We start from the raw sequence: 258,827 nt of genomic DNA, 5'->3' as shown, positions 1-258,827 counted from the left end.
AAAAAAAAAAAAAAAAAAAAAAAAAAGAAATAGTGGAAACAGCTACAGGGGTGCAGGACCAAAATGGTTGCACAGGAAAGGGTGGTAGGGCTGCCACCACTGCAAATTTCTCAACTTTGCAAGAAGGTAGCGATGTCTCAGGTACCACTTTCTGAGAGTGAAAATAGGATGGATTTTTTTCCCTTAAACAAAACTGATGAGAAATTTCTTCCAGTTGATATTAGGTTATTAATTCATTGTGGTTTCTGGACAACTGGCATTGATTGGCATCCTGATAAAACTAAAACCAACTATTGGTTTCTGTCATTGGTTGGTTGGTTATTATTGTCTGGTTTCATCTGAACTTCTAACATCAGATACTAGGGTTTCTTCTGTGATCTTTGGCAACACTACATACTGGGTTCTGGGAATATCATTTAAGTTACTCACTAAAGTTGTTGGGTGTGGGACTAGCACTATGAGGCTCTGTTGACTCTTTGTACTCTTTTCAAAAAGGAGGTTTGTCAGAGAACTGGCATCAGAGATTCTGAGGCCCTAAGTCAATTGTACCCATACAAATGAGTGGCATGCGGGATCTAGGTGTGTACACAGAGGCCAAGGACTTCTAACCAAGACTGAACAGAATGAGAAACTGGGAAGGACAGTAATTTATGTTATTAACTCATAAAAGCAACAGAACATGATTTGTGGCCTTAATTTTTTAATATATGTTTTAATTTCTCTCAGGGAATTTTATAAGGGCAGAAGTTTGAATTCAGATTTTGGACATCCCAAAGTTGTGGAAAAAGCTAAACTAATTACTGCTTTAAAAGGCAAAGGATTTATGCTGGGTTTTATTGTTATGTTTATTTAATAGTCATATAATCACAACAAAACCTTGAGAGACAATGTTGGGCATAAATTGGGATAGCAATTAGAAGAGGAAATAACTTTCACCCTTGGACACAAAGTGGTTTTTGAGTTTCGTTAATATGTTTTAACCACGTATGTACTTTCTGGGTCAAAATCTATGTTGCCTACCAGTTGGTTCCAGAATAACAACTAAAGGAACAGTGTTTGGTATTGAAGGGTAACCAGGTGAAGATGGGATCAGGATTATCCTGAAGACAGTGATCATCTTACACAAAGGGGATGGCTGTGCCCCCAGTTGACCTTGAGCTTAATGATTAAGCCCAATGAGCAAGAGAGCACAAGGCAGAGAATGTTAGCGAAAACATTTCCTCGACACTCCTGTTGTTTCCTTCCAGGTAGAGGTTGCTTAACTGAAGTGGCCATTCTGACCTCTTGCTGCCACTTTCCTCTCTCAAAGCAGATGAGATGCAGTGACTCACATGATTAGCAAATGTGGGCAGCATGCCCAGTTTAGTTCTTTCCTCCTCTTAAGAGTGAGCTGCCTATAGATATCATTCATTATGCTACTCCTTCAGGGATCTGTTATGAGGTCTTTTGGGTCTCACACAAAACTAGAATATCAGATTTAACCTTTATTAGAAATGAATGTGATGTCTTGGTTTCTCATCTGCCATTCCTTTGTTTTATTTCTGTTTATTCAGCAGTAAGGGAAGGAGGAGGAGGCACTGTTTATTGAGACCCACTACTCCTCTAACACTATTTATCTGCTAGAGCCATACCTCTTGTTGTTGTTGTTGTTGTTGTTGTGATTATAAATGGAATAACACTTTACTCACAGAGAAGACACAGAGCGAGATCAGCTTTAGTAAGTGAGCACTGGTCCCCCACAGCCCAGCAGGTCTCACCCGACAGCCAATGCAGGTAGATAGTCTGCACTGCAACCCTCTAAGGGTTGGTCAGGAGCCATGATATGAACACGCTCAAGCCGAACAAAGCACACATCAAGGAAACAACAGGGAAAGATACTTCCAAACAAGATGATGAGTCCAGTACAAGCTATGATGGCTCCCTGTCTCTCTGGAAGGAAATGCTCCAGGCCTGAGGCACAATTGTATCAGACACTGCAAGGGTCAAGCAAGCTGTTCATGGCTGCCTTTCTCAGCAAGTATCAATATTGTTATTATGCTCTTGGTGGGTGGTCATTTATTGTTGACTCTGTCCGAATCTCCTTCCTACCTGCTTTATTTATTTATTTATTTATTTATTTATTTATTGTTTTTGAGACTAAGTCTCGCTCTGTCACCCAGGTTGGAGAGCAGTGGCACAATCTCAGCTCACTGCAAGCTCCGCCTCCCGGGTTCACTCCATTCTCCTGTCTCAGCCTCCCAAGCAGCTGGGACTACAGGCGCCCGCCACCATGCCCGGCTAATTTTTTGTATTTTTAGTAGAGACAGGGTTTCACCGTGTTAGCCAGGGTGGTCTCGATCTCCTGACCTCGTGATCCGCCCGCCTCGGCCTCCCAAAATGCTGGGATTACAGGCGTGAGCCACCGCGCTTGGCCTGTTTTTTTTAATAAATTTTATTGTATACATTTAAGACATACAACATGATGTTATAAGATACATATAGACAGCAAAATGGTTTCCATAGGGAAGCAAATTAACATATCCATCATTTCATATTTTTTATATTGACACAGTCATGTTAGTGTTGATTCTAAGCCTTTTATAAGATAGTTCCACCTTCCTCAAAAGTATTTCCCTCTCATTTTCCAGTTCCTCAAGGCTCAGCAACTCCTCAAATCTCTTCCTAAATAATCCTATTCCCTGTACCTCATCTAATTTACATTCTATCATTCATATTAGTGCAGAGTTATTTTATACACCTTTTATTTCCTGAGCATCTGAACTCTTACACTTGTTTGTAATACCTCCATCTTTGTGGTACCCAACACAGTGTACACATGCTGAAAGCAACTGATAAATTACTATTTTAATGAGCACTTTCTCTGCATTTCTCTGACATCTAAAAACATTCTGAAAAGTCTTCTATTTTAATAGAATGATAATAACTTCAAAAATCTGAATGTTTGGACCATGATATAGTTGGGATATTTGTGCTCTCCAAATCTCACATTGAAATGTGATCACCAATGTTGGAGCTGCGGCCCAGTAGGAGGTGTTTGAGTCATGGGGGCGATCCCCTTATGAATGGCTTGGTGCCCTTCCCATAGTAATGAGTTCTCATTCCATTCATGCACAAAGGAGCCAGCCGTTTAAAGGAGCCTTACATCTCTTGCTTCCAATCTCTCCATGTGACCCACCTGCCCACTCCCTTCACGTTCCACCATGAATAAAAGCTCCCTGAGGCCACACTAGAAACCAAGCAGATACTGGTGCCAAGCTTGTACAGCCTGCAGAACCTTAAGTCAAATAAACACCTGTACAAACTACCCAGCCTCAGGTATTCCTTTATAGTACTCCAAAACAAACTAATACAGACCACAAAAGGCAAAACTTTTTAGGTGTGTACTGCTTTTTGCAATATGTCTGAATTGTATGTGGGAAGTCAAATGAATAATATATATATATTCTAGGTACAAGGGGTTCTGGGTACAAGGAATGCAAGAGGAAAATAAGAGCCCAGCTCTCGTGGAGATCATCCTCAAGATTAGTAAGCTCCCAAAGTACGGCCCAAAGATCATTTCATTAGAGCACCAGTAGTGACTTGCTAAACATTCAGGTTCCCAGGTCTCAGGACCTACTGAATCGCCATCTCCAGGAGTGGGCCCAATAATCTCTTATTTAATGAGTTTCCCAGTGATTCTTAGGTACTTTGAGAACCACTGCTGAAGAGCAACACAGTGACAAATAAATGCTGTCCTCGACTAAAGGAGCACAAGGCAGAGCACCTGACCTCAACTGCTCTTAAGAGGAAGCAGAAGCTTCTTGAAGTGATGTCTGAGCAGAGGTTGATGACAGATAATGAGTGAACCTGATGACAGAAGGAGGAAAGTAGTTCTAGCAAGCAATGGAGTTTTTATTTTTTATTTTTATTTTATCTTTTTTTTTTTTTTTTTTTTTTTTTTTTTGAGACAGAGTCTCGCTCTGTCGCCCAGGCTGGAGTGCAGTGGTGCGATCTCGGCTCACTGCAGGCTCCACCTCCCGGGTTTACGCCATTCTCCTGCCTCAGCCTCCCGAGTAGCTGGGACTGCAGGCGCCTGCCCCATGCCCGTCTAATTTTTTTGTATTTTTAGTAGAGATGGGGTTTCACCATGTTAGCCAGGATGGTCTCAATCTCCTGACCCTGGTGATCCGCCCGCCTTGGCCTCCCAAAGTGCTGGAATTACAGGCGCGAGCCACTGCTCCTGGCCGAGTTTTTATTTTTCATTTATATCTACAATGGTTTTTACTGAAAATAAATTCACCCAGCAGGGTGCTGTTGTGGTAGTTGTGATTGTTTTTAACATCTGCTGTCAGGCCAGGCGCGGTGGCCCACGTCTGTAATCTCAGCACTTTGGGAGGCTGAGGTGGGTAGATCACCTGAGGTCAGGAGTTCAAGAACAGCCTGGACAACATGGCGAAACCCCATCTCTACTAAAAATACAAAAAATTAGCCAGGCATGGTGGTGGGCACCTGTAATCCCAACTACTTGAGAAGCTGGCAGGAAAACTGCTTGAACCCAGGAGGCAGAGGTTGCAGTGATCCAAGATCGTGCCATTGCACTCCAGCCTGGGTGACACAGTGAGACTCTGTCTCAAAAAAGAAAAAAAAAAGAAAAAAAAAATCTGCCGTCTGGATAACACATTGTATTTAATTCTCATTACAATTTTCCAACACAAGCAGAGCATCATTTTTAAGCCTATTTTATAAAGAAACCGAGGTAAATAATGTACTCATACCATGCACCTGGGAAACATCATACCTGGGATCAGAAGAAATGAAGTGTTCTCATCCCCAATACCTGTGCCTTTTATTTCACCATGCCATGCTATTTCTTAAATAATTCATAGTAACTTTAAAATACACTCTACCACCCACTTTCCCCCTTCCAATTAAGGATTTAAAAATGATTTATGCATACTAGATTACCTCTGATGTCCACCCAAGCACCAAAATTCCACAGATCTGTGGTGTTAAAATAAGATCTAAGATCACCACTAACATGAATTCTCATGAATTCATTCATGAGACATTGCCCTTAGTTTCCAAGCGTGTGTTTATTTTCAGGTAAAAGCCATGGTCAAATTGGAAAACATCTACTGGAAAAAAAAAATTAAAATTAATGTTATAATTCAAGTAAAAATACAAAAAGAAAAAGAAAAGGCCACCATGACTAAATGTTGTGACATGACATGGTATTATATGAATAATATTCAAATACCAGTAAACTTTTAAAAGGAAAACATTTAACTACTCATAGAATTAGTTCTAGCTTTGGAATCATTTATTTGAATTAAGACACAGCCTTTATTTTTATGACTTATATCCACCAGCTCCTTTGTGCGTGAATGGAGTGAGAACTCATTACCATGGGGAGGGCACCAAGCCATTCATAAAGGGATCGTCCCCATGACCCAAACACCTCCCACTGGGCCGCAGCTCCAACACTGGTGATCACACTTCAACATGAGATTTGGGGAGGACAAATCTCCCAACTATATTGTGGTCCAAACATTCAGATTTTTGAAGTTATTATTCTGTTAAAATAGAAGACTTTTCAATCTAACAAATGAAGAGTGTAGAATACATACCCAGGTCGGTCTTTCAAAGAGGATTGATGTTTCTTCAAATGTGGATATTTTTTAATATTGATTTGTGTTAACAAAGTGATCTTTCAGATTTGGGGAGGGAGAAAGAAAACAGGATGAAACATATCATTTAATATGCTTTTAACTTAAGTAACTGAAAACTTCGGTTCAATTTATTCAATCAATAAGGAATTTATGATCTCACATAGCAAGAAGTCAAAATACAAAATGTTCCAGGACTGATTAATTTAGCAGCTCACTGGCACCATTACGGATCAGGTTCTTTTCCTCTTTTTCTCAGTTGTCTTCGGCAACTTCACTTCATCCTCTGACAAATGACAGCCACAGTTTCTACACAACATATCTTCATGAAAATGGCAAGACACCAATAAGAAACTATTTCTTCTCATGTATCATTTTTAACAACGGCTTAAAACTTTCCCAGAAGCCATCCAGCAGATGTTCCCTCTCATCTCATTGATCAGAATTGTGTCAGATCCCCATGCCTACACCAGTCACTGGCAAGAGGAAAGGGGCCCCTGTGATTGCCCTGGACTTGTGGTTCTCACATGGAACTAGATCTCCTACCTACACTTCAGCATGTCCTCCTACACTTCCCCCCATACCCTGTTCACATGGGATACTTAGAAATGTTTGGAGTAGTTAGGTGATACAGTGATCAGAGATGTTTTCGAAATTTAGACAATGGAAATCAAGGATGTTAAATGTCCTGCAAGGCATGATATGTTCCCACAAAGCAAAGAATTCACCTGTTGTCTAAAATACGGATTCCCAACTTTAAGAATCACTGTCATCAGCCCTTGGGGCTGGATACAGGGCCTTCTCCTTTGAAGCACACAGTCAACTGAAGTGTGACTCCTGGGGCAAAATCATGGTTCTGCTGTTGACAGCACCATGGGTACCTGCTATGGAGTACAAACCAGTGAAAGCAGTAAGACAGTGAGAATGCTGGAAGCGAATTCAAGGTATTCTTCTTTTCTTTTTTGTTTATTTACTAACTTTTTTTTAATTTTTTTTTTTTTTTTTTTGAGACGGAGTCTCGCTCTGTCGCCCAGGCCGGAGTGCAATGGCGCAATCTCGGCTCACTACAAGCTCCGCCTCCCGCGTTCATGCCATTCTCCTGCCTCAGCCTCCCAAGTAGCTGGGACTACAGGCGCATGCCACCACACCCGACTAATTTTTTGTATTTTTAGTAGAGACGGGGTTTCACCATGTAAGCCAGGATGCTCTCAATCTCCTGACCTCGTGATCCGCCCGCCTTGGCCTCCCAAAGTGCCGGGATTACAGGCGTGAGCCACCGTGCCAGGCCACTCTTCTTTCTTTCTGAGCTCTTAGACTCACACGTCATAAACCTTACACAGTTTTTATATGATTTTTATAACAATTAGCACTCCAAACATGATACATGTAGGAAAGTCAATGTTCTAGTCAAATGAAAAGATGAACATAATGACCTTCACACTCAGTCCCTGCTTTTTTTATTATTATTATTTAATTATATTTTTGTTAGATAGGATCTCTCTCTGTTGCCCAGGTTGGGATATAGTGGCGATTTTGATAAGAATGGTAATTTTCACTTTCCTGTTTTGTTCTTAATTGTGAAACAGCAAGTTTTGTTCATCCTTAAATGGCTACGAAGTGGAGTATAAAATTTATCCACACGTGCCAACTTTTTTTAATCAAAAGCAACAAAATACTGTGAGAGCGGGCTATGGAATTTGAAGTATACCTGCACTAGGCTAACTGACAACAGGGCTGCATGTAGGGGGCAGAGTGGGGAAACCACACCTGGCTGGCAGAACCAGCAAATCTTGCTCTGATGTTCGAAGTAATGGGAAGTGGGGGACGGAAGGGGAATGGACAGATCTGTCAGTTCCTTGTTTTCCTCTTCTGCAATCTGTTCTGCACCTTGAATTGAGCCCTGGGCTATAGTGATGAAAGATTTCAGTCTTTGAAAATAGAATATTGTCTATAAAGATTTGAAAGCTGGTCATGTGTTAGAGATTAGACATTTCTCTATGGCTACATAGACCAGGATAAGTGGGTGAAAGCTATCAGGAGACAATTTTCTAGCAGCCAGAGATTTCTAATGATGGAAACATAAACCTTAGGAAAGGGTGAGGGTGTAGGTTTGGCAATGTCTCTGAGAGAGTTAAAGAGTTTTAGACTAGATGATCTTTATGGTTCCAGAGCCTTCTGGCCCAGTGATTAAGTGGCCCTAATGAAAAACTCATTTGGGGGAACCAATTATATTTCCTATACCTACTTTCTGGGCCCATATTTCACAGTGAATTTCATCAGATCTCTTCAATCCAAATCCAAAAGACAGTGCTAATTTATATCATTTTAAATAATGAGTACACTAAAGTAGATCTTTTAAAGGAAAAGGAGATGGTTAGAATGTCTTGTCTTATTTAGCTCGTGTTCAAGCAACTTTCATTACTACATGATATGATAAGAAAATTCTTCACAAATCAAATCCAAATTTGTTCACATATTCTGCCTAACCTAGACTCTGGGAATCCATCCAAAAATCTTCTAAATTACATGCAGTTCCAAAGTGTCCATCTTTTACAGCCCTCAGTAATCCTTGGCTTCACTGGTCAGTTATCAAAAGCATCACCTCATATATTTGAAACACTCCCTTAGGAAATTAGATATTTACTATTTCAATATATGTCTGTCCTATATATAGATAGATATGTAGATATATATTTTATATATTAAAATGTGATTCAGTGACTTTTCAGTGCTCCAGCTAGAAAATGTAACACAAAATTCATGTTCTTCAGTGATAGTTTCACTAACTACTTATAAATTCATTTATCCCAGTCCTATTTAAGAGAATACACCTTAAATCATATTCTCTTTTCTAAGTACTCACACAATTCTAGAAGAAAAGAATAAATGTGCTGAGAAAAAAATAGATGAGATTCATAAGGTACTGAGGACAAACTTTTACTTTTTAATGAAACTGATAGTTATTTAGATACCAAATACTTGATCAACATCCTTAATTATAATAAATATATTTGGAAGTTTTATTTCTAAAATAACATTTGTCAAAAAGTTTCATCAACTTTAATAAAATCCATTACATGATGCTTCAAAAATACTCTTACTCAATTCATGATTTAAAAATAAACCTAAACTGAAATAAGCCAGTCACAAAAAGACAAATACTGTATAATTTCACTTACAAGAGGTAGAGAAGTCAACTTTATAGAGATATAATGTAGAATGGTGGTTGCCAGGAGCTTAGAGGATGGTAGATGGGGAGTTGTTGGGTACAGAGTTTTAGTTTTACAAGACAAAAAGAGATCTGGACATTGGCTTCACAACATTGTGAAAATACCTAACACTCCTGAACAGAACACTTGAAATTAGTCAAGGTAGTAGATTTTATGTTATGTATCTTTTACCACAATTAAATTTTTAAACTAATCTTAAAAGAAAAAATATATATATTTCTAGTTCTGACTATTGAAATGGCCTAGAGGCAATGATATCCCCAGTAGCAGTGGGCACATCTGACATCCAGATCTTGTTTTCTACATACCGTTTCTAACTAAAGGGAGAAAGGCTGATCCATTGAAAATGTAAGTTGAACCTGAAATATCTTAATATGCCAATAAGTAAAGTGGGGCTCAAGAAATGATGGGGATCTATCAAAACGACACAGAAAACAGGCTGACAGTTTCTAGTGTCCATACTTTCAACAATTTAAGCATCAAAATGACTAATCAAAGTCACAGATTATATAGTACCTTGAATAAAAATAATCCATACTGAGACTAAAGCAAACAACAAATAAACTAAGAGAAAATGTTATTTAAATTAGAAAGCCACATTCTAATAAATATAGAAGAAATAATCGCACTGGAAAAATCACTCTTTTGCAACCATTATACTAATAACTGGTTCAGGCAAGAACTATCACTGGATGCTAAAATCACCTAATGCATATTTGTGTGGAACAGATAATTTGCAATGTCTTAAATATCTCCCCACAGAAATTTTATTAATTAATTTCAAAAGGGGGCAAATGGTACCTTTATAGTATAGAAATCTGGAAAATACCACCTGAACCTGCTGATCAAAGTTACCATCAATAATGGGAGAAACTGACATCAGGTGCTTCCTGGTATGACACAGTGAGAAGGACACAGCATATCTTATATCGTAATAACTCTACCAAATAATCATAATCTGGAAAAAATGAAGGACAATCAGACAAACCTAAATTAAGAAATGTTCTACAAAATAACTGGCCTGTCTTCTCCCAATATATATCAGTCATAAAAAACACTGAGGAAATAGTGTAGATTAAAGCAATGAGGGAGATATGACATGCTATAAATGTCAATATTGACACAGTTGGCAAATTTTGAATAGGACCTCTATGTCAGATAATTATTGTATTAATTTTAAATTTTCTTAATTTGATCATTATAGTGTGATTATGGTTATATAAATGAATTCCTTGTTTTTAGGAAGCACAGAAAAGAAGTAAACATTATATCTCTATACACACACATATTAAGAGAAGGAAAAATAAAGAAAATAGGACAAATGTTAGTAATGAGTGATCTTAGGTGAAAAGTATGCACAAATTCATTGTTCTATTCTTGCAAGATATGAAGTTTTTCCAAATAAAAAGTGTTACAAGTTTAAAATCCTGTCACAAAGGCACAGGTCTTGATGCAGGTCTTCATTTCTAAAAATTTAGTTACTTCAAAATCAAATATATTTTCAGATTGACTTCCTAAGAATATCTAAAAAATATGATCACCACTTCTTGTTGCTTTTTAAGCTACTAAAAGTTTACCTTGAAAAAATAACTACAACATTACTATTGTTGAGGTAAATAACATAGAATCTTTAAACCGTCTTTTCATATGAACTTCGACCTTCTATAACTCTAGTTTTGTGAGACCGCAGTAATACCTGTGATGTAAGCTGTTTACTGATTTTTCGCTATGTTCATACATTATATTTTAGGAAATATGACTTAAACAAAAACATATAAATACAAATAAAGATACCATTAATACTGAATTGCTTTGAAAACGTAATTTCAAAGCATATTCTATATAATCATCCAGATGTTAGAAAATACAAATGATCACCCAGGTCCCTCAAAGAGGCCTATATTCCCACCAAAATGACAACCAAACAGGACTGAGAACTAGAGAGTGACAAGCTTAGTTCAATGCTTTGCATAGAGTATTCCCACAACATGTGTAGACGTAGACCAGGGTTTCTCAACCTCAGCACTATTGACATTTTGGCCCAGATAATCATTTGTTGTGGATAACTGTCCTACTCTTGTAAGATGTTTAGCTGAGTCCCTGGTCTCAGCTAAACACTAGATTCCAGCAGCACATACTCTCTACCTCTCCCCAGAAATGACAACCAAATCTGTCTCCAGACATTGTCAAATGTACTCTGGGGAGGAAGATAAAAACTCTTCCCTATTTGAGAACAACTTGTATAAAATGACTGATGAAAGCAAAACAAAGAGGAGAGAGAGATGAGGGAGGGAAGAAAGAAGGGGGGGAAGTCATGTTCATTCTGAATTGGTTTTATCTATTATATACTCTGATTTTTTTTAATTATAGAACAAAATTTTGTTCTCTACAGTTATTCAAAGTAGAATTTATACACTTACATACATGAAAACAATTTGAAACTATCAATCTTTCTAAAACCCAACCCAGATTGTGTACGTTCTCTACTCAAAAGTCTACAATAGTTTTTACCAAAGTTCAAATCCCTAGCACAACACATTTTCATACCTACCTTTTGAGGGTTACCCTGAAAAGCACCTGTTTAGAACAAACCATCCTAGAAAGTTCACTCAAGTGCCATGTTTCAATTTCAAATACCAAAACAAGTAACTCTGCAGCCTTACGCAGACAATTCTGCTCCTCTTGCAATCCCAGGAAGAGATGGAATTAAAAGATATGATGAATAAATTAATCAATTACATAGTATTAATTTGGGGGGTAAATTAAGTATTGGTATTTATAGGTTTTGTAATTATTATATTACTTTGTGTATATTTTGTTTTTTAAAGACTTTGAAACACTAACATGATCTGATGTACTAAGTATATGAAGTTTATAGTATAATATTTATAAGATATATTATGTTTGTTAAATATATAACACTACCTTATAAGTATTTTACAAGTTTTCATGAATCAATTATTTTAAATTTGCAAATGTAGATTCGTCTTCATTCATTTTGTGCTGCTACAGCAGAATACCTATGAGTGAGTAATTTAAGAGGAAAGGAAGTTTATTTAGCTCACGATTCTGCAGGCTGAGAAGTTCAAGGGCATTGCCCTGGCTTCTGATGGGGGTTTTCATCCTGAGTCAAAATATGGTAGAGAAGGTCAAAGAGGAAGTAGACACATGTGAAGAGGCAAAACCTGAAGGATGTCCTGCTTTTTTTTAAATAATCTACTCTCAAGGAACTAATCTCTGAAGAGAACTAATGCAGTCCCAACAGAGGGAGAACTCACACACTACAAGAACAGCACCAAGTCATTCGTGAGAGAGCCTCCTACATGACCCAGACACTTCCCACTGGGCGCCGTCTCCCAACACTGCCATACTGGGGATCAAATTTCAACATGAATTTTGGTGGGGACAAACTCAAACCATAGCAAGATTGAAATGACTAAGAGAATTTAATCAAGCGTACAAATGGCATTATATATTTATATATTAAACATTTCATACATTAAAACTTTAAGATTTATTAAACATTATTCCAAAAACAAATGTAAAAGTGACTGCAATGCAAAAAAAATCAAATTCATTAGTAAAATAGCAAAATTAGTAAGTTGATTTTACAGGCATAAAAAAACAACGTTTTAAAATGTACACATTTAATAAAATTGAATATTAATTAATATGCAAGTAAACTATGTTTTGTTTTCTATTTATAAATGTTTCTTACATACATTTGAAACTCAGTTAATAACATTAGCTCTTTCCTTACTCTGCTTTATGTTCCATTTATTTGTGTATATGTATCACTTCTGCTAGATTTTAATTTCCTGGAAGAGAGAAATTGTACCTTCCTTAACTTGTATCTCCCACAGTATCTAGCAATATATCTTGCATGTAGAAATAGTGCATTATGCAGCAAAAGAAACTACCATCAGAGTGAACAGGCAACCTACAGAATGGGAGAAAATTTTTGCAATCTACTCATCTGACAAAGGGCTAATGTCCAGAACCTATAAAGAACTCAATCAAATTTACAAGAAAAAAACAAACAACCCCATCAAAAAGTGGGCAAAGGATATGAACAGACATTTCTCAAAAGAAGACATTCATACAGCCAACAGACACATGAAAAAGTGCTCATCATCACTCACCATCAGAGAAATGCAAATCAAAACCACAATGAGATACCATCTCACACCAGTTAGAATGGCAATCATTAAAAAATCAGGAAACAACAGGTGCTGGAGAGGATGTGGAGAAATAGGAACACTTTTACACTGTTGGTGGGATTGTAAACTAGTTCAACCATTGTGGAAAACAGTGTGGCGATTCCTCAAGGATCTAGAACTAGAAATACCATTTGACCCAGCCATCCCACTACTGGGGATATACCCAAAGGATTATAAGTCAAGCTGCTGTAAAGACACATGCACACGTATGTTTATTGCGGCACTATTCACAATAGCAAAGACTTGGAATCAACCCAAATGTTCATCAGTGACAGACTGGATTAAGAAAATGTGGCCATATATACTATGCAGCCATAAAAAAGGATGAGTTCGTGTCCTTTGTAGGGACACGGATGTAGCTGGAAACCATCATTCTGAGCAAACTATCACAAGAACAGAAAACCAAACACCGCATGTTCTCTCTCATAGGTGGGAATTGAACAATGAGATCACTTGGACACAGGAAGGGGAACATCACACACCAGGGCCTATTGTGGGGAGGGGGTAGGGGGGAGGGATAGCATTAGGAGATATACCTAATGTAAATGACGAGTTAATGGGTGCATCACACCAGCATGGCACATGTATACATATGTAACAAACCTGCACGTTGTGCACATGTACCCTAGAACTTAAAGTATAATAAAAAAAATTAAAAATAAATAAATAAAAATAAAAATAAATAAATAGTGCATTATGTTATGTAAAAGCATATGTGTACTATAATATGCAAATACACTGGTTTTTTTCATATTAGGCACTCAATAAATTTTTCTAATGTTTACATAATATTTAACAATAAGAAGAGATGCATCTTGTTGGATTCACATTATCCTCATATCACAGAGCAGATTTTCAATGTTACTACTTATACTACAAATGCTTAATGAAAAATGAAAATACCAGCCATTAAACTTGAAATGCATCTAATCAGTCTATAAAGCACTGGGGCATCATTTCCTACAGATGTATCAAACCCATTTAATGGATACCAGGAGATTGCACAAAAATATCTGGCAAACTTAGCACCCAATCACAATGCACAGTTTTTATTTTTAAATTAAGCTTACTTCTTTGATGTTTTAGTTTAACAACCCTTAACTAACATGGCCAGGAAACAAACAACCAAGAAGAAGCCCATCATTCTTGGATCAAATAGCTTGAAAATAAGTAACCTCTATGGATTTAAAATGTAAATTAGATCTCTGCCAACAAGATTCTATACTATGTAAATGAAAAACATAGGAATTCTATTTCTCCTTTGAGGGGAAGAAAAATTGGTTCAAACTCTGAATTTTATCTTACTTTGGACATCTGAAAAACTGAACTCTCTAGAATCTGGGTTCATCATTCCAATAAATCTTCCATGTGCTATTTTAAAAGATATATCGCATTTGGAAAAGAGCACTGAAAGATCCCCTTTCTTGTATAACAGTTATGGAAATATTTACTCTAGAAGTGCAAATGTGTCGCACATTTTTAACAATTTGGCTTATTTTACTACAGAGGTTCTCATAATTGAAATGTCTATAGCCACTCTATTCCTTACATTTTCCATATAAAAAGTAAGGAAACTTTACAAATAAGATGGGTAATAAAATTAGAATTAACATACTATAGGTAAAAATTTTATTTTACTTGTATGGAGTAATAATTTCACTTCCAAAATTCCAATTATTTGGGATAATTCACAATATTTCCCACTCTGACATTATTCTCAAGCTCTGGGGAGCTAAAGGAGCCAAATACAAATTTGACAAAGAATCTTTCCTGGAACTTGAAAAACATGTATTCCATATAATAGAAAGAGATGCAGTTGGAAAAGAGTGAGATCAACTCATTCTCATTACTATATATATATATAGCACATAAGAGATTTTAGACAACTTTAAAAGAATGTGACAACACATTATTTCATTTAAGAAACAAGTATATGGTTTCTCTCTCAATTTTTCTAATATAACTGATTTTCTTCATTTGGAAAGTGCGTAATTGTTAATACCCTAAGCTACCTGGAAATTGAAATGTATATTATGAAATTTGCTCTTCTAAAAAATTTAAACAATTAACTGTATAACTTAGAACATATGTACTTGATTATGCTTGATAACAGCACATACACATCTATTCCTTCCTTAATATATGGATTCAGGAGACAAATTATTTCTCTGTAGAAGCAACACCTAGAAGTAATATGCTTTAACATAAGGAAAACTGTAACCAGGACTATAGGAGAACTTTAAAAGGTATTCTACTTCTAGTATTTTGATGGCTAATCTTATGACCTTGGTTAAATAATGCTTCTATTCTTTGTTGTAATATCAAGGATATCTACATGGCTTAACATAAGGACCTCTCTACAGGTGTGAGCTCATCAACCTCTTCAATCATCTGCCACATCTCACAATTTTATACAAGACAAAATGAACATCTAAAGCAGATCTGAAGGAGAAAAGGAATCACAAGAAGAAAAATATGAAAAGGGCACAGTTGGAAAAATAAAGGGGAAGTCCAACCCATTTTCTTTGAGAATGTTTTATGGACTATTACCATATGCCACTACTTGAATGAATCCACTGCTTTAAAGACTCTACCTAGCCACTCCTCTTCAACATACCACTTTGATATTACCCATTAATGTATTTTATGGAGCACTTTGTTCCAGATAATATTTCTGTAGGTGTCAACTACAAAGGAAACAAACCCCTTATCTAAACCTCTCTGCACATCACCTCCTTGCAATATCCATTGCCACTTTTTGACTGGCCAAGCCCTAGTGTTATTTGAACATTTTCAATCTCATGTAGAATGCAAAATTCTTCTTTATACACCTGATTCCAGTTTCTGATGATGTCCTGAATGTAAGATACAATCTGGATTTCTTTTTATTATTATTATTATTATTGTAAGTTCCACGCACAGGGTGCGCAGGTTTGTTACACATGTAAACGTGTGTCATGGTGACAACCATAGATTTCTTATCTCTTCTTTGTAATTCCAGTTACAACAGCCTTAATAGAAATGAAGACAACTGTTTTCCTGTCACATTAACATTATCTTGAAAATCCAGAAATCTGCCCAGTCTTCTAAGCAGATACTTGGTTACCGGTGATGGGTGGAAGGGAGAAACGAAAATAGAGACAATGGACCAAGCAAGACAAAATAAAGGTCACAGGGAAGAATATGAAAAGCATTTGAGCCAGGATAGTTAGAGGTGGAAACACCAAATGACAATCCTAGATTCAAAAGGGAAATCTGAGAAACACACACAACACTAAAGCAGAGATCTCCAGAGCACCCTAAGGTTAACTGTTAAGGGCAGTTGCAGCAAATTCACATCAGTTATGCGTTTCACGTGTTGTCATTCATCATCTATGGGTTCTCCCAGACATGCAGGTATCTTTACTTAGCTAAAATTCACCATAAAGAAATTGTTTAGTATTCTGATATTATCCATTCTCCTCACATTTCTTGCCCGTGAAAGTCAACTTTCTATAATTGTTATATCAACTAGTTAACATTCTTGCTTCCCAGATTCAGTGCTGGAAACCATAAGGCTAGTTTCTTCTCCATCAGGAAATCACCCCAAAACAACTACTAGAATGAGAAACAGAAAGGTGAGCTCTATTTTTAATAAAATTCAGAGACTTTTATAATCTCAAAACATAATACATAAGGATGAGCTGCTAAATGCATTGCAGGTCAAATGGAGGTATGGGAAGACACCCAGAGATGAAGTATTTAGCTGAAGATTTCAAACAAAGCCAAAAGAGTACAGGTCTCCATGGCTTGTAGGACATCCTGAGAGAGTGTGTAGCCTGGATCAAGGAGGATTAGGAAAGGTAGGGGTAAACCAGCAATTACTCACACACACCATATTTTCAGAAAACTGTCAGGAAGGGAGGTAAGGCTGAGTAGAATACATTACGTACATGCTGGCCTGCCAATCTCAGGTGGCTGGGAAGAAATAAAAGCTAAAAGAGTTTACCCACATAACCCTGTGTCATAAGGAATTTTACTTGTAAGGGAAATGTTCTACAAGCCGGGAAAATTCCCTGACCCCTGTTTCACATAAAGCTCCTCTACTATATACAGTACAGAAAGAACACGATTAGTTCAAGAATGAGAGACGAAAAAACAAAAAAGGAGCCATCAGATGAACCTCACCAAAATACCACCTAAAAACGTACACATATGTGTCTGTCTCTGCGTGTCTATGTGTCTGTTCGTGTGTTTGAGTTTGTGTGTGTGTGTGTAGTATAAAAGAGGGAGAAAGAATAAAAGAGAAGAGAGAACTGATAAAACAAATGGTAAAAAATACAAGAAAAATTGTTTCCATGCAGCAGATAAAAGCAAACTTTAAAACTTAATGAACTAATTAGTTCTATAAATCAGGAGCTCACAGCAAAAATACAGGAGTTCAAGCAAGAAAATCCTTATCAAAATGGTGGCTCATGCCTGTAATCTTAGCACTACAGAAAGCCAAGGCAAGTGGATTGCTTGAGTCTAGGAGTTGGAGACCAGTCTCAGCAACATGACAAAATGCTGTCTCTACAAAAAGTACAAAAATTAGCTGGGCATGGTAGTGCACACCTGTAGTCCCAGCTACTTCGGGGGCTGAGGTGGAGGATGGCTAAAGCCCAGAAGGTTGAGACTGTAGTGCGCTGTGATCACACCACTCCCCTCCAGCCTGACAACAGAGCAAGACTCTGTCTCAAAAAAAAAAAAAAAATCCCAGTGACAATTTTGCAGAAATAGAAAAATCCATCCTAAAATTTATATGGAATCTCAAGGGACCATGAATAACCAAAACAATCTTTAAAAAGAAGAGCAAATTTGGATATCTCACACTTCCTAGTTTCAAAACTTAATACAAAGCTATAGTAATCATGTCTCAGAATGAGGAGCAGGTCAAATAAATAAATAAAAGCTATAGCAATAAAAATGGTGTGATACTGGCATAAAGACAGACATATAGGCCAATGGGATAGAATAGAAAGCACAGAAATAAATCCTTCTATATATCATCAAATGATTTTTATAAGTATTCCAAGACCATTCAATGGAGAATGGACAGTCTTTTCATCAAATTCCACTGGGAAAACTGAATATCCACATGCAAAAGAATGGAATTAGACCCTTACCTTACACCATGTGAAAAATTAACTAAAAATGGGCCAAAGAGCTAAATGTAAGAGCTAAAACTCCTAGAAGAAAATGGGGGAAAACATTGTGACATTGGATTTGGCAATGATTTTTTTTGTATATGACACCAAAAGCATGGGCATCAAAAGATAAAATAAATAAGTGGGACTACATCAGAATTTAAAACTTCTGTGCATCCAAGGACACTACCAGCAGTGTGAAAGACAATTCATGCAATGGGAAAAAATATTTACAAATAATGTATCTTATAAGGAATTAATATCCAGAATATATAAAGAACTCCTACAATTCAGCAACCAAGGAGATATATCTAATGTAAATGACGAGTTAATGGGTGCAGCACCCCAACATGGCACATATATACATATGTAACAAACCTGCACGTTGTGCACATGTACCCTAGAACATGAAGTATAATAAAAAAAAAAGAAAGAAACATCCAACTAAACAATAGATACTTAAATAAACATTTCTCCAAAGAAGACATATAAATGGCCAGTAAGCACTTGAAAAGATACTCAACATCACTAGTCAATAGGGAAATGCAAATCAAACCCACGAGATGTCACTTCACACCCATTTGGATGGTTACTTTCAGAATAACAGAAAATAACAAGTGTTGGTGAGAATGAGAAGAAATTGGAACCCTTGTGCACTGCTGGTGAAAATGTAAAATGATGAAGCTTCTGTGTAAAAGAGTATGGTGATTCCCCCAAAAGTTAAACACCGAATTATCATTTGATCTAGCAATTTCACTCCTAGTTACGTACTCAAAAAGAATAATTGAAAGCAGGGACTCAAACAGATATTTGTACACCTATGTTCATAGCATCATAAATCACAATAACTAAAAGGAAGCAACCTGTGTTCATTGACAGATGAATGGAGAAACAAAATAAAGCATATATATTCAATGGAATGTTATTTAAAGAAGGAAAGAAATTCTGATATGCTACAGCGTGGATGAACCTTGATAACATTATGCTAAGTGAAATAAGCCAGTCACAAAAGGCCAAATACTGTATGATTCCACTTATATGAGGTACTTAGAGACAAAAAGCAGAATGGTGGTTGCCAGGGCTGTGGAGAGCTGGAATGGGGAGTTGTTCTTTAATGGATATGGAGTTTCCATTTAGGGAAATAAAGTTCTGGAGATGATGGTGGTAATGGTTGCACAACAATGTGAAATGCATTTAATGCCACTAAACTATACACTTGAAAAGGTTAAAATGGTAAAATTTTATATGATATATATTTTACCATGATAAAAGCGTTGCAAGTTATGCATGAAGGAAGTTCAATAAAGTGCCCTAGTTTAAGCAAAAAGGAAGATATGTTATAAGGCAGAGGAGTCTGTCAATGCCAATGGCAGAGCTACTCATGGTCCTGGGGAAATGAATTAGGAAAAGTGACTAGACCACTGGAGAGAACCAGAAGATCCTATTTCTCATCTCTGCCACTGTCTGTCATCTGCCTCATTCTTTTTGCTCACTGCAGACTTGGTTTATACTTCTTCTGTTTGAGAGAACAACCACTGTCTTGAATCTCTTGGTCTCAGAGCTAAATGTGAGAAGGGATACATTGCCCCACTTTTGTCCAATCACCTGTGAAGGCAGAGACAGGTTGTGTGAACCTGGATGCTCCTACTGTAGTCACGTAAATGGCCTTGGGGTGGGGGGCAGTGAAGCAGGGGCAAGGAATGAGGAGTTACCAGAGAAGGAAAAACCACTGGGGTGGCCAGGTAGCTACACGGATGTCTGCTACAAACCCACACACATATTTAGCTTTCCATACTTTTCCAAATTCCTCGTTTTCTCTTCATAGCCCTTGCTCTTACTGGCACCTACGTTCTCTAAGGTTATCAGATTCTGTAAGTTCACTGGCCCACCCATACATACCTTAAATAAACTACTCTGTACTAGGGAGGAATTTACATGTCCCAAATCCCTTTCCCAAGGGCTGCATCCCACTCTGCAACTCAAAACAATCCATTTGGCTCTTACGATAACACATGGTCCTTCTTGACTGATCCTGTGAGCAGTTTCACAAGACTTTCTGGGTGTAACGTTTTATTTCTCTATGCCATTAACAAATATTTTAGGGCAGAAACTTTTCTACACTCTACAAATCTAACTGCAGGGAAAAGGTGGCATTGGCAAGCAAGCTTGGGTCAGTTGTAGTGTTTGACAAACAATTCATAAGGATAATTACAGGGCTAGAAGTTTATAAACTTAAAATTATATATGTGTATCATTATATATAATTTTTACTAAAAACACCAGAATTCATATTATATAAATTCCTTTACTATAGTGAAAGAAGACTTTAAAGTAGTAAAAACATGTATTATTACATTAACTACCAAAAAAATGGTTTCCATAGTAAAAGAAACCAAAACAATACAAATTGCATAAAGAAAAGAGTTTGAGCAAATCAAAGCCAGATGACAAAAGCTGAATACTAAAGAAAGAATGGCACACAGATGGTTCAAGAGAAGAACGGAATCAGCAAAACAAAATTCAAGAACACAAAGACCAAGCCTATACTGCCCCAAGATCCTCAGGAATGCTCGCTGATTGGAAAGATGTCTGTCCTGAATTGCAAGAGAGCCAACTAGAAGGCTGATATAAACTCTGTGATTAAGAACGTGGGCACTGGAGTCACAGTGTGGGTTCAAATCTCACTTCTGCTCTTAAGAAGCTATATAACATTGGGAAATAACTCAACAACCCTAAACTCATCTTTAAACTAGGGACAATAATTGTGCTTTCCCCATTTGGTGACTAGATGAATTAAGAGGCAATAAATTTAAAACATTTGCTTTCCATTTAGTTAAGTACTAAATAATATTTTGATACATATTAGCTGAATATTTGAAGATAATATTAAGAATACACAATGATATACCAGATCCTATTATTCCTGAAATGGCATTGTAGTGTTTTATCATCAGACTCCAGTTTTTACTCTAGATTGCTTTCCCCAAAACATACATCTTCAATGTATGTGATCACACCAGGAGCTAAGGGATTGTGGATCAATTCTGCAAGATTTAATCTTGGTCAATAGGATTTGGTGAAAGTCAGTGAGTGAAATGAGGTGGCAGGGTGGTATAATGGTTAGTAACACATGCTCTGGAACCAGATTGCTAGGATATGAGTCCAGGTTATACACCTACTATCATGTGATACATAGTTCACCTCATTTGTCAGTGTCTCCGTCTATAATATTGCACTTACCCTGTAAGGCATTTGGAAGGATTACCTGGCATTAAACATGTAAAGCACTTAAAACAATGCTGGACACATTGTAGTCAAGCAGTCAATGTTAGCTGCTGCCACAAGTGACAGATGGTGTCCAGCAACAGCTGCCCTATTGGAGAGAAGACTGGACAAGTGTTATGGATGAGCCCCTTGACAATGCCATATGATGATTTTCCTTTCTCACAGGAACACAGAGAACACAGAGTCCATACTCTGTGATTACTAAGCAATTGTCATCAACATCTTGGTGTTCTTTTCCCAGGAAATAAACTGCCCTGAGGAAGAGAAAATGAAACATCTGGACTCTCCTGCTCAAAGCTCCTTTGTTTAAAATTGGGATGGCTTGCTTCTTTCACGTCCCCCCAACATTACAGAGGACTTATCCTTCTGTGTACTGGATAAAGGAAGAGGGTAGTGATCTGACAGCAACCTGGCACAACATATCTTTCCCAAAGAAGCAGTAAAAGGAGTTACACCTAGACACACACACACACACACACACACACACACACACACTCTGAAGCACTCACTTTGTCGTGCCTTCAAATGCAGGTGCAGGAGAATCCTTCTATTTCAGCCCTTCAACCAATGGGCCACAAAGTCCTTGAAAGAACCCCACTTTCAACACAGGGACTGAAGACAATGCAATTAACACCTAATATTGCACAGCACTGTCTTAAAGTAAAGAACCTGCAGAAACCTCTTTTCACTGGTCTCTGTCTCTTGTATCTTGACACTTCTGTATCATTGCAAAGTAAGACCTAGCCAAGAAAGCGAAAACATCCTGATCTGGGGAAATGTGAAAACAACTTGGATGCAGGAAACCTGTTTTAGCCCCTGCCCCAACTTTAACCTTGTAATGTGGGGAACATTACTCGCCCTCTCTGAACCTGTTTCTGGTTTCCTCACCTGAAAACAGCTGGGTGAGGGAGTCAGTTCTAAATTGATAATAGACGGATAAGTCCTCTGCTTGGCCTTCTCCTTCAAACGGATAAGTCCTCTGCTTGGCCTTCTTCTTCTACCCAATAACTGATAGATTTGAAAGAATTCCGTCAAGGGGGAAGCTTAGAGTGTAGCTCTCTGTAGCATTTTATGTGTAAAGAAATAACAACTGTCTCTGAGTGGAATCCCCATCACCCTTTAAGGTGGCAATGAACAAACAAACGCTCTCATGCAAAAGGAGGGCTAGGCCCTACGCTGGCCTCACCTGGAGGCATGGCTCTCACATTACAATTTTAGCTTTCTTAAATTCCATTCAGTACAGCTGAAATAGGTCCAAAACATTTAGAAATCACTAACATCCAAGGGAAAACAGAATGAGAAAAAAATGGGCAATTAAATAATCTGGTTTAGGTGGTACAGTTCACCCATATTCACCTGTTTCCCAGCCTGTCTGTATGACAGAGGTGTCTTAAACCCCTCCTTCCCGGGAGCATCCTCAGGCGTATCTAAATATCCCTGCCCAAAGCCAAGACAGCAATACCCAGAGAAATGCAAGAGCTCCCTCTCCCACCTCCCGATTTCCAGTTTTCTTCCTAAGGACCCACAACTTCCCCCAGATTATGGTCCCAGGAATTACTGTCTCCTTTAGGGAGAAGAAATTCCCACCCCAGGACCTTCCCTCTCTCACCAGGACAACTGTGTCACAAACAAGTATTCACTGGAAGGGAAAAAGAGGATGGCTGGGCCTTATGGAGGTAAGGTCCCTTCATTATGGTATCAAACCCAGTAATGCACTTTCCTGTTAGAGAATTTCTAGACAATCCTCCCAAATGAGAAGGGTTTCCTGGATTATCATAAAACGTTTCTCTATAGAAAAGCTAGTTCACAATGAAAAAGAACACGCAGAAGTTGAGTGCTGTACAATGAAGTTGGGCTTTGAGAAGCCCTCCAGGCAACCAAACCTCCACTAACAAGTCCATTTTGCTGTCTTTTCTGTCATGTTTATTCTTCTCCAGCTGTGACTATAAAAGAGGACACCCTGGGGAGAAACATACTTCAAGTACAAAGCAAAAGTGGGTGGAAAAAGATAGTAATAAATACGTGTTCTATGATTAATCAGGATTCTTGATTCCATTAGGAGATTAAAATTCCACAAATTCTAGGTCAAACTTTACTTGCCATAACTTATTCCCTAACCAAAACAGGCTAGAGAAATGACAGTAGAATTTGGCAATAGTACCTCTTTCTAAACTGTCCAGAGGTTAATGATTTCTTCAGTTTTGAAAATCAGGATTTACTTTTATAAAGTCAAAAAGAAACTCCCACTCTGTACATGGCTTTTTTTTTACTCTAAGAATAACAAATTATTTGCATAAATTACATGCCAAAAATAAGAATGCATCCTAAAAAGTATGTGGTAACAGAAATAAGCAGATTATTTTAATAACCTTATCACCTGTTTTCCCAGAAAAGAGAAAAAGCCCTGAGATCTCGTTTCATTCTTAGTATTCAACAGGAATGTCGAAATTAGGCAACAATTTGGGGGAGGTACTTTCTTCCCTCTAATCCTCTTCTGCCCTCTAATGGTCGCATATTTTTATGTCATACAAGATAATTGCCATTTTGAATATCTGGTAGTTATATTTCCACCATTAGAGTAACTCTATTGTATTTTACCCCTGTCATAAACCTTAAAACCAATTTAATAAACACATCTGACTATGCAATAAAACTTCACGATTATTCTAGTACTTATATATTGTGTATTAACTTACAACAACTTTATCTAAAGTATTTTCCCTGGAAAACGCCCAGAGGTATTCTGGGTAAAATGACATTCACATGCTGGGCTAAAGGTTCAGAAAGTATGGAATATCATATCCTTCTTTTAGAATTCAAAGTATACATTATTATATTAAAGATAAATCCTACAGCAATGATGCTTTTTGTGATTTCCTAAACTTTGCCATTAAATACTTTTTTTTCACGTTAGACCTGTTAGCGTCCTACAAAATACCATTTGGGGAAGTGTTGGTATCTAAGAATTATTCTCAACCCTATTGTTTTCTCCTGAGGATGACTGAGAATTTCATTCTTTGTGACTCTTCTTCCTTTGTCACACCTATTGTGCCCCAATATATCAACTTCAATTATTTTATTTGAACACCATATCAGGTTGATAAACTAATATACACTCCACAGCTACAACTCCAGCAGGGTATCAAAAGCAAATCCTTGAGATGCTGCTCAGCAGTAAAAGGAAATGAACATTGATACACACAACAGCTTGGATGATCTTTTTTTTTTATTATTATTATTATTATTATACTTTAAGTTCTAGGGTACATGTGCATAACGTGCAGGTTTGTTACATATGTATACTTGTGCCATGTTGCTGTGCTGCACCCATCAACTCGTCAGCACCCAACTACTCGTCATTTACATCAGGTATAACTCCCAATGCAATCCCTCCCCCCTCCCCCCTCCCCATAATAGGCCCCGATGTGTGATGTCCCCCTTCCCGAGTCCAAGTGATCTCATTGTTCAGTTCCCACCTATGAGTGAGAACATGCGGTGTTTGGTTTTCTGTTCTTGTGATAGTTTGCTGAGAATGATGGTTTCCAGCTGCATCCATGTCCCTACAAAGGACACAAACTCATCCTTTTTTATGGCTGCATAGTATTCCATGGTGTCTATGTGCCACATTTTCTTAATCCAGTCTGTCACTGATGGACCTTTGGGTTGATTCCAAGTTTTTGCTATTGTGAATAGTGCCGCAATGAACATATGTGTGCATGTGTCTTTATAGCAGCATGATTTATAATCCTTTGGGTATATACCCAGTAATGGGATGGCTGGGTCATATGGTACATCTAGTTCTAGATCCTTGAGGAATCGCCATACTGTTTTCCATAATGGTTGAACTAGTTTACAATCCCACCAACAGTGTAAAAGTGTTCCTATTTCTCCACATCCTCTCCAACACCTGTTGTTTCCTGACTTTTTAATGATTGCCATTCTAACTGGTGTGAGATGGTATCTCATTGTGGTTTTGATTTGCATTTCTCTGATGGCCAGTGATGATGAGCATTTTTTCATGTGTCTGTTGGCTGTATGAATGTCTTCTTTTGAGAAATGTCTGTTCATATCCTTTGCCCACTTTTTGATGGGGTTGTTTGTTTTTTTCTTGTAAATGTGTTTGAGTTCTTTGTAGGTTCTGGATATTAGCCCTTTGTCAGATGAGTAGACTGCAAAAATTTTCTCCCATTCTGTAGGTTGCCTGTTCACTCTGATGGTAGTTTCTTTTGCTGTGCAGAAGCTTTTTAGTTTAATGAGATCCCATTTGTCAATTTTGGCTTTTGCTGCCGTTGCTTTTGGTGTTTTAGACATGAAGTCTTTGCCCATGCCTATGTCCTGAATGGTACTACCTAGGTTTTCCTCGAGGGTTTTTATGGTATTAGGTCTAACATTTAAGTCTCTAATCCATCTTGAATTAATTTTCGTATAAGGAGTAAGGAAAGGATCCAGTTTCAGCTTTCTACTTATGGCTAGTCAATTTTCCCAGCACCATTTATTAAATAGGGAATCCTTTCCCCATTTCTTGTTTCTCTCAGGTTTGTCAAAGATCACATGGCTGTAGATGTGTGGTATTATTTCTGAGGACTCTGTTCTGTTCCATTGGTCTAGATCTCTGTTTTGGTACCAGTACCATGCTGTTTTGGTTACTGTAGCCTTGTAGTATAGTTTGAAGTCAGGTAGTGTGATGCCTAGCTTGGATGATCTTAAGTGCATTTTGCTCAATGGGAAAAAAAGCATACTGTATGACAATTTGTATAACATTCTCAAAATTACCATTATCAAGACAGAGAATAGATAAGTAGTTACTAGCGATTAAGGAAGGATAAGGAGGGTGTGATCCTAAGCAGCATGAAGAAGTTCCTTCATGATGAGTAAACAAATCTGTGTCTTAACTATAAATGGTAGTTACATAAATCTGTACCTGTGATGAAAATGTCCTAAAATTATACAAAAAAGACATGTAAAAATAAATGCCTGTAAAAACAACATGAAGCCCAGTAAGGTCTGTAGTCTAGTTAACTGTTTCCGGCTAATCAATGTTCTGGCTTCAATAATGCACCATAGTTAGATAAGATGTCACTGTTGGGGGACACAGGATGACAGGCATGCAGGACCTCTGTGTACTATCGTACAACTTTTCGTGAGTCTATAATTATTTCAAAATTGTAAAGGACCTCTTCAAGGAGAACTACAAACCACTGCTCAGTGAAATAAAGGAGGACACAAACAAATGGAAGAACATACCATGCTCATGGATAGGAAGAATCAATATTGTGAAAATGGCCATACTGCCCAAGGTAATTTATAGATTCAGTGCCATCCCCATCAAGCTACCAATGAGTTTCTTCACAGAATTGGAAAAAACTGCTTTAAAGTTCATATAGAACCAAAAAAGAGCCCGCATCTCCAAGACAATTCTAAGTCAAAAGAACAAAGCTGGAGGCATCACGCTACCTGACTTCAAACTATACTACAAGGCTACAGTAACCAAAACAGCATGGTACTGGTACCAAAGCAGAGATATAGACCAATGGAACAGAACAGAGTCCTCAGAAATAATACCACACATCTACAGCCATCTGATCTTTGACAAACCTGAGAGAAACAAGAAATGGGGAAAAGATTCCCTATTTAATAAATGGTGTTGGGAAAATTGACTAGCCATAAGTAGAAAGCTGAAACTGGATCCTTTCCTTACTCCTTATACAAAAATTAATTCAAGATGGATTAGAGACTTAAATGTTAGACCTAATACCATAAAAATCCTAGAGGAAAACCTAGGTAGTACCATTCAGGACATAGGCATGGGCAAAGACTTCATGTCTAAAATACCAAAAGCAACGGCAGCAAAAGCCAAAATTGACAAATGGGATCTCATTAAACTAAAAAGCTTCTGCACAGCAAAAGAAACTACCATCAGAGTGAACAGGCAACCTACAGAATGGGAGAAAATTTTTGCAGTCTACTCATCTGACAAAGGGCTAATATCCAGAACCTACAAAGAACTCAAACACATTTACAAGAAAAAAAACAAACAACCCCATCAAAAAGTGGGCAAAGGATATGAACAGACATTTCTCAAAAGAAGACATTCATACAGCCAACAGATGCATGAAAAAATGCTCATCATCACTGGCCATCAGAGAAATGCAAATCAAAACCACAATGAGATACCATCTCACACCAGTTAGAATGGTGATCATTAAAAAGTCAGGAAACAACAGGTGCTGGAGAGGATGTGGAGAAATAGGAACACTTTTACACTGTTGGTGGGATTGTAAACTAGTTCAACCATTATGGAAAACAGTATGGCGATTCCTCAAGGATCTAGAACTAGATGTACCATATGACCCAGCCATCCCATTACTGGGTATATATCCAAAGGATTATAAATCATGCTGCAATAAAGACAGATGCACACGTATGTTTATTGCAGCACTATTCACAATAGCAAAGACTTGGAATCAACCCAAATGTCCATCAGTGACAGACTGGATTAAGAAAATGTGGCACATAGACACCATGGAATACTATGCAGCCATAAAAAAGGATGAGTTTGTGTCCTTTGTAGGGACATGGATGCAGCTGGAAACCATCATTCTTAGCAAACTATCACAAGAACAGAAAACCAAACACCGCATGTTCTCACTCATAGGTGGGAACTGAACAATGAGATCACTTGGACTCGGGAAGGGGAACATCACACACCGGGGCCTATCATGGGGAGGGGGGAGAGGGGAGGGATTGCATTGGGAGTTATACCTGATGTAAATGACGAGTTGATGGGTGCTGACGAGTTGATGGGTGCAGCACAGCAACATGGCACAAGTATACATATGTAACAAACCTGTACGTTATGCACATGTACCCTAGAACTCAAAGTATAATAATAAAAAAAAAGGAAAAAAAAATTATTTCAAAATTAAAAATGTTTTTAAAGTAAAATTCTATAGTCCACACCAATGAGTTCACAGTATGGATTCCTTTGGATTTTTCTGAATTTCTCAATAATGTTTAAACTCCTCTAAATTATGAAAGAACAAAAATAGGAATAGAGCGTTGTATAAGAATAATTAGTTAATACGTTGTTATTCTGTGCATTGGCAGATTACTCACGGGTCCTGACTATCTACTGGTTCTCCTCACTAGGGATGAAATGAGATGAAATAAGCTTCACTCAAATGAATCCTTGATAAACACAGACACACACACACACACACACACACACACACACATACACTTTCACGTTCTCTGTCTTTCTTCATCTCAGTAAGTGCCTTTCTCCCATCCCCTAGTTACTAAGGCCAGAAATTTTTTCTTTTTCTGGGCTTCTCATATTTAGAAGTAAGGCCAGACTTTTTGAATCCTCTGTTTTCCTCACTTCCTACATCCAATCTATTCCCAAGTCTTACTGATAAGACCTCCAAAATACCCCAAGTCTGCATATAAAGAATAGACAAGGGGAAATGAGAATTCAAAGGAAACTGAGAGAATGCATCTGACAAGTGGGAGAGTGTGCGAACATAGAAGGCAAAGGAGGGGACAGAGCAAGAGGGTTGAATAGAAGCCTCCAATGATTGTACCCCCTGCAGGAAAGCCAAATTTAGTAACTATCTATACAAAAAAAAAAAAAAAAAAAGCATCTTCATAAGAAGCAGAAATCAGGATACAGATACCAGCTCAACCACAGTGGAGGACAGCGCCAAGCAGGCTCTTGGGGTCCCCGATTCTGGGCCTTGGCTTGTGGATGACATTTCTGGACCTATCCTGGTCCAGAGAGGAATTCACTGCCCCGAAGCAGGAGTCCCAGGCCTAACAGCATTCACCACAAGCTAGCTGAAAAGCCCTTTGGCCTTAAGAGAACATTGACCATAGCCTGCCAGTACTTTCCATGGGCCTGTGGTAATGATGGCCATAGGAAGAGACTCCTATGCCTGTGGAAAGGGGAAGGAAAATGGAAATAACTTTGTCTTGTGGTTTAAGTGCCAGCTTAACGGTAGTAGAATAGAAGAAAAGGCAGATTTTTAAGGTTTTTGACTCCACTCCCTGGCTCCTGGATAGCATTTCTAGACCTGTCCAGGAGTTGGGGTAACTTGCTGCCCTGAACAGAAGAATACAAGCCTGGCTGGCTTCACCACCTGCTAATCGTAGAGTCCCATGGTCTTAAACATAGGTGGTGGCCAGGTAGTGATTACAGTGGGCCTTGGGTGAGACCCAGTGCTGTACTGACTTCAGGTATGACCCAATACAGTCTCAGCGATGGCCACAGGAGTACATGTGTCAGCCCTCCCTCAACTCTAGGTGACTCAGAACAGAGAGAAAGACTCCATTTGTTTGAGAGAAAGTAAGTGAAAAGAACAATGGTATCTGCCTGGCAACCCAGAGAATTCTTCCAGATCTTATCCAAGACCACTAAGTCTGCAAGAAACACAGTGTTACTGGGCTGGAGGTGCTCGTGTTCCCTAATGCAGATATGGCTTAGATCATAACACCCAAGTACCTTTGAATACCTGAGAATCCATCCCAAAAAGGACAAGTACAAACAAGCCCAGACTGTGAAGACTACAATAAATACAAATACCAGCTCTTCAATACCTAGACACCAACAAACACCTGCAAGCTTCAAGACCATCCAGGAAAACATGACCTTACCACATGAATTAAATAAGGCACCTGGGACCAATCCTGGAGAAACAAAGATATGTGGCCTTTCACACCGAGAATTCAAAATAGCTATTTTGAGGACACTCAAAACAATTCAAAATAATACTGAGAAAGATTTCAGAATTATATCAGATAAATTTAACAAAGAAATTGAAATAACTTAAAAGAATCAAGCAGAAATTCTGGAGCTGAAAAATATAATTGACATATTGAATAATGCATCAGAGTCTCTTAATAGCAGAATTGATCAAGCGGAAGAAAAAATTCATGAGCTTGAAGATAAACTATTTGAAAATACATCATTTGAGGAGATAAAAGAAAAAAAGAATAAAAAAGAATAAAGCATGCCTTCAAGATCTAGAAAATAACTACAAAAGGGCAAAGCTAAAAGTTATTGGCCTTAAAGAGGAGGCAGACAAATATATAAGAGTGGAAAATTTATTGAAAGGGATAATAACAGAGAACTTCGCAAACCTAGAGAAAAATATAAATATCCAAGCACAAGAAGGTTATGGAACTCCAAGCACATTTAACTCAGAGAACACTGCCTCAAAATATGTAATAATCAAACTTCCAAAGGTCAAGGATAAAGAAAGGACCTTAAAAGCAGCAAGAGAAAAGAAACAAATAACATACAATGAAGCTCCAATACACCTGGCAGAAGACGTTTCTGTGGAAACCTTACAGGTCAGGAGAGAATGGCATAACATATTTAAAGTGCAAAGGGAAAAAACTTTTACCCTAGAATGGTATATCCAGCAAAAATATCCTTGAAACCTGAAGATGAAATAAAGACTTTCCCAGACAACAGCTGAAGGATTTCATCAACACCTGTCCTACAAGAAATGCAAAGGGAGTACTTCAATCAGAAAGAAAAAAAAATAATGAACTTAAGAAATTATCTGAAGACAAAAACTCACTGGTAATTCTAAGTACACACAACACCACAAAATATTATAGCACTGTAATTGTGGTATATAAACTACTCTTAAGTAGAAAGACTAAAAGGTAAACCAATCAAAAATAATAACTACAACAACTTTTCAAGAAATAGACGGTACAATAAGATATAAGTAGAAACAATGAAAAGTTAAAAAGCAGGGGGACAAAGTTAAAAGTGTTGAGTTTCTTTTCCTTTTCCTATTGCTTTTTTGTTCATGCAATCAGTGTTAACTTTTCATCAATTTAAAATAATGGATTATAAGATATTATTTGCAAGCCATAACCTCAAATCAAAAAATATACAATGGGTACATAAAAAATAAAAGGCAAGAAATTAAAGCATACCACAAAAGAAAATCAACTTCACTAAAAGGAAGACGAGAAGGAAGGAAAGAAGAAAGAGAAGACCACAAAACAACCAGAAAGCAAATGACAAAATGGCAGGAGTAGGTCTTTACTTATCAATAATAGTATTAAATGTAAATAGACTAAACTCTCCAATCAAAATGAAGAGTGGCTGAATGGATTTTAAAAACAAGACCCAGTAATCTCTTGCCTAAAAGAAACACTTTACCTATAAAGATGTACATATACTGAAAATGAAGGGCTGGAAAAAGATATTCCATGCCAATGGAAATCAAAAAGAGCAGGAGTAGCTATACTTATTGCATACAAAATAGATTGCAAGACAAAAACTACAAAAACAGACAAAGCCATTATATAATCATAAAAGGGTCAATTCAGCAAGAGGATATAATAATTGTAAATATATATGCACCCAACACTGGAACACCAAGATAAATAAAGCAAATATTATAAGACCTAAGGAGAGAAATAGACCCCCAACACAATAATAGCTGGAGACTTCAACCCCCACCTTTCAGCATTAGACAGATTTCCCAGACAGAAAATCAACAAAGAAACATCAGACTTAAGCTGTACTAGAAAACAAATGGACCCAATAAATATTTACAGAACATTTTATCCAGTAGCTGAAGAATACACATTCTTCTTCTCAGCACATGGATCATTCTCAAGGATAGCCCATAGGTCACAAAACAAGTCTAAAACATTCAAAAAACTATATCATAATTTTGAATACATAATGAAATAATATCAAGCATCTTTTCTAACCACAATGAAAAAAAAAAACTAGAAATCTGTAACAACATTAATTTTGGAAACTATACAAACACATGGAACTTAAACAATATGCTCCTGAATGACCAGTGGGTCAATAAAGAAATTAAGAAAGAAATTGAAAACAAATTTAAATAAGTGATGGAAATACAACATACTAAAGCCTATGGGATACAGAGACAGTTACACTAAGAAGAAAGTTTATAACTATAAGTGCCTGTAGCAAAAAAGTAGGAAAACTGCAAATAAACAACCTAACGATGCATCTTAAAGAACTAGAAAGGCAAAAACAAACCAAACCCAAAATTAGAAAAAGAAAAAAAACCATAAAAGTCAGAGTAGGAATAAATGAAATTGAAATGAGGAAAGCAATAAAAAAGATGGATGAAATGAAAGTTGGTTTTTTGAAAAGATTACCAAAATTGAAAAACCTTTAGCCAGAACAAACAATATTAAAAAAGAGAGAAGAGCCAAATAAATAAAATCAGAGATTAAAAAGGAGACATTACAATTGATACCACAGAAATTTGAAGGATCATTAGTGGTTATTATGAGCAACTACATGCCAGTAAATTGGAAAATCAAGAAGAAATGGATAAATTCCTAAACACATACAACCTACCAAGACTGAACTATGAAGAAATCCAAAAACTGAATAGACCAATAACAAGTAATGAGATTGAAGTCATAACAGAGTCTCCCAAGAAAAAAAAAAAAAAAATTGGGACCCGATGGTTTAACTGCTGAATTCTACCAAATATTTAAAGAACTAATACCAATTCTACTTAAACTATTCCAAAAAATAGAGGAGAAGGAAATACTTCCAAACTCATTCTACAAGGCCAGTATTACCCTGATACCAAAACCAGACAAACACACATCAAAAAAGGAAAACTACAGGCCAATATCTCTGATGAATATTGATGCAAAAATCCTCAACAAAATATTAGTAAACCAGATCTAACAATGCATTAAAAAGATCATTCATCATGACCAAGTAGATTTATCCCAGGGATGCAAAGATGGCTCAACATATGCAAATGTATCAATGTGATACATCATATCAACAGAAAGAAGGACAAAACCCATATGTATTAGTCTGTTTTCATGCTGCTGATAAAGACATACCAGAGAGTGGGAAGAAAAAGAGGTTTCACTGGCTGGGGAGGCCTCAGAATCATGGTGGGAGGCAAAAGGCATGTCTTACATGGCAGCAGCAAGAGAAAATGAGAAAGAATCAAATGTGGAAACCCCTGATAAACTCATCAGATCTTGTGAGACTTATTCACTATCATGAGAATAGCACAGAAAAAACCAGCCCCCATGATTCAATTGCCTCCCCCCAAGTCCTTCCCACAACACGTGGAAATTCTGGGAGATACAATTCAAGTTGAGATTTGGTGGGGACACAGCCAAACCATATCATTCTGCCCCTAGCCCCTCCAAATCTTGGGTCCTCACATTTCAAAACCAACCACGCCTTCCCAATTGTCCCCCAAATTCTTAACTCATTTCAGCATTAACCCAAAAGTCCACAGTCCAAAGTCTCATCTGAGTCAAGGAAAGTCCCTTCTGCCTATGAACGTGTAAAATCAAAAGCAAGCTAGTTACTTCCTACATACAATGGGGGTACAGGTATTGGGTAAATATGGCCATTCCAAATGGGAGAAATTGGCCTAAACAAAGGGAGTACAGGTCTCATGCAAGTCCGAAATCCAGGGGGGCAGTCACATTTTAACGCTCCAAAATGATCTCCTTTGACTTCAGGTCTCACATCCAGGTTTTGCTGACACAAGAGGTGGATTCTCATGATCTTGGGCAGCTCTGCCCCTGTGGCTTTGCAGGGTACACCCTCCCTCCCAGCTACTTTCATGGGCTGGCACTGAGTGTCTGTGGCTTTTCCAGGTGCAAGGTTGAAGGTATTGGTGGCCCTCTTCTCACAACTCCACTAGGCAGCATGCCACTAGGGACTCTGCATGGGGGCTCCCACCTCACATTTCCCTTCTGCACTGCCCTAGCAGAGGTTCTCCATGAAGGCCCCAGTCCTGCAGCAAACTTTTTCCTGGGCATTCAGGCATTTCCATACATCTTCTGAAATCTAGGTGGAGGTTCCAAAACCTCAGTTCTTGACTTCTGTGCACCCACAGTCTCCACATGAAAGCTGCCAAGGCTTGGGGCTTCCAGCCTCTGAAGCCACAGCCTGAGCTGTATGTTGGCCCCTTTCAGCCACAGCTGGAGTGGCTGGGATGCAGGACACCAAGTCCCTAGGCTGCCCACGGCATGGGGACCCTGGGCCTAGCCCACAAAACTGTTTTTTCCTCCTGGGCCTCCTGGCCTGTAATGGGAGGGGCTGCCATGAAGGTCTCTGACATGGCCTGGAGACATTTTCCCCACGGTCTTGGGGATTAACATGAGGCTCCTTGCTTCTTATGCAAATTTCTGCAGCCAGCTTGAATTTCTCCCCAGAAAATGGGTTTTTCTTTTCTATTGCATAGTCAGGTTGCAAATTTTCTGAATTTTTATGCTCTGTTTCTCTTTTAAAATGGAATGCCTTTAACAACACCCACATCACCTCTTGAATGCTTTGCTGCTTAGAAATTTATTCTGCCAGATACCCTAAATTATATCTCTCAAGTTCAAAGTTCCACAAATCTGTAGGGCATGGGCAAAATGCCACCAGTCTCTTTGCTAAAACATAACAAGAGTCACCTTTGCTCCAGTTCCCAATAAGTTCCTTGTCTGCATCTGAGACCACCTCAGCCTAGATTTTTTTGTCCATATCACTATCAGCATTTTGGGCAAAGCCATTCAACAAGTCTGTAGGAAGTTCCAAACTTTCCCACATTTTCCTGTCTTCCTCTTAGCCCTTCAAACTGTTCCAATCTCTGCCTGTTACCCAGTTCCAAAGTTGCTTCTACATTTTCAGCTGTCTTCTCAGCAATGCCCTACTGGTACCAATTTATTGTATTAGTCTGTTTTCACACTGCTGACAAAGACATATCAGAGACTGGGAAGAACAAGAGGTTTAATTGGACTTACAGTTCCACATGGCTTGGTGGGGGGGGCCCTCAGAATCATGGTGGGAAGCAAAAGGCACTTCTTACATGGTAGCAGCTAGAGAGAATGAGGAAAATGAGCAAAAGTAGAAACCCCTGCCAAACCAAACAGATCTCATAAGACTTTTTTTTTTTTTTTTGAGACGGAGTCTCGCTCTGTCGCCCAAGCTGGAGTGCAGTGGCGCGATCCTGGCTCACTGCAAGCTCCGCCTCCTGGGTTCATGCCATTCTCCTGCCTCAGCCTCCCGAGTAGCTGGGACTACAGGCGCCCGCCACCGCGCCCGGCTCATTTTTTGTATTTTTAGTAGAGACGGGGTTTCACCGTGGTCTCGATCTCCTGACCTTGTGATCTGCCCGCCTCGGCCTCCCAAAGTGCTGGGATTACAGGCATGAGCCACCACGCCCGGCCCCCTCATAAGACTTTTTAACTATCACGAGAATAGCACAGAAAAACCAGCCCCCATGATTCAGTTAACTCCCCTTGGGTCCCTCCCACAACTTGTGGGAATTCTGGGAGATCCAATTCAATTTGAGATTTGGCGGGGACACACCCAAACCATATCAACATATGATCATTTCAACTGATACTAAAAAAAAAAAAAAAAAAGATAAAATGGAACACCCCTTCATGACAAAAACCTTCAAAAAACTGGTTATAAAAGAAACATACCTGAACATATTAAAAGGCATATATGACAGACTCACAGCTAATATTATACTGAATGGGGAAAAAATGAAAACCTTTCCCCTAAGATCTGTAACACGACAAGGATTCCCACTTTTACCACTGTTATTCAATACAGTACTGGAAGTTCTAGCCAGAGCAATCAGACATGAATAAGAAATAAAGGGCATTCAAATTAGAAAGGCAGATGTCAAATTTTCCTTGTTTGCAGATGAAATGATTTTGTACTTGGAAAAACCTAAAGACTCCACCAAAAACTATTAGAACTGATAAACAAATTCAGTCAAGTTGCAGAATACAAAATCAACATACAAAAGTCAGTAGCATTTCTATATGCTAACAGCAAACAATGTGAAAAAGAAATCAAGAAAGTAATGGCTTTCTTTTTACAATTTACAACGGCTACAGATAAAATTAAATACCTAGGAATTAACCAAAAAAGTAAAAGATCTCTATGATGAAAATTATAAAACACTGATGAAAGAAATTGAAGACACATGCTCGTGAACTGGAAGAATCAATATTGTTAAAATGTCCGTACTACCCAAAACAATCTCCAGATTCAATGCAATACCTATCAAAATATCAATGACATTCTTCACAGAAATAGAAAAAAAAATCCTAAAATTTATATAGAATCACAAAATACCCAGAATAGCCAAAACTATACCAAGAAAAAAAATGAAATTGGAGGAATCACATTACCTGACTTCAAATTATACTACAAAGCTATGGTAACCAAAACAATATGGTGCTAGCATAAAAACAGGCACACAATGGAACAGAATAGAGAGCCCAGAAACAAATCCATACATCTATAGTGAACTCATTTTCAACAAAGGTGCCAAGAACATACATTGGGGAAATGACAGTCTCTTCAATATTCTGGGAAAACTGGATATCCATATGCAGAAGAATGAAACTAGACCCTGTCTCTCACCATACACAAAAATCAAATCAAAATGGATTAAAGACTTAAATCTAAGACCTCAAACTATAAAACTACTGGCGCAGCAAAGGAAACAACAAAATAAAGAGATTATCCACAGAATGGGAGAAAATATTTGCAAACTACTCATCTGCCAAGGGATTAATACATAATATAAAAATTAAAAATGGGAAAAATATCCAAATAGACATTTCTCAATAGAAGATATACAAATGGTAAACAGGCAAATGAAAAAGTGTGTGACATCACTGATCATCAGAGAAATGCAAATCAAAACTACAATGCAATATCACCTCACCCCAGTTAAAATGGCTTTTATCCAAAAGACACATGATTACAAATACTGGCGAGGATGTAGAGAAAAAGGAAACCTCATCTATTGTTGGTGGGACTGTAAATTAGTACAACTACTAAGGAGAACAGTTTGGAGGTTCTTCAGAAAGCTAAAAATAGAGCTGCCATATGATCCAGCAATGGCACTGCTGGGTATACACCCAAAAGAAAGGAAATCAGTATACCAAAGGAATATCCACACTCTCATGTTTGTTGCAGCATTATTCACAATAGCCAAGATCTGGAAGCAACATAAGTGTCCATCAACAGATGAATGAATAAAGAAAAGTGATACATATACAAAACATAGTACTATTCAGCCATAAAAAAGAATGAGATCCTGTCATTTGCAACAACATGGATGGAACTTGAGGTCATTGTGTTAAGTGAACTAAATCAGGCACAGAAAGACAAACTTTGCATGTTATCACTTATTTGTGTGAGCTAAAAATTAAAACAATTAAACTTATGGAGATAGAGAGTAGAAGAATTGTTACCAGAGGCTCAGAAGGGTAGTCAGGGGGATGGGGAGAAGTGGGGATGGTTAATGGGTCCAAAAAACTGGAAAGAGTGAATAAGACCTAGTATTTGATAGCACAACAGGGTGACTAGAGTCAATAGTAATTTAATTATACATTATTAAAAACAAAAATATTATAATTGGATTGTTTGTAACCCAAATGACAAATGCTCCAGGTGATGGATACCCCATTTACCCTCATGTGATTACTACACATTGCATGCCTGTATCAAAATATCTCATGTACCCCATGAATGTATACACCCACTATGTACCCACAATCATTAAAAATTTTTTTAAAAGAAGGTAAAGGAAAAAGGGGACTCAGGAAAAAGAGTAGTCAACAGTTCCAAATGCTAAGATGTCAAGAAGACAAGCAAGGACACTGTCCATTAGATGGAGAAGTAGAGAGCCAATCACAAGATTTAGAGTAGCTTCTGCAAGGTAAACCCAGGTTTTAGTGGCTTGAGGAATGACAGAGAAATGTAGGTAATAAATATAAAAAACTCTGTCAAGAAGTTTAGCTATGAAAAGAGATGAGATAGAGTCAAAGCTGAGAAAGATGCAGAATTTTTGAGGGGAAGCTTTAGGATTTTTTCAGTTCTGCTAGAGAGAAGTCAATTACTATCTTTTCATAATATCTCTTATTTTGTCATTATAATACTCCAAAAGTATATTTAATAATTCACAACTACTATGTTAATTACTGAAATTAGTTAAAACCAAAAACAATTGAAACCTTATTCCTGCAGACTTGGGCAAGCGTAGAAAGAAAGTAAATAATTTAATAAGAACACACAGAGCAGCATTTGCTCATAATTGTATGAGTGAGGTTAACTTTTTATTTGGCAGTTTAAACACAAGACTGAAATATCTATGGTGTTTGAGACTCAGCTGAGATTCTGCACTAATCTCCATAACTGAAATTTAACAAATCACCCAGTAGTCATGCTTAGAACTATTTCTTATTTCCCTCTCATTTGCATTTCTTTCTTTCCATCATTTTCTCCCTTTACTTCTTCTACTGCCATTTCTTTATCTTTTATTTATTCATGTGGGGAAGTTGTTGATTGCTGGTACCTCAAATTCTATTCAGTTACACATTCCTGAACATGTACAGCGTTAAAGGTAATGTTAGATGCTGTGAGAGACAGAGCATTGTACTTGTCCTTGTAATTAGTAGCTAAACAAATTAACTGAGTTTCTGCAGAATATCAGACAATAGGATTTAAAAATAAATATTATTTCCTTCATTAAATAAACTAAATGTTTTGGCATTTGCCACATTGAGTATCTACTATATGCTGAACTCTGTGTAGATAGTGAAGATTAAAAACTAAGTAAGGCATAACCCCTGCCCTCCAGCAATGTGCTTCTCATTGCATTGATATGCAGAGTAGAGAAAAGATAAAGGGAAACAGGGGCAATAGTAGAGGTGAAAATAGGACTCTCAGAAGCTACCGAGAGAAATGTAAACCTAGTTTGTATTTCCTAATAATAGAAAAAAGTCCCTTCCTATGTGTTTCTTTATAGTAAAAAAAAGAAAAATAAAATCCTTCAAATCACGAGTTTTTACTTACCAACCTGCCATGTAATCTTATATTCCTAAATAATTTACCCTGTTCTTCAATATCTGTCAACCAATTCCTAAGAAAACAAAATGTATGGTAACTTGTGGGGGATGTGGGGGAATGAAAACTACAAAATCAAAGACTCCAGGAAGAAAGGTAGTTGTCCATTTTCACTTGTTTGTGATGCCAAGACCTTTAGTGCATAACTTTATTATTACAACATTATCATTATTTCTAAATTATACAATGTGAAGCCTACAAAGAACACTGAGTACCTCAGTCAGATGTATTAGACAGATAGATAGATTAGATAGATAGATAGATAGATAGATAGATAGATAGATAGATAGATAGATAGATGATAGATAGATAGATGATAGATAGAGTCTATGGTGTAGGATAGAAATTCTAAAGATGTGAACTTAAGATGTGGACTGTGAATTAAAACCAACACCAATTTAAAAAAAAAATTAGTTCACAATGCAAGGCAACATAGTTAAATGGTAATTTGTATAGTACAGATCCTAAAGTGGGAATGGCAAAGTTCCCGCTCAAATGCCACCATCTGGCCTTGCCTCATCCGTGCAGACATCCACAGTTAATTCCAGCTCTTATTCCCACCAGGTTCAGAAGTGGCCCCCAAAACTCTGGCAAAATCCCCCAGGGCAGTCATTTCCAACTGATCTCGGCTGGTACTCAAGAGGACATCAATTTGGCATCCTAACTGTAAGAGTTTATTTTTAAAAACACAATGAGTAAGTTTTCCTAGAATGGATGGCAATTCCAGTCCTCCCATCTGTGACTACAGGCAGGTGTGCCAAGAGCAAAGGGTAAGTGTTGGGGCTGAGCCAACAGCACTGGCTAGGAACAGGACAGGAAGCAGGAACTGGGAAAGCCATCAACCTGCTAGAATTCAGACTTAAGGAAATTCATGCCACAACAGTCATGGAGTCCCTGCTTCATGCCACACAGACGTCTTGATTTTGCTCTTGAGAAGTTGTGAAGGGAGGAAAAAGTAGAAGTTTTAGGACTTGTGCGAGGCACTTCATCTCCCTAGGTCTTAGTATAATTGGGGAGCTGTGTTCATTTCCTAAGACTGCTGTAACAAAGTACCACAAAGTGGGTGGCTTAAAACATCAGAAATGTATTGTCTCACAGTTCTGAAGGCTGCGTCTGAATCAAGACGTCTGTAGTGCCATGTTTCCTCTGAAACCTGTAGGGAAAGCCTTCTTTTCCTCTTCCTAGCTTTTGGTGGCTTGGAGGCGACTTTAGGCGTTCCTTGGCTCGCAGCTGCATAACTCCAACCTCTGCCTTCATCATCACATGGTACTCTCTCTGTATGGCCCTGTCTCCTGATGGCTGTCTTCTTATAACCTTATAAAGACAGCAGTCATATTGGATTAGGGGTTCACTCTACTCCAGTGTGACCTCATATTAACTAATTAAATGTGCAATGGCCTTATTTTCAACTAAGGTCACATTCCAAGGTACTAAGGGTTAGGACTTCAACATACTTTTTTGGAGACAACACAATTCAACCCACAACACAAGCTCAATTTACAAACCTTTTAACCTCTACCATATTCAACGCTCGATGCCAAAAAAAAAAAAAAAATAGTAATGGATAAGATACCATTTTAAGAAGTGTCAGCCACTAATTAGCATCCGCTTCTACTAACCAACTTCAGGGACCATGTGCTCACTACCTTCTGATTCAGGGATGCTCTATTTGGTTCTTCTTAATATTGAGCCAAACTCTACCTACTTGGAATGATTCTGCGACTTGAGCTTGCTCATAGCAGTCTTTCGTATATTTGAAGAGAAGTGTTAGAGTCTGAGTTGTCTCTTCCACCAGCTGAGTCTCTGCATATCCTTTAATCTTTCATCCTGACACCATTACGGCTGCTCTGCTGCATGTGGACTCCAGTTGGTCTGCTTTCCTAAATCGTGACATTAGTAACTGGACATAATACCCTGAAACATGCAGAACTAATACCCTCCTTCATGTGAAAACGGGAAGCATTTGCTCTCTTGTCACTGACTCATATTTTTCTTAACCATCAAGTCTTTCTCATGGGTGCTGCAATTTAATTTCCCTCTCATCCTGAACTCACGCAGTTGTCTGACTTTTTAGATAATTGGAATAACATAAAAGGAAATAAAAGCCAACTACCAATCAGAGTGGAGAATCATCCAAAGTTCTTTCATCACCCCTTTACCCTAGGGATATGACCTTGCAGTAGACGGGCAGAAGACAGAAAGCTTTGGCCCACAACTTCCATGAAACGAACAGAAAACTTAAGGCAAAAAGGGAGACCTAGGACTTGCTGATTTTGAAACACAGTAACTGACAGGAAAAGCGGAAAACGTGGGAATTTCAGAATGGAAAACAGAGATAAAATAGGGGATTTCTGTAGGGAAGAAGAGGGACATAGCCTAAACAAAGCAACGAGAATCCACCCACAAGTTTCTCTGCTAGCATAGGACACTGTCAAAGTCTGGGCAGTGAGGTCTAATATTCCTGTACAGGCTGACAGGACAATGTAACTAGATCAGGGGCCACAATATTCCTATATCTGCATCTTTATAATCGGGATTTATCACCAGTGATTTTGAATAAATTATTTCCTTCTTTGTGGTCCCATTTATGAATTCACTGTAGTAGAAATGATGGCACAGGCAGTAGTGGGAAGGAGAAGAGAATCCATCAGCCCCCAAGTCAAGTACCACCTCTAGCCCATTGTAATTATTAGAGATAACATCAGTACAGGCTACAGGGCATCAAAGAGACCCACCCTTCAGCAGCAGCTCAGCTAGTGAATAGTAGAATTCCCTTCCCTCCTACCCAAAGTTACACATATACAGCTAACACCTAAACTGTATCCACCGATGTATGCACACATATAGTTATAACCATGATTTACTAAGCACCTAATATATACTAGATACTGCAAACCTGCCCAATATCATGCTCTTGGTGGAGGTGTTGGGGTTACTGAGGAAATGCAATAAATCCTTCATTCCCATCTGGTAAACAAAAGCTAACAAATGAAGGAACCAAAATATTCACTCTATTACCAATAAAGGCTAAATGGGGGACACAACCTGGTGTGAGTACCTAATGGATCTTCCCACTATAGCCCATTCTTGGCCAGAATTCCTCAACCTTTGCAGGCAGCTCTGGGCCTAGGCAAGACCTAGGTCAGCACAGGGGAACTGAGGATGATGTCAGGGTGGAACCCAAGAGGGAGATGAGCCCACCATTGCCATTTAATTCTTCCTAACTTGACAGTGCAGAAAAGCGCTCTGTCTCCTTTGGGATGGAGCGAGTGAAGGAAGAGACTCTAAGAAAATTTAAGGAAAAATTCCACCTCATACACACCAGGAAAGAAAACTCTCTCCCCTCTAACAAGAGGCAGATCCAAGACTCAAGGCCAGGCCTGCCTGGCACCAAAGCCCATGCTCTTACCCATCACAGTATCTATAGATGAATGTGTCTAGTGCACTATTGGCAGGGAGGGCTACAAGGAGTCAATTTTGCTTGAAGATTTTGGAGCAATAACAGAGAGAGAGAAAGAAAGGGAGACAGGGAGATTGAGATTGTGTCAGAAAGAAGAGAGATTAGGAGGACAGTAAAATACCTGTACTTCATGGCTTAAGGTCCAGCCCCCGGATCTTAGGTCTCAGAGAGAGAGAGCATGGGGAGGAGGGGGGCAGGCAGAAATTAAAAGAACAGTTGTCATTTAAAAACTCTGTGAGCACTGAGGCACAACCAGCCCTACTAAGAATACAAAACGATAAAGTATATAGCACAGAGACAGGGAGAGAACAACTCCTCACTTCATTGCGGAACTCACTGTGGCTTGAGAGCAATGAGGCCTCCAGAGAACACAGTTCATCTTTGGCACAGAGATGGAAATGGCAAAACTCAGGGAGGACTGGGCACCAGGGCTAATCCTTACGTGTTTATAGGCCCCTTAATGGTAGAAAAGATGGCAACACCCAGTGCTGCCAGTTAGAAATGTTAGCTGCATACCTCACAATTAATTTTTTTTTTTTTTTTTTTTTTTTTTTTTGAGACGGAGTCTCGCTCTGCCGCCCAGGCTGGAGTGCAGTGGCCTGATCTCTGCTCACTGCAAGCTCCGCCTCCCGGGTTCACGCCATTCTCCTGCCTCAGCCTCACGAGTAGCTGGGACTACAGGCGCCCGCCACCGCGCCCGGCTAGTTTTTTGTATTTTTTAGTAGAGACGGGGTTTCACCATGTTAGCCAGGATGGTCTCGATCTCCTGACCTCGTGATCCGCCCGTCTCGGCCTCCCAAAGTGCTGGGATTACAGGCTTGAGCCACCGCGCCCGGCCACAATTAATTTTTTAACTGATTTTCTTGTTTATTAGTTTTCTATTGCTGTATAACAAATTAGCACAAACTTAGTGATTGAAAACAATACACATTTTTTTCTCACAGTTTCTCTGAATCAATAGACTGGGCACGTAGTTGGGTTCTCTGTTTAGGGTCTCCTGCAGCTATAATCAAGGCATCAGCTGGGGCTGCAGTCTGTTCTGAGGCTTAACGAGAGAAACATCCACTTTTGTGGACAGAACTTGGTTCTTTACAGCTGTAGGGGTTTCAGTTTCTTACTGGCTGTCAGCTGGAGGCTGCTGTCAGCTCCTAAAATCTGCTCTTAATTTCTTGCCCAAAATTGGCAGCCCACATGGGCAGCTCACTTCTTCAAAGCTAGAAAAGGATGGAAAGACTCCAGCAAGCGGGTAACTACAATCTAATGCACTCTGTCGCCTTTGCCATGTTCTGTTGGCCAGAGGCAAGTCACGAGTCAGACACACACTCAAGGGAAGGGATCCACAATGGCCTGATCACCAGCAGGCAGGGGCCATGGGGCCCACCCTAGGGCCTCCCCACCGCCACAACTGGTTTAAACAAAGTAGATGTTTTCTCACTTGCAGAAGAAATCCAAAGGTAGGTGGTTCAGGGTGGCACCATAGTCATCAGGGACTCCAGCTCCTTCAAGCTCTCCAGCCTCCAGTCCTGAGGGTTTGGCCTTCCCCGTAAAGGACCAAAAAACTGATGGAGCTTCAGCCAGTCATCCACAATCCAGGCAGCAGGATGAAGAAAAAGAAAAAAAAAATTGTGCAAGATACCTACTCCCTTCCTTTTAAGGATACTTCTCACAAGTATCACTAATATCTTTAGCCTATATCCCACTGACCAGAACCTGGTCAAGGACTCAACCTTGCTGCAAAGGCATCTGGGAAATGTAGCTCCTCCTGAGACTAAGGAGGAGGAAGAGAAGGGGTTGAACAGGAGGAAGAAAGTGGCAGTCTCTGCTACACTGAACATCAACAAAGTGGGCCAGATAGGAGAGAAAGAACAAAGCAAATCCCAGGTGATAGCTCTTGGGATCTTTTGTGAGAGCACGGAACAGTCGTGGAAGCCCCCAGAAATCACTGGGAAGGACTGTCCGGCGGGGCTGGAGGCCCTGCATCATCATTTAGATGGCATGGATGATGCTATTTCCAGGATCCCATTTCATACCCAGGCCAATGAGGCCTGGAAAACTCATTAAATAATCCAGTGGTTCTCAGATTAAAATAATCGTCAGAATCACCTATTTGCTTAACAATTCAGATCCAGAACCTGATTCTAGATATGCTGAATTAGGATTTCTTAAAGTAAGGCCAGAAATTTTTATCAGACCAAGCTCTTAGAGAGTCTAATGGCTATCAAGTTTGGAAACTACCATTGTAGATATTTTCAAAAACTAATTACTTCATCTTTTCCCAGTCTCCAAGCTAAGTTTCCTAGACTTGGGATATAAACTTATTGGTTAATCTAAATATCTGTCCAGTGATTCCAATGACTCTACTCCTGTATAAGAGTGTATTAACTTAATCATATTAAATAATTGTCATCATGAGGTGATCTAGAAGGGCCCAGCATCACTTAGCTAGAGTGCTTTTCAACCTCGGAACTTTTGATATTTTGGGTAGAATAATTCTTTGTTGTAAGGAGCTGTCTGATGCATTGTAGGATGTTTGGCAGCATCCCTGGCCTCCATTCCCTAGATGACAACAGCACTACCTCCAACTATGTTAACCAAACCATGTCCAGACATTGGCAAATGGTAGCCGAAGGCAAAATCACTTCCAGTTGAGAACCCCCAATTGTGAAATGCCATCTTTAGTATTTCACAGAAGCCCAGAAAATTCATGGCAACAGAAGTATTAAATAACACTGGATGGGAATTAAGAAAATGTACATGAAATCTTATGCTCTGGCTAAGACAATCTGTGCCTCCATTTTCCTGTGTGTATAAAAACTATGTGTTCTATATACTTCTATATAATTTCCAGAGCTTGAGTGCTCACCTCACATTAATTTTTTTCAATTTGTGTATTACTTACCTCTCCACTGAGTGGGGAGGTAAAGGAGGCTGGTGATCAAATTTCTTCAACTTCATTACGTTGCTACCTTGCAACACAATAATCCCTACTCTAAGCTAGCCTCAAATATCCTGTTTCTCATAAATAGGCTTACATAAGGGAGGTGTGCTATAGACATGCTTTATGCTAAAATAAAAAGAACACATAATAGATAGATGGGAATTTAAACTTTTATTAATAAATCATGATTTCCTATTGAATACATAACAAAGTACAATTAACAATAACATAACATTCCAACATTAAAAATTAAAACTTTCAGAATCACCTTGATCAATATATAAAGCTTTAGTTCCTGGAAAAATAATATTTCAACAGTGTTCTTCTCGTTTGCAAAACAGCTTCCCAAAATAGGAGATTCGTGAAGGAAATTTTATAAAGCTTCCCGTGTACAAAAAAGATTGACTCCACATCAACTGTCCCCTGCTGAAAATCCAAACCATAAAGGCTTGAAGGACCAGAATGGAGCCACATTCTATTAAAGTTATCAAAGATAAAATCTTAAAGATCTACAAATGGAAGGAACATGGAACTATCTTCCACCACCAATTCAATATACAGGGCAAATGTGGTACATCTTGGCCTCAAGACAACATAAGATAGAATGATTCTTGAATATGTCGCAACAGATATAGCAATTTTATCCCTATTACAGAGACACATGTATACCAATTGATAACTTTTCCTTGCAGTAAGAAACTCAGAAATCACCTAGGAAATATCTATTTTCCTATGTTACAGTTGAAATGAAAATGACAATGTATTTTGTAAAATGATGCAATGTGGTACCGTCTTGATGAGACATGAAAACACAACTCACTGGCTAGAAATAGTTGTAAAACAAGCCTACTTTCACTGATATATACTTATTTTAAAAGTTATACTTACTGCTTAGTTTTCTGAAGAAAGAAGAACGGTCCTCTATTCAAAGTAGTGATAAAAATAATTGCACCTTAAATTACTCCCAGTGTAACATAAGATATTTAATATTAACATAAATATCATTTGCATAGATGATAGAAAAATTCTAATTTCTTAAAAGTGCTATGCCTTCCTGGAATTTGGAAACAAAAAAAAAGTGAGGAAGATACTCTTCTGCCTGTCCAACAGAAGGCTCTACTGAGAATGTAAAAGGTTCTGAAGCTCATCCATGAATGAGTCCACTTACTATAAGTGTCTTAAATTTACAACGTGCAAAAAACTAATGCACCCAAGAATATATCATGGCACCTTGCCCAATGGTAACCACTTGGCAGACTCAAATAATAAGTACCCTCATAGGGACAAATCTTGCCAAGGGAGAATTTACAACATATTTTTAGAAAGAAATGAGTATTCAATCATTCAATAAAGCAAATCAGAAAAAGTAAGGTTGTCAAAAGAACTCCAGATTATATGCCAGCAGGTTAATAAAATGGTTCTTTTTTTAAAAATGACAACGAAAAATAAGAGATCCTTTTTTTTTTTTTTTTTAGACGGAGTCTCACTCTGTTGCCCAGGCTGGAGTGCAGTGGCGCAATCTCAGCTCACTGCAAGCTCTGCCTCCTGGATTCACACCATTCTCCTGCCTCAGCCTCCCGAGTAGCTGGGACTACAGGTGCCCACCACCACACCTGGCTAATTTTTTGTATTTTTAGTAAAGAAGGGGTTTCACCGTGTTAGCCAGGATGGTCTCAACATAGATCCAATTTTTAATGTCTTGATTCAGCCAGACATGTCAAATGAAATAATTGAATTATGTCAAAATAAAAATAGTTGGTACTATATCGACAGACTATTTATAACTATCTTTAGCATAAATAGAAATTAAAGCTAAATACATATTTTTCTAAAAAAAAAAAAAAATTATACCTAGGCTCAAAACAACAGGAGCAGGGAGAGTTATGCTATCTACAATTCTGAAAATTCCCACGTGCAGGATACGGTATTGCACATGTAAGTAACAACTCCTAAGTAACAGAAATATATCTGGATTCTATATAAGCAAAATGCTCCTCAGATTATAATATATAATCCAAAATATTAAACCAAAGATACTATTTTTAGAATGTTTTGAAAAACAAAGTACAATAGAACACAATAAAAGGAAGCATTTCATTGACCAGGCATATTTTAATGGGCTTGAATTTCTTTTTTAAAACTCTAACTAAAGGTAGTAAGATGGGGAAACCTAATATAAAAGTGTTATTCTGTCCTAGAATTGTTTGGCTACTAGGTTTTCCCAACATTCAGTCTCTGGAAGCATTGGCCAATCAGAAAGGGAGGTGAGATATGCTGGTGTCTTACTAAGGTTCCCAGTGAGTGGAAAAGAAGGGGGACTTTAGTTCATACCAGTAAATGACATTGACAGTATTCTAAATGGAAGAGCTTCAGCATAAGCAATCTTAATGGTGAAATGAGTTAATATTATTACTCATATCATATGAAGAAAATAATTTATACTATTAATTATTACTACTACATTCTCCTTTTCTCCTTATGCCTGTGGTATTTTAATCACTTTTAGTCCAACCCCACTGCTTATAGCAGAGCAAGTTCTCTAAGGGAAGTATGAAGGAAGAAGTGGCCGGGACACCTGCACAGCCCCATGCCCCAGGAGGCAGTGCTTGCTAACCCTTTCTCTTCCTTCTCATTGTTGTCCTCTTCACTTTTAATAAACTTACAATAAAAAGAGATGAGTTACAAGGTGACTTTTTTGTTTTTTGTTTTTTGAGACGGAGTTTCGCTCTGTCCCCCAAGCGGGAGTGCAGTGGCGCAATCTCGGCTCACTGCAACCTCTGTCTCTCAGGTTCAAGTGACTCTCCTGCCTCAGCCTCCTGAGTAGGTGGGACTACAGGTGTATGCCACTATGCCTGGCTAAATTTTATATTTTTAGTATGGACAGGGTTTCACCAAATTGGCCAGGCTGGTCTCAAACTCCTGACCTTGTGATCCACCTGCCTCAGCCTCCCAGAGTGCTAGGATTACAGGTGTGAGCCACCGTGCCTGGCCTAGGAGGTGACTTTTAACTTGAAAACTTGGAGTTCTTCACAGAAAAAGTATTCAAATGCTAGTTTTTAAACAAGGAAATATGGTCTGAAAAAGATACGACCTGTCTTCCAATGGCCTTTCCAGTCTAGTGTTTCCTAATATATTACACTAAAAGTTAACTATAAATTATGTACTTTAAAATATAAAGTATTGATTGTCAGTATAAGGTTCCCAGGCCAGGGAAGAGGAAAGGAAAATCCTTTGCCAAGACCCTCCTCCAATTTCTTTATAAGATGATTTCACCTTTAAAGAATTCCCAGAGTATAAAGGGCAAAAACACGTTTACAAGGAGGCCCCAGCATAACAAGTGCCTGTTTTAGAACAGATTGTGTCAGAAGTGTAAGAGATCTAGAAACTTTTTCCCAGTAAAAAAAAAAAAAAAAAAAAAAAGGCAAGAAAAGTAGGTATTCGATACTTAACTGCCCTCTTCATAGACCACTGTCTGAGAATCTATTTTCTACGTATAGGTTTGCCAGCTTTAAAATACTGATTGTCAGTTATTCCTACCCTGGTATCCAAAATATCCATAAGCAATATATGAGCATCCATTCCACTACAATTTCTGAAAATTCACTAAAGCAAGAGCATTTTTAAAAATCAACTTTAAAAGATACATTTGCATACCTTCTTTTTGATGGATTTATTTTTAAATAGCTAAAAACAAAGCAAATTCTTTGGAGCCCATGGCAATTACTTTTTCCCATGTCCACTTGAGAGAAATGCCATAGAGCTAAAGAGAAAAACTAAACCATTTCTTAGATTGAGTAAAAGATCATTAATTGTTGACACATATCTAAATTATTTCAGTATATTTAGAAGGCAAAGAAGAAAGGGAGAAGGAAAGAAAAGAAAGAGAGAATGAGGAAAAGAAAAAAGGGGGATTCATCTTAAAAATGTCCATCCAGATAAATTATATTACCCTTCAGAATACAGGGCAACTAAAGATTGAGGTGCTCAGGATTCGGGGATCTTAAAAGTTCACAGCCAGCATCAGATGTCACTAGACAACTGGCAGTCTGATGCTCACACCCCTGAGCCTAGAACAGTTGACACAGGATCCCGGGCCAATGCCAGGGATCTTTAGGTCAGCAATCATGTCAAGATGCTCTGATTCTCCACAAACCCAGCTTCTTTCCCAAACTGCGGGGAGGTTGGTCTGCAGTGACTTATCTAGTATTTTGCTGTACTCCTGGCTCACAGTGTCTCCTGGTCTAGGATCTTCTAATCGAAGTCCCATGAGGCACATATTTCTGTGCTCTCTGACTCTCACCCCTGAGATAGAGCTGGTGTGGGGCTGAGGATGTGGGAAGGACACAGCACACCCAGCAACCCCCAGGGCAGTTTTCAGTATGCTCCTCAACCTCTGAGATGGTGTGCAAAGCACAGGGAAATGTACTGCCCCTCACATTTCTCTACAGAAGAGAAAGAGAGGGAGGGAAATGGCTGGGGTGTGTGATCAGGTTTCGAGCAGAAAAAGACCGTGCCACTTAAAAAAAAAAATTCACCACGTAGATTCTACAAAGAAAGAATTTCCAGTTAAGAAGTATCTACTGAGACCACTGGGCATGGGGTGGGTTGGGGTGGGGTCGGCAGTAGGGTTAGGTTGGAGGTGGGAAGGGAACAGATGAAGCTCCTCCTGCTAGCTGTTTTCTCCCATTCCTGGGGACATCCATCTTTAAGCAAACGTGGATGTGTAATAATGCTTAAGAATCTACGTTCATTTCTTTCACAAAATGAGGAGAATACCTATTCTAAAATAACACCTTTATTCTGGAGAAAACAAACACCTCCAAAAAAATTCTAGAAGATTTTGAAAGGAGAAAATATAGACACACAACTGCATTCATTTTGATCTTCCACACAAAGATCAGGTGAAGAAATCTATGCAGCTATACATACTAGGACCTGTTGTACACCACCCCCGTAACCCCATAGAAAGAAAAAAAAAACTGTTTTCAAAATAGAAGCAGTATTCCACTATGAAAACAAAACAATCACATGTGACTACTGGAAATGTTAGTGTTACACAGAGTCCTTTAAAAATAAATCACAGCCAAAGTTCCAAAAAGTACAGAAGCGTGAAACAGAAAATAAAAATGACTGAAGGGTGATGATGGGAGCCTACAGCTCCATCCTCACAAGGACGGCAGCCCTGGACGTCGCTGCAAAGGTCACAGGAGGACAGCTTCGCTTCAGAGTTGTAACTTCTCACCGCCTGTCTCCCTGTTCAAAGAAGCAGACATCAGTTCACACGGCTCCCTTGTTTAGAAACCTTGACTTTGCCAAAACATAAGAGCATTTCGATACACTTTTCTGAGTTTTCCATTCTTCACCTAATTTTATTTTTCTTTACAAGAAACAACTGAAATGTCCAAGAATGATCCAAAGTACTAACCAAATCCAAAAGAGAAACAATGCATTCAGTCCAATCTGTCTACCACCAGCAGTTGGCCAGCATTAAAAGACAGCAAATAGACTGCAGCTGCACACTGCAATCACAAGCACCACTTTCATCTCTTACTGCATCAGGGAGAATTTTCAGTTGAGGACTGTTTAACCTCCTCAAGAGTTTATTTTAGGATGACATTCTCTATGCACTCAAATCAAATTCTAATCATTAGAACTACTGAAAAGAGGCATTTACCCTGGGCTCTAGTAAAAAAATACATAAATATGAAGGGAAGACTGCCTATGCAATACCTTGTTTTAAAACACTGAGCATATAGTATCTAAAAGCTAACATGAAAAAACTACATAAAGTACCTATAACACCACAGTAAACTCACTGTAAAACATAAATGAGTTTTATAATGTTTTAAAAACATATTCTATTGTCAAATTTATTCATGATTTTTCAGAGACTGTTGTCCATATCGTAAATGTTTTTCGGGATTTTTTAAAATGGGTTGGAAGGTTTAGCTTATTCTGATCTTTCCCATATTTTCATTTTAAAATGGCCTCCTCATAAGTAAGTTGTTTTCCATAAAAATTTGGATAGATTATTTTTGTTTCTCAAATGTTTAAATGTTCCCCATGTACCCAAGAAATATAAGTTGGGGAATTTTGCAACTAAGTTAAGTAATAAAGTTGGATAACTAGTTACTGTCATTGGGTCTCCACAGTGTATTCCATCCGTCCACTAGGAAAAAAGTGCCACATCACTGTTCGCCAAATGTCCCACAAGAACCTGGGTGAATCCTCTTCCTCAGTGCCAACAGGAGGCAAAAGACAAGAGGAACTGGCTTGTTGACTAAGAGGAGAGAACTGGTGCTACATCTTAGTCTTGAATACTCTATGAAGCACTAACAACAATGGGAACGAGTTCATCTCATTTAAAGTGTAATTATCTACAACGACCTAACACATAAAAATGCTCATGCTTCTCCTGCATTGTGATGATTCTGAGCCAACACAAGTGCTTATTCAAAATAAGACATATTACAATTAGAAACATTAGGCCAGAGATCACATACAAAAAGTCACTGACTGAACATGGATTCGTCCTATTAAACTTGGGCCATCTCCAGACCAGCTCTCTCTTTTTACATCCTAAATTTCCATCATTTTATAAAAATGAGTTACCAGAAAAATCAAAGAAGCTCAAGTTATTTTCCAAACAGGCTATATTTTTCTTGATGCACTTTTAAAAACATGTTATCAAGGGTAGGTTTCAGCAAAACACCAGAGTCCCTTGATAGAGAAACAGTTAACTCCAGCCAATGCTACTGCATTGCAGATGCTGTTCATGTTCTCTCCTGAAGAAGTCCCATTTTATTTATTTGTTATTTATTTATTTACTATTCAAGGGTACATGTACAAGTTTGTTACAAGGGTATATTATGTGATGCTGAGGTTTGGGCTTCTATTGACCCTGTCACCCAAATAATGAACATAGTACCCAACAGAGAGTGTTTCAGCCCTTGTTCCCCTCTCTCCCTCCCCACTTTTGAAGTCCCCAGTGTCTACTGTTCCCATTTCTATGTGCATGTGTACCCAATGTTCAGCTCCCACTTATAAGTGAGAACATGTGATATTTGGTTTTCTGTTTCTGCATTAATTCACTTAGAATAATGGCCTTCCACTGCATCCATGTTGCTGCAAAAGATATAATTTACTTCTTTTTTACGGCTGTATAGTATTCCATGATGTACATGTACCACATTTTCTTTATCCAATCCACAGTTTATGGGCAGCTAGGTCAATGCCCTGTCTTTGCTATTGTGAATTAGTGCTGCAATAAACATATGAGTGCAGGTGTCTTTTTGGTAGAACAATGTATTGTCCTTTGGGTATATACCCAGTAATGAGATTGTGGGATCAAATGGTAGCTCTACTTTTAGAAGAACTCCCATTTTAAAGCTGGAACCAGATGGAATGGGTGCTTGGAATAGAAGCAATACCTTGCAAATGAAACATAACTGGACTCTCTATGTCAATTTTTCTTTGTAAAGTTTATAATTGTGAGAGTTAAAAACTTAAAACATGAAAAAATATATCGTGTTTAAATTTCATATGCTAAAACCTATCATGTGACCCTTGTAAATTATCAATAGTCTTCACTGAAATGGGATGCTCACTTCCTGCCTCCCCACTGCCTATACTTCCTCCTACCAAATCCTGCCCTCGCCACAGAACCAATCCAACAGGTGGTCACTTCCAATAAGTGAATGAATGCCTGGCTTAATTTCTAAAGTATTAAGAACTCCAGAGCATACTTACTTGGCTCATAGTAATCCACTATGGACACTGAAGCATCTTGGGTATTTGAAACTTTAAAGTTTCTCACAGCAGGAATATCAACACAAAACTGGGTTTCATTTACCTTGAGAAATGCAAAACAGTCTTAAGGGGTTGGCACACTGTGTGTTCATCATTAAGTAAAGACATTTCTTTTTCTTACCATTTTAGGAAACAGAGACTAACACTTAGGGAGGATTTCTACATGTCAGATACTGCAGTAAGTACTTCCTATGAACTATGCTATTTAACTTGTAAAACAACGCTTACAAAAAGGTATTGTTCTTAGTTCCATTTTGCTGAATGGGATACTGAGAATTAGAGTGGTTAAGTAAGTAGCAAGCCTGAGGGTGCATGCACCTAGATCTCCTGTCTCAGATGGTGTACCCCACCCCCAGTTACTACTCATGGCTCACAGCAGCCTCCTTCTCCTGGGAATTGCCCTCAGTTCATGCAAGCCATGTCACCCAGTACGTGAGGTAACTAAGATGGGGCTGTACTCCACAGCCAATGACTGAGATGGGGTACACAAGGCCAGCCTATCTGTCTCCAAGAGGAATAGATTTGGCCAATTTGGCAAACAACACTCGTTAAAGAATCAGAAATTAGTAAATTCCTTCAAACATTCCCATATTTGCCAATAGTAGTAAATGAAAAGTCAAACTGACCACTCAAAGAGTACTGGACACTCAAATTAAAATAACCATTAACAAGAGCATCAGAGATAGAAGACAAACTCCAAAACCAATTACACTACTAAATTAAAACCTTAAATTTGTTTTTTAAGTTCCAAATCAGGCCCATGGCTTTCGAGCAGTGATTAATGTAAGATAATTCCTAAAAAGCAAAAGAATCTAGAGACTATTATTTAACATTATATTGAGACTGAATTAGTTTTAATGGGGCTTGAACCAAAGAGGTTTTGAAGTGCTAAAACAAATGAGAACATTCAAGAACTGTCTTTTTAAAAGTACATATTTAGCAATATATTTCTGATTCATACGTAACAAAACTGAAATAAGAAACATCAAACCCACCCATGTAATATGAAATCCTTGGAATACTATGAACTCAATATCAATTCAACCTATGAAGCTCATATAAATGCTATAAGAAAAGAATAAACTTACATACCACCAGTTTTGAGACATACCAAGCAGAGTCTGGAATTCTTCACTTACCTTCACCTACACATTGTATCCACCCTATTCTCGAATCAGTAGTAGTCATTCAGCGATGGAAAGAGTACATGAAGGTTATGTAATAATTCTATGTCAAGATCAAATCTCTGAGAATAATCCTCCATGATTTAGCACCTAATTTTTCAAGGTAAGAACATGAACCCCTTCAAGGTTTGTTAGAAGCTTCATGGAAGAATTTTAAAATGTGTAATGAAGGCATTCGTCTTCCAGCCAGGCATCGCGGCTCACATCTGTAATCCCAACAATTTGAGAGGCCAAGACCAGAAGATCAGTTGAAGCCAGGAGTTCAAAACCAGCCTGGGCAACAAAGTGAGACCCCGTCTCTATAAAAAAATTCTCATGAAATTATCTAGGCAAGGTGGCATGCACCTGTGGTCCCAGCTACTCAGGAGCCTGAAGTGGGAGGATCACTTGAGCTCAGGAGTTGGAGGTTGCAGTGAGCTATGATTGCACAACTGCACTCCAGCCTAGGCAATTCCCTGAGGCAAAGAGGCTCTCAAATTCAGATCTGGACTGAATTGTTTTAATAATAATATGGAAATTTCTATGTATTTCACATCTGGCATGAAATAAAGATTTAGTTACGAAGACCTGCAACAGGCTCGTCATTAACAGCAACTCTCTAAACTGATTTTATAGTTGTCTTTCTAATGGAGATAAGTATATGGTTGCCATGTTAAACTCATTCAGGGACACAAAAACTTGAAATAACAATGACTTAAAGAAAACATACTTAAAGTAAGGTAGACATCCGAACACAAAACATAGTAGCTTTGTCAACAGGTTACCTTACGTTTTCCTACTTACAGAATCTAAATAGAGGTTGAGTTTTCCATGATCATATTCCACTTTCTTCACTGTCTCGCTCAGGGGAATTGTGTCTGAAGGCACCATAAAGCCACTTAGTAGGTTAACTTCCATAAGAGCCATGCCACTCCTAGCTGGGCCCAAAAACCTAAATCAAAGAGGGGAAGATGAATGAAAACTCCTCAGGAAAAACCCACAGCTGTTATCAAATTATCTTCATACAAAAATCAAACCCACCAAATGTTATTCCAAATACTGTTTGAGTTCAAATAAAATTCACTATAGAGAATTTTAAAACAGGTTATCGTTTTCTTACATGTGTGGTAATCTTATAACTTTCAACCATATAAGGAATAATGATACAACAATGTGTTCATCTGACAGATAGTGTGCAATGCCTGCAGTGTAACAGGCTTGTGCTTATAAACTGTGACAGGACAACATACATCCTTTCAACAGACAACTCTATTTTCTAGCAGTGATTCCAAACCGAATTGCATTTTTTCTTTTGTCAAAAGTTGACAGCACCAAACTTCCAAGAAAGCCAGGCCCTGAAAAGGAGGCATCACTTGACCACTTAGTGATAGTCCCATCCAAGTTCTTAGCAACCTTTTATTCATCTGGTTTTAGAAACATCAGACCAGTAGGGAAAGGCCTTCCCTTTGTTCTCCCACATACTTGAAGAACATTTTGTGTTTTCTTTGGCCACCATGAGGGAATTACAAGCCTTGGAAAGTTTTATTACGCTGCATCCTTCCCGCACCCTGTTGTACATGATGTGAGCATCAGAGGATCCGGGCACCAACAACATTTTATCTCCTTACAAATAAATATTTTTCTAAAATGAATTGATGGCAAGAGTTTTTCATCTGGAGCAGAAGGAGCCCAGCTAAGTGAGTATGGAAAGATGTTTGCCTCCAATTTAAAAGGATCATAGCATTAAGTTAGTACCTGTTGTCCTTTTAAATGGCAAAAGCAAGAAGGGCTGTTAGAAAAATCTTGCTTTTTAGAGCAGAAAACCCATGCCTGCCAAACATGACTGATTGAAAAGCCATAGAGTACAACTGCTGACTTCAGCCGGTTCTGCAATCCCAAGCAACTGAAACCATCTGCTGGCAATGCACTGAGCCAAAGTAGATGTTATTAAGAACTAATAAATGGATTGAAACTAGAGGTGTTTGCATATGAGAAAAAATATAGATGAGAAAAAGCAGTCAATATGCTTAAACATTTAAAAGCACAATGCAGATTATACTTTTGGTACATATTAAAAGTATCTTGGTTGATCTGATCTCTCTACCAGCCTGGGGCAGAATTTGTTAAACTATCATGCCACACAGAAAGCCTGGTATGAGGTAAGGTCTTGGACCCTGTTGATAGGATAAAGTGTCTGAAATATCAGGTAATCTTTTTTTTTTTTTAAATACTTTAAGTTCTAGGGTACATGTGCACAACGTGCAGGTTTGTTACATATGTATACTTGTGCCATGTTGGTGTGCTGCACCCATCAACTCGTCAGCACCCATCAACTCGTCATTTCCTCTTTTTTATAATGTGCTGGTGAAAAAATACACTTAAATATTATTTGTCTTTCATACCAGATTTTTCTCAGAAAACTAGTAGCAGCATTTAAACCCTTTTTATGAAACCCCTACCCTCACATGAAAACAGTTCCCTTCTTCAGGCTCTACCTACCACCCAAACTCTGTTGTCCATCTGATTCCTGATGCTTAAGATTGGAAATCCTGCATTCTTACATGAACCCCTATAAATGCTGAGGTCTCTTCATAGTCTGAATCCTGGCTCCACCTCATTTTCCTCATGTTTCTTCACCTGATGTCTCTTAAGAGGTAAAAGTCTCCCTCTCATAACTCTATGAGGGTCTTCTTCTTTGCCCTTTTCAAAATTGGAATTTGAGACTTGCTTAGGGGATTGTTTCCATTAATTTCTGTATCCATCTCAAACAGCAAGTTCCACAAGGGCAGAGCTTGTGTCTTTTTTGGCTTACAATTGCATTCCCACACCTGACACACAGACACCATGCCTGGCACATAGTAGAGGCTCAACCAATACTTGCTGAGGGAATAAATAAATGAATGAGAAAAGCAGGAATAGGCAGGGCACAGTGGCTCATGCCTGTAAGCCCAGCACTTTGGGAGGCCAATGCAGGAAGATCACTTGAGGTCAGGAATTTGAGAAAAGCAGGGATAATAATAACACATACTTTACAGAGTTACTGTAAGAATTAAATGATATGCATGTAAAAGTGTTTGGTGCGGTGCCTGGCATATAAGTTTGTAATTACTGTAGGTTGTTATTGTTTATAATAATAATAATAATAATAACTTGAAGTTGTTATTCTATAACAGAGACCAATTGGAAGACTAGTAAAAAATAACTGGAGTCCCACTTTCTTCTCAGCTGAAAAGGATGCCACTGCAGAGATTCTGATATCCTCTTACTGCTGGCCCAAAATGCCCAAGAAGGTGAAGAATGGGACAAATGTGGGACATTTTACCCCAAAATCATGAACAAGAAGGTCCAAAGATAAAGACAGACAGTAGCGGTAATGGTGGAGACTGGGTCCAGGCAATGGCTGTGAAGGCTGGCCACCTGGATGAGCACCCAGAGATGACCTTGAAGAACATCTGCCAGCTCAGGACCACACCAGGGACTTCTAGTTCAACAATAAGCTCAGTTAAACCAGGACACTATAGGATATTTTAGAAGAGCAAACAGCAGCTCCTCAATGCCAGTGCATCTTTAAGTCCCAGCTCAAGACCAAATAAGGCAGATGTAACAGAATAGATTCACGAAAGAAAAAAATGTGAAGGCTCTATTCAAAAACTTTCACAAGGAGTGTGCTCAAATTCCTGTGTGCAGTGGAATGACCAAAACTCTGCAGCTTCCCAGTCTTACTGTGAAGTCGGTAGGGTTGAGGTACAACCCTTTTTCTTTATTACTTAACAAGATTCTCAGATGCTTTGGATATAGAACAATTTAAGAGTCAACTTAAAAAGTACTCCCAGAAGCTTCAGCTGTTAAGTGTCTAATTATCCAATATGAGAAACTCCTAAACTGGAATATTTTCAATGTATATTAAAAAAAAAACTGTCCTCTTGATTGAATTTGCATGTTATCATAAAGTTTTGGATTAAATGCCTAACAGTTAAAGTTCAGTATGAACCTGAAATAATTATTTCAACTCATAACAAGAAATAATCATTCTAAGTATTAAATATGATTTCCTAAATTAGACCTGAGTTTTATTAATTTATATACACACTGTTCTATTCAAATTTTACAGGGAAAACCTGTAAATAATTTTTGTATGCATCTAATAAACGCTTGAATATAATTAGTAGTATTTCTAGTTTGTAATCTGAAGTGTAGTACATAATTGAATTCTTTGTTCAATATAACTTCTTATATTTATATAGTTAGACAACTATAAATAATTAAACCTTCAAGTCTATTTTCTAAAGGAAAAAAAGAAGAGAGACCTAAGCAGACACTTACCTTGTACACACATTCAAATCCACATGATTGAGATCATCTTTATTTTCTTTTACAGCAACATCTAAATCAAAGGCTTCTTGATTTTGGATAGATCTTCGTCTTCTAGAAGACCCAGAATCCTTCACATTATATACAACATTGAGCTGTAAAAAATAAACTAGCATAAATAACAAATTGGACATAAACTTCTATCATTATGCCTTCTAAATACTGTATTAGGTAATGATTCTCTTTGGATGGACCCAGTAAGATTTTTAATCTTCAAACTAGAAAAAAAAAATTAATTTTACTTGCTAACAAAGTATCACTATTAACAAGCAGTATTACAATTTATAAAATTATTTTTAACATTGTTAGGTAATATTCCAAAACAAGTACAATAAAACACCATGGGCGATATTTGGGGATAATGTTTTGTCAAAGAGGGTAAACATTCCCTTGAGGAAAAAACCATCTTGAGAGCATTCACTCATTTCTAAGGAAATTAGTTGCCCAAATGGAGTCATGTCTCTCTAACTAGAACTTCACAAACTCTCAGTAGGATAAATCAAAACTAAAACATTGAAGAGCCTTAGCTGAACATTGCTGAGGATTCTTTTTGTTCATACAACGTTTGTCAAAGATGATAAAATAAATGACAGCTTTCAGGTCAACTGGGTCTTTCCCGGCATCTACTCTGTACCCACCACTGATGTTAAAGGTGCTGTAGACATAATGGGAGAGCCTGAGAGGACCTGCGTCTTTCTCAAAGGGATCCTAAATCAGAAGCTTAGGCACGTACTCAAAACTTCCTAGTCCAGTTTCATCCCCGGATGGACTGGAATCTACTTAAATGTTTTACCTCATCCCCTTTTTTATAACAAGGTTTGTAAAGCTTACTGTTGCTTTGTAAGGTTGTGTTTTCTTTTAACTTATACCTAACACACATACACATATGCACATGTGCATACACACACACACACCTCAGAACTAACATCTAATGTCCCTCATGGATTTGCACACTTAAAAAAATCCTCTAAGCCTTCATTTTTCAAATCTAAAAGTTGCAGTCTTCTTATTCTGCCACAATCCAAACTCATATAATCCGTCATCCACTTGATCCTTCTGGTTATCTTACTTCGGACATTTGTCAACTCTTCCTTAAAGTATAACGATTAAATTATAGAGTATTCCTGAAGCAGTTGAAGAATAGTCTCATAAAATTGGAGAGATGCTCTCTATTATTTCCATCATTCCCCTTTCAGTGGCATGCAATTATCCCTTTAGAGACCAATGCTATCAGGAAACAAACAAGGACTACTCTATTTGTCTCTCGGGTCATAATTAATGCCCATCCATAACTAAGTATTAGGGTTTACATTTGGCAATAAAGCTCAACTGCTCACTCAGGGAACTTTAAAAGATCTTGCAGTTTATTTCCAACAGTTTAGTATTTTATTACCCAAAAGAGGATAATATTTACTGCAAACTCATGAGTTTTCTTTGCCTTCCTTTTTCCAGAGCATGTATAAAAATATCAACTGTAAGAAATCTCAATACCCATTTCTGGGTGTTCAACTTCTTTGTAATTATTTTTCCTCCCTCATGAGAAGTGCCTACTGGTTCCTTCCTTTTGTTTTCTGCATTTTGAGATCGACATGGGATTGATGAACATTCTGACCAGCAAGTACCACATTCACCCCTGTGTGCTTCAAGCCTCAAGTAAAACATCACTTGGTTTCAGTAATTTCTCTACATTTGGTTTATCAAAAATGAATTCCAACCAACTTGGTGATTTAAGTACATATAGTTTTTCAATTTTATCTAGAATACACAGCATATTTATTTTTAGATTTACTCTTGGATTGCAAGACAGTTTGAGAATGAGAATTTTCCCATGGTCTTTGTTAGTAAAGATCGAAATAAATTGTTTACTTTCTCTTTCTGACCTTTTCACTAAATACCATTCCTTTTCACTGTGATCATTTTTCCTTTAGTTTTAAAAAATGTGTGCTGTATTCTGAGTGTAATGCAAAATAATCTTAGAATTATTTGGAAGTTTCTAAATTATACCTGCTTAGCAAGGTATACCTGCCCTACTCAGCAAGTATATCTGCTCTCTCAACTAGAATGATAGTGCTGGTTTTTGAAAAAAGTACTTTTTCTCCATAATAGCCATTTTTTTTCCTTTCTCAGTAAGTGTTTCAGTGTTTTTGTTTGGTTGTTTGGTTGTTTCTACCCAAGCACGCAACCATTTTTGGTCCTATCACATATTATCTTGAGGTTCTAATGAGATGATTTTAAAGTCCTCAATATTTTTATGTACTATTTAGTGTAATGATTATCTTATTCGGTATTTTTCATACTACTTCCATTTTTATTGTAGCTCCTGCTGTACTATAAAAAGTGTAGATTTCTTTAGATTTTCTTTCTGTACCAGAGGATTGAACATAATTATGCTCTAATTGTTATATTTACTATTATATGAGATTTTATATTAAAGGGACACAATTCCTCCCCTCAAGTCAATAATTCTACCATGTTGACTTTCATATTCTCAGATGAACATTAAGAAATTATAAGTAAAACATGTATTTGTTATCAGGAATCATATTGGAGGACATTAACCCTCACTTCAAAAAGCAAATAATCTCCAAGAAATATTTTTCAAATAGAAAATCAATCTATATAATTGCTCTTTACTCACTGTCTGGCAACATCTCTAATACTTTTTATTAAAGACAGTGATATATCTTGCTTAAGTCATAGATGTAAATTATTAAGAATTATATTCAAGTTATCTAAGACTTAGCAAAGCCCCAAACCAAATAATTATTATAAAAAGTCATATTTAACTCAAAAAAGTAAGCATCATTACATACCTGACAAATAGCAAATCCAAAACCATTTGCGGAAATATTAACTGCAGTTGGCTGTACCACAGCAAGCTGAATCAAGGTGAAAAAAAGTGAATGAGGCTGATTTTCCATATCTAGATTCTTCCAAGTAGCACAACAGATCAGTCCTATCCCTCATTAGGAGCAGAAGCAATCACTGACAGCACTAAGAGCTTTATACTGTCTCACATATCAAAGCTATGGGTCAAATAGGTAAGCAAGGTGACGGAAGGAAAAGTGCACTCTCCCCAAGCTCCCTCACCTCTGCTCATGGGAGGGCACATTAGTGGTACTGACAAGTCTGTCCTCCTGTTGGGGTTGAAGCATAAAAGACAAGAAACTAAAGTCATCTCCCTTCCCTGACCTCCCTTAATCAAGGCCTAATCCCCTGGCTTTCCCAGGAGCACAATAACACATTGTCTATGACTGTGCCTAACTTTATTCCCTCTTTTCCTTTATCATCACCACTCTTCCTCACTTTCCAGAATTGAAGTTATCACCTTCATCCATTGTACTCAACCTCCCACAAATTTATCAAGGGAATAAAGTTAAGAACTAGCATATTCTTTTATTCCAGTTAAAGTAAGAATTCCACTACTGGTTCTATCAATTCTCCTAAGAAGACATGTGGAGCAGCTGAAAAGAACATGGTCTTTGGAATGATGAGTTCAAACCCTAGCTCTACTGTTACTAGTAACATGATCTTGAGCAAGTCACTTAACCTCTCTCAGCCTCAGTTTTACCATATGTATCACAGGGATAAATATACTTACTTCTTAGAGTTACTTTGAGAAGTAAATGCAATAGAATACGTAAAGTAATCTAGCACAGTGCCTATGAAGAACAGAAACGCAACAGGGTTCTATGTTCATTCCTTTCTCAATGTTACAGTGCCCGTGTTTTCTCCTGTTCCACTAATCTTTCCAAAGTTCCCCGCCCTTCCAGAGCTCAGCAAATTCAACCAAAGGAGGGCACCATTTCTCCCTATTCCTCTACAGAGCTCTGGAAACAAGTCTTTGTTGAAATCAACAGATTACAAATAAAGCAGTATTCCAGCATAAAGAATTGTCTACACTGATTTTTAAATAACTGCCCCTTGTGCACACCTCTGCTGTCTGAAGGAGCAAGCGGTTGTGTGTGTCAATCAGAAACGTTATAGGACTTGGTGCGTTAGGCCCCGTCACAGTCATTTGGATATTTGTCCTTTCTGTAATCATTAGGGCTGCAAATTCAGACAGAGCTTTTAAAGCCACAATGGTATCCTGTTGAGGGAAAAAAAACATTTGTACATATAAGTATATGTCAAGGTCTTCAAAGAGTAAATTTAGTAGTGTTTTGTTGCTGGACATTCAACCACCTTCCTTCACAGCGGAATGCTCCCTGACTCATATTTGAATCTCCTTGGCCTAGAGTACAGGAGAGGCTCAGAAAATGTTTGCTGAAATGTTTCATAGCTTTTAGTGTACAGATCTTACTGATTTTTGTCAGATTAATCCCTAAATAGTTCACATTTTATGCTATTTTGATTTGAGTTTCCATTGCTCATATATACATACAATGGATTTCTGAACATCGATTTTTTATACCACAATGTTACTAAACTCACTTGTTAATCCTAGGAGCATTTTTGTAATCCCACTCAATTTTGCACATAAATGAACATATTATCAATAAATTAAAAGTTCCAGTTTTTCCTTTCCAAAAAGAAGAAAAGAAAATAGAAAATATTTGCTATATGGAACTGAACATCTACTCTTGTATCAGTTACCACAGATGAAAAATGGCAAATGTAGATGGGGAACTGGTTTATTCCATATAATCAGATATAAAGTTCATAATAATGAGGAGAAAAAAATTAAAATCAGTGAATTTAGCCTTTTGCTTAAGTTACTAAAGTTTGAAACTGCAAAGTAATTTTAAGAAATCAAGGAAAAAATGCAACCAAATACTTTCTTAAATATATATTTTAATACATGATATATAATTTATATATATTATAATATATACTATATTTTATTTTTATATTTTATTATATTAAACATTTATATTATATATAATTTTATATATACAAATTTTTACATAATTTTTAATATAAATTTTATATATAATTATATAATATTTTATATTTTATTAGATATGCAAAATACATCTAACAAGAAATATATATTATATATATTATAGTTTAAAGGGAAAAAACTATCATCTCTCACCTGAGTAGATGCAAAACCACCCAAGCTATTTCTTTGCCTGCTTAGCCACCTCATAATTGGGATTCCCTCAGAAGCCTGAAATTGTAGGAAGTGTGAGAGCAGTGCATAGGCTGCCACTTCAATATCCAGGGAGCGTGGCTGCCAGGAATCAGAAAGTTTGGACTCTGATGACACCCAGAATTGCATGCCTCCTACAAGAGAAAAATAAAAACATTCTGATCAATTATCCAGAAAAATTACATTTTATACAATTAAATATTCCTACTCTGGTCCAAGCTGTACTTAACTAGCATAAAAATATATCTATTTGTATACATGTATTTATTTATGCCAAACATGTATTTATTTATCACAAACACACACATTCATATGTATACATGTGCCTATGTGTCACTTTTTTAAACTACTACAAGTTAAGTACATCTTATCCAAAAAGCTTGGGGTCAGAAGTGTGTCCAATTTCTGTTATGTTTGAATTTTTGGAATATTTACAGAATACATACATTCCAAAATCTGAAATGCTCAAAAATCTGAAACTTTTTGAGCACTGATATAATACTCAAAGGAAATGCTCATTGGAGCATTTTGGATTTCAGATTTTTGGATTAGGGATGCTCAACCTATATATTTATAAATTTTCATCCTTTTCCCATTGCCTACATTTGAGGATGTTTTCATGAAAATAATTTTCCTAAGAGAAATTCCATACGTTTGGCTCAAGGCTAAATAGCTATAAATAAAAGGAAAAAAATAATATATTCCAGAAGATAATATACATTACTTATCTGACCAGGCCATCCCCAAAATATTTTAGGACACATTGAAAAGAATCCTATTCTGGGAATCTGCCATTAACTAGCTCTACTATTCTGGGAAGACTCTCCTATTTTCATTATCTGAAGGTTGGTGTTATGAGTTTGAGGTTCAAGCCCCCAAGAAAAAAATTAGGAACCCCAGCTAACTCAACAACCTTCCTAGAGATAATTCTGCTCTAGCCCCCAGAGGACTATCCCACTTGGTGCCCTCTCTCAAATATTACTATTTAGATGATGACTACACTTAGGTGGAATACTACATAACTACCACTTAGCCAAGCAGACAAGAAGAAAAAATGTCAAAGACTGCTTTAGCCTCTACGCGATAATCTTCTAGTCCCCAGCTTTGGAATAGGTAACAAGGATTCAATCTAAGTTACTGTTAATACAATATTTTTTACAGTCTCAGAAGAAGCCTCTAAACACTTTCCACAATTATCCCTTCTTGAATTAACAGAAATTTGAATCACTGGACATTATCTTATTTCTGCCAACCCACTCCCATCTCTCTCTGTTTCTTACACACGCACACACACACACACACCTGGATCCCTGTCTACTTCATATATAAAATACACATAATCCACTTACTAGCAGCGTTTTTTGGTATTCACATTTCTTTTAATTAGCATTTTCGTTCCTATTTTTGAGCATTTGCTATGCAGCAGCATTGCACATTAATCCTCACAGCCACTCTAAAATAGGTGTCATTCCCACTGTACAGTTGATAAAACCGAACCTCATAAAGGTAAGTTGCAGAACCAGAATTTGAACCTAAGCCTCTCCAGAACCCAAGGTCTTGGAAAACTACAAGGCTGCCAAACCTGAAATGGTATCAGACACTCAAAGGGTAAGTGACATAGGGCATGACATATCTAGAATAAAGAGACATCTGAGCCCTGAAATTCTGTAGAAAAAAACCCTGGGGAGACCAGAAGTATTGTGGCCATGTCAGGCCCATCATGATCTCATTGTGTGTTTTACTTTTCACCAAAAGATGCAGATGTAATCAATTTCAAACCTGGCTAAAAATTTTTCTCACGTAAGTTATATATTTCATAATGCATAACAACCTCAAGTGGGCCCGGCACATTACCTTCTTGTTCTGCTCTCAAAGTCAGCATATTCAAAGCTTCCTTCGCTTTCGGACTCCCCACTGATGACAATGCATAAGCTATAAGAGCTAGAGTATAATTGTCTGAAATTCCTCTGCTGAATTCAGACTCCAAAAAATGGATAGACTCTTGCACATCAATGTTAGGCTTGGAAGAAAAAAAGTATATTTTTTACTAACCAAAGTAACCCATTACCACATATTGAAACAAAAAGTACTTTGAAACATGCATTTAAAAAATAAGTTCCGTGTCTATGAAGCACTTGACCTTGTCCTAGGCAATGAAAATCAACCATGATCATTGACATTTAAAGATTTGCCATGCATTTTGAAAATAACACTTTTTTTCAGTTTTTATAACAGGCATCATTACCTAGAAGAAAAAAAGTAGAGCTTTTGCCAGTGTTTCTCCCACTCAGTATTATAAACTCAGACAAGAACAGCAAACTGCTTGAGAAATATATTTCTTATATTTGATCTCTGTTATTGTGGCTCTAAGTTCAGGAAAAGTTTAGCTTCTACATGTCTAGTAGTAGAATAGGAAAATAGTGGGGGGCCTAATAAAGAGAATGACTTTGGTGATCTCATAAAATGCAGTAGGCAGTAAACAGTAAAGGTATCAATCACCAGGACAGCTCTGGAGCAAACTTAAGCTCGTCAGTATACCTTCCCCTGCACACTCATTCTCATCCAGGCATCCATGCCCATTCAACACACTTTTCAGGGTATGAGTGTTCTCAGCACTAAATTAACAGATATTGTAACTGTTCCATGATGTTTTAGAAATAAAAAAATCCTTCACAATCTAAACTTGCTAGAACACATTATCAAATTTTAAATAATTTTCTTTCCCCTCAGAAATTAACTTTTTCAATGATAAAACATGTATTGACTTATCTTACCAATAGCAAGTACAATACATACATTAAAAAGCATTTTTAGAATTCTCTTAGTCATTCTGAAAGAGTGGGTTAATGTTTTTATTCTCAGATTTTGGAACATGGCCACAAAATGCAAAGCAAAAGAGTACTCAAATTCAGATTTCACATGTGCTGTAAAATTGCAACTTGTTAAGTTTCCACACACATATTTGACCCATTAAGACCTACCTTCCTTGTGTTTCCCATCTATCATTTATTAAATTAAAGATGAAATACCTGATACTTTCTATATCCCAGGAGAGAAGTTACAATATAGGCTGTAAGTGTTACTGGACTTTTATTGCCACCTTGAAGCTCACTATGAATCACTCTTCCTGGCTCCCAAAATTCACCGTTGGATTTCTGACGTTCTTTAAGCCAAGTGTATGTTCTGTGTAACACATTCTGATCAATATCTATGTAAGGATCGGCTTCAAGGAAACATCTTAAAACAAAAGCTGACAACCTTTATGAAAAGGGAAAAAAATTACACAAAATGCACTTTATAAGGTCCATCAAATAACACTGAGCAAGCAAAACAACAACACTTTCTCCCCATCAGAAGATTCACCGAAGGGGGAATCACTGAAGATAGAACAAAGGAAAGAAAAAAAGCAAAAAAGAAAGAGCAAAGGGACAAGGTAAGCAACTCTCTCTAGCAGGCAGACCTGGTTTCCACTTGAGCTTGGCCAAGAAATTCCATGTTGACTCAAAAATTTCAGATTTGAAAAGGAATTTAGAAATTATGTAATCCAGCTCCATTATTTTGTAGACTGAGAATTTGACAGTCCAACAGAGTTAAATAAATTGTCCAAGGTTATTCATCTTTGGACTGTTCTAGATATTTACCAAAGAAGAGCTCCAACACACTTCACTCAACCCCAAAGCTGTGGATGAAGAATGTACACATAGTTCACAAGCAAACTGTAGTACTTCAAGTGGGGGAAATATTTTTCTCTCCTATAGAATGGGAGTTAGCCAACGGCAGCCTGTGGGCCAAATCTGCCTGGCCCAAATCTGGCCCTCAAGCGGAATACAGCTCAGGGCCTGTTTATGTGTGTACCACCCCAGCCCCCACCTGCCAAATTAAAAGGAGAAGGAAAAGAAAAAAACAAAGACAGGAAAGAAAGAGGGAGGAGAGGGAGGAAGAGGGAAGAGCATGCAACAGAGACTCTACGTGGCCCGAAATGCCTGAAATACTTAAAATCTGACCCTTTACAGAACAGTTGGCCAGTCCCTGCTACAAAACACTATACTGAGGTAAAAAGAACATCAAGCACTAAAACACTAAAAGGTTTCTATTTATGGTTCTATATCCTGACTCAGGCCAAGGCCAAGGCCAAGAGAAAAATGTGAAGCAGATCTGTTTCATGTTATATAAAGTTTCGTGTGGTAAACATTACTAATATTCAATAATATCCAGTTCTCTTTTACTTTGGTTACACAGAGGAATTCACTTTCCTGCCCCAGTGAGGTTAGGCATAGCCACGTGACCAGCTCTGAGAAGGATAAAATGAGTAGAAATGATACATTCAGGATGAAGTCTCTAATTGCCAGTGCTACAGATTCCAGCCTCCTCTTTCCGGGCTGTGGCAAACCTGGAGCCTCCTACTGGAGACGTGGACACGTTGGCAGCTGCAGAGCCCCCTGCTGACCACAATGGAAAGGCAGCAAGAACAAGAAATCCCTTCACTGTTAATTGCTTAGATTGAGTAGGTTGGTTGTTACTACAGCACTCCTAGTCTATCCTGATTGATACAGTGAGTTAATCTTTTTCTGAGTACAATAGGAAATTGAAGATAAGTACAAGAAGAGAGATTAATCATCCAAAATCAGCCACATAGAGATTCCAGTCTGGAGGAAACTGGCTGTTCATACTTAATTCCATCAGTGTTTGTTTTTCACACACACACAAAATCTTAAAGAAACTACCTTGACTCCATTAACACAACACTTGCATTAGTCATGGAAGATTAAGAAAAAAGCTGTGCCACAATCACCCGGCATTTCTAACTGATTTTATCAGCTGCACCATCATCATAAAGTATTTTTATTTCTGTTTCTTACACACACACACACAAAGATTTATAACTTATCTTTTCTAAATAAAAACATTTGATTTGTTAATGTTTGAAAATAATATTTTAAAAAGAAAATTTCTTTTTAAAGTCAGACTAAGGAAAAAGTAACCTCCCAGTCTACAATATATAGAGATATATCTGTCAATTTTTGTTCAGTTGGCAAAAACACTTACCAAGTGCTCCCAGAAGCGTCATAATTCCCAAAAGCACTGAAAGAGCCATCTTCCCTCTGATAGAGAAGTTCCCTCTGGTAACCTAAAGACATAAAAATGGACAGATCTTCAAAGTAATCATTAACTTGTAATGGATGAAAGTTTCTAATTATGACTTCATATTGAGGAAATATGGGCAGAGAGGGGAAAGAAGAAATCAAACCAAGAACTAATATTGAGTAGCTTCTATTTTAAGTGCTGTTGGAAATTTAAAATCCAGGACTTTTCAAGCAAAATGCATAAAATAAAAACTGTGATATCCTGGCCGGGTATGGTGGCTCACGCCTATAATCCCAGCACTTTGGGAGGCCGAGGCAGGTGGATTACCTGAAGTCAGGAGTTTGAGACCAGCCTGACCAACATGGTGAAACCCCATCTCTACTAAAAATACAAAAAGTAGCTGGGCATGGTGGCACATGCCTGTAATCCCAGCTACTCGGGAGGCTGAGGCAGGAGAATCGCTTGAACCCAGGAGGCAGAGGTTGCAGTGAGCCCAGATCGCATCGTTGCACTCCAGCCTAGGCAACGAGCAAAACTCCATCTCAAAAAAAAAAAAAAAAAACCTGTGGTATCCCAAATTAAAGTAAATTTAAAGATCACCATGGCATAGATGATACTTCTAGCCATTCAAAAGCAAGCAAATTAAAGGCAGACTTTTATTTAACTCTCTAGTGTTCACCATAATTGTTTCAATGCTTAGTAATCTAGAATTGTTTGCTACACAAGAAAAATACTATGTAGGATATCATTCATTAAAGTTTAAGGCCAAAGTAGAAAATAAAAGCATTTTCTATTCTTAGACCAGCAATACAGAGGAGGAAATGCTAAATAATCTAAGACAGTGGCTCTTAAATTTTGGGGCCATCGCCAACTGAGGTAAACCAAAAAACCAACTTGCCTGCCTACCCAGCAATTCCATGTTTCCATATATATATATTCAGTGGTGGCAATGAAGCATCATTACAGAAGTAAATTAGGGAGGGGGTTAAGGCTTATATATCTGCATTAATAAAAGCAGATGTGTCATATTTGCAAATAGTTACAAATAAATGATTGCAAATAAAAAGCAGATATTTCACATTTGCAAAGCAATGCACACAGATCTCAAAGTCCAGTGTGAGAAAACATAGGCCAAACACTAAAGGATTCACCAAACAACCCGCAATAAACTAACTTGCTAAAAATAAAGTTAAGACAGCAATAACTTATCACTAAAAAAGCAAGCATTAGCAGGAACATTTCCAGCTCAAGGAATTATCAACGACTCTCTAATAGCCAAAAATCCTTCTAAAAATTACAGGATTCCACTATTAGCAGAGAAGGGCACACAGCCTGAGCTTTGCAGCACAGCCATGGCAAAGCCGGGCAACCATACTCATTTGTAAAATGTTGAAATCATTCCCCAATGAACTGCAGTAATAAACAAGTTTGACTTTATGAACATCATATTTTAGAAGCATCCAGAACTATAACACAATTCTTATTTGACTAACAAAACATAAGCATTAATGGTTTGAAATTACGGTTAATGTGCTCTCACCTTCAGGTCCCAAATTTCTCCCTGAGTCTTTCCAAAAGAAACCCTAGATTTAAGTATCTGATTTAAGTTACAATAAAACAAAATGCGTAAAGAAAAAAAGAAAACAAGATACTCTGTTTCACGGTGATATTTAAAACTTATGGTAAAAGAAATATAAACATTTAAAGCGATGACAGAACTTTGCTCAATTTGAAGAAGGGAGCATTAGATTATACCCTTTATGTTTCTAATTGAATTATTATGGTACAGTAATTAGCCAACTTTCATTCAGCACTCATTAGATGTCAGGAATTGTTCAAAGTCCTTTGCAGGATTAACTCAGGTAATTCTCACAAGAACCCTCTGACATAGACGCTATTATTATTCCCTTTTTTGCGGATAATGAGACTGAAACTCAGCGGATACAGACACCATGTGCAAGATCACACCACTGACGGAGTGAAGTTGAGCAGCCAAGGTCTCACTGGCTCCAAGGCCACTGGCTCCTAGTAAATCACAGAGCTCTTCCAATTATTAAACATGATAAAAGAAGAAAAGTCCTCAGTATAGCACCGTTTACATGGAAAGCTCTCAACAAACAATAGGCATTACTCTCTAATAGGTGTAGAGGAAGGCTCTCTAAGCACCAGATGCAATAAAATAAAAACATTGATGCATTTGATTTTTTTTAAGTTTTTAAACTATTCCAAGGCAAAAAAGACTATAAGCAAGGCTTAACAAATAAATTAAAAGACCATATTTGCAACATATAAGATGGATAAACAGCTAATATCAATATTATACAATTTTTGTGTATGTTTATATGTTATTACATACATGTACATACATATATAAAGAACTTTTTATTTTTTTGAGACAGAGTCTCACTCTGTCACCCAGGCTGGAGTGCAGTGGCGTGATCTCAGCTCACTGCAAGCTCCGTCTCCCGGGTTCACGCCATTCTCCTGCCTCAGCCCCCTGAGTAGCTGGGACTACAGGCGCCCGCCACCGCGCCCGGCTAATTTTTTGTATTTTTAGTACAGACGGGGTTTCACCGTGGTCTCGATCTCCTGAACTTGTGATCCACCCGCCTCGGCCTCCCAAAGTGCTGGGATTGCAGGCGTGAGCCACCGCGCCGGCCATAAAGAACTTTTTAAAAAGTAGGGTAAAAAGTCCTATAAAAATAAGTGAATAAAAGACAAAAGAGATGAGTCACAAAAGACAAAAATATAAAGACAAATTTCAATATAGAAAACATGTTCAACTTCATAATAGGAGAAACTCAAATTAAACCTACACTAAGATACCATTTCTCTCCCATCAGATTAGCATTAAGATTCAAAATTTTGATCACTACTTCTGTTGGGTGAGCTGTATGGAAACCAGCACTGATCCACTGCTAGAGGGAATTCAGAAGGGTATAACTACCAAGTAGGGGAATGACCTTACCCCCCGACCCAGTAATTCCAGTTCTAGGAATCTATCCTGAAGACACGCCTCCAACAATACAAAAAAATATATGCAGAAGATTATTCATTACAGCATTATTCGTAATTGTAACATAACTGAAACAATCTTAGTGCCCAAAAACTGGAGACTGAATAAACTATGGCACATACACATGATGGCGTACTATGCAGCTGTGAAAAAAAGAATGAGGAATATCTCGGTCCACTGATGCAGAGTAATTTCCTGGATACACTGTGAAGTGAAAAAGGCAAAGTATAAAATAGTACATCTAGATATACTACCTTCTGTGTAATAAAAAGGGGAAATGAAGCCAGGCGCCAAGGTTCACTTATCGCCAAGGTTCAGTACTTTGGGAGGCCAAGGCGAGTGGAACACTTGAACCCAGGAGTTTGAGACCAGCCTGGGCAATATGACGAAAGCCTGTCTCTACAAAAATACAAAAAAAAAAAAAAAAATAGCATGGTGGTACGTGCCTGTAGTCCTACCTGTTCGGGAGGCTGAAGTGGAAGAATCACCTGAGCCCAGTAAGTCAAGGCTGCAGTGAACCATGATTGTGCCACTGCGTTCCAGCCTGGACAAAGGGAGAGGCCCTGTCTTTTAAAAAAAAAAAAAAAAAAAAATCTCGTGTTCAATTATAATCCTCAATGTTGGAGGTAAGGCCCAGTAGGAGGTGATTGGATCTTGGTGCTGTCCTTGAGATAGTGAGTGAGTTATCGCAAGATCTGGTCATTTAAAAGTTTGTGGCACCTCCCCACAACACTGTCTCTCTGTTTTTGTTTTCACCATGTGATATGCCTGCTCCCACTTCACCTTCTGCCACATTTGTAAGCTTCCTGAGACCTTCCTAGAAGGAAATGCCGGCACTATGCTTCCTGCACAGCCTGCAGAATCATGAGCCAATTAAACCTCTTTTCTTATAAATTACCCAGCCTCAGATATTTCTTTATAGTAATGCAAGAACTGCCTGATACAGTTACCAACGAGGAGTAGGGAAAAAGAAAAGGGGAAGAAGAGATACTCTTTTGAATATACTTCTCAAAATCAATCAGTTTGTCTTTTGGAAGCATGTTAATGTTCTACATGTTCAAAACATAAACAAAAGTGGGAAAAAATTAAATGATAGGCATTATCACTACTCTAGTTCATTTTATCATATTTTAGTTTTCACATAAACTTTAAAAACGCAGTATATTATCTCTTTTTCAGAGGCAGCCAGGGATCACAGAGAAGCAAAATAATTAATGTTCACCAAAAAAACCAGCAAGAGAGTCCAGGGCATTCTCCCTCAATTTTCAATTAAGGACTAAATTCTTCAGATAGCCAGAGTTTAACTATGAACTCAATCTAAGAAAAAAGAGGAAAAGGAAAGAAGAGAGGAGAAGGAGAGGAGAGGGAAGAAGAAAAAAGAAAAGAGGTTTGAGGCCCTCAATCCCTACAGGAGGTACTTTTGTGACAGAAAGACCAACCTCGAGGAGAGGACCATGTGCCTCCACGCCCCCAGATCACATCAACAACGGCAGTTCCAAGTATGAGATATTGTGAAACTGGTCAGAGATGAGATCATGAAGATGAGATCAGTGCTTATGGAAATTACCCCTCAGGTGGCTGACCTCCAACATTCCCCATTAATATCAACAACTAGCACCATTCTTCCACTAGAGGCAGCCAGCCCAGAGAAGAGGCCACAGACAATCACTGTTTTGCAGTGAATTTCTTGAGCAGGTTTAGATAACACTGAGAATCCAAACCACTAGCTCTGCTCCCATGAAAAAGTAAGGGAGAAATTCGGAACCTAGAGAGAACTCATATGTCTCCTTGTGGGAGTCTCCTGTGAGGTTTCCTTCCTCATCTTAAACCAGCATGCATCATTGTGGATCCCTCGGCTGTTTGTCCTCCAAATCGTCCCAGTGTATCAAGCCTAATTTCCATTCCATAAACAAAACAGGGCCAGGCACAGTGGCTCATGCCTGTAATCCCAGCACTTTGGGGGGCCAAGGTGGGTGGATCACCTGAGGTCAGGAGTTGGAAACCAGCCTGGCTAATATGGTGAAGCCCCATCTCTACTAAAAACACAAGAATAGTCAGGTGTGGTGGCACACACCTGTAGTCCCAGCTACTTGGGAGGCTGAGGCAGGAGAATCACTTGAACCTGGGAGGCAGAGGTTGCAGTGAGCCGAGATCACACCACTGCACTCCAGACTAGACAGCAGAGCAAGACTCCATCTCAAAAACAGGACACTGATGACTTGTCTATAATGTTTGTTGTTAATACAACAACTCAGCTTTCCAGAGCAGTCATCTACGTTGGAGACTTTACATCACAAGAGACAAGAAAGGCAAAAACAGCTCTCTCCAAAAGTTTATGAATAAGAGTATCACCTATAAGATAATCATTTTAGGAACAGCTCTTGAGTTTGAAAAGTAATCATATGCTCAGAACTTTCATAGACTTCTGAAAATTGAAATGCAGGAGAAGTCCAGAGGCTATTAGGATAAAAACCCATGAGCCCTTCATAAAGGGTCAGATAAGACACATCCTGTTCTGGGTTACAAATTTTCTTTGGAATAGCCATGAATGTAAAATTTCAAACTTTATTATAATAAAGATAAAAACACTGTTCACAAACAAATGAAAAAGTAACATTCTAAACATAGTTTAACTTGATTTACCTTAAGTGTCAAAATTACATGTAAATAAAAGAAGTAAAGTTGGCTACTTGTGACTATTTCAAGAATTTTCTCTGGTAATAAGCTGATAAAAAAAATTCTCGGCCGGGCGCGGTGGCTCAAGCCTGTAATCCCAGCACTTTGGGAGGCCGAGGCGGGTGGATCACGAGGTCAGGAGATCGAGACCATCCTGGCTAACACGGTGAAACCCCGTCTCTACTAAAAATACAAAAAACTAGCCGGGCGTGGTGGCGGGCGCCTGTAGTCCCAGCTACTCGGAGGCTGAGGCAGGAGAATGGCGTGAACCTGGGAGGCGGAGCTTGCAGTGAGCCGAGATCGCGCCACTGCACTCCAGTCTGGGTGACACAGCGCGAGACTCCGTATCAAAAAAAAAAAAAAATTCTTTGTATTAAAAGAAATCATTATGAACTTGCTACTTTCTATGACATGAAACGGAAAGTGAGAACATCACAGTTTTTTAAGCTATTTTTTAAGCTATGGCCACTAGCCATACTTGTGACCAATGGCAACATCCGAATTCTGAAGCCTTCTTTCTCTTGTTTTTATTTCAATGGAGGAAATAAAATGTTTTCAATTAGACTTGGTTTGAGTCTCACTTTAAAAAGTTGAACTGCAAGCACTATGATTTAAATATCTGAGGAAAACAAATGGTTTAAATCTTCAATTAACAGGTTCAGGATTTCCAGTCCTTACCAAAAACAGTTTTCATGTTATGGTTCCGTTTCGCTTTTTGACAGCAAAGACACTTCATTCAATGATGTAGCTGTTGTTTCGACCAACAAAATAATAGCTTAGGTTACAGAACTCCTGGGCCAAGCATGATTTAAGTAAAACAATGCGCTGTTCCATAAATGACATTTAAATAATATAATCATGACTCACACCGAAGCTACTTTAATTTCTTAAAACAATAAAAACAACTACGGTATATTTAAAGGACTTTGGCAAATGTGATGGCAAAAGAAAAAAGAGAGACTCTGAAATGAGACACTGATTTCATAATGAAAAGCATTATACCGAGAAGCTTTTGTGCAATACTTTGAAATATAATTTAGTTCAGTTTGTGAGATGATGTATTTTTGGGAAGCTCCACCGTGCTGACTTTCATCAGCCACTTCACCAGCTCAAAGAGTAGCACATGGAAATCACTGGTCACACTTCTTAGCTGCTAAGAGAATGCCAAGGCCAGGTAGACCCATTAGTGCCCAGAGATCATCATACTACATTGTGGGGCGCTTCAGAGATCTTCTGGACCCAATATTCACATTAGGATGATGGACCTAAAGTCCAAAAATGTTAATATTAATAATAAGTCATTCACCCATTCTGGATTTATTGAAGTGCCCACATAGCTATACAATGAAGGTCAAACATGGTCCCCACTGTCACAGAGCTCCCCCTCTAAATGCAGGGACAGATGATGGACAGGAGAATTTTAAATAATGTTAAGTGAAGAAATAAAATGGAGTAGTACAAATTAGAGTTACTAAGTGGTCAGGGAAGGCCACTCTGAGGCAAACATCAACTGAATGATGAAAAGGAGCAGCCATGGAAAGATCTAGGGGGAAAGCATGCCAGGAGAAGGAAGAGCAAGCGCCATGTCCCTGAAGCAGCACGGAGCTCAAAGTGTTCCAGACACAGCCAGCTCCAGATGAGGCTAAGGAGGGAGGCCACGCCAGGTCACCCAGGACCCTGTAGGCTGAAGCTGGGAGCCCACTGCAGGATTGTAAGCAAGCAAGTGACAAGATCTGACGTTTTCAAAGATCCCTTTCATATTATATGGAGAACGTACAGAAGGGAAGGGAACACGGAAAAAGACAGACTACTCAGCAAGCCATTGGAGTAGTCCAGTGAGCAATCATGCTTGTATGGAACAATAAGCAGTGGGATGGAGAGAAGTAGAAGATTTTCATATCAGTTTTTAGAGGGAGAATGGACAGCATTTATTCGCTGACATTAACCCCTAACTCCCTAGTTAGAGGCAACCAATTCTAATATAGCTGATATTTGTTGTGCACTTATTATGTGTTGAATAAAATGCTGACATATCTCACTGACTCCTCAAAACAAGTTCTTTTATTATCCAAGCGGGTTCTTTTACTATCCCTGTCTTGCAGGTGAGGAAACCAAGCCTTGGAGAGACTAAGGACCTGATCCAAGGTGGGAGCCAGGATGCAAGCCTAGGTCTGACTGCCTCCACAGCCAGTGCTATGCCCCAATCTACTTCCTCCCAAGGGGAGACTCGCCTACTTAACAGCTGTAGCGCTCAGCATCCTCAACACTTGGGAGGACTACTTGGCATTTAGAGAACGATGCTTTTTTTGCACTCTGGCCACTGCACTTTCTAACAACCAACAGATGTGAGGAGGGATCTCAGGCAATCAGTAGAGACCCTCACTGGGTTACTTCGAAAAACTATAGTTTGGCCACCTACCTGGCCAGGACTGACCTGAGGGACTAGCACCGCTTTGGGAAAACAACAGATACTAAGGATTTGGACCATTCATTTTGTAGGATGGCTGCTGACAGCGAAAGTATCTAAAACACCTACTGAAATTATTTTTAAGGAATGAGTTTTCACTACTTACATGTTTCAAGCTATGTAAAATTTATTCTATCTTTTTAAAGCATTAATATTTGATTAGCCAAAGTTACAGCTCATAAAGCATATATAAATATGGAGTTATGTGACATTTTCTAAAATATTTTACCTTATTGTATTAAAATATCCCAAAGAATATATACCAAATTATAAAGCACCAGTCTAATCCCTATGTAGTTTCTACTTCAAAACAAACTAAATCTTGAATACAAATTGGAATCCTGTTTTCAAAAGCTACAAAGTTCAATCATGATAATTCCAAATAATTTTTACTTATCTCCCTAATTACAGCCATTATGCCAATGTGTAAAGATCTCATTTGTTTTTAGCATGGCACAAAATATACCACAGAGACCACTTGATACCACTTAAATTTAATTATAATAAAGTTTGAAAAAGGTTATTCCTGTATGTATATATTTAAAACATGACCAATCCACAAATGTGTATAAACAAGGATAATTTTACATGGGCAACTCTATACAGGAAATTCCAACTGCTGGAGCTCTACAAATTTCCCAGAGGACCTAACCACCTGCTGCGTTTCAGGGCTGGTCACAGTGCCTGCAGGGTCTGGCCCTAATCTAAGAGAAAATATACCACTATGTCCTTCCCCACATCAGAACTCAGGCCACACTCAGCCCTGATTCTAAACACTAGTCTCCCTTGGTTTGTGGTCTCATACACTGCACTGTTCCTGACCCACAACCCCTTGACTCCCACTCAGCCTTTGTCTGTGCCATCCTATCCCAGGGAGATCTTCAGACACTGACTCTAGCTCATCTACTTAAACCCAACACCTTATAGCTTACTTCAGTCTAATCTGACACTCCATATTCTAACCTTTGGTGCCTCCTTCCCTACAGGATCCCATGGTCCTCCCTTACTATTTTATCAAAACCTCCAGTGAGACTTCTTACACGGTGGTGATACTCAAGCATCCTGTCCCGATTCCTGGTCCTTTCCATCATATCCCATTGCTTCTAAAAACCCAAGAACACCACAAATCAGAATTATCCCATAGTGTTCTGAGGAACAAGGTGGACGGTGGAGCCAGGCCACCATGGGTAAATTATTTAACCTCTCTGTACCTCAATTTCCTCATCTATAAAATGGAAATAATAATGGTACACCTACTCCTAGAGTTTTTGTGAGAATTAAATGAAACATGCATAAAACATTTAAACAGACTTAGTTGCTATTACTGTCATTACATAGAATTAGTTTAGAATTAAAAAAATCTCTACACAATAAGGGAAACTGGAAGAAAAGCTCGTATTAAAATGGCGTCTTTACCGAGTTTTCTAATTCTTCTGTGGAAAAATCAGCAATCAATTAATAGCTTGCCTCTACTTTTCATTTAATCCATTTGTTACAAAAAACAAAAACTAAAAAAAATAGGAGTTGGAAAGTGTGGAACTACATTTTTCTTAGATTATAGTGAATCCTCATTTTTCATCAGTTTGTGTGAGCCCTTCTAATCTTCATGAATTTGATGGACAGGATATATCATACAAATTGTGCAGACAGAAACAGCCAGAGAGTTTGTGCTAGAGGTCCACTAATAAGGAAATGAAAAACTGAGACTGTAATTTTTGGTTGGCTTTCGGAGTATTTCAGAAAATCAAATTTACTTTACTATTATCATTAAATATGTCTCACATCTCTTTGTTTCCTCCTAGGTATGGATGTCAAGAGCATAGGCTCAGAGTCCAAATCCCAGCTCTATATGATTATATGACCCTGGACAAGTTAGCTAACTTTTCCACACCTCAGCTTCCTCACTCATCTGCAAAAAAACAGGATCATGCTAATACTAATGGTGAGCCTTCAATGAGGTATGAGATGTAAAATGCTTAGAACACTGCCTGCCACACAGGACGCACTCATCTCATGTTAACTGCTATTACTAACAAGTTGCCAAAACAAAGGATCTGGGTGCCTGTGAACAGTTACCACCTTTCAAGGATTCAGGATACAGTCTTCACTAGCATGGCATTTCCTCGAGTCCAGCAGGTCCTCTTCATACAAACATTTCTCCCCTAACCCCCATCTGCTTGACATGTTAAATGCACCGAGAAGGTCCCCACCACACAGCACTGCGTCTGTTTACATACAAACCATCTTCTCCACTGAGCAGCGAATTCCTTAAGAAGACAGGCCCTGGCTCCCTCTGTTTTTTTGGCACAAGAACTGATCCTAGCACTAAGAAACACTCCACAAATGTGTAAATAATGAATGAATGAGTATTCCTCTAGATTTTTAAGGAGTTTTAAATTTCGGATCCCTTAGTATAATACAAGCCCCCTCCAGAAACTAACTCTTAAGCCATTACTAACAAACATCTTAGTAGCAGTGAGTGAAGTTAGCTAAAGGAAGAACAGTAACAGCTTTCCATTGTTTGCACTTCCTGCACATGTCAACACCGTGTAGCCCATCACTTACCTAAGACAAAATCCACCTATTTTGCAATATGGTCTAGAATGAACCTTACCTGAAAAAAAAAACAAATTTTTTTCTACAAACAAATGTAGGTCTCTAAAATGCTTACCTTGCCTCATAAATGAAAGCGCTTTTTCTTTCAAATTATCTGTCAGTTGTTTCTTTTTAGTCAGATAATCCAAAATGTAAATATTTGGAGCAAAATGTATCATGTTCTGTTCACCACAGCCATAAGGCATTCGAATCAATGAGGCTAAGCCATTGATGGAAGGACCGAGAACATCTCCTGGAAGCACAAGACATGCAATTCATTCAGTAAATACTCAGTAACAACTACCTGCTGGTGGCAAAGAGACTTCCACTGAGTACAGAAGGCCTCTGTCATTGAAGCAATATGAATATTCCACTGCTTAGAACACAGTTGAAACTTTACATCAAGCTTTTAGAAGACTGGTCAAAAAAATAACAATGCTCTGGTACTGAACTTGTAGGTCGTGTGATGAAAGACGACATTTTTAGCTCAGTTAAGCATATGGCATAAATTAGGCAAAAAATAATTTTAAAAAAAAATTTAAAAATGTACAGAATTGATCAGTAAGACACCATCACTCATGCAGGAAAGAAACGTTTTATTAGTAGTATTCACGCAAACAAAATTTTATTCTTATTTCTTACTAATACACCACAAGCACTTCAGAAATAATTTTTTAAAAAACAATGAGGATTGTAGTGTTTTCCAATGTGTTCTATTTAGCAACAACAAATACAAGGATTTCAATTAATCTCAGGACCAAAAGGATTAGGAATATTCTTCAAAGTTAGTAATCTAAAATTAAACAAAACACATGCTTTAAAAACCCTCTAACCACATCCCAACACCGCAACTCAGGGAAAAATAGTAAAAATTCAGAAATATGAAGGCTGAGTTCTAATTTTGGCCCTGCCATTGTTAAGTTGTATAGATAACAGTATCCTTCTATGTCGTTTATTTTGAAAACTTATACCATGCCAAGTCCAAATACCTAGTGAAAATGTGATCCTAAAAATTATGAAAAAAAAAAGGGAAAAGAACCTGTTTCATATGAATAGGCTGAAGCTGTGCCAGCATAGCTTAAATTTTAGATGTGAATACAAAGAAAAAAATAGAGGTTATATTATTACCACTGCAGGCTATGTGTTTAATATTCAAAGTGAACACAGACTATCAAAGTTCAAAGAAGGAAGCTAAAATTCATACATTCTGGGATACAAAATAGGCCTTTAAAACAACATGTAAAAATAAAACTTGAAAATCCATTCTTTACATCAAGCATAAAAATTAAGCCTCAGGGTATTTCCATGACCACAGATAGAATCGTTCCTATGTAAGGAGTGATGGTATATATTTAAAAAGCCAGGCTCCTTCCCTCTGTGTATATGTGTGCATGTGTGCATGTGTGTGTGTGTATGTGTAGTGCATTTCCCAGCATCCCAACACTGTGTGAGATGCTTAAAAAGAATTTATTCCCCTAAATAGAGAGCTTATTTAATTCCTTTTAAGAATTGGCCAGGCACAGAGATGCATGCCTGTAGTCCCAGCTATGCAAGGGGTTGATGCAGGAGGACTGCGTGAGCTCAGAAGTTCAAGTTCAGCCTGGGGCAAACATAGCTAAACCCTGTCTCTTCCAAAAAATATAGATAGATAGATAGATAGATAGATAGATAGATAGATAGATAGATAGATAGATAGATAGATAGATAGATAGATACACACACACATATATATGCCTCCAAAGAAAGTCCTCTGCCTATGGACTGGTTGTTTGGGTTATAATAAAAAAGCATTACACCTGCCAGTGAAAATATAAAAGAACTGTAAAAACGTGTTTTAGGTCCTAACACCTTAAAGACCTCACAAACAGGCCGGGCGCAGTGGCTCACGCCTGTAATCCCAGCACTTTGGGAGGCCGAGGCGAGTGGATCACCTAAGGTCAGGAGTTCGAGACAAGCCTGGCTAACAGAGTGAAACCCCATCTTTACTGAAAATACAAAAAATCAGCAGAGTGTGGTGGCGAGCACCTGTAGTCCCAGCTACTCGGGAGGCTGAGGCAGGAGAATGACGTAAACCCGGGAGGCAGAGCTTGCAGTGAGCGGAGATCTCGCCACTGCACTCCAGCCTGGGCGACAGAGCGAGACTCCATCACAAAAAAAAAAAAAAAAGAAAGACCTAACAAACTATTAGACATCATTAATTAAAATGTTTTCTTCAGTTATTTGTAAAGCACAACTATATAAACAAACCATTCATGAGGGTTAATTTTGTGTGTCAACTTCAGTGGGCCAAGGGATGCCTAGATTAAGCATTGTTTCTGAGTGTCTGTGAGGGTGTTTCTAGATGACACTAGCATTTGAATTGGTGTACTGGGTCCAGCAGATTGTCCTCTCCAGTGTGTGTGGGCACCATCCAATCCACTGAGAGCCTGAATAGACAAAAGCTTGAGGAAGGAGGAATTCACCTTTTTTTCCTGCCACACTACTTGAGCTGAGACATCTCATCTCATCTTCTCCCAGGACTGGGATTTACATCATCAGTTCCCCTGGTTCACAGGCCTGTGGACTCGGAGTGAATTATACTACCAGCTTTCCTGGGTCTCCGGCTTGCAAAAGCAGATCATGGGACCTCTCAGCCTACATAATTGCATGAGCCAATTCCTCATAATAAACCTCCTTTTATATATAAGTATCTCCTATTGGTTCTGTTTCTCTGGAGAACCCTGACTAATAACACCAATTGTATAGACACCGTGTTTAATTAAAAAATACTTTTAGGCCAGGTGCAATGGCTCATGCCTGTAATCCCAGCACTTTGGGAGGCCGAGGCAGACGGATCACCTGAGGTGACGGGTTTGAGACCAGCCTGGACAACATGGTAAAATCTCGTCTCTAATGAAAATACAAAAAATTAGCCGGGCATGGTGGCACACACCTGTAGTCCCAGCTTCATGGGAGGCTGAGGTATAAGAATTGCTTGAACCCAGGAGGCAGTGGTTGCAGTGAACTGAGATCACACCACTGCACTCCAGCCTGGGCTACAGAGAAAGACTCCATCTCAAAAAAAAAAAAAAAAGTACTTTTAGCATGGTAAATATAGTTAATAACAAGAGTATTGTACATTTCCAAACTGCTAAGAAAGGCCGAGTGCCATGGCTCACACCAGTAATCTCAGCACGTTAGGAGGCCAAGGATGGTGGATCACCTGAGGTCAGAGGTTCGAGACCAGCCTGGCCAACATGGTGAAAGCCCATCTCTACTAAAAATACAAAAACTAGCTGGGCGTGGTGGCACGTGCCTGTAATTCCAGCTACTCAGGAGGCTGAGGCAGGAGACTCGCTTGAACTCCAAGAGGCAGAGGTTGCAGTGAGCCAAGATCCCGCCACTGTACTCTAGCCTGGGAGACAGAGAGAGACTCCATCAAAATAAATAAATAAAGTCCAGGCGCGGTGGCTCACGCCTGTAATCCCAGCACTCTGGGAGGCCAAGGCAGGTGCATCATGAGGTCAGGAGATCAAGACCATCCTGGCTAATACGGTAAAACCCCATCTCTACTAAAAAATACAAAAAAAATTAGCCAGTCGTGGTGGCGGGTGCCTACAGTCCCAGCTACTCAGGAGGCTGAGGCAGGAGAATGGCATGAACCTGGGAGGCAGAGCTTGCAGTGAGCCAAGATTGTGCCACTGCACTCCAGCCTGGGCAACAGAGTGAGACTCCATCTCAAAAATAAAATAAATAAATAAATAAATAAATAGTGCTCAGAGAGCAAATTTCAAATGTTCTCCCCCCACCAAAAAAAACAGTTAAGTATTTGAGGTGATGAGTACGTCAACCAGCTTGATTTAGTTATTCCACATTGCATTCATAAATCATAATACCACTTTGTATCTCATAAATTTATACAATTATAAATTGCCAATTTTTGAAAAGTACTATTATGTTACGGAAAGTAACTAGGAGAGGTGACCAAAGTCAGTGAGTAACTTTCTACCGTAAAGGTTACTCATATCCTGTACAGAGAACTGCTCTAGGCAGTAGTACTCAACCTTTGGTTATCAGAATCACTTGTGAAAGCTTTTTAAGATACACATGACCAAGCCATAGCCCAAGAAATTCTGACTTAGTAGGTCTAGAGTAGAGCTTAGACATTTCCGTATTTACAGAGCTCCTTAGAAGATTCTGATATTCACCAGTGGCGGACAGCCACAGAATCCAGAAGCTCTGGTCTTAGGAATGACCCCTCCCTCCAGTCACAGTATAGTGAGGCCTTGCTACTCAAAGTGTGGTCTACAAGCCAAAACTATCACCAACACCTAGGAGCTTGTTTGAAATGCAGATTCCCAGGCCCCACTCCAGACCTAGTAAACCAGACTCCCAGGTGATTCTTATGCACATTGATGACTGAGAACTATTTTAGGATACATGATTTGCCAGCCTTCATATTATAATCAGTTGTTGGGCCCAATTTAAAACTTTTGCCATCTCTTCTTATTAGGACTCAATAAGAAAATACATCTACAATTACAGGAACAACATATATGATTGCATACAATTAAATCGATCAATGGTGATATACTCTATTCTTACCAATTGCAGTGATCTGAACTCTTTCACTGCCAGTCACTGTATTAGGAGGAAATGAAAAACTCAAAGTTTTCAGGGTACTCTGTAGCCTATTGTCAGTCAAATCTAATAAGATGGACTGTGAATATGATTTTTCTATTCCTTCAGCCTGTTGAAAAAAATGAACACAATCAACATGGTCTCTACTCACATATTTACAGAGAACTATACACAGATATGAACACAAACATCTGACCTGTTATGTCTAAGGTTTGTGTATGGCTAGATAAGCACCTATCATTTCTTCTTTTGTTTTCTTTAAATTAGATATTTTATTTAAACAAGTAATACATTCATTTCACAGAATGAGTTTTCTTGTTAGTTTGTATTATAATAAATTACCATAACTTTGATAAATTTTTCCTACTTTTACATTTTCTCACTAAGTTCAGTACACTTCATTAACTGAAATGTGTTTTTCAATAGGATTTACACTTAATAGGCACCATTTCCATGTAACTGAATTAAATCTGATGACACAGTGCCTAACATTTTGTTATTCTTACTTCAAATCTGTTAGTAAGTTCTACTTAAATTAGATAAGGCATCTCATGGACTGGCCTTGAAAATGACAAAGAAGAAGTACTTGGGGGAGGCCGAGGTGGGTAGATTAAAGGTCAGGAGTTTGAGACCAGCCTGGCCAACATGGTGAAACCCCATCTACACTAAAAATACAAAAATTAGTTGGGCCTGGTGGCAGGCGCCTGTAATCCCAGTTACTTGGGAGGCTGAGGCAGGAGAATCACTTGAACCCAGGATGCGGTGGTTGCAGTGAGCCAAGATCACGCCACTGCACTCCAGCCTGGACAACAGAGCGAGATGCAGTTCCTTTATTGAAAAGAGGATGGAAAGCTTGGAAAGGAAAAATGAAACAAAAATGTGTAAACATTTTTAAGAGATGACTACTTCTTAAACGCTGAAGGAGCCCTGAATACTTTTCAGAGACTTTAACATTAAGAAGAACATCAACAGCCAAACCAAAGGCAGCAGAAACCTCTGCAGACTTAAATGTCCCTGTCTAACAGCTTTGAAGAGAGTAGTGGTTCTCCCAGCAAGGAGTTTGAGATCTGAGAATGGACAGACTGCCTCCTCAAGTGGGTCCCTGACCCCTGAGTAGCCTAACTGGAAGGCACCCCCCAGTAGGGGCAGACTGACACCTCACACGGCCGGGTACCCCTCTGACGCAAAGCTTCCAGAGGAATGATAAGGCAGCAACATTTGCTGTTCAGCAATATTCACTCTTCTGCAGTCTCCGCTGCTGATACCCAGGCAAACAGGGTCTGGAGTCGACCTCCAGCAAACTCCAAAAGACCTGCAGCTGAGGGTCCTGACTGTTAGAAGGAAAACTGATAAACAGAAAGGACATCCACACCAAAACCCCATCTGTACATCTCCATCATCAAAGACCAAAGGTAGACAAAACCACAAATATGGGGAAAAAACAGAGCAGAAAAGCTGAAAATTCTAAAAATCAGAGCCCCTCTCCCCCTCCAAAGGAAAGCAGCTCCTCGCCAGCAATGGAACAAAGCTGGACGGAGAATGACTTTGACAAGTTGAGAGAAGAAGGCTTCAGACGATCAAACTTCTCCAAGCAAAAGGAGGAAGTTTGAACCCATCACAAAGAAACTAAAAACCTTGAAAAAAGATTAGACGAATGGTTAACTAGAATAACCAATGTAGAGAAGTCCTTAAATGACCTGATGGAGCTGAAAGCCATGGCATGATAACCACGTAGCCAGAGAGAAAGGCTGGATTATCCACAAAGGGAAGCCCATCAGACTAACAGGTGATCTCTCAGCAGAAACTCTACAAGCCAGAAGAGAGTGGGGGCCAATATTCAACATCCTTAAAGAAAAGATGTTTCAACCCAGAATTTCATATCCAGCCAAATTAAGCTTCATAAGTGAAGGAGAAATAAAATCCTTGACAGACAAGCAAATGCTGAGAGATTCTGTCACCACCAGGCCTGCCCTACAAGAGCTCCTGAAGGAAGCACTAAATATGGAAAGGAACAATCGGTACCAGCCACTGCAAAAACATGCCAAATTGTAAAGACCATCGATGCTAGGAAGAAACTGCATCAATTAATGAGCAAAATAACCAGCTAACATCATAATGAAAGGATCAAATTCACACATAACAATATTAACCTTAAATGTAAATGGACTAAATGCTCCAATTAAAAGACACAGACTGGCAAATTGGATAAAGAGTCAAGACTCATTAGGGTGCCGTATTCAGGAGACCCATCTCACATGCAGAGACACACATAGGCTCAAAATAAAGGAATGGAGGAAGATCTACCAAGCAAATGGAACACAAAAAAAGGCAGGGGTTATAATCCTAGTCTCTGATAAAACAGATTTTAAATCAACAAAGATCAAAAGAGACAAAGAAGGCCATTACATAATGGTAAAGGGATCAATTCAACAAGAAGAGCTAACTATCCTAAATAAATATGCACCCAAAACAGGAGCACCCAGATTCATAAAGCAAGTCCTTAGAGACTTACAAAGAGACTTAGACTCCCACACAATAATAATGGGAGACTTTAACACCCCACTGTTGACATTAGACAGACCAAGGAGACAAAAAGTTAACAAGGATATCCAGGAATTGAACTCAGCTCTGCACCAAGCGGACCTAATAGACATCAACAGAACTCTCCACCTCAAATCAACACAATATACATTCTTCTCAGCACCACATCGCACTTATTCCAAAACTGACCACATAGTTGGAAGTAAAGCACTCCTCAGCAAACGTAAAAGAACAGAAATTATAACAGTCTCTCAGACCACAGTGCAATCAAACTAGAACTCAGGATTAAGAAACTCACTCAAAACCACTCAACTACATGGAAACTGAACAACCTGCTCGTGAATGACTACTGGGTACATAACAAAATGAAGGCAGAAATAAAGATGTTCTTTGAAACCAATGAGAACAAAGACACAACATACCAGAATCTCTGGGACACATTTAAAGCAGTGTATAGAGGGAAATTTATAGCACTAAATGCCCACAAGAGAAAGCTGGAAAGATCTAAAATTGACACCCTAACATCACAATTAAAAGAACTAGAGAAGCAAGACCAAACACATTCAAAAGCTAGCAGAAGGCAAGAAATAACTAAGATCAGAGCAGAACTGAAGAGAGAGAGACACAAAAAACCCTTCAAAAAATCAATGAATCCAGGAGCTGGTTTTTTGAAAAGATCAACCAAATTGATAGACCACTAGCAAGACTAATAAAGAAGAAAAGAGAGAAGAATCAAATAGACTCAATAAAAAATGACAAAGAGGATATCACCACTGATCCCACAGAAATACAAACTACCATCAGAGAATACTATAAACACCTCTATGCAAATAAACTAGAAAATCTAGAAGAAATGGATAAATTCCTGGACACTTACACCCTCCCAAGACTAAACCAGGGAGAAGTTGAATCCCTGAATAGACCAATAACAGGTTCTGAAATTGAGGCAATAATTAATAGCCTGCCAACCAAAAAAAGTCCAGGACCAGACATATTCACAGCCGATTTCTACCATAGGTACAAGGAGGAGCTGGTCCCATTCCTTCTGAAACTATTCCAAACAATAGAAAAAGAGGGAATCCTCCCTCAACTCATTTTATGAGGCCAGCATTATCCTGATACCAAAGCGTGGCAAAGACACAACAAAAAAAGAGAATTTTAGACCAATATCCCTGATGAACATCGATACAAAAAATCCTCAATAAAAGACTGGCAAACCGAATCCAGCACATCAAAAAGCTTATCCACCATAATCAAGTGGGCTTCATTCCTGAGATGCAAGGCTAGCTCAGCATATGCAAATCAATAAACGTAATCCATCATATAAACAGGACCAACAACAAAAACCACATGATTATCTCAATAGATGCAGAAAAGGCCTTTGACAAAATTCAACAGCCCTTCATGCTAAAATCTCTCAATAAATTAGGTATTTATGGGACATATCTCAAAATAATAAGAGTTATTTACGACAAACCCACAGCCAATATCATACTGAATGGGCAAAAACTGGAAGCATTCCCTTTGAAAACCAGCACAAAACAGGGATGGCCTCTCTCACCACTCCTATTCAACATAGTGTTGGAAGTTCTGTCAAGGGCAATCAGACAAGAGACAGACATAAAAGGTATTCAATTAGGAAAACAGGAAGTCAAATTGTCCCTGTTTGCAGAAGACATGATTGTATATTTAGAAAACCCCATCGTCTCAGCCCAAAATCTCCTTAAGCTGATAAGCAACTTCAGCAAAGTCTCAGGATACAAAATCAATGTGCAAAAGTCACAAGCATTCCTATACACCAATAACAGAGAGCCAAATCATGAGTGAACTCCCACTCACAATTGCTTCAAAGAGAATAAAATACCTAGGAATCCAACTTACAAGGGATGTGAAGGACCTCTTCAAGGAGAACTACAAACCACTGCTCAGTGAAATAAAAGAGGACACAAACAAACGGAAGAACATTCCATGCTCATGGATAGGAAGAATCAATATCATGAAAATGGCCATACTGCCCAAGGTAATCTATAGATTCAATGCCATCCCCATCAAGCTACCAATGACTTTCTTCACAGAATTGGAAAAAACTACTTTAAAGTTCATATGGAACCAAAAAAGAGCCCACATTGCCAAGACAATTCTAAGCCAAAAGAACAAAGCTGGAGGCATCACACCTCCTGACTTCAAACTACACTACAAGGCTACAGTAACCAAAACAGCATGGTACTGGTACCAAAACAGAGATATAAACCAATGGAACAGAACATAGCCCTCAGAAATAATACCACACCTACAACCATCTGATCTTTGAAAAACCTGACAAAAACAAGAAATGGGAAAAGGATTCCCTATTTAATAAATGGTGCTGGGAAAACTGGCTAGCCATATGTAGAAAACTGAAATTGGATCCCTTCCTTACACCTTATACAAATATTAATTCAAGGTGGATTAGAGACTTAAATGTTAGACTTAAAAACATAAAAACCCTAGAAGAAAACCCAGGCAATACCATTCAGGACATAGGCATGGGCAAGGACTTCATGACTAAAACACCAAAAGCAATGACAATGAAAGCCAAAATTGACAGATGGGATCTAATTAAACTAAAGAGCTTCTGCCCAGCAAAAGAAACTACCATCAGAGTGAACAGGCAACCTACAGAATGGGAGAAAATTTTTGCAATCTACTTATCAGACAAAGGGCTAATATCCAGAATCTACATAGAACTCAAACAAATTTACAAAAAAAAAAAAAAAAAAACCAACAACCCCGTCAAAAAGTGGGCAAAGAACAGACACTTCTCAAAAGAAGACATTTATGCAGCCAACAGACACATGATAAAATGTTCATCATCACTGGTCATCAGAGAAATGCAAATCAAAACGACAATGAGATACCACCTCACACCAATTAGAATGGCGATCATTAAAAAGTCAGGAAACAACAGGTGCTAGGGAGGATGTGAAGAAATAGGAACACTATTACACTGTTAGTGGGACTGTAAATTAGCTCAACCATTGTGGAAGACACTTTGGTGATTTCTCAAGGATCTACAACTAGAAACACCATTTGACCCAGCCATCCCATTACTGGGTATATACCCTAAGGATTATAAATCATGCTGCTATAAAGACACATGCACATGTATGTTTATTGTGGCACTATTCAAAATAGCAAAGACTTGGAACCAACCCAAATGTCCATTGATGATAGACTGGATTAAGAAAATGTGGCACATATACACCATGGACTGCTACGCAGCCATAAAAAAGGATGAGTTCATGTCTTTTGTAGGGACATGGATGAAGCTGGAATCCATAATTCTCAGCAAACTATCACAAGGACAGAAAACCAAACACCGCATGTTCTCACTCACAGGTGGGAAGTGAACAATGAGAACACCTGGACACAGGAAGGGAAACATCACACACCGGGGCATGTTGTGAAGTGGGGGGATGGGGGAGGGATAGCATTAGGAGATATACCTAATGCAAATGACGAGTTAATGGGTGCAGCACACCAACACGGCACATGTACACATACGTAACAAACCTGCACGTTGTGTACATGTACCCTAGAACTTCAAATATAATAATTAAAAAAAAGGAAATGACAGAGAAGAAGATGAAAATGTAAGGAGAAAAACCCTTTGAGGTAGTTCCTATTATTATCCAAAGACAGGGAGATTAAATGCCTTGTTCAAAATCATACTTGGCAGAGCTGAGATTCAAACACAGGGTTGCCTCACCCCAGAATACAAGTGTTCATCCACTATGCTCGTTATCTTTCTGCCTAGAATGTCTTCTCTGAAAAAAATCTACAAAATCTCTTTTACCTTCACTGAAACATTCCAAAATTCCAAATCCACAAATCAACTTGACCATGTTTTAATAGGATCCCAATGTAACACAGTCTGTAGATGTAAATGACTGCAAAAGAGATGTTAGTCTTTATAGTCACATTCCTGACTAAATTTAAAGAGGAAATTGGCAATTATTTCTCAATGATTTATTTTTACATACGGACAAGAAAGGGATTAGGCATTACCAGAAGGGTAAAGAAGACGACCTACTAGATATGCCAAAAAATTTAACCAAGAGAAAAAAATCTTCTGCTCTTTTTAATTATGTATTTCCATTTCATTGCTTTCAGACATCAAATATTTACCTTTACTAAAATCATCTGGGTGATAGCATCAGAAGCAGTGGGTGAAAGAGCTGTGACTGTGATAGGAATTTCTCCCAGATGTGTTGGCCTGATGGGAAAAAGAACAGTTGCCCCATCCTCACTGGGAACCAGAATGGTCTGCTGGTGGCCTGTGGCATTGATTTCACTTGAAGTCATTAGAATATCAAATTTGTCACTTTTCTCAATGATTACCTTAACCTGAAAGAAAAAATAAATCAAAGCTTTTGTATAATAAATGCCCTTCAGTAAAGCACTCTTTCATCACCAATTTAAGTACTGTCAAATCTGTGAGGCTAAAGACTAGAGAAAAGACGAGACAAAGATTTGACCAAGGAGAGTATCAAAGGGTATCAGGAAAAACTTCCTTTCCTTTCTATGCTTTCCCCTCAACCTCAAGATAGGTGGGGAAAGGGCACTCTTTAGCCCCATTTCTAGTCGTCCCACTAATATTAAATTCTCTCACTATCTAAAGCCATTAGATGGTAAGGATGTGCACAGAAAGGCTATTTCATATATTGATATTACCACCAGCTTGATTTAACGATGTCATCCTGGAACATACTGGTCCCATTAGAAAAATATGAAGAAAACAGCATGAAATGTTACTGAATTTATCAAAGTCTCTGTAAAAAACGATTGCAGGGAAAGTACAACTCAGACATTAGTCCTGAAGCATATCTTGGTTGTAAACTTTTATAAATTATCCCAAAGTTACCAGTCTCATCAATAATAGCATTTATCTAGGCCTTACATTTTATTAATTATTTTTCCATTGATTTTTTCATCTGCTTCTCAGAGTATCTTTCATGGGTATAATAATTATCATTTCCATTTTATAGATGCGGAAACTACAATTAAGTCACTTGTTGGTAAGTGGTAGATTCAACATTGAATCCAGGCCTTTTGACTCTAGATCTTTTGCTTGTTAAACAGTACCATGATGACCGGGTTAAAAAGTAAAATTAAAAAATAAAAAAAAATTGACTTCCCACATTGTCAGCCAAGTATGCCAATAAAAAGCTTAAAAAATTAAATTTTTAATTTAAAAAGTTTATGTATAAAGTGCCTAAAGAGATTATGGCATTTTCATGCATGTAATAAAGTTAATTACATATCCCTATTTATTCTGGGGGAAGAAAAATCAGTCACTTGGTTAACATACTGTGGGCACAACACAAACAGTGAACCTAATTCCTGCCTCCCGGGGAAATGACTAGCTAAGGAGATACAAAGTACATGAATCCAATAGCGAATCCTTGAAAATATAAACATGGGGGCTACAAACATAACAGAATGGCAGCCGGGTTCTGTGGCTCATGCCCGTAATGCCAGCACTTTGGGAGGCCAAGGCAGGCGGATCACTTGAGGCCAGGAGTTCAAGACCTGTCTGGCCAACATGGCAAAACTCTGTCTCTATGAAAAATACAAAAATTGCAGTGATCCAAGATCACGCCACTGCACTCCAACCCGGGCGACAGAGCAAGACACTGTCTCAAAAAAAAAAAAAAAAAAAAAAACCTGCAGTGGGCACAGAGTGGCAGTGAGAAGTGGCCACACATTCCAGATGTGGGGAAAACCAGGGGAAAATGCAGGGAGGCAGGAAAGAGAAAGGCATGCTTCAGAGACAATAAGGAACTTCCATGGCAAAAGTAGAAAACCTATGCTGAAAATTCAAGGAGGTAATATGTAGACATGCTAATGATATCCTTAGACATTAACTAGCAGAAGAAATCACTGAAAAGACATGTCTATTTTCAGTCTCCCAGAAATGTATAAAGTGCTTAGAATCCCAAATACCCAGATACTACACAACCCAATCCCTTCGTGCTACCTCCATTTTCTCCTGTAGTGTAAATGATCAACAAAAGCTTGAATATATTACCTCAGTGGCATCTTTCAAATAATTGAATATAGTTATTTCCAAAGCAAATTCTTCACCTCTGATAACAGAGTAGGGAAGATTCAAAAAAATGAAAAATGGTTGGAAGGCTTGCAGCTGGAAAGAACACAATGAGTACATATTTTTATTCAGGTCAAAATTCTTCACATTTTATGCAATTAAATGCAATCTTCATAAAACCTGTGAAGCTTTTAACTTCAGCTAGAAATGTCAACTTGCTATCAACAGAAAGCAAACAGCAACTTATCACAAATGAATGATGGCAAATTGACTTGATTTATGTTACTTAATCATCACGATACTTTATTCAGTGCCTTATAGCAACCAAGATCTTCACATACATTATTTTGTTTGGTCATTACAACCCCATGAGGTTACTGTTAGGCTCCTACTTTATAGAAAAGAAAATTAAATTTTAGAGATTTTTGTAACTAGTACAAATTCATATTGCTGGCAAGTAGAGGAGCCAGAACTAGAACCCAGCCTGTCTAATCCCAAAGCAATTTGCTCTTCTTTCATACTGTATTGACTCCACCAATCTGCTTTAAAAGCCCTGCCAAATCCAGCAGCCCCTGTTCTAGTGTGGGACATCTGAATACATGTGCCTCCTGACTAAATTTAAAGAGGAAATTGGAAATTATTTCTAAAACATATATACGATTTATTTTTACATACAGATGAGAAAATGTGTGGGACATCTGAATACATGTGCTTCCTCCTCAGTGATCCAATTCTGATATTATTGGCCAAGTCCTACAGAAAAGGCCAAGCCCCACCCCTGCATCTAAAGCTAAACTTGGATTAGTTTAGGCCAGTGGTTTTGCTGGCAGCAGTAACTCCCTCTAGAGTTTATCTGGACACTTGTGAAGGTGTCTTAGACTGTCACCATGACTCGAAGGTGCTATAGGTAGTTAGTGGATGACAGTCTGCAATACTCAGGATAGCCCCAGACAATGAAAAATTGCCCCATGTTCCTCATGATTCTTGAATGTCCCTTCAGACATTCATGTAGCTGAATTGTCTGTTTATAATGGCCTGAGCTTACAATCTAATTCCAATTTCTATATAAACCCAAAGCATTTTTCAATATACACTGAATTTTTCATGAATACAACTATTTTGTAAATTGAAATTACATTTCAATTTCAAATGAGACAATTCAGGCCACTCATGGCCATTATATTCCTCCTGCCAGTGACTGGCTTAGAAAACAATATATGATGCAATTTGACCAAAAGACATGATGGAATATTGGCTAGCGAACATCTTGAGAAGTTCTGTTCATTCTTAAAGAGGACAAATAGAAAGACTCACTCTCTCCTCTCCTCTCCTTTCTCTCTCTCTTTCTTTTCCTTTCTCTCTCTCCAGGCCTTTGGAGATGGTTAGTTCAGGTCAATAATAAACTTTTCCACCCAAATGTTAATATGGGCTTCCCATATTTAGCAGTTTATAAAGCTAAATATAGCTCACATTCTTAAATATAAAACAGATAAAAAGCAAAAGACGAAGCCAAGGAATCTCTAAACTGTGATAAACATTATAAGCAGTCATTTAAAAAAAAAAGAAAACATTGAGGAGCTGATGCTCTATTAGCTTAATGTCACTGTAACATTGATAAGCAGCTCTTTAATACAATACCTCCACTGGAGTCTTTGTTAGTCCAAGACCCAGGTCCTCAGAGATCACAAAACCAGTAGCCACCCAAGAAGTGATAGAATCAGGTACAGTTACTTCAAATTCTTGGTAAATCCTAGAACTGAAGTCAAGATAATAAACATAAACATCACAAAACCAAGAACTGATACATTTTGAAATAAGTCAACATAATCTAAACTATTTTTGGAAGAAGTTCAATTTTTCATATTATTTGCATATCTGAATTTAAAACCATTTAAAAGGTTTAACTATAAAATAGTAGATCCCAACTTTTCAAAGAATAGGTCATCGCAAGGTCATAATACTGCATATTAATCCATATTCTAATAAAATCTTCCTGCAATATTTACATCTTCAGAATAAACATCCCTTTTTCACAAATTTTTTATAAATAATAAATACATATTTTCAACCTTAACTCCAATTTTTTCTCTAAATTTGCAGAAGTTTTTCTGTGTATCCCTGTCAATGCTGTTATTTGTTTCCCTGAGATTTCACTCATGTGCTAACTCAAGTATCTTTAAACAGCTGACTATAAAATACGATGTGGATTTCATGATTTACCTCCTCAATTATCAGGCCAGGTAGTACGGGTTTTATCAGCTCAGCTGAATTCCTTCCACCACCCATGCCCCTTCTCCCTGTGACTCCTGGGAATGTTTTGTGAGGAGTATGGTTCAGTTAGCAGCACTGCTAGGGGTCGCAGGAGATAATCATGAGTGCTTCCCATCCTGTGACAACAAATGTACTCCCAGCAATTTTTCTTCAAGAAGAACCATGAGACTTCAAGGAAGTCAAAATCGCCCTTCATTAATTAAAAAAAAAAAAAAAAAAAAAAGCCTGTCTCCTCATTGATGAGACCTTCCTGCCATAATTTGTGTGTGGCTTTATCAAAAACTGTATTCAGATTCAATAAATATCATTTCCTAAAAAATCATTCTGGTCTACTTAGTTCTTAGTTACACTATGTTTGTACTTAACCATTAGAAAGAGGGCAAAGCTTATTTAAAACAAACACTGAACAAAATATATATGGGCAAAGAACTTTGTAAGTTTTTACCCCATGTTGGTGTCTAGCCAAATCCAAGTCTCCGGAAAATGCTTTCGGACATGTGGACTGCTACCCAAAGAAAAGTCTTGAATATCAACTACATGTCCTTCATTTTCGTCCATAAACCTCTCAGCATATTCTGCATTGTCATCTATAAATAAACATGGACAAGAGTTAGAAAAACAGTCACTGGAGAGAATGAATTGTAAACTCCACACACAGAATGAATGTCAATCACTTGGGAAGGTGTCCAGAGACATAATGTGCCAGTGGGAGTTCAGGTTCCTTCTATTACAGTGAAAAGGTAGAAGAAGGTTTTCAGAAAAGGTAAAGGATACAGTAAGTATTACTGGCAAGAGAATGGGTATTACAGTGGGCATCAAGAAGGATTCAATAAGTAAAAAAGAACAAAGATGGGCAAAAACTGAGACTGAAAAATGGAAAAAGATGCTTGGAAGACTGTCTACGATACAGGGTTATGTGAGGAAAGCCAAATGAATCACATGTCTTTAATACAGAGAAATCATAACGACTTCATAACATCTTCAAGACTATAAAATTATCTTTTAAGTTTCAGGACAGAGGATCAGGTAAGAATCAGCCCAAAGAGACCCTGGGGCTTAGCACGGAACAACAAAATACCTGACAGAAACAGGGAATTCAGGGATAGAAACTGTGACAGTTCTAGAAGCCTTTCAAGATGATATTAGTATAATTTTACCTGAAAGAAAAGAGAACCCCTTCTAAGGTTAACCATTCTAATTTATACATTTCCTTCAGTCAAAATATTTTATGACTTCTTTCTAAAAGCACACTTATTATTAGTTGGTAGCCAACTCTATTTAGCAATTCAAGAAACTAAGATGTACAGATATAATCCTGCCCAGGAAGAACTCAGATTGATGAGGGGTGTGTGTGTGTGTGTGTGTGTGTGTGTGTCTGTGGTGTCTATGTCTGTGTGTGCGTGTGTGTGTCTGTGGTGTCTATGTCTGTGTGTGTGTGTGTGTGTGTGTGTGTGTGTGTACCAGAATACTTTATGGCATGATGGCATCTGGGCTATTTTCTAGGTGAACATCAAAAAGCTAGAGAACAAAAATATTTCAAAAATATGTTGCTCCTTTTAAATAATTCCAAAAGAAGAGCACAGTTTGTGATACAAATCAGAGGCACAGCAGCTTCCAGTATGTCCAAAAATATAACTACCTCAAAAGATTAACAAGAGAAAAAGGAAAGCATTCACTTCAAAGATCTAGACAGGAGCTCAAATGAACATTCCATGTCATGGCCCAGATGTACTTCCAAGTACATTAAACTCCAAACATTTTGGGAGAAGAGAACAGAAAAATGAAAATCACAATCTCTATGTTCATCTAGAAAATACCCATACCTATATAAGTAATGTTGAATATCATGTGAAAGACAAATACAAGCATGTTGCCATATATTACTTACAAACACCATCAATATAATCCTTCGTGAGGTTTGCATCTGTCAATACCCAGAGTCCACACTCCTAAAAAGAATAATTTTAATTTTCTTTTAAAACACCAGTTTAAATGCTCTCTGAATTATCAAGGCATTCTCCCACACTGCTCACTTGTGCTCATTTTTGAGAGCTTAGGTACACACATGCACATACATTCAACCTTTCTCTTTCTCACTCAAACACACACACACGCACACACACCAATCTTTCTCACTTACACACACATGAAACACACATCGATCTTACACACACACACACACATCGATCTTTCTCACACACACACACACCGATCTTTCTCACTCAAACACACACACACATGCACACACACATCGATCTTACACACTCACACATGCACACACACATCGATCTTTCTCACACACACGCACACACACATCGATCTTTCTCACACACACGCACACACACATCAATCTTACACACACGCACACACATATCGATCTTACACACACGCACACACACATCGATCTTTCACACACACACACATCGATCTTTCTCACACACACGCACACACCAATCGATCTTTCTCACTCAAACACACACATCGATCTTACACACACACGCACACACACACTCATGCATAAAGAGCCATTTCAGTCAAGGAAATATATATAAAATACATTTATATGGAAATACATATACATAAAGGAAAAATTATTTGTTTAATGTCAATTCCATTAACTTTTCCAATGGTGAATTGTTCCATTCACTTTTAAAACTGGAAAGATGATTATCTTTCCATTTCAAATTATACTTACATAAGACTGCACTTCAGTGACACATTTAACAAAAGGTTAACATCTCAAAATATTCACTAATTCTGAAAGGGTTTGCAATAGTAAAAAGCATTAATATCTTTTCAATATAGTAAGCAAAACATACCTGAAAGACTGCAAAAGAATTCATGAACATGCCTAAATAATATCCTGTGTTATAAAGTTCCAACTCATGGACCACCTAAGGAGAAGATAAAATACACAGAATGAATGGATTCATAGCAACCTTCCACAACACTTCTTCCAAGTAACTTAGATAAGACTTAGCCTTCATGTTTACCAACTTGAAAATGACACAAATTGAGGAGCAGTGAATATGTAATTGCTTTGTTCATCATTCCGTCAGCCAAAACTACATTTCTTACCTACACTTACTTTTACTCTGTTCAACAATCCAGAGTTCCTAAGAAGTCTGGACTTGAGTTCTGCCAGGGAGAACTTACATGTTACTCTTTGACAAGACCAACAGGCAGAGGTCAGCATTAAAAATGACCCACACTTTTGGCAGAGATAAACAGGTTAACTTTGTTGAAGATTAATATAAACTCTGCAAAATGTCAGTGACCTACATTTACAAAAAAAAAAAAAAAACCTCAAGAGGCAATTCACAAAAGTAGGAATATAAGTTATTAATAAGCAGAAAAATATTCAGCCTCACTGATAATCAAAGCAAGGCAAATGACAACATCCATGAGATACAGTTTTTTCAAAAGTGAGATATTGCATGTACCCCATTAGCAATGCTTTCTTTAAAAAGAATAGTATCATTGCTAGCAAGAATGGGTAAAATGGGCTAAAAGAGTGAGTAAAACTGTTGGTTCCTCAAAAAAATTAACATAGAATTAGAATATGACCCAGTAATTCCACTCCTAGGTATATACCCAAAAGAACTGAAAACAGTAACTCCAAGAGATACTTGCATGCCACTGTTCATTGCAGCATTAGTCACAACAGCCAAAAGGGTGGAAACAACCTGTGTCCATCAGCAGAAAAATGGATAAACAAAATGTAGTGTATATACACAACACAATACTATTCAGCCGTAAAAAGAAATGAACCTCTGAGGCTAGATGCAGTGGCTCACACCTGTAATCCCAGCACTTTGGGAGGCCAAGGCGGGCGATTCATGAGGTCAGGAGTTTGAGACCAGCCTGGCCGACATAGTGAAACCCTGTCTCTACTAAAAATACAAAAAATTAGCCAGGCGTGGCGGCGGGCACGTGTAGTCCCAACTACTGGGGAGGCTGAGGCAGCAGAATGGTTTGAACCCAGGAGGCAGAGGTTGCAGTGAGCCAAGATTGTGCCATTGCACTCCAGCCTGGGCGACAGAGCTAGACTCAGTCTCAAAAAAAAAAAGAAAGAAATGAAGCTCTGATACATGCTACAACATGGAAGAATCTTGAAAACACTGTGCTAAGTGAAATAAGCCAGACATAAAAGGGCAAATATTATATAAATCTAAAATATCTAGAATAGGTAAATTCATAAAGACAGAAGCAGACCAGAGGTTCTCAAGGGCTGTGGGGAGGGAGAAATGAGTAGTTATTGCTTAATGATTACAGAGTCTCTGTCTGGAGCCATGAAAATGTTTTGGAAATATTGGTGATAGTCATACAACATTGTGAAGTGATTAATGTCACTGAATTAAACACTTAAAATGGTAAAAACAGCAAATTTTATTTTATATATATTTAACTTCAATAAAAATCAAGTATTATACCTTTTTAGGTAATGATTTTGATACTTCTCTCTAATTTACATTAACCAAATTAAGACAAAGTCAGAATTTAAAAATCACAAAAAAAATCTAAGTTAAAAAAACACATTCCAGCATAAAATTAAACACCTGCAACCACTATTTCTACAATGCTAACAACAACTACAGCTGCATCCACAGTAAGTGACTAGAACAGGCACCAATAAGAAAACAATAAAATAAGACAAAATTTTCATAATGTCTCAACAAGCTGGCAAGTAGACAATGGAGCCAGAGCCAGGCATATTGGAGAGAAAAGACTATAGTTCCATGACTCTAACTCTGTCACAAAATACAAATACATGAAGATTTGCTTCTGCTCTTGCTCAGACACCAATTCATAGAACTATTCAAGAAGCAGCATCTAAACAGCGGTTATCAGCACAAGACAAGAATGCCCTCTCTCACCACTCCTATTCAATATAGCACTAGAAGTTCTGGCCAGGGCAATCGGGCAAAAGAAAGAAATAAAGGGCATCCAGATAGGAAGAGAGGAAGTCAAACTATCCCTGTTTGCAGATGACATAATCCTATATCTAGAAAACCCCATAGTCTCAGCCCAAAAGCTTCTTAAACTGATAAACAACTTCAGGAAAGCCTCGATGTGTGAAAATCACTATCATTCCTATACACCAACAACATACAAGCAGAGAGCCAAATCAGAAATAAACTCTCATTTACAACTGCCACAAAAAGTATAAAATACTTAAGAATACAGCTAACTAAGGAGGTAAAAGGTCTTTACAAGGAGAACTACAAATCACTGCTCAAAGAAATCAGAGATGAACAAACCAATGGGAAAACATTCCATGCTCATGAATAGGAAGAATCAATATTGTTAAAATGGCCATACTGCCCAAAGTAATTTATGTATTCAATGTTATTCCTATTAAACTACTACATTCTTCACAGAACTAGAGAAAACTATTTTAAAATTCATATGGGACCAAAAAAGAGCTCGTATAGCCAAGACAATCCTAAGCAAAAAGAGCAAAGCTGGAGGCATCATGCTATCAGAGTTCAAACTGTACTATAAGGCTATAGTAACCAAAACAGCATGGTACTCACATAAAAACAGACACACAGAGCAATGGAACAGAATAGATAACCCAGAAATAAGACTGCACATCTACAACTATGTGATCTTCAACAAACCTAACAAAAACAAGCAATGGGGAAAGGATTCCCTATTCAATAAATGGTGCTGGGAGCAGAAGCCAGCTAGCCATATGCAGAAGATTGAAACTGGACCCCTTCCTTACACCATATATACAAAACTTAAGATGGATTAAAACTTAAACGTAAAACCCAAAACTATAAAAACCCTGGAAGACAACCTAGTCAATACCATTCAGGACACAGGCACAGCCAAAGATTTCATGACAGAGATGTCAAAAGCAATTGCAACAAACGCAAAAATTGACAAATGGGATCAAATTAAATGAAAGAGATCTGCACAGCGAAAGAAACTATCAACACAGTAAACAACCTACAAAATGGGAGAAAAGTTTTGCAAACTACTCATCTGACAAAGGTCTAATATCCAGCATCTGTAAGGAACTTAAACAAATTTACAAGAAAAAAAAAAAAATTTTTAAGCCAGCAAAGGGGCCGGGCACAGTGGCTCATGCCTATAATCCCAGCACTTTGGGAAGCCAAGGCAGGCGGATCACCTGAGGTCAGGAGTTTGAGACCAACCAGCCTAACCAACATGAATAAACCCCGTCTCTACTAAAAAATACAAAATTAGCTAGACATGGTGACACATGCCTGTAATTCCAGCTACTTGGGAGGCTGAGGCAGGAGAATCGCTTGAACCCAGAGACGGAGGTTGCGGTGAGCCAAGATCATGCCATTGCACTCCCGCCTGGGCAAAAAGAGGGAAACTCCATCTCCAAAAAAAAAAAAAAAAAGTGAGCAAAGGAAATGGACCAACACTTTTCAATAGAAGTCACAGAAGTCATACATGTGGCCTACAATCATATGAGAAAAAGCTCAACATCACTGATCATTAGAGAAATGAAAATCAGAACCATAAAGAGTCCAAGTGCAGTGCTCACACCTGTAATCCCAGCACTTTGGGAGGCCAAAGCAGGAGGATCACTTGAGGTCAGGAGTTTGAACCCAGCCTGTCCAACATGGTGAAATCCTGTCTCTATTGAAATACAAAACCAGCTGGGCGTGGTTGCTCACACCTGTAATCCCAGCTACTTGGGAGACTGAGGCAGGAGAATCACTTGAACCCAGGAGGTGAAGGTTGTAGTGAGCCAAGATCACGTCACTGCACTCCAGCCTGGGTAACAGACCGAGATTTTGTCAAGCAAATTTTGCTAACAGACCATGCACGTGGTGGCTCACGCCTGTAATCCCAGCACTTTGGGAGGCCGAAGCAGATGGATCACAAAGCCAGGAGTTTGAGACCAGCTAGGCCAATATGGTGAAACCCATCTCTACTAAAATAAAATTTAAAAATTAGCCAGGCATGGTGGTGCACACCTGTAGTCCCAGCTACTCAGGAGGCTGAGGCAGGAGAACTGCTTAAACCTGGGAGGCAGAGGTTGCAGTGAGCCAAGATCACACCACCGAACTCCAGCCTGAGTAACAGAGTGAGACTTTGTTTCAAAAATAAATAAAATAAAATAAAAACACACAATGAGATACCATCTCACACCAATCAGAATGGATGGCTATCATTTAAAAGTCAAAAAAATAACAGATGCTGGTGAGGTTGTAGAGAAAAGGAATACTTATACACTGTTGGTAGGAGTGTTAATTAATTCAGCCATTGTACAAGACAATGTGACAATTCCTCAAAGATTTAAGACAGAAACACCATTTCAATACCAGCAATCCCATTACTGGGTATATATCCAAAGGAATATAAATCATTCTATTATAAAGATGTATGCATCCATATGTTCATTGCAGCACTATTCACAATAGCAAAGACATGGAATCAACCTAAATGTCCATCAATGATAGTACACGTACACCACGGAATACTAGGCAGCCATAAAGAACAAGATCATCTCCTTTGCAGGTACATGGATGAAGCTGGAGGCCATTATCCTTAGCAAACTAACGCAGGAACAGAAAACCAAATACCACATGTTCTCACTTATAAGTGGGAGTTAAATAATGAGAACACAGGGACACACAGAGAGGAACAACACACAGTAGGGCTTGTCAGACAGTGGAGGGTGGGAGGAGGGAGAGGATCAGGAAAAACAACTAATGTGTACTAGGCTTAATACCTGTGTGATGAAATAATCTGTACAACAAGCCCCTATGACACAAGTTTGCCTATGTAACAAACCTGCACATGTACCCCTGAACTTAAAAGTTTAAATAAATAAATGAATAAACAAAAGATGGTTACAGGGGCAAGGGGAGAAGGAAGAAGAAAATGGGAATATGGACATCAAAGGATACAAAATAGCAGATATGTGGGATGAAAAAATGCAGTTATATAATCTACCACATGAGAGATATAGTTAATAGAATTCTGATATTTGGAGTTTTCATTAAATCAATTTTAACTTCTTTTGTCACAAAAATGTAGCTATGTGAAATGATAAATATGTAAATTTGCTTCACTACAGTAACCACTATACTGCCTATATGTATTCCATAACATCATGTTGCAAACCTCAAATATACACAATAAAATTTATTTTTAAAAAAAGAAAAAAGAAAAAGCAGCATCTATCTCATAAAGAAATCTTCCTGTTCTCACTGGCTCAATAAACAAAGCATTGTCAAAGCTGCAGCATAGGCTAACGACAAGAAGGCTAACAACTAAAATTATTCCTGGAAGATCTATATACTTAAATTATTCCAAGGCATTCAAGAGGCTATTGACAACACATGTAAATTTAACAAGAAAAAAAAAGACGCCAAAACAGTCTACTATGACAGGCTCCTGACTCCCTCCTCCAGAACCAACTGGAGAAACAATAAAAGCAAGCAGGAAACTTCAACATGCATAATGAGAAAACCCCAGGAAGAGTGGCGGACATCTTGAATTGGTCTTGGAAGAAATTGCACAGCTTCAGTCTAAGGCAGAAGGCAGCCAGACACAGCAGCAGACATAGCAGTCAGAAAACAGGCTGGAGGAGAGGTTTTTAAATTTTGCCCTTATTTCCCTCCAGGGGGTTGCTCAGGACACACAGTCCTGGCAACTTCGCTGCCAAAATCAACAGCAGTAGCAGCTCAGACTGCCTGTGCAAGTATCCAAAAGATAATACCAGGTCAGCACCTCTGCCCTTCTAGTGTGGGAAAGTGAGGAAAACAGCAGACAGAACTATGTCCCTCAAGCATTCACTCTTCCTCTCCTCCTCCTCCAAACCCTCAGGGCTGGTGAATCATAACCTCAGGAGACCTTTTCTTACTGGTGCTCTTCTCCCCAAGGGTTTAAGAGTGAAACTGAATAGAGGCAGGCTGCAGAAAGGATCAAGAGTAATTCTCTAGTCCATGAGGCTAGTCCTCTCCCCTCAGGAGGGATTCACAGGACTTACACAGATTGGAACCTGATGCTCAGTCTTCCCAAATAGATATTATCAGAGGATCTGCCAAATCAACAAACTTCCAAAGAGTATAAATACTGTAAAAGTAAGACATCCAACTAGACAACATATAGCATGTGACACAAAATTACTGAAAAGGTCAATTCAATAATTTAAAATACGCATATCAAATACACACAAGGAGATAATGGGAAATATTAGAATATAAAACAAAAACAAGAAACAAAGGAAAATGATAGATACTAAAAACAATAGCTGACATAAAAGACACAATATAAGAGATTAAAGTAGGATAAATACAGCTAATGAATGATCACTAAGCTGAATAGTCAACTGAGGAACTCTCCCAGAGAAACACAGAAAAGACAAAGAGTTAGAAAACATAAAACAAAAAACTAAGAGATATGCAGGATGGAAGTAAAAGTGTCAATTTCTAAATAACAAAAGTCCCAGAAGGAAAGAAAAAATAAAATGGAGAGGAAGAAATAATCAACACAGATTTCCACAATTAAAAAATGAAAGAACAGCATAGATTGAAAGGGCAGTCTATGATAACATGGAGCTAAAAATCTGTACACGAACAGAATGATCTGGCCAGGGTAGGAGGAGAAGGAAAAGACAGAGGTAGAGACCAAAAGGATATAGGAGCATACTAGATTCAAATATTGATAACCTTTAGAAACCAACAAGGATAAATTAATATGGGTACAGTTTAACTAACAGAGTAACAAAAATAGAATGCATAACTTCTAAATCAGCAAAACAAATTTAATCTAGCCCACGGAAAAAGAATCTAAATTTTAAAATATAAAAAAAGCAGAAAAAAGTCCCCATTAGAAAAAGAATTACCATACTTATAAAAGCTTATTAAAAGATGTTGGCTATTAGATTAGATTGAAAAACAAAAGCAATATGGTAATATGCTATTTAAAAGATACACTTAAAAACTTACAAAAGGTTGAAAATAAGAAATGTAAAAATACACCAGGAAAATATGAACCAAAAGAAAGCTGAGAAAGCAATCTTAATATCTGGGGAAAAAAATGCAAATATACGTATATTATCTGTATATATAAACATACTTGTAAATATACACATATTATATGTATATATAAATATGCTTGTAAATATATATTACATGCATATGTATAAATATAAATAGAGCACAGCACATCAGATGGGGTGTGTTCCTCAGTTGACTATTCAGCTTAGTGATCATTCATTAGCTGTATTTATCCTACTTTAATCTCTTATATTGTGTCTTTTATGTCAGCTATTGTTTTTAGTATCTATCATTTTCCTTTGTTTCTTGTTTTATACATACACGTACACACATACAAACATACACATATGTAGAGAAGAAGAAAATGTAATTATATATTTACCAATGTATTTAGAAAGCTATAAAATAACAGATGCTATTATATTCAGTTAAATCAAATGCAAGATCTACAGACTTATAAAAATAATGTGAACTCAGGAAAAGTCAAAGAGAAAAAAATGACCAATTGGTTGTAAAACAAGTTTTCAAAAAAAAAAGAAAAGATTGAAAAAAATAGTTGTATAGACTGAAGAAAATGTACAATTTTTCACAAGTAAATTAAATTTTACAATATAATGACCAAATCAACCTAACTATGTATAACTTTCTTCCTGATGTATTGTTAATCACTCTACTGAATCCATTAATAGACATAAATTATATAATCTAGTTTACAACTGACAATGGTACACAAGAATATATCAAGAACATATAAATAAAAATCAAATGACTAATGAATATGGGATTCATTTATGCAATGCTAGATGTTCATATACTTCTTGGTTTATAAGTTTTCTGCAGAGTAACATGATTTCACCCCATGAATATACTGTAAATTCCTGATTCAATGGGAACTGCAATTTTTTTTTTTTTTTTTTTTTTTTTTGAGACGGAGTCTCACTCTGTCGCCCAGGCTGGAGTGCAGTGACACGAACTTGGCTCACTGCAAGCTCTGCCTCCCGGGTTCACGCCATTCTCCTGTCTCAGCCCCTCAAGCAGCTGGCACTACAGGCGTCCACCAACACGCCCAGCTAATTTTTTGTATTTTTAGTAGAGACGGGGTTTCACTGTGTTAGCCAGGGTGGTCTCGATCTCCTGACCTCGTGATCCACCCGCCTCGGCCTCCCAAAGTGCTGGGATTACAGGCATAAGCCACCATGCCCGGCCCAATGGGAACTGTAATTAGTTATAACCATTATGTATAACCAAAATAGAACACGCTTCAAAAATTATCTAAAGCTCTCTTATCTAATGTCACCCAGAATTATGCAAGTCAATTTCCTAGTACTTCCTTGAGTGTCTTAAAATGTAGCATGAAAATGAAGGAAAACTATAAGTGGCATTTTTTATTGTATATATTTATGGAGTACAGTGTGACATATTGATATTTGTATATACTGTGGAATGATTAAGCTAATTAACATATCTATTACCTTACATACCACATATTGATCATTTTTTGCGGTGAGAACATTTAAAATCTACTCTCTTAGCAATTTTCAAGTATATGGTACATTATCATTAACTATAGTCACCATGTTGTACCATAGGTCTCCAGAACTTATTCCTCCCATCTAACTTTAGGTGATAATTCTCATGAAAGACAGCAAGGACACTAACCACATAAGCTTCTTTCCAACATAACCATTACCATACAGATTATTTTTTATTTGGAAGCTTTGCTAATTATTGACTTACACATGCAAAGGAACTAATGAAATTTTCTTTAAATATTTAAAGTAATACAATAAAGTTTCTTTTTTCTCTTGTAATACGAATTTTCATAATGAAAAAATAGCTAAACTCACATTTTCCATTGTAATATCATTAGAAGCATACATCAGATTCACACTTTTGTCAACAGCTACAATCCCAACTATGGAGTCAGGCTGTGTCACAGAGATCCTAAGCGAGACTTTCTCAGACGGTTCAGCTTTCACTTTACTCCAATATAGCTTTATCTAAAAAAGAGAGAAAGGAGGATTAACTTATTTCACTTTTTTAAAGCATATTTCTGCCAATAGCAGATCAATGGCTCAAAATATAGCAAAGATTCTACATTTGCCTTGGCTCAGGGATAATTCTAAAACCATACATAACCCTTCTCTAGGGAAAGGAATAAAAAAACTACTCCCAGAGTGTTTGCAAGTCATAGAACTTCTCACAGTGGTATAAATCTGAATTATTCTTCAATTCTGAATCCTTTTTCTTCCCTTTGTCCATCTCCCAGCCCTCAGATCCCAGCCAGTGCTGAGTAGAAGATAGCAGTGTCTAGCACACCTGGGGAAGGCCACTATATAAAGGAGAAACACAAAAGAGGATGCCTACGTGTTGGTGACGTGAACTTAGGTGTGAAAGCAAGGAAAGCTCCTCCGGGACTCACAGAACCACCCTGGACTGGGGGTGACAGGAGGCCTTTCCAAGGGAGGGGGTGGTTAGAGCAAACACTAGTCAGGCCCTCATGCTCTGTGTCTCCATGGCCTTCTAAACTTCCTCACCATTACCCTCAGGAAAGCATGGTCCTGGACCTACTAATCTAATACTTTATAAAGAGCTTCAGTCATTGCATCCCTGCTGAACCAAATGGCCTTGTCATGAGGCCCCTTCCTACTGGGAATTTTCCTTTTTTATTTTTTTTTTTTTATTATTTTTTTTTTGAGATGGAGTTTCACTCTTGTTGCCCAGGCTAGAGTGCAATGGCATGATCTCAGCTCACTGCAACCTCTGCCTCCTGGGTTCAAGCGATTCTCCTGCCTCAGCCTCCCAAGTAGCTGGGATTACAGGTGTGTACCACCATGCCTGGCTAATTTCTGTATCTTTTTTAGTAGAGACAGGGTTTCACCATGTTGGTCAGGCTGATCTCCAACTCCTGACCTCAGGTGATCCACCTGCCTCGGCCTCCCAAAGTGCTGGGATTACAGGTGTGAGCCACCGCGCCTGACCCTTACTGGGAATTTTCATTTCATCTAGCTCTATCTCAACATTCTGCTGTGCCAGTGATTATAATGTCTGACCAAGAGGGCCTTAACGTTCCCCTTAAGTTGACTCTACTTTATAAAGACAGGCCTCTTCCTAACTATAAGCCCCTGAGCTCCCTTTTCTTAGAGCATTTATTTTAGAAAATATGCAATTATAAATTCTTTCTCCAACCCTTTGAGATATAAATCTTCTCCCAGCCTCTGGGCAGTTTTACAACCCAGGCATGTCTTGCTCAAGGACCTTGGGGCCATCCCTTTGAAGTATAATCATCAAGAAAGACAGAGTCCCAATTGATCTCAGTCTCTGTGGGAGGGTAGAAGCCTAACTTCAGTAAGTACTAATTAGCAAACAGACTACCTAATCACATTGACCAACCTCCCAACAATGTCCTCCAGCACTTTTAGATGAGTTCACCCCAGCGCTTAAAAACTCTCCCGCCTTTTGTTTCAGCAGAGTTGAGTTTAATCTTTCTCTTCTATTGCAATAGTCTTGAATAAAGCCTTCCTTACCTGTTTAACTTGTCCAGTGCAATTTTTCTCTGACATGCCTCTCAAACCACTGTATGTAGGTTACTTTCTCCACCTACACACTAAAAGGTGGGGGAGAGGGAGCAGCATGTTCAAGACTCAGTCTTAGGCCTTATGCTTCTCACTCTGTACTTCAGAGCCCCATGGCTTCAACTTGCACTTCTGTGTGGATGATTCCTAAATCTACATCTCTTGCCCCTCCTACAGCTCATTCACTTATTCCATAGTTACTGAACATTAATAAACATTCACTAACTTTCTCTTGCTTAGACATACTCCATTTCCAATTATGTTGTTTCTTTATAAATGTGATGATTATCACATAAAAATAAGAGGAAGATATATTGTTGCAAATGGAACTGAAACTAATTTCCAATCTCTTATAGCTAAGAAATTGCTTGAAAGTATGCTATTAACATACTCTGCTTCCTCAAAGTCCATGATCTTTTACACTGTAACTAGCGTTAGAACCTGGTCTTGCTTTCTGAAATGTTTAAGCCTCCATAACTTCTACTTTAAAATTCACCTGTGTCAGGCAATTACTACGATAACTAGAAGTCAAAAATTGTGCTCTAACACTAACAAAACATAGTGTTATCTTTGTAAGAACTCTTTTCACAAGCTAAAAAAAAACAGAAGTTTATATTATATTTTAACAATCAAAGTGAGAGTAATAATTCTCAACAAAAGTAAAGTATAGGCCTGGTACAGTGGCTCATGTCTGTAATCCCAGCACCTTGAGAGGCTGAGGCAGATGGATCACCTGTTGCCCAGGAGACCAACCTGGGCAACACAGCAAAACCCTGTCTCTACCAAAAATACAAAAATTAGCCAGTCTCATAACCTAGTCTCAAAATATAAATAAACACAAATTTTTAAAAAAGAAGGTACAGATCAGTACTGTTACTTCTCAAATATTTTAACAAATAAAGGAAAAAGAAATAGAAGAACCATACTCTGCAAATCACTATTTAAAGCAATAATTTTTTACATAAGAGGACCAAGAGGGCAGCAGTTGTTAGTGAGAGCAATGGCTCATTCTGATATACATAAGATGATGCAATCAGGTTTCTTTTCAGAGCTGGGTTCCAAAGGAATTTCCTACTCAAGCTGGTCACATTGGGCTATAAAAGACACTGGTGCACTTGGAGACCAGACTCCACACAGGATCCTCACATGCAAGGTAATCAAGCTCATTGAAAAGTTGCCCTGGGCTAGTTTCCAGCTAATTAAATAGATGAATGAAAGCCCAGCTCTGCTTCCACATATTATCCTAAATGGCCTTACTCCCTCCCATACCCTTTATATCATCACTGCAATATCAACACCACACGAATTCCATGTTACCACGGGAATTTCGTTCCTGACAATATTAATTCAACCATTTGAAAAATTCTGAAACGGTTTCATTATCTGAGTTAAAGTCTTAAAAGACCAGAACCATAGTTTACAAATAGACTATCAGTCCCCAATAACTCCACAAGTGAAAATACATATGTAGTGCCAAATATTAAAAAGTTTAACCATAGTTCTAGAAATAGAATAATATAAATTTCTAACCAATTTGGTTTAATGATACTTTTCTTAAAAAAATTACATTTCTCAGACTTCACTAATATAAAATTTTCTTTTAAACATCATTACCTTAAATCTTACCTTATTTTTAAAAACAAGCTGAACAGGAATTTTTAGAACATCATTTATAATTTCCCCATCATCTTCAATATAATACACTATTACACAGGCTTTTGGAGTCCAAGAATTTTCTGGTGTTAAAGAGAAGATTGTTGAATTTTGTTTTCCTACAGCCACCAACTGTCCCCTGGATACTACCTGAAAAGAATAGTAGATGGGTTTAATTTATTGCCAAACCTAGTAGGATCTCAACTGAAACTAAATTCATCATAATTGTATGCATACACACAAATTCTTGACTTAAACCAGCTTTAAAGTCTTTTTGAATGCAGGAAAACCTCTCTGACAAACACAGAGAGCATACACCGAGAAACAGAAAATGGTAAGATTAAAGTAATACTGATTGGAGCAACAGTAGCTTCATAGTCAAGAATCTATTTTTGATTGGAAGGAATATAGGGCACCATTGGGAAAGTCGAATTAGCAAAATTACATGGTCATGGATAGCACTTTTTATTTTCTTTTTTGTTTTTCTTACATTGTATGATTTTCTATAATGAATATCTATTGCTTATCAAATAGAATTTTAAATCTTAAACATAAAACAAGATTTAGTTATCTATCTTAAATTGGAAATGCAAACATAGGTGAAGAAATAAAAAAGGTTTTTTATTTGATTTCAGTGTAGAAAGGACAGGCTAAAAAGGTATGAGGCTGAGTTATAAAAATTAGTAAGTTTAGTGTAGATATAACGTAGATACCATTTAAAACCATTCTCAACCTAAATACCCATCAAAGGTGGACTGGATAAAGAAAATGTGGTACATATATAGTACGGAATACTATGCAGCTATAAAAAAGAATAAAATCATGTCCTTTGCAGGAATAAGGATGGAGCTGGAAGTCATTATCCTTAGCAAACTAATGCAGGAACAGAAAACCAAATACCACATGTTCTCACTTATAAGTGTGAGCTAAATGATGAGAACACATGGACACACAGAGGGGAACAATAGACACTGGGGCCTATGGGAGGGTGGAGGGTAGGAGGAGGGAGAGGATCAGGAAAAATAACTAATGGGTACTAGGCTTAATACCTGGGTAATGAAATAATCTGTACAACAAACCCCCATGACATGAGTTTAGTTATATAACAAATCTGCACATGTACCCCTGAACTTAAATGTGAATAAAAAGATGATTCTATAATAGATCATAAATTTAGATTCTATAAGTGATTACCATATAGCTTAACTCCTTCAATCGTTTGTTGCCACTAACCACCAACTCAAAAGGCGATCCCACCTAGAAAAAAAACTTAATTAATATGTACATATCAAAAGCAAGATAGTCCAATTATATTATAATTATCAAGTGAGTTGTAAGCATTACCTTTATATTTTCATCTCTTGTTTTTAGTTGGATATATGTCTTACTAGGAGACTTAAACATACTATGAACTGCTATGCTACTTTTACTACCAAGAAAATAGGCCTGTAACAAAAGAAAAGGAGCTATAAATGTTCATTTTTAATAACACCTTGAGAAAACATGCTACCTGCTGGACAGTTATTAAAAAACAAATTTATTTTCACTTTTTTTTAATGCAAGAAAAATACATTCACCAGACATTGGATTTTCATCATTTTATAGCTTATACTGTAAAGAAACTGATAGCTTTAAAACACAGGAAAGGTGTATATATATATATATGTGTGTGTGCGTGTGTGTGTGTGTGTGTGTGTGTATTCCTTTCAGTTCTTTCAGTTTCTGCCAAAATAAAATTTCAAATGACTGACCTCAAACCCTAGACTGGGGGTTTGAGGAACTTCTCCATCATATCTTCACATTGCTGTATTTTACTGTGCTCTTCAAAATGAACTTACAAGGAAAAATTTAGTCTAACCTTCAGTCACTGTCATTAAATTACTTTTACCACTCTCCTCCCTTTTGTAAAATAGAAACATGTGTCCACTTCCTATGTACTTTCAGGTCTGACAGGTTGAGTGCCTACCACAAGATTACAACTGTAATGGTGTTGTTGCAGTGACACAATGATGGGAAACAGATGGCACCTTCAACTGTAGCTCACTGGAATCCTCCAGGATTGGGAATTCAATCTTAAAAGTTCCATTTTGGGGGACAGTATAATTTATTTTCTGAACGGTTTCCATTTTCTGATTTCCACTGTTAGATCCGCTCCAGTACTCAGTATAGTTTCCCTGTGTCACTGCTATGACCACATTATTTCTTCTTTCTTCAAGAGTCAGCTGGTTGCCATCAGCACGGGTTACCTTCACCTAATGGTCAAAACAAAACATCTTAAAAACTCAGAGGATTTAAATACAATTAAATACAGTTCCCGTCTGTAGTATTCTCATGAAATCGAACTCTCAAAAATTATTGATAGCACTATAATATCCAGATTCGGTGGCCTCTCTCTAGGAGGCATCCAACATCACTGAATACTCCCTTGTTTATATTATGGATTCCCTTACCTTCCATGGCTCTAAAACAAACCCCTTCACTTCCTACCTCTCTTTCTGCATCCTCTCAGTGTCCTTTTCGGTTCCTCTTCCCTCTCCCTAAATGTGGGAATTTTGGACATCTGTTCTTTTCTCTTCCTCCAAGGTCTCAGCACTCCTATGGCTTAGCTTGTCATCTCTGTGATTGCACCCTGAAGCCAAAATTCCCATCCTCGCCTTGCTCTGGAGCTTATGCCCAACACCTCCAATTACCTGCAGGAAATTTCTACTTGGATATCCTAGACACCTCAAATTCACACATCTAAAATGAGCAACCATGTCATTTTCCTATTTTTGCTAACATCACAATTCTGCAAGACTTTACATTTCTGAATTTTCCCTCCCTCTCCCCCACCCCCCCCCCAACCAAATCCAATGAACACCAAAGTCCTAAGCTTCTCTCTTCCATCCTCTCCACTCCCACAGCTACCACCACAAGGCTGCCCATCCCCTTACTCCTGGGCTACTGCCTTCCTCCTGCACACAGCCTGAGCAGTCTCCCTCAAATACTGAGTGCACCCTGAACTTGCCAGCAGAGCTCGCCTCCCTGTCTCACTTCTTATCTTGCTCCCCACCTCCCACTCCCATGCCCAAGCATTTAAAATCCAACTAATCTTTTAAAAAACGGTTTAGACCATCCTCTTCCATAAAGCATCCCCTAATAACCTCCATGCCTATCCCACAGCCAACTCTCCCTCCCTGGACGCCCATGGTTTCACTCTACTCATTCAGAAATTACCATTTGCAGCTTCAATTTTTTTTAACTTACCTTTTCAAACTAAAGTAACATCACCGCAATCAGAAACTACCTGAAACAATAATTGACCCATTCAACAAGTGACCTCTCCTTTCTTCTTTCTTTCTTTCTTTCTTTTTTGGTGTTTTTTGTTTGTTTGATTTTGTTTTGTTTTTTGAGACGGAGTTTTGTTCTTGTTGCCCAGGCTGGAGTGCAATGGCATGATCTCCGCTCACCACAACCTCCACCTCCCCGGTTTCAGGCGATTCTCCTGCCTCAGACTCCTGAGTAGCTGGGATTACAGTCATGCACCACCGTGCCTGGCTAATTTTTTATATTTTTAGTAGAGACGGGGTTTCTCCATGTTGGTCAGGCTGGTCTTGAACTCCTGACCTCAGGTGATCCACCTGCCTCGGCCTCCCAAAGTGCTGGGATTACAGGAGTGAGCCACCACATCCAGCCTGACTCCTCCTTTCTTTAAATCAGAGGTCAACCAACTACTGCAAGCTGATAGTCCAATCCAGTATGTTTGTAAATAAAGTTTTACTGAAACACATTCCACTCTCACGTATTTATAAATTCGCTCTGGCTGCTTTCACGATACAATGGCAGAGCTGAGTAGCTGTGACAAAGACTGCATGGCCATAAAGCTAAAAATATTTACTATTTAGCCCTTTGCAGAAAGTTTTCCAACCCCTGCTTTAAATCCCTGCAGAAATTAATTTGTAACACTAATCTTAATCTGCCATGAGTTACAGTTATGTATATATTTTCCTGTCACCATCACAAAAACTGTGAACCTGAGGGTAGAGATTGAGCCCTTCTTAGCTCCATAGCCCTGCCCAACACCATGCCTTGCTCATCGTGAAAATTCACACAATTAATGTGTTAATTCAACATTATCTCAAAAAAATGAAATTTGTTGATAATTTTTAATGTAACATCTTTGCTACAACTATAATTAATCATTATAAAAACCAAACCGAAATTGAAATTTTTGACTACCATCTAATTATTTCAATTAATTAATAAAAGCTTCAGTGTAGCAATCCACATCCAACTTAAATTGCTTATAAAAAAATACATTTTCAAAATAATATTTTTATTGTTGAAAACTATTTTTTTAGAAAAAATAGACAAAGGTCATTTGGAAACAAATCTACATGTCCCCCATATCTAAAGAGACAAAGTTATTGGCTTAAATTTTTGGAAAAGCATTGAAAATATTATTTCCCATTCTATTTCATTAAGCTGAACTTACTGCTATGGACTGGAAATAAATATACCAACTTACAGTGGCTGTGAAGTTGAGAGATGGTTTCAAGACTGTAGTATAATCAAAAAATTCAATGATGTAATCATGTTGCTTGAAGAACACATTAGTGCTTGCATTTCTTGCAATACCTTTTTCGGAAATTGCACAATTTAGAAAGCAAAAGTAATGTTTCACCAAAAGCTTCTATCCACCAAATCTCTCCATCTAACCTATTGCCAAACGGGTTTAAAATATCAGAGCACATAAGCCTCGTTCCCATATTGGCTTTGACACTACAAGCACCACACAGTTCTATTATGTTCTCTATGGATCCTTCTAAGCACCACTGCTGCCATTCTACCACAGTGACATGTACAACAGCAGCAAATTAAGGCCAATGAAAGAATAGTCTTTTGCTCTTTCGGGGATTGGCTAACGCTGTTGAAATAGTAACAGAAAGGTCCAAGAAACTAAACTTTATTTGCATATTAAAAGTAAAAACTGTGTAGAAGCAGCTGAGATTTCAGCGAGTTTAAAAAGAAGGTAACCAGCTGAAAATGTAAGCCTTTCCATGTAGTTTTCAGGGGGAAAGAGTAGAAATGGGGAAAAAAAAAAAAAATTACAAAGAGCTATCACATGTGGTTGAAGTAGTGACTTCCATAGAAAATAAGGTCCCCCATTACAAAATCATCCTGCAATTTAGACTAACAGTCATAACAATCTCAACATTAAATAGCATCTTTAGAAAGCCAGTGATGCTCCCAAATGAAAATGCCAGTTATAATAAGAAAGATGATAAAGCAGTGTCACATAAATGGTTTTACCTTCACTTTATTTTTTTTTTTTTTTTTTTTTTTTTTTTTTTTTTTTTTTTTTTTTTTCTTTTTTTTTTGAGGCGGAGTCTCGTTCTGTCACCCAGGCTGGAGTGCAATGGCCGGATCTCAGCTCACTGCAAGCTCCGCCTGCCGGGTTTACGCCATTCTCCTGCCTCAGCCTCCCGAGTAGCTGGGACTACAGGCGCCTGCCACCTCGCCCGGCTAGGTTTTTTTTGTATTTTTTAGTAGAGACGGGGTTTCACCGTGTTAACCAGGATGGTCTTGATCTCCTGACCTCGTGATCCGCCCGTCTCGGCCTCCCAAAGTGCTGGGATTACAGGCTTGAGCCACCGCGCCCGGCCTTACCTTCACTTTAAAGTCTACAAACCTGTAAGTGATTCTGTCACTGTGGCTAAAATTTCTACCGGTCCAGGGGCAGCTAGATCCAGGTGTTCAGAAAGTCCATTTGAAGAATCCATTATATTTTTCATCTCTTCATCATTAAAAGAGAAGTTTACAGATCCATTTATCTGTTTTGTTTAAAAGTTCAGTATTATCATTTTAGCAATTCAAATTTTAGAAATAAAACTCAAACTAAGTCACAAAATATATTAGCTCTAGTACCATTTTAATCACTATAATTGCGTAAATTTTCACTTGTTCAGTGCTAGAAAGCTCTTGATTTTCTTACACTTAACTTTTTGTTAAGTCAATACTAAATCTTATTTCTAGAAAAAATACACATATTTTACCCATCACGTTATAAAATGTCTGCAAAAGTTACCTTAAATATTTTTGTAATATTTTTCTTCTTTCCCCAAAAGGATAAAGGTAAAAATGTAAGTGTTACGTCTCCTTTCACTGGCTTCCCATATGTATACCTGAATAATTATAAACATAGTCTTTTTATGTATCAACTTGATATTGTCAGAACACAATACAAATACTACTTTCAATAGCATACATTAGCAATCCAACATTTTTTTTAAAATTACACTGGGTTGGGCCTGGTGGCTCATGCCAGTAATCCCAGCACTTTGGGAGGCCGAGGCGGACAGATCACGAGGTCAGGAGTTCAAGACCAGCCTGGCCAACATAGTGAAACCCTGTCTCTACTAAAAATACAAAAATTAGCTGAGCATGGTGGCAGGCACCTGTAGTCTCAGCTACTTTGGAGGCTGAGGCAGAACTGCTTGAACCCAGGAGGTGGAGGTTGCAGTGAGCTGAGATTGTATTACTGCACTCCAGCCTGGGCGACACGACGAGACTCTGTCTCAAAATAAAGAAATAAATAAATAAATAAATAATACATTATGGGATGGCAAAACACTAAAAAAAGAAAATTTAAAAAAGAAAAAAATTACATTAAAAACATACTACTACTATAATTTTTTAAACTAAAACCAACAAAAAATGTATTTAATAAATGGTGATCCTGGATGGGCACAGTGGCTCATACCTGTAATCCCAGCACTTTGGGAGGCTGAGGCAGGTGGATCACGAGGTCAGGAGTTCAAGATCAGCCTGGCCAAGATGGTGAAACCCCATTTCTACTAAAAACACAAAAAAATTAGCCGGGCATGGTGGTGGGTGCCTATAATCCCAGCTATTCGGGAGGTTGAGGCAGAGAATTGTTCGAACCCAAGAGGCGGAGGCCACAACCAAGATCGTGCCACTGCACTCCAGCCTGGGCAACAGAGTGAGACTCCATCTCAAAAACTAAACAAATAATAAAAGGTGATCCTTGAAATTAAGCTTCCAAAATGGGAAGACTTTTAACTATAGTACCTTAAAACAGTTCTTAAAACACACTCTGCCCAACCTCTGACCATCTATCTGAAAGACTCCAGAAAAAACCTGATCATAATTGGGAGTGACAGTTTCCTGCCCAAAGATTTTTTAAAGATTACATAAATCTTTCACTCCTAGAAATCATTAACTGCTTGCCCACGAAACTTCACAGCTTTAAAAGATTTTTGAATGTCAGCTGATAGTGCAATCACCATGGTCTATTACTGCATGTTCCGATATCAGCCAGGAAGGTTTATTAGACCGTAGATTCTGGAGCACCAAATGTGCTCATGGCTGTCAAAAATTGATTTTTTGCAGAAAAATTTAAAATAAGAATAATTTTTAAAATCCATAGTACCAAACTTAGTTTCTGGTTTTTGTTTTTGTTTTATTTTATTTTTTCGTTTGTTTGTTTGTTTGTTTGTTTGTTTGTTTGAGACACACTCTCACCCTGTCACCCAGGCTGGGGTGCAGTGGCATGATCTCGGCTTACTGCAACCTCCACCTCCAGGATTGAAGAGATTCTCCTGCCTCAGCCTCCTGAGTAGCTGGGATGACAAGCGCACACCACCACGTCCAGCGAATTTTATTTTATTTTATTTTTTGAGACAGAGTCTCACTCTGTCACCCAGGCTGGAGTGCAATGGCATGATCTCAGCTCACTGCAACCTCCGCCTCCCAGGTTCAATCGATTCTCCTGCCTCAGCCTCCCAAGCACTTGGGATTACAGGCATCTGCCGCTACACCCAGCTAATTTTTCTATTTTCAGTAGAAATGGAGTTTCACCATATTTGCCAGGCTGTCCTCGAACTCCTAATCTCAAGTGATCCACCCACATTGGCCTCCCAAAGTTCTGGGATTATAGGAACGAGCCACCTAGCCCAGTCCAAACTTAGCTTTGTGAGTCAAATATCATTCTCTGCTACTTTTCTTTCTACGTATTAATTTTATCCTCTCTCATTACAGGAAAGTCTTTTCATGTGAAGAAGAGGCAATACATTTTACTGCCAGAAAGCCTTTTTCAAGTACATTTCCTGGGTTGCTTCTATCTCTATTGTGAAATGCTGAGCCAGACATGGAAGTCAATTTTGCTTTGCAGTCTACAAATCATAGCAGTAAATGGCTGCTTCCTGAGTCCATTAACTGAACACAGAAACAGCCCCTCATCTGGATCAACTCAACTCAAAAGCAAATCTTAAAATATAGCATATTCCAAACTAAGAAGAAAAAAAAAATCCACGTTCCAATGTCCCACACTTCCAAATAAAAACAGTAAAGTCAGTGGAAACCCTGGTTAGCAACCTTAGCATCAAATTCACTCATTCAAGAGTCTTCAAAACCTGACTCTACTTGTATCGTGCTAAAGATTAAATAAAAGCAAAACTAGAATGCCAGGATATTGTATTTTAACAGAGTTATATCACATGATAGTAAAAGGATCTTTAAAAACCAAATATAATTTAAAGTACTCTCAGACACAAAAATTTTAATTTTGACTTTAATGTGAAACAGATTTAGTTTTCCAAACACAAAGCTGGCTATAATAATTGTGAAACAAAGATACAATTATTGTCCCAAATAGAACCTGGAAGCATTTGGGGTAAGTCAATCACTCAGAAAATAAAAGCTTGACTAATTTTTAAAAAGCAAATCAGTCCAGGAGTGGTGGAACATGCCGGTAGTCCCAGCACTTCAGGAGACCAACGCAATAGTATCGTGTGAAGCCAGGAGTTCAAGACCAGCCTGGAGAAAATGGCAAGACCCCATCTCTATAAAGGAAAAAAAAAAAATGAGCCAGGCGTGGTGGCTCGCACCTGTAGTCCTAGCTACTCGGGAGGCTGAGGTGGGAAGAGCACTTGAGCCCAGGTGTTCGGGGATGCAGTCAGCTATGACTGCACCAGTGCACTCCAGCCTGTGAGAGAGTGAGACTTCATCACTTAAAAAAATAAAATAAAATAAAAAATAAAAATATTCTAGGATAGTATCATTAACAAAACAAGGAATTTTTTCTCTGAAAGCAGCCATAGCACAAAAAAGGACAAAAAGATTATAAAATAATACCTTCCCTTCTGATCAGTGGTAAACGAAAAAAATAAAAAAAGAAAAAGAAAAAGAAAACATAAAAACCCAAAAGGACAGGCTCTGGAGAACTTCCAGAGACCTGAAAGCATGGAGGTTCCTGGAGGGCAGCGTGCTCAGAAAGGTCATGGAAGCTCCGTGTTGCTTCCCACATGCCTCGCCCAACGCATCTCTTCCAGTTCTTCATCTCTATCTATTGTAACATCCTTTGCAATAAGCCAGCAAAGTGTCTTCCTGAGTCCTGTGAGCAGCTCCAGCAAATTAGTCAAACCCAAAGAGAAGGTAGTGGTAACTCCGATTTACAGCCAATCAGTCAGAAGCATACGTGACAATCTATTACTTGTGAGTGGCATCTGGAGTAGGGGCAGTCTTGGAGCAAATTGTCATCTATGATCTGATGCTGTCTCCCAGTAGATAGTGTCAGGCTTGAATTGAACTAGAGGAGACCCCCTGGTGTCCCCTGCAGAACTGATTGATTGGGTTTTGGTGGGGAGAAATCCTCACCCACTTCTTCCTGACCAGAAGTCACAGAAGTCTTCTGTGTTAATTGTTGAATGTGGATACAGGAGAAACTGAATTTCTTTTTCCTATATCCACAGAACTCCAAATATCTGGCTTTTGATTTGGTATGAAGACCTTTGCTGTGCTACATATAGCTTAGAGCTGAAATCTTAAGGGTCATGTTGCTTATCTATTTGTTCTTTCCTTTTTTTTTTTTTTTTTTTTTTTTGAGACGGTCTCCCTCTATCACCCAGGCTGAAGTGCAATGGTACAATCTTGGCTCACTGCAACCTCCGCCTCCCAGGTTCAAGCAATTCTCATATCTCACCCTCCCGAGTAGCTGGGAGTGTGCCACCACACCCAGCTAATTTTTGTATTTTTAGTAGAGATGGAGTTTTGCCATGTTGGCCAGGCTGGCCTCAAACTCCTGGTCTCAAGTGATCCACCCTCCTCAGCCTCCCAAAGTGCTGGCATTACAGGTGTGAGCCACTGTGCCTGGCCTATTTGTTCTTTCAGTAGGTATATATTGGATACCTACTCCACGGCTGGCACTGTAGTAGGCACCAAGGTGCTATAGTACATAAGACACAGAGCCACGTTCAGAAAGGTGGACGAGCAAACAGCAGCACTGTGTGACTAGTGTTACGAGGGCTATAAGGAGGGTTGGGGGCAAGTAGTAAGCCTTGAAATTACCTATGTAATGGTCTATTAGAAAAAAGCATTTTACATTTTTAGAAGCTAAAGTAAAATGTGAGAATAGAGTTTGGGACAGTAGAGAATGGGCTGGAGTAGAGAAAGGTGGAATGTTTCAAAAGACATGAATCCAGAAAAGAGCCCTGCAAAATAAACTAAAGAATCTGAACTTCACTCTCAAGCTACAAGAGAAGAGTCCTTGAATTACTTGAGGGCAATCCCAGCCTGCACTTCAGAGAAGCACTAGTCTGGAACTCTGATGACGCTTTTTGCCTCAGCAAAACAAAATGCCTTGCGTTGTTCAACACAGTGAGTCAAAAGCATGACAGCCACCATAGATCTGTTGTGTTAGGTGGGTTGGAAGTCTCTGTGTTCATACGATGTGATGTAATGGATAAATGTGGATTATTTACTCATCTGTTAATTGTAATAAGGCAAACTATTCTCTCCCCCAAGAGCTCTATCTCCATTATCAGTGGAAAAAAATAGAATTTAAGTAAAGATAAGTTACCTCAATTCCATGTCATCTGAAAAAAAAAGTGCTATCTATAATATAAATCCCTTAATAACTCTAAGAAAGACACTAGTCTATTGGAAATATTTTAGGACTGGGTCAGCTTGCAAGCAGAGCGATGGATGCAGAGAAATGTAGAGATCTGCCCTATGCTTAATTATTTATTAGAAATAGTCGTTTACTGTCCACTAAGGTATTTTAATAAGCAAAAATTGCCCTAATATTCTGAAGTATATAATCAGCTTTTAGTCAAATAGTCTTATAATGGTTTCAAGTCATATCAAAAGAAAAATGACACTTACTTTGCTACGATGGTACCGTTTAAATGCTTAGAATTCATAGAACAGTATAATGGTGTCTGCAATGTCACTTCAAATTTTGGTAATACTGGAAAAGAAAAGCAAGGGTAAATCTTTCACTATCATCTGCCACTGAACAAAATGAAAAATAAAATTGTTCTGAAGGAGTTGATAATTTGTACGATTTGAACTTAAATTCATTAGAATCCAAATACATGTTAAGACAGATGAAAAGCCCTTTGTTTCACCCAAAACTATAAATCCCTAGTTTGGTCAGCCTTATATAATTAAGGTATGAGGCCGGGAGCAGTGGCTCATGCCTATAATCCTAGCACTCTGGGAGGCTGAGGCAGGTGGATCACCTGAGGTCAGGAGTTTGAGACCAGCCTGGCCAACAAGGTGAAATCCCGTCTCTACTAAAAATACAAAAACTGCTGGGCATGGTGGTGCGCACCGGTAATCCCAGCTACTCAGGAGGCTGAGGCAGGAGAATTGCTTGAACCCAGGAGGCAGTGGTTGCAGTAAGCTGAGATCATGCCACTGCACTCCAGCCTGAGTGACACAGTAAGACTTCGTCTCAAAAAATAATAATAATAATTAAGGTATAAACCATTTTATAAGTACTAATACTATAATTGATATAAAGCACTCCACCAGAGTAAAAAATGTGTGTTTCTTTCCAGTCTATAAAACTTTTTTTCTATAGTTCTCTGACCAAAGAAGCAACTCATATAATGAAAGTATGAGGCCGGGAGCAGTGGCTCATGCCTATAATCCTAGCACTCTGGGAGGCTGAGGCAGGTGGATCATAACAAGGCACCTCACCATTCAATTAACATAAGAGAAGTATCAAAAAAACCAAAGGGTCAACAATATAGGGCAGACCTTCAGCTCCAATCAAGGCTAATGGCCCTGAATGTACCAAGACACTCCTAGACTCTAGACCAGTCTAGGACAGGGAGACCAAAAAAGTCACATGAGTCAACTATGACTCTCCCAACCCCCACCACCAAGGAATTCCAAATGCCTCTTCCTCAAACATCACAGGTTTGCAATCAATTCCCCACCTCCACTATACCTCATGCAACAACATACAATCACCCAGTATACCACCACAATGGGATATAAAGATAGCCTATAAAAATGTTGGTCCCCTATGATTTATTCTTCTAGATCAGGGCTGTCTAAAAGACATAAAATGGGAGCCATATGTGTAATTTTTCATTTCTAGTAGCCAAATTTTAAAAGTAAAAATAAGCAGGTGAAATTAATTTTTATATTTTACTTAACCCCATATATCTAAAAGATTATCATTTCAACAAATAATCAAAATTTAAAAATGGTTATTAATGAACTATTTTTCTTGCTTTCATTTTTCTTGTACTAAGTCTTTGACATCTGGTGTCTCCATTTGGACTAGCCACATTTGAAGCGCTCAAGAGCCACACATGGCAAGTGGCCCCGCTACTGGAGAGCACAGTTACAGATCAGACTTCAGCAAACTATGACCAGCATGAACCAAGAACATTTTTTACAATTTTTAACTGGTTGGAAAAAATCAAAAGAAAAATATTTCATGACATATGAAAATTATATGAAATTCAAATTTTCATGCCCATAAAATGAAGTTTATTGCAGCACAGCAACAATCATGTACATATTATCTTTGGCTGCTCTCATGCTACCAAGGCAAAGTTGAGTAGTAATGACAGACACATATGGCCCACAGAGCCTGAGATATTACTACCTGCATATTATAATTTCTACTGCCTAAATAAAACCCAATCTCAAAAAGAAGCTCAAATCAAATGAAGAACTCCATGTGTAACCTCAAAATAACTACTCAAATTATAACTAATACTAAGATCCTATGCTTTCACTCTCATCTCTCATTCCTCTCCATTCACCAACAAAATAGATGGGTCCCACTGTTTTTATCTATGGGTTTCTAACTGATATTGTAAGTATGGCACCTGCAAGAAAAGGATTTACCTGAGAAACAGACCATCTTTACCAATGCCAATCAAATGAAAAATATGGAAGAGAATTTGTTAAGTATTTTTAAGTGCAACATTTTAAATATTTTATGATCACGACAAAGTAGAAAAATAGAAAAATCATGTTGTGGATAAGAAAAAGACTAGCATAATACAACTATAAGTGATTTTTTTCTACTTTTTTCTGTATAATGAGATTTTAGAAATTTTACAAAGGAAAAAAATATGTTTAGGCCTGTAAAAAACACCAGAATTTTAACTCCATTGATATTTTTACTTCAAATAACACATCTCTTAAACATTTCTCTAATCTCTGCTGAAAGTAACAAATGCTTTTTTCTTCCAAAGTAGGTTGAGGAACTCTTACCATATTCTGAAACCTGAAATGATTGATAATATGTCTGGTCCTATTGGGCAGGGGAAAAAAAAGACAAGAAAATATAAGAGTTTTTATTTATTTTGCTTGCTTGCTTACTTGCATAAAACAATTTAGAAAATTAATTTTTAAATTACATTTATAATGATACAATGAACAAACCTGTTTATTTTCATTTATGGAAGTGTATTTGTAGACAACTGCAGCATGAAGCCCGTAAAATTTCAGGAATTTTTCTTGCCAACCCGTTAGCATAAAAAGGTGACCTATCTTTATAATTCATTGCAGGTCATTTAAACAAACTGCTTAATCTGACTTCCATCATTTGTGAAATAAGAACTAGATTAAACTAGATAATTCAGGAATTTATGAAGCAAGGATAACACAGGTCAAACTAACAAATAACTTCAGATTTGTTTTGGATATCATTATCAAAAATTAATGGAGAAAGTGAAGTTCCACATAACTCAAATACTTGTGAATAATTAAGGATGGAAAATCTTCAGGGAACGACATGCTTCACCTTTCCAATTCCTTGAATTATTTTCTACTATAATCCTTAAATCAATACATCCTATGCTGTTATAATAGATACTGCTAATTATTTCCTTTTCCACAATCAACAAGAAAACATGTGGGCTATTACCGTATCATTTATCTAACTCTTCATATTTCTTCTTCTGTTTTTTTTTTTTTTTTTTTTTTTGAGTCTCACTTTGTCACCCAGGCTGGAGTGCAGTGGCACAAACATGGCTCACTGCAGCCTCAACCTCCTGGACTCAAGCGATTCTCCTGCCTCAGCCCACCAACTAGCTGGGACTACAGAGGCGAGTCACCAAGCCCTGCTAATGTTTGGTTTTGTTTTTGTTTTTTTTTCTTTAGTAGAGATGAGATTTTGCCATGTTGCCCAGGCTGGTCTCAAACTCCTGAGCTCAAGCAATCTGCCCACCTCGGCCTCCCAAAGTGCTAGGATCACAGGCGTGAGCCACCATGCCCAGTCAACTCTTCATATTTCTAAATCGTTCATTCTAATCAAGGTAGCACAATAAATAGAACCTCTCCAAACTGGCTATGTAATTCCACTAATGAAATTTGTATTGTAAATTTAATTCCCAAATTTATCAACTCAAAACATTGAGATGTAGCTATAAAATAATAGCTTTTGTTAACAAGTACCCTTGGTTAATCTAAAGCATCTGTACACCAAGAAGTTATTGTTCAGTCCTAAAAGAAGGCCATAGTTCACTTCAAAATATAAAACAAATATAATCACTAACATGCTAACAAATAAATTGTGTATAAATTGACTTCGACATTGTCATGTAAAGAAGATCCCATCTTTGGTTAGCTGTTGTTGAAAAATAAAAATTTTTTAATAAAAAAGGAAATCTCAAGAAATTGTGTTGTTTTGATCAAAGTCTTAAGGAATTTCATATTTGTGGCTTCTATCTCAAATTGTTTTCATATCATATAGTAACATTATAAATTACATGTATTTGATTCATTTATAAGTTCTAACATGTCATTCTCAAAAGTCAAATCAAGAAGGTAATTTACCTATTATCTGTTTTACTGATGAACATAGGAATGTTAGTCTTTAAGTTAGTTTTTGCTTTATTACTGAGGCCAGCACAGGCAAGACTATGGAATAAGTAACAATTATGATGTTTCTGTTTCTCAAGTTTCATTCGCATAGCAAACATTAACTGAGTAAATACGACATGCAAAACACCATCTGAGGCTCTATAAATCACAGTCCTCAGCATTAGAGGGTCTAGTGGTGGAGACAGACATAGTCAAGAACGATAATTCAAGACTGACAGGGTCCTGGGGTTTCATGCACTGTGTTTTTGCTCTAACTCTTGCCTATTCTTGACTTACATGTACTTCCATCCCTCCCCATTTTCCAGGGCTTAGCTTAAATATTGCTACTTCATTTTTTTATCATTTTGTATCCCTCATAGTTTGACCCTTGAGGTGTCAACCTAGTACAAAATAAGTGCTCAATAAATGTGTGTTTGATTAAATAAAAATTATTGGCTTTTACAAATATAGGAAATCAACTTACTTATTTGAGCCTACTTAAAACAACAGCCTGAAACTAAGTTTTAGGTCATCATTTGTTTAACACACAAGTAGTTTACATTAGATTATATTTGAAATGAATTTCATCTCCCCTCCTCCTCCTACACTGCCAGTCCCTGATCAGTCCTGGATTTTCCATCTTTCCATTGACCGTCTCCATCCCCTCACTCGGTCTCTAAACTCTCTTGTCTTTTGTTCTCTTGTTACTCCTAAATATCTCTCTGACCCCTTCCTTGTTTCCTTTATGCACCTGTTTCTGATCCTTAAATGTTAGCCTTTCCCATGCTGAGCCCTCTTCCCACTCTTCAGGGTTTTAACTGCCATTTCTAGCATAAAGATACCTAAATCCTTATCTCTATCCCAGATTGAGACTCAAATCCACCTGCTAGACATCTCCACCTCAATTTCTGACAGAATGTCCTGGATTTATTGATCTGGATTTAGCCTCTTTCAAATAGCTTTTCTTGATTGCCCTCTCCCCATGGTGGGTTAGATGCCCCTTCTCTCCTATAATATCCTGTCTATAACTCAATCATCTTGCCTAACACAATATATGATAATCGCTTGCTTCGTGTCCATCTCCTGTAAGAGACTATGAAATCCTTGAGAGCACAGAACCTGGTAAAGCATGCCTTCAATGTTTGTTAAATAAACATAAGTATAAATTAATAAATGAGTCCATTCTTGTCCCCAGTCTGGTTCTTACAGTACTCAATAAATCAGCCTCAGTTATTAGGCAGCATCTCCTGCAACACATTAAAATAATCTTCTCTTGAGAAGGATCAAACAACCCTGAAGAGGCAAATGATCCACAGAGTAACCTTAACTCTCTGCCCTTTACGTAGAAGGAACATGAATGCCCCAAGGAGTGGAAGCATCCAGCCATCATAGAAAACCGAAGAACACAAAGGAAGAAAAGTTTTTCTTTTCACTGACATTTTAAATTGTTCCAATAAATCTAGAAAACATTTTGTAAGTGAGTGCTGACAGCATGCTTTCTACTACACAATGTCTTCCCAAGGTGCTTATAAGTAGTAAAATGCAAATCAACAAATAAATTATTTTACTGTCCAAGGGATTTGAAAAGCAGAAATGAGTTTTGTAATGTCCAGTGTATTGTCCTTTAGGCAAACAGGCCATACCAATTTTCAGAATTGATTCAGTTGTTTTAATGAAATATATAATCAAGTACAAAAGACACTGAAATATTTAAAATTAATAATAATTCAGAGAATTAACAGCCATTTATGCCATATATAACCACAAAAACACCGATACTGAGTACTTTCATTAATCTAGAACAGGGATCCGCAAACTTTTCCTGTAAAGAACAGGATAGTAAATATTTTAGGCTTTGCAGGCCATATGGTCTCTGTCCCAACTACTTAACAATGCTGTTGCAATGCAAATGTAGCCAGAGACAATTTGTAAACAAACAAGCACGACTATGTTCCAATAAATCTTTATTTACAAAAAACAGGTATCAGGCTACATTTGGTTTTTCTGCCAGGGTTTGCTAACCTTTAGTTTAAAAAAATGAATAAAATGTATTCCCAAACTGTTCTGTTCATTCTAGCTAACTAAACAAAATTTTACTAAACTTTACTAAAAACTTGGAGCAAAAAATCCAGTCCTTTTGTAGGAAGTACAAGTTTCTCTTACTAAACAATTTTCCTTCAGTTTTGAAATAATTTTATCTGCTTCAAAATGAGTATTTGTGCTAATTGTAGTTCATCAGATATAGTTTATGCTCATTCACTCTGCCAACAATTGGAAAAAGGCTAACCTGAAGGCTTAAATACTTGGGCAGCATGTTTTTTAAGCAAACACCTCCCCAGGCAAGAGAAGCATAACTCATGTCGTCTGAGCTCTTCTTTCCCCAATATGGTCACAGTTCCACGGGGAAAGCTCTCTCCTAAAAACCTGCTCCGAAGCACATGTATTCACTCTCTGTTTCTATTGGATGTAAGCCTGTCTTGATTAGATTTTCTAAACAACTTCTAAAGCAGAAGTAGAAAATAAGAGTCAGCAGGTATTCTTAGCAACCTCTGTAATTTCTCTACCTCTTGTCCCTGAGTTAGTAATTCGTTGTGAGGGTGTATGTTACAGAAATTAGACAAATGAATTTGGAAAGAAAAAACACATTGTTTTTACTACGCTTTTAAGAAGTATGCTATGACTAGAATACAAATTGAGACATGTGAATTACTAAAACCATCTATTTCAGTTACAGAATTTTTCTTCCCTAACCAGGATGCCATCCAACTCTTGAGTTTCTATTTTTAACAAATTTGAAGAAATATAGCATATTCCTTGACCATTAAAAAATACATTTTAAAATGCAGGTCAGTTTCTTTCAACTCTTGCTTCTGGAGTAAAAAGCAATGCCAGAATCAAAACTAAGGTGCTGGTTGGATTATTTATGCTTGTTCATTATGTTCTTTTGTGGTCATTTCAGTTCCCTAATAGTTTGTTTTAGCACTACTCTCCAGTTTCTGGATGTACCTTTTACTTAAAGATTAAGAAAGGCACTGAATTTGTGAGATCTGCACATAACGGGAGGTTAAAAGGGAACTATGTCAGACTCAGTTTTGCATTTGTCCCCCAAGACAATAGATGTCAACTATGTCCACCTTCCATAGGTGAAGGACTACCACATAGCACTTGCAAAGGTGGTTTCCAAAAACTGGTTTTGTAACTCTTAACCCATCACCAAGGTGGAAAGGTCAAGATAAAAATAAAACTAGACGGGAATTTCAGGACAGAGCTTTCAATGAACTAGGAGTGGCACACACTCCACCCTGGGGCATCAGGTAGAGTTGCTTGGCCCTCATTTCAAGCCCTAGGGAAAGGGGCTTCCATAGACAATGCAGACAACTGGGTATGTGTCCCTGGGAGCATCCTCAAGCTGTCAGTGAGTAGGCTCTTGACACACCTGAAAACTCTAAAGGGTATAATATTGGTGCTGACAGTGGAGCTAAGAGTGTGCTATGCTAGAAGTGGTCTGCATCTCCTGGGTGTTGAGGATCAGAGAAAGCATGAGCATTTTCCCTCAACTAGACATGCCAAAAGAGCAAGTCAGCATGGGACTGCTTTCTCTCCTGATCAAAATAGCCTTAGTAGGAATAAGGCAAGCCCTCAGAAGAGGGAAGCTGGAGGTGTGTGATCTAGATGCCCAGGAGCTAAAGATGGAGTTATGAGCTGCCATTTGGAGGAGACAGATTCAAAAGCATCCAGGGTACTTTGGATGAAAGACCACCCAGCAATCTTAAGGGTCCTCCTAGGAATACAGAAAGGAGTTTAGAATAAAAAATGTTAGTTTTTCCATTGACCTCCCAGAGAGGTCTAATGCAGATGACAACAGTATTACATTGAACTACATTAAATTGCCATTTTTGTAGGACAAATATTAGCAAGTTCACATGACCCATCCTTATACATCAGATGAGAATTTTGTTACCCTTACTTCTCTTTCCTCCACCCAATTCAATCTGGAGGAGTCAAAGGCAGCCTAGTGAGTCGGAGGCAGGCATCCGGACCAAAGAAGACCCAAGCTGGAGAAGGGAGCATTTTATTTCATTAGACTGGACATATTAATCACTGAATGTAGACTGTTTGTGTGTATGAAAGTAACCAAATGTGACAGGACCTTTTGTTACCAAAGAGTAACCATAAAAATGATGGGATTTTCCCTGCATTTTATCCAAGGAGTAGGGAAGAATTCATCCCAAAGAACAGGACAAAATGGTACAAGAATAAAGTGGTTTTTACTTCACCTGTCAAGTAATAAATGTACAACCTCACAGTTACACATAAATAACTGGGCAGAAATATGTTAAGTAAGAATAGGAATACCATAACATAAATGAAATTATATTGCTGCTGCCTCCACCAGATAATCATATTAATTCTCTCCTTCTTAGGAACAGAAGTTGTAGACTCTTGTATACAATAGCCTACATTACATAGCTATATTATGTATAGCTATTTATGCACTTTATTGCCCTTGAAATCTGGATTCTGCCTCTCCCATTTCACTGGCACCAGAAGATGCTCGGTATGCCACGTTGCTTTCGTCTAACCACCCGTCACTTTTCTCAGGCCTCACTCTCTTTGAGGCCTCTGCAGCACCTGGAAAGCCACTCTCTCTGAATCTCTTCCCCTCTGCTCTGTGCTTGAACTTGCTGGCTTTTCTCTTCCCCAAAACTGGCTGTTCTTTTCCTATTGCTTTGGATGGCTTCTCTGCTTTTCTCCTAAATGTGATTTCTGATGGCTCAGTCCAAATACATCTAGCTCATACCACTCACCCAAACTGAGCTTCCATCCCTGACTTCCCTAGAACTGATCACGGGTGATTCTCCCAAAGACCCAGTTTGAAATTCTCATGCACCTTTTGCTCCTCTTTCTCCTCTGCCCAATCGAAATCCAGTCACTAACCCTAATGATACTGCCTTTAAGTGTCTCTAGAATTCATCCATTCCTCTTTAATTTTTTCTGGTCTCTTACCACAGTCCCCTATTACCTTTGAACTTACTAACACTGAAGGTATTCGATTACAAGCTAACATTGAAGGTATTCGTATATTGTTAAACAATAATACTAACTCCCTGGTAGTCTCCTGGACTTTAGTTTCTCTCCCTCTAATCACCCCACATGCTGCCACCAACGTGATCTTCCTAAAATGCAACTTTAATCATGTCATACTATTACGTAGAAACTTTCTACTCAAGCAATAAGAAGACAACACATACTGATGATTTTTATTTGTTTGGAAGTTTATGATAAGGGTGTCACACTTTCTACAGTATCATGTTTGGATGTTTTTACCTTATTCATGCATTACTTTTATAATCAGAGGAAAATTATGAAGGTATGATCCTATAACTTTTATAATTTGAGAGACTCATTCACACACATTTTGTTTCCTTTGTCCTCAGAAATTCTATATTGAAATTTGCGTCATTGATTGAAATTCAAAGTAAAACACACAAAAGTTTTTAGAGCTCTCTGCTGTCTACAAAACGAAATATAAAACTTCAGCCTGTTGGCCAATAACCTCCACAGCTCGGCCCACAAACTTTCTCTTCAACTACTACTCTCTACAAGCCCTCCACTCCAGCCAGTGTCTGCTCCCGGCCCCAGAGCCCTGTCAGCCAGCTCAGAGCCCACCACTTCCCATCAAAGTCTTACAGACCCCTCCAGCCCTATCTTGGACTTGTAAAGCTGTGAAGATCCTTAAAAATCCCTTGATCCAAACCGCTTATTTTACCGCTGAGGAAATGGAGAACTGCAGCTGAAATGCCATGCACCCTTGACTAGAGCACAGTACCCAGGTCTTAGGACTCCTAATGTAATGCTCTTCGCATTTGTTACATGAAGCTTCTTTGATTGTAAGCTCCTTGAAAGCCAGGTCTGTGTTGTATCACCTTTAGATGCTGTACTGACTGGTGTTTCTTCCCACCCTCGCATACAACAGAAAAGCTTCATATTTTTAGCTTTCTTCAGATCCCTGCTAATCTGACTATGCCTAAACCTATTGCCTACATAACAGCAATCATGCAATATCCTATTTTTCCCCTCTTTTATTTTTACCATAAAATTGGGAGAGCTTAAAAATAAACAAGAAATCACAATGGAAACATCATCCTGTAAAAGTGTCAGTTGATGTACACTGACCTACTTAGAGGAATGACAGAGTCAATAGGGTATGCAAAATGAGAGAAAATGTTGGTTAACATTTACATCATCCTTTCTTTCCCTTTCCTGTTTACAGTCTAAACATCTGTGGTCTAAACTGTAGTTGCAACGTATTTCTCTTGAGGGTTCAACCCAAACTCAGCATCAGAATCTGCTGTGGTGGGTTTAATAAATAGGTCCAGTTCCTACCCCAGAGCTACTGAATCAGAATTACCAGAGCCGAGGCCCAAACACAACAAATGCATTCATTCATCCATTCCTTCAAGAGATATTCATTGCACCTGAGTGTCAGGTGTAATAGGAATACAACCCTGCACGGACCTTCTGATCTAGTGGAAAGAAGGATATTTATCAAATAACCACATACGTGAGTATATATTACAAATTATGATAAAAGCTGTGAATTAACATTTACAGAGAGTTATGAAATCTGGAGATGAGACGGGAAAAACAGAGTCAGATCAGGTAAGACCCTGTGTAGGCCATGGGAAAACATCTGAATTTTGTTCTGAGGCCAGTGGAAAGTCTTTGAAGAGTTTTAAGCTGGGGAATAAGACAATCCAACCAATGTTTAAATTATTTTTACTGCTGTGTAGAGAATTGGCTGCAAAGGGAAAAAAACTAAATGCAGAGAGATTAAGAGACACTGTAATATCTAGAAACAATATAACAGTGGCTTGGACACAGGAGGGAGAGGTGGAAATAGAGAAGTAGGTGGATTTGAAATATATTTAAGGTTGAGGCAGGCAGACTGCTTGAGCTAAGGAGTTAGAGACCAGCCTGGGCAACATAGTGAAACCCCATCTCTACAAAAAATATAAAAATTAGCCAGGCATGGTGGCACACGCCTGTACTCCCAGCTACTCAGCAGACGGAGGCAGGAAGATCGCTTGAACTCGGGAGATGGAGGTTGCCGTGAGCTGAGATTGCCTAGGTGACAGAGCAAGACTCTGTCTCATGGTTTAAAAAAAATGGAAGGAAAGAAATATATTTAAGGACAAAAGCTGTGGGAATTGGTGAAGGCCTGAATGTGGGTGGTCAGGCAGCATGAGGTGTCAAGAACTCTAAGGTTACCAGCCTGCACAACTGAATGGATAGAGCAATTAAGTAAGATAGGAAATGCTACAGAAGAGCCAGGTGTGGTGGGGAAAGATCATGAAGAATGATACTGGACATGAAGAGTTTGGGGTGCTTTGGAACATCCAAGTACAGATGTTGAATAGGTAGATAGTTTTAAAGGTCTATAACTCAGAAGTGTAGGTCCTCTCAGAGAGACCAATTTGAGACTCACTGGTGTATAGATGGAAACTGAAACCACGTCTTTGGATGAACATCCCTAGAGTGAGAAATGAAAGATGTCAATATGTAACAGAGAGTAAATGACAAAAGTGACCAAGAAGAAGAAACCAAGCAAGTAGAAAGAAATCTCAGAGCCAAATTGGAGTGAGTTGGGGAAATGGAGGCAGAGAGATTAGACAACATTTTTTTTAGAAGACTGGCTAGAATGGGAATGTGAAGTCACTGAAAAGGAAGTACAGTTAAAGTACAGTATTTCTCTATATTTTTGGTTTGTTCAATGAGAAGGAATTAAACATATTAGATTTTGTAAAAAGATCAAAGACAGAAAGAGATCCAGTTTGAAGACTGAGAAGAAACAGATTGTCAACACTGTAAGTTTTCTGAGAAAGTAGAGGAAGAAAGAAGCCAAGGCAGAAATCAGGATGCTGGTCTTAGATATGAAGAATAGGACCTTTCCTGTAAAAAGAAGAGAATAAGCATGAGATGGGCACAGCCAAGACATGTAAATCTGGCAGAAAAAGTGAAAGAAATTCCCATCTGATGACTGTGTTCTCTGTGAAGTGGAAAGGAAGATAATCTGCTGAGTGTGAGGAGGGAGGAATAAGAACCTCCCCAGGAGACAGTTTTTTTCCTGAATCCTGTCTCTCATTAGAAAGGATTACAAATATTATTCTGGTTCTTAAATACCGGAACTAAACACCTGAAGAACTGAAGCTGGTCTATACCTGACAGTCACTCATAGTGATAGGACTTGGGAATAATGGATCTAACCAATGACCAAGACATAAACCATACAAGCCTCCAGTTAGCAGGAGAGTGGCCAGGTATCCAGTGTCACAAGCACATTCATACTCCTAAAACAGTGTTACCATCTGCAGTACAGGGGACAAACTTGTTTCCTTAATGTTAAAAAAGTACTAACTAGAAACATATCCCTTTAAAAACAAACAATAAACAAAAACCACCCATTTAACCCTCTCTGTTCCTACTCAAAGTTGAAGGAATTATGGTTTTTAAAGACATGTAACATGACCACCTTTGTTGGGCACCTATCTCAAGCAAGGGAAAAAAAGCAGCAGCATAGCTACAGCTTCGTATTGAATAGGAAAGTTACCCTTGAGGGAAAATAACTCCATTTCTTGCTCTTTCTCCCCTTCCTCGCTCCACCCAGGGACTTGGTACTCATTTCAGTGCCATCTTCCCCCTCACCCAGGGCTGCCACCACTGTCAGAGCCCAGTGAGTTATCATTTTCCAAAACTCCCTCTATGCCACTGAAAACAAAGCATCGTATAGAACTATACACACATACCATACTAACATCAAATTCTTGCTTTTTATATTGTACTATAATAACATAAGATATAACCACTGGGTGCACCGCGTAAAGATTATATAGGGCCTCTCTGTGCTATCTTTGCAACTTTCTGTGAATCTACCTAAAGGTAAACAGTTATTTTAAAAATTAATCTTCTTGGCTGGGCACGGTGGCTCATGCCTGTAATCCCAGCCCTTTGGAAGGCAGAGGCGTGTGGATCACTTGAGGTCAGAAGTTCAAGACCAGCCTGGCCAACGTGGCAAAACCTTGTCTCTACTAAAAATACAAAAAGTTAGCCTGGCATGGTGGTGGGTGCCTGTAGTCCCAGTTACTTGGGAGGCTGAGGCAGGTGAATTGCTTGAACCTGGGAGGCGGAGGTTTCAGTGAGCCAAGATTGTGCCACTGTACTCCAGCCTGGGCGACAGAGCGAGACTGTCTCAAAAACAAACAAACAACCAAAAAAAAATCTTTGTATGCCTCGTATGACCAAGGTTATAGAGGCTGTGAGGTGACAGCAGCCTAATCCTTAATAGTATATTAATGGATATTAAATAGATCAACCAAGTAACCTACATGCTGGACTCAAATCTTCAATCTAAACACATGGCTGCTGTGGTCAGAATCTGGGACACGGTGGGAACAATCCAATGTGCAAACAAGGTGATCCCTGTGGCATCCACAAGTCATATAAAAGAAGTGGGTATCTTCTCCACCAATGCATACAGCAAGCCCTGTTGACATCTAAATTAAACCTTAAAAGGAGGCCATATTAAAACAGCAATTGCTGGCCACGCCTGTAATCCCAGCACTTTGGGAGGCCGGGGTGGGCTGATCACCTGAGGTCAAGAGTTCAAGACCAGCCTGGCCAACATGGTGAAACCCTGTTTCTACTAAAAGTACAAAAATTAGCCAGGCCCATTATTAGCCATGCCTGTAATCTCAGCTACTTAGGAGGCTAAGGCAGGAGAATCACTTGAACCTGGGAGGCAGAAGTTACAGAAAGCTGAGATGGCACCACTGCACTCCAACCTGGGTGACAGAGCAAGACTCTGTCTCAGAAAAAATAAATAAATAAAACAGCAATTGCTGCACATAATAAATAATTTAATTTTACAGAACTGAAAGTATCAGTAAAATAGTTTCTAGTCTTGACCCTCCCACAACACACTGTGTGAGCCTAACCAGGTCACATCACTTATCTCAGATTCTCCCTCCATAAAGTGAGGAGATGGATCTAGGTGACCTCTAGGATCCTCTATAGCACTGAGACCCTATGCTATGTGCTGATGATGCTATGTATTCAGACCCTCCATTTCACTGATGAACACAACATCCTAAAGTCTGACCCCAAAGTTTTCTAACTGATGCCAAAAACATGTACCTTCAGAGAGGGGTACAGAAGACACATTTGAAAGGAGGGGTCCTGTGGCTTCTGGAAAGAAAGAACAAAACAAAGTACTCCTCATGAAAATCTGTATATGAGGCCTAGAAATTAAAATGCACACTGCCAAAGGACTGGCACTAGCAGATCAAATGGCTCAATAAAGACACAAGAATAATATGGCACCAAAATTATGAGTGCATTTTAGACTGTATAACAAACTAGAATATTCAGTTATTGCCTAAGATCTTTTTTTAATTTTCAAAACAAGAAAGTCCAGGGCATTAATCCAAAAGTCCCGTTTTCCATTAGCTCACAGGTTCATCAAATACAGCAACCATATATATTCTCAAAATGAAAATATACAAAGATATTTCTACTAAGTTGCAAGATCATATAGCAGAATGGGACTAGAAGTCAAAGAACATCACAAAGGATAATAACAACAATCATCTAGAAGAAGCTCTATTCACTCATTCTTTCATACTACAAGCATGAATGAGTTCCCATTAACAGGTCAGATATTACATTAGAATAAATATGAAAATTAATCAAATAGAATTCCTGTCTTCAAGGAGCTCACAATTTAAGAAATGAGGCAGACATTTTTTTAAGTATGTGAAGACAACAATAGGTTCTAGAGATGGATGGTGGTAGACGGTTGCACCACAATGTGAATGCCCTTGATGCTACTTAACTTTTAAGTTGTTAAAATGGTAAATTTTACATGTATATCTTACCACAATTTTTTTAAAAGGAAAATAACACTACACTGATTAATAAATGCTATTCTAGGGGTGTTTATCGGGGCCTTTGGAAGAATGGAGGAGAAAGTGCTGAGCTCTGCCAGCTGACGCTCTAAGAAATCAATATTCAACTCCAATAAAACCAACTCCTTCCTCCCTTTCTCACTGAACAAGGAAGTAAGAGCTTGAGATCCTTCCCAAAAAAAGCATTCTTCTTATAAGCAAAGACTAGCAAAAGTATTCTGGAAGCCACAACCACACTTCAGAGAGAATGCCACTGTGTTCTGACCTGTCAAAGTTTTGCTCCTTACTTTCTGTTAAGTTGTCATCACAAGCCAGGCGGGTCAAGCAGATGCTACTGGTAGACTGCTTTAGGGACAAGAACTGTCCAAACAAAGATGTGCTATTTTGCAAAAGAAAAACAGCTCCAAAGAAACTTAACAGAAGCAGCAAGCTGACCCAGGCAGAGGCTGGGCAACAAGGCCAGAAAAAATAAGAAATATCCTGAAAGGTTATAAAAAGCAGTAAGGTATTGGCAACCCTCACCTAATCTAGAAAAAACAACTAACTCAAGAGAAACTAGATATAACTGTTAGAAGCAAAGAAATAACTCAATGTAGATTGCTTCTGAGTTACATAATAATTTGATACCCCGTTTCATTATACAGGGCTCCAGAAGAATGATTTCAAGCCTTAACCCTGTTGAGTTTTCTGCTTGCTATTTCTTGTTCCCCACCCCTAACAACGGCTTAAGATTAAGACAAGGGTTAAGAAATTGTAGTTAGTGACAGATAGAAAAGACTACAAGACTATCAAGTTCAGTGGTTCCCAAGCTGGCTGTGCATCTGAAGCACTAGAGAAGCTGTTGGTAAGGACATACATTGTCCCAAAAATTCTGACTTAGGTGTGTCTCAGGTGCTGGGGAGCTCTACTGAGCTGATTACCTAGAAAGGTAAAGTAAATAGAGAAAGTAGCACTGCTGGGGAATTCAAAGAATAAATCAGATGGCCTGTCCCCAGTTCCATACCTTGTTGACTGCCCAACACTGCCTCTCAATGGAAAAGATGCATCCTAAAGATGCCTAGCTGCGGGCATTTATCAGCACTTCTCGAAATGTGGTTCAAAAAACTAGTAGAATTTCCTGGAGTGCTTATTTAAAATTCAAACTCCTAGGTCCCATGCCAAAATTAGTAAATTGTGATCTGGGGGTGGGACCTGGACTATGCATCTTTAAACAAGCTCCTAGTCCATTGATTCTGTGGCACACTGATGTTTCAGAACCAGCTGCAGCCTCAGGTGGCCATTATGGTAAACTCAAATGCCTGAGCCACTCTAGAAGGAAGAAAAGACCTCCATCTGACACTGAGGAAAGAGAGCGCAGGGCTGCCGTCATCAAATGACCAGGAATCTCTCAGTGACTCAGGCTCTTCTTTTGGGCTCTCGGAGGAACATGAGCACCAGTGCTTGGGTCACACAGAGACCTGGAACTCTGGGTTGTGGGCTGTACTGCTCTGGCCAGATCCCTACTGGCTCCCAGAAGCCTGGTTCTCAGACACCAACATTAGCCTTTCTTTTAAAGAACACTTAAAGTCGCCTTCTAGTAACCTGGAATATAATTTTTAAATCACAGATGCAAAAACATTTGCAACCAAATGTGGTATATTCACACAATGGAATATTATTCAGCCTTTAAAAGAGAGGAAATTCTGACACATGCTACAACATGGATGAGCCATAATAACATTATGCTAAGAGAAAAAAGCCAGTCTCAAAAAGGGATTCTGTATGATTCTGCTGATACAAGACTAACCAACACCACAGAGACAGAAAGTACAGTGGCTGCCAGGGGCTGGGGGGTGGGAGGGAATGGGGAGTTATTGTTTAACAGGTATAGATTTTCAGTTTTGCAAGATGAAAAGAGTTCTGGAGATGGATGGTGGTAATGAATGTACAACAATATGAATCTACTTAATATCATTGAACTATACACTTAAAAATGCTTACGATGGTAAATTTGATGTTACGTGTATTTTATTACAGAAAAAAAAAAAAAAAAAAAGGAGGGAAAAACCATTTGCAGGCTAGGTACAGTGGCTCATGCCTGTAATCCCAGTACTTTGGAAGGCCGAGGCGAGTGAATCACCTGAGGTCAGGAGTTTGAGCCCAGCCTGACCAACATGGTGAAACCCCGTCTCTACTAAAAATACAAAAAAAAAAAAAGAATTAGGGAAAGGATTCCCTATTTAATAAATGGTGCTGGGAAAATTGGCTAGCTATAAGTAGAAAGCTGAAACTGGATTCTTTCCTTACTCCTTATATGAAAATTAATTCAAGATGGATTAGAGACTTAAATGTTATACCGAAAACCATAAAAATCCTAGAAGAAAACCTAGGTAATACCATTCAGGACACAGGCATGGGCAAGGACTTCATGTCTAAAACACCAAAAGCAATGGCAACAAAAGCCAAAATTGACAAATGGGATCTAATTAAACTAAAGAGCTTCTGCACAGCAAAAGAAACTACCATCTGAGTGAACAGGCAACCCACAGAATGGGAGAAAATTTTTGCAATCTACTCATCTGACAAAGGGCTAATATCCAGAACCTATAAAGAACTCAAACAAATTTACAAGAAAAAAATAAACAATCCCATCAAAAAGTGGGCAAAGGATATGAACAGACACTTCTCAAAAGAAGACATTCATACAGCCAACAGACACATGAAAAAATGCTCATCATCACTCGCCATCAGAGAAATGCAAATCAAAGCCACAGTGAGATACCATCTCACACCAGTTAGAATGGCAATCATTAAAAAGTCAGGAAACAACAGGTGCTGGAGAGGATGTGGAGAAATAGGAACACTTTTACACTGTTGGTGGGACTGTAAACTAGTTCAACCATTGTGGAAAACAGTGTGGCGATTCCTCAAGGATCTAGAACTAGAAATACCATTTGACCCAGCCATCCCATTACTGGGTATATACCCAAAGGATTCTAAATCATGCTGCTGTAACGACACATGCACACGTATGTTTATTGCAGCACTATCCACAATAGCAAAGACTTGGAATCAGCCCAAATGTCCACCAGTGACAGACTGGATTAAGAAAATGTGGCACATATACACCATGGAATACTATGCAGCCATAAAAAAGGATGCATTTGTGTCCTTTGTAGGGACATGGATGCAGCTGGAAACCATCATTCTGAGCAAACTATCACAAGAACAGAAAACCAAACACCGCATGTTCTCTCTCATAGGTGGGAATTGAACAATGAGATCACTTGGACACAGGAAGGGGAACATCACATACCGGGGCCTATTGTGGGGAGGGGGTGGGGGAAGGGATAGCATTAGGAGATATACCTAATGTAAATGACGAGTTAATGGGTGCAGCACACCAGCAGGACACATGTATATATATGTAACCTGCACGTTGTGCACATGTACCCTAGAACTTAAAGTATACTAATAATTTAAAAAAATATACAAAAATTAGCTGAACATGGTGGCACACACCTGTAATCTCAGCTACTCAGGAGGCTGAGGCAGGAATTTCGCTTGAACCTGGGAGGTGGAGGTTGCAATGAGCTGAGACTGCACACTGCACTCCAGACTGGTCAACAGAGTGAGACTCTTTCTCAAAAAAAAAAAAAAAAAAAAAAAAACCATTTGCAATTATTTGAGAAAGCTGTCAACACCAATCAAGAGGTAACATACCTAAAGATAAGGTAAGGTACCTAGAGAAGTATATTGCAAAAAAATGAAATACAAGGAATGTCTAACTTTTAAAACACATTATCTTCTTAAGGTTTATTTTCAAGTCAATTATCAAATCAGAATATACTCCCACACCCAACTTATAATGTACCTGAAGTATAACAGCCCTATAAAACACACTTCTATGAAAAGATGTTATAGCTAAAATATACCTCTGCCTCTGAGGGGAGGGCTTGGTGCTCTAGACAAAGAAATGATGAAGAGCTGGGCAATCAAAGTATGGCAGAGGTAGAAAACTTGGTCATATTCTCAAGAGAAGAAGTACAATCCCCAAAGTAGCAAAGAACTATTCACACTAGAATATGTATGTCAATTGAGCATACATATAAGTAGAACAAAAAAAGCTAGGGTTCTTACTAAACTTTACTAATTTTAAGAGGTCTTAAAAATTATAATCATCAAGGGTTTCTTTGCAATTAATTAAACTAGCATTGTAAAAAATAAAAAATAAAAAAGTCTATGTATATATTGAGAACTTATTACGTCCCACCATCATATGCTGAGCAATGAAAGAGATAAAATATAAGATGGAAAAGCAAGGTGGCAGTGTAGAGAGGGCCTTGGACTTACTGTCAAAAGGCCTGGGTTCTAATCCTAGTTTGGGAAGTTGTGGGACATCGGGCAAATCACTTAACTAATCCCCCAAAACATCTGTTTCCTTTCTTGGCCAGGCACAGTGGCTCATGCCTGTAATCCCAGCACTTTGGGAGGCCGAGTAGGGTGGATCACTTGAGGTCTGGAGTTTGAGACCACCCTGGCCAACATGATGAAACCGTCTCTACTAAAAATACAAAAATTAGCTGGGTGTGGTGGTGCACGCCTGTAATCCCAGCTACTCAGGAGGCTGAAGCAGAAGAATCGCTTGAACCTGGGAGGTGGAGGTTGCAGTGAGCCGAAATCACACCATGGCCTGGGCAGAAGAGTGATACTCTGTCTCAAAAAAATAGAAAAGAAAAAGAAGAAAACTAGAAATCCTACTAGACCAAAATGATTATTCACCATTACTATCATAAAAAATTTTGAAGGTGAAAAGCAATACAATACTTGAAGAGCAAACAATTTAGACTAATCTAGAAAGGTTAACACGGTATCATAAAGGACTTATTCACTCTTATTCCACAAACAAACATATTATTAATACAAGTGGAGAAATGCCAAGGAGCCCTCAAGTATGTTTTACTTAAAGTATCCTTTTCCTGACCTAGGACAAAGGGTAACAGAAGAATAGCACTTTCTAACCACCTGTATAGTCATTACAAATCAAAGCTCTGATAACTCCGGTAATTCTTAAAGAAATTGTCCATCAGTGGGAGCACTCATATCATTCCATATTTTTTCTACAGACAAAATTGAATTTCAAAACATTCTCCCAAAGGCTGTGTATGATGGCTCACACCTGTAATCCCAGCATTTTGTGAGGCCAAGGCAGAAGGATTGCTTGAGTCCAGGAGCTCAAGATCAGCCTGGGCAACATAACAAGACCGTGTCTCTATGAAAAAGACTTTTTTTTTAATTAGCCAGGCATAGTGGTACATACCTGCAGTCCCTGCTACTCAGGAGGCTAAGGCAGGAGGATCACTTGAGCCCAAGAATTCGAGGCTGCAGTAAGCTATGACTGTGCCATTTTACTCTAGCCTGGGTGATAGAGGGCAACCCTGTCTCTTAAAAATTAAAAAATTAAAAAACACTTTCTTGAAAATAAGTATTTTCGTCTCCCTGAGTTTTATACTGAGAATGGTGACTGCCTCTGAAAAATAAAAATATAGTCTCTAATGGTGGGCTATTTAAATAATAAATAAATTTCCTCCACGTTATAATTCACTACTAAAAGAAAAGGGGTTTAATAATAAGCAATATACAGTCCTTTAAGGCTGCGCACTAGTCAAAGAAAAACAAAAGCCAGAGACCAAGGCCTCAGTTGCTTCTCATAACATTTCCTTGGTTATACTGACCCCTGGTGGTCCTAAAAGGGCTCTTTTTTTAAGGGGCTTATTTTTTCTTAGTTGAATGCCTCAAATTAACATACCTCAAATGATGAGTACCTGACCAATATACTTGTCTTCAAAAAGATAAAGATGCTTTACAGAATATAGAAAAGGGAAAATTATATTTGGTTCAAGACAAATTATTGTTACATAGTTTTCACACATTCGTTTTAAGCAAATACTGCTTTCTACTTACATGCAAAAGCACTGAACTTGGTCCCAGGAATAGAAAGGTGAGCAAGACCAGAAGGCCACCAGCTTTACAAAGGCTACTGTCTATCATGGACCACTAATTAAAAGTGACATGAATGAACTAAGGGAAGCACACAGCGCTATGGGAATGTCTGGAACCGTCAGGCCACTTTAGAGAATGCCTGCAGGTTAAAAGCAAGTAGCAAGAATAAGGAAGAAAAAACATTCCTAGCAGAGAGAACAGCATGATGAAAGGCTCTAGAATGAGACAGATGGGTGAATTTAAGAAACATAAGGGACATAAGATGCCTAAAGCATACAGTTCAAAAGGAAGGGTGGCACTTTACAAGGCTGAAAAGGTGGGCAAGGGCCAGATCTTGCAAATGCTTTTCATTTTTTAAGCACTTAAATTTCCTTAAGAACATTTCTTTCTATAAAAGCAATATGACAAGCCAAGACCACAAACCACAACATGATAAATCCTACAAATCTTTCAAAGTATAATCTCACATCTTTTGCAAAGTCTTCCTCTATTTTTCTATCCCCCTCTCATCGGGTACTTATTCTGTCCACCATTCAATGAACAAATTAATTCCTCTGCACCTGTTATCCAGCTAAAACTGCTCTTGCTGGTCATTGTGCAGAGGTGGCATCTGAATGGACCAACAATGGACACCTTGACCCAAGGGCAGCCCACCCACAGGCTGCCAGCCACCTGTGCAGAGGCTCCGTTAAAGACTGGGCGGAGGAGGGTCCAAGATGGCCGAATAGGAACAGCTCCAGTCTACAGCTCCCAGTGTGAGCGATGCAGAAGATGGGTGATTTCTGCATTTCCAACTGAGGTACCGGGTTCATCTCACCGGGGGCTTGTCCAACAGTGAGTGCAGCCCACGGAGCAGGGCGGGACATTGCCTCACCCGGGAAGTGCAAGGGGTCAAGGAATTCCATTTCCTAGCAAAGGGAAGCCGTGACAGATGGTAACTGGAGAATTGGGACACTCCCACCCTAACACTGCACTTTTCCAACGGTCTTAGCAAATGGCACACCAGGAGATTATATCCTGTGCCTGGCTCTGAGGGTCCCACGCCAACAGAGCCTCATTCAATGCTAGCACAGCAGTCTGAGATCAAGCTGGAACATTGCAGTGAGGCTGGGGGAGGGGAGTCCGCCATTGCTGAGCCTTGAGTAGGTAAACAAAGCGGCTGGGAAGCTCAAACTGGGTGGAGCCCACCACAGCTCAAGGAGGCCTGCCTGCCTCTGTAGACTCCACCTCTGGGGGCAGGGCATAGCTGAACAAAAGGCAGCAGAAACATCTGCAGCTTTGAAGAGAGTAGTGGTTCTCCCAGAGCACAGTTTGAGACCTGAGAATGAACAGACTGCCTCCTCAAGTGGATCCCTGACCCCAGGTAGCCTAACTAGGAGACACCTCCCAATAGGGGCCAACTAATGCCTCAGACAGCCAGGTGCCCCTCTGAGACAAAGCTTCCAGAGGAACAATAAGGCAGCAACATTTTCCATTCTGCAATATTTGCTGTTCTGCAGCCTCCGCTAGTGATACCCAGGCAAACAGAGTCTGGAGTGGAACTCCAGCAGACTCCAACAGACCTGCAGCTAAGGGTCCTGACTGTTAGAAGGAAAACTAACAAACAGAAAGGACATCAACACCAAAACTTCATCTCTACGTCACCATCATCAAAGACCAAAGGTAGAAAAAACCACAAAGATGGGGAGAACCCAGAGCAGAAAAGCTGAAAATTCAAAAAATCAGAGGGCCTCTTCTCCTCCAAAGGAACGCAGCTCCTCGCCAGCAACGGAACAAAGCTGGGCGGAGAATGACTTTGATGAGTTGAGAGAGGTAGGCTTCAGACGATCGGTAATAACAAACATCTCTGAGCTAAAGGAGGATGTTCGAACCCATCGAAAGAAGCTAAAAACCTTGAAAAAAGACTAGATGAATGGCTAACTAGAATAAACAGTGTAGAAAAGTCCTTAAATGACCTGATGGAGCTGAAAACCATGGCATGAGAACTACATGATGCATGCACATGCTTCAGTAGCTGATTTGATCAAGTGGAAGAAAAGGTATCAGTGATTGAAGATCAAATGAATGAAATGAAGTGAGAAGAGAAGTGTAGAGAAAAAAGAGTAAAAAGAAATGAACAAAGCCTCCAAGAAATACGGGACTATGTGAAAAGACCAAATCTACATCTCCTTGGTATACCTGAAAGCGACAGGGAGAAAGGAACAAAGTTAGAAAACACTCTGCAAGATATTATCCAGGAGAACTTCACCAACCTAGCAAGGCAGGCCAACATTCAAATTCAGGAAATACAGAGAACACCACAAAGATACTCCTCGAGAAGAGCAACTCCAAGACACATAATTGTCAGATTCACCAAAGTTGAAATAAAGGAAAAAATATTAAGGGTAGCCAGAGAGAAAGGTCGGGTTACCCACAAAGGGAAGCCCATCAGACTAACAGTGGATCTCCTGGGAGAAACTCTACAAGCCAGAAGAGAGTGGGGGCCAATATTCAACATTCTTAAAGAAAAGAATTTTCAACCCAGAATTGCATATCCAGCCAAACTAAGCTTCATAACTGAAGGAGAAATAAAATCTTTTACAGAAAACAAATGCAGACAGATTTTGTCACCACCAGGCCTGCCTTCCAAGACCTCCTGAAGGAAGCACTAAATATGGAAAGGAACAACTGATAAAAGCCACTGCAAAAACATGCCAAATTGTAAAGACCATCAATGCTAGGAAGAAACTGCATCAATGAATGAGCAAAATAACCAGCTAACATCATAATGACATCATAATGATCAAATTCACACATAACAATATTAACCTTAAATGTAAATAGGCTAAAAGCTCCAATTAAAAGACACAGATTGGCAAATTGGATAAAGAGTCAAGACCAATCAGTTTGCTGTATTCAGGAGACCCATCTCACATGCAGAGACACACATAGGCTCAAAAGGGATAGAGGAAGATCTACCAAGCAAATGGAAAACAAAAAATTCAGGGGTTGCAATCCTAGTCTCTGATAAAACAGACTTTAAACCAACAAAGATCAAAAGAGACCAAGAAGGCCATTACATAAAGGTAAAGGGATCAATTCAACAAGAAGAGCTAACTATCCTGAATATACATGCACCCGATACAGGAGCACCCAGATTCATAAAGCAAGTCCTTGGAGACCTACAAAGAGACTTAGACTCCCACACAATAATAATGGGAGACTTTAACACCCCACTGTCAACATTAGACAGATCAATGAATCAGAAAGCTAACAAAGATAGCCAGGAATTGAACTCAGCTCTTCACCAAGTGGACCTAACAGATATCTACAGAACTCTCCACCCCAAGTCAACAGAATATACATTCTTCTCAGCACCACATCACACCTATTCCAAAATTGACCACATAGTTGGAAGTAAAGCACTCCTCAGCAAATGTAAAAGAACAGAAATTATAACAGTCTCTCAGACCACAGTGCAATCAAACTGGAACTCAGGATTAAGAAACTCACTCAAAACCGCTCAACTACATGGAAACTGAACAACCTGCTCCCGAATGACTACTGAGTACATAACAAAATAAAGGGAGAAATAAAGATGTTCTTTGAAACCAATGAGAACAAAGATACAACATACCAGAATCTCTGGGACACATTCAAAGCAGTGTGTAGAGGGAAATTTATAGCACTAAATGCCCACAAAGAAAGCAGGAAAGATCTAAAATTGACACCCTAACATCACAATTAAAAGAACTAGAGAAGCAAGAGCAAACACATTCAAAAGTTAACAGAAGGCAATAAATAACTAAGATCAGAGAAGAATTCAAGGAAATAGAGACACAAAAAAGCCCTTCAAAAAACTAATGAATCCAGGAGCTGGTTTTTTGAAAAGATCAACAAAATTGGCAGACTGCTAGCAAGACTAATAAAGAAGAAAAGAGAGAAGAATCAAATAGACTCAATAAAAAATGATAAAGGGGATATCACCACCGATCCCACAGAAATACAAAGTACCATCAGATAATACTATAAACACCTCTATGCGAATAAACTAGAAAATCTAGAAGAAATGGATAAATTCCTGGACACATCCACCCTCCCAAGACTAAGAAGTTGTTGAATTCCTGAATAGACCAATAACAGGTTCTGAAATTGAGGCAATAATTAATAGCCTACCAACCAAAAAAAGTACAGGACCAGATGCATTCACAGTCGAATTCTACCACAGGTACAAAGAGGAATTGGTGCCATTTCTTCTGAAACTATTCCAATCAATAGAAAAAGAGGGAATTCTCCCTAATTCATTTTATGAGGCCAACATCATTCTGATACCAAAGCCTGGCAGAGACAATAAAAAAAGAGAATTTTAGACCAATATACCTGATGAACATTGGTGCAAAAATCCTCAATAAAATACTGGCATACCAAATCCAGCAACAATCAAAAAGCTTATCCACCATGATCAAGTGGGCTTCATCCCTCAGATGCAAGGCTGGTTCAACATATGCACATCAATAAATCTAATCCAGCATATAAACAGAATCAAAGACAAAAGCCACATGATTATCTCAATAGACGCAGAAAAGGCCTTTGACAAAATTCAACAGCCCTTCATGCTAAAAACTCTCAATAAATTCGGTATTGATGGGACATATCTCAAAATATTAAGAGCTATTTATGACAAACCCACAGCCAATATCATACTGAATGGGCAAAAACTGGAAGCATTCCCTTTAAAAACTGGCACAAGACAGGGATGCCCTCTCTCACCACTCCTATTCAACATAGTGTTGGAAGTTCTGGCTAGGGCAATCAGGCAAAAGAAAGAAATAAAGGGAATTCAATTAGGAAAACAGGAAGTCAAATTGCCCCTGTTTGTAGATGACATGATTGTATATTTAGAAAACTCCATCACTCAGCCCAAAATCTCTTTAAGCTGATAAGCAACTTCAGCAAAATCTCAGGATACAAAATTGATGTGCAAAAATCACAAGCATTCTTATACACCAATAACAGACAGACAGAGAGCCCAATCATGAGTGAACTCCCATTCACAATAGCTTCAAAGAGAATAAAATATCTAGGAACCCAACTTACAAGGGATGTGAAGGACCTCTTCAAGGAGAACTACAAGCCACTGCTCAGTGAAATAAAAGAGGACACAAACAAATGGAAGAACATACCATGCTCATGGATAGGAAGAATCAATATCGTGAAAATGGCCATACTGCTCAAGGTAATTTATAGATTAAATGCCATCCCCATTAAGCTACCATTGACTGTCTTCACAGAATTGGAAAAAACTACTTTAAAGTTCATATGGAACCAAAAAAGAGCCCACATTGCCAAGACAATCCTAAGTCAAAAGAACAAAGCTGGAGGCATCACACCTCCTGACTTCAAACTATACTACAAGGCTACAGTAACCAAAACAGCATGGTACTGGTACCAAAACAGAGATATAGATCAATGGAACAGAACAGAGCCCTCAGAAATAATACCACACATCTACAACCATCTGATATTTGACAAACGTGACAAAAACAAGAAATGGGGAAAGGATTCCCTATTTAATACATGGTGCTGGGAAAACTGACTAGCCATACATAGAAAGCTGAAACTGGATCCCTTCCTTAAGACCTTACACAAAAATTAATTCAAGATAGATTAACGACTTAAATGTTAGACCCAAAACCATAAAAACCCTAGAAGAAAACCTAGGCAATACCATTCAGGACATAGGCATGGGCAAGGAGTTCATGACTAAAACACTAAAAGCAATGGCAACAAAAGCCAAAATTGACAAATGGGATCTAATTAAACTAAAGAGCTTCTGCACAGCAAAAGAAACTACCAACATAGTGAACAGGCAACCCACAGAATGGGAGAAAATTTTTACAATCTACTCATCTGACAAAGGGCTAATATCCAGAATCTACAAAGAACTTAAACAGATTTACAAGAAAAAAATCAAACAACCCCATCAAGAAGTGGGCAAAGGATATGAACAGACACTTCTCAAAAGAAGACATTTATGCAGCCAACAGGCACATGAAAAAGTGCTCATCATCACTGGTCATCAGAGAAATGCAAATCAAAACCACAATGAGATACCACCTCACACCAGTTTGAATAGCGATCATTAAAAAGTCAGGAAACAACAGGTGCTGGAGAGGATGTGGAGAAATAGGAACATTTTTACACTGTTAGTGGGACTGTAAACTAGTTCAACCATTGTGGAAGACGGTATGGCGATTCCTCAAGGATCTACAACTAGAAATACCATTTGACCCAGCAATCCCATTACTGGGTATATACTCAAAAGATTGTAAATCATGCTGCTATAAAGACACATGCACACATATGTTTATTGCGGCACTATTCACAATAGCAAAGACTTGGAACCAACCCAAATGTCAACCAATGATAGACTGGATTAAGAAAATGTGGTGCATATACACCATGGAATACTATGCAGCCATAAAAAAGGATGGGTTCATGTCCTTTGTAGGGACATGCATGAAGCTGGAAACCATCATTCTGAGCAAACTATTGCAAGAACAGCAAACCAAACACCACATGTTCTCACTCATAGGTGGGAATTAAACAATGAGAACGCTTGGACAGAGGATGGGGAACATCACACACCGGGGCCTGTCGTGGGGTGGGGGAGGGGGGAGGGATAGCATTAGGAGATATGCCTAATGTAAATGACGAGTTGATGGGTGCAGCACACCAACATGGCACATGTATACATATGTAACAAACCTGCACGTTATGCACATGTACCCTAGAACTTAAAGTATAATAATAAAAATAAATGAATAAATAAATAAAATAAAGACTCTGGGCATGATGGTTATGTAGCTAAGCCAATGGAATGAGAACTGAAGAACACCTCAAAGGTTGGCAGAAGAGTGAAAGGAGAACAGAGCAGACCATGGGAGACAGAAAAAGCAGCTGGCCCCAAAACATCAGTGCTTGTGCTAACGATAAACCCTCTTTATCACCAAGCTGGTCTGAGCACCTTACAATTCCTCTGCTACTGCACTGCCTTGTGTTTGTCTGTCCCCCTTATGTCATTTAATTTTTATCATATTGTTCATGTCACCACGACAATGACCTTTGAAAATGGAGGTCATGTGTTTACCTTCTTTGTATTCATCACAGCCATATAAGTCCTTAACACATACTGGGTTAGTGGGTGGGTGGGTGGGTGGATGGAAGGATGGATCGATGGATGGATGGATGGATGGATGGATGGATGGATGGATGGATAGACAGATGGACAAAAAAGGTGATTCTGAAGAATTTAAGTGGGAACTGAAAATAATATTCAAACTACTTTAAATTCACAGTGTGCTTCCTAATCTACATCACCATCATTCTCCACATGCTCCAGTAACATCAACTTCTCCCAGATCCCCGGACACATAAGGTTCTCTTCCATTTCCCTACTCCTACACCAATTTTTCCCTATCTTCTAAGTTTCACAAATGCCTTTCTCTTTCCACTTTCTCTACAAGCTCAGATATAAAGAATCCCACTGCCCCTAGAACTCATCACACCCTGCTCTAGGCTTCCATTTATAACAGTGGTTATTATTACACTGTTATAAATAAGAAAATAAGCAAAGACCACACTGCAAATTGTCCATGACTTTAATGGTCATGCGTTACATTGTTCTCTAAAAGTATGAACCCCTTTCATAATATGGCCTCCAGTGTTCTTTAAAAACCACATCATACATTCAATAGAGCTTCTGCTACATTAAAAAGGGTAATATTGGTAAACACATCATATAAACACCCATAAAGATGCAGGGTAGCCATGAAGCAAACGGTGAGAGTCCGTTGTGCCTCCAGCACTCTTCTCATTCATACAGGTCAATTCACACACGAGTCCCACCTACTCAAGGCTCAGCAACAATGCTTAGAATAAGCTATAATTTCATGCATTTCATATTACATATCTTCCCCTTTAGATACAGAAAAAATTTATTATATATTATATGTTTATATGTCACATAAATATATTATAGAAAAATATAAAGGTTTACATGTTATATACTGAATGACCAATTTATATCACATAAAACAGTTAAGTCTCATTGCTTTTTAAGTGTTTATGTCTCATTGTATTTGTGTCTCATTCATTTCAATGAATGCCCTTAATTTAGATTTATATGCCATTTAATGCCCTCCATTTAGATTTCAGAGCTATACAAGTCGGCAGCAAATAAAGGCAATAGGTGTAGAAGCTAGGGAGAAAGGATTGGGGATGAGAGGTTGGTGTGGTTATTTAAATCACTGTTTCTTAAAACAAAGATAAAAGTAGGTTAGTCTAATCATTCATTAGGAGTCATTATTCTAAGGCATAAAATTTGCCAAATAATAGCTATGTATTCATTACTTACTTTTAAAACAATGCATGAAACAAATAAGTAAACACTGTGTACTAAAATGTCAAAATGTTTTAACTTTTACACATTATATCATAGAAAAAGACAACAGTGATGAAAATTCTAATATGTTAGAATGAAGGCTAAATAAACCCTTGATAAACATCATAAGTTAAAAATAAACCGCTTAAATTGTCTAAATGTTCACCTTAATTTTTTTCTCTTCATTGTATAAACGACTTTGGAGATATTTCCCCACCTGACCTAATTAAATCACTTTAACATTCCCCCAAAAAATATATTTATACTCACATTCACTTGAACTTGAATAGACCAATCGCCAAGTATTGGATGGGAAGATAGCTGAAAAGTTTTGGAAATGACTCCAAGATCACTTTGTTGTGACAGCCACTGTTGGATCAAATTTGATTTGGGGTCCTAAAATGAAAACCAGACATGTAACTATGTAGAGGCTGCCCATGTGCATGTGTATCTTATCAGGTTAGGAATGATGCCTGGCCGCATTCCCACCCAGATCCAGAACTTTACTCCAAAATACGATACAAGGATAGTTTTCGGAAAATGTAGGCTTTATATTACTAAAGAAGACAAATCAAAGTTTATTCTTTTCTCATATTTCTCCTGAGTTCATCTTGATTCTGCTCCACCTTTTAATTCCTAGCACCCTGTTTCCTTCTACATGAAACACTACAACACATACATCACCAAAGCCCTGGTGGCAGCAGTGGTGGTAGTAGTGTTAAAAGAAAATCTAACTGTAGAGATAACAGGCCCTATTTATTAAAGGCCCAATATGTGTCAGGCACTCTGCCTTATCTCTAGTCATTACAATTCTCCTTTAGGACAGGGTTATCCTCACTTTATAGTTGAGAAAACTGATGCCTGGAGAGGGATCAGAGCATTCAAGCGACTGGCATGACTCAATATTACAGCACCAGTGCATGATGAAATTCAGAATCCAAACTCATGTCTGCCTTTTAACTCAACAAAAGCATATTGGAGAGATGTTTCAATCACGGATATACATGAAAAACATTTCACTCTTCCTAAAACCTCCCAAACAACAATCCTTCATGCACATTCATCCAAGCCATTCCAGCAGTCATCCTAGATTCCTCTCTCATATTTCCAGACCTTTTAACTTTGTTAGATTAATATATCCCTAATTTGTCTCCTTCCTTCCATCCTCACATCCAGCCACCATGTCCTATTTTCTAACTAATGCAACTAATCTTCCCCCTCTAGTCTTGCCCTCTCCAATACTTCTTCCCCGCTGCCAATAATGTGATCCATCTGAAACACAAATCTGGGAATGAGTTACAGTGGTTAAAATACTTGGCATAGTCCCTGGTATATAAAAAGCAGTGACTATACACTTTTTATAGTCCCTGATTATAGTATATGATTATTATATTAGACCACTAGGTACTCATGGCTTTTGTTTGCCTACAGGAAGTCTACACTCCTTTGCATAGTTTACAAGGCCCTTACTAATATGACTGCATCTACATTTCTAGGCTCATCTTCCTCCAAACGTACAGATTTGTTTGCAGTTTATTCCCAAAAGCTCATGCATGTAGGTCTCTGCAACTGCTGTATGGAAATCCCTCCCTTCCTTGTCTACTGGTGAAATCAGTTTCAGCTTCTTGCCTCCTATACATGCCTCCAATAGGCAGAGGTGACTGCTTCCTGGAAAGTCCCTAGTATATCTGGAGTTTCTCTCTCTTGAGTACATATTTTTGTTAAAGGCAGTAAAATATGTTTCCTTTACATATTTTATTTTGCCAAAAATCTATATTTTATTATTCCCAACTAGACTGTGACTGAGAGCAGGGGTTGAATATTTTCCCTTAGTCTTATTCTCTAAACTTTGACTAGAAGTAGTGAGTGGGATCAGTTATTAGAAACCAGAAGAAAGCTCTCTCCCAGAGTGGAGATATGACAGTTAGGGGTAAGTACAATGCTGAGAACTGTGCAGAAAGCAGTCTAAAAGCCAGAAACCAATTGTGAAAACCAGAGACCAAAAGCAAGTCAAGAACAAGCAAGTCGCTGTATCCTTGGCAAACTCCTGGGCCAGGCATTGTAATCAGCAGTTGGTCCTACTGTGCCTGCCACGGCATGATGCATGGGAAGGCTATGAAGTTCAAAGGCTCAGGAACAAAGGAAGAAATACAAATAGCCAATAAATATATGCTGCCTACTAATTAAGGAAATACAAACGAAAACAATATAATATTGTGTTTCTTCTGTCAGACTGACACAGATAAAAATAATAACAACAATAATTCTTGGTGTTACCTGAAGTGTAGGAAAACGGAAAGTCCATATTCGACTGAAACATTATGGTAGTGAGGGCATACATTTCTCCTGGACAATGACGTCTGAACTGACCTGATGGATGACTTTGCACCTGGGGGATCTGGAGTGTTGGGGGTGAATGAGATAATTCCTCTGCTTTCCCACGCCTGTCTTGGACCTAGGTCTAACTCTCACCAATAAGGCAGAGGGGGAGAATGCAGAAACACCAGAAATCTACAAGGCACATCAGGATTTGAACTAGCCAAACACGGTGGTGTCACAGCAGAGCCCAGCATTTACATGTGGTCATCTGCTGCTACAACACAGCCACATACAGTATGAGCGATGCTCCCGTCACAGCCAGAAAAGCTTCAGGCCAGAGATCCTGGAATAGTGGCCCCACATGCCCTTCGAGTCACCTTTAGATGGCTCTGGATCTCTGTCAGATGCCTCAACACAGCACACGGTACCTGATTGTCTCAAGCAGTAAGCTCCCTGGCTGGAGAATATGTCCGTGAGTACTATTTCTGGATTATGTGTGAAGGACATGTCTGTCCAGCATGTAGAATTAGAGAATTCAAATCACTCAAATAAGGTAGCCTCCTCACCTGGCCAGGGGTCAGATTCTGAGTTGGCCACCACTGCTCCAAAACAGAGTGTCAGGGCACAGTCACAGGATATACCCCCAAGCCAATAACACCTGTTCCCCTACAAGATCATTCACCCGTACCAACAGCTTCTGAACGGAGAGGTCAGAGCAGAAACCAGCCATGCCAGCCGCCACCGCAGTGTCAGAGGCACTCATTTCCACTGTGTCAGGCCAAATTGGCTAGAGGAGGCCAGAAGCGTGGGAGACAGAGGTTATGTTTTTTCTACTGCCGAAAGGCCTCAAAGACCCTTTCCCTCCTAAGAAGACCAGTTATCCAGGCATGCAAAATGAGTAATATCCAAAGATGGCCCGCGGTCCCCAAGAACAACGCTGAACACCCTGAATGTGCTGTGACAGTCAGTATCTTAGCTACATCCTGCAGCCATTCCTGGCTGGGCAAGATGGGCCCCAAGTTAACTCTCAAGTGCACTTCTCCACATCAGCCTGCAGGTGGTGCTGCGCCAAGGAGTACAACTGTCTCAGTCAGGGGCTCCAGTTAGGCTAAGTCCCAATTTTTTCTGAAAAGTTTTGCCAAGACACCAATTGTCTGTTTTCAGCTGAAAGAGTTCACATCAGTGCTCCCACCTGGCCTCTGCAAGTTACAAGGAGGAAGGCAGCTAGACCTCAGTCCACCTTGAGTATCACCTCCCAGGTACAGAGACAGGAGCATGGCCACCCCTCACTCACAGTTCCAAAACACTTTGGGTTCCAGGTAGAATTTTAGTTTAAACTCCCCTCCCCTGACCAAGAGGGTCCTATCAGTACCAGAGCTAACAAGAGGAATGTCTCTCTGAGCCCTTTTCAGAAAGCCAAATGTGGTCTGCTAAGTCCCAAACTGCACAGAAGAGCCCAAAGAATCTGCAAATCAAATGTTCAAAGGAAGATACCAGTGCAAAGAGGCAGAACTATGAAAATGCACAGACTATCCAGAACCAGCAGGGTTAGTTCTGGGTTACTGTCTAGAACAGGTAATTTATGCAGTGCTTTTATTTGCCTGCAATAGAAGGAAGCATTGAATGTAAACACCCACAGACAGCCAGACATTTATTAAACCATCTATTGTACACATACTTTCTGGCATACAGTAAGCTCTCCATATATGTGGATAAATGATGAAGGATGGTATGAATGGAGCCAGTTCAACTCTGCTCAGAGGGTGACATGAATTTAGAAATGCTATTCACTCTGTCAACCTGCCTTATAAACATTCCATTACATAGCAAAGGCAAACTCTGAAATAATGCTAGTTCAATTCAAGAAATATGCATTGAGCACCATAGCAACCAATGTGGTACTGGCTACAAACATATCTTGGCTCAAAGTTAAATGTATATATGTTTATTTGATTGGGTTTTGTTGTTTTAATTTATAACAACAAATAAACTAAGAATAGGAAGATACCAAACTAAAAGGCCTACTTTACCTTCCACACTATGTTATTCATTAGAATATTTGGAGTTACCAATGTCCTGAGACTACGGAGGTTCCCAGGACCAAAGACTTTTCAGTTTTAAAATCAGGGGCATCCCAGGCAAACTGGGATGTTAGTCACCCTATTTCCAAGCAACGATCAAATGTCCAGTGTTCTTCTCTGTTTAAATATAGAAAAGCAGGCCCAGCTGGATCTCAGTTGTCTTCAACTTGATTCTCACAGGAAAGCACTCAGTGTGCTAACCACAGTGCCTCCAAATCATCAGAGTATTAAGCAGCAGAGACAAAATTACTACCTTTCAAAAGGGGTTCCTAAAATAATAATAATGGTTAACGTTTAGTGAGCATGTACTATGTGCCAGACACAGTTCTAAATGGTTTACTTGAATTATCTCACTTAATCTTCATAAAAACTCGTGAGGTTTTACTATTATTACATATTTTCTAGATAAGGAAACTGAGGTTCTAAAAGGTTAATAAATTTACCCAGGATCACACAGCTAGCATCTAGCATCTATTCTTCTTAGAGCTGACAGTGATCCTTTTAAGATGTTAAGTTAGATTACATCAAGTCTGTCCTCAGAATTCTCCAGTGAATTCTCACTTCACTTAGCATAAGTTTCAAAGTCCTTATTATGGCCAATAAGGCCCTGCATGAGCCCCACCCTAACCCACCTACTTGTATATGACCTCATCTCCTAGCACCTGTCCCCTCACTCCCGGGGTTCCAGCACACTGCCAGCTTGTTGTTCCTCCAATGCACCAAACAAGCTCCCCCTCAAGGCGTTTCCATGTGCTTCCCCCTCTGTATGGGCTTATTTTGTTTTTACTGCCTTTGGCTCTCTGCTCAAATCAGTCTTCCCAGACAACCCTAGAGAAAGCAACAAACATGCTGGGCACGGTGGCTCACACCAGTAATCCCAACACTTTGGGAGGCCAAGGTGGGTGGATCACCTGAGGTCAGGATTTCGAGACCAGCCTGATCGACATGGTAAAAACCTGTCTCTACTAAAAATACAAAATTAGCCGGGCATGGTGGCACATGCCTGTAATCCCAGCTACTGGGGAGGCTGAGGCAGGAGAATCACTTGAACCCAGGAGGCGGAGGTTGCAGTGAGCCAAAATCGTGCCATTGCACTCCAGCCTGGGCAACAAGAGTGAAACTCCATCTCAAAAAAAAAAAAAAGAAAGTAGCAAACACAAACTCTCTCTCTTTTTCTCTCTCATACACCCACACAAATACATATATATATCTGTCCCTTTATAAATATATATTTGTATGTTTATTATGTCTGTCTCCTACTACCCAACTGAAAAATAAACTTAGTGTCAGCAGGGACTTAATCTCTTCTGTTCACTGCCCTATCGCTGCGCCTGGAACGCAGAAGTTTAATAAATGTTTGACAACTGTATAAATCAATGAAGACGCTAGGCCTAGAACTCAAGCAGGTCGACTCTAGAGGCTGAGCTCTTAATCCAGTGCTGCATGCACCACCTCCCTTCCTATTAGAGGAGTTCCATGTTGGGAGGGAAGCTTATCTTAGGTGAATTCTAAGATATTCCAGTGTCAATAACACAAGCAGAACTTCCCAGAGGGGTTTAGTAAGATGGCTACAATTCCTTGCTTCATTTCTGTCTGGCACTTACCTTGATGAGAATGTTTAAAGAGGTTTTGTAAGGCTTGAAATCTGAGAAGAGTGTAACAATGCGAAACTTCACTTCTTGCTTTGGCTTGTATAAGGCCTTGTCTGTTTGAATGAAGACAGATATTCTCTTGGTCTCAAATGATAAGCGTGTACTATTAGAGAATAAAATCTCATCCTGGGTACGTCCGGTTACACGTAGCTCATAAATCTCATCTGCACTGTTCAGAGGGAGCTGGGGGGGAAAAGAGATCACACATCAAGGTCTCATCAGTTTACCTCAAAAATGTTTTAATTACAAGTTAGAATAAAAAACGTAAATACACAGTATTATCAAAAGGAACTGCGATGTTGAAATTTTGCCCCTCCCAGGCATCGGAGTTAAATAATTTGTTTTCCCTCTTTTAACATCCTGCAGTTTGCTCTCCAATTACATCAAAGGGCTCCTGGAATGGGGGACACATAACCCAGTGCTCTCCCTCTGCAGGAGTCACCTTGCCATTTCCTATTCCAAGTGCAAATTCATCCTCCGTAACAGTTATTGCAGGTCAGAATATCTAACGTCCTTCAACCTTCTTTCCCACGATCACCCTATTTGAGGTAGTCAACTGATGAAAGGTTCTTTTGCACAAAATTTGTTTTCTTGCTATATTCTCTCAACCTGTTTTCTGAGATGCATTCTCCTAATGCATCTTGTGCCTGTGTGTCATAGTCTTGGGAGGGATGATGATGCTGCTACTTCTACTACTACTATGAATAACAGAAATCCTTCCCGGGCACAGTAACTCACACCTGTAATCCCAGCACTCTGGGAGACCAAGGCAGGCGGATCACCTGAGGTCAGGAGCTCGAGACCAGCCTGGCCAACATGGCGAAACCCCATCTCTACTAAAAATACAAAAATTACCCAGGTGTGGTGGCACGCGCCTGAAGTCCCAGCTACTCTGGGAGGCTGAGGTAGGAGAATCGCTTGAACGCGGAGGTTGCAGTGAGCCGAGATCGTGCCACGGCACTCCAACCTGGGCAACAGAGTGACAATTTGTCTCAAAATAATAATAATAATAATAATAATAACAACAACAATAATAACAACAGAAATCCTACCTTCTAGCATTAGCAGACCAAAGTCATACTAAGCAGTTTACCTGCACTATGTCATTTTAATTCACGACAATCCCTCAGGTGGATATTCTTATTAAAATCATTTCAGACACACACACTACACACACACACACACACACACACCTTGATGTGGTAATTTTAAAATATGTCCAAAAATTATCTGACTTTCCTCCCTTCAAAAGGCGAAGCCTAATTCCCCAGACTTAGCGATTTGCTTCTAAATCCTAGAATTAGGCTATGTCAGAAAAAGAATACCTTCTGCCCTGTTGTCTCTCTTTCTGGCTTGCATCACTCACTCGGGGAAAGCCAAAGTGGTGTGGTAAGGACACTAGAGAAGCCTGTGGAGAGGTCCACATTGGGAGGAACCAGGGCCTCCCACCAACCACCACCAACCACGTGTCAGCCTAGTGAATGAGCTGCCTCACAGAATGTCTCAGCCCTGGGGAAGCCTTCAGATGACTGCAGTCCTGGCTGATATCTTGATTGCAACCTCATGAGACTCCAAATCAGAAATGCCCAACCATATTGCTCCCAATTCTTCACCCACAAAGACTGTGAGAAGTAATAAAAGTATAACTTATTGTTGTTCGACACAAAGTTTTAGGGTTGCTTAGCAATAGATAACTAGCATGCTTGACTTTTAGTTGATTTTCATATTAAAACTGAGGTCCTGAAACTATATCCTGACTCATTTTTGCAAATAAGTTTTGTCTACAGATAACTCAAAGGGGATTTTCCAATAATAGCAGACATCAGAATGCTATCAATGTGGTTAAGAATATGAAGAAAGTGCAAGAAACCACCGTCAACAATAAAATGGTCAGCAGGAAGTATTTAGGGAGAAGAGTACTGATGTCTGCAATTTACTTGGAAATACATTTAAAAATAAGATGAATTAATAAATGGATAGAAAGATGGGTAGATGGATAGATGGATAGATGTATGATAGAGCAAGTATAGTAAAATGTTAATAGTAGACCCTAAGTGGCAAATATAGGAGTGTTCATTATGAAATGTTTTCTATATTTGAAAAGTTAATAATAAAATGTTAGGAAAAACAATCAGTATGTTACCTTCAAATGACTTCTGGTGTCAATTTTTGCTTTTCTTCAATAAAGAAGTTTTTTGTTTTGCTTTGTTTCATTTTGAGACGAAGTCTTGCTCTGTTGCCCAGACTGGAGTGCAGTGGCTCAATCTCAATCCCACCTCCTAGGTTCAAGCGATTCTCCTGTCTCAGCATCCCAAGTAGCTGGGACTATAGGTGTGCGCCACCATGCCTGGCTAATTTTTGTATTTTTAGTAGAGACGAGGTTTCACCATGTTGGCCAGGCTGGTCTCGAACTCCTGACCTCAAGTGATCCACCCGCCTTGGCCTCCCAAAATGATGGGATTAAACATGTAAGCCACCACACCCAGCCTAAAGAAGTATTTATTGAGCACCCTTTGTGTACCAGGTTATCCTGGGTACGTGGGATACAACAGGAACCAAAGACCTGTTCCCTGGTAGAGCAGAGAGTCTAGCCTGGAACTTGCAAGCTTAAATTCTACTTTCTCAAGTGATACTTCAGTCCTCAGACTCTTTGAATCAGATTTTCTAATATTATAAACAAGAAAATATATATATAATATTCTGTTTATAAGCATATAATATTCTGTTTATAATATAATATTCCTGGCACAGGAAACAGAATATTATATGCTTATAAATGGCATCGACTTCTAAATATTTCATGTTTAAAAATATATTTGATGGGATTGCTCTTCATGATTTAAGTTTATCATTTTTAGTGGCACAGAGGTCCCAGAACAGATGCTAGATTGAAGACTGATGTCAAATTAATGACACAGAGGCCTAGAGCTAAAGAAGCCTATTAACCGTAAGCAGCCTAAACGGTCAAAGAATTAAAATAAACACAAATGTGCCCAAAAACATTTTATTCTACCTCCTAGTCCACCCTCCTTCAGGGAGCTGACACTGACTCAGGGGAAACATTACTGACTATCTTGCTGCTCTTTTGGGTTACCTTAACTAATTTGCTTTTTTTACTTTTCCCTGTTAAACACCCCACCTTGCCATATATAAAATTTAGGTAATTTTGGATCCTCAAAGACTCAGTGTTAATCCCAGGGAGGCCACCCAGAGATGACAATATTGGGCCTTGGTGAATCATTAGACCTGGGTGCCTGTACGAAGCACGGGGCATCACCACATGTCTTGGGGTGTCACCACGCTCTCTGGGTAGTGCTCCAGAGTCTTGCGGTGTCAATGCAGACCTCAGTGCTCCATTGTTAACAATGGGGGCACATAATGAGACTGGAGAAAAGATTATTGACTTTAAGCAATTTTTATGAAAGTTTCTCTCTCTGTGCCTGATCTGGAGTGGGTTATAACCTGCCCAGAGTAGAGTGGACACCATGAGGTAATAGAAGCTCCTGCATCTTTACTGGTAAATTGCCTTCTGCCTTCTTGGGGCCAGTTATTGAAAAGGGTTCCCAAAATTGGTGGGGGTAGGGGAGGGAAAGCTATTCCTTGATAAGTGACTTCCTCAGCTCTTACACAGAGTCAATTATTTACCCACAGAGATTTTGGACTCCTTGACCAGAGGGCACAGGGCTGGAGGAAGGTGCAGTTCCCACAGTGAGAGGCTGTCTGAAAGCAGGACAAGAGTCTGGGAACTGACAATATCCCAAAGCTTTGACCAACAGAATATCAATCAGCCTCTGGATTGGGTGTGTTGATTCTCACTTATGCACGTCTATTTTGTGTATACATAAATGCAAACTCTCTGAGGAGATGATAGCTCTCTGCCTAGGATACATAAGGTAAGCATGCTCAAAAACATTCTTGCTAGACAATAAATAAGGATTACTTATGCTAATCTGGGCTGTCTAAAGCCATTTCACCTTCTCTGAAGGATTCATTGCTATAAGGAAACTGAGACAACACAATAGTATTTATCCTCATATACTTCAGGAATAATGCCAGTTACTAAACATAATGGAGACAATTTTTCAAAATAAAATTGAGAAATCTAAGATGATAGTTTCCATTAAAAATATATTAGTAATTATACTTACACAATAAAAACATTTCTAATCAAATAAAACTACTCCCTCATTTGACAAAGAGAACAAAATAAGTTTTTCTGCCATATTGTGTACAAAACAATAATATTTATACTAAGTCTCAATTTATGTTTTTTATTTACTTCATATTGAGGATTATTTTAGTGTCTTGAAGTACAATGAGTAAATCAGAAATAAAAAACACATTTGTGTTAATACACTCTTGAAATATTTATATTTTACACTAAAAAGCCATAAAGACCTTAAAAATAATTTAAAATATTACATTTACAAATGTCAGAATGTAAGTGCACTTAAAAGGTGGTTCTATTCACAGGTATGTTCTCACTGGGAAAAACCAAAGGTTGGTTCTGCTTTAATTGAAAACTCATTGAAATGCAGAGCCTTCTTTTTTTGTCAAGCATTTCAAATTTGTCCATACACTTTATTTCTAAGTTTTTCAAACCGTGCTTTACTAAAAAGAGATACACTCCAAAATATAATCTCTAATAAAGCTTTCAATAAATAATAGCTATATTTATATACAATTGAAATGGCATAATATTAGAGACAAATACTGGATGTGAGAGTTAGTACTTCATATACTTAAGACTTAAAAAAAGTACAGTAGGCTGGGCGCAGTGGCTCACACCTGTAATCCCAGCACTTTGGGAGGCTGAGGCAGGCGGATCACCTGAGGTCAGGAGTTCAAGACCAGCCTGACCAACATGGCGAAACCCTGTCTCTACTAAAAATACAAAAAAAATTAGCTGGGCATGGTGGTGCATGCCTGTAATCCCAGCTACCCAGGAGGTTGAGGCAGGACAATCTTGAACCCGGGAAACAGAGGTTGCGATGAGTCGTGATCACGCCACTGTGCTCCAGCCTGGGCAACAAGAGAGAAACTCCATCTCAAAAACAAAAAAAAAGAAGTGTAGTTGCCAAATTTCTAGTTAATAGTAGCTCAGACACGTACAGTTTATACTAGTATCACTGAAAGAAACTCTCATGATCTTGCCCCACCTTCTCCTTTCAGCCTTTCTACACTTCTGGTATGTGAAACTGCAAACTCCTTTGAGGAAACCAGACAATTATTGTACTTTAGGCTGTGATTCCTGAGCTTAAACCCCACCCTCCTTATGCTATAGGGCAAATATATGACACAGGATTTATTTTCTTCTTACCACTGGAATACCCTTTCAACAAAGTTCTGCACACAGGCCCTGGGGCCAGTATCTAATGTTTTAGGTTATTTTAATGCAATCTAATGTTTTATTGCCACAAAGATTCTAGGGTTTTTTCCCCTACTTCTGCCTGCTTATGCCTTTTTTTCTCCGCTTTCTATTATTAGCAACAGTATATTTCTTAGGAAAGGAAGTACAAATATAATATGTAAGAAACAGAATAGATATAGCATACTAACTAATTTTTATAAAGTATTGTTTGAGAGTACAATATTCTCTATGAACCCCCCAATATAAATATGGTTTCAGAATGTGCTTGACAAGTAACTTTCAAAAGGTACTAAGTGGCCCAGGTGTGGTGGCTCACTCCTGTAATCCTAGCACTTTGGGAGACCAAGGCAGAAGGGATGCTTGAGCCCAGGAGTTTGAGATAAGCCTGGGCAACATAGGGAGACCTGTTTCTACAAAAAATAAAAAATTAGCCAGGCATGGTGGCACATGCCAGTAGTCCCAGCTACTCGGGAGGTTGAGGTGAGAAGATTGCTTGAACCTGGGAGATTGAGGCTGCAGTGAACCATGATTGTGCCACCAAACTCCAGCCTGGCAACAGACCAAGACCTGTCTAAAAAAAAAAAAAAAAAATTAAGGTAATAAGCAAACCTGGCTTATGAGGTAATACTGATACTAATCAAGTATGCAATGTGTCAGGGCCTAAGTCATTAGTCATCTGTTCTCAGAATATTACATATATCAAATTGCACCTGATGTTGGATGCTGTGGTTGACTGTACCGTACATTAAGCATGCAAAGCCCCAAAACAAAGCATAGTAATGAAAGTATAAACTTCTAAATCAAAGCTATAGGAAGATTCATTCGCAAACATTTAATAATCAGGTTTTATGACTCTCTCAACAAAATAATAACCCCTTTCCATTTCTATAGCAAGTGCTACCACACTTCCACATCTCATTGCACTCCAGGACATGTTGTGAGATAAAGATGGTATCTTCATTCTCTTTTCCAAGGCCAGGGCTATGGTGAGGTGAATGAGGCACTTGTCTAAGGTGCAAAATTTAAGGGGGTACCAAAAAACTTAGCAATCAAGCAAATAATATTTTAATACAATATTTTAAAATACCAAAATTAATGCAAAAAATTATAAACAAAAAAGTCGACGCTTTAAACAAAGACAGGGTCAATGTTACTGATTTTTCCTTTTGCCTCAGGTTCTAGTATGTCTCAGCATGGCACTGCTCTTTTCAAGGACAAGGAAACTGAGGAGCAGAGTTCCACACTAGAAGGCTCATTACCACAGAAGTAGGACCAAACCAGTCCAGATGCCTTTTTTTTTTTTTTTTAACTTTTATTTTAAGTTCAGGGGTACAAGTGCAGGTTTGTTACATAGGTAAACTTGTGTCATGGGGGTTGTTGCACAGATTATTTCATCACCCAGTTGCTAAGCCTAGAACCCATTAGCGATTTTTCCTGATCCTCTCCCTCTTCCCTCCCTCTACCCTTGCATAGGCCCCAGTGTCTGTTGTTCCCCTCTATGTGTCCATGTGTTCTCATCACTTAGCTCCCACTTATAAGTGAGAATATGTGGTGTTTAGTTTTCTGTTCCTATGTTAGTTTGCTAAGGATAATGGCCTCCAGCTCCATCCATGTTCCTGCAAAGAACATGGTCTCATTCTTTTTTACGACCAGTACAGATTTCTGTGCTAATAGTCCAGGCCAGTTTCCTTCAGTGAAGTCCTCTATTTTACAAGAGGAAAATCTCTGCCAAGAGTTTGAAGAGCCTCATAATCAATCTCCTTGAAATAATATTATTCATAAATAATCTGAAGGCTGAACTAAACTCAAGTCAAATTTATGTGAAATGTGTGAACTGACATAAAATCCAATGAAATATTTATTTAGCTCACTGATGCAATATATTTCTGAAACCAAAATTTTTAAATGAATACTTACTGATGGAAGAGTCAGAGTCTTAAAAGAGCCTAAAAGGAAAATAGAAAAGAAAACAGAGTTAGCACAATTTGAATATGATGATAGAACACAAACCTTCCAAAACTCTCCCAATACTCTTATATGTGTAGATGGAATCATAAATACATTTGGTCAAACCAAAATAACATTTAAATGCCCAGAAGACCCAATAAGTTATTACATATCTTTGTGCCAAATGACTAAAAATCAGGATTAAAAGGGTATCAGTGGGTGAACCCAAAAACATTAGGTTCTGCTTCTCTTTGCCATTATTATTTTTGTTGTCATGGTGCTGCTGCCCTTGTTGCTATTTTAAGATCATACGTGCTTGCGGGGCACTTCACTGTACAGTAGTAGCCTGAAGTTTATTTCTTGTTCTCACAGCCTCGTGATAAAAGAAAAAAGGAAGGCATTAGTCATGTCAGGGGTGAGCTGGGACTCATAACTGACTCATGAGTACTAGGGTGATGCAGACTTTTCTTCATGTAAAGTTTCTATACATAGGACTGCTAATTAAACTCATGCCAATTTCTCATCAGATCCATTTATCTCCGGGGGGAAAATGGTTTCATGTTAAAAATAAAAGAGTACTCGTCCAAAGTTCCTATCGAAGATGGCAGGCCCTTGGGAAATAAAATGGAGCAAAAGATGATTTTAAAGAGAGAGAGGGAAAGAATAGGCCCCGGTTCCTTCATTCATTTAAAAAATAGCACAATGTGCAAGACAGACGTGGTCCCTCTCCTCCAGGAAGCCAAATGGGTCTATCAGGTGAGAGCAGAGGCACCAGGGCAAAGCACAGTACACGGCAGGGGTTATAGCGGCATCTGGAATCAGACCATATCAAGAATTTGATACATACTGGCCCATCCTTAAAGAAATTACCTGATTCTCCAGTTCAATTTTTTTCATCTATAAGATGAGGATGCTAACAATCATACCAATCTCATGAGGTGGTTGTAAGGAATAAGTGTAAGTGTGTTGATACCGATAAAGCATATAGAACAGTGCCTGACACATAGAAAACACTTCATATATGTTAGCTATTATAGTGTCAAAAAGCTTGAAGAGTTTTCCATTGGGGATGTCAGTATGCCCCTACAGACATGGTCTTCAAATTTTTATGATAGAGTATTCCATCAATAAAAACACTTAGTATACCTTATCGATGTCAAATTAGATTTATAAAATTATATACATGTATTTTCTCAACCAAAATATTAAACATTAGAAAAACTTTAATTTATAGCCGGGCACAGTGGCTCACACCTGTAATCCCAGCACTTTGGGAGACTGAAGCAGACAGAACACCTGAAGTCAGGAGTTCGAGACCAGCCTGGCCAACATGGCAAAATCCCATCTCTACTGAAAACTACAAAAATTAGCCAGTCATACTGGCATGCCTGTAGTCCCAGCTGCCTGGGAGGCTGAGGAAGGAGGATTGCTTGAACCCAGGAGGTGGAGGTTGCAGTGAGCTGAGATCACATCACTGCACTACAGCCTGGGCAACAGACCGAAACTCTGTCTTAAAATTAAATAAATAAATAAAAAGAAAAAGAGAAAAACTTTAACTTCTTAGCTTTGCTTAATAAAATAATAGAAATAAAAAGTACTACATTTTCTACTTCCATCCTTATAAATGGTCATATATACTCTTAGATGTGTGCACACCCACTTTGAAGACTACCACCCCAGTGGGCCACAATGAAATACAAGTATGTTTTCAGGAACAGATAAGTAACTCAGCACCATCACTTACCACCTAGCACAGATCAGTTCATCTAATAACTGTCATCGTAGGAAGCAAAGAGTAAGATTCTTAAACAACAGGATATTGAACATGGTGTTTCAAAAAGGTGAAGAAGGAAGTATCGTGGAACAGATACATGTAGTACAGGTAGGACAAGGAGCACATTGGAGGCATGAAGGGAAGGCACCTAGAGAAAATGATGCCAGTGTCTAGGGTTGTAGGATATGGAGAAATTAGCCATATGAGCAAGGAGGGGTACAATGTTACAGGCAGAAGAGCAGCAAATGCAAAGCAGTGGAGATCAACCTGAGTCTACTAAACCAAAGAGCTGGGTGAGCAAAGACCACAGACAGAAAGAGAACAGTAGCCAGGAGGCTTGGCCCGATCACAAGGGGCTCTTTGGACAAGATGAGTCCTCACCAGGATTATCCCAGTTGACACTGTTATTCCAGCATCCTGATTTAGCATTGTTCTGGATCTTTTTTTGGTTAGCAAATTATTATTCTAGGATGGGTTTAATGTGCAAATAAATTAACTTTGAAAATGTTTTATTCTTTTTTTAATTGACAAGTAATAATTGTATATATTCATAGTATACCACATATAGATGATACATGCATACCTTATGGAATGAGGTATACTTTATGGCATAGCTAAATCACACTATTTAACATGTGCCTTAGTTCACATAACTACTTGTGGAAAGAAACAATTAAAATTTACTCTCAGCAATTTTTAAGTATACAATATGTTGATATTAACCATAGTCACCATGCTGTACACTAGATCTCTTGAAATTATTCCTCCCATATAACTGAATTTTGTGTCCGTTGACCGACATCTCCCCATTCCTTTCACCCTCTAGTAACTGCCATTTTACCCTTTGTTTCTATGAGCTCATCTTTTTCACACTCCACATATAAGTGAGATCACGCAATATTTGTTTTTCTGTGCTTGGCTTATTTCACTTAACATAATGTCCTCCAGGGTCATCCACGTCACTGAAAATGACAGGACCTCCTTCTTTTATAAGACTGAATAGTGTTCCATTATGTATATACAGCACACTTTCTTTATCCATTTATCCATTGATGGACACTAACATTGACTCCGTATCTTAGATATTGGGAATAACCCTGCAGTGGATGTGGGAGTGCAGATATCTCTTCAACATACTGATTTTATATCGTTGGATATACACCAGATGTGCTTTGGGAGTATCTTACCTTGTAGGAAGAAACTTCTGTTCATTAAGCTTACTTTTAATGGGAAAGACTTATTATATTCTATACTGAATTGAAGTGAAATTCAAAAGCCCCAGGATATTTCGGCAAGTAAACTTGGTAAAACCTTCAAAGGAACCATAAAGAGAGACAATTTACAGGGCAAATTTTGTACTGTAAAAACATTTGTGAAGAGAAGCATGGGGCTCTGCAAGCAGACTTTGTGAAATATTTGGGTTGAAACATTTAAACATTGCAATACAGGGGGGGTGGTGGATGGAATTGAGAATACCATCCATATAGCAGAATTTGTTCTGATCTCACCAGATACCTCAGCATGTGTGGAGAGGGTGTTTTCTTAATTTAAAATATTATGGTCGGGTCACTTGAATATTAAAATAAATAATGGGTTACAACCTACTGAATAAAACAAGAATCTATGAGTTCATGCTGATACACAATTAAATACATGACTGAGTGAAAGAGAAGAAAGAGTTATTCCTTACCACAGAATTCCAACTAATAATTGTAGAAGGAATCGTGGAATTCAAAAATTTCACAACTGTCACAAAAATAATGGCAACAATCACCAATCTAGCGTGTACAGGCTAAAGAGAATTGTGAGAAATAATCAACCACTGTTGTTTTAATCTACTAAATCTGGGGGTGGCTTGTTTCACAGCAACAGTTGATTGGAACACTTCAGAAATGAGCAAGATTAACTAGCAACTCTTTAAAGCTGCTCAGTCACATACAGGAGCCTCTAAACACATGTGGCTATTGAGCCACTGAAATAAGCAGCAAGTGTAAAATACACCCCATATTTCTGAGACTTACAACCCAAAAAAAATGTAAAATGTCATGTCAATAACTTTATAGTGATTAAATGTTGAACTAATAATATTTGTAAATTATTGGGTTAAATAAAATATATTATTACAATTAACTTCACCTGTTTCTCTTTTTTTTAGTGTGGCTACTAGAAAATTTCCAATAACTTATGTAGTTGACTTATACTTGTATTGGACAGAACTAGTTTAGGGGATAGAAGACTTAAATTTGTGTTTAGCAACAATAAAACAACCAACAGATCAGACAGAATGCAATTTTTTAGTTATATGAATAAAATAATAATAATAATAGTACTTACCACCTACAGAGTGTTCTAAAGCATTACATATATTAATGGGTTTAAAGCTCACAACAATACTATTAAGTATTATTACCCTTAATTTACAAATGAGAACACTGAGACACAGAGATGTGAAATGACTTGCCCAGGGTCACACAGAGAAAAAGTACTGGGGCCACGCTTCTGACCCTGGCCACCTGTCTCGTGGGTCTGAGCTCCAAACCACTGCTCTGCACTGACTCTGAGTATAAAAAAAAAAAATAGTTGTATGCACATCAATCAATGTGATACATCATATCAACAGAATGAAGGGCAAAAACCATATGAACATTTCAAAGGATACCAAAAAAAGTTGATAAAATTCAGCACCTCTTCATGATAAAAACCCTCAAAAAACTGCATATAGAAGGAACATACCTCAACATAAAGGAGCTATATATGACAGACCCACAGCCAGTATCATACTAAATGGGGAAAAACTGAAAGCCTTCGTCTAAGATCAGGAAGACGACAAGACTTTCACCACTGTTATTCAACACAGTACTGGAAGTCCTAGCTAGAGCAATCAGACAAGATAAAGAAACGAAGGGCATCCAAATTGGAAAGAAAGAAGTCAAATTATCCTTGTTCGCAGATGATATAATATTTTAATTAATTTATTTTTTAAAGATAAATAGACACAGGGTCTCCCTATGTTGCCCAGGCTGGTCTCAGACTCCCAGGCTCAAGTGATCTGGACCTCCTCCACCTCCCAAAGTGCTGGTATTACAGGCATGAGTCAGCATGCCCAGCCAATATGATCTTGTATTTGGAAAAACTTAAAGATGCCACCAAAACACGATTAGAACTGATAAACTCAGTCTAGTTGCAGGATACAAAATCAACATACAAGAATCAGCAGAATCCTGATCTGAAAAAGAAATCAAGAAAGTAATCCCATTTACAATAGCAGAAAATAAAGTTAAATACCCAGGCATTAACTTAACCAAAGAAGTGAAAAATCTGTACAATGAAAACCATAAAACACTGATAAAAAAAATTGAAGATGACACCAAAAAAATGAAGATATTCCATGTTCATGGATTGAAATTATCGATGTTAAAATGTCCATGCTGCTGAAACCAATCTACAGATTTAAGGCGATCTCTATCAAAATACCAATGACATTCTTCACAGAAATAGAGAAAACAATCCTAAAACTTTTATGGAACCACCAAAGACCCAGAATAGCCAAAGCTATATTGAGAAAAAAAAAAAAAAGGAGGAATCACATTACCTGACTTCAAATTATACTACAGAGCTGTAGTAACCAAAACAGCATGATATTGGCATAAAAACAGACACATGACCAATGGAACACAATAAACCCAGAAACAAATCCATACACTTACAGTGAACTCATTTTTGACAAAGGTGCCAAGAACATATATTGAGGAAAAGACAGTCTCTTCAATAAATGGTGCTGGGAAAACTGGATGTCCATATGCAGAAGAAAGAAACTAGACCCTATCTCTCACCATACACTAAAATCAAATCAAAATGGATTAAAGACTTAAACCTAAAACTGTGAAACTACTAAAAGAAACTTTTGGGGGAACTCTCCAGGACACTGAACTGGGCAAAGATTTCTTGAGCAATACCCCACAAGCACAGGCAACCAAAGCAAAAATCGACAAATAGGATCACGTCAAGTTAAAAAGCTTCTGCACAATAAAGGAAACAATCAACAAAATGAAGATACAACTGAGAATGAGAGAAAATCTTTGTAACTACTCATCTGACAAGGGATTAATAACCAAAACATATAAAGAGCTCAAATAACTCTATAGGAAAAAAATCTAATAATCCAATTAAAAATGGGAAAAAGATCTGAATAGATATTCCTCAAAAGAAGACAGATGGCTAACAGGTATATGAAAAGGCCCTCTCAACACTATTCATCATTAGAGAAATGTAAATCAAAACTACAATGAGATATCATCTCGCCCCAGTTAAAATGGCTTTTATCCAAAAGACAGGCAGTAACAAATGCTGGTGAGGATGTGGAGGAAAGGGAACCCTCGTACACTGTTGATGGAAATGAAAATTAGTACAACCACTGTGGAGAACAGTTTGGAGGTTCCTCATAAAACTAAAAATAGAGCTACCATACAATCCAGCAATCCCACTGCTGAGTATACACCCAAAAGAAAGGAAATCAGTATATCAAAGAGCTATCTGCACTCCCATGTTTGTTACACCACTGTTCATAAAAGCTGAGATTTGGAAGTAACCAGAAGTAACCTAAGTGTCCATCAGCAAATGAATGGATAAAGAAAATGTGGTACATGTACATGATGAAGTACTATTCAGCCATAAAAAAGAATGAGATCCTGTCATTTGCAACAACATGGATGTAACTGAAGGTCATTATGTTAAGTGAAATAAGCCAAACACAGAAAGACAAACTTTGCACATTCTCACTTATCTGTGGTAGCTAAAAATTAAAACAATTGAACTAATGGAGATAGAGAGTAGAAGGATGGTTACTAGAGGCTGGAGAGAGTAGTGAGGGGTTAGAGAGGAAGTGAGGATGGTTAACGGGCACGAAAAGTAGTTAGAAAAATGAGTAAGACCTAGCATTTGATAGCACAACAGGGGGACTGTAGTCAATAACAATTTAATTGCACATTTTTAAATAACTAAAATAGTATAACTGGATTGTTTGTAACACAAAGGACAAATGCTTGAGTGAACGGATACCCCAGTTGCTATGATGTGGTTGTTGACATTGCATGACTATTTCAAAGTATCTCATGTACCCTGTAAATATATACACCTTCTATGTATCCACAAAAATTAAAAATAAAAAAAAAGAATCAGTTGTACTGTTGGTTTTATTATACATAGTTTTTTGGGGGGGGGGAGGGGACAGGGTCTCACTCTGTCACCCAGGTTGGAGCACAGTGGCACAATCACAGCTCACTGCCGCCCCAAACTCCTGGACTCAAGCGATCCTCCTGCCTCAGCCTCCCCAGTAACTAGGACTACAAGCACAGGCCACCACGCCTGGCTAATTATTTTTATTTTTTTACAGAAATGGGGGCTCATTATGTTGCCCAGGCTGCTCTCAAACTCCTAGGCTCAAGTGATCCTTCCACCTTGACCTCCCAAGGCCCTAGGATTACAGATGTGAGTCACTGTGCCTCATCACTGCTTTTTCGTTTGTTTGTTTTGGAGACAGAGTCTTGCTCTGTTGCCCAGGCTGGAGTGTAGTGGCATGATCTCAGCTCACTGCAAGCTCCACCTCCCAGGTTCAAGAGATTCTCATGCCTCAGCCTCCCATGTAGTTGGGACTACAGGCGAGCACCACCAGAGCTGGCTGACTTTTTGTGTTTTTAGTAGAGACACGGTTTTGTCATGTTGGCCAGGCTGGTCTCGAACTCCTAACCTCAAGTGATCTGCCCACCTCAGCCTCCCAAAGTGCTGGGATTACAGGCGTGAGCCACTGGTCCCAGCCCTGGGCCTCACCATTGTTTTTATTATACATATTTTTGATTATAGTAAAAGTTCCACAGACTGGATAGCCTGTTTGTATATGTTGCTATCACCACTTCCTCAATCACAGATGTTCAAAATCTCAGTCATCTTGAACTCTTTTCTCTCCTCAGCTCTAAGTTTATCACTCACCAGAACCCGTGGATTCTTCTTCCATGAAGTTGCCCGTAGAAGAAACTTAGAGTTATACTCTAAGCACTGCAGCAGCGGAGCTAACTCTAAAATAATTTGTGTCATACAGGAACTCTGAAAAGGATGTAAAAACTAAACACTTTCCCAACTCATGTCAATTCCTCACACTACACAGTTTTGACATGTTTTGAAGTTGATTCCAAGATCTGAAACATTCCTCTTCAAACGAAAATTAAACAGCAGCCGACTCTGAGATGGTAATTACAATGCAGGAGGTTTACTAAGGAGTATTCAGCGGATCAGCACCTGCAGAAGGGAACGGGGGAAACTGGACTAAGGGAGACAGCAGTGGGGCTGCAATGCAGGCTCCAAAGAGGCATCCACCAGGGCAGCTCAGAAGCAGTCACAGCCAGTGAGAGTTGTCCTGAACTGGGACGAAAGGGCTGGACCTTCATACCCCACATCAATCAGTCACATAATGCAGGCCATCCCCAGGAGGGAGGCCACCACGGGCAAGGCAATTCTCTAGCTGATATAATCATCAGAGGCAACTGGCTCTGAAGGCAGTTGGGCACAACACTCCCAGCAGCTTTCGGGAAAAGGTCCTTCATCCCTGAAGGGCGATCTGGGCCCTAAAACGCAGCATCCACCACAATGTCCCACATTGGAATAAAATAGAAACAAACTGCAGTGAGCTTCGCCCCAACAAACCAGCACCCTCCATTATTGAGAGTTACTTATTTTTCATTGTATTAGGATAAATCATCAGGGGTTGACTATTATGCTAGGTCCATAACTGGAGGAAGTAATGTGCTTCCTTCCTGCCCTGGTCTGATACCAGCTACCACCCACCCACCGGCAGCAAATGTATACGGATGAAGAATGACGGGGGTGGGGGTGGTAATTTATTTTCATCCAATGACATCAGCAAGGAGAAAGCAAAAAAACAGTTGGGAATCTACAATCCAAATGAGGCTCTCAGACATTGACTTATTGGAGGCCAAGTATTCTGGCACTTCAAAACAAGCTAAACAGATTTGAAGTGCAGGAAATCTCATTTCATAGTAGAAGTGTTTTTTGTTTTGTCTTTTGTTTTTAATGCAGCTCTGAATCAAGTCAAATCTTTGAGGAATTCTCTCACTAGAGAGAAGTTGGAAGAGCAGTTCAGCTGCATGCCTGGGTCCTAATGCTCAGACACATGACCTTATCTGTTCACCGATGCAAGAAAGATACAGAGTTAGAAACAGAAGTCCTACCCAGGCCAGGCATGGCAGCTCATGACTATAATACCAGCACTTTGGGAGGGCTGAGGCAGAAGGATCCCTTGAGGCAAGGAGTTCAAGACCAGCCTGGGCAACATGGTGTGACCCCATCTCTATTTAAAAACAAATAAAAATACAAAATACAAGGACTCTTCCCAAACGCTATACTGTAGGGACAGAGATGTCCCACCCACCCCTATTTCTTGATGGATCCAGGGAGCGACTCAGAGGATGTGTGGACACATCCAATCTAAGGCCTACTCACTGGTCTCATGTGTTATTATTAAAAGGTCGATTTTAAGTACTTGACATTTTTTTCTGCTGATCTTCCCTTTAAATTTACAAATACAGCTTGGAATTTCCTAGGCACTTCTGAAGTCCTAGCATAGGACTTATTTGAAAGTTCTATTCATTTAGAAATAATTTACACAACCAAAACACAAAATCGGGAGCAGCAGGGAGGAGAATGGGGGAAGTATAGATGAGAGAGGAATAATAATCTCTTTCTCTGCTGTTGCTAGGTTGAGAATTAAATAGATAGTATTTGCAAATTGTTGTGAACATTTTTCTCCCTTTTGGCGAGGCTCCATTCAGACACGGGAAACGGTCACCACCTCTTGAAACCCAGTACGGCACTCTTTTAAATCACTAACTAAAGTTAGTGATTTACTAACACACTCTGTTATGTAAGGTTCTTCTTAGCATTTTTATAGACAACTTTATAAAACTCCAATCATTTCTGTGTATAACCAGAGACAGTCAATCTCAAATCCCTTTCAGATGCTTTCTCCTTCCCAGTGCTGCTTAAGCAACTCGGAAGAAACCTTGTTTGAAGACTTCGCATTTGGCACAGCCTGAGAACTGGCCGTTTGATTTACAAATAGAGTCAAAGCTATTTTTAAATTGTGTAATAAGCATACACAAAAACTAACCTTTCCTTAACTTTTTAAACATACTCGGTAATACCATTATATGCTGCCTCTTCTGACATCTGTCCTCACCAAATAGGTTTGGAAAATCATTGAAGGAAAGGAGTACTGTGTAAATGGAAATCCAACTAGGTACAGAAATACTCTCTATGAAAAAAAAAAAAAGTGGATTTTCCACTCTATATATATATATGCCTGACTTAGTGTTTGCTGCTTAATTATTTTTGGCAACCTTTTGCTACTCAGTCTCATGCAATAATACATTTAAATTTATTATCACATTTTTAGCTGAAAATTTTGATCTCTTTATCAATTTACTAAATTTTTTTCCTCATGCTTCAGCATTCTTTGATCTACAGATAAACAAGGTGAGAAATAGGGGTTTTCGCCCACAAATTCATGGAAAACAAAACTTTAAAATACAATTTTTTTTTTGTTTTTTGAGACGGAGTCTCACTTTGTTGCCCAGGCTGGAGTGCAGTGGCATGATCTCGGCTCACTGCAACTTCTGCTTTCCAAGTTCAAGCGATCCTCCTGCCTCAGCCCCTCTAGTAGCTGGGATTAAAGGTATGAGCCACCATACCTGGCTAATTTTTGTATAAAATACAATATTTTTTAGACAGTGAAATAATAGACATTGGAGATTCATATGGCAGGCAGGTGAGGGATAAGAAATGACTTAATGGATACAACATACACTATCTGGCTGATGTTTATACTGTAAGCCCAGACTCCACCACTACCCGAAATATCCATGTAAGAAAACTGCACATGTACTCCCTAAATCTATAAAAATAAAAAATTTTAAAAACTTAAAGTAAGATTTAAAAATACAATGTTTCTGCTTCACAGTTTAATGTCACTTTAAGGCAAAATAACTATTGGGGAAATTCAATCTACACAGAAAACACAAGTATTCTGAGCAAAACAAAACCAAACAAAAAAATCTCCTTTCATCCCTTACATACTCCTTTTATATTTTTCTCTCTTGTTTCCCTTTGCTTACAAATATCTTAATAAATTTGAGTTTCATAAACAAAGTTTTGTTCCATTTAGACTGCTGAGTAAAAAAAAAAGCAGGTCAAACACAAACCTACTAAAAGTAAAATAAATAAAATGGTACACTATAAAGTAAATGTCACATTAAGTACAAATGAAAAACCCAAAGTCAAGCAAGGTTCTTGGCTGCTAAATGTACAAGGCATTCTCTTTTTTTTTTTTTTTTTTTTTTTTTTTTGAGACGGAGTCTCGCTCTGTCATCCAGGCTGGAGTGCAGTGGCCGGATCTCAGCTCACTAGCTCACTGCAAGCTCCGCCTCCCGGGTTTACGCCATTCTCCTGCCTCAGCCTCCCGAGTAGCTGGGACTACAGGCGCCCGCCACCTCGCCCGGCTAGTTTTTTGTATTTTTTAGTAGAGACGGGGTTTCACCGTGTTAGCCAGGATGGTCTCGATCTCCTGACCTCGTGATCCGCCCGTCTCGGCCTCCTAAAGTGCTGGGATTACAGGCTTGAGCCACTGCGCCCGGCCATACAGGGCATTCTTAATGGCAGGGTCAGCAATCCACAGCCTACAGATCCAGTCTGGCCCACGCCTGTTTTTTGTACAGTTCATGAACTAAGAATGGGTTTGCATTTCTAAATAGCTGGGGGAAATATCAAAAGAAGAATAATATTTTGTGATAAGTAAAAATTATATGAACTCAAAATTTCAGCATCCGTAAATAAAGTTCTGTTGGTACACAACCATGCTCATCTGTTTACGCACCATCTACAGCTGCTTCCAAGCTATAAAGGCAGAGGTTAGCAGCTGCAATAACGACCTGAAGGTTGGCAAAACCTACACGCTTAGCATCTGGCCCTTTACAGAAATTTTGCCGACCTCTGTGGCTCTTTTTAGGGAGATTTTCTTCTTCTTCAAGGGATAAGGAATAAGGTTGAAGATCCACCTAAGCCAAAATGAGTCATCAGCAGGCAGACTTGGACTCATGCCACAGGCTCATGGTCAGGCATCAGTATTAATATCTGATTCTGGGAAACACCAGGTACAACATAGTTAACATTCCCTGAGTGTTTTCTATGTACCAAGCATTGTGATAAATGTTTTAAAGATGTGCACTAAAAAAAAAATAGAAATAAGTGTGTGAAATCAATTTTAATAAACATATTTTATTTAACTCAATATGTCCAAAATATTAACATTGAACATGAAATCATTATTTTAAAATCACAAGTTTTATTGCGTTTCTTGGAACTAAGTATTCAAAATCCATTGTGTATTTTATACTCATGGCACATCTCAATTTATATGAGCCACATTTCAAGTGCTCAAAACCACATGTGGCTAGTAGCTACCATATTGGATGATACAGCTCTTAAGTATTATCTCATTTAATCCTCTCAACAATGCTACGAGGTGGGTACTATTATTAGGTGATGCTAGGGTTCAATTTCAGTGTGGTTTCCGAGCGCCCATTCAAACCCACTATGCCTCCCAAAAAGTGCAGGACAGACCTAGCTATTCCTTCCAAAACAGTAGTGCAAACATAACCTCATATTCCTTCTCTCCTTGTTCCTCCTCTGTAGCTTGCTGCACTCTCATTTACTATTTGGATACACCCACTCTTTCATCTTTCCTCTCTTATCCATGTTGTTACTACCTCAAGCCCCTATGTAGCTCTGTAGGTTACCATTCCTCTTCGACCATTCCTCTTCAACTGATCCACAAATAAAATGTATGGATGGGCTGCAGAATCCTTCGCAGCATTCATACCACATTCCCCAACTCCCATGTCCATGGCAGACACAGCTAATTCATCCAGCTCTCTAGTCCAGAAAACCCAGGCTTGACTTTGAAACTGTCAACACAGCACTCCAATCAGCCTCTACAATCAACTTGGGCTGACACATCAAATGAAGCCTACTCTGCTTCCCTGCAAAGAGCATGGGCACAAGAACCTCGTGTGGTCACCAAATATTTGTCACCCAGCATTGTGCCATATGTAGTTTGGTGCTGAATAAATTTGAAGTGCTGAGAATAATAAATTCCCCATCTTATCTATATTCCTGAAGAGCTTTAACATATATTGCAGTGAAACTTAAATTTGTAATACTAAATCATTTCTGCCAGTTACATTTTCATAAATGTAAATTCCTAATACAGCCCTGCCAAAAGGGAGCTACTACGTGTTCTTTAAAAATGTTCCTCTCCATTTATTTCCAAGCTCTTTACCAGTCTGGTTTTCAGATTTTAACTTATGAATCGTTTCTTCAGAACTAACAACCCACAGACCTGCCATCTACCTACCTACTGCTACCCCCTCCACCAAATCTTTGACCAATTTCACCCTGAGCCTTGCAAGGGAAGAAAATCACCTCAAAGAATTCTCCAAGGGAAGTGAAGAGTGGAAGAGATAGAGCCAGACCAAGATCCACTTTAATCCTCCTCGCCAAGTTTTATCATTGCACCTTTCGTATGCTGGTCATCTTGGCCCAGACCAAGAGATGGTGAATTACAAATTCACTGACAACCATGGCAGTAATAAAGTAATTCCACCCAGTCCTCTTGAGCTTCAACTGAGGCATATCTTCATGGTAAACAGCCCTTTCCTCTTCTCTTTCTCCTCTGTGTTAGCTCCCCCAGATATGAATATGACTTTCAGCCCCTGTATTCCAATTTCCTACAATCCAATGGTGACCCAGTTCAGGGCACCACCAGGGAAGATCTCCAATCCTGTGTTTCTCTTTCCGGTGTGCCACTACTTTTAACTTTTACCCCCATTTCCTATAAAGTGGTGGCCAGATCTGTGCAATTTACAGGTGGGTAGATAAGTTTTCCTAAAACTGTATTTCAATTTTATTCTTCGTCTCAATTTCATACCTCAAAATATTTCTTTCCTTACTGATTCTCTTCTATTTCTTTCTTTCTTCAAAGAAGAAAGTATGAGGGTTTTTTAAGGATAATCCACTGCCCCTAATACTGAGCTCACCCCTTCTAACCCAGGAATTATCCACCCTCTCCTTTGCCTTAACCACTTTCACCTTTCTAATGTGCCTTTTGAGGGAACATTCACCTCTCTCCTTTCAACCACCAAACTTCTGGAAAGAATAAATTCTGATTATATTTATCACCATCCATTTATTCCTTCAAATTTGCTTTTGCTCCCAACATTCGACTTAAAGCCACTTGCTTAAGGGTCACCAATGTTCTTTCCTCTGTCCTCATCCTCTCTTCTCTGGCCTTCTGAGAGAATTGATACTATTAAACCTTCCTTCTTGGAACTTCTTCTTCCCTTGACTTCTGAAACATTTTCAATCTACCCTTCTCTGACTGCTCGTTGTCTATTCTTTTCTTTTCTTTTTTTTTTTTTCTTCTTGAGACAGGGCCGTGCTTTGTTACCCAGGCTAGAGTACAGTGGCACTATCGTGGCTCACTTGTAGCTTTAAACTCCCAGGCTCAAGAAATCTTCCCGCTTCAGCCTCCTGAGTAGCTGGGACTACAAGCACATGCTACCACATCCAGCTAATTTTTTTTATTTTTAGTTGAGATGAGGTTTCAATATGTTGTCCAGGCTGATCTCAAACTCCTGAGCTCAAGCGATCTGCTCGCCTCAGCCTCCCAAGTTGCTGGGATTACAGGCATGAGCCACTGTGTCCGGTCTTCTCCCTTTCATTAACTTATTTTCCTCTTTCCAAGCTTCTCTCAAAAGTCTTGTTCTTCCCATGAGCTCTGTCTCTCTTGTGCATCTTATGTATTTCCAGGACTTCAAAATACTGTCTACCTCTATGAAAACAATGCCTAAATCTCTCTCCCCAGCTGCAGTTTCAAAACTATCTGCTGGACATCTCCACCTGGATGTCTCCCCAAACTCATATCCAAAGCAGAATGAAACATCTTTTCAAAAGATATATACACAAACCCCTACTCCTTTTCTTAACTGCCACACCTAGCCAGCAGCTCTTTCCTCCGGCACACCCTTCCTGTCTCTAGTACAGGAAGTAACTGTTCCCTCCAAATGCCAAATATGTCAGCAGAGATGGGACATTTATGAATGGACATCTGTATAGCTCTGGAAGTAAAAGGTAACAGTACCAGGCACAGGGTCACATACAAGAAGCACTGTTTACAAACCACATTGAATTTTTTATACAAAAAATAAAAACTCCTCCAGCCTTCTGCACTATTAATATTATATTATCCTTCTGGGACCTCTGAATCTCCTCCAGTGCCTTCCTTTCTCTTATTCCCCACTCCCCATTCACTCATGTTTCACATACAGCAAATAATCAATAAATAATACATTAATGAGAAGAAATGTCTGTGGGGAAACAACTAGTTTCAGCATTGTAAAGCCCTCTTCACAGGACATAAAGGATCAACAGTAACCCAGCCCAAATTCTTATGGGATCTGTTTTCTATTTCCACCACAACCCTTCAGTGAGTCACTAGGACAGTGACTCATTCAGTGCTAGAAGAGGAGCAGCACATGTTTAACTTGGAGTTTAAAGAATCAGTGTGTTCACTTTTAACTTCACCCAATCATTGATTCACAATCAAACCCCAAGTCATGTTTCTCCGTGGCTGAAAGCGAACACCAGCGCTTAGGGTTGAAGGCTGCTTAAAAGCAAACATGAAAGTCCAGGAGGAGCCTTCCCTCCGCTGCCATGAATCATCACAGGCTTGCAGGGGCATGCTACTCACCCTCGAGCTTTCCAGCATTTGGTTGAGCACAATTTGTGAGATACCAAAAGGCAGTTGTTCTCATTCCAATGTGACTAAGAATCACCTGTGGTGATGGCGGAACATAAAGGTTAGATTCTTTTTTTTTTTTTTTTTTTTTTTGACAGAGTCTTGCTCTGTCGCCCAGGCTGGAGTGCACCAGTGCAATCTCGGCTCACTGCAGCCTCTGCCTCCTGGGTTCAAGCGATTCTGCTGCCTCAGCCTCCCGAGTAGCTGGAACTATAGGCGCGCGCCACCACACCCAGCTAATTTTTGTATTTTTGGTAGAGACAGGGTTTCACCATGTTGGCCAGGCTGGTCTTGAACTTCTGGCCTCAAGTGATCCACCTACCTTGGCTTCCCAAAGTGCTGGGATTATAGGCGTGAGCCACCACACCCAGCCCAGATTCTTGATTCTTACCCATGTCTTGAGGAAGGCCATGAATCAACCTTTTTAATAAATACAATTTGCACTTTGAGAAACACAGCAACAGAATTTAGTTTTTAAAAGGTCTGTGAAGCTTCTAACCCAGCCCCCATCCCTTATACAGAACCATTAGTGCATAAAGAGCAACTCCACCTTGAGCTAAAATAAGAAACTTTTACAAGATGCAAGTAAGCATTTTTAAACTCCTTAGTTAGCCTTACTTTCTTCCATATCAGAAGAATCAGCATTTGTAAATATATCTTAGGTCTTAAGCTCAGCTCTCCATATGTCAGGAAAGTTTCGTAGCATATAATGGAAATAGCACTGGACTGCAAATTTGGGAACCTGCAATCTGTTTCAACCTGAATTCTGCCACCAATAAGTGATTTGACCTTGGGAAAATCCCCAGATCCCATGCCTCACCTCAGTCTCCTCAGCCATATATTAGGTGATTGAATTGGCTTATCTTTGAGGTCCCCTCCAGCTCCAAAACTCTATGAGGCTGAAAGTAAACTAAGAGGAGAGCTAGCATTTCATCTTGTAATTCTTTCTATTCAAATTAGATTTCATAAGATCCAGGTCTACACTACTGCAAGCAATGTGAAAATGATTATAGTGGAAGATGACTATGCAACATTGCATCAATATCCCAAAATCAAGGAAACAAAAATACTTCACTCTCTTCCCAGCAATAGAAAACCTTATTGTCTCTGGACCTCAGATACAACTAACTTCAAATTCAGGCTTCACCATTTACTAACTGGGTTAACTCAGAAAAACTAATTGTTCTCTCTTTGCCTCAATTTCCTCACCTCCAAAATGAAGACAAGAGTATCTACTTCATCAGGTGTTAAAATTAAACATTGTGCATAAAGTCCTTGGTACTATGAGGAAACTGGATATTTAATATGTTAAATCCCTTCCAATCCCTTCCTAGGGGTGTGTCTTTTATAGAGCTCCCAGTTCAAGACCATCACAATAGGTGATTAATAATTGCCTTCGACATAAACTGTTGCTACTCTCTTCTAGTAACAATAGCTACCATTTTCTTGAATAATTCCTTTGTGTTAAGTGCCTTGAATATGTTACCTCATTTAATCCTCACAATATCCACATAACTGTATAAGGCAGAAACCACTATTTTTCAGATGATGAAACTGAAGCCTGGTGAGATCATGACTGCCCACAGCCACACAACCACTAAGTGGAATGGCCAGCACCTGTGCCCAGGTAGCCAGGCTCCAGAGCCCAGGCACATCGTGATTACGCTGTGGTCCTTTATTCTCAAGCACCACCTACCTGTTAATATACATCATACACAATAGCAAAGACGATGTGTGAATGAAAAGCCTACACCCTTTAAAAATAATTCTCACATAACTGCAGGTTCAGACTGAGTTCTGTTGGCAAAGCTGCCTGTGAAAACCTGCTCTGGGAGATCTGCCCACACATTACACTAATTAATCTACTTTCATAAAGACCATGGGACTGATTTTTATCTACGAGGCATGAAATGCATGTTCAGGAGCTTTGTTTCCACCAGAAAACCATCCTAACCGAACTGGATGATTTTTTTAAGTTTTTCAGCTAATATCTCAATTTTTAAAAATTTCCCACCCTTACTGAGCCAAGGTGGAAAATAAAATATACCACAGTCAATGTGAGAAAGACAACAAAGGAAAAAAACATATTTTTTAAAAAATCTTTTAAAAAAGAAGGTTAACACTCCATTAACTCTCCAGAATTTTAGGGCAAAAAGAAAAAGCAAGTTATTAAAGGCTATAGACACATTTATAGAGCACATCCCACCCCAACAACTCAATGGGAAGATGGAAGTAGGCTTGGCAGCATTTAAAAAATGATGCTACCAAACCAGCAGGCACTTACCAGGAGACGCCCATGCAGAGTCCCCAGATTTTTCGGTAGGCATTTTCGATTTCGCTTTTTGGGAGTTTTTGGTTTGGGGGGTTCTTTTGTTTTTGTTTTTGAGATATAATCTCACTGTGTTATCCAGGCTGGTCTCAAACTCCTGGGCTCAAGCAATCCTCCCACCTCAGCCTCCCAAGCTCTCTCTCGGATTATGGTTGTGAGCCACTGCACTCAGCCTCTAGGATTTTTTTCTTAAACCAGGTTTACATGAAACTAATGATGATGAATTCATTAATGAGGGAGAAAGGCTATATTCTTTATTACTTGAAGTGACTCTTGTTCAGGAAAACTACTGAAAGTTTACAAATGAAAATGTCAAATTGTAGCAAAAGAAGGGAAAATAAAACAGAAATTATGGTTTCAAGGACATCACAAAAATTAAATTATTTTATATGCCTTACAGATGAGAGGACAGTTCTCAAAATGTTCGTAACTTTTTTGTCTTGATTTGGCATGGAACTCCAGAGCAACCTCACAGTAAGGAAAAAGAAAAAAAAATATAGGAAGAGATAAAGGGACAGACTCACTCTCCACCCAATACAATAGTCTGACTTGATTTTAAATGCCAATAGCTGCGCCATCTTCTCTCCTCTGGTAATTATTACCTGCTGAACTTTTACTATGTTTTTGTCAATTATGTTTATTTAACTAACTCTTTATGCAAAGGAAGATAAGATTAGGAACATAGTTCTAATCACTGTGGAGATGATGGCAATGATGCTGATGGTGGTAGACGTGGTGACAGTGGTGACAGTGACAAGCAATCTTTTGAATCTCACTGCTAGAAAGGCATTGATACACTTTTCCAGAACTCTGCAAAGTGTAGCAGAAATACTTTTTCTAAAGGTCTATTAATCACCAAAAAAAAGCCCATAATCGCCGGGCACGGTGGCTCACACCTGTAATCCTAGCACTTTGGGAGGCCGACGTGGGCAGGTAACAAGGTCAGGAGTTCAAGACCATCCTGGTTAACACAGTGAAACCCCGTCTCTACTAAAAATACAAAAAAATCAGCCAGGCATTGTGGCACACGCCTGTAGTCCCAGTTACTAGGGAGGCTGAGGCAGGAGAATCGCTTGAACCAGGGAGGCAGAGGTTGCAGTGAGCCAAGATCATGCCACTGTACCCCAGCCTGGGTGACAGAGCGAGACTCCATCTCAAAAAAAAAACCTACAATCAATCCCCAATAAATACAGGATTAATGTATTTTTTTAAATGAATAACAGTAATATAACCTACACTCCTGGCCATAAAAGTGGAAATGTAAATAAAATCTCCCCCATATCTGTCAAACAAACAAATGAACTCTTCCCTAAAGAAATGCCATACTTTTTCATCTTTATTAAATACATTTTCCATTTGAACCCTTTAGTTATTACTATTTCTGATGCAAATTGAGACAGAAATCTATTGTGGTTTGGGTAAAACACCTCCCTACCCTGAGGATTTCTAAGAAGTCCAGAACTGCTGGAAATAAGCTACTAAGAAACAGTCCACTGCCTTACGCAGCTCTACTACCAGATAAATCTTTATTAAAACCAACCTTCTGTTGGGGGGGTGGGGTGGCTCAAAAGAAAATGATGAAACAATCAGGCTCACACCTAAAATCCCAGCACTTTGGGAGGCTGAGGTAGGAAGATCACTTGAGCCCAGTGATTCAAGACCAGTCTGGGCAACATAGCAAGACCCCATCTCTACCAAAAAAAAAAAAAAAAAAATTTAAACCTAGCCAGGCATGCTGGCACTTGCCTGTAGTCCCAGCTATTCGGGAGGCTGAGACAGCAGGATCACTTGAGCCCAAGAATTCCAAGTTGCAGTGAGCTATGATTTCACCACGGCACTCTGGCCCGGGCAACAGAGTGAGACCCTGTCTCTTAAAAACAAAAGGTATTTATTTGTTGGTGTTTATGTGATGGAGAAAAAAACAAAACACGAATCCACATCCAGATACTTGAAGATCCAGACCCCTGATTTAGAAGTCCTGATTTATCTACATATGTTACAACTGGAGAAGCCAAATAAAGCAAAGGAAGTGAAGAGAAGCAGGGAGAAGTGTCTTGATCCTCAAGTCCTCACATTACAGGAAGCATCTGCTCTGAGAACAATAACTCCCAGCCTCTGATAATACAGTAACATTCTCCTTTGAAAGAGGAGAGTGCTCCTAGCAATGCCATTGTCAATGAAACTCTATGTGGATACAGTCAAAAACAGCCCACGAAAGAAGCAGCATTTTCCCTTTTTCCTTTCCATAGATCCATTCTGCTCCCAGGACAGTTTTGCCCCACCCAGTCTTGAGTACTCGAACTTTCCCATGGGCATATGAGGAAACCTTCTCCCAAAAGAAGATCTAAGAATAAAGTTGAAAACCAAGCCACAACAACATGCACCCCCTTTTGTTGCAAAAAAGAGAGAGACTGATAATGGAGATTACAGAAAAGACCTAACAGGTGAAATTCTAAAATTAGAGTATGTAAATGTCCAAGCAAAGCTCAAATATTTATCAAAAATATCTGTATATATTCTGGACCTCTGCATTGCAGGAAAACTGCCACACTAGTGGAGCCAATATTATAAATTATTTTTTTCCTTTTACTTTTATTTTAGTTTCAGGAATACATGTGCAGGTTTGTTATATAGGAAAATTGCCTGTCATAGGGTTTTAGCGTACACATTATTTCATCATCCAGGTGATAAGTGTGGTACCCAATAGGTGGTTTTTCAATCACCTCCCTCTTCCCACTCATAATTCTTAATGAATAAACAATGAATGTGGAACTACCTTACGTATTATGTCCTGTTATTTAATATTTCAATATTTTCTTTAGCAACTATCATAAGATCAGGAGTTATTCATTTTCAGAAATGATAGTTCAATAATGAAAGTTGAAGTCTGCCCCCATGTAAAAAGGAAATGGGCTTTCTGCATCCTCTTCTGCAATATTATTATACTAATAATATTAGCAATTGTTTATTGTATGCCTAAGAGGTACTACATACAGATTTTAACTTTATAACTGCCCTGGGAAGTCAATTTCATTATTTCCATTTTATAGACGAGGAAACTGTGGCTCAAAGCAGTTAAGTAACCTACCTAACATCACACAACTAGTAGCAAAGTAGTACCAGGGTTCAAACTCAGATCTTAAGGGCTAACCTATACTTCCCCTCCAGGGAAATAAGACCTCCCACTTCCCTGACATTGCTTCTATGAGGGACAAAGTGACTTGCCCCTACACACACCATCTCGTCCTGACTCCTATTCCAAATATACCTACCCAGTGAACTTCCAGTGGGGAAAGAACCACAGATGCAGATAAACTTTTACTTTTATTTCATTTCATGATGGTGTTCATTTCTCTATGCTCATAGAGAATAAACACTTCTATAATGAACCGTTATGGAATGCCATCCACCCTTCATTACATGCCTTAAATGATTTTTTTAAAAATAACTCTTAACTTTACAAAAATGTATGTCTCAGCCAGGCACAGTAGCTCATGCCTGTAATCCCAGCACTTTGGGAGGCCAAGGTGGGTGGATCACTTGAACTTAGGAGTTCGAGACCAGCCTGGGCAACATGCTGACAGCTTGTCTCTAAAAATAATTATAATAATCTAAAAAAGGAAAAAAAAAATGCAATAAAAGTTCATTTTAATGAAAAAAGTTTTAAGTATTTACCTCTTCCCCCCAAAATTATTTTTCCCTTAGTACTGAAAAAGAAGACATTCATTGGCCCAATTTAATCTTGGGCCATGTTAGAACCCAGACTTGAAACAAGAACCAAACTTGGTTCTGTTACAAATGGCTCCCACTTTCACACTATTTTCTTTTTTTCTTGTTACTTTAAAACTTAAGAAATATTCCATAAAACTGGATTTTAACTACTGTGTAGTTTTTCCTTTCCTTCCCACAGGCCTATTCTGTAAAATACTTTGCACTCAATAAATATGGTTTTGTGTTAGAGACTAACCCATTTCCTCTTCTGGGGCACACACTAGCCTACATTTCCCATCCTCTTTTGCCTATACATATGAGCATTAGTGATGTGAGCTATTTCTAGGCCTATCCCATAAAAACCTTCTACATGCTCTTCCCATGCTCTTCCCCTTCTCCCATGAAGAAACTCCATGCTCTTCCCCTGCAGTCTTGGGAGCCACATGATGATAATGGAGCCACAAAATGGAAGGAACCTGGGTCTCTGAATCTGCACTTGGAAGACCATCCGGGAACACTATCTGGGACTTTATACGAGTGAGAATTAAACGTATATTAGGTAAGTTACTGCAAATTTGGGGTTTCTCTGTTATACTACCTAACACATGACCTTATTAACATATTCCAATTATTACTGCAGAAGGGTAAGACTTTATGCTGTTTATCTTACCTTTTTCAAAGACTCCTTCTGCTTCCAGGACAGAGACAGTGAGGTTTGATGCTGTCTTGAGCAGCTCCGCCTTCACAGTGACCTGTGAGGGGCAGTGTTCCAGAAGCTCCACCCCAATAGTCACATTTCCTCCGGGCCTGATGATCCCTGGGGTTGTCACCAGAAACTGGGGCCTAAAGAGTTCCCAACAATGGAAAAACAAAGTTTCTTATCCTCACATCTCCTCTCCTTTGTGACCCTCAGATTTCCTAGTGCGATAGGCACTCCATACTGTGCCAATTGCAGTCGTTTCCGTTAACATTGCCCACTGCTCTATTTAGCAACTGCATTGAAATGCTACTGAAACAACAATAATTCCCATAAATCAATTTTAATGCAGTAATTCATGCATCACTACTAGAGGAAGGCCTGTGTTATTTCCATTTTATAAACCACGAACAGCACAGAAGGAACCATGATGTAAATGGCTTGCACCGGGGCATACTGGAGTTATTGGCAAAGCAAGTCTCTAAGCTTCTCCTTTACAGACGACCTTATCCCAGCGTGATTATTTTCTTGTTGTTGGTGGTGTTTAAGATTTTGCCTGTTTCTTATTCAAACCTTTATGTTTGAGTTGCTGCCCAACGAGGATAAAAAATTATTTAACCAATACCGTTGATTGAAATATACCATTTGAAAATAAACTACAACTGGTGAAAATTCCAGGTATAACGGATCATAAAAAGAAGTCACTAAAGGAGCACTTTCTCCGCTTTAATTAGGGGTTAAGCCTCAACTACAGAAATCTTTAGGAATGAATGGGGCTTTCCATTATTGGGTGCTGTTGTTATCTTCCTATAATGTCTGCCCCTGAACCCATACATCAGTCCCCTCCGCCACACTTTGGCAATGCTAAGGTTGAGACATCTTGATTAGAAAAAATACATCATGTCTTTGAGAGAAGAAACGCAATCTGGGAGCAAAAAGTTGAAAAGCAAAAGGCAGAGGCAACGTGAACTAAAAATAAAATGACTCTTCTTCAGAAAGTTGTTATGGCCAGGGAGACGCTTAAACAACTTCATGAGCAGAGAAAGTAACTGTCCCATGGAGAGCCACGCTGAAGCTACATATGGTCAAACTCCCAGGCCAGTGCCAGGCTGGGGACTGCAGCCGCGCGGGCGTTTCCCACCCGCTGCGGCACAGCAGCCGCCACCTCCCCGAAGCCCCGGCCCAGAGCCACAGAGTGGCCCAGACCCGCGCGCCCGCGCGCCCCCCGCGCGCCCACGTTCCTACCCGCGGGCCGCGGCCAGCGCGGCGGTGCACACGCAGAGGAGGTGGGCGGCGGTCAGGAGCGGCGGGCCCTGCATCTCGACGGCGTCTGCAGGGGCTACACTCCGCTGCCGGGGAAATTCGCGGGCACCGTGGGGTGTGGCTTGCCACCTCCTCCCTGATTTTTTTTTCCCCTCTTAATTCGAGTTTAGTAATCTGAAATGGGCGCGCCTAACAGCAGAGTAAGAGATCTAAATTGAGACAGGACTTGGAGGCTCCACCCCTCCCATCCCCATTACAATGGCGCTTCTCGCTGCTGTGGAAAAACATCGCCAATCCAGGGGGTGAGAAAGCAGTCGCTAAACGCAGGCGGCCCCACCTGGCCCCGGCGTCCCGGCTGGCCGCAGAGAACAGAGCGCGCCCACTTCCCCGGCCCACCGGGTTCCTCAGGGTGTTTACACTAGCGCTCTACCAACGATGCCCAGGGTGAGTAAACAGGCCCATCCTTGTGAGGAGAAATTCACAGCAGCTATGTGAAGTGGAAAAAAGTCAATCATTGTCCTCCAGACTATGAGTCAGAATTTTAGAGAAACGGCACACACACACGCACACGCGCGCCAAACCGGGTCATATTTCCTGGGTAGTTACTTAATGTATATGAATAGAAACAGAGAAAAACTATTTTTCTTTAAAACAAAAAATGAGGTCTACTGCTTTCCTTTCCAGGAAAATGTTATGGTTTCTCACCTAAAAAAAAAAAAAAGAAGAAGAAGAACAAGAAGAAGAAAAGAACTGGCACTGCAGACGTTAGGTGTTGCTACTTGGAACCTTGAAAAAAAAATAAGAAGATGCCTTTATGTTTTTGCTACAGAAATAATTCGGTAGAACTGTAAAGCTTGGAGCAATCTGTCTGAACACAATTAGGGTTCGGGTGGCTCTCCTGTCAGAATGAAGGCCAGTGGCCGGTGGTGCCCAGGAGTTATTGATGCCCAACTCTTCCTGGCTTGTTTGCAGCTCCTCTCCCCTGCTCTCTGGCACTGCCACCATCTTCAGATGACTCAGGTTTCACCATGACTACACCATAAAAGCAGGGAACTGCCAGAAACTGTTGGAAAACAGACACATTCAGTCCCTGACAACTTAAAACTTTCTAATTCATAGAAGGGTTTTAGAAGGTAGCATTCTAATATGGGGCAAAATGCAAACGGAAAAGAGGTCAGCAAAAAGATGTCTCATGACAAAGCTATGTGCTAAATAAGGAAAAGTGAGAAAGTAGCACCTAGACACACTGTGGTTTGGGGAATCCAGAAACTTGCTTTCCTCCCTTTCCTATTCCACCCCTTTCTCTCCCTGCTGAACAGCTTGCAAAGGTCCTTATGTCGTTTCCTACAGGCAGCCTATCTTTAGTGTCCAACTTCCTTTGCAGGCAGGACTTAGGAAAGACCAAAAGTGTCTGTGTGGATCCCTGGGTGCTGACCTGTTCCTGACACAGCTGTTACTGCTGGTCTCCTCACCTCTGTTGTTCAGAGAGGAGGACCAGGGTCAAGGGTGGGCCAAGCACCAAGATCTAACTCAGTGCTTCTCACATGCCAGTTGTATGGGAATCACATGAAAACAGACACTGACTTGGCAGGTCTGGAGCAAGGACTGGGATTCTGCTTTACTTTAGAAGACAGTGGGCCATGGAAGCTCTACAAGTGGGGGCGATTTGGGGGCACTTTGATGAGCAAAGGCAATTAGGAACACTGAGAAAATTCTTCTCAATCTTTCAGTTCATAAAGGTGGATTAAGAAATTCAGGTGTATTCGGCCGGGCGCGGTGGCTCAAGCCTGTAATCCCAGCACTTTGGGAGGCCGAGACGGGCGGATCACGAGGTCAGGAGATCGAGACCATCTTGGCTAACACGGTGAAACCCCGTCTCTACTAAAAATACAAAAAACTAGCCGGGCGAGGTGACGGGCGCCTGTAGTCCCAGCTACTCGGGAGGCTGAGGCCGGAGAATGGCGGGAACCCGGGAGGCGGAGCTTGCAGTGAGCTGAGATCCGGCCACTGCACTCCAGCCTGGGTGACAGAGCCAGACTCTGTCTCAAAAATAAAAATAAAAAAATAAAAAAAAAATAAAGTGTGTTTGTGTGTACATAGACATTACAGATCTATGTATTGAAGAAAGACTTGAAGGATATTCACCAAAATGTTAGTATCCTGGTGATTACCTGGATATGCCAAGTTTCCTACAATAAATATATATTATATCTCCTTTAAGAAGAAAACAATAATAGTGATATTATTTTAGTAAATAATTTTTGAGGAGGCATCTTAGAAGCTCTTTTGAATAAAATTTCTGAATTTTGATACCAAAAATATCATCTATGCTTATTGCATGAAAACCAAATGGTCTCTTGGATAAGAATCCCACACTGTTCCTGTGTCCCTCCGGAGCTGTCTTTAGGGTGTTGATATGGTTTGGATCTGTGTCCCTGCCCAAATCTTATGTCAAATTGTAATCCCCAATGTTGGAGGTGGGGCCTGGTGGAAGGTGATTGAATCATGGGGCAGATTTCCCCTGTGGTGCTGTTCCTGTGATAGTCTTCATAAGATCTGGTGGTTTAAAAGTGTATGGCACTTCCCCCCACCTCTTTTGGTCCTTCTCCTGCCATGTAAGATGCCATGAACCCATATATCAGTCTGCTCTGCCACACTTTGGCAATGTTAAAGTTGAGACCATGAGTAAAAGCTCCCTGAGGCCTCCCTAGAAGCAGATGCTGACATGCTTCCTGTATAGCCTGTGGAACTGTGAGCCAATTAAATTTCTTCTCTTTATCAATTACCCAGTCTCAAGTTTTTGTTGCTTTAGAGCAATGCAAGAACAGAGTAATACAGATGTGGTTCAATGAGAAAGGCAGAACCACTACGAGTGAGACAGACCCTAAGCAATCATGGGAGCTGGTAGGGCAGTTTGTGCAGGCCAATGCCCCTGTGTGTGGTGTGGAGCATAACATAACTATGAATCAGCCAGGGGAGAAAAGCTAAATGTGGGTAAGAATAAAGAAAAAACTGAGAAGTGGAATCCATGTCCATCATACCACCTCCAACTTCCATGTCATGGGTAACCTGCAGGAGAAGCTAGTGTCCTTTGTCCAGAGCTGCATGTGCATTTGTCCCACAATTCAGAAAAACTGAAGGAAGACAGCCTCTGAGAAATAAAGGAGCTACAGGCCTGATTGTGGCCCTAAACCCACAAAAGTGAAGTAGCGCATTGGTAACAATATGGGCAAGTGTTCTCTCCTGCCTAGCACTCTAAACCAAGCTTCAGAAAGTAAAAAATACAGGTGTATGGGATACCCCATCTCCCCTTTATAGAGTCTGCTCTGTCCATGACACCAGCTGGGGGCTTCCCCGGGGGCCACCTGAGTCCATGTCCCCATCAGATGGACATTGGGAGGGGTGAGACCAGGACTGGCAGGGAGCAGTTATTTGCCTTTCTAGTCTCCCTCCCCAGCCATGCACTTTTGCCTTTAGAAAAATGATGGGGAAAACCTTGGCTCCTCTGTCCAGAAAGTGTTAATTGCCTGTGGGTTCTGGTGGCTGGGGAGAAGAGCAGGAAAGCAGAGTGCAGGTGGGTGGCTGAAAGGGAAGAGGGGAGGAACAGGGCAGAAACATGAAGGTGACCCTATCTAGCCCCCTGGAGAAGGGGTGAGAGGTCAGGTAGAGTAGCTGCTCAGTACACAAAACGTAGAAAGATAAGAAAAAAAAAGGAAAAAAAAGAAATCTCCTACAGTCTTACCACTACCCAGAGACAAGCATTATTTCATTTTGTTGTATTTCCTCTCTCTTTCTTTCTCCACATAATTTGCTGGTATCTTTTTTAAAGAATAATTATAAGTATAATACAACTTTGTATCCTACTTTTCCTACTTAATTATTCCATCATAAGCATTTCTTCATGTTTTACAAACCTTTTTTAAATAAAATGTTCATCAACTGCAGGCCAGGTGCAGCGGCTCACACCTGTAATCCCAGCACTTTGGGAGGCTGAGGCGGGCAGATCACCTGGGATCAGGAGTCCGAGACCAGCCTGACCAATATGGAGAAACCCCGTCTCTACTAAAAATACAAAATTAGCCGGACGTGGTGGCACATGCCTGTAATTCCAGCTATTCAGGAGGCTGAGGCAGGAAAATTGCTTGAACCTGGGAGGCAGAGGTTGCAGTGAGCCGAGATTGCGCCACTGCACTCCAGCCTGGGCAACAAGAGTGAAACTCCATCTCAAAAAAAAAAAAAGTTCATCAGCTGCGTAATAAAACAAACAAAAGGAATAAAAACATTTTCAGAAATGGAATGACTCAGAAACTTTGCCTTTCACAAATTCATTTTAGGAAGTTACTTTAGGAGGACATATTTAGCAACCCAGTGAAATAAGCCAAGAAAAAGGAAAATGTATATATAACCCCAGAAAAAAATGAAGAGAGAACTTCTAATAGGAAGAATTACAGGGGTAAGGTCTTAAGGGAAATAAAAGGGATCTTAATAGATGTACATAATGAAATACAAGAAAACTGAGACTAGGCTGGGCGTGGTGGCTCACGCCTGTAATCCCAGCACTTTGGGAGGCCGAGGCGGGTGGATCACGAGGTCAGGAGATCGAGACCATCCTGGCTAACACGGTGAAACTCGGTCTCTACTAAAAATACAAAAAACTAGCCGGGCGTGGTGGCGGGCGCCTGTAGTCCCAGCTACTCGGGAGGCTGAGGCAGGAGAATGGCGTGAACCTGGGAGGTGGAGCTTGCAGTGAGCCGAGATCGTGCCACTGCACTCCAGTCTGGGAGACATAGCGAGACTCCGTCTCAAAAAAAAAAAGAAAAAAGAAAACTGAGACTATGATAAAGTAAAATAGTGCAGTAAAAAGGAAGGGAATTTAGAAATTCAAGGGAAAAGCAAACACTGAATAAAAAAGAAAATATCATGATTCATTAGTTGGCTTTGCAGTGAAAAATAATTATTTAGTCACGTTGATGTAAGTATGGTTTATTGATTTATAACAGAATAAAAGTATTGACAAAGAAGATTTAATTACACTGTTTCACCATTTCTAAAATACATGTTTTTCACATTTTTAACATTTCTGATCTTACAATCAATGGTGTCATAATAATAATCAACAATATATTTTCTTTCTTGGTATTAAAGTAAGCGGAATATCTTAGATTTTATGAAATATGTGAAATACACAATGTTTACAAAACAATGTAAATAGTGTAATTACTTAAAAATGAAAAAAGCACAGATGACAAAAATTTACAAAGTCAAAGAGGGATGAAGAATTAAAGCACTGACTGAGACACTAAGAACCTTATAAAGTAAAAAGAAAAGTGTCTACAGTTTTCTTGGATCAAGAAATATGTCATAAGCATATTTTTTGTTTGTTTGTTTTTTTGGTTTTTTTTTTGAGGTGGAGTCTCACTCTGGGTCCCAGGCTAGAGGGCAGTGACACAATCTCGGCTCACTGCAAGCTCCGCCTCCAGGGTTCCCGCCATTCTCCTGCCTCAACCTCCCGAGTAGCTGGGACTACAGGTGCCGCCACCACGCCCGGCTAATTTTTTTGTATTTTTAGTAGAGACGGGGTTTCAGCATGGTCTCGATCTCCTGACCTTGTGATCCGCCCGCCTCCCAAAGTGCTGGGATTACAGGCGTGAGCCACCACGCCCGGCAGTCATAAGCATATTAAGACTATAAAGTAGTGTAAGGATATAAGAAACACTGAACCAAAGTGGTTTTCCCACTTTTATACACTCGATATAACACACTGGCCACCAAAATGCATAGAAGAGGTTCCCCCACGCTGACCAAGCAATCAATTCTCTGGCAGATTCTACAGCAGACTCAGCTGAGCATCATCTAAGTCAATTCAATCCCAACACAAACTACCTGGAAATAGCAGCAGATCCCATAGGTTGAGGGTTCCTTCCCATAAGACTGCCCCCCACCTCAGATGCCAATCACAAACTCAGGTTGTGACCTGTGCTTCTGATCCAACAGCTATAAATTGGGGTTCCCACAATCCCATCCTCAGGTTTGGTTAATTTGCTAGAGCAGCTCACAGAAGTCAGGGAAACTATTTATGTTTCCCAGTTTATTAATAAAGGGTATAATAAATGACCTCTGCCAATGCTAGTTTGGAAGTTGGAAAATGTCACCCAATGGAATCATTTATAAATAAACTAATTAATTAATTAACAGAAGCAGTTGGAGTTGGTGGCTCATGCCTGTAATCCCAGCACTTTGGGAGGCTGAGGCAGAAGTACTGCTGGAGCTCAGGAGTTCGAGACCAGCCTGGTCTCGAACATAGCAAAACCTTGTCTCTACTAAAAATCAAAAAAATTAGGCAGATGTGGTGGTGCGTGGCTGTAGTCCCAGCTACTTAGGAAGCTGAGGCAGGAGGATCATTTCAGCCTGGGAGATTGAGGCTGCAGTGAGCTTGATCACACCACTGCACTCCAGCCTGAGTGACAGAAGGAACCCTGTCTCAAAAAGAAAAAAAAGAAAAAAGAAAAGAAACTCTGAGAACCCTATAATCCAGGAATTTTTTTGGAAGCTTCATCAAATAGGAATAATTATTAATGCCATCTCCAGCCCTTCTCCCTTCTCCGGAGAATGAGGGTGGGCTGGAAGTTCCAGGCTTCTAATCATAGCCTGGTCTTTCTGGTGACCAGCCTCTATCCAGCAGCCTACCAAGAGTTACCTGATTAGTACAAAAGACTCTCTCATTGCCCAGAAAATTCCAAGGGATTTAGGATTCCAAGGGATTTAGGAGCTCTGTGTCAGATGCTAACACTCAGGAAACTACAAATGTCTTTGGAGTTCTGTGTCAGGAACCAGAGCAGAGACCAAATATTAGAACAAAAGATTATCCTAGCACCACTATCTAAAAGGGTATTAAGAACTCTGTTTCAAGAACCAGAGCAGAAACCAAACATTAAAACGAAAGAGTCTCCTAGCACTCCTATTGCTCAGGAAACTACAAGAGTTTTAAGAACTCTGTGCCAGGGACCAGGGGGCAGAGACCAATATGTGTATTTTTTATTGCACAACAGCCAATTAGAAATTAAAATACTAATATATTATCATAAATATCAGAGTAAAAGCAAAGGTATTTTTTTCCAAAAAAAAAAAAAAATCTACCAGACAAAAAGGAATCACAGTTTGAGTTCTTACAAAGTTTCTAGTGTTCTTCTAGTGCATGATTTTAATTATTATATTTTGAACAGCAAAGTACTGTCTGGGGGAGATACATTAATCTGAGATTACATCTACCAATGCCAACTGGGAATTTGTCACCTAATGGGACAATTTGTAAACTTATTAATCTATTAATCAGCAAAGAAACAACCTCAAAATCACACCGACAATCAACTTCTGCTTCAGATCCCAAGTTTGCAGGCCAGCTGAGGCAGATCACACTTTGTGTTTCTTCTTCTCCTCAGAACAGTAGTCTGGGAGAAGCATGGCCTTCTTGTGGTCATGGTAGAAGCACAAGAGAACAAGCTCCACTGCTCAAGCACATTTTAGGTCCTGTTTACCTGACATCTGTGAAGATCCTGTTGCCCAAAGCAAGTTTCATGGTCAAGGACCAAGTCAAGAATGGGTAGCATACTCCACCTTTTGGTTAGAGGAACTGCAAACTTAATTATGTGGTAAAGGATATGGATGGGAGAAAATTGGGACAAATAATTCAATCTACCACAGACAGTTACCAAAATTTGCCAAAAAGCTGTGTTCTGTTCATCAAGACAATGTTTTCACGAAGGACAATTAGCCTATCAAGGAAGAAAGGTAAAAACAAGGAAGGAAGGTAAAAACAAGGAAGGAAGAAGGAAGGAAGGAAGGAAGGAAGGAAGGAAGGAAGGAAGGGAGGGAGGGAGGGAGGGAGGGAGGGAGGGAGGGAGGGAAGGGAAGGGAAGGAAGGAGAAAACAATGTGGAGGCTCCTCAAAAAATTAAAAATAGAACTACCATATGATCCAGCAATCACATTTCTCAGTATATATCAAAAAGAACTGAAATTAGTCTCAAAGAGAGATCTGAACTCCCATATTCACTGTAGCATTGTTCACAATAGCCAAACTATGATATCAACCTAAATGCCCATTAGCAGATAGTGATATGCTTTGGCTGTGTTCCCACCCATCTCATCTTGAATTGTAACTCCCACAGTTTCCAAGTGTCATGGGAGGAACCCAGTGGGAGGTAATTGAATCATGGGAGCAGGTCTTTCCCATGCTGTTCTCATGATAGTGAATAAATCTCACGAGATCTGGTGGCTTTAAAAACGGGAGTTCCATTGCACAAGTTCTCTCTCTTTGCCTGCCGCCATCCATGTAAGATGTGACTTGCTCCTCCTTGCCTTCCACCATGATTGTGAGGCCTCCCCAACCACATGGAACTGTAAGTCCATTAAACCTCTTTCTTTTGTAAATTGCCCAGTCTCAGGTATGTCTTTATCAGCAGTGTGAAAACGGGCTAATACAGTAAATTGGTACCATCAGAGAGCACACTGCTGAAAAGGTACCCAGAAATGTGGAAGTGACTTTGGAACCGGGTAACAGGCAGAAGTCAGAACAGTTTGGAGGACTCAGAAGAAGACAGGAAAATGTGGGAAAGTTTGGAGCTTCCTAGAGACTTGTTGAAGGGCTTTGACCAAAATATTGACATGCACAATGAATTCCAGGCTGAGGTGGACTCAGACTGAGATGAGGAACTTGTTGGGAACTGGAGCAAAGGTGATTCTTGTTACGTTTTAGCAAAGAGACTGGTGGCATTTTGTCCCTGCCCTAGAGATTTCTGGAACTTTGAACTTGAGATAGATGATTTAGGGTATCTGGTGGAAGAAATTTCCAAGCAGCAAAGCATTCAAGGGGTGACTTGGGTACTGTTAAAGGCATTCAGTTTCAAAAGGGACACAGAGCATAGAAGTTTGGAAAATATGAAGCCTGACAATGCAATAGAAAAGAAAATCCCACTTTCTGAGGAGAAATTCAAACCGGCTGCAGAAATTTGCTTAAGTAATGAGGAGCCGAATGTTAATCACCAAGACAATGGGGAAAATGTCTCCAGGGCATGCCAGAGACCTTTGCAGCAGCCCCTCCCATCATAGGCCCGGAAGCTTAGGAGGAAGAAGTGATTTCATGGGCTGGGCCCAGGGTCCCTGTGCTGTGAGAAGCCTAGGGACTTGGTGCCCTGTGTCCCAGCCACTCTAGCCACTCTAGTGGCTAAAAGGGGCCAATGTAGAGCTCGGGCCGTCGTTTCAGAGGGTGCAAACCTCAGCCTTGGCAGCTTCCACGTGGTGTTCAGCCTGCAGGTGCACAGAAGTCAAGAATTAAGGTTTGGGAACCTCTGCCTAGATTTCAGAAGATGTATAAAAATGCCTGGATGCCCAGGCAGAAGTTTGTTGTAGGGGTGGTGTCCTCATGGAGAACCTCTGCTAGGGCAAGAACCTGTGAAGGGAAATGGGGCGGTGGGAGTCCCCACACAGATTCCCTACTGGGGCACTGCCTAGTGGAGCTGTGAGAAGAGGACCACATCCTCCAGACCCCAGAATAGTAGATCCACCCACAGCTTGCACCGTGTGCCTAGAAAAGCCACAGACACTCAACACCAGCCAGTGAAAGCAGCCGGGAGGAAGGCTGTACCCTGCAAAGCCACAGGAGTGGACCTTCCCAAGACTATGGTAACCCACCTCTTGCATCAGCATGACCTGGATGTGAGACATGGAGTCAAAGGAAATCATTTTGAACCTTTAAGATTTGACTGCCCGACTAGATTTTGGACTTGCATGGGACCTGTAGCCCCTTTGTTCTGGCCAATTTCTCCCATTTGAAATGGCTGTATTTACCCAATGCCTGCACCTCCATTGTATCTAGGAAGCAACTAATCTGCTTTTGATTTTACAGGTTCATAGGCAGAAAGGACTTGCTTCATCTCAGATGAGACTTGGGACTGTGGACTTTTGAGTTAATGCTGAAGTAAGACTTTAGGGGACTGCTGGAAAGGCATGACTGGTTTTGAAATGAGATTTGGGAGGGGTCGGGGTGGAATGATATGGTTTGACTGTGTCCCAACCCATATCTCATCTTGAATTCCCACATGTTGTGCGAGGGTCCCAATAGGAGGTAATTGAATCATGGTGGGGGGGATCTTTCCTGTGCTGTTCTCATGATAGTGAATAAGTCTCATGAGATCTGATGGTTTTTAAAATCGGAGTTTCCAGCCAGTTGTGGTGGCTCAGGCCTGTAATCCCAGCACTTTGGGAGGCTAAGGTGGGCAGATCACCTGAGGTCAGGAGTTTGAGACCAGCCTGGCCAACATGGTGAAACCCTGTCTCTACTAAAAATATAAAAATTAGCCAGGCGTGGTGGTGTGCACCTGTAATCCCAGCTACTCAGGAGGCTGAGACAGGAGAATCACTTGAACCCGGAAGGTGAAGGTTGCAGTGAGCCCAGATTGCACCATTACACTCCAGCCTTGGTGACAAAAGCGAAACTCCATCTCAGAAAAAAAAAAAAAAAAAAGTGGAAGTTTCCCTGCACAAGCTCTCTCTTTGCCTGCTGCCATCCGTGAAAGACATGACTTGCTCCTCCTTGCCTCCCACCATGATTGTGAGACCTCCTTAGTTACATGGAACTGTAAGTCCATTAAGCCCTTTTTACTGTATAAATTACCCAGTCTTGGTGTATCTTTATCAGCAGCATGAAAACAGACTAATACAATAATACTGTATTGTATTCTTGAAATATGCTTTGGCTTAAAGAGTGGATCTTAAATGTTCTCACCACATACACACACACACACACACACAAATGGTAACTGTAAGGTGATAGATGTTATAATTAGCTTGCTTATGGTCATTATTCCACAATGTATATCAAACATCACATACATCACATTGTATTCCTTAAATATATAAAATTTTGTCAATTACACCTCAATATCACTGGGGTAAAAAAGAGAGGATGGAACAAAGCCATGGATTTAAATGGACTTTTGGTTTTCAGACACTTCCTATGTAACTACCAACTTGTCTTACGAGGGAGCACTGCAGATGGGGCACTAAAAAGCTATCCACTCCTTCCTTCTGCTGTGTATTCCTTTGCCAGAGTCTGGAAAGCTAAAATAGGCAACTTTCTAGGCTCAATCCAGCTAGACGTGTCCATGTATGGTAATCCTTGACAAAGAGATGTAAAATGAAGACTGAAGAGAAATCATTCTCTTCCTGAATGGAGACAACACCTCAAGGGAACCATCCTTTGGCTCTTCCACTTTTGTCCTGCCCAGAACCCAGGCACCATGCTTTGAAACTCAGAAGATGAATGACACCCAAGAAGGGAAGATTGGAATGAGAGGTAGAAAACACTGGATCACTAAGTGCACAATAAAGCAGCTGTAGCAGCCCTGGACTGGGCCCTCTTCCCCATCAATTCATCTCTTTGCAGGAAGGACCTCCTGACTAAGTGCCAGACTTTCAGGCATGGACCTTTCCCCCAGAGGACTCTCCCTTTGGGTAAGATTGGCCAGCTGCATGGAGAGTCTACCATTGCCTCAAAGCTCTCTCTGCAGCCACTGCCCTTTCACTGCTCATCCAGAACACAAAAGCTCATTTTTCACATCCTGTCTGCCCCCACAAAATACAACAAACACACCCTTCAGGTCAGTGATTTCTACCAAGGTTAAGCCGTCTTTGCCTAGGGGCAATTTCCGCACCTACTCTTAAATACTTTTCTTTCAAGTATGCCACGCCCTTCCACTGGCACATTTTAGTCAAAGGTATCATCAATCAAGCTTCAACGGCTGTTAAAAGATTATATTTACCTCCTTATGCAAAAATGTGTTTGCCTGTTGAACTTCTAGCAAATCAGATTTCTTCAAAAAGGAATTGTATAAAGAAAAAGAATAAAAAATAATACACGTACATAAATCTGCATGTAATATATTTAGAAAATAGTTGTAGAAATATAAAAATGGCTTGAAATGGCAACAAACCAAATAGAAATGAATCACAAATTCACTCATATCTCTGGGTTTGTGGTCTTGGCTTTACTTTCTTAGGTTACCTGCCCCAGATCTTGGGCTGAATCCTTTATCAGCCACGTATAGTTTTATTTTTCTCTAAAACAAAACACTATCATAAACTTTCCACGTAAAATGTGGTTCACCAAAACCACACTGAAAAACATCTATACCCGGGTGTGGTGACTCATGCCTGTATTCCCAGCACTTTGGGAGGCCAAGGGAGGCAGATCACCTATAGTCAGGAGTTTGAGACCAGCCTGGCCAACATGGTGAAACCCCATCTCTACTAAAAACACAAAAATTAGCTGGGCGTGGTGGCTCGTGCTTATAATCCCAGCTACTCAAAGGCTGAGGCACGAGAATCATTTGAACCCAGGAGGCAGAGGTTGCAGTGAGCTGAGATTATGTCACTGCACTCCAGCCTAGACAACAAAGGGAGACTCCATCTCAAAAAAAAAGAAAAGAAAAACATCTATGATTTTTCTCTCATTTGTTTTCTCTATTTTTTTCTCATTTGTTTTCTCTATTGTTGCTAGTATTAAAATATGAAATGCTGCCTTTCCCTGCTTGATAAAATATTAAACTTTTTTTTTAATTATCCAAGGGTACAGGATTAAGGACATTTTACTTGTAAACTGCAGAAACCTTTAGAAGTGGGCTCTAAAAACTTTTGGAATATAACTTTTTTTCTCCAAAACTTATATTAACAATGGTGATTCCTTTACATTTCACATGACATTCTACAAGCAAAATATACTTCGTCAGACTCAGTTCTGACATTATCTCATCCATCCTGGCTGGACTTGCTTTGCCATGCAGTCCCCACTTCAGGACTCGCCCTGAGCCTGTGTCTTTCACACACTTGCCACATTTTCACTTCTGCTCACCCTCCCAGGCTCAGCTCTAAAAATAGTAAAAGAATTTTTAGCTGGAAACATGGGCACCCAAAATTAACTACATTTCCCAGTCTTACTTGCAGCTGAGTGTGGCCACGGAGTTGTTAGTGAAAATAGTGTGTGCATCCTCTGGGAAATGTCCCCAAAGGGAGGAGGCATTTCTTTTCCCTTTCTTTCCCTCTTTCCTTCTAGTGGAATACAGACATGGAGTCTGGAGCTGGAGCAGCCATCTAGAACCAGCAGTTGAGTTTAGAAAAGGAGGCCATGCCAGCCGGGCGCGGTGGCTCATGCCTGTAATCCCAGCACTTTGGGAAGTCGAGGCGTGGGGATCACATGAGGTCAGGAGTTCAAGACCAGCCTGGTCAACATGGCGAAACCTGTCTCTACTAAAAATACAAAAATTAGCTGGGTGTGGCACGCACGTGTAATCCCAGCTACTTGGGAGACTGAGGCAGGAGAATTGTTTGAACTGGAAGGTGGAGGTTGGAGTAAGCTGAGATCGCACTACTACATTCCAGCCTGGGCAACAAGAGTGAAACTCCGTCTCAAAAAAAAAAAAAAAAAGTAAAAGTAAAAAAGAAAAGGATGCCCAATGATAGAAGTCTAAGTCCCTGATTCCTCTGGAGTTCTTTTTTTTTTCTTTTTGAAGTGTCTGGCTCTGTCACTCAGGCTGGAGTGTAATGGCTGGATCATAGTTCACTGCAGCCTCGAACTCCTGGGCTCAAGTGATCCTCCCACCTCAGCCTGCCCATGGGGACTACATGCCACCACACCTGAATAACCTTGTTTACTTTTAGTAGAGACAAGGTCTCACTGTGTTACCCAGGCTGGTCTTGAACTCCTGAGCTGAAGCAATTGCACCTCGGCTTCCCAAAGCATTGGGATTACAGGTGTAAGACATCATGCCTGGCTCCTCCGGACTTCTTTTTTCTTTTTCTTTTTCTTTAAAACAAAAAACAAAAAACAAAAAAAAACTAGGGTCTGGCTGTGTTGCCCAGGCTGGAGTGCAGCGGGGTGATCTCAGCTCACTGCAATCTCTGCCTCCTGGGCTCAAGCAATCCTCCCACCTCAGCTTCCCAAGTAGCTGAAACCACAGGTGCCTGCTAGTACGCCCAGTTAATGTTTTGTGTTTTTTGTAGAGACAGGGTTTCACCATGTTGCCCAGCTTGGTCCCAAACTCCAGAGCTCAAGTGATCTGCCCGCCTCGGCCTCCCAAAGTGCTGGGATTACAGGCATAAGTCACCACTCCCCCACCCTCCTCTGGACTTCTTGTCAGAGAAATAAACATCTATCTTGTTTAAGCCATTGCAACTTTGAGTTTTCTATTACTCATAGAAAGAGATAACTAATATACTACATGTATATCAATTTGCCATGTATCCTTCAGTCTATCTGCAAGTTCTCATTTCTCTTCCATTGATTTATTTGTCTATCACTGGGCCAAACACCTCATGCTTTAACTAATATAACTTTGTGTTAGGTTTTGATATCTAATAGGCAAATCTCCACCCTTAGTTCTCTTTCAGAATTGTTTTTGACTGTTCTTAGACTATTACTTCTCCATTTGAATTTTAGTCTGTCTAGTTCCAGAGGGAAAAGTGTGATGGCATTTTTATTGCCATGATGTTTCCATTTAACTTGTAGATTAACTTAGAATCAACACCTTTATGAAACTGAGTGTTCCTATACATGAGCGTGGTATAGTTCCATATTGATGTTTTTGTGTACTACAATAATATTTCATACTTTACTCCATAAATGTCTACGTATCCTGTGTCAGATTTATAGACCTAACGTTATCGTAAATGGTGCATTTTATTTTATTTCATTACCTGGGTTATTGGTGATATACAAGATTTTTTGCATTTTGGGCTTGTATTCAACAACCCTACTGAACTCTTCACTGAACTCTTATAAGTTCCTAAAAGTATGTCTGTAAAGCCTCTTGAATTTTCTTTCTTTCTTTTTTTTTTTTTGAGACAGGGTCTTGCTTTGTCACCCAGGCTGGAGTGAAGTGGCACAATCACAGCTCACTGTAGCTTCAAACTCCTGGGCTTAAGCAATCCTCCCACCTTAGCCTCCCAAGTAGCTGGGACTATAGGCATGAGCCACCATGCCTGGCTAATTTTTTGTATTTTTAGTAGAGACAGGGTTTCACCATATTGCCCAGGCTGGTCTCAAACTCCTGAGCTCAAGCAATCTGCCTGCTTCGGCTTCTCAAAGTGCTAGGATTACAGGCGTGAGCCACCACGCATGGCTCTCTTGAATTTTCTATTAATTTGTTTCCATAAAGCAACCACAGGGAAATGAAAAAAGTAAAAGTGTGAATACACTTTGAGTGTGAATAGCACTAAGAGTCTCAAAACAGAGGAGTAGGATAAGTAAGAAGTTCAGGTGCCAGTCATAAAGCCTCATCAATAACACAGCAACAGGACTAACAAGGCAACTTTGGAATACTGAGCAAGGATATAAAATAGCTCACCTCAGGGGGAAAGGCTAGCACTGGAACCAGAAGTCAGGCCATGAAAGACAAGAGCTGGGGTGGAAGGAGGGAGGGAAGGGGAGAGTCTGGAAAGATTCAAGCACCAGAGGCAGTAGCTCAACCAGACAACAACGTCACTCCCATGGAGGTCATTTATGGCAGATCAATTTGTCAGTCTCCAAAATGGAGTTTGTTCAATCTAAAGAGCTTAAGAGCAAAAGTTTCTTTATTTTGGTTGAGACACTGGCCTCCCCCTCCCAATACTGGAGGTAATACCATTACAAAGGAGAAAAGAGTAAAGTGGAAGAGAAAAGATCTGGATCCTCACCTCACCAAGGAAGGACCCCTAAAAGCCAATTCACCCTGAAACCTTTGACTTCTCATAAACAGTGAAAAGTGAAGATAATTCTCTTGGGCTGCAGTGTCTCTCCAGGGGCCGTAGTTAATACATTCTTTATAATTCCCATCACCACTTCTGGATTCTTTGGTGTTTTGTTTTGTTTTGTTTTTTAATCTTTGTTACATGTTTATATGGGTTTTCAGAAATGACTCAAAATTTTAGAGTGTGACCCCTCTTCATTCCAGATGTCTATCTAAGGACCCCTGGAATAACATTAAGATAATAATTTTCCTCAATAAGACACTTAGTTTTTTGTGTATGAAGGTCTAAAGCAGAAATGAAGAATAGCAGTTGGGGCTGAAGGTCCATAAGGTGACAGACACTTGAGTTCATCTACATTTTACATTCTGAATACAGGAAAAGCCTGCTGCAGATGGTCATCATCATGCCAGTGTCCATAGAACTCAGTCAGAACACTGTCCAGGTTCCCTAGCAGCTGCCATTCTGCACCAGCCTGCCACCTAGTGGTCAAGGAAGTTGATGCAACATATTATTGGAGATACCACATGAACCCCACATAGCCTCATCCTTTTCTCGTGTCTCAGAGTTAATGATTACTGGGTAAAATCAAGGGAAAGAGAACATATATTTCTGTTACAAACCAGCAGCAGTGGCTTGCACCTGTAGTCCCAACGCTTTGGCAAGCCGAGATGGGAGGATCGCTTGAGGCCAGGAACTCAAGACCAGCCTGATCAATATGGCAAGACCCCATCTCTATACATTTAAAATTTTAAAATTATATATATATAAATTTTACATGTGTATACATGTATATACATATATGCATATAAATACACCAACCTGGCCAACATGGTGAAACCCTGTCTCTATAAAAAATACAAAAATTAGCTGGGCAAGGTGATGCACACTTGTAATCCCAGCTACTTGGGAGGCTGAGAGAGGAGAATCGCTTGAGTCCAGGAGATCGAGTTTGTAGTGAGCCAAGATCACACCACTGCACTATAGCCTGAGTGACAGAGTGAGACTCCATTTCAAAATTAAAAAAAAAAAAAAAGATATGTCTGTAACAATGTTTCTTAGTCCATCCAGGCTGCTGTAACAAAATAGACACAAACACAGAAATTTATTTCTTACAGTTCTGGAGGCTGGGAAGTCCAAGATCAAGGTACTAGTGGATTCAGTGTCTGGTAAGGACCCTTTCCTAGTTCATAGATAATACTTCCTTGCTGTGTCTTCACATGGTAGAAGGGGCAAGGCAGTTCTCTTGGGGCCTCTTTTATGAGGGCACTAATCTCATTCATGAGGACTCTGCCCTCATGACCTAATCACCTCCAAAAGGCTCCACCTCCTAATACCACCATATTGGTGATTAGGTTTCAACATACAAATTTGGGGTAGTGGGTGGAGGGACATAAACATTCATACCAGAGCACAGTGTGACAATGGTAATACAGTTATTGATAAAACTAAGATGCTCCTAATTGTAAAAAAAAATAAATAAAATGTAATTTTTTTTTCAGACTGAGTCTTGCTCTGTTGCTCAGGCTGGAGAGCAGTGGCACAATCTCAGATCACTGCAACCTCCGCCTCCCAGGTTCAAGCTATTCTCCTGCGTCAGCCTCCCTACTAGCTGGGATTACAGGTGTGTACCATCACACCTGGCTAATTTTTGTATTTTGAGTAGAGACAGGGTTTCACCATGTTGGCCAGGCTGGTCTCGAACCCTTGACCTCAGGTGATCTGCCTGCCTTGGCCTCCCAAAGTGCTGAAATTACAGGCATAAGCCACCATGCCCAGCCAAAAAGTAATTCTTTTGTTTTTTTTCTTGAGACAGGGTCTCGCTCTGTTGCCCAGGTTGGAATGCAATGGCATCATCTTGGCTCACTGCAACCTTGACCTTCAAGGTTTAAGTGATTCTCTCACTTCAGCCTTCCGAGTAGCTGGGATTACAGGCAAGCACTACCATGCCTGGCTAGTTTTTGGTTTGTTTATTTATTTATTTATTTATTTATTTATTTATTTATTTATTTGAAATGGAGTCTCACTCTGTCACCCAGGCTGGAGTGCAGTGGCGCAAACTTGGCTCACTGTAGCCTCGCCTCCTGGGTTCAAGTTACTCTCTTGCCTCAGCCTCTGGAGTAACTGGGATTACAGGCATGTGCCACCATGCCTGGCTAATTTTTTTCTTCTTTTTTTTTTTTTAATGGGGTCCTGTTCTGTCACCCAGGCTGGAGTGCAGTGGTGCAACCTTTGCTCACTGCAGCCTCTGCCTCCCAGGTTCAAGCAATTCTCCTGCCTCAGCCTCCTGAGTAGCTGGGATTACAGGCATATGCCATCATGCCCGGCTAATTTTTGCATTTTTAGTAGAGGCGGGGTTTCACCATATTGGTCAGGCTGGTCTCGAACTCCTGACATTGTGATCTGCCCACCTCAGCCTCCCAAAGTGCTGGGATTACAGGCATGAGTCACCGCCGTGCCATCCGGCCTAATTTTTTGTATTTTTAGCAGAGGCGGGGTTTCACCATGTTGACCAGGCTGGTCTTGAACTCCTGACCTCAAGTGGCTCATGTCTGTAATCCCAGCACTTTGGGAGGCCGAGGTCGGTGGATCATTTGAGGTCAGGAGTTTGAGACCAGCCTGGCCAACGTGGTGAAACCCTGTGGGAGGCTGCAGTATGCCAAGATCATGCCATTGCACTCCAGCCTAGGAGACAGAGAGAGCCTCTATCTCAAAAAAAAAAAAAAGAAAGAAAGATCACTACTTGGTAGACCTTGACTAGCTTTAGCTCTTTATTGGCCAGACACTTTTTTTTTTAATCCCTTCAGTTGACATAAATCAAATTATACAAAAACTGTCACCCCAGGCCAGGGATGATGGCTCACACCTGTAATCCCAGCACTTCGGGAGACCCAGACAGGCAGATCACCTGAGGTCAGGAATTGGAGACCAGCAGGCCAACATGGTGAAACCCCAATTCAACTAAAAATACAAAAATTAGCCGGTTGTGATAGCAAACACCTGTAATCCCAGCTGCTCAGGAGGCTGAAGCAGAAGAATTGCTTGAACCCAGGAAGTGGAGGTTTCAGTAAGAAATGGTGCCACTGCACTCCAGCCTGGGTGACAGAACAAGACTCCGTCTCAAAAAAAAAAGAAAAAGAAAAAGAAAAAGAAAATAAATGGTTATCAAACAATGAAACAATATGAAGGAACCTTAAATGCTTATTGTTAATGAAAGAAGCCAATCTGAAAAGACTACATACCGTATGATTCCAACCATTCTGGCAAAGCTCAGTTGGCCGACATTATTTTGATAGTTTCAATTATGTCTCAGAGTGAGTGTTTTCGTTGTTGACATTTTCTGATTATTTAGGCATAGGAATGAGTGAATTAAATGTTATGACACTGGTTTAAGGAAATTAATGCTATCATAACTTTATAAAGCTTGGAAGGGATGGACTTCCTTTTTTTTCCGCCCAGGCTGGACTGCAGTGGCACGATCTGGACTCATGCAACTTCTGCCTCTAGGGCTCAAACCATCATCCCACCTCAGCCTCCCGAGTAGCTGCAACTGTAGGTGTGCACCCTGGCTAATTTTTTGTATTTTTAGTACAGACAGGGTTTCACCATGTTGCCCAGGCTTGAAAGGACTTGCAATGATAGCTTCAGTTCTATCGCAGAGTCATTGTTTCTCATTGGTTTATTTCTGATTACTTAGGCATGGGAATGTATACATTGAATGCTATGATAAAGTTTTAAGGAAATTATCCTACCTTTGGATTCGATGGTCAATACAACACAAGTCTTTAAAAGGAATTCCAATTATTACTTAGTTAAAACCCAGTCATCCCCGCCCTGTCCCTCTTCATTGTTGTGCAACAGGTGGTGATTTGGAAACCTAGACAATATTCTAATTCCATTTCTTATACGCTACTGTCATGAGGAAACAGATCAGCACCATCCTTTAAAAATGGTATATTCCTTAAAGAACCTTTTCATTATGAAAAATTTCAAATCTACACCAGGCAAAGAATAAGATAATCAACTACTATAGATTATTTTGCCAAATTTGTTCCATCTATCTCCCATTCTACCATCTTTACCTCCCTGTGCATGAGGAATACATAAATGATCTACTGGAACTCAGCATGGAAAAAGCATGGGATCTGGAGGAAGCCTGACACACATTCTAACTCCTGCGCTTAAGCAGGTTACTCTCTCTGATGTCAGATTTTCTCAACTATATAATGAGTATAAAGATACCAAACATAGCTGGGTGCCGTGGCTCACACCTGTAATTTCAGCACTTTGGGAGGCTGAGGCTGGCAGATCTCTCGAGCCCACGAGTTCAAGACCACCCTGGACAACATAGTGAGACCCCATCTCTACTTCAGTTAAATTTTTTTTAGGGGGAGCCCAGGCACAATGGCTTACGCCTGTAATCCCAGCACTTTGGGAGGCTGAGGCGGGCAGATCACAAGGTCAGGAGTTTGAGACCAGCCTGATCAACATGGAAAGGCCCCATCTCTACTAAAAATACAAAAATGAGCCAGGCGTGGTGGTGCATGCCTGTAATCCCAGCTACTCAGGAAACTGAGGCAGGAGAATCGCTTGAACCCAGGAGGCAGAGGCTGCAGTGAGCCAAGAGCACACCGCTGCACTCCAGCCTGTGCAACAGAGCGAGACTCTGTCTCAAAAAAAAAAGAAAAAAAAAAAGAAATTTAAGATACCAAACACTGGATGCTAGAGAGTTAAATAACATGTGTAACTTCTTACTGTGGTGTCTGACACATACCAGGCACTGAGTATTCATTTTCTTTTGCTTCTTATTACATTGGACCAAAGCAGTGGCAGGTATATTCTTTTCATGTGAATTTTAGCTTGCAAGCACCGTTGCCACAGAGTTATTAAGAAGTTAATAACTGTATTAGTCCATTTTCACACTGTTGATAAAGACACACCTGAGACTGGGCAGTTTACAAAAGAAAGAGGTTTATTGGACTTAACAGTTCCACGTGGCTGGGGAAGCCTCATAATCATGGCAGAAGGTGAAAGGCACGTCTCACATGGCAGCAGGCAAGAGAAGAGTGCTTGTGCAGGGTACCTCTCACTTTTAAAACCATCAGATCTCATGAGATTCATTCACTATCACTTGAACAGCACAAGAAAGATCTGCCCCCACGATTCAATTATCTCTCACCAGGTCCCTCACACAACACATGGGAATTATGGGAGCTACAAGATGAGATTTGGATGGGAACAGAGAGCCAAACCATATCAATAACCTTAGTTTCTGGCTTTACTATGATCATCTCTTCTCCTTCAGGTAAAAGTCCTCCCCACAGTCCACCCATGATTTTTTTCCAGGAAAAACAAAAGCAACCCTGCTGTCCCCATAAAAGGCATTATCATTACCTTATTAACTCACCGAGGCTCTTCTCCACGAAAAGTGTTGTACCAGGTCTGCCTCTCTTGACATCACAATGGCCAAGCTGGCAATCTTGCTACAAGAGAGACAATCATGTAATGACAAAGCAATAGAGCTATTAAATTTTTTTCAAATAAACACAAATTAATGTAAAAGAGAATGCAAATTTAACAGATTAAATGTCTTTTCTCAATTGTCCTATCCTTCAAAATACTGTTAGAACTTTTGTTCTAGAACTGTCTTAACTAATTCTTAGATCTCTCTCCTTCACATATCTCATTATTTTATACTCACAAGTTAAAACTGAGACCTAGTTGAAGTGCATCCCTTTATTGTTATTTTTTATTTTTAGATGCCAGGTCTCACTGTGTTGCCCCAACTGGCAGGCTGGCACAATCATGGCTCACTGCAGCATTGAAGTCCTGGCCTCATGGAATCCTCTCACCTCAGCCTTGTGCTTTCCTTTATATGTAAGGATGTCACCACACAGCATACTTAATTATCTACTTATTGCTGTTGGCTTTTATTTGGGGTTTAGGGAGTACATCCATCAATCACATTCTGTAGATTAAGTTTTGGTTTTCTGTTGTTGGGTATTTGCTCTTTGGGGTCTTTGTGTTTGTTTATTTCCACAAAGAAGCCTATCAATAGGGATTAGAGTCATTTCACCAACTGATATAACCAATTCTGATGGAATTTTTTTTAAATAGACAGGATTGAACTTAACTATTCTGATTCATTAGCATTATGACTACCGACTTATAAGGTTACAATTTTTATTCATGAGGAATTCAATTAAATAGATAAACTATTGCTCTGCTCTAGATACTTGCCAGTGAAGTATTAAATATTTTCATTAAAAAAAAATAAAGATAAACTAAGCATGACTACATTTCTCGTTTTACTGAAATTACTGAATGGAAAAACCAGTATAAATGTGCCCTATTAAAAGAACACCTAAAAAATTAAAATCCAGCTATTTCTTTTCAAAAGAATTAATCACAGCTTCTCTATACATCATAAACTCTACTGTGTCATCTTAAATATTATTGAATTTATATAAAACTCAAAGAATATATTTATCAGAAAAAGAGCTATAATTGTATTAATTGGTAGGTTGTGATGATGTTTTAACATGAAATATCAAAATCCATTGATTTATGGACTGGCTTCAGCGGAGAAAGACCTTTACCAATAGGCCAGGCTAGAGATCCCAGGAGCCTCTCAAATGTTTTCTATGTCCTGAGTGATACTCGGTGCTTAAAGAATAAATAAATAAATAGTTTCTTATGATGTGCACATTCATTCCTCCCTTCTCCTAGAGGAGTAATTTCAGGGTTGTGTACATTCTCCCAATCTCGCAGTCATCAGACTGCCATAAACCACCCATCCCATTTCCTTAGGGCAATGCACTAAAAAAAAAAAAGGACTGTAAAACTCCTAGAAAAAAACATAGAAATACAGAGTCTTGGCAATGATTTCTTGGATATGACACCAAATGCACAGACAACAGAGCCAAAAGCAAAACTAGACAAGTAGGACTACATCAAACTAAAAAGCTCCTACATAGCAAAGGAAACAACAGAGAGAAAGGACAACCTACTAAATGGGAAAAAATATTTGCAAACTATACATTTAATAAACGGTTAATACCAAAAATATATAAGTAGCAAAAAAAACCCTAAATAATCCTATTAAAAAGTAGACAAGGGACTTGAATAGGCATTTCTGAAAAGAAGACATATAAATGGCCAACAGATATTTGAAAACATGCTTAACATCACTAATCATCAGAGAAATGCAAATCAAAACCACAACAAGATATTATCTGACACCTGTTAGGGTGGCTATTATCAAAGAAACAAAAGGTAACAAGTGTTGGCAAGGCTGTGGAGAAAAGGGAACCCTTGTATGCTTAGGGTAGTTACGTAAAATCATGCAGCCACTATGGAAAACAGTTTAGAGGTTCCTCACAAAATTAAAAATAGAACTACCGTATGATCCAACAATCCCATTTCCGCGTATATATCTAAAAGAATTGAAATCAGTGTCTTGAAGAGATACTTGCACTCCTCATATTCATTGTAGCATTACTCACAATAGCCAAGACATGGAAACAACTCAAGTTTTCATCTACAGATGAATGGGTAAAGAAAATCTGGTATATTCATACTATGGAATATTACTCAGCTTTTAAAAAGACGGCAATACTGTCATTTGTGACAACATGAAATGAACCTGGAAAACATTATGTTTAGTGAAATGAGCCAGACACAGAAGTTCAAATGCTGCATGATTCCACTTGTATGAGGTATTTAAAATAGTCAAACATATAGAAGCAAAAAATAGAATGAACTTGCCAGGGTTAGAGGGGGAGGAAATAGGGAGTTTTTGTTTAGTATCTACAAAACTTGTTATGCAATGTGAATAAATTCTAGAGATCTGTTGTACAACACAGTGCCTACAGTTAGTAATACTGTACTGTGCACTTAAAAAGTTAATAGGGTAGATCTCATGTTAGGTGTTCTCACAACAACCAGAAGAAACCAAAAAGGCATACGGAAACTTCTGAAGGTGCTGTATGTGTCTACTACCTCAATTGTGATGGTTTCAGAGATGTGGGTATATGTCTAGACTCATCAAATTGTCTACATTAAATAGTGCAATTTTCATGTATCAGTTATACTTCATTGTAGCAGTTTTTTAGTTCCATTGATTCTCAGACTTTTCCCTGTTATAAAACAACAGCAATTAGTTTCTGAGCCCCTGTATATTTCCTTGGTCAGAAAATATGAATATATGATGTGTGAAAAGATTTCGGACCAAAAACGATTAACAGGAAAGGCTGACTCAACAGCCCTCTTTGGCTTCACATATTACTTAAAAGAATAGATTTGAACCTTAATCTTTTAATCTGCCTGAGTCTTGCAATTTTTACTTGCTTTGCATGCACTTTTAGCTCATGTCTAAAGGTCATTCTGTTCCTTGTGTGATTCTACCAGCTGATTTTCTATCTGCTCCCCTAATATTTTACAATACCTGAAAATTTTGATTTATTTCAAATTCTCTGGAGTCAAAAAGATAAAACTGGTCGGGTGTGGTGGCTCACACCTGTAATCCCAGCACTTTGGCAGGCCAAGGCAGGTGGATCATGAGGTCAGGAGTTCAAGACCAGCTTGACCAAGATGGTGAAACCCCGTCTCTACTAAAAATACAAAAATTAGCTGGGTGTGGTGGCAGGCACCTGTAATCCCAGCTACTCAGGAGGCTGAGGTAGGAGAATCGCCTGAACCCAGCGGGTGGGGGTTGCAGTGAGCCAAGATCACATCACTGCACTCCAGCCTGGGCAACACAGTGAGACTCCATCTCAAAAAAAAAAAAAGAGAGAGATAAAACTGTGACAAGTCTTTTTACATTGTTCAATGTGTTTAAATTTGAAAGACTGCTCTCTTCCAAGCTTTTCACAGATGTAACATTACAAATGTGTGTGTGTGTGTATGTGTGTGTGTATATATATAATGTGTTTATATATTTTTTAATATATAAATATATGTGTTTATATATGTTTATATATATATATATTTACAGTGACTGTGTTTTCAGCTCCCCTAAAGCAAGTAACTGAAATTGACAAAGAAAATGCCACATAATTTGTAATCAGCAATTGATCACATATTATATACTTATCATTGAAATGACTTCCAAGACTAAGTGAAATTGTGCTCCAAGTTTTAAGATGCAAAAATAACATACAACATGTACAAAATTAAGACAATTATGAAGAAGTACCACCTAGAATTTGAATACTATGAAAGGCAATAAATCTGAATTGTAACAGTGGCTGTCGCTAACCTCGGACAAATCACTTCATTCAGTTGCCATCTGTTAGTTTTCCTCTTTAAAATGGTTATAATCATACTCATGTCTCTGTGGGTATGTCACAAGAACTACCCAATTGTTAAGCTGAAAAGCACTGAGGAAATCCAAATTCTGCTATAAAAACAATGAGTGCATGCCATAAGATAAACAGAAAACTATGCAAAAATGCCTCTCCTATTTTGATTATATTTTGAACACTATCTGAGGACATCTGACAGTACAGCTGCCTAGAGGAAATAGGATATGGGAAAGTATGTCCAGATTCCATTATTGAAACCCTTTGCTAAAAATATTAATCCCTCTTCTTCTGGAATACATTAATCATATGGCACTTGCTTAATAGAAAATAGATACAAAAATATGTCCTCTGACTTCCATAACTGTTAGGAAAATACTCCGTATTTCACTTGCACAGTTTTAAGAAATATTTCCTTCAAAGTGCCTTTCACTTATATGCTCCTTGAAAGCAGAAACCATACTTACACATTTTGTATATCTATCTGCTCCACTGACAGTGTATACTCCCATAGCAACCAGGACAGTGCCTTACAGATAATATGGAGCTCCATAAATACTTGTCTCTGCTTAAAGCAGGAAATGAAAAATAAGTAAGTCAAGGTTCCTGCTCTCAAGGAATGACTCACATACTATTCAACTGCCTTAGGTAACTTTAACACAGTATACTATAACAAAGGTGTGTACAATATACATAAGAGCACAGAGTAAGAGAGAGATTATCAAGGAATCATTAAATAAAAGGTTATCTTTTAGCCTCAAAGGACAAATAAGAACTTACCATACACAAAAGAAGCAAACAGTGGAGGAAACAACACAAGGAAAACATGGTATGTATGAAGATGAATAGAACAACGTGTGCAGCACAGAGCAGGTGGCCGCAGTTGTGGAAGATGGGACTGGAAATGTCAGCTGCAGCCAGTTTGTAAATGCCTTGTGATCTATACCAAAGAATTTTGATTTTATCCTCCAGACAGTGATCTCCAAAGTGGGGTGCACTCACCCAAGAGCATGTGCAAATGATCCAGAAAAAAAATCAGAACATTTATATATTTTCTCATCCTTTTTAATTATTTAGATGAGCTTTTCATTACTATATAATGGTTATACATATTTTGGGGATACATATGATATTCTGATACCTGTATACAATGTGTAATGATCAAATCAGTGTAATTGGAATATCCATCACCTCAAACACTTATCTCTTCTTTGTGTGAGGATCATTCCAATTCTCTTCCAGCTATTGTGAAATATATAATAAATTTTTGTTAACTATAGTCTCCTTACGATACTATTGAATACTAGAATTTATTGCTTCTATTTAACTGTATTTTTGTGCCCATTAACCAACTTCTCTTCATCCCCCCTTCTCCCTACCCTTCCCAACCTCTGGTAACCACTATTCAATTCTCTGCCTCCATGAGATCCACTTTTTTAGCTCTCATATATGAGTAAGAACATATGAATTTGTCTTTCTGTGCCTGGCTTATTTCACTTAACATAATGACTCTCAGTACCATCCATGTTGCTGCAAATGACAGGATTTTATTCTTCTCTATGGCTGAATAATATTCCATCGTATATACATACCACATTTTCTTTATCCATTCATCTGTTGATGGACACAGGTTGATTTCATATCTTGGCTACTGAGACTAGAGCTGAGCTATGATAAACATGGGAGTGGAGATACCTCTCCAATATACTGATTTCCTCTCTTTTAGATATATACCTAGCAATGGGACTGCCAGATCATATGATAGTTCTATTTTTAGTTATTTGAGGAACTTACATACTGTTTTCCATAATGGCTGTACTACTTTACACTCCCACCAACAGTGTACAAGCATTCCTCTTTCCCTGCATCATCACCAGAATTTGTCATTTTTTTTGTATTTTTGTAATAGCCATTCTAAATAGGGTGAGATGATATCTCATTGTGGTTTTGGTATGCATTTCCCTAACAATTAGTGATACTGAGCATTTTTTAATATACCTGCTGGTCACTTGTATGTGTTCTTTTTGAGAAATATCTATTCAAGTCTTTTGCCTATTTTTAAATTGGATTATTGGCCGGGCGCGGTGGCTCAAGCCTGTAATCCCAGCACTTTGGGAGGCCGAGACGGGCGGATCACGAGGTCAGGAGATTGAGACCATCCTGGCTAACACAGTGAAACCCTGTCTCTACTAAAAAATACAAAAAACTAGCCGAGTGAGGTGGCGGGCACCTGTAGTCCCAGCTACTCGGGAGGCTGAGGCAGGAGAATGGCGTGAACCCAGGAGGTGGAGCTTGAAGTGAGCGGAGATCTGGCCACTGCACTCCAGCCTGGGTGACAGAGCAAGACTCTGTCTCAAAAAAAAAAAACCAAATAAATTGGATTATTTGTGGGTTTTGCCATTGAGTTGTTTGAGTTCCTTATATATTATGATTATCAATAGTCTGCAATTCATCCTTTTTAATTTTAAGTGGTATGTTGAGTGTTTATAATGTGTGTGTACTTCATAGAAAAATATATACATATTGGAAATGTTGTGGCTCAGAAAAAGATACCCCAAAGTATGGCACTTTGGCATGCTGAGTACTTTGAACTAAAGGAGATTGGGAAGCCTCAGAAGCAATCTCAGAAACAAGGTCTCTCTGACCTTCTCCTGCCCTCCTGTCTCCCGGTTCTCTTTCTTCTTCAAACTGAGTAATACAAACCCGATTCTTCTTCTCCAAGGCAGGTCATAGAAACTAGAACCCCTTTCCCCCAAAGCAAGTGATAAAACCTAGAAAGGTCACTTCTCCTTTCTCCCTTGAAGGCCTTCATTCCAGAGTCACCCTGTCCGATATCCAGGAGGAAAGAATGCTACACAGAGACTAAGATTTTGAACTGACAAGCTTTGCTGGGTTTCCCCATGCTCAGTCTGTTGCCACTAGATCATACTCTTTTATTCAATCACATTTCTACACAGCTCTCCATTATTCACTGAACCCAAGCACAAAAAGAGAGAGTTTGCCCTGGGTCACTGAAGCTTCATTTCTGAAGCTCCCATATCACATAAAACTTTGATTAAATTTGTTATCTGTTATCTGATCTTGTTAACCTTTTGTTATATGAGTGTCAGCCATGCCCCACACAATGTGTGAGGAAAGATATCTCATCCTGCCCTTATCAGTGCATATTTAAAATGTTTAGTGATGGGATGCACAATCAAAAATGTGAATATCTAAGCAAAAAGCTACTATTGAAAGGTTTTTAAAAGCGGTAACAGGCCGAGCACCATGGCTCATGACTGTAATCCCAGCAATTTGGGAGACCAAGGCAGGCGGATTGCTTGAGCCCAAATAGTTGCAATTATAGGCACCCACCACCATGCCCGGCTAATTTTTGTATTTTCAATAGAGATGGAGTTTCACCATGTTGGCCAGGCTGGTCTCGAACTCCTGACCTCAGGTGATCTGCCCGTCTCAGCCTCCCAAAGTGCTGAGATTACAGGCGTGAGCCACCACGCCCGACCAATTTTTTCTTTTAGGTTTTTGTTTGTTTGTTTTATAGAGATGGGGGTCTTGCTTTGTTGTCCAGGCTGGTCTTGAACTCTTGGGCTCAAGCAATCCTCCCACCTCTGCCTCCCAAAGTGCTGGCATTACAGGCATGAGGCACCACGCTTGGCCAATAATCTTTATAATTTATTATAATTTATTTTAGAGGAAAAGTTGGTATTTAAAAAAGGATTTTTTTTTTTTAATTTTATTTTTGAGACAGAGTTTTGCTCTTGTTGCCCAGGCTGGAGTGCAATGGCACGATCTTGGCTCACAGCAACCTCTGCCTCCTGGGTTCAAGTGATTCTCCTGCCTCAGCCTCCCGAGTAGCTGCGATTACAGGCATGTGCCACCACACTCAGCTAATTTTGTATTTTTAGTAGAGACGGGGTTTATCCATGTTGGTCAGGCTGGTCTTGAACTCCTGACCTCAGGTGATCCACCCACCTCGGCCTCCCAAAGTACTGGGATTACAGGCGTGAGCCACCGCGCCTGGCATAAAAGGGTTATTTTATAGAACCATACTGTTCACCAAAAAATTCCTTCACCAAGTTTATCAAGTCTAAATTAATGGTTCAGGCTGGGCACAGTGGCTCACGCCTGTAATCCCAGTACTTTGGGAGACTAAGGCAGGCGGATCACTTGAGATCGGGAGTTCGAGCCCAGCCTGGCCAACACGGTGAAACCTGTCTTGACTGAAAATACAGAAACTAGCCAGTTGTGGCGGCAGGTGCCTGTAATCCCAGTTACTCAGGAGGCTGAGGCAGGAGAATTGCTTGAACCCTGGAGGTGGAGGCTGCAGTGAGCAGTGATTGCATGACTGCACTCCAGCCTAGACAACACAGTGAGACTCCGTCTCAAAAAGTAATTAATTACTAAATTGGTGATTTAAATATCTGCCCCTCCATTTAACTTTTTATTCCGCATATATTCCTACATACTTGAAAATTTCACTAAGGCCAATATGATAAGGCACTGTGAAACACAAGGAACACAGTGAAAGGACGAGAATTAGGATCTGCTCAGGTTGCAAAAAATAAATAAGACTTGGTTCCAGCTCCTAGGAAACCTACAGTTATAAAAGGAAACTAAAACATTAAACAAAGGGTAACTAAAACATTAAACAATCAACTACCAACTATAAAATTCCATACAGAAAATGGTATGTATCCTAAAAGAGGTATAATTAAAATCAAACTAGTTGTTGCTAAGATAGGTAAACTCATTTTGCAAAGCAAATTTAACTCTAAAAAAATGTTAATGGCAGCCAAGCACGGTGGCTCACGCCTGTAATCCCAACACTTTGAGAGGCCGAGGTGAGCGGATTATCTGAGGTCAGGAGTTCAAGACCAGCCTGGCCAACATGCTGAAACCCTGTCTCTATTAAAAATAACAAAAATTAGCTGGGCAGGTGGCGGGCTCCTGTAATCTCAGCAACTCAGGAGGCTGAGGCAGGAGATTCGCTTGAACCCAGGAGAAGGAGGTTGCAGTGAGCCAAGATCACACCATTGCACTCCAGCCTGGGTAACAAGCGTGAAACTCCGTCTCAAAAAAAAATACTAATGGCTAACATATATTGAAATATAATAATTACAGTACAATACCCACCAGGTATAGTACTGTAATTTACATGCATTATCTTATTTAATCATCTAATTCTTACAACACCCCTATGAAAATGTTTCTATTATTATCTTTATTTAAGAGAAGAAGAAACTGAGAAAAACAGCTAGAGGCTTTTGAACTAGATACTCTATCCAAAAGGTGTTCCTTTCCCATCCAAAGATAGGATGGGGGATGGGGGAGACAGAGAGTGTAAGTCCTCACATGGTCTAGAACTATGCTGTCCAATATGGTAGACCCAGACACAATGTGGCTATTGAGCATTTGAAATGTGGCTGGTCCTAATGGAGATGTGCTGCAGATATAAAATACACACTGGATTTCAAAAATTTAGTACCAGGCCAGGCGTGGTGGCTCACGCCTGTAATCCCAACACTTTGGGAGGCCGAGTCGGGCAGATGGCCTGAAGTCAGGAGTTCGAGACCAGCCTGGTCAACATAGTGAAACCCCGTCTCTCCTAAAAATACAAAAATTAGCCAGGTGTGATGGTGGGCACCTGTAATCCCAGCTACTCAGGAGGCTGAGGCAGGAAAATTGCTTGAACCCAGGAGGTGGAGGTTGCAGTGAGCCAAGATCATGCCATTTCACTCCAGCCTGGGCAACAGAGCGAGACTCCATCTCAAAAAAAAAAAAAAATTACTACCAAAAAAAGAGTTTATCTCATTAATCATTTTATATTGATTACATGTTGAACTGATACATTGGGTTAAAAATGCATGTTAGCCGGGCGCGGTGGCTCAAGCCTGTAATCCCAGCACTTTGGGAGGCTGAGACGGGCGGATCACAAGGTCAGGAGATCGAGACCATCCTGGCTAACACGGTGAAACCCCGTCTCTACTAAAAAATACAAAAAACTAGCCGGGCGAGGTGGCGGGCGCCTGTGGTCCCAGCTACTCCGGAGGCTGAGGCAGGAGAATGGCGTAAACCCGGGAGGCGGAGCTTGCAGTGAGCTGAGATCCGGCCACTGCACTCCAGCCTGGGCGACAGAGCCAGACTCAGTCTCAAAAAAAAAAAAAAAATGCATGTAAAACAATTAATTTCCCCATTTTGTTTTGCTTTGTTTTATTTTTTTAATGTGGCTACTAGAAAATTTAAAATTACATCTATGGCTTGCATTATATTTCTACTGAACAGTGCTGGCCTAAAGTGCTGATAAAGGAAAAGTATCAACTAAAGAATAAATACGAGGCCGGGCGCAGTGGCTCATGCCTGTAAGTGGGAGGCCAAGGCGGGTAGATCACCTGAGGTCAGGAGTTTGAGACCAGCCTGGCCAACATGGCAAAACCCCATCTCTACTAAAACCACAAAAATTAGCCGGGCATGGTGGCACACCCCTGTAGTCCCAGCTACTCGGGAGGCTGAGGCAGGAGAATTGCTTCAACCTGAGAGGTGGAGGTTCCACTGAGCCAAGAATCCTGCCCCTCAAACTGGTGGAGTATAGATAACTCCCCACCCCTTAAGTGAAGGCTGCACATACTGATTTCCTCCCAAAGAGAAAAGGCCGGGGAAAAAGAGTTAACTTCACAGTGAAAACACCTGACAAACACCACCTCAGGCATGTGATGAGGCTTAACATCACTAGTGATAATCATCAGTGATAAATACGTTGACAGCACATTCCCTTGACATTACAAGATGAGACTGGCCCTTTACCTCTATGACCTTTCCCTCAAAAATCCATAACCCCAGTCTAATTATAAGAAAAACAGGCCGGGCGCGGTGGCTCAAGCCTGTAATCCCAGCACTTTGGGAGGCCCAGGCGGGTGGATCACGAGGTCAGGAGATCGAGACTATCCTGGCTAACATGGTGAAACCCCGTCTCTACTAAAAACACAAAAAACTAGCGGGGCGTGGTGGTGGGCGCCTGTGGTCCCAGCTACTTGGGAGGCTGAGGTGGGAGAATGGCCTGAACCCAGGAGGCGGAGCTTGCAGTGAGCCAAGATCACACCACTGCACTCCAGCCTGGGAGACACAGCGAGAATCCGTCTCAAAAAAAAAAAGAAAAGAAAAGAAAAACATTCAGGCCGGGGATGGTGGCTCACGCCTGTAAATCCCAGCACTTTGGGAGGCCAAGGCGGTTGGATCACGAGGTCAGGAGATGGAGACCATCTTGGCTAACATGGTGAAAATCCATCTCTACTAAAAATACAAAAAATTAGCCAGGAGTGGTGGCACGCACTTACAGTCCCAGCTACTCGGGAGGCTGAGGCAGGAGAATCACTTGACCCTGGGAGGCGGAGGTTGCAGTGAGCCGAGATTGTGCCACTGCACTCCAGTCTGGATGACAGAGGGAGAACTCTTCTCAAAAAAAATTCGACAACCCAAATTAAGACACTTTCTACAAAACCTACTCCTCAGGCCGGGCGCGGTGGCTCAAGCCTGTAATCCCAGCACTTTGGGAGGCCGAGACGGGTGGATCACGAGGTCAGGAGATCGAGACCATCCTGGCTAACACGGTGAAACCCCGTCTCTACTAAGAAATACAAAAAACTAGCCGGGCGAGGTGGCGGGCGCCTGTAGTCCCAGCTACTCGGGAGGCTGAGGCCGGAGAATGGCGTGAACCCGGGAGGCGGAGCTTGCAGTGAGCTGAGATCCGGCCACTGCACTCCAGCCTGGGCTACAGAGCGAAGACTCCGTCTCAAAAAAAAAAAAACAAAAAAAAAAAAAACCTACTCCTCTACAAAACTGTCAAGGTCAGCAAAAGCAATGAAAGTCAGGAATTGTCAATCTAGAGAAGCCTAAGGAGACATGTAATGTGGCATCCTGGATGAGATCCTGGGACCGAAAAAGGATATTAGGTAAAAATTAAAGAAATTCAAATTAAGTATGAACTTCAGTTAATAATTATCTACACTGGCTCATTAGTTATGACATATGCATGATACTAACGTAAGATCTTAATAATAGTTCAAACTGAGCAAAGGGTATGGAGAACTTACTGTACTATCTTTGCAATGTTTATGTAAACCTAAAATTTCTAAAATAAAAAATATTTAAAAAAAGAATTCCTCTGGTTTGAAGTCTGTCAAGTCTGCTGCAACCTGTATTCCCTGGCCCAAGTTATCTATAACCTTGGTCACCTGGAAGCTTGTTAGCAACACAGAATCTCAGGCCCATCCCAGATGTACAGGCTTCTCAGAGAAATAACCCCAATTGGGTAGTTTGGGTAATAAAGTTTTGGCTTTCACAATAGAGGCTGGCCGACTCCAGACCCAAAACAGATGATGGTGCACATGCCTGGAGACCCAGGACCTATGGTGCAGATCAAGTCTGAGGACACTCTGCTGGAGAAGTCTCCCTTGCTTAGGGAAGAGAAGTGGGGAAGTCGGATTTTTTATTCTAGACAGGCCTTCAATTGATTGAATGAAGCCCACCCAGATTATGGAAGGGAGCCATCTTTACCCAAAGTTCAGTGATTTTAGTGTTAACCTCATCTAAAGACATCCAGGAAGTTAACACATAAAATTAACCATCACACCAGATCTGCCGAATCTGAATCTACATTTTAAAAGGATTTGCCAGGTGACTCTGCATAATCAAGTTTGAAAATGGCACTTTTCTACAACCCTTAGAGAGTAAAAATCTACATGGTAATTCAGTAACTCAGAAACAAGGCTTGATTTGCTGCTTTAACTTGAGAACTTTCCTAGCATTTACCGATCTGGAACGCCTACAGAAATCCTCGCCCTCCCTTCTAGGTAAAGGACCCTTCCCTTTGTTCCCACGTGGACCTCACTAAGCTTCTAACCTGGTTTACTGAATTAGTGGCTTGCGGGTCTTCCCTGTCTACACCAAACTCTCCAAGAGTATCTACATCTTATTTTCTACCTCCACAGAGATAGCCTTTATTAGCGGCTCCAGATCTGCCCTGCCAAGGCAAGCTGGGTTTTCTTAGTTTCACTTTCTCAGAGTCCGCAAATGCTAGCACAATCCAAATTCTATCGTGGAGATATAATATGCACACATACATCAGAGGATTCCATAGGTCGAACCATATGAAACTACCTATGTTGATTATTTTTACCTATAAAACCAGCAATATCATAGGACACAACAAATTTCCATTGCTGTTTTCCCACCTCAAAGCTATTTTAGAGCCGGGAGCTGTGGCTCACTCCTGTAATCCCCGCACTTTGGGAGGCCGAGGATGATTGCTTGAGCCCAGGAGTTCGAAACCAAGCCTGGGCAATACAAGGAGACCTCGCCTCTACAAAAATAAAAACAAAATTAGCCATACGTGGTGGCATGCGCCTGTAGTCCCAGCTACTTGAGGGCGCTGAAGAGAATCGCTTGAGTCCAGGAGTTCGAGGTTGCGGTGAGCTGTGATTGCGCCACTGCATTCCAGCTTGGGCAACAGAGCAAGACCCTGTCTGTGGGGGGAAAAAAACTATTTTAGGGACAATATGCCGTCACAGTCACGGGGTAGATCGTACAAAGGTTGCTAACAGTATGGCAACTGAGTGCTAACAACTGAATGTCAAATTATGAAATGCACACCGCCCACTTCCCTAGTTCGGGCGAAGCCCTCCCCATAATTACGTGCAATTCTAGTCCCCACTGCCCGCCCGCAAGCTCCCACTCATCCTCCCTGCGGGAAAGGCGGTCCCTGCACTTTACAAGGGGGTGCAGGAGCGGGAGACTGTCGTCTGAACACCGGCTCCCCGGCAAGCGTAGACCGGCGGGACGAGCTCACTGCGCCAATCCTGCCAGAACTCCCGGAACTCCGCTTCCCTAGTCCAACCCACGCCACAGTTGCCCACACCTAAGATGGCGGCGGGGGCGGAGTCGGCGCGGCCACTTCTGGGCGGGACCGCGGGGGACAAGACGTGGCCACAGGGCGGTGCCAACGTCCCCGCCCCGCCCGGTCCGGCCAGCTTGGCCCGGGGGCTTCGGGCTGTCGGGCCGGCGCGCCCTTCTCTGCCAGGTGGCGAGGACACCTGCTCCACGTAGGCGTCATGAGGTCCCCAGTTCGAGACCTGGCCCGGAACGATGGCGAGGAGAGTACGGACCGCACGCCTCTTCTGCCCGGCACCCCACGGGCCGAAGCCGGTAAGCGGCGGGGTCGTCCAGGGGCTTCGGGTGGGCGGCGGTCCTGGGGGTGGCGGTCTCTGGGCGGTCATGGCCCTGGTACCCGCACCTTGCGCTGGCGGGACCAGAGCTGCTCAGGCGCGAGGGGACATTAGGAGGGGAGCCAGTTCAGAGTCCCGCTCAGTTCCGCCTGCCTCAGTGCGCAGAAGCCCCTCGGGGACCCCAGGGGCCGCGACCGTGATCGCGGACCCGTCCCGGGGCCTTGGCGGGTGCAGCCCCACGGGGCGGGGGCGGGGAGCGGCTGCGCAGCAGGCGCTGAGCTGATAGTTATTTTGGGTAGTGCTGAGCAAGGGACCCAGTGGAAGAACGAACTGGGAGAGAACCATCAAATGAATGGGCTAAGGTCCGGGCGGAGGACCCCGGTGTAAGAGCAAACTGGAGGAGAAACCTGCAGATCAGTAGGCAGAGGGCTGTCCTTCCCTGTCACCGCTAGGTTTCCGCCACTGCGTATCCGCCAGCATGTGACCTGGTAGCTTTTTAGGCGGGGAGGGAGACAAAAAAGGACTGGAGTTAACGTTTGTGAGTATGCAGAGGGCAATTATTGCATAACCCAGCGACTATTTGACGTTGTACAGTAAGAGACTAAAAACATCGAAAACATTTTTTTAAGTTAGGAAACAGTTCAGTTATCCTCAGGATACCTACAGAGTTCTAAGGTAATTTGCCAGAGGTCTTGGAACAAATCGAAAAGCAGGTACTTCATAAAGCATCTTCCCTGAATTTGAGAAAATTAAAATATTTTGCTATTTGACACTTTTGTAATATAGTTTATTTAAAAGTAAGGAAAACTAAAGAACAAATCAGTTTGAATGCATTCTATAGTTTCAAAGATCTGTGTGTAAGAAAGAGTTGCATTGGAAATTTGACTTTGGCTGACCCAGAATTGTATAGTTTTCTATACTTTTATTTGTTTTTAATGTTACCAGATGGTGGCAGTAGAGGTGGCAACATTATAGCTCCATCTGGCAGCTGGGAGCTTATTTTAGTCAACACAAACTGTAAATACCATACCATAGTTAAGTTTTACCTGGCAGTCGGACTTAGTTCCATAAACTGATCATTTTCTGCGGCTTGTAGAGTTCAAATTGTATGATATTCCTCATAAAATAATATAGAAATACAGAAATAAAAGTTATAATAAAGATATTTCCCAGAGACTATGACATTGTTACAATTGAAAAATAGGTATATGTATAATCAAAATTTAGCACAAATGTTAAACATTATTCTCAGGAAAATGCAGATTAAAACCACAACGAGGCACTGTACACCCACTAGAATAGCTAAAATCCAAAAGGCTGAGAATACCAAATGTTGGCAGAGATGTGGATAGAAAAGTTATACGTCTCAATTAAGATTGAGATGGACAAATGTATAAATTTATCATGTAAATTATACTTCAATAAAGTTGATTTTTAAAAAGTAGCTCATAGCATCACTTTTAAAAACAATCGCTGCTTGATTCATGGGGTTGAGTATATGCATCTTATGGTACTGGCCCTGTCCTTCCTGGCTTGAGGTGGCTACCTTTGTTATAACCATTTTCTTTTTTATTTTCCCTCTTTACATACCCACTGGAGAGCAAGTGAAGTGGAAATAGTAGTAACATACTGTTTTTGCTGTTTAGAGTATGATAAGAGTTTTATAGAGGAGTAGCATATATGGCAATTAAGAGAAGTATATAATGAGCCCCCATGTAACCAGCACCCAGATTAAACAGTTATCAATTCATGGCCAGTCTTGCCGTATGCTCATACATACTGTGTATTTTGAAGCAAATCCCAGATACCATGTCATTTCATATGTAAATATTTCAATTGTTTACCTCTAAAAGATAAGGACTCTTTTTAACATAATTACAGTACCATTATCACAGCAAATAAAAATAGTAGTTACGTACTTTGGGAGGCCCAGGCGGGCAGATCACCTGAGGTCAGGAGATCGAGACCATCCTGGCTAACATGGTGAAACCCCATCTCTACTAAAAATACAAAAAATTAGCCGGGCGAGGTGGCCAGCGCCTGTAGTCCCAGCTACTCGGGAGGCTGAGGCAGGAGAATGGTGTGAACCCGGGAGGCGGAGCTTGCAGTGAGCTGAGATCACGCCACTGTACTCCAGCCTAGGGGAAAACAGTGAGACTTTGTCTCAAAAAATAATAATAAAATAGCAATAATAATAATACTTACGAAATAGTGTTCATATTTCCTCAATTATGTCCTGATTTTTTTTTTTTTTTTGAGACGGAGTCTCGCTCTGTCGCCCAGGCTGGCGTGCAGTGGTGTGATCTCGGGCAACCTCCGTCTCCTGGTTCAAGTGATTCTCCTGCCTCAACCTCCCGAGTAGCTGGGATTACAGGCCCACGCCACCACACTCTGCTATTTTTTGTATTTTTAGTAGAGACGGAGCTTCACCATGTTGGCAAGGCTGGTCTCTAACTCCTGACCTCAGGTAATCCACCCACCTTGGCCTCCCAAAGTGCTGGGATTACAGGCATGAGTCACCGGGCCCGGCCTATGTCCTAATTTTTTATAGTGTGTTCAAATCAGGATCTCAGTAATGTCCATACCTTCCAAATGATTGAAATGTTTTTTGTCTCTTTTAATCTGTTCCCCATCCCCTCCTTTTTTTTCCTTGCAATTTTATGGCCCTATGTTGTCCTTTAACATCTTCTGCCCTCCTGGTTTACTGTAAATTGGTAATTAGTAGATCTGAAGGTTTGATAGGATTATGAGTCTGTCTGTCTGAATTACTGTCATGAGTATTCCATAAGTAGAATGTGAAGTATAGAAAGCAAAATTGTGTCAGCATGCTAATTCTCCCATACACTGCTCTAGACACTGGAGATACAAAGAAGTAAACAAAACAGAACAAAAGCTCCTGCCCTTATAGACTTTTATGTTCTAGTGGTAGCCCTCTGCATTTTGCTTTCTTCTTGGGTTACAATCAAAGTCCAACACTTTATTTTCTTTTCTTTTTTTTCAGGATCTCGCTCTGTTTTCCAGGCTGGAATGCAGTGGCACAAACAGGGCTTACTGCAGCCTCAACCTCCCAGGCTCAAGTGACCCTCCTACCTAAGCCTCCTGAAGAGCTGGGACTACAGGCATGTGCCACCATGCCTGGCTAATTTTTTTCTATCTTTTTGTAGAAACAAGGTCTCAGTTGCCCAGGCTGGTCTCAAACTCCTGGGCTCAAGCGATCCTCCTGCCCAGCCCAACACTTTGTTTTCTTGCCAAGACTCTCAATTCCCTTTCCCCCTGCTTTGTCATCACATCCATCTCAGTGCCAGCTATCTGTTTTCTTAGTGCCTACTCCTGAGCACAGGCATGCAGTGCTTATGAAGCTACACGCTAGGGCAGATTGTTCTCACCAATTCTGTCTGGGTATCTGCTCAGCATTCCTGTGTTTCACTGAGACCCTCATGACCCCACCCTCTTCAACAACTTCTTTCTTTTCCCAGATCCTAATTTCTCACAAATGAGAACTAACCTCAATTCCTAACAAATAACCTCAATTCCTAATTTCCAGGAAAAAAAAAAAACATAATAATTCACAGTTACTCTGTGCCAAGCACTCTTCTAAGTATTTTATGTTACTAACTCAGTGAATCCTTATAATAACCCTAATACAGGCAAAATACTTGGACTAGTGCCAAGCATATAGAAAGTGCTTAGTAATATTTGTTTTTTGAGACAGTCTTATTCTGTTGCCCAGGCTGAAGTGCAGTGGCACAATCACAGCTCACTGCAGCCTCAACTTCCCAGACTCAAGCCATCCTCCCACCTCAGCCTCCCAAATAGCTGGGATTACAGGTGACAACACCACAACCAGCTAATTTGTAAATTTTTTTGTAGAGGTGGGGTTTCACCATGTTGCCCAGGCTACTCTTGAACTGCTGGGCTCAAGCAATCCTCCCGCATCTCAGCTTCCCAAAGGGCTGGGATTACGAGTGTGAGCAACCATGCCCAGCTTGCTTAATAAATATTATCTATTATTGGTCAGGTATGGTGGCTCACGCCTGTAATCCCAGCGCTTTGGTACACCAAGGTGGGCGGATTGCCTGACGTTGGGAGTTTGAGACCAGCCTGGCTAACATGGTGAAACCCCATCTCTACTAAAAATACAAAAATTAGGTGGGCATGGTGGTACACGCCTATAGTCCCAGCTACTCAGGAGGCTGAGGCAGGAGAATTGCTTGAACCTGGGAGATGGAGGTTTCAGTGAGCCAAGATCGTGCCACTGCACTCCAGCCTGGGAGACAAAGAAAGACTGCGTCTCAAAAAAGAAAAAAAAAATTATGTATTATTTTATGTTATTAAACTTAATACCCACTATCCCACTCAATAGCGTTAGTTCTTAGAGTTACTACAGTACATAATCTAGATACTGCAGATCATTTAGAATGTTCTGCTCTCCGTATGTTTATCTGTCTCATTTCCATACCTCTGTACATGCTGGTGCCTTTGCTTGGATTGTTCCACCTGTCCCTACTGGTGACTTCCTGCTCCTTGAAGAAAACTTCTCCAAGAGGCCTTCTCTGTCTCCACTGTCCCCTCCTGCAGATTAGTGTGCCTCTTTTGTTCCTTGTTATATAAATGTACATAGTACTTAGTCTTATTGGCATAACTTTCTCCAGATAAAAAGGAGGAAGAAATCCTTTTTACTAAGTGCCTGCTATAATGTTGTGCAGTATTTCATTTAATCCCCATGCAGCCCAGTGAGTAGATGGTAGTCTCCTCATTTTATAGCTGAGAAACCTGAGGATGAAAACTGTTAAGTAATTTCTACAAAAGCACATAGCCAGTGAAAATCAGAAACAGAGATTCATTCCCAGGTCCCACTCTAAATTAGCCTGTGTACTTTCAGTTACGCCCACACACATTCCTAAGTTTAAAACATATTTTAGAAGCTGATGTTTGTTTCAATGGGTGCCACGTTCCTTATGCAAGCACGATTTTGCTTTGAACTTGATGCTCAATGGGTGTTCTCTCTCGGTCATGCAAGCATACTTTTGTTGGATCAGTTTCAAAGATTATTCACATTAACAGGCATGTTTTTCTTTACTGCTATAACTTCTTGAAATAAAAATTTTCTGATTGAATTTATTTGTAATCAGCAACCATTTTATTAGCTAGTAATTGTTTATTTTTATTATTTCTTAGAATCTCATAGTAATATATTATGTGACACCTAAGTTGACCTTTTATTTTCCTTTTTTTTTTTTTTTGAGACGAAGTCTTGCTCTTGTCCCCAGGCTGTAGTGCAATGGCATGATCCCGGCTCACTGCAACCTCCGCCTCCCAGGTTCAAGCGATTCTCCTGCCTCAGTCTCCCGAGTAGCTGGGATTACAGGCACCTGCTACCATGCCCGGCTAATTTTTGTATTTTTAGTAGAGATGGGGTTTCACCACGTTGGCCAGGCTGGTCTACGAACTCCTGACCTCAGGTGATCCACCCACCTCGGCCTCCCAAAGTGCTGGGATTACAGGTGTGAGCCACCGTGCCTCGCCGCTTTTTATTTTCTAGTTATTGACTATGCACCCAAAAGTTAAAGTTGCCTGATCTATAACTTGTAGGTCAGATATCCAAGTAATACCACTTGTAATTTGAAATCATTTTACTTACATTTCTTTCACTTCACAACCTTCTAGCCCCTTGTAATTCACATGATAAGGTATATCATAGTCCAAATAAAGTATCACTTAGGGAAAACTAATAACATACAGTAAAATAAGATAACTGCAAATAAGGATAGAATGGAGTAATAACATTACAAATTAGAATAGCATAAAATACAGTTTTTTAGAGTAAGACAATTTCATCCTTCCCCTTCACTTACTCCCACATCTAACATTTGGGCAAGGCCTGTTAATTCTGCCTTTAAACATCTCAAATCTGCCCATTTTTCTTCACTGCTGCTTTCACTCTAGTTTAAGCCACCTTCATCTCTTACCTGGAAAGCTACAGTAGTCCCTTAAGTCATCTCCCTGACTCTATATTCCTCACACCCATTCACACTTCTCCTCTCTGTAGTCTCTATGCCGGGACCAGATGAACTCTTTAAACCATCAACCGGATAAGCTCTTTAAACCATAAATCACATCTCGTCACTCCTTTGCTGAAATAGGTAATGATCTTTTTAAATACTGCATTGACAAAACAGACATAGTATATAAATCTGGATTTTTCTTGCTCCAAATTGCTCAAAGTAACACATTTTAATGCACGAATTTAGCGAGATTTTGAGTCTCCCATCTAGACCTTTAGGTAATATCACCTGACACAGAGCAATGATAAAGAAAATGTGTTCTGCTGGGCATAGTGGCTCACGTCTATAATCCCAGTGCTTTGGGAGGCTGAGATGGGAGGATTGCTCAAGACCAGAAGTTCAAAACCAGCCTGGGCAAAATAGTGAGACCCTGACTCTACAAGTAAAAATTTAAAAATTAGATGTGCTGACACATGCCTTTAGTCCCAGCTACTCAAGTGGCTGAGGTGAGAGGATCACCTGAGCCCAGGGGTTCGAGGGTACAGAAAGATATGATCACCCACTGTACTCCAGCTTGGGCAACAGAGCAAGACCCTGTCTCTAAAAAAAAAAAAAAAAAAAAAGGAAAAAAAAATATTTTTTTTTTTCCACAAAACATGCCTCACAATATCCAAATGTCATTAACTGGACAACTGCCCATTTGGTTGGAGCAGAAAGCAAATTCGCCTACATTCTAGTGATAGAAACAATGTGATTAGAACTTTAGAAATTCAGTTCTTACAGATCTGGATCTAACTATAATAGTGGTACCATAAATTTCATAGCTGTACCCCTGAAGAAAGGATTTAAGAATGCCAAATGAAAAGTTTTCTGTTAAAAGAAGTAAATCTTACACAGGGGAAAAAAATAATAACAGTTGTTAAATATAGGAGGGCATACAAAAAAGTGAGTAGGATCATAATATATTAATATAAACCTAAGTATAGTTGTGCACATTCATTAATGTTTCAGTCTAAATCAGTTCATCTGAGCCAGTATCAAGACTTTCATATTCTGTAAAATATATTCTCTCCTTTGATGCTAGGTTAATGAAAATACCAGGATTCTTAAGTAGGGGGAAAACGTACACACATTTGCATGATGTTGATGTGTCATTACCAAATAAAAGCACACATATTTTCATTTCATTTTAATTGTAATATGTCATTGCTTAATGAAATACACATTTATACCTTTAAAGAGATATTTATCAGCCACTCAGAGTTTACTAAATTTAAAGATGTTCAGACTCTGGATTAGCTAATTTCTCTTTGTTACTAAGAGGTTGCTTATCCTTAGTCGGCATCCTGAATCCCATCCCTCGCCAATTCTGAAACTCAGTAAAAGAAGAAAAAAGAGAAGCTATGCATAAGCCCACAGTTAGAGTGAAAAATAGGTCAAACTCCTCCTCTCACATGATCCTTTTATTGGTTCCTCCAACCTACTTTGCATTCCTGAGTCTCTGTCTCTGTCGCCCAGGGTGGACTGCAGTAGCGCGATCTCCGCTCACTGCAAGCTCCGCCTCCCGGGTTCACGCCATTCTCCTGCCTCAGCCTCCTGAGTAGCTGGGACTACAGGCGCCCGCGACCGCGCCCGGCTCATTTTTTGTATTTTTAGTAGAGAAAATTTTTAGTAGAGTTTCACCGTGTTAGCCAGGATGGTCTCGATCTCCTGACCTTGTGATCCACCCACCTCGGCCTCCCAAAGTGCTGGGATTACAGGCATAAGCCACTCACTGCCCCCGGCCTCCTTTTTTTTTTTTTAATCATCGTGGTACATTGACTTATTTCCCTTTTTACTGTGAGCCCTTTAAGCTTGATAAATACTGAGCAACTGTCACAGATGCTGCAACTGTCATAGGTTCTGCAAGTTTGCTTCTAGATTCTTAAATGCATTTAGTTTATGATGGCTTTAAGTATTAATCATGGCTTCTGATTCAAACCCAGCCTTTGAGGATACTCTTCGAGGTAAGAAATTTATCAACAGAAATTTCATGCCCTACCCTTGGCGTTAATTTTTTTTTGCTATGCTACACTTAACAATGAGATGGCTACTAACTCATAGTCAGTAATATATCATGTCGTTGTAAGTACTCAAGTACTTTTTGACCATGTTTCAGATAGTTTTTCAGGAATAGTAACGCCATTAAACCTCCTTACCTGCTTTTCTCATGCCGTATATTTTTGCCAGCTGACAACGAATAGGGGTTCAGTTTGAATCTGGAATAGATCTTTTTCTCAGCAAAGGTGATAAAACTAGTACCTCCATGTTTTAATGAACTTTCTTATAGTTCAGGCTCTCATGTGTGAAATTTTTACCAAAACTACAGATACGAGGAACAGCTAATCTTTGATAAATGTTTCTTGGATTTGCTTAATCTAAGAATATTCTTTAAAATTTTTTCTTAATTATTTTTGTACTTTTCAGAAGCAACCTTTTTCATTATTTAGACAATATCGTGTAATTAACTCTTTTAATTAAAGCAGCCGGGTGTGGTGGCCAATGCCTATAATCACAGCACTTTAGGAGGCTGAGGTAGGTGGATGGCTTGAGTCCAGGAGTTCAAGACCAGCCTGAACAACGTGGCAAAACCCTGTCTCTAAAAATAAAAATTTAAAAATAAATAAAAATTTTCCCCAATCTTTATTTCAGCTCCAGTGTGCTGCTCTGCTCGTTACAACTTAGCAATTTTGGCCTTTTTTGGTTTCTTCATTGTGTATGCATTACGTGTGAATCTGAGTGTTGCATTAGTGGATATGGTAGATTCAAATACAACTTTAGAAGATAATAGAACTTCCAAGGCGTGTCCAGAGCATTCTGCTCCCATAAAAGTTCATCATAATCAAACGGTAGGTGCTATTTTTTAAGGAAACAATTTTAATTATTCTAAAATACTTGCAAGTAAACATATTAAAAGGTCTTTTTTCATCCTACAGAAACCACACTTTGTTTATGTATAGTCTGAATTACTTTCTTTTTGTGTTTTCCCAGGAACTGATTGGGCAATAACTTGTAACTATAGCTACTACTGCTATGCCATAATACACCTTGATCTGTTTGAGAAGTAGTTCTTCCATTCCCTCTGTAAACATACCATGCTTGAAGAAAATTTGGAAAATCCTGTTTTATATAACAGAAAATTAAACTGTTTTAAATTTTCTAAATAGCTTTTATAGGAATATTATTTATAACCCTATATCACTTATAGGGTTACAGCTACAAGAGAGTTTAGGTAATCTCAGTTGCAAGATGAAAAATAAGAACTGGCCAGTTTCTTAGGACATTCTCTTCTGAATGTACACATGCCTAACCTAAGCTACATAAGTCATTTTGCCTGCCTTATGTTATAGTGGAATTGATCAATGTGTGTTCATCATTTGTTTATAATTAAGTTATATACACTTCATTTTATGTTGCTTATCACACAAGGAGATAGTACAGAAAGAAAAGCTAGTATTCTTTTTAGAAGCACATTTTCAGGCTGGGCACAGTGGCTCATGCCTGTAATCCCAGCACTTTGGGAGGCTGAGGCGGGTGGATCACCTGAGGTCAGGAGTTCAAGACCAGCCTGGCCAACATGGTGAAACCTTATCTCTACTAAAAATACAAAAATTAGCTGGGCGTGGTAGCACACACCTATAATCCCAGCTACTCAGGAGGCTGAGGCAGGAGAATTGCTTGAACCTGGGAGGTGGAGTTTGCAGTGAGCCAAGATCACGCCATTCCACTCCAGCCTGGGCAACAAGAGCAAGACTCCGTCTCAAAAAAAAAAAAAAAAAAACATATATTTTCACCCATTTTCAGTGCTCACAAAGGTGCTAATTCATACTTAGGTGAATCTCCTCTATCATTTACAAGCAGAGCATTCAAGCAGGAAAGAGGATGTCTCTCTAAACAAAATAAATCTCTCCAAAAATCTTTCTATATAACTTTAATAATGTTGCTGAGTAACATTTGGGTACACATCACTCACTTTCTCCACTCCAACCTGTGACCTTCAGGGACAACACTGCTGGACTGTACATGAAATCCTAGAATTCCACAGATAAACATCTAATTGGTACCCTAAATAAGGGGAAGTATGAGTTTGCTTTGTGTCTTTTTCTTTGCAAAGTGCTTTTGTTGACCCTGCTACTTATCTTCATCTGCCTTGTATCAACAGCAGAAAGAAATCCTGGAATGGTTCTTGACATGTTGGCTTGGTTATACAGCTACACTGCATTAAAGATGTCAGATACTCATATCAGTCACTAAATCTTCATTAGTACCTTACTATGTGCTGCTACTAATGAAAACACAGGTTCTACTCACATGAAGTTTGTGGCTTGATTTAAATTCTTGCCCTTTGGTATAGTTCCATATGCTTGTTTAAGTGCTTGGTCTGAAATGGGGAGATATTATTAATATCTATATGTATGCATGTTAATAGCCAGCATTAACTGTGCATCAAGCCTTATTTTATGTGCCTATTTCATTTCCTCTTCCCAGATCACACATTCGGTAAGTAGTAGAGCTAAGATGAAAACCAAGCCTGGTTCCCAAAGCCTAGCTCAGCCTCTACAGTTTTCTGTTTAATAGCTTTCTGGATTAAGCCTGTGACTCTTTTTTTGGAAGGGGGAGGCAGGGCCGGGGGGGACGGCAGCCTCCCAAGCCATAGTAGGCTCAGAGACACCAAAGCCTTTTTTGTGATTCTTTTGTGAGCCTTCTTGGTCATGGTTATTACAAAGCTATCTGCGGCTCATCCTGCAGTCTAGTTTTATAAAATTGCAAGCCTTCTTGAAGTTTACAACTGTCAGTTCTTTTTCATTCACTTCTAAATACTGTATGTCTATATTGTTATGACTCACCCACCTACTAGAAAGTTTGCATGTTCTTCAGTCCAAAATAGTGGTTCAAAATCTCATTTATATGTACTTGCATACCAGTAAGAGAAAAGAGCTGTTGCATGAAGGTCTTAAAGGATTGTTTTATTCTCTTCTGATTTTTGTAGGGTAAGAAGTACCAATGGGATGCAGAAACTCAAGGATGGATTCTCGGTTCCTTTTTTTATGGCTACATCATCACACAGATTCCTGGAGGATATGTTGCCAGCAAAATAGGGGGGAAACTGCTGCTAGGATTTGGGATCCTTGGCACTGCTGTCCTCACCCTGTTCACTCCTATTGCTGCAGATTTAGGAGTTGGACCACTCATTGTACTCAGAGCACTAGAAGGACTAGGAGAGGTAATTTCCTTTTCTCTCTGGTTTTACTTCTTACCCTGTGTCTCCTTCTCTTCTTCTTAAAGATATCATTCTTTGGTATGAATATGAACCAAAAAATAACATTGGATGATAACAGGGGTTTATTTTTTAGAGAAAGGACTAACTAGAAAATTACCTGAATAGATTTTGTTTGTGGTAAATGAGGTATCTAGTAGGAGCACCCCAAAATTGGAAACTTTACTCAAAAACCAGAGAAAACGTTTTTCCAGAAGAGACTTCATAGCTCATACTTTAGGAGAGAAGAAAATAAACCACTAATAAATGGTTAAGATAGGCCGGGCGTGGTGGCTCATGCCTGTAGGCCGAGGTGGGCAGATCACTTGAGGTCAGGAGTTTGAGACCAGCCTGGCCAACATGGTGAAACCCTGTCTCTACTAAAAATAAAAAAATTAGCCAGGCATGGCGGTGCACACCTGTAATCGCAGCTACTCGGGAGGATGAAGTGGGAGAATCACTTGAACCTGGGAGGCAGAGGTTGCAGTGAGCCACGATTGCTCCACTGCACTCCAGCCTGGATGACAGCAAGTCTCCATCTCAAAAGAAAAAAAATGGTTAAGATTGGCGATCATTACCTCTTATACTCTTGCCACAGTTTAACTCTGTTGTATCATTGATGCCCAGGTCTGAAGCACATTTTACACAATAGACTGTTGAGTTGCATTGAATTTCTTTTTTATCACTTATTCTTTTATTTTTTCTGGTCTTGTAACTTAGAGACAAATATTTTATTATTTTATATAACTATCTCAATTTAGTTCTATGATTCTGCTGTTTTTAGAAGTATTATTAATTTTTGCCTCTTTTATTTCCCTCCTCTTAATAGTTTTATCATTTTTTAAAATTTTGATTCTTGTCTTTCTTTTCTGTCCCACTTTTCTTTTGTATTACATCATGTGTACCCCCATACTGAATAATTTTCACTTTTCCTTTATAACTTTGAACTTCTACCTCTGAAACCCAGGGAAAGGTGTATTTTGATCTCTTGCATTTCTTTAATTCAAGCAAGATAATGGCCACTGGGCTTGGTGTAGAGCATAAAGATTATTTTAAGTAGCAGCGTATCATGCTGTTGGAATAAACACTGGACCAGAGTTTGAATAATAGCTCTATTGTATCTAACAGTGAAACCTTAGGTAAGCTCTAATCTCGAGACCTCAGTTCCATCATTTTTTAAACTGGGACTAAAATACCTTCCCTGTTTTCAGTCACAGGATAGATATAAAATTCATATGGTGATAAGGATTGCTAGAATACTTTGGAAATTGCCAGGTACTATTTAAAGATGTTTCATTCATCTGAATGTTTTTATTTTGTTCGTATCAATAGAGATCTATTAAAGTAAACCCTTCCTGATCACAAAATTAAAATTACTCCTCTATTACCAGGTTCCTATTCTTCTTGACAAAGTAAAATATACTTAAATCTAGCATATTTTCTCTGATCCTAGTATTGAATCTCCTTGCTGAATGTATTCCCATATTTTACTTCCAGTTTATACCACTAATTTAACATTACGGCATATTGATCATATTACTACTGTTATCTCAGGTAACATTTTATTTCCTTTTTTTTCTAGTTTTTGAGACGGAGTCTCGCTCTGTCGCCCAGGCTGGAGTGCAATGGCACGATCTCGGCTCACTGCAACCTCCGCCTCCCGAGTTCAAACAATTTTCCTTCCTCAGCCTCCCAAGTAGATGGGATTACAGGCACGTACCATCACGCCTGGCTAATTTTTGTATTTTTAGTAGAGACAGGGTTTCACCATATTGGCCAGGCTGGTCTCGAACTTCTGACATCAAGTGATCTGCCCGCCTCAGCCTCCCAGAGTGCTGGGATTACAGGCGTGAGCCACCATGTCCGGCCAACAACTAAATAGAATTTAAGTTGTGTTTATACTCAGGTTCTCTCATCCTTCTTCATCCCTCCAGTATGTATCACAGATGCATTTCCTCATTCATAAAGGATACTTAGATTACTATCTTTCTTTCCTACCATCTGATTCACCATAAATATACCTACATTGTCCCTAGGTTTTATAATAAAGTTTTCTACGACGTAATCTCCGTGGGCATTTCCAAACATCTTAAGTTTTCTTGTATAATGACTCATCCTGTGGATGCTCCATGAGGTAGATTCTTACTGATTTGCAATGTACCTAAGTCATCTTTGCCTTCCATTGGTATTACGTTTTTTAATTCCTTTTTTTGTTTGTTTGTTTTTGGTTTTGAAAGAGTCAGCAGAAAGTATAAAGTATTAAAACATTTATTCTTCTCTCCACTAATAATAGCACTAGCTACCATTTATCTTTACAACAATTATGCAACTGCCTTGGAGTTCAAGGAGGTTAGCTAATCTTTCTGAAGTGGCACAGAGAGTGTCCAAGGAGAGCTGTTCTCTCTCACTCTCCTGTGGTATCTCCTCATTTAACCAGTCTCTATGAAACTGCCTCTTTCCACATCTCATTAGCTCTCCATGTCAGTAATTGGCATCTACTAGGCTCATTATCGCCGGAAAAAAAAGAAAAAAGGCTGTAAACATGCTGATTGAATTCATCCTTTTTTTAATAGGACTGTTTTTCCAGTTGGTTGTCAACTTGAATTTTTTTTCAGTATCCCAAAGTATTAGCTCAGTATTTTTTAAAGTTACAACTTAGTAATGTTCCCTTTCATTCAGGTGATTAATAAAGTGAATGAATAAAATTAACCTTGAGCGTGATCCCTTTATGTCCTCACTCAGTACAACTATTTTAGATTTATTGTAAACCTTATCTTGTCATCTTCAAACCAGTTCCAAAATCCATGAATCTTTGGGGAGTTTTACTTTTATTTTATTTTTTTTTTAAAAGAGATGGGGTCTCACTACGTTGCCCAGGCTGATCTCGAACTCCTGGGCTCAAGCAATCCTCCTGCCTTGGCCTCCCAAAGTGCTGGGATTATAGGCATGAGCCACCACACCCAGCCCTCAAATTCTGAAAGTATTTCATTTTAAGGTATTTTCACTTAACACTAAAAATATCTCACTTCATGGAACCTGATTCTGGTTTTATTCTGATCCAGAAAATGCTTTTGTAGCAAAATACTTAACTTACGTTAAAACATTAACAAAACTACCTTACATTTCATCAGAAATATCATGTTCCCTTCTCTCAGGGTGTTACATTTCCAGCCATGCATGCCATGTGGTCTTCTTGGGCTCCCCCTCTTGAAAGAAGCAAGCTTCTTAGCATTTCATATGCAGGTGAGATAACAATTATCAAACTTTGCTGTAACATGTTATGTATATATCAACCTTGGGGAAAAAGTGCCTGCATACCAGAATGATGCAGTGTCGGCTTGGATGCCCCTTTGGGGAGAACATTAAGTTTCAGTAGTACAACTTTATTACCAATTTTTCTCTTTGGCTCAAGAACTTATAGTAATGTGGCTTAATTGACTAATGTCATTTTCCCCATCTGCCATCATCTATTTTAAAGTATGTTGCCTTTTCAGATATTCGTATAAAGATGCTCTTTTTTTTTCTTTTTCTGTTTACTTTTTTGGGGTTTTTAAAATTTATTTTTGCTTGTTTAGAGATGCTTTTTAATAAAAAGGAAAAAATAGGCCAGTAGCTAGAAAATTGAATGTTTTTTTCCTTAAATTGTGATTTCTGTTTTGGTTAACTAATGAATGTATCATGATTCTCAACCCCTCTCTTCATGTGTCTTTTTTCTATGCATCTTTATTTTTCATCATTTTGATCTACAGGTGAGATAAGATGAGTTTTATATATGTGAATTATAATTTTACCAGATTGCATAAGATATTCTAACCTTTCTTTCATTGACTGAATTAAAATTTTTCCACCTGACTGCTTTTTAAATATAGTAGTTGAGAAAAGGCCTCTCTGTGGTACTTTTAAGCTAAAATCTGAAGGATAAGAACAAACCATTCATGCAGGGAGAAGAGCATTTCAGCCAATCAGAACAGCATGTACGAGGGCACTCAGGCAAGAAATAACATAAAGGTTTAAACAAATGGAAAACTACTTTGGGTTGCTAGAACTCAGTGAGTAAGGAGGATAATGGCATAAGATGAGGTTAGACAAAGAGATAAGAGTCGGGTTATATCAGGTCTTATAGACTACAGGAAAGAATGTAGATTGTTTTTTAAGAGGCATGATTCAATTACATTTTAAGAAGATTATTCTTGCAGCTATGTGGAGATTGATATGAGAAATCTGATGATAGGTTCAAGAACAGGTACTATCTAAGGTTCCCCTTTACCTATTGAATAAATCCCAGACTCCTTGCACTAAGGGCAAGATTCTTTACAGTCTTCACTGCTTTATTGCAGCTAGCCTTATATCTCTGGCAGATAGTGCCTAGCTTGGAGTAGGTACTCAGTAACTATTCCACTGTCTAAGTCCAACCTGTTTTTCCAGCTTTATCTTCTTTTTCTTTCCTTTACCCAAATGGAGTTCCCAAGCCTACTACTCTCTGCTTTCCTACTTCCATTCCTTTGCTTGTCCTGTTACACTACCTCTATATCTTTTTTCTAATCTTGTTTCTATGGGACCAAATGTTAGGCTTTTTTTTTTTTTTTTTTTAGACGGGGTCTCACTCCAGGCTGGAGTGCAGTGGCACAGTTGCCGCTCACTGCAGCCTCAACAGCTGAAGTGATCCTCCCACCTCAGCCTCCCAAGTAGCTAAGTAGCTGGTACTACAGGCGTGCGCCACCACCATGCCCAGATAATTTTTGTATTTTTAGTACAGATAGTAGTTTGCCATATTGCCCAGGCTGGTCTCAAACTCCTAGGCTCAGGTGATCCACCGGCATCAGCCTCCCAAAGTGCAGGGATTACCGGCATGAGCCACTGTGCCCAGCCTGTTACCCATCGTCTGTAAGCAGTAGACCTGTCTGTCCTATCTTTGTTTCTCTCTCTCCAAAGTTTATAAAATAGTCTTCTGTGTTGTTTTAGGAGCACAGCTTGGGACAGTAATTTCTCTTCCTCTTTCTGGAATAATTTGCTACTACATGAATTGGACTTATGTCTTCTACTTTTTTGGTAAGTTTAAAACTTTAGCTGCATTATAATGTAACAAATTCAAAATATAATAATAGTAGCCTAATAATGTGTTAAAAATGTATCTTCCAAATTACGGAAACAGAGTTCTAAAACATTTCCTGATAACCTGTTTTTCAAGTTGGTATGGTTTACTTGACCTATTTGAATTATGACCTGATGTTAGTTTTGGAATATTTCTCAGTAGAAATGACTCTTGATCCTGGACTTAAACAGTACATTTGCTATCAAAAAAATCACTGTCTTGGGTATTTTAAGTTTCTTCTCAAGCAAAGTAGGATGTTCTCACTTGGTAGTTTTAATGTTTGTTGTTTTTTTTTTTTTCTTTTTACTTAGTCCCAAGGCATTTTATTTCTCAGTTTCCTTGGCAGCATGATACACATTTTTAATAAATTAGATTTTCACATAGACGTGTCATGCAAGAAATGTATCTGCAATCAAAATTTTAAAATCAGCTAACAAAAACAGACACCTTTGGAAATATGTAGACTGTGGAAATATATCTTCAAAAAGGTTTGTCTGGTAGACCCTGATAGGCAAGTCATGCGGTTAAAAGTTGTTTTCTTCTGGCGGGGCGCAGTGGCTCACACCTGTAATCCCAGCACTTTGGGAGGCCAACGTGGGTGGATCACAAGGTCAAGAGTTCAAGACCAGCCTGGCCAACATGGTGGAACCCCGTCTCTACTCAAAATACAAAAATTAGCCGGGTGTGGTGGCATGTGCCTATAGTCCCAGCTACTCAGGAGGCTGAGACAGTAGAGTTGCTTGAACCCGGCAGGCGGAGATGGCAGTGAGCTGAGATCACGTCACTGCACTACAGCGTGTATGACAGAGCAAAGACTCTATCTCCAAAAAAAAAAAAAAAAGTTGTTTTCTTCAAAATGTATAAGCAATAATACAGTTATAGCAATTATCCCATTAAATTGAATCCAGACTGAAGTCAGTTTTACATTGAATTTATAGTTACATAATTTTTTCAAGACATGTAAAAATTGTTGTTGGTGCATTCTAATTTTGTGTTTTTGTTTCGTTTTGTTTTTTATTTGGCATATTCTAATTTTATCTAACTATTATTTTTCTATTTTAAGGTACTATTGGAATATTTTGGTTTCTTTTGTGGATCTGGTTAGTTAGTGACACACCACAAAAACACAAGAGAATTACCCATTGTGAAAAGGAATACATTCTTTCATCATTAAGAAATCAGGTATGGACTTTGACACATTTTTAAAATAATGTCAGAACCTTTTTTTCTTCAGAATTAAGATATCAATTTTTAAAAATAGATATTCCTATTGTGCATGCTCTAGACAAAGTAGAATAGGCAAATGAAATAAATATCCAAAATATTGTCTGGCGGTGTGCAGTGGCTCACACTTGTAATCCCAGTAATTTGGGGAGGTCTAGGTGGGAGGATCGTTTGAGGTTAGGAGACTAGCCTAGTCAACATAGTGAGACCCTTTCTCTACAAAACATTTAAAACATTTTTAAAATATTTTTAAAATACATAAAATATTGTCTGAAGAATTTCAGTTCTTTCATTTTTTATAGAAAGTATAGTTTTATAAACTATAAAAAATATTTTTAAGTCATTTTCAACCTTTTAGTGTAGTGATTATCACATGAGTCTTAAGTTTGTTTTTCCACTTGATTGGTAGAAAATAAAATATGTTATTCATGAAAGGATTCTCATTCTGACCATTAGTTGTTAGAAAACCAACTAGTGTGTTTATACAGTTGTGAATCACAAATCTGAAAATTTTGAATCCAAAATACTCTGAAATCCAGAAGTTTTTGAGAACCCACATGATGCTCAAAGGAAATGCTCATTGGAGCATTTCAGAGTTCAGATTTTTGGATTTTAAGATTTAGGATGCCTGGCCAGCTGTGATGGCTCACTCCCGTAATCCTAGCACTTTGGGAGGCTGAGGCAGGTGGATCACCTGAGGTCAGGAGTTCAAGACCAACCTGGCCAACCTGACAAAACCCCGTCTCTACTAAAAATACAAAAATTAGCTGGGCATGGTGGCACACACCTGTAGTCCCAGCTACTCAGGAGGCTGAGACAGGAGAATTCCTTGAACACAGGAGGCAGAGGTTGCAGTGAGCTGACATCTGGCCACTGCACTCCAGCCTAGGTGACAGACCGAGACTCCGTCTCAAAAAGAAAAACAAGATTTAGGATGCTTAACTGGGAAGGTATGTGATACAAATATTCTAAAATCCAAAATCCAAAACACTTCTGGTTCCAAGCATTTCAGACAAGGGATGTTGGACCCGTATCTATATTTTTAAACAGGTGTAATTAAAGAAAGAGAACAGCATATTTATTATGATATAATATTATATGATATGCATCTGTTTGTTCTTCTAGAGTAAGTCTTTAGAAAAAAATGTATATCTTATTAAAACCGGATTTCAATCACTTAAGCACAAAGGCAAATCAGAAATAAAAGTCTATCATAATTCAATATACTAAATTGTCAAACCATGGAAACAAAATGTTTGCCTTTTGAGTAGAATAAAAGAAGAACATAAAAACATTAGGAAAGACTAAAATATACACAGTTTGTTTTCAGCATTCTTATTGACTTCAGAGTCACTTTATTTAAAAACATAAAATATTTTAAACTTTTCCTATTAAATTATCATGATAGATATTTTATTTTATATATATATATGTGTGTATATATATATATATATATATTTTTTTTTTTTTTTTTTGTCGGGGGGACGGAGTTTCGCTCTCTCACCCAGGCTGGAGTGTAGTGGCATGATCTCGCCTCACTGCAACCTCCATCTCCCGGATTCAAACAATTCTCCTGCCTCAGCCTCCTGAGTTGCTGGGATTACAGGTGCACACCACCACTCCCAGCTAAATTTTTGTATTTTTAGTAGAGACGGGATTTTACCATATTGGCCAGGCTGGTCTCGAACTCCTGGCCTCAAGCAATCCTATCATCTTGGCCTCTGAAAGTGCTGGGACTACAGGTGTGAGATTGATATTTGATCAATCTCTGTGCCCAGCCCAAGATTGATATTTTAAATATTTATATATAGTATAACCAGGCAGTAAAATTAAAAACTTAGTCTTGACTGGGCATGGTGGCTTACGCCTGTAATCCCAGCACTTTGGGAGGCTAAAGCAGGGAGATTTCTTGAGCCCTGAAGTTCAAGCCCAGCCTGGACAACATAGCAAGACCCCATCTCTAAAAAGAATAAAAATGTACTCTTTAGCATTTATTTTTAAGTTTTTTTATTTTGCTATAAATGTCTCTACAAGCAGCTGAACTTTAAGAATTATGGGCCGGGCGCGGTGGCTCAAGCCTGTAATCCCAGCACTTTGGGAGGCCGAGACCGGCGGATCACGAGGTCAGGAGATCAAGACCATCCTGGCGAACACGGTGAAACCCCGTCTCTACTAAAAAATACAAAAAAAAAAAAAACTAGCCGGGCGAGGTGGCGGGCGCCTGTAGTCCCAGCTACTCGGGAGGCTGAGGCAGGAGAATGGCATAAACCCGGGAGGCGGAGCTTGCAGTGAGCTGAGATCCGGCCACTGCACTCCAGCCTGGGCAACAGAGCCAGACTCCATCTCAAAAAAAAAAAAAAAGAATTATGAACTGTCTTGATCTTTGCCAAAGATTGGCAAAAACTCAGAAACAGAAGAAATCAGCATTGTAATAAAGTTTTAACCAGGCGGAGAGCTCATATCCAAGGTTACTTGGGTCTGAGTCTTCCCAGCAGAAATTAATAATAATAATAATAATAATAATAATAATAAATGCAAATAAAAAGAAAGTTTTAGCTAGGTGTGATGGCACACACATGCAGTTCCAGCTCCTCAGGAGGCTGAGGCAAGGGGGCTGCTTGAGTCCAGGAGGTCAAGGTTGCAGTGAACTATAATCAGCCATTGCACTCCAACCTGGGCAACAGAGCAAGCCCATGTCTCAAAATAAAAAGTTAAGTTACTTTGAAAGTTTAGAGTCCTGCATGATGTTAATTGAATTACCCACTTTTTCCCCTTAAGGAACAGGTAAAAAAAAATTTAACACATTATAAACAGATGTTGCCGTGTAAAACTTGCTATGTTTTGTCATTTTCTCAACATTGATAGGTAACAGCTTGCTTCTTCCAATATTTCATTTTTATCATGATCTTCCAGAACTTATAAAACTTTTGAGTTTGTTTAAATTTTTTTAAAAGCTTTCCCTTGGCCAGGGGTGGTGGCTCACACCTGTAATCCCAACACTTGGGGAGGCAAGATGGAAGAATTGCTTGAGCCCAGGAATTGAGACCAGCCTGGGCAACATGACGAGACCTCATCTCTACAAAAAATTTAAAAATTAGCCAGGTAGTCCCAACTACTCAGCAGGCTGAGGCAGGAGGATTGCGTGAGCCTGGGAAGTCAAGGCTATAGTAAGCTGTGTTTGTGCCACTGCACTCCAGCTTGGGCAACAGAGCAATACCTTGTCTTAAAAAAAAAAATCTTTCTCTACATTGGTATGTGTCTTAATCTTTCCAAACTTAGGTTGTTTCTCCACACGCTTCAGAAAAAGGAATATCCAGAGGCAAGAGATTTAGGAGGAGAAGCCCAGATTGCGTTCTTTTTTTTTGAGTCTAGCTCGGTACCCATGCTGGAGTGCAGTGGTACCATCACAGCTCAGTGCAGCCTTGACCTTTCAGGTTCAAGCAGTCTTCCCACCTCAGCCTCTCAAGTAGCTGGGACTACAGGTGCACACCACCATGCCTAGCTAATTATTTTTTGTAGAGATGGAGTCTCCCTATGATAATCAAGCTGGTCTCAAACTGCTGGGCTTAAGGAGTCTTCCTGCCTTAGACTCCCAAAATGCTGGGATTACAGGCATGAGTCACCATGTACAACCAGACTGCATTCTTAAAGCACATGATGTTATAGTTGATAATGTCGTAAAATGATGTGTTACATGAAGCTCCACCTTTAAATCTTGGACCCAAGAAATGTGCAGCCTCTACTCATTCATTCTTTAAACATTTTTTTTTTTTTTTGATACTTGACTATGACCTAGGTTCTTTGTCAGCTGAGGACTTAAAAATGAGTAAGAGGAAAAAAATAAAACATGGTTCCTGTGGGACCCGAGGTCTCCAGAGGGAGACGGACATGGATGGACAGAATTTCAATATAATATAGCCTGCGTAATGCAGTGTATAAGGTACAGGACATCTTTGGAACAGAGAAGGTGGCAGTCCTCAGCCAGCCTGGGGCAGATAGGAAAAGCTTCCTTATGTCAGTGCCTTCTGGCCAAAGCGCATCAGGAACACACTTACAGTTGAACAAGTTGAGTGTCTTGGTTCATTGCAGTGAGGAAGAAAGCACACCATGAAGGACCATGAGGGCATCTCAGTGCAGAGTTGAGAGGAACTTGTTGCAGTTTAGACATGTATTAGATGACTTCGGGAAGGGTTTAAAGAATTAATGTTTTGCTCTGGATTTGATAATTCTATGATGAATTTTTATCTAGAAGGTGGGGTAAAGCTGTGATTAGTAAGGGCACAGCAGTCACTCATATTAGCTAGGAGAGGAAGACGTTTGCGCGTTTTTTGTAGTTTATGGCATTCTTGTTTTTGTCTGTGCTCAAACATGACTGTGGAGTGGTTTTTTTCTTCTTCTTCTTTTTAGAGACAGGGTCTCGCTCTGTCTCCCAGGCTGCCATGCAGTGGGGTGATATCGGCTCACTGTAAAGTGGTCTTATTTTTGTCATGCTCCAGCATGCTCATAGAGTGGCCTGGTTTCGGTTCAACAGGAGAACCCCAGGCCTAGATGTTAGAACCAGGACAGTTTAGCTTACCACAGCCCAGGACTGCTTTTTTTCTTTCTTTCTTTCTTTTTTTTTCTTTTGAGACAGAGTTTTGCTCTTTTTACCCAGGCTGAAGTGCAATTGTGCAATCTCAGCTCACTGCAACCTCCGCCTTCCAGGTTCAAGTGACTCTCCTGCCTCAGCCTCCTGAGTAGCCAGGATAACAGGTGTGCACCACCACACCCAGCTAATCTTGTATTTTTAGTAGAGACTAAAAATGGTTTCTCCATGTTGGTCAGGCTGGTCTCAAACTCCTGACCTCAGATGATCTGCCCGCCTTCATCTCCCAAAGTGCTGGGATTACAGGCGGGAGCCACCACATCCAGCCTGACTGCTTTTTTCTTTCTCACTTTCCTGAGAGAAAGAGTGATATCTTCCAGAGAAAGTGACACCTTCTAGGAAGTGTGGCTGTTGGGTGTTGCTCTCCTGCGTAAGGCAAAGGCAAAAAACGTCAGGAGGAGGAAGCAGGTGGAAGTCAGGTCATGGAGGGTCCTCTGTGCCTCACTAAGGAGCTTAGCCTTTATCCTTTAGGCACTGGGATGCCATGAAGTATCTGTAAGCTGGAAGTGACAGAATCAGGTTTGCATTCTAGATAGCTTATGCTGGCAGTCATGTCGAAGGAGATCTGAGCTGGACAAGCAAGAGTTGCAGTTAGAATGTTTTCTCAGTTATCCAACCAAGACAAAGTCAGTACTTATAGGTAGAAATGTGATTTCATTTTTACAATAAGTGGATTTTACAATTATGACAGCATATATAGTTCTAATTCTGATTCAGAAATGTCTACAAGAAGAGAAATAGGCTGGGTGTGGTGGCTCACACCTGTAATCCCAGCACTTTGGGAGGCCAAGGCAGGTGGATCATGAGGTCAGGAGTTCAAGACCAGCCTGGCCAATATGGTGAAACTCCATCTGTAGTAAAAATACAAAAATTAGCCAGGCATGGTGGTGTGTGCCTGTAGTCTCAGCTACTCGAGAGGCTGAGGCAGAAGAATCTCTTGAACCTGGGAGGCAGAGGTTACAGTGAGCCGAGATTGTACCACTGCACTCCAGCCTGGTCGACAGAGCAAGACTCTATTTCAAAAAAAAGAAAAAAGAGAGAGAGAAAAAGAAAAAATAAAAATCTTCACTGCACCCTGCAGTTAAATTCAGAAGGGCTATCTCATGACTAGTGAGTGCTTTAAGATCATCAACTACTCCTCTGTGTTGAAGATCTCTTTTTAATGAATTATGGAAAGACATTACCACTTCACCCATTGAAGTGTTCTTCCCTATATATCTGCTATTTTTGTTGTTGTTGTTGTTGTTTTGTTTTTTGGTTTGTTTTTTTTTTTTTTTTTTTTTTTTTTGAGACAGAGTTTCGCTCTTGTTGCCCAGGCTGGAGTGCAATGGCGCGATCCTGGCTCACTATATCATAACCTCTGCCTCGCCTCCTGGGTTCTAGTGATTCTCCTGCCTCAGCCTCCCAAGTACCTGAGATTACAGGCATGCACCACCACACCCGGCTAAGTTTTTGTATTTTCAGTAGAGACAGGGTTTCTCCATGTTGGTCAGGCTAGTCTCCAACTCCCAACCTCAGGTGATCCGCCTGCCTCGGCCTCCCAAAGTGCTGGAATTATAGGCATGAACCATCATGCCCGGCTTCTTCTTCTTTTCTTAATTCCAAGGATATCATGGGGTTTTCTTGTTTGGTTGGTTCTGGGTTTTTTTGGTTTTGTTTTGTTTTTTTGAGACAAGGTCTGGTTCTATTGCCTAGGCTAGAGTGTAATAGCATGATCTTGGCTAACTGCAGCCTCTGCCTCCCTCCGCCTCCTGGGTTCAAACCATCCTCCCACCTCAGCCTACCAAGTAGTTGGGATGCCAGGTGTGTACCACAAAGCCTGGCTAATTTTTGTATTTTTTGTAGAGACGGTTTTGCCATGTTGCCCAGGCTGGTCTTGAACTTGTGAGCTCAAGTAATCTGCCCGCCTCAGCCTCCCAAAGTGCTGGGATTACAGGCATGAGCCACCATGCCCAGTCTGAAGATAGCATGTTTTGTAACTGTTTTACTTCTCCTTTATGCCTTTTAGGAAGAGTATACAATTTTGCAGCATTGCAAATCAAATCAAATGGGGACCTTGGTTTGAATATTTAGTTGTCAAATTAAGACAGAAATTAAGAGCATTTATTACATGTAACTTTGCTAAATCAATCTGCTGTTACTTGCATTTGACAAGAAAATTTTTTTTGTAGAATGGCATATTAGAAGGTATTCAAGTATTTGTCGAGTGATCTTACCCTCTGTATTTCACACATTTCATGACAAATCATTTTTATAGTTTATCCTTTTTCTGTTTCAACTTATATGGAAAAAAAGTTGATTGAGCTGTTATTAGAAATTCGATGATACATTCTGCATACAAGATTCAGGATCTCATTGATTTTTCCTTCACAAATTCCATTATCATTTAAATCTCCAAAGTACATTTGCTTTCAAAATGTTGGCTGAGGAAATGATCTGAGCAATTTTAAAATGTTTTGCCCATATGTATTTTCCTTTTTGGGGGGGTGGGGGTGGGAAGGACAGTCTCCCTCTGTTCCGGAGGCTGGAGAGCAGTGGCACTGTCTCAGCTCATTGCAACCTCTGCTTCCCAGGTTCAAGCGATTCTCATATCTCAGCCTCCTGAGTAGCTGGAATTACATGCACGCACCACCTTTCCTGCCTAATTTTTTGTATTTTTAGTAGAACCAGGGTTTCACTGTTGGCCAAGTTGGTCTCGAACTCCTGACCTCAAGTGATCCACCTGCCTTGGCCTCCCAAAATGCTGGAATTACAGGTGTGAGCCACTGCGCCCAGCCACACATATGTATCATCTTTTATCAGCAGTGGTATTTTAGAATAATGTAGACCTCTAATAAGAACTTTCAGGACCAGGTGCAGTGACTTATGCCTGTAATCCCATCACTTTGGGAGGCCTGGGTGGAAGGATCACTTGAGCCCGGGAGTTAGAGACCTGCCTGGGCAACATAGGGAGACCCCATTCCTACAAAAAATTTTAAAATTACGCGGTATGATGGCACATGCCAATAGTCTCAGCTACTCAGGAGGCTGAGGTGAGAGGATCGCTAGAGCCCAGGAGGCTGAGGTTGCAGTAGCCGTGATGGCACCTCTGCACTCCAGCCTGTGCAACAGAGCGAAACCCTGTCTCAAAAAAAAAAAAAAAAAAAAAGCAAGCAGCAGGCACAGTAGCTCATGCCTATAATCCCAGCACTTTTAAGGCGGGTGAATCGCCTGAGATTAGGAGTTCAAGACCAGCCTGGCCAGCATGGTAAAACCCTGTCTCTACTAAAAATACAAAAATTAGCTGGGCATGGTGGCAGGCGCCTGTAATCCCAGCTGCTCAGGAGGCTGAGGCAGGAGAATTGCTCAAACCCAGGAGGCAGATGCCGCAGTAAGTTGAGATCGTGCCACTGCACTCCAGCCTGGGTGACAGAGCAAGATTCCTTCTCAAAAAAAAAAATGCTTTCATAATTTTTAATTTTTTGCCAACAATTAGATATGATGAAGCCATCGAGAGAATGTGTTTACATTGCTTGATTGGCAAAATAGTAGTGTGTTAGAAACAATAGCAAGAGAATAATTTCTAGATAAAGAACATCAAAAAAAGCTGTTTTGTACCTTCTTAAGCCCAACCTTGTGTTGTCCAGTATGGTAGCCACTAGCCCCACGTGGCTATTATACTTTTAATTTAACTAATTTAATTAAAAATTTAGTTCTGGCCAGGCTCAGTGGCACACACCTGTAATCCCAGTACTTTGGGAGGCTGAGGCGGGCAGATCACAAGGTCAAGAGATCAAGACCATCCTGGCCAACATGGTGACACCCCATCTCTACTAAAAATACAAAAATTAGCCGGGCATAGTGGCACATGCCTGTAGTCCCAGCTACTCAGGAAGCTGAGGCAAGAGAATCACTCGAACCCAGGAGGCGGAGGTTGCAGTGAGTCGAGATCACGACACTGCACTCCAGCCTGGCAACAGAGCGAGACTCCATCTCAAGGAAAAAAAAAAAAAACTAGTTCTGTCCAGGTGTGGTGGCTCATGCCTATAATCCCAGCACTTTGGGAGGCCAAGGTGAGCGGATCACCTGAGGTCAGGAGTTCAAGACCAGCCTGGTCAACTTAGTGAAACCCTATCTCTATAAAAATACAAAAATTAGCCCAGCATGACCAGCGAGTGCTTGTAATCCCAGCTACTCGGGAGGCTGAGGCGGGAGAATTGCTTGAACCCAGGAGCTGAAGGTTGTAGTGAGCCAAGATCACTTCACTGAACTCTAGCCTGGGCAACAGAGCAAGACTCCGTCTAAAAATAAAAAAATTTAGTTAGTCACACATATGTCACACATATGACAAGGGTTTTGTTTCATTTCATTTTGTTTTATTTCATCAACCTGTTAGAAGGACAAGGATTTAATAACCGTGCACGTAGAACATTCCATCATCATGGAAAGTTCCACTGGACAGCACTACCTTAAACTCTTGTTTAAGGTAGTGATACTTGGATAGTTTCTCCTAGTAACATTTGAAAATTCATCTTTAACTTGAAAGTTTTTATAAATGAAGACTTTCCCCCCGAAATATAACTTGTAACGTGGAAATACTGTAAGTTGATCTTACAATTCATATTGGGAGAACAGAAAACTGTTGTGTTGCACTTCAGTTACAAATGAACACTAAGCTGGAATACATACATTTCACGTTCTTCTTTCTAAGCCTCTAACCCCGTGGGCCTTGTATTCGTTTGATAAGCAGCTATTGAGAACCTGCCATGTGTCAGGCTTATGTGTTAGACATACAGCTCATCTTGGTTGGGTGATTGTCCAAAAACATCAGATTATCAAAAATTCAGTTGATATTTATAGGTTGTAAAAACATACCAGTGTGACTAAAATTAAATATGTCTTATTACAGGTTATATTTCCAAGAGGTAGGATACATTCTTCAGAATATATTCAGTTTTCAGAGATCAAATACATTTACGCTTGTACCTTTCAGCATAAAAGAATGATTTCACTTCCTTTGTGGATTTCAAAGCCATATAAAAAGAGCTATGTTCCAAATTCCTTCAAACTCTAAAATCCTCTCTGCCCTGAGCTTTTCAATCAAGACAGATAAGGGCAGACTTTTTAAAATCTAATCTCTACAGCAGTGGGTCCCAAACTTGCTGCACATTGAAATCACCCAGGGATCTTCATAAACTAGGAATACTTACCTGCTACCCACCCACAACCTATTCAATTGGTCTGCGGTGTGACCTTGGTCTCAGTGTTTTTAAGGCTCCCCTGGGTGATTCTTATATGCAGCAAAGTTTGGGAACCTACTGCTCTACAGAATCACCAGTGAAACCTTTTAAAACTCAGATTCCTTGGCCCTACTCTCAGAGGTTTTTTTTTGCTTTACTTGTTTCTGTTTTGTTTATTCAAAAGGCGGAGAATAGAACACAGGCCCCTATAATTGTAAAGTATAGCTGGAGTTGAAAACCACTGCTGTAAAAGAATAAATGATCTCTCTCCTTCTCTTTCCCTACATCTGTACATCTTTGATCATATTAAAAAATACAACCGGCCGGGCGCGGTGGCTCAAGCCTGTAATCCCAGCACTTTGGGAGGCCGAGACGGGCGGATCATGAGGTCAGGAGATCGAGACCATCCTGGCTAACACGGTGAAACCCCGTCTCTACTTAAAAAAACAAAAATACAAAAAACTAGCCCGGTGAGGTGGCGGGTGCCTGTAGTCCCAGCTACTTGGGAGGCTGAGGCAGGAGAATGGCGTAAGCCCAGCAGGCGGAGCTTGCAGTGAGCTGAGATCCAGCCACTGCACTCCAGTCTGGGCAACAGAGCGAGACTCCGTCTCAAAAAAAAAAAAAAATACAACCAAGCACAATGACTCACTGGCTCACGCCTGTAATCCCAGCACTTTGGGAGGCAAGGCTGGTGGATCATTTGAGGTCAGGAGTTCACGACCAGCCTGGCCAACACAATGAAACCCCATCTCTACTAAAAATACAAAAATCAGCCAGGGGTGGTGGCGGGCGCCTGTAATCCCAGCTACTTGGGAGGCTGAGGCGGGAGAATCGCTTGAACCTCGGAGGCAGAGGTTGCAGTGAGCGAAGATCGCACCACTGCACTCCATTCTGGACAACAGAGCAAGACTCCATCTCATAAATAAATAATAATTATTTTTAATATGTAATTAAAAAACACAAGAGCGTATCTACAAAGATGTCAAGTAAAAAGTCCATATGAAAAAGGCCGAAAGAAGGTGGGGCAATACTGGTTCTTCCTGTTTTTAAAGTAACAGTAACTGTGAATCCTGAAGGCAGAAACGTAGATTGCTCTTGCTTTGAGAAAAACAACAGTCTTAGTGTATAGGAAATATAAAAATCTGATGCCCTAGATCAGTGGTATCCAAGTTTTCTTGATCATGCAAGAATCAATCAACAGGTGGGAGGCTCACAATTGGAATATATGTTTTTTTTTTTTCTTTTCTTTTCTTTTGAGACAGAGTATTGCTCTGTCACCAGGCTGGAGTGCAGTGGTGTGATCTCAGCTCACTGCAACCTCTGCCTCCTGAGTTCAAGCGATTCTCCTGCCTCAGCCTCCCGAGTGGCTGGGTCTACAGGTCGTGCCACCACACCCAGATAATTTTTGTATTTTTAGTAGAGACAGGGTTTCACCATGTTGCCCAGGTTGGTCTCGAACTGTTGGCCTCCAGTTATCTGCCCACCTCGGCCTCCGAAAGTGCTGGAATTACAGGTGTGAGCCACCATGCCCAGCCATAATTTGTTAATATAGTAATGTTTAAAGGGAGCAATGTGTTTGACTATATTATAGTTAATGATCTGTCATTATTTGCTTGGTGAAGTAGCTGACAAAGGACTCAAGAAAAATGGCAGCTCGGCCAGGTACGGTGGCTCACGCCTGTAATCCCAGCACTTTCGGATGCTGAGGCGGGCAGATCACAAGGTCAGGAGACTGAGACCATCCTGGCTAACACGGTGAAACCCTGCCTCTACTAAAAATACAAAATATTTGCCGGACATGGTGGCACATGCCTGCGATTCCAGCTACTCGGGAGGCTGAGGCAGGAGAATCACTTGAACCCAGGAGATGGAGGTTGCAGTGAGCCAAAATTGCACCACTACAATCCAGTCTGAGCAACAGAGCGAGACTCCATCTCAAAAATAAAAAAATAAATAAAAATAAATAAAAGACACTTAAAATAAATGCACTTATGCTGGGGGCAGTGGCTCACACCCGTAATCCCAGAACTTTGGGAGACTGAGGCAGGCAGATCACTTCAGGTCAGGAGTTCGAAACCAGCCTGGCCAACATGGTGAAACCCCCCGCTCTACTAAAATACAAAAATGAGCCAGATGTGGTGGTGCATACCTGTAATCGCAGCTACTTGTGGGGCTGAGGCCGGAGAATAGCTTGAACCCGGGAAGCAGAGGTTGCAGTGAGCTGAGATTGTACCACTGCATTCCAGCCTGGGCAATAGAGCAAGATTCCATCTCAAAAAAAAAAAAAAAAAAAATACATAGGCGAGGTGCAGTGACTCGCGCCTGTAATCCCAACACTTTGGGAGACCGAGGCGGGCAGATCACCTGAGGTCAGGAGTTCGAGACCAGCCTGGCCAACATATTGAAACCCGTCTCTACTAAAAATACAAAAATTAGTCAGACATGGTGGCACATGCCCATAGTCCCAGCTACTCGGGAGGCTGAGGCAGGAGAATTCGGCTTGAACTGGGAGGCAGAAGTTGCAGTGAGCCGAGAACATGCCACTGCCCTCCAGCCTGGGTGACAGAGCAAGTCTCTCTAAAATAAATAAAATAAAATAAAATAAAATAGTACTTAAACTGCAATATGCTATAATACTCTTGAGGGCGAGCAAACAAGTGAGGATGCCATTATTAACCCCTGTGAATTGGGGGACTCCTATGATTTGTGATCACCTGACATACTCCAGGGCCAACATATTTATTAAATATTAATAGAGTGGTTTTTTATTTTTAGAATAAAAATGAGTACAAATAGAAATAAATCGAAATATGTCTTTCCTCACCCCAGCAGATCATCTTGCACACCCCCATGGTGCTTTTACCCTGCTTTAAAGACCACTACTGCATATGACTGCTTACAGAAACCTTGTATTGCCTAATTCTTATAAATCATTTCAATTGAATAAAGATTGGATAATTAAACATGACTTCTAACAGGACCTTCCAATCTCTTTCCTTTACCCTTATGCCAACCTCTGAATTTGCTATGAAACTATATTTTAGGAACAGAGAATTCAGGCCGGGCACAGTGGCTCACGCCTGTAATCCGAGCACTTTGGGTTGGATCACTTGCAGTCAGGAGTTCAAGAACAGCCTAACCAACATGGCGAAACCCCGTTTCTACTAAAAATGCAAAAATTAGCCAGGCGTGATGGCACATACCTGTGATCCCAACTACTCAGGAGGCTGAGGCAGGAGAATCACTTGAACCCGGGAGGCAGAGGTTGCAGTGAGCCGAGATTGTGCCATTGCACTCCAGCCTGGGCAACAAGAGCAAAACTCGGTCTCAAAAAAGAAAAAAAAAGAAAAAAAAGGAAGAGAGAGAGAGAGAAAGAGAGAAATCAATGCTGCAGGTGACTTCTGACATTCATAAGGAATGTTTAAGGTTGACATTATAGCTCTATGAATACATTTTTACTTTTTCCTGTAATCTGAATCATGGACTGTCTAGTTAATATATTTTTTTAAAAAATCAAACAACTGAATATTTATCATGTATTTTGCTATTTAATATTTCAAAGGAGTTGTTTTTTTTAATTATACTTTAAGTTCTAGGGTACATGTGCATAACGTGCAGGTTTGTTACATATGTATACTTGTGCCATGTTGGTGTGCTGCACCCATCAACTCGTCAGCACCCATCAACTCGTCATTTACATCAGGTATAACTCCCAATGCAATCCCTCCCCCGTCCCCCCTTCAAAGGAGTTGATTTAAAAATTTGGAGTTTACTAATTAAGGTGATATTCTGTATGAATTCTGGATAGAGTTTTAGCTGATATGGTACAGATCTAAGCATTAACATAGCTGTAGTTTATCCTAATCATTCCTGTTTTCTTCAGCTTTCTTCACAGAAGTCAGTGCCATGGGTACCCATTTTAAAATCCCTGCCACTTTGGGCTATTGTAGTTGCACACTTTTCTTACAACTGGACTTTTTATACTTTATTGACATTATTGCCTACGTATATGAAGGAGATCCTAAGGTTCAATATTCAAGAGGTAAGAAAAATCATCTGCTTCTTATATATGCTTCTTTTATATATATATTATAAGACCATACACAGAATTTGTTATCATCTATATAAAATGAAGTTATTTTGTATCTTCCATTTTATTCTGCTGTCCTAAATTTTAGAGATTCTTATACATCAAAGGACTATCAAGAAAGTGAAAACCCACTGAATGGGAGAAAGCATTTATAAATCAAACATCTGATAAGGGTCTAGTATCCAGATATATTAAGAATTCTTACAATTCAATAATAAAAAGAGAACTCAGTTTTTAAAATGGGCAAAGGACTTGAATACAAATACACATTTCTCGAAAGATATACAGATGGCCAATAAGCACATGTAAGGATGCCTGATATCAGGCCAGGTGGAGTGGCTCACACCTATAATCCTACCACTTTGGGAGTTCGAGGCAGGTGGATCACTTGAGGCCAGGCATTTGAGACCAGACTGGGCAACATGGTGAAACCCTGTCTCTGTTAAAAATACAAAAAAGGCCAGGCACGGTGGCTCACGCCTATAATCCCAGCACTTTGGGAGGCCGAGGCAGGCGGATCACCTGAGGTCAGGAGTTCGAGACCAGCCTGACCAACATGGAGAAACCCCGTCTCTACTAAAAATACAAAATTAGCCAGGCATGGTAGTGCATGCCTGTCATCACAGCTACTTGGGAGGCTGAGACAGGAGAATTGCTTGAACCTGGGAAGCGGAAGTTGTGGTAACCCGAGATCGAGCCATCACACTCCAGCCTGGGCAACAAGAGTGAAACTCCATCTCAAAAAAATAATAACAATAAAATACAAAAATAATCCCAGCACTTTGGAAGGCTGAGGCGGAAGGACTGCTTGAGCCCAGGAGTTCCGAGACCAGACTGGATAATACAGCAAAACCGTCTCTACTAAAAATACAAGAAAAAATTAACCGGGCATGGTGGCATACGCCTATAATCCCAGCTACTAGGGAGGCTGAGGCACGAGAATCTCTTGAACCCAGCAGACGAAGGTTGCAGTGAGCTGAGATCATGCCCCTGCACTCCAGCCTGGACAGCAGAACAAGACTCTGTCCCAGGAAAAAAAAAAAAAAAAAAAAAACTAACAAGGCTGACTGCACAGCCTTACTGGCTACATGGACTTACCAGCTTTAAAAACTTAAAGTGAATCCTCAGTCACTCACATTCCAAAGTATACTGTAAACATTGGCCTGGCTATGTGGACCAAACCTTAAAACTTCAGACAGCTAAGCTGTGAAGAACTCCTGTGTCTACTTCTGAAAAACAAGGTCACGCTATAGAAATATATCCACAAATTGCACTGACAGAAGTTAAATTGAAACTAGGCTTTGGCAATATCATGGGATGGATTCATTGTGAGCAACCTTATTTTTCCCAAGTTCTCTGTTAACAGAGCCTGATTATAATCTACTACCACATTTCAACTATAAAGTGGGGCTAATTTTTAAAAAAGAAAAAAATAAAATAAATAATATACTACTACAGTGTTTAATTGCATTCCACTGTGCATTGAAAGGTTAATTTGGTAATTATCATTGAGGTAAAACTGAGATCCACAGGAAGATTAAAAATAGCAAATCCAGCCAGGCCCGGTGGCTCACACCTGTAATCCTAGCACTTCGGGAGGCCGAAGTGGGCGGATCACTTGAGGTCAGTAGTTCGAGGCCAACCTGGCCAACGTGGTGAAACCCCATCTCTACTAAAAATATAAAAATTAGCCAGGCATGGTGGCAGGTGCTTGTAGTCCTAGCTACTCAGGAGGCTGAGGCAGGAGAATCGCTGGAACTCAGGAGGCAGAGGTTGCAGTGAGCCAAGACTGAGCCTCTGCATTCCAGCCTGGGCAACAGAGCAAGACTCCCATCTCAAAAAAAAAAAAAAATAGCAAATTCTCAAAATCATATTAACAAAATCTCTTATTTTACTTATGAAGTATATTTAAAGATTACTACACTGATGTTTCTATTTGACATTTTCCAGGAAGAACTATGTATGGAAGAAATAAAATATCAATAGCTGGCCAGTAATTAACGTTGTGTACTTTAAAATAAGAATCTTTTATCTTGCATTCATAGACAAAAAGGTATTATCTTAATTAAAATTAAAAGAAATGTAAATATAGGACCTTTTTTCAGTCTGTAAAATAAAAAGAAATGTGAATAGAGTTTGAAAATAATTCTATAGTTATATAGTCTATTTTTTAATGGATTTTTTTCTTGAAAATCAATATATTATATTCATGAAATGACCTGGGTGTTTTTGTTTTTGTTTTTTTTAAATAGTAGAGATGAGGTCTCCCATTGTTGTCCAGGTTGGTTTCATACTCCTGAGCTCAAATGAAACTCCTGCCTCAGCCTCCCAAAGTGTTGGGATTACAGACATGAGCCACCCTGCCCGGCCATCAAATGGCCTTTGTTCAAAATAAAGCTTGCTTTGAGAAGCATGGTGCAGGCATGCCTCCTTTTATTGCACTATGCTTTATTATACTCTGCAAATATTGTATTTTTTATGAATTAAAGATTTGTGCTAACCCTGCATGGAGCAAATCTGTTAGCACCATTTTTCCAATAGCATGTGCTCACTTCAGGGCTCTTGATCTTTGATGTTAATGTTGTAATTGTTTGGGGGCACCATAATCCTTCCCCATATAAGATGGCAAACTTAATAAATGTTGAGTGTCTTCTGACAGCTCCACCAACCAGCCATCACCCCATCTCTTTGCTTCTCCTTGAGCTTGCCTATTCCCTGAGACACAACAATATTGAAATTAAGCTAGTTAATAACCCTACAGTGGCCGGGCATGGTGGCTCATGCACCTAGCACTTTGGGAAGCCGAGGTGGGCGGATTGCCTGAGTTCGAGAGTTCGAGACCAGCCTGAGCAACACGGTGAAATCCCATCTCTACTAAAATACGAAAGAAATTAGCCGGGCGTGGCAGCTCGTGCCTGTAGTCCCAGCACCTCAGGAGGCTGAGGCAGGAGAGTTCCTTGAACCCGGGAGGCAGAAGTTGCAGTGAGCTGAGATCGCACCACTGCACTCCAGCCTGGGTGGCAGAGCAAGACTCCATCTCTACAAAAAGATAAAATAAATAACCCTACAGTGGCCTGCAAGTATTCAAGTGAAAGCAAGAGTCCCATATCTCTCTCATTTTTTTTAAATCTTTTATCTAAAATGTGTTATATTGAGATGGTTTTCCACTCATCTTGATTCACAGTGCTCTTAGTGCTGCTTCCTCCTGAAGGAACATCCTTCCATAAGCCTTGCTTTTTCTCCTGTAGGCTGGCAGAGGACAATGGAACACCCAACACACAAAACTACTGTTTGTGCATGAGTAAAGAGCATGGTGATTTTATAGCGTCCTGGGCACTTCACATCCACGAAGTAGGAATTGGTGCTCTGCACCAGGCATTTCTTCTTGTGTTTCCTCTTCTCCTCTTCTGGAGAGGGATGCAGGAGATTTTTTGCAAGAAGTGTGTTCTCGTGGATAGGTTGTCACCACTGGAAACTCATTTTATTTTATTTTATTTTATTTTATTTTATTTTATTTTATTTTAT

At 39.5% G+C, this 258,827-nt stretch overlaps 3 protein-coding genes across 6 annotated transcripts in view; 1 reads left to right on the top strand and 2 right to left on the bottom strand.

Annotated features, from left to right (window-relative positions):
* Window positions 1-49,521: 49,521 nt before the first annotated feature.
* Window positions 49,522-188,927, bottom strand: CD109 (CD109 molecule). 3 transcript variants are annotated; one of them, XM_025383237.1, is made up of 34 exons: window positions 188,774-188,921; window positions 188,419-188,625; window positions 187,147-187,319; window positions 164,712-164,740; window positions 157,376-157,606; window positions 151,642-151,767; window positions 124,411-124,450; window positions 122,050-122,134; window positions 116,954-117,050; window positions 116,558-116,699; window positions 115,394-115,503; window positions 112,914-113,138; window positions 112,231-112,332; window positions 112,081-112,143; window positions 110,860-111,036; window positions 107,506-107,658; window positions 98,480-98,554; window positions 97,549-97,609; window positions 96,106-96,247; window positions 95,028-95,145; window positions 93,372-93,485; window positions 91,469-91,687; window positions 84,725-84,869; window positions 80,217-80,393; window positions 69,348-69,429; window positions 67,331-67,559; window positions 66,156-66,321; window positions 64,245-64,435; window positions 63,141-63,296; window positions 62,020-62,085; window positions 59,159-59,301; window positions 55,640-55,787; window positions 53,613-53,715; window positions 49,523-51,116 (listed from the first exon to the last, which is right to left on the bottom strand). In XM_025383237.1, the coding sequence occupies exons 2-34, from the start codon at window positions 188,490-188,492 to the stop codon at window positions 50,941-50,943; spliced, it is 4,338 nt and encodes a 1,445-aa protein (XP_025239022.1). In that variant the 5' UTR covers window positions 188,493-188,625; window positions 188,774-188,921; the 3' UTR covers window positions 49,523-50,940. The 3 variants fall into 3 exon arrangements, with proteins under 3 accessions (XP_025239023.1, XP_025239024.1, XP_025239022.1); XM_025383238.1 differs by having other exon boundaries at window positions 49,522-51,116; window positions 62,020-62,086; window positions 63,193-63,296; window positions 188,419-188,927; XM_025383239.1 differs by lacking the exon at window positions 157,376-157,606 and having other exon boundaries at window positions 49,522-51,116; window positions 188,419-188,927.
* Window positions 188,928-223,355: 34,428 nt separating this feature from the next.
* The window catches only part of SLC17A5 (solute carrier family 17 member 5), a 61,030-nt gene continuing 25,558 nt past the window's right edge, over window positions 223,356-258,827 (top strand). Inside the window, exons 1-7 of one of the 2 annotated variants that reach the window (XM_025384061.1) lie at window positions 223,356-223,711; window positions 232,428-232,624; window positions 234,766-234,999; window positions 238,188-238,275; window positions 239,995-240,081; window positions 241,188-241,306; window positions 255,096-255,254. In XM_025384061.1, the coding sequence (XP_025239846.1) occupies window positions 223,618-223,711; window positions 232,428-232,624; window positions 234,766-234,999; window positions 238,188-238,275; window positions 239,995-240,081; window positions 241,188-241,306; window positions 255,096-255,254 (978 nt within the window). In that variant the 5' untranslated portion in view covers window positions 223,356-223,617. Of the gene's footprint in view, window positions 223,712-229,768; window positions 229,875-232,427; window positions 232,625-234,765; window positions 235,000-238,187; window positions 238,276-239,994; window positions 240,082-241,187; window positions 241,307-255,095; window positions 255,255-258,827 lie in introns of those variants that run through there. The other variant, XM_025384062.1, reaches the window with a different exon arrangement.
* The window catches only part of LOC112622126 (40S ribosomal protein S27-like), a 1,593-nt gene continuing 1,257 nt past the window's right edge, over window positions 258,492-258,827 (bottom strand). Inside the window, exon 2 of the mRNA XM_025381393.1 lies at window positions 258,492-258,749. Within this exon, the coding sequence (XP_025237178.1) occupies window positions 258,492-258,749 (258 nt within the window). The remainder of the gene's footprint in view (window positions 258,750-258,827) is intronic.

This window comes from Theropithecus gelada, chromosome 4 (genome assembly GCF_003255815.1).
Source record: "Theropithecus gelada isolate Dixy chromosome 4, Tgel_1.0, whole genome shotgun sequence".
NCBI lineage: Eukaryota > Metazoa > Chordata > Mammalia > Primates > Cercopithecidae > Theropithecus > Theropithecus gelada.
The sequence above is the reverse complement of the archived record's forward strand: the minus strand, read 5'-3'. Positions and strand labels throughout refer to the sequence as shown.

What these genes read in the sequence shown, in the direction of transcription:
- CD109 (XM_025383237.1), bottom strand. Translation starts at nt 188,492, where the DNA reads ATGCAGGGCCCGCCGCTCCTGACCGCCGCCCACCTCCTCTGCGTGTGC. An exon ending in CTTTAAACATTCTCATCAAG is followed by an intron (nt 151,768 to 157,375) that starts GTAAGTGCCAGA and finishes TTTTCATTTTAG; the next exon opens with GACCCCAAATCAAATTTGAT. An exon ending in TGCTCCTTCAGACAGCAGAG is followed by an intron (nt 62,086 to 63,140) that starts GTGTGCACAAGG and finishes ACCTTGATTCAG; the next exon opens with CTTGCTGTGGTACAGCCAAC.